The sequence below is a fragment of the Capricornis sumatraensis genome, chromosome 1 (assembly GCF_032405125.1).
Source record: "Capricornis sumatraensis isolate serow.1 chromosome 1, serow.2, whole genome shotgun sequence".
NCBI lineage: Eukaryota > Metazoa > Chordata > Mammalia > Artiodactyla > Bovidae > Capricornis > Capricornis sumatraensis.
In genome coordinates this window covers 96,062,593-96,339,396 of record NC_091069.1, presented here as the reverse complement: position 1 = coordinate 96,339,396, position 276,804 = coordinate 96,062,593, and the positions used below count along the sequence as shown (strand labels likewise).

The 276,804-nt window shown below is 46.4% G+C and overlaps 20 protein-coding genes and 1 pseudogene across 31 annotated transcripts; 13 read left to right on the top strand and 8 right to left on the bottom strand.

Annotated features, from left to right (window-relative positions):
* Positions 1–35,971: 35,971 nt before the first annotated feature.
* Positions 35,972–60,947, bottom strand: SEMA4F (ssemaphorin 4F). Of its 3 annotated transcripts, XM_068964528.1 has the most exons (14): positions 60,748–60,947; positions 57,756–57,907; positions 57,067–57,126; positions 56,783–56,881; positions 51,675–51,768; positions 41,753–41,872; positions 41,507–41,658; positions 40,771–40,949; positions 40,388–40,535; positions 40,055–40,277; positions 39,806–39,915; positions 39,534–39,694; positions 38,514–38,572; positions 35,972–38,291 (listed from the first exon to the last, which is right to left on the bottom strand). In XM_068964528.1, the coding sequence occupies exons 1-14, from the start codon at positions 60,893–60,895 to the stop codon at positions 37,681–37,683; spliced, it is 2,316 nt and encodes a 771-aa protein (XP_068820629.1). In that variant the 5' UTR covers positions 60,896–60,947; the 3' UTR covers positions 35,972–37,680. The 3 variants fall into 3 exon arrangements, with proteins under 3 accessions (XP_068820629.1, XP_068820637.1, XP_068820647.1); XM_068964536.1 differs by lacking the exon at positions 56,783–56,881; XM_068964546.1 differs by lacking the exons at positions 41,507–41,658; positions 41,753–41,872; positions 51,675–51,768; positions 56,783–56,881.
* A 7,175-nt stretch (positions 60,948–68,122) lies between these two features.
* On the top strand, positions 68,123–143,847 carry M1AP (meiosis 1 associated protein). The gene is made up of 9 exons (XM_068967289.1): positions 68,123–68,362; positions 92,322–92,507; positions 93,370–93,538; positions 116,293–116,466; positions 120,855–121,017; positions 121,973–122,114; positions 141,284–141,490; positions 142,576–142,716; positions 143,665–143,847. The coding sequence occupies exons 1-9, from the start codon at positions 68,123–68,125 to the stop codon at positions 143,845–143,847; spliced, it is 1,605 nt and encodes a 534-aa protein (XP_068823390.1).
* LOC138087781 (PSME3-interacting protein pseudogene) lies at positions 80,380–81,278 on the top strand (annotated as a pseudogene).
* Positions 143,848–145,065: 1,218 nt separating the features above from the next.
* Positions 145,066–147,795, bottom strand: DOK1 (docking protein 1). Of its 2 annotated transcripts, XM_068978154.1 has the most exons (5): positions 147,714–147,795; positions 147,065–147,364; positions 146,827–146,920; positions 146,413–146,597; positions 145,066–146,184 (listed from the first exon to the last, which is right to left on the bottom strand). In XM_068978154.1, the coding sequence occupies exons 1-5, from the start codon at positions 147,771–147,773 to the stop codon at positions 145,375–145,377; spliced, it is 1,449 nt and encodes a 482-aa protein (XP_068834255.1). In that variant the 5' UTR covers positions 147,774–147,795; the 3' UTR covers positions 145,066–145,374. The 2 variants fall into 2 exon arrangements, with proteins under 2 accessions (XP_068834255.1, XP_068834263.1); XM_068978162.1 differs by lacking the exon at positions 146,413–146,597 and having other exon boundaries at positions 146,168–146,184.
* Positions 147,796–150,266: 2,471 nt separating this feature from the next.
* Positions 150,267–166,449, top strand: LOXL3 (lysyl oxidase like 3). 2 transcript variants are annotated; one of them, XM_068978242.1, is made up of 13 exons: positions 150,267–150,579; positions 152,253–152,416; positions 153,014–153,228; positions 163,019–163,235; positions 163,469–163,649; positions 163,782–163,936; positions 164,182–164,349; positions 164,484–164,646; positions 164,849–165,092; positions 165,188–165,303; positions 165,383–165,519; positions 165,627–165,738; positions 165,921–166,449. In XM_068978242.1, exons 1-13 carry the CDS (start codon positions 150,267–150,269, stop codon positions 165,992–165,994), a joined length of 2,259 nt encoding a protein of 752 aa, XP_068834343.1. In that variant the 3' UTR covers positions 165,995–166,449. The 2 variants fall into 2 exon arrangements, with proteins under 2 accessions (XP_068834343.1, XP_068834353.1); XM_068978252.1 differs by lacking the exons at positions 153,014–153,228; positions 163,019–163,235.
* A 9-nt stretch (positions 166,450–166,458) lies between these two features.
* On the bottom strand, positions 166,459–170,245 carry HTRA2 (HtrA serine peptidase 2). Of its 3 annotated transcripts, XM_068978263.1 has the most exons (8): positions 168,999–170,245; positions 168,681–168,885; positions 168,397–168,591; positions 168,125–168,157; positions 167,795–167,900; positions 167,590–167,659; positions 166,889–166,984; positions 166,459–166,787 (listed from the first exon to the last, which is right to left on the bottom strand). In XM_068978263.1, exons 1-8 carry the CDS (start codon positions 169,502–169,504, stop codon positions 166,622–166,624), a joined length of 1,377 nt encoding a protein of 458 aa, XP_068834364.1. In that variant the 5' UTR covers positions 169,505–170,245; the 3' UTR covers positions 166,459–166,621. The 3 variants fall into 3 exon arrangements, with proteins under 3 accessions (XP_068834364.1, XP_068834372.1, XP_068834381.1); XM_068978271.1 differs by lacking the exon at positions 166,889–166,984; XM_068978280.1 differs by lacking the exons at positions 166,889–166,984; positions 168,397–168,591.
* Positions 169,658–172,757, top strand: AUP1 (AUP1 lipid droplet regulating VLDL assembly factor). 2 transcript variants are annotated; one of them, XM_068978292.1, is made up of 12 exons: positions 169,669–169,926; positions 170,007–170,144; positions 170,224–170,374; positions 170,574–170,758; positions 171,002–171,074; positions 171,166–171,239; positions 171,466–171,532; positions 171,628–171,730; positions 171,861–171,980; positions 172,094–172,209; positions 172,395–172,513; positions 172,608–172,757. In XM_068978292.1, the coding sequence occupies exons 1-12, from the start codon at positions 169,877–169,879 to the stop codon at positions 172,642–172,644; spliced, it is 1,233 nt and encodes a 410-aa protein (XP_068834393.1). In that variant the 5' UTR covers positions 169,669–169,876; the 3' UTR covers positions 172,645–172,757. The 2 variants fall into 2 exon arrangements, with proteins under 2 accessions (XP_068834401.1, XP_068834393.1); XM_068978300.1 differs by lacking the exon at positions 172,608–172,757 and having other exon boundaries at positions 169,658–169,926; positions 172,333–172,461.
* Positions 172,758–173,771: 1,014 nt separating this feature from the next.
* DQX1 (DEAQ-box RNA dependent ATPase 1) lies at positions 173,772–179,856 on the top strand. Of its 2 annotated transcripts, XM_068978732.1 has the most exons (11): positions 173,772–174,008; positions 174,234–174,427; positions 174,802–175,186; positions 175,521–175,754; positions 175,846–175,945; positions 176,050–176,208; positions 176,289–176,480; positions 178,192–178,311; positions 178,488–178,678; positions 179,014–179,204; positions 179,461–179,856. In XM_068978732.1, the coding sequence occupies exons 1-11, from the start codon at positions 173,772–173,774 to the stop codon at positions 179,615–179,617; spliced, it is 2,160 nt and encodes a 719-aa protein (XP_068834833.1). In that variant the 3' UTR covers positions 179,618–179,856. The 2 variants fall into 2 exon arrangements, with proteins under 2 accessions (XP_068834833.1, XP_068834841.1); XM_068978740.1 differs by lacking the exon at positions 173,772–174,008 and having other exon boundaries at positions 174,249–174,427; positions 175,521–175,945; positions 176,018–176,208.
* Positions 179,857–181,698: 1,842 nt separating this feature from the next.
* TLX2 (T cell leukemia homeobox 2) lies at positions 181,699–183,102 on the bottom strand. The gene is made up of 3 exons (XM_068988218.1): positions 182,703–183,102; positions 182,018–182,255; positions 181,699–181,915 (listed from the first exon to the last, which is right to left on the bottom strand). The coding sequence occupies exons 1-3, from the start codon at positions 183,100–183,102 to the stop codon at positions 181,699–181,701; spliced, it is 855 nt and encodes a 284-aa protein (XP_068844319.1).
* A 6,409-nt stretch (positions 183,103–189,511) lies between these two features.
* PCGF1 (polycomb group ring finger 1) lies at positions 189,512–191,731 on the top strand. The gene is made up of 9 exons (XM_068980285.1): positions 189,512–189,604; positions 190,025–190,130; positions 190,288–190,440; positions 190,593–190,664; positions 190,791–190,896; positions 191,076–191,109; positions 191,219–191,305; positions 191,444–191,524; positions 191,627–191,731. Exons 1-9 carry the CDS (start codon positions 189,512–189,514, stop codon positions 191,672–191,674), a joined length of 780 nt encoding a protein of 259 aa, XP_068836386.1. The 3' UTR covers positions 191,675–191,731.
* A 5,688-nt stretch (positions 191,732–197,419) lies between these two features.
* Positions 197,420–199,076, top strand: LBX2 (ladybird homeobox 2). The gene is made up of 2 exons (XM_068984780.1): positions 197,420–197,624; positions 198,691–199,076. Exons 1-2 carry the CDS (start codon positions 197,420–197,422, stop codon positions 199,074–199,076), a joined length of 591 nt encoding a protein of 196 aa, XP_068840881.1.
* A 5,183-nt stretch (positions 199,077–204,259) lies between these two features.
* TTC31 (tetratricopeptide repeat domain 31) lies at positions 204,260–210,619 on the bottom strand. Its single transcript, XM_068967275.1, is given in 7 exon segments — positions 204,260–204,351; positions 204,434–204,486; positions 204,791–205,003; positions 205,108–205,186; positions 205,295–205,349; positions 205,779–205,871; positions 210,572–210,619. Coding segments are annotated over 7 exon segments (633 nt in total).
* A 258-nt stretch (positions 210,620–210,877) lies between these two features.
* Positions 210,878–217,035, top strand: CCDC142 (coiled-coil domain containing 142). The gene is made up of 9 exons (XM_068965727.1): positions 210,878–211,940; positions 212,229–212,315; positions 212,394–212,543; positions 212,681–212,811; positions 212,881–212,994; positions 215,800–215,914; positions 216,131–216,308; positions 216,433–216,632; positions 216,764–217,035. The coding sequence occupies exons 1-9, from the start codon at positions 210,878–210,880 to the stop codon at positions 217,018–217,020; spliced, it is 2,295 nt and encodes a 764-aa protein (XP_068821828.1). The 3' UTR covers positions 217,021–217,035.
* On the top strand, positions 216,870–220,039 carry MRPL53 (mitochondrial ribosomal protein L53). Of its 2 annotated transcripts, XM_068965735.1 has the most exons (4): positions 216,870–216,921; positions 217,943–218,183; positions 218,281–218,393; positions 218,492–220,036. In XM_068965735.1, the coding sequence occupies exons 2-4, from the start codon at positions 218,092–218,094 to the stop codon at positions 218,623–218,625; spliced, it is 339 nt and encodes a 112-aa protein (XP_068821836.1). In that variant the 5' UTR covers positions 216,870–216,921; positions 217,943–218,091; the 3' UTR covers positions 218,626–220,036. The 2 variants fall into 2 exon arrangements, with proteins under 2 accessions (XP_068821836.1, XP_068821845.1); XM_068965744.1 differs by lacking the exon at positions 216,870–216,921 and having other exon boundaries at positions 217,855–218,183; positions 218,495–220,039.
* A 3,495-nt stretch (positions 220,040–223,534) lies between these two features.
* MOGS (mannosyl-oligosaccharide glucosidase) lies at positions 223,535–227,120 on the top strand. Its single transcript, XM_068970303.1, has 4 exons — positions 223,535–223,886; positions 224,069–224,295; positions 224,759–224,955; positions 225,191–227,120. The coding sequence occupies exons 1-4, from the start codon at positions 223,535–223,537 to the stop codon at positions 226,929–226,931; spliced, it is 2,517 nt and encodes an 838-aa protein (XP_068826404.1). The 3' UTR covers positions 226,932–227,120.
* A 369-nt stretch (positions 227,121–227,489) lies between these two features.
* WBP1 (WW domain binding protein 1) lies at positions 227,490–229,733 on the bottom strand. The gene is made up of 4 exons (XM_068972215.1): positions 229,500–229,733; positions 228,446–228,548; positions 228,153–228,329; positions 227,490–227,984 (listed from the first exon to the last, which is right to left on the bottom strand). Exons 1-4 carry the CDS (start codon positions 229,566–229,568, stop codon positions 227,524–227,526), a joined length of 810 nt encoding a protein of 269 aa, XP_068828316.1. The 5' UTR covers positions 229,569–229,733; the 3' UTR covers positions 227,490–227,523.
* Positions 229,734–230,245: 512 nt separating this feature from the next.
* On the bottom strand, positions 230,246–232,985 carry INO80B (INO80 complex subunit B). The gene is made up of 5 exons (XM_068972206.1): positions 232,877–232,985; positions 232,469–232,661; positions 232,133–232,251; positions 231,793–231,962; positions 230,246–230,849 (listed from the first exon to the last, which is right to left on the bottom strand). Exons 1-5 carry the CDS (start codon positions 232,983–232,985, stop codon positions 230,319–230,321), a joined length of 1,122 nt encoding a protein of 373 aa, XP_068828307.1. The 3' UTR covers positions 230,246–230,318.
* A 12,442-nt stretch (positions 232,986–245,427) lies between these two features.
* On the top strand, positions 245,428–258,892 carry RTKN (rhotekin). 3 transcript variants are annotated; one of them, XM_068981628.1, is made up of 12 exons: positions 245,428–245,538; positions 252,642–252,841; positions 254,558–254,619; positions 254,717–254,770; positions 254,886–255,003; positions 255,213–255,422; positions 256,125–256,219; positions 256,329–256,435; positions 256,672–256,800; positions 257,493–257,661; positions 257,876–257,980; positions 258,558–258,892. In XM_068981628.1, exons 1-12 carry the CDS (start codon positions 245,428–245,430, stop codon positions 258,890–258,892), a joined length of 1,695 nt encoding a protein of 564 aa, XP_068837729.1. The 3 variants fall into 3 exon arrangements, with proteins under 3 accessions (XP_068837729.1, XP_068837745.1, XP_068837736.1); XM_068981644.1 differs by lacking the exon at positions 258,558–258,892 and adding an exon at positions 258,374–258,486; XM_068981635.1 differs by lacking the exon at positions 245,428–245,538 and adding an exon at positions 247,508–247,579.
* Positions 258,893–259,436: 544 nt separating this feature from the next.
* WDR54 (WD repeat domain 54) lies at positions 259,437–263,239 on the bottom strand. Its single transcript, XM_068981114.1, has 10 exons — positions 263,199–263,239; positions 262,576–262,801; positions 262,342–262,404; positions 261,742–261,808; positions 261,600–261,653; positions 261,149–261,276; positions 260,171–260,271; positions 259,909–260,071; positions 259,645–259,719; positions 259,437–259,568 (listed from the first exon to the last, which is right to left on the bottom strand). The coding sequence occupies exons 1-10, from the start codon at positions 263,237–263,239 to the stop codon at positions 259,437–259,439; spliced, it is 1,050 nt and encodes a 349-aa protein (XP_068837215.1).
* Positions 263,240–263,443: 204 nt separating this feature from the next.
* On the top strand, positions 263,444–267,807 carry C1H2orf81 (chromosome 1 C2orf81 homolog). Its single transcript, XM_068986008.1, has 4 exons — positions 263,444–263,461; positions 265,828–266,049; positions 266,136–266,357; positions 266,449–267,807. The coding sequence occupies exons 1-4, from the start codon at positions 263,444–263,446 to the stop codon at positions 267,805–267,807; spliced, it is 1,821 nt and encodes a 606-aa protein (XP_068842109.1).
* A 703-nt stretch (positions 267,808–268,510) lies between these two features.
* On the top strand, positions 268,511–275,541 carry LOC138088584 (retinol dehydrogenase 12-like). Its single transcript, XM_068983899.1, has 6 exons — positions 268,511–268,688; positions 268,858–269,097; positions 269,578–269,667; positions 273,572–273,760; positions 274,238–274,344; positions 274,463–275,541. Exons 1-6 carry the CDS (start codon positions 268,511–268,513, stop codon positions 274,649–274,651), a joined length of 993 nt encoding a protein of 330 aa, XP_068840000.1. The 3' UTR covers positions 274,652–275,541.
* Positions 275,542–276,804: the final 1,263 nt, after the last annotated feature.

The window sequence follows — 276,804 nt, the reverse complement described above, 5'->3', positions numbered from 1 at the left end:
AGCTCTCCAGGTAAGCTCTGGCAAAGTTTCCCTTCACGACCGAGGAAATATGGAGTTTTCCTGAACTCTGGCTACAGAAGTCTGGCTGTTAAGCAGGAAATAGTCACTTCGGCATTGTGGGTAAGATAGGATGTCAGCCCACAGCTGTCCACACCAGCAATCCTTGCATAGTTGTGGTGGACTTCATGAGGATAAGAACACATGAGAAGGAAAGCTCTGCCTCATTCCCCCTGTTTCCTGCCTTTCAACTTCCTCTAGTAGTAAAATGCTAGCCACACAACTTTCCCCACCCTTCAAGAAACCAAATACTATTTCATTACTGCAGATACTAGCTACCATTCATGAAGTGGTTACTATGTGCCAGCCACATGCCTCATTTCCCTGTAACAACCTCACAAGAAGAGAGGTGCCATTTTCCAGATGAGGAAGCAGAGGCTTTAAGAGGTAGTAACATGCTAAAGATCATGTAGTGCTGGCATTCAAATTTATACAGTTTGAGCAGATATCCTATTTCTATTTATTTTTGTATAAATAAACTTGAGTTGGGTTTTTTGTCACTTACAACCAGAGTGTTATCCAGTAGGGATGATTAATGTGACACTGTACATCAACCGTGGCAAAACATGAAGCCACCAAGCCCCAAGACAGACAGGCACTGAGTCTCAGAATCTTCTGGAACTGGAGCTTCACATGCTTCAGGGCTTCACTCCTCATTTCCATTCTTGGTTTCTTCCATTGACTGGTTGATGGTATGTTAGAGTAGGGGGATTATTTCTGAGATTTGAAGTAATTCTTTATTTAGTCTAATATTTGTCTTTTTATTTTCTACACTGAATGTGTATCTCTTACATAGTTTTTTAAAAGTATGAGGAAAACAAAATCAAAAGGAACTTCTGAATGCTAATTACTCATCACCACTTAATTGCTCATGATCCCAGAAATATATATATAATATACATAAATATAAATATATACAGACTCCTGCATGCCAGAAGAGTGGATTTAAATGTGGTTGGATAAAATGTTGATTGGTCCATTATTTTTCTCTCTCTCATTTTCTCTTTCCCTTTTTCTTTCACTGCAACTTAAGGGGTAGCCTGCTCTACTTCAAGGGAGGTATGTGGTAGGAAGGACAGAAAATAAATATAGTATGCAAAATACTTTCCTTTCTGGCTTTTACTTCCAAAAAGGTAAAGGCCAGAAAGAGAAGAGGAATTGTGGGTAGAAGCAGAATATGTAGACGAACCATGAACAGAAAATGATCTCAACACTAAGAAAAGACTCACCAGGGAGCAGAGTAGCAAATTGATAGTCTCAGAGTAATGACACCAAAGATTAAGCTTTTTTTTCTAACATTAAATAATTATCTAAAAATTTTAAAAACAACTTTTTTAGTAATTCATACACCAATGAATATAAAAGTAGAGGTGGAAAGTACTGATTTAAGACAATAGTTAACATCAACAAGAGTCCCCTAAACAGGCACCTCCACCAAAAACTTTTAGAAAGTCTGAAGTGAGGAAAAAGTCACTGAATCAAGGATCTGGAGTTATTCCTACTTTGAAGCCACTCCTTTAATTTTAAGCTCTCTAGAGACAGAGATGAAACAAGGAGTAAAGTTCTGTGAAGATATTTTTAGTACTCTGCTTTCTTAAAAGCTTAAGGGAATTGGCACATTCATATTTCTTATGTGTAAATGGTCTGTCCTGGTCTCTTCTTTTCAGCTTCTGGATCTCATTCACCAAGGGTCAGTGAGCTGGATGTTCCATCGGTGTGATCCAAAATTCTTCCCTACTAGCCTTTTCCCTTCCATCTGGGGATTAGCCCAGGCCCATGGGTAAATCATATCTTTCTGCCAGGTAAATAACCCACTGCTCAAACTCAGAAAAGACTGCAGGGCTGGGAGTTGGGGGTAAAGAAAGGGCAAGATCTTACCACCTGATTCAGTTTTCTGGTTGTTTCAAATTTTTCTTACATACACTTTTTATCATGGAATAATTTTAGATGTACCGAAAACTTGCAAACATAATATAGAGAATTAGTCTATACCTTTCATCCAGTTTTACCAAATGTTAACATTTTATAGTACATAATACATTTGTCAAAGCTAAGAAAATAGTATTAGCACATTTTGATTGAATAGACTTTATTAAGATTTTACCAGCTTTTCCTCTAATGTCATTTTTCTGTTCCAGGATCCAATTCAGGATATCATATTGCAATTTGTAATTCATTATTTTAAATTTTAATTGTATAAAATTAACACATATTCATGGTTTAAAAAGTCAAAAGCTTGTATACCACTTAAAACAAAGAAAAGCAATCTACCCAAACCTTCCTCACCTCAAGTTCCTTTCTCCCAAAGGTAAACAATTTTATCTTTCTCTCCCTTTCATCTTCCCTTCCTTCAATCCAGTCACACTGACCTGTGGACTGTTCCTTGAACATGCCAAGCCTACTTTCATCTTACGGCCAAGTCTTTACTCAAATATCTTCTTCCCAAAGAACTCTACCATGACTATCCTATTTAAACTTGTAACACTCATGCACTCCCAATCACTCTTACTTTGCTTTCTTCTTTCTTTTTTTCTATAACACTGTTGTTTATTATGCACATTGCTTATTCTCTCTCTCTACTAGAAGATAAGCTCTATGGAGGCAGAAATATTATCACTGATGAATTCTAAACACCTAGAACAGTGCTTGGCATACAGTAGTCACTCAAATCTTTGTTCAATAATTGAATGAATAAATGAATATTGAGAGAAAAGGAAGCAAGTAGGGAGATATAAGCTTGTTTCTCCTCCAGTTCTGCAATATTCTTCTTGTTCCCATGTTGACAGAGACTAACATGGAGCCAGCTGGCAAGGGAAAATTGTGGTGTGCAGGGTTCTAGTCCCAGCATTACAGAGCAAAGTGCAGAAGGGTGGGTTCAAAGCTAAGACACAATCATGTAATAACTGGCATGTGTACACACACACACACACACACACACTTATCTTGCCCTAATGCTTACAATATAGTGTACATTTCTATTTTTGGTTAAATCAATGTTTATCAATTATGTTATGGTTAGTATATACTATTGTTTACAGCTGAGTCATGTACTGTGCATGATAACATTTCCTTTCTTATACAACTTTCTCCTTTTCTTGAATTTAATAATTATCTTATCTTTCTGTGTTCTCAATTTTATCCCCAAAATTCTTCCATAGAACTATATAAAACTCTTCTCAAAACAAACACAATTGGTCTATGAGCCCAATTCTTTTCTTGACCACATCCTTCTTGTCCTCCTACCTTATATTTTCATCTATTTAGTTTCTTTATTTCTGTGGTTAAGTCTTCCCATAAGAGCCTGTGTGAGTGTGTGTGTGTGTGAGAGTGTGTGAGAGAGAGAGAGAGAGGCTTTTAATACAATAGTCCACAAAATCAAATGTATCAGATGATCCATTAGTACTTTAAATTTCTTTCCTCCCAGAGTCCTATACTCTGCTCCAGGTTGGCTGTTGCTTGGTTGTTATGCTGGAACTTTCCTTTCTGTCATCCTGAATGTCTTCTCCCTTATGTTGAATCCTCTTTATTTTAAATTCTAGGCTTCTTCTTCTTGGTTTAATTGTTTTTTGAGACTCACATCTTGCAGAATCTTCCTGAGAAAGTATGGCATGGGAGATAAGTGTTTGTCTGAATTGGCATAGTCTCGGTCTTGATAGATAGTTTGTCTGGGTAAGAAAATTTAAGTTGAAAACTATTTTCCCCAGAATAATGAAGGTAATGTTCCATTATCTTCTATTTTCCAAGTTGCAGTTGAAATGTCCTATGTTACTCCACCTCCCAGTCCTTTATATGTAACCTATTTTTCTTTCTCCTCTCCAGAAAGGCTTTGGTGGGTTGGTTGGTTGTGTCTTTGATGATCACGACTATTTACTCATGTGTGAAAATAAGAAACCAAAAGTCTGATCCGTGTGTATGGATGGAACATGTTGAAAACTAGCTTTTTTTTTTTTTAATAAATCCATTCTGTCAGTATTTCTTTTTGGACTGGTCAGTTTCTCTAGAAAGAAATAATTTAGTTTTTTATTTTAAGTATTTATGATGATTGGAGAGCCTGCTAAGTATACGAATTCTCACTTAATGGCACTCTTCTCAGTATAGTACCCTGCTCTGCCCTCTGCCCTCTGCCCTCTGCCCTCTGCCCTCTGCCCCTGAGATCTCAACTACAGAGCTTCTTTGCCACAGTCTCTGCAGAAAATATATTTGCTCCAGTTCCCTGTCAATCAATAACTGCTTGGTTGTGTGTAGTAGGGAAAATGATATGAAGCCTAAGGGTTTTATTCAGTCCTCTTGTCTGAAGTCATACCCTGAACCATTTCTTGTTTTCTACTACTGTGTGTCCCTGAGCAAATCATGTTGAGGCCTTCATTTTTTCCTCTGAACTCTGAGGATCTTTGAGACACATGTGTTCTCTAAGGTCTTCTCAGCCCTAGCCTATGGACCTTCACAAGGTAGAGCTCTCTGCCTAGCAAGTAGCACAGATAAGAATCTATAGGAGGCCAAGAAAGGGGTGGTAACAGTAAGACAGAGTTGTAGGGAGACGTCAAAGAAAAGATGGACTTGAGAAGGACTAGAGACAGTTGGAGAAGTCGGTCATGAGAGAGAACCTCGTCAGGTGGTCCAACATGAAGATATATTGGGGCAGAATTGTCAGCAATTTTGGAGCCTGGTAAATAGACAAAGGATTCTAGAGGATTGTGAAGTTGGAGAGTAAATTTTGATCAGATTGTGACAAATTTTATTCTCTTCTCTAAATCAGTTGTTCTGATGATTAAAATTATCTGGAGATCTTTGAAAAAAATGCTCAGTTCAGTTCAGTCGCTCAGTTGTGTCCAACTCTTTGTGATCCCATGACTCGCAGCATGCCAGGCCTCCCTGTCCATCACCAACTGCCGGAGTCTACCCAAACCCATGTCTATTGAGTCGGTGATGCCATCCAACAATCTCATCCTCTGTTGTCCCCTTCTCCTCCTGCCTTCAATCTTTCCCAGCATCAGGGTCTTTTCAAATGAGTCAGCTCTTCACATCAGGTGGCCAAAGTATGGAGTTTCAGCTTCAACATCAGTCCTTCCAATGAACACCCAGGACTGATCTCCTTTAGGATGGACCGGTTGGATCTCCTTGCAGTCCAAGGGACTCTCAAAAGTCTTCTCCAGCACCACAGTTCAAAAGCATCAATTCTTCAGTGCTCAGCTTTCTTTATAATCCAACTCTCACATCCATACATGACCACTGGAAAAACAATAGCCTTGACTAGACGGACCTTTGTTGACAAAGTAATGTCTCTGCTTTTTAATATGCTGTCTAGGTTGGTCATAACTTTCCTTCCAAGGAGTAAGCATCTTTTAATTTCATGGCTGCAATCACCATTTGCAGTGATTTTGAAGCCTCCCAAAATAAAGTCAGCCACTGTTTCCCCATCTATTTGCCATGAAGTAATGGGACCGGATGCCATGATCTTAATTTTCTGAATATTGAGCTTTAAGCCAACTTTTTCACTCACCTCTTTCACTTTCATCAAGAGGCTCTTTAGTTCTTCTTCAATTTCTGCCATAAGAGGGGTGTCATCTGTATATCTGAGGTCATTGATAATTCTCCCAGCAATGTTGATTCCAGCTTGTGCTTCCTCCAGCCCAGTGTTTCTCATGATGTACTCTGCATATAAGTTAAATTAGCAGGATGATAATACACAGCCTAGACCTTATAAATCAAAATGTTAGAGAGTCGAGCCCAAGAACCTGTATTTCTCTAAACTTGCCACTTTACTCTGCCAAACCAGAAAGTTTGGAACCACTTCTTCAGGCAATGAGCCATGGATGATTTGTAATCAAGAATCATGATTGAGGATTCTAGAAAAGATGAACTTGATGAACCATATGCAATGTAGACTGGAGTTGAGGAACAGGAGACAAGGAATCATTGGAAACAATTTCAATTCCCCCAGCAGAAGGTCACGAGGGCCTACAGAAGGGAGGTGGGTAGGGAGAGAGAAAAAATAGAGTGTGCCAATTCATCTGTAATGGTAAACTTTGTCCACACACCCCCCCCCCATTCACATGTTGATGTCCTAGCCCCTGGTACCTCAGAATGTGACCTCATTTGGAATTAGGGTCATTGCAGATGTAATTAGTTAAGTCAGGATGGTATTATTAGGGTGGGGCCTAATCTAACATGATGTGTTCTTATAAAAAGGGGAAATTTGATCACTGGCACAGACACACATAGAGGGAAGATGGTGTGAAGAGAAACAGGGAAAAGATGGCTAATTACAGACCAAGGAGAGAGGCCTAGACACATTCTTCCTTCAGCCCTTCGGACCATGATCTTGGTCTTTTAGCTTCCAGAACTATGAGACAGTAAATTTCTGTTTAAGCCACCCAGTTTGTTTTACTTGGTTATGGCAGTACTAGCAAAGTAAAACATACCATCTTTTTGGAAACATATTCCTGAATTCAGGGTACTTCTCCTTCACTTTTTCATGAGCAATGATTCCCCGAAGCCACACGCAGAGAGGACTAGAAGCAGTGGTTCCATGTACAAGATCCTCTTCTACCTGAAGAGTGAGTGGGGGTGGCTTTTCTGGGTCATTGGTCAATTATTCCCAGAACCCACCTGAAAAGTCAAAGAACCAACTCTAGTGATTGGAAATTGCTGGGCAGAAATGCCCATTCTCCCCACTTGAAAAAGTAATCAGTGACAAGACTTTCAGATAGTGGGTAAACCACAGAGGAGAAAGGAAACTCATCTCTGTGGAGCCATTAACATCTCATTGGTGGCTCATTCAGAAAGAATCAGAGCTGCAAAGGTGGAACAACCTACAAAAAAAGGTAAACCCTGGCTCCGTAATTTTATAACTTAGCCTTTGCTGAAGTAACTATCCCTCTTGGCTAGACAAAGAATTTCCAAGAACTCTATATATCAACGTGCATGGCATGATGAACATGGACAGGCAAGGCTACCAGAGAGATCCTGGCCTCCAGCCAATCAGTGCTGCCATTGCTAACATCGTTGTCTTGGCCTCCAGCCAATCAGTGCTGCCATTGCTAACATCGTTGGCCCCGTTGGCCCTTTTACCTGCCAGTGTTCTCAACACCAACCCTCACTGAAGGTCACTGGACATCTGCTCTCTTCAGAGCTGCCAAGTTTTGCTAGAGAAAGTATTACAACCATTCCACAGGACCTGCTAAACATTCCACTTCCCAACCACATCTGGGCCCTCCCTGCTTTCACAGCTATCCACCCGAAATCAACTTCCTGTTGCTTCTCTCCCAGACCTTGCACCATGGAAATATCATCAGCAAAATCCATACTGTGGATTTCTTCAGAAAAGAAATTCAAGGAACAACAGAAGAGGTAAAGAGGTAGCTTTAAAAAGGTTTATGAGCTAGAGTAACCAACTGCAGTGTGTAAACTATGGATCCCAATTTAAATAAACTAAAAAAAAAATTATTATAAGACAACTGACAAATTGTGAATGCTGAATATTTGGTAATCTAAGGAATTATTGATGGTTTTTAAGTGTGATAAGGTTTATGTTTAAAGGACATTTATTTTAGAGCTACCTGTTGAAATATTTATAGATGATATGACTGCTTCAAAGTAATGAAGTGGGAGGAGCATGTGGGGGTGCATATGAAACAGATTGGCCATGTACTAATAATGTTGAAGCTGAATGAGTCAGGTTCATTAAAGTATTTTCTCAGCTTCTGTGAATGCTTGGAAGTTTTCCATCATTAAATGCTTTTTTAAAAAAGAAGATCCATCTATACAACATTCAAAATTCATTAAAAATGAATTTCAACTTTTGCTTCAGTTTTTCAGTAAAGTACACAAGGAATCACATTGTTTAAGAACTGGAAATATCAGCGCAAAAATCTGAAGACTTTTGTGTCTCCTCCAAGTCCCACTAACTCAAGCCATGTCTCTCTTCTCTGATTCCCTCTCAAACTCTCTGCCCTACCTGGACTCATCTGCCTTTTTCACCACCCTTTCCCTCTTGCATCTTCCTGCCCTCTTCCTGATCTTTCCTGATCCTTCATGCAAGTAGCTCCAAGCCCTTTTCAATCTAGTCTTCTGAACTCCTTCCAATTCCCACCGCTACGTATACCCTGATTAGCTCAACAAGAGCAGAAGAGCCTGGCAGAAAATACAGGAAAGCACGCCAATATATGTTAATATTTTATTCATGTAAAAAAGGAGTGAGGACTAAATAAAATTAGGATGTTATATATAGTTTGTGTCCTCTCTCTCACACTTATTTTATCTATGTATTTATTGCTTAATATTATATCATAAGCACTTTCCCAAATCCTTAAGCTTTCTTAGAAAACCTGGATTTTTTCATGTCCACAGAATATTCCACCATATGTATTTATCTCATCCTTTTGTTAGATCCAGTGATCCCTTAGTTGCCAAAGCATTCAGTCCTCTTCTTATTTGACTTTCCACAGTACATTACTGATTATCCTTCTGCCTTGAAAATTTCCACCATTTGCTTTTGTAAAGTCCCCTTGGTCTCCCTTCTCACTGAAGCCCTACATCAAGTCAGGGAGAGAGGCTTTATCCTAGCTGTTGGCTAGAGATTGGCTTTGAAAGACATACTTCTGCTCTTTATCACTGTTAGCAGTTTTCTAGGACTGCCCTAACAGACTGGGAGGCATCAACAACAGAAATGTCTTTCACAGTTCTGGAGGCTAGAAGGCTGACATCAAGGGGTCATCAGGGTTGTTTTCTCCAAAAGCCTCTTTCCCTGGCCCTACACCCTCAGCCCTAATCTCTTTCCTGGGTTCCAGACCTGCATCTCCGCTGCCTATTGTGCACGACCACCAAAATATTGTCCAATACAGAATCCCCAGCTCCACTGACCAACCTAAGGGGGCCATCTTCAACTAGCCCTGCTGCCTCCTTGTGCCTGCCCATGTTGCTGCCACTTCCTCAGGGTGCAGCTTGATGCCTCAGAGTCACTGTCCACTCTTTCCTTTACCCTCCACTTCACCGAGTGACAAGCCCTACAGAAACCTATGTCTGAGATATTTCCCACAACAGTTTCTTATGTCTCATTCTCACTGCTCCACTCAGACTTTGAATTTTCATCTCCCACTTGCATTCACCACCTACTTGATCTTTTATCTTCTATTTCTGTTCTCTCCAATCTATGTTACATCCAATCACCATATTAACCTTCCTAAAGTTTGGCTTTCAGTGCGTGGCTTACCTGTTCAATAATCTTCAGCAGCTCCACCTTACTTACCAAACTGAGTTTTGATGTTTAAGGCCCAATTTAATATGACATGCCAAATAACATCCCCAATCTTATCTTTCACTTCCTCCCACACACATCTTGGAGGGGGAATAGTATGGCTCCAGAGTCAGAACCCAACCTAGTGCTTTGGCCTTGGGCGAATTATCTTAAGCCTCTGCTTCACCATCCGCAAAATAGGAGTATTTGCAGCACTTACCTCATGTGTTATTGGGAGGATAGGATGAGATAAAGCACACAAAGCATAGAATCTGGCATAAACAACCATCAGACATTGTTACTATTATGACATCACTGCAATCAAACTGAACCTCTTGGTCTCCCCATACAAGTTTTGAGATTTATCTTTCATCCCCTACTTTTGCTCATACTGTTCCCTTGCCTGCTGTTTTTACCCGCTGTCTTCACCCTCTGAAATCCTATTCAAGGCCCTGCTCAGATGCTCTTTCTCTGAGCTTTTCCTCAACCACAAGCTTTAAGAGCTTTATCCTTACCCCTCTCACCTTGGCTTACAATACTTTTAAGGCATTTACACCACCTTCTGGTAAGCTATGTGAATGCTTTATCTTCCTACAAATTAAGACAGTGCATGTCTTCCTTATATTTAATAACCTCTACACAGCCCAGCACAAGGTCTGTCACAGAGCTGAAACTCAGGAAACTTTAATCCAAAGTTTAAGTGGATGATATTTCCTGTTTCTCAACCATAAAGTGGCATCCTGATACCTGTTTATTAATCAAATATTTACTAAGCATCCTATTAATCTTATTAATACCTCTTATTAAGTCTAGGATTAATGAATATGGTTCTTGCCCTATCAAAACTTACAGCCTAGTTCAGAAGATTATGCTTTCAGAAATAAAACTGAGAACAAGTCAAGGCAATATTTAGCAATGTGTTTAATCAACTGTAATCAAATTTCACAACATATAATCCAGACAGTTTCCTGGGTGGTCAAGCTAGAGAGGAGTCTTTGAAGGAGTCAGAAAGTGGGGAGGGGAGAGACAAAGACAGAAATCTTCACTAGAAGGTTGAGCTCACTGGAAGGCAGATGAATTCAGACAGAGAAAGTAGAAGGAGGAGTAATTTTACAACAGAATTATTATTATACCTGCTTTATCGGGGAGGGAGATAAGCTAATTGGAATATGATACCTACTAAGTTAATGATTCTTTGCTGTGAAGTATCAGTAGATGACAATGGATACCAGCTACAGCGTTCACATACAGTAATTATCATAACTATAAACACCAGGGATTCGCATTTACCGGTCAGAGGTCCATGTGAGTAATGGGAATCTCCCAAACCTGTAGCTGAATAAAAATAGCTACAGTTTCTGAGGAGTCAACTTTGATTGAAGAAGTTTTTGAGTTTTTTGCCTTTTTTATTTTAAGGCTCTAAGTTGCTATTCAGATTACTAAAGTCACCCATGCTTCATCCAAGAGAAGAAGGTTTGCAGGGAAGTCAGATTTCCCTCTACATCACATACATATGGTCTTAAGTAAAGGTGGGCTCCCCTGAGAGTTCAGCTGGTAAAGAATCCTCCTGCATTGCAGGAGACCTGGGTTTGATCCCAATTGGGAAGATGCCTTGGAGTAGGGGAAGGCTACCCACTCCAGGATTCTGGCCTGGAGAATTCCATGAACCGTATAGTCCATGGGGCTGCAAAGAGACGGACACGACTGAGCGACTTTCACTCACACACTCAAAGACTTGAGCCAGTTGTGAGTTAGGAGATGCAAGGTGAGGAATCCTAGGAAGAAAACTATTGTCCTAAAAGATCTCCCCCAAAAGCCTGTCCACAAGCCTGAAGCAACACCATTATACACCATGCAGTTGCATCCAGTTCTTTCCTTCCCGAGGAAGGCCACATTTAGTCGCCCATCTTTTGGTTTGGATGTGATTAGCATTCATTTGAGAGGAGGAAAGAGGACGTAGAGACTGAGGATGAGTCCCTGAGGAAAATTGGGAACAAAATAACTGGGAAAAGGGGGAAATAACTTGGTAAAGGGAAAAGCCTCCTGTCCCGAGACGACTGAGCCCGGGGCGCTTCCTCCGCTCTGCGGGCGCCTGCAGTAAGTGGGGAGGCCCGGCGGCCGAGCCCGCCGGCGCGCCGAGCGGCAGCCTGTGCCCTGGGCGGGCGGGGAGCACGTGAGAGGGCGGCTGGCCCGCCCTGGGTCCGGGTAGCAGAGGATGCATTTCTGTCCGGACTTACGAAGTGGGAACGGCCGGCCTTGGCGCTGCAGTTTGGCCGCGAAGAGACTGATATCCACGCAGGACGTTACTCAGCTCCCTTACCCACCGCGACTTTCGCAAAGGCTTCCTTGTGGGCCGGGCAGAGGATGCTGCGCCTGCCCTCCCTGGGCCCGTCCCGCACTGCACGTCTCCGGGGCCCACAAGGCCTGCTCACCGGGAGTTTCAAGTTCAGCCAGACGGGAGGGATTTAAATGAATGACATGTTTCATCCGAAGTCAGAATTCATAGGTCTTATTTCTGTATCTAACTCCTTTCTCATCTTCAGTTTTCTGTGTCATGAACTCCGCACCCCGCAGCGTCCTAACCAGACCAAGACCGGCGCTGCCACCTGCGGGTGAAAGAACTCGAGCGGCCAGCCGACTGTGTTGGGTGGCCAGTGACTGGAAGGAGGATTTCAAGACAGGATAGAGTATATTCCAGATTACTGGAACTGCTGCTGCTGCTGCTGCTAAGTCGCTTCAGTCATGTCCGACTCTGTGCGACCCCATAGACAGCAGCCCACCAGGCTCCCCTGTCCCTGGGATTCTCCAGGCAAGAACACTGGAGTGGGTTGCCATTTCCTTCTCCAATGCAGGAAAGTGAAAAGTGAAAGTGAAGTTGCTCAGTCGTGTCTGACTCTTAGCGACCCCATGGACTGCAGCCCACCAGGCTCCTCCATCCATGGGATTTACTACTGACGTTTAAACATATTATTTCCGAAGAGTACAACAGTTGGCAGAAGACTTGGTCTAGGCTCCACGGGTCCTCTGGAAGTTTCTCTTTGGTTTCTTTTTCCGTTTTGTGGATTTAGAAGGGGATTGATATTAGCACAAGTGCAGTTTAGTGCAATAAAACAGATGTTCACCACCAAAGCATGTAATGGATCCACATAGGTCAGAGCTGGCAAGTTACTAATGCCACCTCCATGATGTCACTGTGATTTCCATCACAGTTGGCTCTGCCCTGCCTAAATTGCTCAGGATGCCCCCTATGACATACCAGTGGTCATCATCTAGGTAGTCCACAGCCCAGTGGGTTATCTCATTGCCCTGTATTCTGGGCCATAGTGACTCTTTCTTCAGACACCCTGATAGTATGATTTTGAAAGTGAATGAATATTTTAAAAATCATTTTAGAACCATTCTATTAGAGTGGTGGTTAAGAGTATAGACCCTGAGATCAAGCTGCCTGGTTTAAATCCTGACTCAAACTTTTAAGCTTTCTGGTCTTGACAGAGTCACTTATTCTCTCTATGCCTTACTTTCCCTGTCTACTAAATGGAAGTGATAATACAGACCTCATAGAATTGTTGTGCATTTTAGATGAGATCATGCACATGAGTGCATGCAGTGAGTCTACTAAAAAAGAGGATGTGCTCTAAGCTCAAATCACTCAAGTGTGTGTTCAGGCTTTGACACTTGCTCGTTTGGGGGATATGGGATGTTACCTCACTTCTCTGTGCCTTGGGTTTATCATCTGTAAAATAGATATGATAACAGCATTATCTCACAAATTATTTATGAGAATTAAATTAAATAGGTCTACTATGGTTCTTACACAGTAAGAACTCAAATGTCAGTCTGTTAAACCGGAACTAGATTTTGCTATATTCAGCATTTTGTTGCTTGGGAGATTCTGGTTTTTAAATTCCCATATAAACAATTTCCCATTTGTTCATCATTTTACAGTTGTCTTCAGTACAATTGTATGTATTCTTTCCATTGCCTTGGGTGGTAGATGTCCTCATCCCCATTTTATAGATGAATAAACTGAGGCTCAGAGTGGTTTAGTGACATACCTGTGTCATACAGCAAGTAGGCCAGAATACACACCCAGCTCTTCTCTCCCCAAGATCAGGGCTCTACTTACTGTATCACTCTTGCCTTTATAATTCTTCTAAATGTGATGAGTACATATATTATGTTTTAACTGTTTGTCAAATATCTATGCAGTGCCTTCAGTTTTTCAAGTTTTAGTAACTTCCTAAAACCAGACCTCCAAATTTTAAGGAAATTGGGAGAAATAAGTGTATTATTAATAATTGAGCCCAATCCCCTCACACTCCCTTTTTGAAATGCTCCCCTACAGAGCTGAAATTGCTTCTTTCTTCTTTTTTCTTCCCTGCAGACTGAGAGCTCTGTGAAACTCGAGACTGAACATGTCAGTTCAATTTTCTTTCTGTAAAAAAGAAATACAGAGAAGAAACTCTTTCCACTGAAAGGAGTCAGGAAACAAGATGAAATTTCTTTAAACTCTCAATAGCAGGTCCATCCCAGTCTATAGGGAAAGAGATTAAGGATAGATTTAATAATTGGGAGCCAAATACTTCATTGAAGATCTTTCTTTCCTTTCTAGTAAAGTAATAATAACAAGGAACAATTATCAAATGTCAACCATGAGCAGGCGCTAAACTAAGCATGTTACATGTATAAGCTCCATTCACATTCTGCAGCAACCCTACATGCGAGTACTTTCGTTATCCTCATTTTACTGATAAAGAAGCAGTCTGAGGAAGAACTTGGGTTTGCCAGCATCACACAACCAGTAAGTAAAGTAGCAGAAAAGGAACCTGAACCCAGGTCTGTCTAACAGTAAGAGAAGAGGCTCTACCCTCTGCCTGGCCTGCCCCCCAAGAAGGAGCAGGGCAGCTGCTGCCAGGCTTGCACAGGGAAGCTGACTCGTGTGGAGCAACAGATGGGGGGAGTGAGTGCACACTCCCTACCACAGCCATCTCATTCCTTCTCTTTGATATAGTCTCCACCTCCAGTGGCCAGGGTTTATACCAGAGTCATCTTCTTTGGCTCCTTCCCTGGTTGTGCCTGGCATTCCTGGCCCTGACTCATGCCCCAGAGCACTCTCTCCCCTAGTTCCTGGCAGCAGTGTCAGGGATCAGCAAAGCCCTTAGTGTGACCCAGGGCTACTCGCCTTCCCAGTGAACAGCACCTATGTCTCCAGAGAGTGGTTTCGATGACATCAGCCCGCCCAGAACTTGTCTTTCCTTCCACAAGTCCCTAGGGCCCAGCTCACAGGGAGCAGCTGCTCCTTGCAGCTCGCCAAACATTTCTACTCAATTCATGCAGTTCTGAGCCTCCCCATTCTCTTCCCATGCCCCTGTTTGTTCCTACTCATCAGGATCTCCCAGGGCCAGATCTTTTTATGACTGATGGCACAGCCAATTTGTTTATGGGATTTGGTTTCCAAATAATAAACAGCTCCAGTAATTTCAACAATAACTGCACAAGTAGCCCCAGACGATTCATGGCTTCTGGTCTCAAAAAATTTTTTTTAATTTTTCAAAGGTTGTTTAGAATTCCAAGCTCATTTTCCTGTCATATCTGGTTCTAGTCTGCCAAATCTGTGGCAGACTATAAAAACCATCTATCACATACTGAACATCTGTAGTGGAAGTCAATGGAAAACTGAACACCTCTACAGGACTTGAGGAAAAGCAAGTACAACAAAGGAGGGAAAGAAGATGAGGATTCTGAGAGGTTAAACTTCTGAGGAACTTCAGATGCAATAGGAAAAAGAGTTTCCTAGCTCCCAGATGCGGAGGGACAAGAGGAGACCTTGTTGAAAAGCAGATTCCAGGGTCCCTCCCCCGGGTCTGATATAGGGCAAGAACTCTCAGAGTCAACAGAGAATTTTTCCAATGCAGATGGTTCATGGAAAACACTCAGAGAAAGGCTCACTGCAGGACCCAAAACACCTGCTGAGGGGGACTTCACCCTCGAGGGAGGGGACTCCTGGAGCAAGGAGAGAGAGAAGGGCTTCCTGGGGAAAGCGTTCAGAAAGAACAATCAGGAAGGAGGAGAGGCGGGAGTGTGCTACAGATGAGAACGAGGTCAAGACCCCCAGAGGCCATATCATGAAGGGATCTAAAAGTTCAGTTCAGTTCAGTTGCTCAGTCACATCCGACTCTGCGACCCCATGGCTGCAGCACTCCAGGCTTCCCTGTCCATTGCCAACTCCCAAAGCTTACTCAAACTCATGACCATCGAGTTGGTGATGCCATCCAGCCATCTCATCCTCTGCCGTCCCCTTCTCCTTCTGCCTTCAATCTTTCCCAGCATCAGGGTCTTTTCCAGTAAGTCAGTTCTTCCCATCAGGTGGCCAAAGTATTGGAACTTCAACTTCAGCATCAGTCCTTCCCATGAATATTCAGGACTGATTTCCTTTAGACTAGTTTGATCTCCTTGCAGTCCAAGGAACTCTCAAGAGTCTTCTCCAACACCACAGTTCAAAAGCATCATTCTTCAGCATTCAGCTTGCTTTATCGTCCAACTCTCACATCCATACATGACCACTGGAAAAACCATAGCTTTGGCTAGACGAACCTTTGTTGGCAACCAATGTCTCTGCTTTTTAATATGCTGTCTAGGTTGGTCATAGCTTTTCTTCCAAGGGGCAAGCATCTTTTAATTTCTTGGCTGCAGTCACCATCTGCAGTGATTTTGGAGCCTAAGAAAATAAAGTCTCTCACTGTTTTCATTGTTTCCCCATCTATTTGCCATGAAGTAATAGGATCAGATGCCACGATCTTAGTTTTCTGAATGTTGAGTTTTAAGCCAGCTTTTTCACTTTCCTCTTTCACTTTCATCAAGGGACTCTTTAGTTCCCTTCACTTTCTGCCATAAGGGTGGTGTCATCTGCATATCTGAGGTTATTGATATTTCTCCTGGCACTCTTGATTTCAGCTTGTGCTTCATCCAGCCCAGCATGTCTCATGATGTACTCTGTATGTAAGTTAAATAAGCAAGGTAACGATATACAGTCTTGATGTACTCCTTTCCCAATTTGGAACCAGTCCGTTGTTCAATGTCCAGTTCTAACAGTTGCTTCTTGACCTGCATACAGGTTTCTCAGGAGACAGGTAAGGTGGTCTGATATTCCCATCTCTTGAAGAATTTTCCACAGTTTGTTGTGATCCACACAGTCAAAGGTTTTAGTGTAGTCAGTGAAGCAGAAGTAGATTCTTTCTGGAATTCCCTTGTTTTTTCTCTCTCTCTCTCTTTTTTTTTTTTTTTTTGTCTCCTGTCAATATTTTTATTTTTTTAGTTAATTTATTTTAATTGGAGGATATTACAATATTGTGACAGTTTTTGCCATCCATCAGCATGAATTGGCCACAGGTACACATGTGTCCCCTCCCATCCTGAGCTCCCCTCCCATCTCCTTCCCCACCTTATCCCTCTGGGTTGTCCCAGAGCACCAACTGTGGGTGCCCTGCTTCACACATCAAACTTGCACTGGCCATCTGCTTTACATATAGTAATGTATGATCCAACAGATGTTGGCAATTTGATCTCTGGTTCCTCTGCCTTTTCTATAAATCTAGCTTGTACATCTGGAAGTTCTCGGCTCATGTACCATTGAAGCCTAGCTTGAAGGATTTTGAGGATTACCTCACTAGCATGTGAGATGAGTGCAGTTGTGCAGTAGTTTGAACATTCTTTGCATTGCCCTTCTTTGGAATTGGAATGAAACTGATCTTTTCCAGTCCTGTAGCCACTGCTGAGTTTTCCAAATTTGCTGACATGTTGACTTCAGCACTTTCACAGCATTATCTTTTAGGATTTGAAATAGCTCAGCTGGAATTCCATCACCTCCACTAACTTTGTTCATGACAATGCTTCCTAAGTTCCACTTGACTTCACCTTCCAGGATGTCTGGCTCTAGGTGAGTGACAACATCATCATGTTTATCTGGGTCATTAAGACCTTTTTTGTGCAGTTCTTCTGTGTATGTTGCCACCTCTTAATATATCTTCTGCTTCTGTTAGGTCCAAACTGTTTCTGTCCTTTATTGTGTCCATCTTTGCATGAAATGTTCCCTTGGTGTCTCTAATTTTCTTGAAGAGATCTCTAGTCTTTCCCAGTCTATTGATTCCCTCTATTTCTTTGCATTGTTCACTTAAGAAGGCTTTCGTATCTCTCCTTGCTATCCTCTGGAACTCTGCACTCAGATGGGTATATCTTTCCTTTTCTCCTTTGCCTTTCACTTCTCATCTTTTCTCAACTATTTGTAAGACAACCATTTGTGGTCTGAGGAGTCAGCCTGGTTGTGAATTTTCTCTAGCTAAACCTCAGTGGAGAAAATGAATAGTAGGGTGCTTTCAGAATTGGGAAACAGCCTGATAGGTACATAAGGAAAGCAAGTGGGGGGTTGTTGATGAGAATATAGCTGAAACAATTGGCAGCTGGTTCCAGGCTGGAAAGGGGAGGGAGGTAAACCCAGGAGGATCTGATACCCAGAGTGTCCCAACTCAGGCAAACTGTGGGTGACTCTGTGAGGATCTCAAAGGGATGAAACATAGGGCACCAGGGAAGACAAGTCAAGGACAGAGAAAACTAAGGCAACTGACACTCCCATGCCCAGTCTGGCTCAGTAACCCACGCAGGCTCATCTCTTCCCACAAGCAAGGCAGCAGAAATCCTACACAATCCCCTGTGGCCATGCCACATCCTCCTCATCAAAGACTCCTGGATATCCGGGCTAGTGAAACCTTAGCTTCCCAAGAACAACTCAGGCCCTCCAGGTGAATCTCTCCAGTTTCACCTTTTATTATGACAGAGGGTATCTCACAGTATCAGAAGCATGGCTGAAGAATTAAGGCTCAAGAAAACAAGCCCAGAAAAGCCTGGACCTCAAGGACTATAACCAGGAGCTCAAAACCATTTGGACCCTTATCTCTTTAGATTCCTTCTCTCCTTTGCTCTGGAAGTTATCTTCATTCTCTCTCATTAGAGGAACTTAAGAGCTTAGACTCTGGAACCAGCTACCTGATATTCGTATCATAACACTGCTCATCCACTTTCCAGCTGAATGACACTAAGCAAGCTACTTACCCTCTCTGTGCCTCAGTTTCCTTGTGGAGATAACAATAGTGTCTGCCTCATAGAGTTGCTTGAGGAGTAAATTATTTCCTATTCTTAGAGCACTTGGAAGAGCCCCTGACCCCCCAGGTTCTTTCTCATCCAAGAAAAGAGCTTGGACACCAAGGATTTAATCAGATATTTGTCCTCGAGGGTGATGGTAATAAACTGGGATCCCATTCAAGCCGATGGTGGGATCCACAGTTATCCAATCTTGTGGGTGGGGTGGAGGCACAGCAGGAGCTGCGGTGCTACTCAGGGCCCGGCAGGAGACATATCATTTTGTTAGGAGCAGGGCAATATATTCCTCACCCTGGTAACTATTCTCAAATCCCGACTCTACCATTGCACCCCTTGATCATCAGTACATGATGATACCTTCTATGTCAAGAAGAAACTGGATATCTTGCCCTTAACTCTCTTCCCCAACATTCCAATTCATCTGCTTTGAAACCCACCCACACTGTCTTTTCTCCATCTTTGTGAATGAGGTGCCCATTCCAATCCATAAAGGATCCCTCCTCATGTCCTTCATTATCCCCCCCCAGTCTTCCTCGGGACCATCATTCCATCAACCATCTTCTATCTTCCCACCCACCACTTCTCTTCCGTCTCTCCCTCTGTCTCAGCCCTTTCTCACAGAACTGACACAAGCTCAGGTCTCTCCCACTCTAAAGGTGTATAGATCTCCCCAGGCTTCCCCTTCCTTAGGGCTCCACTTTCCCTCCCAGCCTAGCATCTCAAAAATTCATCTCCACTCACTTGACTCTCCTTCCTTGCCTCCCGTTCTCAATTCTTCTAGCTCTCACTTCTCCTAAGAAACTGAATCTCCCTCAACTGCCAAAAGAGTGGGCCTCTGCTACATTAGGCCTCACTGCTACCCCTACTTTAAATTCTCTCCTCCCTGGGTTTCTAACACTCTCCCTGGTCATTCTCCTGCCTCTCCAACCGCTCCTTCTCCGTGTTCTTTGTGTGTTCTTCTCTCCTTCTCCACCCAGCCTTGAACAATCCATTCTTTCCTTACCTCACAGCCCCCCAGGGTGACCTAATCTATGCTCAAAGTTTCAGTCATGCCCTACACAAGCTAATGATTCTCCAATTTATATCCATTAGCTTAGTTCTTTCTCTTGAATATCAGATTATCCCATCCAACTGCCCCCACAACATCTTCACTGGGGGAGCCTCTGAAGCATTGCAGATCTAGCATGTGGATTTAGGGAACAGTCCTTAAAACTGTATCATATGGAAAATAGTTGAAGATACTAAAGGTGTCTAATCCACAGAGGTGATTCAGATAGATTACAGTGGTAAACTGGGGCATAGTGGTCAACTGGTAAAGGAACTGAAGCTTTTCTGTATAGACCCCAAGGGGTCAGATTCAAACTAGTGATTGGGAAATTGGAGAATTTAGATTTCAGCCAAACCTAAAGAAGACCCTTTGGACGTCAGTGACTCAGATGTGGACTTCACTACCATACAAGATTGTGAGGCCTTGGTTACTGGGAACATTTAAGCACCAAGATTTAAATTCCTTCTAACTCCAGGAGTCAATAACTTTCTGAGAAAGTGAAACTGAGCTTATGAAGACTTGAGCAAATGCAGTAAAAACCTGATAATATTGACACTGGTGCCAGTTAGGCATTGACTTGCTGGCTGGAATCACCTGAAATGGAAATAGTAGTAGGAACATTTTAGGATAGCTGAAAGGACAAAATAATCTGGATAAACTCTCAAGGAGGGAAGGACTGATAGTTAAAGAAAACTCGCCATGGCATGATTTTCTTGGAGGTGTTTTGTGCTTAGTTATATTTTTATGGACCCGCTCAGCTGACAGAGTTTTTACATTACCCACATTGCAGAGGACTCCGGGGGTTGGTGATGGAAAGGGAGGCCTGGCGTGCTGCGGTTCATGGGGTCGCAAAGAGTCGGGCACGGCTGAGCAACTGAACTGAACTGATATTGCAAAGGGATCCTTGAGTTAAAGTTGTTCAACAAACCCAACCATGTATTGCTTGAAGCAAAAGCCTCTAAATCTGGGCAGAACACGGTGGCTTGACAACCAGGCTGGAAAGGACTTTGCCCGAGTCTACAGACACCTCTGCCTTCTGAGTAGAGGACAGAAGACTGGAATTACGGTCTGAAAAAGACTGGTTCCCACCTACAGTCAGTGCTGTGTACCTTCCTGTGACAAGATGCTCCAGCTCGAGACAGCTCCCTCCCTGCCCATCCCGACCGTCCCATTCCAGAACACGTGTTGCACTTGTGTCTTCCTGCTTCCTGAGCTTCTCCGACCTCTGCCTCCCTTCTGCGTCTTCAAACCCTTTTTACTATGAATATATTTCACTGACTCCCGTCTGGCTTGTTCATACCTGAATTTTCTATCTCTCACTGTTGCCTGCAGATTGATAATTTGATGGAACTCTTTCCCATAGTACTATCCATAGGCCCTGTATTTTAGAGGGTCCTGCTCTGACGAGAAGCCTATGGGCCCAAAGGGGTGTGCTCACCTGGAGTCTTAACTTCCCTCTAGGCCATCTTCCAAGTACCTGAGATGTTGGGATTCCATATCCACGCAGCCCTAAGCCTGCTTCCAGAGTCTGGACAGGCCCTTTCCTTGGGTCTGTATGGTGGATCTTACTGCGTGTGTGAAATTCTAGGCCTAAGGAGGTGGCTGAGGCCAGTGCACGGGGCTCCTGGAGAAACAGGGATGGGGCCATGGCCAGGTTTGGAAAGGGAGAGCTGGAGGCTGGCATCTTCTTTTTGTACTCTTGTCCCGAGCCCTGCAAATCCTAGAAGTATCAGGTATGAAGGTGGAGAAGGCCCAGTCCCTGGTCCCTAGAAACATTGATGCAAGCAAACCAGGCTGCCATAGAGCACTTGAATTAAAGAGTCTACTCTTTTAAGCCTGGAGCCTAGAGCCATCCTTCAGTGCTACTCTCTGCTCCCTCTGCATGACCTGCATCTCCTCAGCAGGAGGCAGCCCCAGCTCAAAAGGCCCCCAGCTCAAACTGAAACCCTGGTCTTACATCTGAGCCCCCTACCCTAAGAGAGGAGCAGGCAATCAGAGAGTGCTGTCTCACTCTTTTGTGCTTCGGTTTCTTCATCTGTCAGGTGGAAATTATAATTACTCCTCACATCCCACGAGATCACTTTAAGAATTGCCTACCTGATTACCAATACCAAGGTTATTCCAAGCAAGGGCCTCTCAAAGAGAAGTGCAGGAAAGAGCTAATTTGTAGCAAGAAACACTGACACTTGTGGGACTATGTATTATGTGTTAGCTGTGCCAAGTTTTTAAGTCTAAGCTGGTTCCCCTCGTTATCCAGCATGCCTCGGGATGATATCAATGGTATTTACTCAAAAGATGAAATAAAATCGCACATTAGTTCAAGCAGAATATAACTTGGGAAGACAGATCACTAGCAAAGATCAACTCTGTGGGGGAAGAAAGCATGTTTCTACTCTGCTAAATGGAATGCAAAGCGGGTACAGTTCCTATGGAAGGCAGTCTGACAATTTATCAAAACTATACTTGCAGTTGTCCTTTGACCTCATAAATCCACTTCTGGGAATTTATTCTAGAGACACACCTACATTCCTACAAGATGACATGTGTACAGGGATATTTACAGCAGCACAGGTTGCAAAAGCAAAAGATTGGAAATAACCCAAGGTCCGTAAAAAAGAACTAGTTAAATACACTATCATTCATTCTTACAGTGAAATATCTTAGACAAGAAAGCTTTATATGCACTGATATGCAAAGATCTCCTTGATACATTGTTAGAAAGAGTATGAAATAAGAATCCTAATATTTTTAGATTTGCTTGTATTTCCACAAAGAGACACTAGAAGGATGCATAAGAAATTAATAAAAGTGGTGGGAAGGAATCTTTGCAATGTACATCTTTTCGTAATGTTTTTGTTTCTAAATCATGTGAACATTTTAACTTTGCAAAATAGAAATGAATACAAAACCAAAAAAATCCCCTCTAGAATGCATTCCAGAAGGACAAAGAGTACTGGACTGAGCAACCAAAGGTCAGATTTGATCCTGGCTGGACCTCTGGGCACCCTGAATTTCCTCGGCTGAAACACAAGCTGGGCTGGCCCTGTCTGCTCTCTGTCCTCCCAGCCTCACACTTCTATAAATAAAATCCTTTCCTGGATCATGCCCTGTTTTTTTATGATTGCTACCTCCTGTGCCCTTTTGCTTCTTCAGACAATTTCAAGATACCTGAGTGTGTTTAGCACCGTTTTCCAGAGAATTCCAGATCTAACAAGTCATATTCCTCACTCTTGGATTAATTTGTCAATTATCCATGCCCCTATGCTCCTCTCTCAAGCTTTATTCAGAGGCTTTTAAATTTTCACTTTAACCTGGATTAATCCTTCTGTGTGTGTTAGTCGCTCACGTGTGTCCAGCTCTTTGCAACACCATGGGCTATAGCCCACCAGACTCCTCTGTCCATGGGATTCTCCAGACAAGAATACTGGAGTAGCCATTCCCTTCTCCAGGGGATCCTCCCAACCCAGGGATAGAACCCAGGTCTCCCGCATTGCAGGCAGATTCTTAACTGTCTGAACCACCAGGGAAGCCCTTTCTAGGAAGCAGTTTGCTCATGTAAAAGATGAATCATAAAAATTTAATATAGCATCCTGTTTCCCAGGTAATTGCCCTCTGCATAACAAAGTCCAGTTCTGTTCTGTTCATTCGTTTGGAGTTGCTTCTCTTAAGGGCTGTGGGAATGAGGGAGCAGGAGCTGAACAAGGGAGCGCAGTGTAGCTGGAGGCTTTGGGAGCTGCAGGCGGGACAGAGGACTGTGCTAGGGAGATGCCCTGCAGGAGAGTCAGGAAGAGGGCCTAGGCTACAGGCTGACGAAGGAGTTGAATGGAAGGCACCAGCTCTGGGTGGGGTCTGCGCCCGCTACAGAGGCGGCGGCTCCGCTATCCCATCTAGCCGACTGTCTAACGCTGGTGTAGACAAATAACCCACTGAGATGCCCAAAGAACCCAACACCACAATTTCCTTTTTTTTCTTTAAAAATAATTTTTGACCATGTACACTCTGCTATATTTAAAATGGATAACCAACAAGGTCTTACTATGTAACACAGGGAATTCTACTCGATGTTATGTGGCAGCCTGGATGGGAGGGAAGGTTGGGGGAGAATAGATACATGTACACGTATGGCTGAGTCCCTTTGCTGTCCACCTGAAACTATCACAATACTGTGAGTTGGCTATATTCCTATACGAAATAAAAAGTTTTAAAAAATCATTCTTGAGCAGAAACTAAATTTTTAAATAAAAAAATCCTGATTATCTTTATCCAAGTACAACTCTACTATTTTTCCATATTTACTTCTAAGCCTTAATCATAACAACTTACTTTCCCAGAAGTGGAATCGTGTAGGTAAATTTCTGCTGCTTTCATTTATCATTACTTTATTAGTCTGTGGCCTCAAAGTCTTCACAATGATTATTTTAATGACTAAATAATATCCCATTGCATAGACCCACTACGGTTTGGTTAACCACTTCTGTATTATGGTGAAGCACCTTGCACATTTAGATTCCCCATCCATAGAACATTTTCCTTAGAATAAATTCTCAGAAAGAGGAAACTAAGTTAAAGGATATGAACATGTTGAACATTTTCACTATTTTCTTACTTTTTTTTCCTTTTGTGACTTGATCCTAGCTCCAGCCATAGAGTTTACTAATATCATAAGGCAAATTATCTGTTTACATTTGTTGCCAGTATTTGAAGGTGAGGTATTGCTTTCTTATGTATTTAATAAGCTTTTAAAACCTGGGTTTAAGTTACTGAAGCCAGTTTTTATTTTAAAAGTAATGCTTGCTAACTGTAAACCTTTGAATGTCTTTTATAAATTTTTGTATAATTTATCATATTGACTCATATAATCTTGTTTTTAAAAATGTATTGGAGTAAAGCTGATTTACAATGTTAGCTTCTGCTGTATAGCAAAGTGAATCAGTTATACATATACATGTATCTACTCTCTTTTATTTTTTAAATTTATTTTTGACTGTACTGTGTCTCCACTGCTGTGCCCAGACTTTCTCTGGTTCTTGGGTCTTCGTTGCTGTGTCCAGGCTTTCTCTGGTTCTTGGGTCTTCACTGCTGTGCCCAGGCTTTCTCTGGTTCTTGGGTCTTCACTGCTGTGCCCAGGCTTTCTCTGGTTCTTGGGTCTTCACTGCTATGCCCAGGCTTTCTCTGGTTCTTGGGTCTTCACTGCTGTGCACAGACTTTCTCTGGTTCTTGGGTCTTCATTGCTGTGCCCAGACTTTCTCTGGTTCTTGGGTCTTCACTGCTGTGCCCAGGCTTTCTCTGGTTCTTGGGTCTTCACTGCTGTGCCCAGGCTTTCTCTGGTTCTTGGGTCTTCACTGCTGTGCCCAGGCTTTCTCTGGTTCTTGGGTCTTCACTGCTGTGCCCAGGCTTTCTCTGGTTGCGGCAAACAGGGGCTGCTCTTCATTGCAATGCTCAGGCTTCTCCTGTTGATGAGCACAGGCCCTAGGGCACACGGGCTTCAGTAGCTGTGGCCCACAGGCTTGGTTGCCACGTGACAGCCTGTGAGTGCCTCCTGGACCAGGGATCGAACCCACATCCCCTGCATTGCAAGTGGATTCTTAACCACTGCACCACCAGGAAACTCGCCACCCATTTTTTAGACTCTTTTCTCATAAGGGCCATTACAGAGAATAGAGAAGAGTCCCCTGTGCTACATGGTAGGTCCTTATTAATTATCTATTTCATATATAGTAATGTGTATATGACATATAATTTAGTGTATTCTTATTAGTTAAACACTTTTTCAAATTCTGCATTGTTATCTGTCATTCCTACTTTATTTTTCTGTAGCATCAATTCTAATAAGGCTATTCCTCCATAATAAAAATGAATGCTTTAATTTTTGCTAGTTTTCCCATGACTTGAATTAAATTTTTTAATAAGCTTGTAGACCAGGAGTTTACATTGGTGTGTGGTGTGAGGGCCTCAGAAAGGAGCAGATCTGTCTGATTGTATATGTTTTCTAATATACACAGTCCCACCCCTGGAAAGTCAGTTTAGTATATATTATCTGGTGGAGTAGCTATTTTTAAGGTTAAGCAGTCAACTTACATATTGCTTTGCAAGACTGGATTTCAATTTGTCCGGATATGAGTCTTGATTTACACTTCAACGTTTCCTACAGCAACTAGCCTTATGCCGTCCACACGGTAAACAGCCCAAAAACATTTGTTGATTTGACCTGATTCAACATAAAAATAGAGCTAGTAGCACAGAGCTGCCATTTGAAAGAATAATCCAGAAGCTGAAAGGTACTGTTTTTGATTAAACATAAACCCACCAGTCAGTCTTTCCCAGCAGAATGGGAGGCCAGCAAAACTGGGCATGGGCAGGGCAAGGTTAACAGAGGAGCAAACAAACTTGGCTTCAAATCCTGCCTCTACTACTTCCCAGCTGGGAGCCCTGAGCAAACTAAACTCTGGCTTCCTCATCTATAAAAAAGACACAGAAGAGCTCCCGGTGTGCCTGAAGAAATAATACACTCAGAGCACCCAGCACTGTGCCTAAATCTGGGAAGGTGCTCAGTGTGTGATGATGATTACTGTCTTCCTTGTCTCCACCGTGACCTGCATCCTTGCTAAGTGGCTTCAGTCGTCTGACTCTTGTGATCACACGGACTGTAGTCCGCCAGGCTCCTCTGACCATGGGATTCTCCAGGCAAGAATACTGGAGTGGGTTGCCATGCTCTCCTCCGGGGGATCTTCCTGACCCAGGGATCGAAACCGCGTCTCTTACATCTCCTGCATAGGCAGGTGGGTTCTTTACCAGTCGTGCCCCCTGGGAAGCCCAGGCTGTGCACAGCTATGGGAAAGCTTGAGTGTCAAGAAAGAAAGGTGACAGGTATCCAACAACCACTCCCCTTCCTCCCCTCCCCACGTGTACTTGGGAGAATTCCAGCCCCAACTGTCTTTGCTGGTGCTGTTTTATCAAACCCAGGAATAGATTGTTGCCAAGTTATCTAAACTCTGCTTATCTGAGTCAGATTTTTCCCGTCTAATTATCTATCACTAAAAGGCTGAATGCTTCCCAATTCATTCTAACACACATGCAGCAGTCCATGAAAAGAGTAAGGTTTGCACACGGCTTGAAACATGCAGCCTTTTTGAAACTTTCAAGAGCAGCAACTTCCCCTTCCCAGGCTGTAAAATCACGAAGACAGGATTCATTCCAAGAAACCAAGGTATTCTCAGCACCAGGACATTAGCAGGCTAAAGGGGAAAATCTGTACCATGTTAATGGATGCTGGAAAGGTATTTGACCCCATTCAACATCCATCCTGATTCTCCTAAAAGAAAAATATACAACCCTGTTAGTGTTTGAGATATAGGAGACTCCCTTAATACTATAAATGTATTAGAAACCAACAGAAAAAGTGGGGAAAAAATGGTGAATTATTAAAGGCATTGCTATTAAAATTAGATTCCAGTCAAGAATGAGCTGTATCTGGGCTTGTTTTGGAAGTTGTAGTCAATGTGCTAAAATAATAAATTTATCATTATTCTAAGAAGATATGATGTTAATCAATAGAAGGCTCATTAAAAAAAGAAATATCAAGCAAAAGAATCTTATGCAGCTATTAAAATAATGGTGTAGAACTACATATGTTATTGTGGAAAAGTGTCCAAGATATACTATCAAGTGGAAGAAATAAGATACAAAGAGCATTATCATATGATTTCATTAAACCTATATTTATATACTTATGTTGAATATATATACGTATTGAAGTGAAAGTTGCTCAGTCGTGTCTGACTTTTTGCGACCCCATGGACTATACAGTCCATGGAATTCTCCAGGCCAGAATACTGGAGTGGGTAGCCCGTCCCTTCTCCAGGGGATCTTCCCAATCCAGGGATCGAACCTAGGTCTCCCACATTGCAGGTGGATTCTTTACTAGCTGAGCCACAAGGGAAGCCCATATATATTGAATATATACATAGAGAGAGAGAGAGAGAGAGAAAGAGAGAGAGAAGACTGAAAGAAAATTTACCAAAACATATTTAGAGATAATATTTCTGGCAAGATACAGTGGGATTCCAGGTGATACTTATTTTTTATACTTTTCTGTATTTTCTGAATGTTTTATACTGTAATAAGCATATTTGTATAATGGGGAAAAAAACAATGAATCTCATTTACCCACAAACACATGCACATTGGGCATGCATGCAAAATTCATTTCAAAGGATGAGCTGTTTTTTTCCTAAAGTGATTAGTGTTTGTGACCTAAGGCCACTTCCCTACTTACCAAATTGGTCTGTTCTGCCTGGTCCCTTCCCCCTGGAGAGGCCCAGATCCATGGGTTCCAGAAAGACCTAGCCCTGGGCCTGATTCCCCAAGAGGCTATGGCCCATGGTGTCAGCACCTGCCCATAGTCCTGCCCCATCTAATCTATTTGCAAAGAGTTTCCAACCCTCTAAGGCTGCCCACCTTGCCCAAAGTTGAGAGGACTCTTCCTTGCAGTCATCCAGCAGAAGTCTTTCCCTCATTGGTAGGTAGATTTGGAAACCATTCTGGCAGTGTCATATACCAGGCTTCTTTGCCCCACTTCTGGGCTGAAGGTCATGGGCAGAGCATGCCAGGTCCAGTAACCTCATCCTAGGTTTCTTGGAGACCTTAACTATTCCCCACCTGTGCCCCAGCCCAGTACCTCAGATAGTTGGTTGGGTCCCTCCTGCTACCTCATTCCTAGTGGCCACAATTTTGTATCTGAACTCTGCATTTGCCACTGCCCACCTCATCATACATAGACATTGTCTGGCCTATGTGGTTCATCCAATCCTCCATTCTGCACCCTGGAGGTTGTAAGAAGGCCCCTAGTGGGTCTCAATGCTTGCTAGGAAGAGGACTGGATCATCTGTCAACTCCCTGTTTCAACCTGAGTCATAATCTTTACTCACCCCATACTCCACCAGCTTTCCTCCTGGTCCAGAACCCACCAGGCCATCAGAGGTTGTCAGGCCAGCTCTATACGGCTAGATATCCTCACCCCAGACTGGAGCACACCCTTCAAACTGCTACAGCATTGAAGTGAAAGAGCAAGTCCCAGGGTGACTCAGTAGACTGAAATCAAGACTGGTGTTGATTACTGGGATTTTTGAAACACTTGGCATAGTCAACCCGCATCTCTCCAGAACCAAGTCCCTATCAGTTTGACCCAGTAAGTAACATACAAATTCAAATGCCTTCAAATAGATTCGCTTTGAACTTGCTAACTTCATAGTCATTTCTACCTAACCTGGGTATTTGATTTATAATTCCATAACATTTGAGGTAAAGCAAACTAGAAAAGGGGAAAATAGAAACTACAAGGCAGGCATCAGGACGTGATAACCCAAGAAGAATTGCGTGTGAGGTTTGGGAAAATGTAGACTCTCAGAAGGAAAAAGCAAAAACTCTATGTATCAGACATTACCACAAAGCACAATAATGGATGTTTGCAGTGTAACTCGTAGCCCACACAAACATGAGTTACATTCAGGATGCTCCCCAAGGATGCCTGCTTGCTGCTGCTGCTGCTAAGTCATTTCAGTAGTGTCTGACTCTCTGCGACCCCATAGCCTACCAGGTGCTTACAAAGAACTCGCAGACTACTAAAGGCTGCCTACTTGCCCAAATTTCAGGGCTCCGCTTTGCAGTACATCCATCAGGAGATTTTACACAACCACACTGCACAAGCAACATGGGTCAGTTCTCATCATCTGGATGTCAGTTCTTGGAAACTGATTTGAAAGTACTTTTACTACTGATACTTCTATATACTGATATATTTAAAGCACAAATAGTGCTGTTTTGCTATACATGTGCAAGTTTCTAGAACTAGCCAATGGAGGGAAAAGAAACCTGAACCAATGAACTGTTGATGACTTAAGTTTCCTGGTTAACTTCAGTTTCCTCCTCTGTACACTGGAGTATATACTACTTGCCTACAGTGCTTCAAACGATTCCTGTAAAGATAGGATGTATATGTGAAAAGCAATAAAGAGTATGTTTTACTACAGTAATTTCTCTTACCGAGACTGAGTCATGGAATAAAATGAGGAGAGGAAGGAAAATTACAAGTACATAGTACTCAGAGTTAGAGATTAGCTATATCTGGCAGATAGATAATTGGTTTACAAGGAGCACTGCTCAAAGAGGACTTCATTAACAATATGCAGCTCTCTGGGAAATAGCGGCACCTACTGTACCTTGTCTGGTACTGCAACTGATTTGGAATACGGAAAGCCTTCAAACTTAGGCGCAAAATACCATTGCACAAATTAATTTTTTTCATAGCAGCACTATTTATAATAACCAAGACATGGAAGTAACCCAAGTGTCCATCGATATATGAATGGATAAAGAAGATGTGGCATTTATAATACTATTCAGCCATAAAAAAGAACAAAGTAATGCCATTTGCAGCAACATGGATGGACCCAGAAATTACCGTTTTAAATGAAGTAAGTCATACAGATAAAGACAAATATCATATGATATCACTTGTATGTGGAAACTAAAAAAATGATATAAATAAACTTATTTGCAAAGCAGAAATAGACTCACAGACATAGAAAACAAATTTTTGTTACCAAAGGGGATAGTGGGTAAGGAGTGGTAGATTAGGAATTTGGGATTAACCTATACACACTACTATATATAAAATAGATAAATAACAAGGATTTACTGTATAGCACAGGAAACCATATTCTATATCTTGTAATAAACTATAATGGAAAAGAATTAAAATATATATAGTGAAGTCGCTCAGTCGTGTCCGACTCTTTGTGACCCCCATGGACTGTAGCTTACCAGGCTTCTCTGTCCATGAGATTTTCCAGGCAATAGTCCTGGAGTGGATTGCCATTTCCTTCTCCAGGGGATCTTCCCAACCCAGGGATGGAACCCGGGTCTCCCGCATGGTAGACAGACGCTTTTACCGTCTGCGCCACCAGGGAAGTCTTAAAAATATATATACATACATGTATATGCATAATTGAATCACTTTTTTGTACTTAAAACACAACATTGCAAATCAATTAGCTATTATTAAATTTTTAATTATTTGAACAATTTTAGAGAGCCACATAGTATTTTCCTTAGAAGAAAATCACAATTTTCTTCCATTTAAAAGTAACTTCTATTATTTTTCACTCGAATGTAATGTATATTAATTGTAGAAAATTTTAAAAAGAAAATATAGTCCAATAACATCATCAACACTTAATACTTCATTTAGAGCCACTGCCACTACCACCATCATTCTCTCCTCATTCTTCTCTTTCTTCTTTCCTTTCTTCTCTTTTCTTCTCCTCTCCCCTCAAAAAAAAAAAAATAGTAAAGTAAAATCCCTCACCAGGTTTTGTAAAATCTCTCACCATTAACAACAGCTTGGTATGTATTATTCTACATATTTCTGTAACAATGGCAGCATATAGCTATTACAAACAATAATGGACTGGACCGTTTGCCCTTGACCTCCAGCCAGAGATTACCAGGAACACAGTGGTAGTTGGGTTTATCAGTCTAGAGCGAGAGAGAATGCACGGCATGGGCAACTATGGGGCGTCTCAGTAACAGGCTGTCAGGAGGAACTTACTCACTCTTGTGTTGGAGGCTTGCAGGAGGGCTTAAGGACGCAGGGCTTTGCTCTAGATTGGGTGTTGCCAGAAGCAACATAATTCTCTGCTGTTACTGTTGCTCAGTTGTTCAGTGGCTCAGTTGTGTCCGACTCTTTGCGACCCCGTGGACTGCAGCACTTCCTGCAGGCTTCCCTGTCCTTCACCATCTCCCAGAGTTTACTCTAACTCATGTCCCTTGAGTCGGTGATGCCATCCAACCATCTCATCCTCTGTTGTCCCCTTCTCCTCCTGCCTTCAATCTTTCCCAGAATCACAGTCTTTTCTAATGAGTCGGCTCTTGGCATCAGGTGGCCAAAGTACTGGAGCTTCAGCTTCAGCATCAGTTCTTCCAATGAATATTCAGGATTGATCTTCTTTAGGATTATCTGGTTTGATCTCCTTTCAGTCCAAGAGACTCTCAAGAGTCTTCTCCAACACCACAGTTTAAAAGCATCAATTCTTTGGCACTCAGCTTTCTTCATAGTCCAACTCTCACATCCATACATGACCACTGGAAAAACCATAGCCTTGACTAGACGGACCTTTGTCGGCAAAGTAACATCTCTGCTTTTATGTCTGTGTCCACATTATGTCTTTATGTCTTCTTTATGTCTGTGTCTACTTTGCTGCTCTGCATGTAGGATCAATATCATCTTTCTAAATTCCATATATATGCATTAATATACAGTATTTGTCTTTCTCTTTCTGACTCACTTCACTCTGTATAATAAGCTCTAGATTCATCCACCTCGTTAGAACTGACTCATACATGTTCCTTTTTATAGCTGAGTAATATTTCATTGCATCCATAACTTCATTATCCATTCATCTGCCAATGGACATCTAGGTTGCTTCCATGTCCAAACTATTATAAACAGTGCTGCAAATGAGCACTGGGTACATGTGTCTCTTTCAGTTCTGGTTTCCTCAAGGTATATGCCCAGCAGTGGAATTGCTGGGTCATATGGCAGTCCTATCCCTAGGACTTTAAGGAATCTTCACACTGTTCTCCATAGTATCTGTACCAATTTACACTCTACCGACGGTGTAAGAGGGTTCCCTTTTTCCCTACCCTCTCCAGCATTTATTATTTGTAGACTTTTTGATGGTGGCCATTCTGACCATGTGAGATGATGCCTCATTGTGGTTTTGATTTGCATTTCTCTAATCATGAGTGATGTTGAGCATATTTTCATGTGTTTATTAGCCATCTGGATGTCTTTATTGGAGACATGTCTGTTTAGGCCTTTGCCCACTTTTTGATTGAGTTTTTCACTTTTCTGGTATTGAGCTGCATGAGCTGCTTATATAATTTGGAGAGTAATTCTTTGTCAGTTTTTTCATTTACTGTTATTTTCTCTCATTCTGAGGGCTGTCTTTTCACCTTGCTTGTTGTTTCCTTCATTGTGGACACCAGCATTCTACTTGCTCTCTCTATGAATCTGATTACTCTCTAAGTACCTCATATAAGTGAAATCAGACAGCATTTTTGTGGTTGGTTTATTTCACTTATCATAAGTCCTCAAGGTCGATCCATGTTGTAGCATATATCAGAACTTCCTTCCTTTCTAAGTCGTGTAAGAAACATGTCATTTCAAACCACTAAGAATATGGGGTTGCATATTATTACATCATAGCAAAGCCTGTCCTGAGTAGTACAGCAATAAATACCCAAAAGAATAACAACTTATCTAATAAGGCTCCTAAGGACAGCTTTGTCATAAAACTTGGCAGTGGTAGCATACAGACAACTTAGTTTGTCAACTAGGAACAGGTTCACGTTCCCTTCTAAGAATGTTTACCTGGGGATTACAAAGTGATCACAACACAGTGAGCTATAGTATTATGATGAAACCACAGACACATTGCCAAAATCCAGTAAATCTGAGAGGTGATCAGTTTTGAGTCTGATTAAAAAAATATTAATTTGGTGGATATGTATACAGATGAGCTACTAGGGGGACTGACTCCTGCAAAGTGTTGGAAGAAGCCCTTCCGCCTTCATTTCAGACAACTAGTAGTCTCTCCGTTCTACTTGTCTACAGTCGGTTCTGCTCTCCCCATCTATAGGTCAGTTCAAAATGCAGGGGATCCAGACTCAGTTTCAGATATGCTGGTGTTAGTTATAAAGTGTGTGGATTTTTCTCCACAAACTCTTAGGTACGAAAACTGTTATCTAAGTCTAATTAACCTGGTTCTGAACTCCCAGTCACTTCGTGGGGAAAATATTCTATCTCAGCCATTTGCAGATGGTTATCCTTCTCCCTAGAACTGAACATGAATTCAGGGTACTTCTGTGGCTCCCACCAAAGCAAAGAAGAGTCTCTGGTTCCATGATTGCTGCTGATATGTTCATCATCCAACCTCACACAAAAGATAGGCAGTTCCGTCCTTCGACAACAAAGCATGGGGACACCTGCCCATAATCCTCAAGGCCATGACTGTCTCCAGCATCCATAACTTCTATCGCACCAGAGCAGGAGTCCCTCCTGGAGAAGCTGCATGGAAACGGGACACAGTTCCCCATCACTGAAAGGAAAAAACAGCCAACTCCATCTTCACCTCTCTTCTGCCGCCTCACTTCTTCTAGGAAAGAAATAGCTTACCTACCACACACAATTAAGTGCATCTCGAAAGGAGAATATTGAAGCGTGTGCCAAGTCTTTGCCCTCTTGGGCTTTGCCCTCTTGCCCTCTTGGGCAGGGGAGACTTCCAGAGGACTCATCTGAGGCTGATTAGAACCTTTCCTGACAGATATGGGGCTTGCTGGCAAAGGCCTGAAGCCTGATCTTGTCCTAGGAGCTCTCCTCCTCAGCTTCTGATTAGAGAGGTCTGATCAGCCTCCTCAACATGTAACCTTCAGAGAGTCCCTGGAGTGAACCTCAGCCCCAAGTAGACTGTATTCCCAGCCTCCTCAACCCAAAGGACTTGCTTGAAACTGAAGTTGAGATGTTGGTCTTTGGATCCGGTGTCAGCTGCCGACTCCTGCCTCAACCATAGCTCCAGCTGCAAGTGATGAACGCCTTCAGCTTGTGGTTCAGCGTCGCCACGCCTTGAAGTCCAGGAGAAGGTGCCATACACACCAGTGGGAAGCTCTGGATTCATTTGTAGCCCTAAATCCTAGGCTCAGTGTGTTTAGGGAAAACCCAATCTCATGGGCTGGGAACCCAAGAAAAGAGAGAGGAAGACAGTTCCTGGCTTGCATTTATTTCTCCACGGGACCAGAAGCAGTTCTCTGAAACTGACCCCTTACCTGGGCTCTTCCAAATACCCCTGACTCCACCTAACATCTACAGGGAGCCAGGTCATTCTCTCTGTTGCTTGCCCCTCCATACCCTAACCCAAACCTGGTGCTTTACATCAATCCAGTTGCAGTTCACCTCACCTGGGACCACATCTTCTGTCTACTGGCCACACAAACTGCCATATCACAGAGAGGTCTGTGCCTGGACTCTACTAGCGAGAATTTTAAACTGCATAAACAATTCTTACTGCTTTTATTGCTAGTTTTTTCTCCATTTGGTGAAAACTGATCTTTAAAAATTCCAATCCTGGCTCTACTACAAACAAAAAAGGCAAGTCCAGTCCCCACACCCTTGAGATAGGAGCTCCGTGCCGTTGATCAGAACAGTCTGTTGTAGCCATGACTGCCCCCTCTGACAGGGCCACAGTAGCCAGGAGGGACAAGGTCCAGCAGAAACCTAAAGGAAGCCTCTCCTCCCATCACTTGTGGGCCTACTGGGGAAAGGCAGGGAGTCAGGAGACTCCCAGGAAAAGATGTGTCTGCCTCCTGTTGGATTAGGGCCAACATTCTGGAATTCACTTCGCTCATGACAAGTATGCTGGAATTCACTTGGCTTGTGACAGTCAACGGTGAGCGTCTCTTTCTGGCTCTACTTTCGGTAAGGTCACGTGGATAGTAGCAGAACACTGGTTAGGGTTGACAAGCTAAGAGTCACAATGTGTGGACCAAAAACAGAGGGGAATTTAACAGTGAGGGCCAGAAAGTGGATGATCTTTAGTTTGGAGGTAAACACAAATACAAACCCCATCCCCAACCCTCTCCCTGGCTGCTTTTATGTGCAAAAGCCAGTCAGGTCTCTGGTAGCCAGAATCCTCACAGTCCTACCCGCAGAAACCCTGCACACTTCTTCACCTCCCTTATCACTGGATTCTTTCCAACCCCACAACCCCACAGTCTAAAGATAATGCAACAGTTATTCACACTATTTCTTTGGGAACAGGTTTCACATTTCTATCCTATCACTCACTCTTGGGGCTTGAACCTTCCACAGCTGAAGATGTGGCTCCCCTCCATTCATGCCTATTTCCAACTTTCCTCAGTTTTCCTACATTTCACTTCTCATTTTCCTCTAACTATCCAAGGACCAAACGCCCCCAATCCACTGTGATCTGGCCCTCCCTCCTTGTGCAACTGTTCTCCCTTTTCCCAGAGACTCCAGGTCCCTCGGAAATATCCCATTCCCTTCCTTCCTCAAAATAAAACTAACCCATAACCTCAAGAGAGTACAGTGAGTGAGGATAAACCGATACAGAGCCCTCCTCCATTCCCACTAAGATTAATGAGGTCACCAAGGTCAGATGCATCTGAAGAGTATAAAAATGACAGGCCCTGCTCCCAAAACCTAGACACTGGCAGCTAAGATCTGACCAGGGATGACCCAGGACAGGATGCTTATGTGTGGCAACAACTCTTCTCCAACCAAATGAGGCTTCAAGTGACGGCATGTGCCATGGTTTTCAGAAGGATAAACTGTGTGATTATGGCACAATAAGACAATTGTTACAGAAACCACCACTACTGGTATAGATGGTGCTTTATTGTTTACATGTTCCCTCATTTAATCCTTGCAGCAGCCCTGAGGTAGGTATTATTATCCCCACTTTACAGATGAGTAAGCCATTGTTCCAAGGTTAGATCACTTGCTGAAGATCACACACTTATTTACGACAAAGCCACCAAAAGTCACAACCCAAGGGGACTCTTGAGTAGTTCACGGGCTGTTGTCAAGGAAAGTAGAGCTGAAAACCTCAACTGGGAAAGGCTGGACCATTTCTGAGAGTTCAGGGGGGTCCCTCACCAGGGATGAATGAGGCACATTCACAGGCCAAGACTGGAACTGAGCAGGAGAAGCTTAGAGCTCCTGGGAGTTGTGAAGCAAGAGGAGGTCTTTATATTTGGTGAGAGTTGACGTGTCTTCAAATAGGCACAGGGCCCACCTTCCAAGGAATGGAGCAACAAGAAGGTATCCGGCAGCTGCCAGTCCAGAGGCTAGCCACAGGGCAAGTGTGGCAGGGCAGGAAGAGCTGCCCCTGCTTGGCACTACTTCAGCTTGGCCAACACGGGTTGACTTTCAGGTAGTGGTCCTTTCCTTTTGTTAAGGCTTGAGAATCTGATGAGAGTCATAACCCCTGCCCCCCGAGAAAAATACAGACACACGTGTACAGACAGCATCTTGCATATGGTTTTAGGGAGGCCGTGAATCTCAGGTGAAATCCTGCTTTACAGCAAGGATGTCATGAGTAAAGTCACCGAAACAAACCTATCTTTGTGAGGCTTGTATTTACCATGACTGTTCCCATTTTGCTATCCCCTGATATTTAGAATGTTGTGAAGTTTTAACGGAAGTCAAGGAGAGGGTTCTAGTCAGAGAAAGAGTAGCTGTGCATGGCAGTGGTGGCAGCCAGGAGGCAAAAACAAAGAGAGAGAGAGGGTCATATGCACTATTCCACCCAGAAGATCACTTCCGGGGTTTTTGTCTACTCAACAGAAGGGCTGTGAGAGGTGATGGAGACAGGGCAGCGGTTTTCTCCTTTCAGAAAGGAGAGCCATTCCCTCACTGGCTACAGGGTCTAAAGTCCTGTAGGCATTGCCCTTATTCCAACCTGACCCTCTCAACATCCCATGAATACACCTGAGCATCGGGGCAGTCATCCATGCACGTGTGGCCAGGTAATCTATGAACACCCATGTATTTACACATGCTCTTTCACGGAAGAAGGAAAACTGGGATGGGGTAGATCTCAGGACAGAGATTGCGTGTTGCAGTTTGGGGAGCATGCATTCCCCACAGAGAATCACATAAATTTCAAGGATCAGCAAAAGGAGTCAGTCACATGAGCCCCCAAACACTTCCACGGTTCCTCCTTCTGGCCAGGGCCCAACCCGAAAGCAACAGCGATGTCCTGGGCCAAAGCGCCAAACTAACAAGCCCAAGAGAGTGGGCTGAAGGGGTCACAAGGGTTGAGCAGGCAAGTGCAGGAAAAATCCTGATTCACCGCAACAGCATTTCTGATCTCTCAGGGGCATCAGGCAAAGGCCTGGCCCTGAATCCGTCCAGGCCCAGAGAGAGCAGACAGGGAAGTCGACGTGACCATTCAAAGGACAAAGAAAACTCAGAGGCCATGGTGACAATCCAGGCCCACTGACCCCCCAGCATCCCAGTGGTCATTCCATCCAGGGGTCACTCATGCACTGGTGCTTATTTGCCCGGCCCTAGATGGATGTCTCTGTGCTGGTGGTTATTTGCCCGGCCCTAGATGGATGTCTCATCACAGGTGGCTAGAGGGGCCCCAGTTAGCCGAATGTGGGCTGGGCTTGGGCAAGGATCAAGTAGAAAGGGTGGAGGGAAGCCACCAAAGCCACTGCCCCTCTTGGCCAGGGCCAGGGGCAGCCGCTCATCTTCAGGAGAGGGAGAGGGAGGATCCTGGCTGTAGCTTGTGGTACCAGACGGAGGGACCCCCAGGTCCAAGCCCACCTTGTCTCTAGCCAGAAGTTCCCTTTGTCGCAGCCGCTGCTGATGCCGGCCAATCAGGAGGAGAGTCAGGGATGCTGCAAGAACTCCCAGGAAGAAGCCTGCTAGCCCAGCCCCTACTGTGTGAGCCTGGCTCAAGGGGCCCTGCGGGGTGCCCCACACCAAGCTGTAAGCAGCCACCACTCGGGCTGCCCCACCCTCCCGACACTCACAGGCATAAGCACCCATGGCCCCTGGGGATATCACCACTTCTAGCCCCTCCTGCCGGCGGGGGAGTGAAGTCACGCCGCTGGGCTGGCGCCACACGCAGGATGCCCAGGCTGAGCTCGGGGAACACGGCAAGACCACATGTGCAGCTGCAGCCACTGGAACTTCAAACACCACTGGGTGTTCTGGAGAGAAAGCAAAGGCACAAACGATGGTGAAGCTGTAGGTTTGGGGTGACAGAAATGTGGGGTGATATGAGAAGGGGCCTTGGGGGACAAAGCCAAAAAGTGGATTCCCAAAGACAGTAAGGCTGCCTTATCTTCCGGAAAACAAGTTTTAAAGTAGGTCCAAAAAGGACTACTTTCTAGGCCCTTCCAGCCACCCATATTTCCCTAAACCATACAGACCTCCAGGCTCTTCAGGACACAAAGAAGAGACATCCGCTGACTCTATGTCTTGAACCAGCCTATAAAGAAGAAAACACTTGATAAATTCAGTGTCAACATCCCCTCTGCCCTCCTCGGTACCACTGAACGTTCACTTGCCAATTGCACCTCCTGTCATCTCATAAATCACTTCTAGAATTATCAGTCAACATTCTCTTCATCCCTAAACTTTTTCTCAATACCTTTTAGATGCATGACATTTTCTACAAATTCTACAAATATTTCTAGTAGTCGACAGAAAATTAAATCTGCACGAGGTCTGCCAGAAAGACATTTGGTGGGGTACTTTAAAAGAAACACAGGAGCCTTCCAAGAAGTACAGCTGGTTGTCCATAACCCCAAGATTTCTCTGGAAATCTCTGGTAAAAGATTTTTCTGTTAAGAGAAAAGCTTCTTTTCTATCACAATTAATCAAACTCCTGTTAGGATCAGTGAGATGACTGTCTATTTCATAAAATAGCTCAGCTAAAGGCACATCTGTGGTTGTCACCAGCACTCGGTACTGAATACAATGGGAATAAATCACCTTGTAAGTGCATAAAAGTGTAAAGAGAAGGATTAAACCCAGGGGAGTATTACCATTCAGAAACTAGCTGGAAAAAGAACCAGTAAGACAGACATCTAGATAGGTGAGAGAGGTAGGAAGGAAAATCAGGAGAATGCAGAATCATAGAAGGCAACAAGATAACGTTTTTCAAGGAAGGAAAGAGGGAGTGAAACCACTTCTAAGAGCACTTGTAAAATGAAAACTGAAAAGCAAATGGCAACATGCAAGTCAACCACAGGCAGGGCAGCTCCAGCAGGGATGAGGACAGACGGATGAGTTAGTATGGGCTGACAGATGGACACACAAGTGATACGAGCACACAAACCACACACACACACACACACACACAGGGCAACATTAACCCATGAGAAATAGACTCAGACGGATGGCTGGGCCAGAGCTGCGACACCAGGCAATGTAATAGCCACACTCACCCTCCATGCTCTCCAGGGTGGGCCACACACGCAGATAGCCGAACGCTCCAGGCACAGGCAGGGTCTCGGGCCAAAATGCACTCTGAGCAGCTCTGCAGACGGCCGCAGTTGGCTGTATTCACTTGCGTCACCTCAGTGCGGGAGCCAACCAGGAGCCAGTTCTACAGAAAGGGGGTGAGCAAGAGGAACGTGCTAGCTCTCCCAGACCTCAGGGTCACCAACTGTCTCATTCAGATGTCTTCCCACCAGACTTGCCAAAATCTACAACTCACTTGATATAACTTCATACTCTCAACTGGCTGAGGCTCTGGGAATAAGGCCAGATCCTCAAGGACACTGAGCTGGGCTCCAATCTGCACTGCTCGGTGGAGGTGTCCATCCTCTAGGAAGCAGGCAAGGGGCAAGACATCATAACATAACTGTACCTGTGCCTGGGACCCTGATTACCTGTATACAGGGGACCCTCTCTGGCCACAGCCTGTGTGCACTGGATGGGCAACTTGCTTGGCTATTAAACATACCTGTCCCCAGATAGAGCACATCATACTCTTTCCCTGAGAGGCTGGGCACCCTGTGGGCCACAACTCTGAGGTAGGCTGTATCGGTCGTGACCAGGAGGGGGCGGCCATCAGCTGGAAACACTGGCCTGTCCATGAGTGGGTGGTCCCGGATGAAGGTGAGCACACGGTCAGGCAGGAAGAGTGATGAGCCAAACTGCTGGAGCTTCATGTGGTTGGTGATGCACTAGAGGGAACACAGAGTGCGTGACGAAGCTTCCAGGGGCCAGGAAGTGTCTGTGATGCTTAGCTGGATTCTTGTCCTAGTGGGGCAATTCAGTTCTTCAGCTCCCTCACCTCTCCAGGCCTGGGCTGGGGTACGTCATTGTCCATGACAGGCAGTCCCCTGTTGCAGTCATGTTTCAGCTCTCTGAAGGGACCATTCAGCACAGCCCGAATATCTTGGGGTCGGAAGGAACAGACAGCAGAGATGGCAGCCCCTTCCCTGGAAGAGTCACAGATTGGAGCCAGATATTTGGCAGGAACTCGGGGGAGGCAACTCAGCCCCCGTCGAATGAGATGACCCATGAGAAACACACAGGGAGCTGTGTAGCCTGCCCCAGGGCAGAGGGAGCAGGGTTCTAGGGAGAATCCACCCTACTCTGGAGGAGACCGCACTGACACTGAACCAATCCCAGGTATCTTCCACCCTGTAACTCTCCATATCAGGAGCCCCTCACCACTGGGAGGAAAAGATGCCATAAAAGACAGGGGTCCCTGCTCCACTGTCAGGTCGAAGAATGGCCACGTCCTGCAGGACACTCGAGGCCCGGCCATGCTCAGGCCCTGGACACAGCAGGTCAGCCTTTAGAAAGGTCGTCCATCTCTGCTGGAGGGTCTTCCGGCCCCCAAGATCGCCCTGGGATGACAAGCACGTAGGAAGTTCTCTTTAGAAGACCAACGTTAGGGAAGGACCGTGGAGACCGATACACACTCCCCCCCAGACACAGTCAAGGAGACAGATGCATAGAAATGCAAGGACAGAGAGAGACTAACTGAGGAGGACAGTGTGACATGGAGCGGGCAGGGTCACAGTAATGAGCGTGACCACGTTTATTGCACACGTGTAAAGTGCTGCACTACCTGCTTCACATAAGGTGCTTCCGTTAGTCCTCAGAACAGTACCTGTTCCCGCCCAGAGTCACACGGCCAGTAAGCAGTGTAGCAAGGACTGGAACCCAGGTCTGTCTGTCAACAGTTCCCGCCTTTAACCTCTACACTGCAGTGTCACACGGGGTAACAATGGGGTAAAAGAGGCCAGAGCCCTTTCTCCCACATTCCTCACGCTGCCAGAAAAGTAGTAAAGGCCCAGCGGAAAAGGAGATGGAAGAGAGACACAAAGACAGAGGCCCGAGGAAAAGACGGGAGGACAAGCAGAGCAGAGAACAAGGCGGACAGCTGGGACCAGGGCCTCACCGCGCACACACGAGCCACCCTCGGGACTTTAACTCGTTCGTAGGAATCAAACGCTCGGGAAATCTCCGTAAAGAAGAAGTAGATCTCATCGTCTCCATCTTCATCCCCCCACTCGGCGGGGCTCAAGGCCACGGCTGCAACAAAGGCTGGGGCTGGGGAGACCGGCGGCTTCAGATCCCACGTTCATAGCCCGGGGCCGCCCAGCCTCCCCCCACTCTGTCCCCGGAGCAGCCCCCCTCTGCCCACCGTTAAGCCAGGATGGCAAGGTCTCTGTCCGGACCCAGTCCTCAGCGCGACCCACGGCCCGAGAGATGATCGGCTCCGTCCCCAGGTAGTTCTTCACAGTGGCAGCGTAGAGGGCGCCCCCTGCAGGGTGACAGCGAGAAGACGGGCCGTCAGACTCGAGGGAGCCTGCAGAAAGGGTCACAGGGGCAGAGGCGGGAGTAAAAGCAGGGGCAAGAACCCTCAGGGGCTGAGCACCCATGTGCCTGCCAGGCACTGCTAAGCACAGGGGGCATTATCTCACTTAAACAGAAACAAAGTGTTCCAGGGCAGTAACAGGAACCAGGGTTAAGGGGAAAATGCTGGAATGTTCATGTATAAGAAAGAAGAATAAAAGCTATCGCTGTGGAAATCAAGATTTTCTGTTGGTCTGTTTCTTGTTGTTGTCATTTTTGATGACTTTTCTGTTCTGCAATATGCTAATTACATGATAACTTTCCAGGAAGAGGTCTGCTCTGCAGCGTGTTCCCATCTTGCTGAGCTCTCCCACTATGGTGAGTGTCGAAAGGAACTAGTGTTCTTCCTGAGCATTAGTGGCGTACGCTGCCCTGGAACAAATCACAACTTTAGGGTACACTAGCATCATTTAGGGAACTGATCAAAATGCAGGTTCCTAAACCTGGGGCCCACAATTCTCACTCAGTAGAGTCGGGGGTTAGCCCAAGGACTACGTTTCAAACAAGCCGAGTTACTATGGTGTGGGCGACTCAAGACCTCACTTTGAAAAACACCAACCCAAGGGGTTTCTGGATATTTCACAGCCAGCCACAGGAAGCAACGAGGAATCAGATCCTTCCTCCTGGTTCAGTGGCAGAGCAGAGGTGCTCTAGCAATGGTGGGAATCGGAGAAGTGAGATATCACAGGCATTCTGGGAAGAAATGGAAGGTGCAGCTCTGTGGGCTGAATATAAGAACTATAGCCACTCTGAGCAACACCGCCAAAGGCTCGGGCAAGAGTGGAGAAAACGACTTAGGGGATGCAAGAAGGTCACAAACCCCCTACTGGAGTCTTGAGGATCACAGGGACTCTGCAGATAACAGAGAAGCATTCCTTCACCATCTACTACATGAGAGGCACTGCGCTGGGTGCTTAGAACATCACTGCTCCCCCAAGAATTCCCAGTTGAGTCTAGAAGACCAGTGTAACCAGATACCAGCAGGTGTGGACTCCTAGATGTGTTGGGGAGCACCGAGAAGGACCCAGCCACATCTAAATAGGAGAACAGCATCTCAGAGGTCATGTCTGAGCTGGCTCTGAAGAATGAGCAATTTGCCAGGCAGAAAGACTTCAGGGAGAAGACAGGCAAGTGGGGAAGGGGGGGAGCCATGTTTGGGTATGTGGGGCACTCCCTGTGGCTGAAGCTCCCACAGGGTGCAGGGCAAGTAAGCAGAGATTGCTAGAGGTGCAGTGATAGGCACTCAGTTGTGATGACTCTTCTCTGTATCACCAGGAAAATGTGGACTTTATCCTAAAGGTGAAGGCAAAACCTCAGAGATTTTCTTGAGGAGGAGTGACATAGTTTTGTTTTTTAGGAAGACAATGCTAATTAAAAGGGCCTTCTCACAGTAGAAACTAATACAAAATTGTAAAGCGACTACACTCCAATAAAAATCAATTGAGGACTTCCCTGGTGGTCCAGTGGTTAAGAATCTGCCTGCCAATGCAGGGGACGCGAGTGCTACCCCTGGTCCAGAAAGATTCTGCATACCGCCACTTGCTGCCAGTAAAGTCACCACAACTCATGTCTGTGCACAGCAAGGAAAACTCAGAGCAGCCATTAAACAATTAATTCGTTTTTAAAAAGGACCTTCATACAGTCGTGGCAAGAATGAAGGAAGACTAAGGCACAGCAGAGGAAAGAAAGAGGTTGGATTTGGGAGATATTTCTGAGGTTACAGCCCATTAACAAAATTTGAAAATCGAGTATGAGATATGAAAGAATGTACTGAGACAATGTCTCTAAGGTTTCCACCTATAAGATGGACAATAGAAGACGGTGATATTATGAACCAAGTGAAGATATGACGGAAGGCTCATAAAGGAGGTGGCCTGAGAGGAGGCGATTTCAGTTTTTGGATGCGCTAAGGTTGAAATGCCTTCGGGACATCTGGTTGGAGCCACTGGAAGGCAATCGAACAGAAGGGTGTGGCCAACAGGGCCAGAGTCAGGCAACCTGGGAGTCATGTTTAGGTCACTATGTGAACCTAAAAGCCAGGGAAAAAGGGAGACGAAAACCCTGGGGCACTGCCACTTGAGAGCAATTGAGAAGATCATGTCAAGGAGGCTGGAGAAGCAAGCAAGGCTGGAGTGCTGGAGGCTGGTGTCCAGAAACCCCAGCAAGAGCCGTGGGGTCCTGCACGCTGAGGGAGGCAGCAGAGGGCAGGGCCACCTTGAGGGAAGCCCTGCGACCCGGGCTCACAGATGCTCCTGTGAAGCTGCATGTCTCAGGCACTGAAATGATAACCGCTAAACTTAAAAACACTTAATGCAGGGCAAAAAAAAAAAAAGGTGGGAGGTCAGGAGGTAGGAGGGGAGACTACACTATCACCCAAGCTTGTGAAAGGCATCCAAGCATTTTAGAGTCAGGAAGGGTTGGGTTTGAACTCTGAATACTTATTAGTAGTATGAACTAGGGCAAATTACCCTTCCTAAGCCTCAGGTTCCTCAAATTAGAATATAGATAATACCGCTTTCCACACAGAGCAGTAAGATAAAGTAAAAATAAAGTGTTAGTCGCTCAGTCATGTCCAGTTCTTTGCGATCCCATAGACTGTAGCTCACCAGGCTCCTCTGTCCATGGAATTCTCCAGGCAAGAATACTGGAGTGTGTTTCCATGCCCTTCTCCAGGGGATCTTCCTGACCCAGGGTTAGAACCCAGGTCTCCTGCACTGCGGGCTGATTCTTTACCATCTGAGCCACCAGGGAAGTCTTACTCAGAGCAGTGCTTAAAGGTTAAATGAGATAAACAGAGAAACCCAGGTGGGGCCTGGCGCACGGCTGGCATTCACCATGCGTCGGCTGCGGCAGCTTGCGAACCTTGGAGGGCCATACGCTTGCTTTATTGCCCTAAGGCAGGAAGCCACAATTATAAAATGGCATCCCGTTTCCTTCCAGAGTGTTTCAGAAGAGAGAAAATAAGATTTGGGCCATAGCTTCTGGCAGCTAAGGAGCAGCAAATAAAAAATCTTCAGTAGTTCTGGGGTGGGGGGGACGGGGTGGGTAGGGGTGGGGGAGAAGTTGATACAGAAGCCAGAATTGGAATGAAAATTTTTCTAAAAGCATTGTATACCAAACACTTTAAAACCAAAATTCTGACAGAAGCTGTGTCATGGATACCCTGAGAATGGGGGGGATGTGGTGAAAGAGAGAGTTATAAATATTTTGGAAGCATAACTTGATGTGTTTGAGGGAGAACAGTCGAAAATACTGTGGAAACATTAAAGGACCACAGACAGCCGTGCAGTGGCCAGAGGTGAAGTCCCAAGACTTTCTAAGGGATCAGTGGGGCAGCCAGCAACTCTGGAGCCTAGAACTGCGGAAGAGCACGTTCACTCAGGGTGGGAGAGCGGAGGGCCACAGAGGGACCACAGGAGGGATCGGGCGCTTTGGGAGGGCGCAGCAGGGCTTCAGGTGTTCTAAGAATACTGAGGGTTTTGCAACACAAATGTCACACACACACAGAGGAAAAGGAAGAGCAGCCTTCGTAGTCACAGGGGCAGGAGTCCACAGGAGCCCACAGGATCACATGCCCTGAATTTCCCGGAACAGTCCGTTTCAAATATTCTATTGTACTGTTCATACAATAAAATATCCCTGAGAAGTTGTTTGGGAAATTATTGCTGACCAGATCAAGCTAGTAAACATGAAAATATACATCTATGATACTGGCAAAAGATGATATGTCACAGAGAGTGATGCCCAAAGTGCTGAATTCAGTGAATAAGGTAGTCAGAAAAAAACACCAGGTGTAATTCAACCCTATTTAAAAAAAATTATATATATATATATATCTTTAGTTGCAGGAAAGATTGAAGGAGTTACAACTGTACAGTGTTACTGATGCTTGTTTCTGACTAATGAAATAACAAATAATTTTTATTTTCTCCTCTCTATTGTTTTGTATTCACTGAATGCTTTTTGTAGTTAGCATCTTTTATTTTTATAAATCTCCCCCCAAATTAAGATACTGTCGTTTTGGAAATATGAGTAAAACAAGATTGAAAACCACAAAGATGAAGAATCACAGCCAAAGAAAGGTGACAACTATGTGCAGAAATAGGTCTCTACTTGCTCAGAGGTAAAGTCTGTGAACACAGACTTCCCAGATATGTTAATATCTCAACATCGACAGACTAGGATACAAGCCATGGTAGTGAATATTTCACTATACCCTTGAGGTGTTCAAATTTTAACTCTGGTATCAAAATGCCCACTTTTAAAGAAGGTTTATAATAAGAATTATCACTCATTGGCTTTAAAAAGAGGGCTTTAAACATATCCTGTCCTGCCTTCTTCCTCTCTCTTTTCTTCTCATGGCCAGAGCTTTGCAGGGTAGACAGCTGGTGTGTGTGTGTGTGTGTGTGTGTGTGTGTGTGTGTGTGCGCATGCGCATGCACACACGCACGCACGTGTGCACTTAGTGGCTTCAGTCATGTCCGACTCTGTGCAACCCTATGGACTGTAGCCTGACAAGTTCCTCTGTCCATGGGATTCTCCAGGCAAGAATACTGGAGCGGGTTGCCATGCCCTCATCCAGGGGATCTTCCCAACCCAGGGACTGAACTGGCATCCCTTGCGTATCCTGCATTGGCAGGTGAGTTCTTTACCACTAGCACCACCTGGGAAGCCCAGGATAGACTGCTATTGACCTAATATTCTATATTTCCTTATCTAAGGATTATACTAGCTTTTTTTTCAAGTCTATTATCAGGACATAATTATAGATCATTGGAGATGCGGTTTTTACCCTACCTTTTCCTCTGCTGGCCATATAGGATTTCTCTAACTATCTCGTTTTGGTGTGTGAATGCTAGTCTCAGGGTACACACACTCATGGATTTAAGAGATAACCTTGACCCAAAAATGCAGGCAGCGCCAGTACATCTGGAACACGTACAGGGCTCCTTGACTGATGCAGTAATCAAAAGATGCAATGAGACCAAAAGGAGAGAAGAAAAACAGGAGATGGGTTCCCAAGAGAAAACAAAAGCTCCCTTCTGCTTTTCTTCGTAAGAGCCCTGTTTATTACCAGATATGACTGGGAGGGCCGAAGATGACAAATCACCTTCTCCAGCTTAGGTACCTTGGTGCGTGATGGCACGAATGCACTCACAGAAGGGGACACTGGCGGAGAAGGTTTGGGGGAGGTGAGTGAAGACGATGAGCTCGGTTTGGGACATGCTGATTCCGAGATTCCTGTGGGACATCTAAGTGGAGCTGTCTGGAAGGTAGCTGGATGTGTGGTCTGTAGCTCCAGAGAGGATATGGGAGGCATCAGAATTTGGTGGAAACAGAATCCATAGGGCTGGCTGAGATCACAATCACAAAGAATACAAGAGAAGAGGATCTTGGGAACCCCAGCATTTAAAGGATGAACAGAAGACAGACCCTGCAAAGAAGACTGGAAGGAATTGCTGACGGTCTTAGGCTAATGCGAACATTACTGTCAAAATATTTGCATTTTTCCAAACAGGAATAGTGCAAATAGAGACATTGAGATCATTTTTTTTAATTTTATCTCAGTGCAGTGCAGATAAATGTCAAATTTGAAGATAAGATTTCTGAGACTTTTTCCTAAAGAAATACAAGTACCAGTAAACACATGAAAAGCTCTTGTGATCTAATAGAAATGCTAATCAAAAACATCAAATTGGACTCTGGAGAAAGTCACTGTTTTATGTTTATTAACTATTTTTGGTTATAGCTAACAGGGTGTAATGAAACAGACCCTCTCATCACTGCTGGTAGGACTAACTGAAGAGCAAATGTGGCCAAATCCATCAAGTACTATAAAAATTTTCTATATCCTTTGGCCCAGCTATCCTACTTTTTGGATTGACATGTAATTAATTGCTGTTGTTTAGTTGCCAAGTCATGTCCGACTCTTTTGTGACCCCATAGATTGTATCCACCTAGCTCCTCTGTCCATGGGATTTCCCAGGCAAGTATACTGGAGTGGGTTGCCATTTTCTTCTCCAGGAGATCTTCCTGATTAGGGATCAAATTCGTGTCTCCTGCATTAACAGGTGGGTTCTTTACCACTGAGCCACCTGGGAAGCCATGTAACTAGATTCATGTAAAGGATTTACATAAAAATTTATATAAAAGGATTCCTTATGCAGCATTATTTATAAAAGCAATATTTTAAAATCTGAATGTATAATTATATGGAAATAAATAATTGTACTATATTCATACGATGAAAAAGTATGCAATCACTGAAATCTAATTTTGAATAATTAAATTCTACGATGATAAAATGCTCAGTATACAATACTAAGTGAAATATACATAATTCCAATTTACCATAAATGTACACATATTATATTTATAATACATGTACACACACAGAATAAAAGAAGATACCTCAAAATAATAATAGTGGTTCCCTGGTGATGATTGAATTACAATCAGCTGTTTACTTTCTTCTTTATACATTTCTGTATTTTCCCAATTTCCCACAATGCATGTTGCAATTTTTATAATTTAAAATAAGAAACACTCCTGCCATCATAGTCTAATATTTTCATTACTAAGAGCTTTTACTTTTCTTTCAAAATACCTCTATTATCCTTAAAGACATTTGTATGACTCCTAACTGGGAATTTGGGTTCTAATTCTTAAATAATGTTGCTGTTGTCTTCTATCTGCGATTTAATATTTTCAAAGCAGAGAGACAGCAGGGTTCAATAGATCAGCATTAAAAGCCCCAGCTAAGTATTGGCATACATCAGACCAAGAGAAAATTGCATCATAGCCCTATACAGCACTTCAGAGGGAAATACTTAATTTGTATATAGCTTTTAAGACTTTTCTTATAAAGTCATGCATAAGAAAAAAGCTTAATGCTAGATCTTACACCCAATTTTTGCTATTCATAAAATACTGTGCAATATTTAAATTAAAATGTAAATTGTCCACACTATTGACAATATGTATAAAATCGATAACTAATGAGAACACACTATATAGCAGAGGGAACTCTACTTACTGCTCTGTGGTGACCTGAATGGGAAAGGGAGTCCAAAAGGGAGCAGATACATGTCTATGGCTGATGCATTTCACTGTACAGTAGAAACTAGCACAACCCTGTAAATCAACTATACTTCAATAAAAATTAATTTAAACAAAAAAACAAGTAATACAACTCCTTCCTGCTCTATACCACACACTAGCCATCAGGCCAGGGACCCAGCAGAGTTTTGAAGGTTATATTGCCATCTCAATGCAGACACTCCAAGCAAATGCGCTTATTTATTTTGAATAAGTAGTTTTCATAGTTAAAAATTTTAATTGTCTGATATTTTATAATAAAGTTTGCAGCAACTTCAGTGAAGAAAGAAAAAACAGTATGATGAATGATGCTAAAAGTCAACTGATTAGGTAGTTGGGGAAAATCAATTTTGACTCCATTCTCATGCTATTTGAAAAATAAACTTCAAATAGATTAGAGTTAAAATGTTTGGGAAAAAATTTGAGAAGAAAATTTTACTGCTCTCTAACTGAAGAAGGGTTTAGCTTAAAATATATAATCACAAAAGAAAAGATATAGATTGGAATACTAATACCTTACCTGAAAATTGGCCCAAGAACATGAGCAGAGGATTGGCCAAAGAAGAAATAAAAGTAAGTACTAAAACATGAAAAATGTTTACCTTCACTAACATTCAAAGAAATACAAATCAAAGCAAGGTGCCATTTTTAGCCTCAAATCAGCAAAAAAGAAGACATTTAATAACAACAAAACAGTACAGTGAAATTTATGTGAGGAAAAAAACTCATTCACCACTGATTTAGGGTGTAAACTGGTATACCCCTTCTAAAAACTCAATTAGCAACAGATAATGAGCTGTAAAATATTCACACCCTTTAATATAGCAATCCATTTCCAGGAGTCTTAAAGAGACAATCTAAAATGAGGATAAACATTTATGTACAAAAAGGTTCACTACAGTGTTATAGTGGTGATGGTTTAGTTGCTCAGTCGTGTCCAACTCTTTGTGACCCCATGGACTGTAGCCCACCAGGCTCTTCCGTCCATGGGATTTTCCAGGCAAGAATCCTGGAGTGGGTTACCACTTCCTTCGCCAGGGGATCGTCCTAACCCAGGGATCAAACGCAGGTCTCTCGCATTGCAGGCAGATTCTTTATCAACTTATCCACTAGGGAAGCCCTTGGTGTTATAGACAATAGTAAAAACTTTGAACTGAACTAAATCAATTTGAGAATAAGTTCATATAAATGATTTGGAATTGTTAAATCAGCATATGCTCACAGGTTGAGTAAAATAATATCATTAAAATTTTTCTTCACAAAGAATTTTTAAATTATATAGAAATGCCTATGTTATAAAGTCACGTGACAATATTCAAATTTATGTCCATGCAGCATGACATTTTAAAGTTTCATAATACACACACTCATAAAATTCTGCTTGTCTTAAACTATCATGAGAAAAATGGTTGTGTTCTCACTGAATTTGCAGAGTGTTTGTGGAGCAGTCTAACCTAATATACAGGCTATGCGGCATACAAACTGTTTACTTTGTGGCTACCAAAGAATTAGTCATTCTCCAGAAAAGCTTAGGTATAATCTGTGATAGAATCATTCAACACTTGAGCAACTGTATACGTATAACTTGTTCAAAGGAAGTAACAGAAGAAATTTATTTAATAGTCATTACTGATTCTTCCCGGAGAAGGCAATGGCAACCCACTCCAGTACTCTGGCCTGGAAAACCCCATGGGCAGAGGAGCCTGGTAGGCTGTAGTCCATGGGGTCACTACAAGTCGGACACGACTGAGCGACTTTACTTTCACTTTTCACTTTCATGCATTGGAGAAGGAAATGGCAACCCACTCCAGTGTTCTTGCCTGGAGAATCCCAGGGACGGAGGAGCCTGGTGGGCTGCCATCTATGGGGTCGCACAGAGTCGGACACGACTGAAGCTACTTAGTAGTAGTAGTAGTGGTACTGATTCTTCTGAGCAACAAAGCACTGGCCAGCAAAATATACATGCATGAGCATATATGCGTGTGGACATAAAAAGGCTAAAAGGAAATACCCTAAAATACTAGCGTGGTTTTCAGAGTAGAAATACTCGAGAACTCTGTTAATATGGTACTCACTAGGTATGAATGGGTATTTACATTTAAATCACAATTACATAGAATTTAATATTCTTCCCTTCAGTTGCACTAGTCACATTTCAAGGGCTCAACAGCCCATGTAGCCGGTGGCTACCATATTAGACAGCGAAGATACAGAACGATTCCATCATCACACAAAGTTCTTTTGAACTGTGCTGTTCTAAAAGATTTCTTATGTTCTTTATACTTTTTTGCAAACTCATTATAATATGCATTGTAGTAGATTCCTCTTCTACTGAGGGAAAAATGGCTAAAAGAAATAAGGGTAACAAAGGAAACGTTCACAGTCTACTGTGAAGAGCAGACACATTCTCTAGAGAAAAGCAAGGGAAATGGCAGTCTGTGGGGAAAAGCAAGACACAAGCACTCTGGGAAGAACAGGAAAAGCTAGAAAGAGATGTGGGGATAATAGACATTCCAAGGAAAGAAAAGAAAGGACACAGAAATTCAAACAGCAGGGTGGGGAAGGAGGCGATTATAGCAAGAAGTCACAGGTGCTGGTCTCTCCCCACTCACCAGCCATCACAGCTGCTGACCGCTGAGCTGGCTCAAAAGGACATTTCCCCCGGCCACTCTCAATTCTTTCAACCTGCTGGAAACTGGACACATCCTACAGACCAGAAGGGGGCAATTGGTTTAGAGGTCATGGGGAAGTTCGCAGTGAGAATTACAAAGACGGTCAGATGAAGAAAAAACCCAATTCCCATTCATCTCTCATTCCCCCACTACCATCCCTGTACTCCCAGTCTGCTTTTCCTGATTCCACCGCCCATTCCTGTATTCCCTGTCGCTGCCATCCCTCTTTTCATCAGTTTATTCCTCTTCCCTCAGTTCCCATAGTACCTGACACCCACATGCTCTAATGAAGGAACACCTAGGATGGCACTAGAAGAAAATGAGGGACTGAAAGGTAGATCGCTCTGAAATGCTGCTGAACTGCCAGCTTGACAACTGGCTGGAGGACGTGCTATAGGATAAGGAGAACCAGGGAAGAAAGCAGGCCTCCCAAGGGCGGGAGCCCTTAAGAAGGATAAAGGAAAGTACGGGTTGATATAGGACCATCTGAAGCCCAGGGGTCTAGAGAGAAGGGCCATCCTTCCCCTGATCCCACCCAACAAATAACAGAACCAGAATCAAGGATAGACAGGAGGGAAGGGAATCTGCAAAATCAGTGAAGACCTGAAGCTCAGGTCAGAACCTGAAGATTTGGTGAGGAAGTTTCTTCCTCATCCAGGGATTCCAGAGACTGACCTGGGTTGGGGGGTTTCAGGCGAGGGCAAGAGGTCTAAGAGTTGCACAGAGTGAGTCAGACAGTCCCTTAGCTGAGCATCCAGCACTAAGAGAGGCTTCAAGATAACATCTAAAAATGAAAATCAGGGGTGATTTCAACCTGGACTGGCAGGGACGTTAGATGTGGCCAGTTAGGAATCAGTTATGGCATGAAGTGCCAGCACGATATATCTAGTTCACAAACCAGGATGGACACATGATGCTGCTGGAGCCTAACTGCTGTGACGGTAGTGGGAGTAGCAACTCAGATCTACGTCCCCTGAGCATACGTGTACCACCGGCCCGTTCTGACTACTCACTTATTTGCTGCGGTTGGTAAACAGGGTTTTATTTTATTGAGAGAGGCTTGAAGAAGGTCTGTTAAAATCAGGTGTTATCTGATGTTCCCTCAAAGGGGACTGCTGCTGCTTTGTTTAGTCACTAGCTCATGTCTGACTCTTGCAACCTTACGGACTGTAATCTGCCAGACTCTTCTGTCCATGGGAATACTGGGTCGAGAATGTTCTGGAACAGAGGACCCCACAGAAGCACAATCACCTACCCTGTGTGGCACTGGGCACATCGCAGCTTGAGGAGAAAGATGACAGTTCAATGAGAGCTTACCAAGATGTCTAGGCTCTCTGAACATGGGGTTATTACGTGCTGCTCTGGCCTGTCTTATTGCCTCCTTTTCTCCACACTGCCTAGCCTTGCCCCTAATTTATTCTCCATATCCACCCCAGATTAATATTCCAAGACTATTAGTCACTGACTTGATAAATGCTTGAGTCAGAGAAAGACAAAAAAAAATGGCTCACCATCGCCTCTTTATCCCAAACTACTGCTGCTGCTGCTGCTAAGTCACTTCAGTCGTGTCCGACTCTGTGTGACCCCATAGACGGCAGCCCACCAGGCTCCCCCGTCCCTGGGGTTCTCCAGGCAAGAACACTCGAGTGGGTTGCCATTTCCTTCTCCAATGCATGAAAGTGAAAAGTGAAAGTGAAGTCGTTCAGTCGTGTCTGACTCCTAGCGACCCCATGGACTGCAGCCTACCAGGCTCCTCTTTCCATGGGATTTTCCAGGCAAGGGTATTGGAGTGGGCTGCCATTGCCTTCTCCGATCCCAAACTACTACTTCTAATCAAACCTGGATCACCTGTTATTCCTAGAAAACAATTCCTGAAACTACACCCTTACATTTCACCAAGGACTTTAAAAGGATCAGCCTTTTCTCAGTTCTCATTCTCTTTGATCTTTTTGCACTACTGAATACTTCCGATTCACTCCTTTTCTTGTAATATTCTACTTCTTGACTCCCTTGAAATTCTGCCTCCTGGAGCCCCTCCTCCTATCGGTTGTCTGTCTCCTTTGGTTGGTTCTCTGCTTTCTAAGCCTCTAATCATGTATCCTTAGTCATTTTCACATATTTCCTTCAAGATCTCATTAATTTTTCACATTTCTGCCCAGACTTTCTGTGCGAATCATTCCCCTCTCTAAAGCCTGATGTCTTCCAAACTCTAGTCCATATTTGCACTTGACTGCTGGACTTACAAAGATGATCTATTAAAACTCAACATGTCAAAAACTCATCTTCTTCCAGTTTTCCCAAATGGCATCATTATAGTATGTAGGTTTATAGCCTTTGAGTAACTGAGCCTATTGACTACATAGGTTATGATTACCGTATGTTCAAAGTGACATTTCATTAGGGTCTAAAAGGATAAGACCATTCTACCACATTATCTGAATGTTGAGGTTCTTCATTACGTCATCATGTGTCAGTTGGCAGTCTTATCAGCATCAGTTGGGATGAAGGCAAGTCTCTCAAGTTGAAAGCCAGAGCTATGTAGGCAGGCTTTCATTAATCTGTGGGGCTGGAACCCATCCTTTGACTTTGGCCAACAAGAATGCAAGGCATATAAAGGACCTTTCCTAAAAGATTAGGGGTGAGGGATAGAGGGGAGGTGGTCCCTGTTACCTGAAACAAATCAAATGTCACGTAAGACTGAAGCCACCTAAGGTCTCCTCTTAGGGTGCAGGCTGGATTAGAAGGACAGGGTAGTGGAGCTGAGCCAGACAAACCCTGGGTTTGAATTTTGGCTGTGCCTTGGCCAACATTATCTCTGACTTTTACCTAACTTTTGGGAACTTCTGTTTCATTCATGTAAACTGGAAATAAATACTATCATGATGTGCTATCACTATCATAATAAATAAATATCATGATATGGTGATAAGAATTAATCTCATCTGTGAATGTAAGCATCTAGCACCAAGCCTGAACAGAGTAGACACTCAGTTAAAATGTAGTTCTTCTCACTGATGTTGGTGCTGCTTTTTTAAGTCTAAAATTTATCTTTGTTAATCGCTGGAGCTCTCTCAACAAAACAAATTAAAATATTTTCCTCCATGTCTAATGAGCTGTCACTGAAGGGCAGCACTCCGCATTTTTAGAGCTGGCAGGTCCTATGCTTCCTTCTGTAATAACCTTCATTCTTCTGAGCAATCAACTCTGAGCAAGTTGTTATGGCTGGATCAGCTAGTCAAAGCTCTCAGATAATAGTTATACACAGTCTCCAAGTCATCCATCTGGGACATGAGAAGTTCAGCACTAAGGATAAGGCAAGAAATCGCTCACGCAGATGGGGACTCCCAGGTAGCAGGATAAGACAGGTAAAAGCAGAAGAGAGCATTCAAGGGGTCTAGAGAGCAGTCTTGGGATGCTTGAAGAGTTAGCACAGTTGCTAGTTGTGACTTATATTTTCCTATAAACAACTCTTGATTAAAGGATGATTCTTCATTTCATGAGCTTGCTGGATAGGAGGGTTCAGAAAAAGAGCTGAAAGTCATAGGAGTGCAGACCACAGGCCCCTAGCTTCACTCTTGGTTGCTGATATTCCTCAAGAAAAACAAAAGGATAAGGGTCCAAGTCACACCAATCCTGACAGGTGTGTCCAGAACATTTTCTGTCTAGATACTTATGTAATAACCATTAAAGCCAAAGAAGAACAGAAGGCCCTGTGCAACCAGCTTGGAGCGACTGCACCATCTGTAAACCGTGGCTCTGGTATTCACATCCGTGGGCTCCCTGATCCTATATATACTGGGAAAGGACAAATATGGCAATGGCTGCACCACTGCTACTTTGGGGAGCTTCATGAGAACCGCAGGGAAACTAGACTCTCAATGTTACCTGAAGGGATACAGAGACTGTCAACATCATTCTGAACTGGGAAACCTTCCCAGGATGAGGGAACTAGCCATACCTCAACAGGGAATCTATCACCAGCATGATGAAAATAACATAAGCCCAACTCCCTCTAGGGAGAGCTCAGAGGGACTGACTAAGGCATCAAATATATACAGTTAGAACATTCTTAAGTCAAAAATACAAGGATGACGTGTAACAAAGAGGTTTCAAGGTATATGCTGAGTAGACCCATGTGGCAAAGACTACTGCAAGAGGATCAAGTCAATATCTACTATTAATGACCGTGGTCAGGAAAGGGAACTGTTGCACTCCCTCCTATCCCTAGCAGAAAGGGATAAAAAGTGAAGGATATTTGAGGCTTTTGAGGCATTCCAGGGACTGATCACAAATGTGTGCTGCCAGAATAACAGTACTTGACTACCAGGTAACTGATGGGAAAAGGTGAAGGGTCAAAAACATTAAAACCCTTCCTAAGATGTCACCAACCCCAGGGGCTTTTGAGGCCATGGCCAATCTACATGTTATTAGGGGTATCCATGTCCCAAGCCTGCCTGAGTTTGCGGTTGGAGATGCCCAGGGCTTTAGCAGCAATGAAGAGGATTAAGAAGAAAACATCATTGACAGAGTGCCCACTTTGAAGGCAAGATCCAGAGTATGAGGCCAACATGTACTACATTAGTGGGCAGTGACCTCAGAAGCCGTGAGAGCAGAGTCACAGCCCGCATGGAAAAAGGTTGACAGTGGAGGTGGGAGAAAGTGGTGAAAGTCAATTACATGCCATGGGAGGAAGACACGGGTACAGACAGTGGTGTTTGAGAAACGGACCCAGGTTACCTGGACAAAGCAGGCACAGGGCAAGGAAACCGTGAATTACTGACCTCTGAAGTTCCTCCCCTCAGCCCAGCTAACATCCTCACTTCCTTCACCATCCCACTACGTCCCTCCTTACGCTTCGTCTTCCTCACCTTCTACAGACAACCTCCCTCCCCCTCCCTTTCAAACCCTCCTTCGGTGGACAAAGGCTCTACCCTATGAGGGCATCCTTCACCCACAAGGTTTATCATGCACAAGGGCTGCCTTAACCATGACCCCTGCCACAGTGGATCACAGAAGACCCCTCCCATCCGCCCACCCCTGTCACTCACAATAACCCCGCACTTCGGATCAAAAGCGAAGGTGCCACAAGTGAGGAGGTGAGAGGCATTGGCAATGGCGAGAATCTGGACAAAATTGTGACATTCGTCCTAGGGGTCAGAGATGGTTAGAATCAGAAGCAGCAGGTACAAGGAAAGGTAGGGTTAGGACAGTTATATGCAGCTCTGGGTACGGTGTTAGAGTCCTTGCCTGGGTCCATTGGGATGGGAGCATTATGGAGGGCTGGACCAAGGCCTCAGCTGACACCCAGGACAGGGCCTGGATTTATACCTACCTCCTTCTTGCCCTTCTTCCTACAGTTCTGTCTGTGGGCCTCAGGTACCATCCAGTCAATCTAGAAAGGAAGAGTGACCATTTCCCCCACATTCTCACCCAAATCCCTCCCAAATCAGGGTAGGTGACACAATTCCACAACCTCCATCAACTTGGGAACTTCAGAGACAGAACCCCCTCTCCCAACCACAGAGCACTGCTTTTCACACTGGAGGTCTCCACCCATCAATGAGCAGTGAGATCTCAACCAACATTATTTTTAATGAAATAGAATACATCAGAATGTACCATATGTAGAAGAGTAAATACTGTTTCAAAAGTTTTCTTTCAGTACATACTTTGTGCACTGGGTCAAAATGTACCAGATATTTCTTACTAAGGGATGATCGAAAAAGTCTGAAAGCTATTGCTCTAGAGCAATGTGATGTTAATGATTCCTCTGCCCACTGCCACCTGAACCCTGGTCACTGTGGTCTCCTCCGCATCATCATGAACCTCCGTCCTAGTCTCTGCAGTCACCATGACCCCCCCAGTTACCCTCAGCTGAAACAATGAAGTTGATTATCTACCCTTATTCTTTTTCACCCAGCATTCCCCCTCCTACCACAATACCCTCCCTCATATGCCATAAAACCGAGGACCCAATCACATGCTCTGGAATCTTAGGTCCTCCCCACTCTCATCTCTCACCCTTCGAGGTCTCTCCCCTGAAAAGGGCAGGGATACAGCGAAGATCGTGTCCTGGGCGCCGACATAAAGCATGTGAGAAGCAGGATCCACAAGGAGAACTGAGTAATTGTATGTCTGAGGGACGGTGAACCGGGTGAGATAGGAGTCAGCCTCTAGCAGGAACAGAGAATGAGAGTGAAATGTGATATCAGCCATCATTTCATAACAGTTAGGTCCACAGGAGCAAAGCCAAAGGGGCCAATTTTTTGCTTTCTTCCAAGAACCATTTATTTAGCAGCCTTAAGGACTAAAACAAAGCCTTGACAGGCCAACCATCTAATTTCCTCAGGGACAGATAACTGATGAGGCACACAATAAAGTATGGTTTTTCTATAAAACAGTTTATTAAAACAGCATAAATATTAAGTCTATTTAATATTGGGTTGGCCAAAAAGTTCATTTGGGTTCCCATAAGCTGGTTATGAAAAGCCCAAATGAACTTTTTTGGCCAACCCAATATTTATTTCCATTCATAGCAACATGATACATAATTGAAAATACCATTAGAAGGTATGAGTACTTTCCTCTCTAAATCTCCTTTTTAAAAAAAATAATTATTTAATTGTCGTTCAGTCGCTAAGTCGACTCTGCCACTGCATGGACTGCAGCACTCCAGGCCTCTCTGTCCCTCACCGTCTCCCAGAGCGCACCTAAGTTCCTATCCACTGAATCAGTGATGCTATCCAACGATCTCATTCTCTGCCGCCCTCTCCTCCTCTTCCTTCTTCTTCTCTTGCCTTCAATCTTTCTTACAATCAGTCTTTTCCAATGAGTCAGGTACAAACTATTGTTACTTAACAGTAACTTCTTTTTACTTAGAAGGGAAATGTCTCACTCTTCTTACCAACACATTAGTAGACTATTTCCTCTCTCTCCCACCACCCTTGATCCCAACCTGATTCTACCCAAAGAAGTAGACAGTCGCATGGACAAGAAGAGAATGTGCTTCGGAAACAGATTCTACCCACAGTTTCAGCCCAAGCTTAAATGTGGCTCTTTCGCTTACCAGGTGTCTGATCTTGAGTATGTTACCTGCCCGCTCTGAGCATCACTTTGCTCATCTGTAAACACCACCATCCAGTATTGTTGGGAATCAAACGAGATAACCTACATGGAAGCATCTGACACATACTACGTATTTCACAAATTGTTCCTTTCTTCCACCCTTAAGCATGTGTTCTGTTTGGGCCAAATCTAAACACGTATCAGCATTCAAAACTCTGATCTAGGACTTCCCTGGTGGTCCAGTGGATAAGAATCCACCTACCAATGCAGGGGACCCAGGTTTGATCCCTGGTCCAGGAAGATTCCACGTGCCATGGAGCACTTAAGCCCCATGCACAACTCCTGAAGCCCACAGGCCCTAGAGTCTGTGCTCCACAACAAGAGAAGCCACCACAACAAGACGACCATGCACCACAACAAAGAGTAACCCTTACTTGCTGCAGCTAGCGAAAGCCCACACACAGCGACAAAGACCCAGTGCAAAAAAAAATAAAGTAGATAACTAATTAATTTTAAAACCCTGATCTATTTAAAGATTATAACAAATAAGATGACTTTACCTTCTTCGCTCAATCCCTGGCTCTGGGGCCCTGAATTAATACAGCTCTGCTCTACCTGCTTCATCTGCTCAGCTATCTTCAAGACTGGTAGAATGGCCATGCAGGCTTATATGTGCTGATTGGAGCCCCACCCACCCCATCCTCCCATACTGATACTCATGTCTGGGCTGTATCCTGCCTACTCTCCCATGCTTACTATTAGCCCCAGATCACCCAACCACCCTCAGATCCCCAACTCTGCCTCGCCTTGTCATATGGATTCCTGGATATGAACCCAACCTGGCAACCTCAATGCCATGCTGTGGCTATTGCTCCAACAGAAACTGAAACCCAGGCTCTGATCACAACTTTGTCTTCTGGATTCATAGCATCCCTATATGTTACTGGTCTGAAATGACACAGTAATTTAGAAAACTCTATTACCCGGTTGTGAGTTTTTCCCAACAGGTTGTACTCTTGGTTTCACTGGTTCTGTCTGTACAAGATGCTAACGCTCAGGGCCCACTGCGAAAAACACTAGGTTAATGGCTACACTCATGCCCAACTCTGCAAAGAGCCTTTAATGTCTTTAAATCACTCCAGTGACCACCTTTAGCCTCATGGCATCCCTTGGCTACTTTCACATCTTTTGAAAGGACATCTCCCTCCTCCTTTTTTCCCTTCTGAAGATTTTAAAAACCATTTAAACAGAATTTTAAATCAACTCATTGAATCGTTTCCCAGCACTCAATGTAGGGCATGGATAGAGGAACACTGAGGAAGTTAGGAGGGTTATGTTGGATCAGATAATGGGAGACCAGGAGTTGGTGTCAGAGATGAAAGGGCTGCAAGTGGGTTAGGGATATTAAGGCCATGAGTCGGACAAAAGGCTCCGAGGAGGTTAGAACTGAGGATAAGGGAATGAACTTGAGAAGCGGGCAGATGTAAATGCTTAGCTGGCAATCAGAAGGATGGGTGTTTGGAGTAGTGTGAAAGATCGATGGGTTTGGTAGCAGGATGGTCGTCAGGCTAGCATGATGGAAACAAGTGCATGTGAGGAAGAAGGGAATAAGAGAGGAAACTTGGAAATGGACAGTCTCCGGCAACCCCCATTCCCCTCCCCGGGCCTCGGTGTCTGCGTCTACACTGTGAGAGGAGGCTGCATAAATAAGGGAGAGCGGGAGCCGCCTGGGCGTGTCGTAGGAGCCCAGTCGCCCGGTCGGGTGGAGCGGCACCACGTGGGGGTCCCGCCAGCATTCGGGCGAGGCACGGGCAGCGAAGGAAGCCGTGGACCGAGCTGTGGGGGCGCGGGGTGCTGCCCGGGTGAGACCGGCAAGTGGGTTTGGGTACCTGCAGGCGGGATCTGGGCCGGGAGCCAAGGGCTAAGGGCGAGGGCGCCCGCGCCTTACCGGAGATAGGAAGCGAGATCCTGGGGACCGAATGTGGGACGCGGCCACACACTGGGCCTCTCAGCAACGCCAGCAGCAACAGCAGAAATAAGGGCGAGGTCCGGGAGGGCCGCAGGCGCGGGAGAAGCCGCGCGACAGAGCCCGTCATTTTTGCCACCTCCTGGCCACCGGGGTGTGGCGCGCCCCGCAGCCTCGCTCAGCAGCTGAACAGCCACCAGCCTGGGCCCACTCAGTTCCCCTTGGTTCGGTTGGGCCTGCGGCTGCCGGTCACAAAGCAACCTGGCTCCACCCCTTCAAGAAGAGACCAATGATTGGGCTAATTTTCTCCTCCCCCAAAGGGGTTGCGTGGAAGAGGCTGGACTAAGAGAAAAAATCCAACCCAGACAGAGGGAGAGCTACACCCAGGGTTAGGTGGGAGGTCTACCTCCGAATTGGGCTGGACTTGTCATTCCAGGACCCCCAGTGACAGATTGCAAAGGCTCTGCAACCTAGAAGAAATAGACAAGTTCCTAGAAATGTACAATCTTCTAAGAGTAAACAGGAAGAAATAGAAAACGTGAACAGATCAATTATGTAATGAAACTGAATCAGTGATAAAACAACTCCTACAAAACAAAAGTCAAGGACCAAATGGCTTCCTTCTACCAAACATTTAGAGAAGCGTTAACAGAAGTCTAGGACCAGATAGCTTCACAGGAGAGTCTACCAAACATTTAGAGAAGAGTTAACACCTATGCCTTTCAAACTAGTTCAAAAAAATTTCAGAGGAAGAAACGTTTTCAAACTCATTCTACAAAGCAGGCATCACCCTGATACCAAAACCAGACAAAGATATCACAAAAAAATGAGAAAATTATAGGCCAATATTACTGATGGACATAGATGCAAAAATCCTCAGTAAAATAATAGCAAACTAAATTCAGTAATACATTAAAAGACTCATATGCCATGATCAAATGGGATTCAATTCTCACAACTTAATCAATGTGATACACCAAATTCACAAATTGAAGAATAAAAATCATATGATCATCTCATGCAGAAAAAGTTTTAACGAAAGTAAACATCTATTCGTGATAAAAACTCATCAAAAATAATAATAAAATAAAAACAAAAAATAAATTATTTTTTTAAACACATCAAAATGAATATAGAGGGAACAAATCTCAACATAATAAAGGCCATATATGATAAGCCCACTTTTACGAGTCAGGAAAGTTTCAGGGTACAAAATTAATATACAGAAATCAATTGCATTTCTATACACTAAGAACTATAGTAAGTCCACCACATATGAACAAGTTCAGTTCCAAGAGCATGTTCATAAGTCCACTTTATTCATTCAGAAGACATACAGATGGGCAACAGGGACATGAAAAGATGGTCAAGATTATTAATATCAGGGAAATGCAAACTGAAATCACAATGAGATGTCACCTCACATCTGTCACTATGGCTATTATCAAAAGGACAACAAATAACGTGTTGGCAAGGGTGTGGAGAAAAGGGAACCCTCATACACTGATGGTGGGAATTTAAATTGGTGCAGGCACTATGGAAACCGGCATGGAGATTCCTCGACAAATTATAAGTAGCACTACCATAGGATTCAGGAATTCCACTCCTGCGTATTTGTCTGAAGAAAATGAAAACACTGATTAGAAAAGATACATGCATCTCTATGTTCACTACAGCATTATTTACAATAGCCAAGATACAGAAGCAACCCAAGAGCCCATCGATAGATGAATGGATAAAGCAGATGTGATATACATGTGTGTACAAATATATATGCACATATATGGGGCTTCCCAGGTGGTGCTAGTGGTAACGAACCTGCCTGCCAGTGCAGTAGATGTAAGAGACCTGGGTTTGATCCCTGGATCAGAAAGATTCCCCCTGGAGGAGGGCATGGCCACCCACTCTAGTACTCGTGCCTGGAGAATCCCACGGACATAGGAGCCTGGGGGCTACAGTCCATTGGGTCGCACAGAGTCAGACACGACTGAAGCGGTTTAGCACACACACACACAATCATGCACATGTATACAACAGAATACTGCTCAGCCATTACATTAAGGAAATCTTGCCACTTGCAACCACATGGTTGCACCTAGAAAGTGTTAGGCTAAAGTGAAATGAGTCAGACAATTACAATATTTTATGATTTCACTTATACATGGAACCTAAAAAACAAAACGAACAGTCAACCATAACGAAACAGAGTATAGATAAAACAAACAGGGGGTTGCCAGAGGGTGGGGGGTCGGGGTGGCAGGGAGAGGGGAGTATGGAATGAAATAGGTGAGGGGGAGTAACAGGTACAAACTTCTAGTTGCAAAATAAATTAATTACAGGTATGAAATGTACAGTGCGGAAATATAGTCAGTAACGATTCATGGGGTCGCAAAGAGTCAGACACAACTGAGCGACTGAACTGAACTGAACTGAACTGAACAATGTAATATCTTTGTACAGTGACAAAGGAACGATGCATTGTGATATTCAGTTTGAAATGTATATAAATACCAAGTCACTATGTTGTCTAACAGGAACTAACATAATTTTAAAGGTCAATTATACTTCAAAAACACAGAAAAAAAAATAGTGAAGAGATCAGATTTGTGATTACCAGAGACAGAGGCAGGTTGGGTTGGATGAAGGCAATCAAAAAGTACAAAATCCCAGTTATAATATAAGTAAATACTAGGGATATAATGTACAATGTAAATAACAGTGCTGTGTGTTATATATGGAAGTTGTTAAAGAGCGTAAATCCTAAGAGGTCTCATCACCAGAAAAAATGTGTTTTTTTAAATTTTTTGTGTATCTATGTGAAATGATGGATATTCAGTAAATTTATTGTGGTAAGCCTTTCGTGATGTACGTAAGTTAAAGCAGTACTGGATGTCAATCACATATCTCAATAAAGTTGGAAGAAAAAGAGTGGCAGTCAATGAGTGAACCCAGGAATAAGATTGGGATACCGCTGGAGTTTCATGGGGTAAGAGTAGCTTGAGAAGGTGTCAGGTTTGGCATAATATTCTCAACACAAATCCGATACTCTACCTAAGCGCCAAAGAGCTGTTAACCCTGGTGCAGCCTTGAAGACTGCGATCCCAAAGAGCAGCCTCAAGCGGACCCTGAGGAGGCGTCAGCAGTGAGCCGCCCAGCCTGAGGGGGGCGCCCTCAAAGGCGGTGGGGCGCGCCGACGGCCGGAGGGGTCTGGTAGCCGGGTCTTTGCCTTCACGAAGTGGGGGTTCTCTGCAGGTGTGGGAGCAAGGTAGAGGACCAAAAGCTGGGAGCCGGGTTGCCGGCAGCGCTTCGCAGGAAAGGCTTGGGCTGAGCTCGGGCCTGCCCTCACGGGGTGTCGGCAGGCAGACCCGGTCAGCTGCCAGGGAAGCCTGCCGCCCGGAGGCTCAGGTCAGACGCGCGTCTGAAGCCGCCTGCCGCTCGCGGTTCTGACAGGGCGGGCCCAGCCGCGCCTGCTCCTCTGCTGACCCTCCCGCGCCTGGGGGCTAAGGCAGGTGCCCTGCTGACAGCCCAAGACACTTTGAGTGGGAGGGGGGCAGGAAAATATAATAACTTCTTGTAAATCAATAGGCAACAGTGAAACCTTTGGGTCAAAGAAAAGGGATTCTGGTTGGTTTGGTTTTTCTTACGAGGGTGGGGGAATGAAATTTGAGGGCCTACGAAAATGTTTAATTTGTTTTTCTTTTAAATGCTGCTGCTGCTAAGTCACTTCAGTCATGTCCGACTCTGTGCGACCCCACAGACGGCAGCCCACCAGGCTCCGCCATCCCTGGGATTTTCCAGGCAAGAGTACTGGAGTGGGTTGCCATTGCCTTCTCCAGTGCATGAAAGTGAAAAGTGAAAGTGAAGTCGTTCAGTCATGTCTGACTTGTCGTGACCCCATGGACTGCAGCCTACCAGGCTCCTCCGTCCGTGGGATTTTCCAGGCAAGAGTACTGGAGTGGGTTGCCATTGCCTTCTCTGTCTTTTAAATAAGGGTTCACGAAAGCAAAGCTATTTAGGATCATGGAATTTTTTATGCAGCCCTGGGGGAGGGAGTGTCCAATATAGAAGTTACAGGCACTTTTATAGGGGCTTATTAAAGGGTCCTAAGCTACAAAGACCTGAAGTTTGAGACCTAACGGATGAGTAGGGTTAAGGAGGGGACTACTCAAAAGAGAATATCCACGGGCAGGATCCAGAGCACGGGGCCAACTGCCTTGGGGAGGTGAAGGGTGCTGGCAAGGGCAAGGAGGGTGGAGCAGGGGAAGGGGTTGGCGGGGTGTCTCATGGTATGAAGATAGAGAGTTGGGAGGAAGATGCCTGCAGAATTTCGGAGCCAGGGTAGAGAGTTCAGATTTTGTTCCAAGTGTGCGTGGAGGCCATTGGAAGGTTTTTTGGTAAGGGAGTAACTTGGCTTTTGGTGGTTCAAGGCCCAGATTTAACCTGTTTACAGAGGAACATCAATAAGTGGGCATTCTTGTCAAAAGTGGAGAGTATAGGATAAGATAAGATAGGAAATAGTCAGATGCTGCTTAGAATCATGCCCAAATGCATTAGATGCATTAATTTATCACGTTTGATGATACAAGGAAGAAAGCTGCCTTTTACTTGATTTAAAGAACAGTATTGGAATTGTACAGTCTAAAAATGACTGTGGGGTGGGGTGATGAATTGGGAGACTGGGATTGACATATATACATTATTGATACTCTGTATACAGTAGATAACTATTGAGAACCTGATGTGAAGAGCAGACTCATTGGAAAAGACCCTGAGGCTGGGAAAGATTGAGGGCAGGAGGAGAAGGGGGTGACCCAGGATGAGATGGTTGGATGGCCTGATGGACTTAATGGACATGAGTTAGAGCAAACTCTGGGAGATAGTGGAGGACAGGGAAGCCTGGCATACTGCAGTCCACAGGGTTGCAAAGAGTTGGACACAACTGAACAACAAGAATCTAGCACACTTGATCTAGCACACAAAGGAGGGTGTCTGACTCTTTTGCAACCCCCATGGACTGTATCCCACCTGTCTCCTCTGTCCATGGGATTTCCCAGGCAAGAATATTGAGTGGGTTGCCATTTCCTTCTACAAGGGATCTTTTCAACCCAGGGATTAAACCCACACTCCTTCCTCTGTTGTTCGGTCACTAAGTTAGTCCGATTCTAACCGCATGGACTGCAGCACACCAGGCTCTGCTCAAACTCAAATCCATTAAGTCGGTGATGCCATCCAACCATCTCATCTTCTATCAACCCCGTCTCCTCCTGCCCACAATCTTCCTCAGCATCAGGGTCTTTTTCAATGAGTCAGCTCCTCACATCAGGTGGCCAAAGTATTGGAGCTTCAGTTTCGGCATCAGTCCTTCCAATGAATATTCAAGGGTCGATTTTCTTGGCAGGTGGATTCTCTACCACTAAGCCACCTGGGAAGCCTGTCTCTAAGAATAAAACTTAATAAAAGATGAGAGCTTTGGGGAAAATTATGAAATTATAAAATCTGTATGTTCTTTTAGATTTTCTGTATGAACAATCAATCATATCATCTTGGCAAACAGTGACAGTTTTACTTCTTCCATTGCAGTCCCTTTTTTTTTAATGTGCCAAGTTTATTTGTCTTGCCTTATTGCTACCTTCACTACTGTGTTGAAGTGATGATAGCAGCCTCCTTGTCTTGGAAAACTTTCAGGATCAACATTAAGAACTGTATAACATTTTATCAGATTATTCCTATTGTCTACTTGTTTACTGAGGTTGATTCTTTATCATATATGAATGTTGTTTTCCTGCACCTATTGAGATGATCATATAATATTTAATCTTTCAATGTGATGAATTACAGTGACTTTTTCTAATGTTATGTCAACCTTATGTTCTTGAGATAAACCCAGCTTGGTGATGATGTGTTATTCCTTTTATATATTGATTTTTTTCAATTTGCTTAGGATTCTTACATCTAAGTTCATGGATGAGATTGTCCTATAATTTTTTTCTTATAAAAAATGATCTGATTTGGGTATCAAAAGTTATGCCTACCTACTAAAATGAGTGGTGTTCTCCTGTGCTCTGCAAGAATCTGTTTGAAATTCTTGATCTTTGAGAGTAATATGGAATTCATCAGTGGAATTATGTGGTCCTGTAGTTTACTTCATGGGAACATATTTGCCTACCAATTACATTTTTTCACTGGTTATAAGCTATTTATGTTTTTTTAATTTCTTTTTGATTTAGTGTTTGTTAAATATGGTTTCCTAGAAATTTGTCCATTTTATTAAACTTACTGGTATAAAGTTGTTCATTATATCCTTTTGTAACCTTTTCCATGTTTGAGTATTTGTAATGATGTTCCCTTCTCATTGCTGATGTTTGTTCCAAGTTTTCATTTGTTCTCCTTTCCAAATCTGAGCCCTGGGGATAAGTGTAAGTAGCCAGTAAAGAGAAAAGGCAGGGCTGGAGAAAACAGCATGAGCAAATGCACTGAAGTTGATGGTATACTTGGTTTTATTTCAGTGAAAAACTTGAGGTAAAGAATAGCCTCCAATAAGACTGAAGATCAAATCATAAGGGGTTTTGAGTGATTCTTGGAGGGTGAAAATGTAGTTATATTTTTCATTTTTAAGAATTACTATGTACAAAATAAACACTTTGCTAAGCTCTGATATACAGAATTGGTAATTTCTCTATCCTTGGGAAGCTCACAGTACAGTGGGAGAGGCAGTCAGGGAGACAAATTATACTACAGTACAATGCCAGGAAAGAAACAAAGTTCCTGAGGGCAGATAGCGTACATTGAGACTGTAGTTTGACTTTTTTGATTAGTTCCATTCAACATTGCTAATCATCCTCAGCCTTACATTACAGGCAAACATCTAGATACCTTGGCAGCTGTTAAGATTAAGATAGCCTAGAGACGCTTGAGGAGAAGGCAACAGCAGCCCACTCCAGTATTCTTGCCTGGAAAATCCCATGGACGGAGGAGCCTGGTGGGCTGCAGTCCATGAGGTCGCTAAGAGTTGGACACGACTTCACTTTCACTTTCACTTTTCACTTTCATGCGTTGGAGAAGGAAATGGCAACCCACTCCAGTGTTCTTGCCTGGAGAATCCCAGGGACAGGGGAGCCTGGTGGGCTGCCATCTCTGGGGTCGCGCAGAGTCGGACACAACTGAATCGACTTAACAGCAGCAGCACAGAAACCTGAATCATCACCTGGTTTGACTTCTTTCTGAGCTTAGTCTACTAGATCTGTGTTCATTTGTTTCAATCTTCAGTTTTACGAAAACCAGTGATTTCTCTTTTCTTCCTTACAGGTGTAGAGACTATCTCAGTGGTGGCTACAGTTCCACCTCTGGTCTGGCTGCCATGTATCATGGGCAAATAGCTAGTAAAAGGCCCTCTAATCCCACACAGATGTACCAGCAACCTCCAAGGCTTCTCATTGTGCATATTGCTCTACCATCCTGGGCTGATGTCTGCTCCAACCTCTGTGAGGCTCTGCAGAACTTTTTCTCTCTAGCCTGCAGCTTGATGGGCCCCAGCCGCATCCCTCTCTTCAGCTTATACATTGTACAAAATCAGCACGAGTGCATCCTCCCTTTTGTGGTGAGTATATCTATACTTGTTCATTTTATCCTGAAAGCAGAGGTGAGGGTTCTGGAACAGAGATCAGTTATTATTGCTTAAAGCAGTGACTGTGCCCGCTCCCCATACCCATAACTCACAGGCAACACAATGAGAGCCTCATATCATCCTACACACAGGGGATTTGTACTGAAGGAAGAGAACCCCAAAATTATTAATATGAGAGTGTAAATAAGCCATGTCTTGCCCCCTACCTCCACTCCTGAGAGAGAGAAATCTTGGCATTTACAGTCCTTTGGAATGTAAGCAGCTGACCTTTGTCATCCCCCTTGGAAATGTAAGCACAAGGAAATAAATCCCTAAATTTCTTCAGAAGTCTCTGGTTACTCTACCACCCTTTAATTTCTAAAACTTGTCTTTTGACCCAGGTTCTAGTTTTTTGCTCAGAAAGCCCCATCTGTGCAGAAACATGAAAATATTTTTTACACAGGACTCAGGTGAAACTCCCCCTAGTTTCAGAAGGCAAAGGATGGGCTAAGGGCAATGCTTTTACCAAGCTCCCTCACATATAGAAAGCTCTTTTCCTCCTCAAACAAACTCAATTTTTTACTTCCTCCCCTTTACAAAGTTCAGAGTCTCAGGGATGGGAAAGACTTCAGTTCAGTTCAGTTCAGTTCAGTCGCTCAGTCGTGTCCGACTCTTTGCGACCCCATGAACTGCAGCATGCCAGGCCTCCCTGTCCTGGAGTTCACCCAAACTCATGTCCATCAAGTCGGTGATGCCATGCAGCCATCTCATCTTCTGTCATCCCCTTCTCCTCCTGCCCCCAATCCCTCCCAGCATCAGAGTCTTTTCCAATGAGTCAGCTCTTTGCATGAGTGGCCAAAGTACTGGAGTTTCAGCTTTAGCATCAGCCTTCCAAAGAACACCCAGGACTGATTTCCTTCAGAATGGACTGGTTGGATCTCCTTGCAGTCCAAGGGACTCTCAAGAGTCTTCCCCAACACCACTGTTCAAAAGCATCAAGTCTTGGGTGCTCAGCTTTCTTCACAGTCCAACTCTCACATCCATACATGACCACAGGAAAAACCATAGCCTTGACTAGACGGACCTTAGTCGGCAAAGTAATGTCTCTGCTTTTGAATATACTATCTAGGTTGGTCATAACTTTCCTTCCAAGGAGTAAGTCTCTTTTAATTTTATGGCTGCAATCACCATCTGCAGTGATTTTGGAGCCCCAAAAAATAAAGTCTGACACTGTTTCCACTATTTCCCCATCTATTTTCCATGAAGTGATGGGACCAGATGCCATGATCTTCGTTTTCTGAGTGTTGAGCTTTAAGCCAACCTTTTCACTCTCCTCTTTCACCTTCATCAAGAGGCTTTTTAGTTCCTCTTCACTTTCTGCCATAAGGGTGGTGTCATCTGCATATCTGAGGTTATGGATATTTCTCCCGGCAATCTTGATCCCAGCTTGTACTTCTTCCAGCCCAGCCTTTCTCATGATGTACTCTGCATATAAGTTAAATAAGCAGGGTGACAATATACAGCCTTGACATACTCCTTTTCCTATTTGAAACCAGTCTGTTGTTCCATGTCCAGTTCCAACTGTTGCTTCCTGACCTGCATATAGGTTTCTCAAGAGGCAGGTCAGGTGGTCTGGTATTCCCATCTCTTCCAGAATTTTCCACAGTTTATTGTGATCCACACAGTCAAAGGCTTTGGCATAGTCAATAAAGCAGAAATAGATGTTTTTCTGGAACTCTCTTCCTTTTTCCATGATTCAGCAGAAAGATCTCCTGGAGAAGGGAATGGCAACCCACTCCAGTATTCTTTCATCCCCCACCCACCCAAAAGACTTCAGAGATTCTAGTAAATTCCCTTCTTTCCTAAGACAGCCTTGCTGTTGGTATAGTCAGAAAAGAACCAATGGAAAGCCAGGACTTTGATTCCTACCTAGTGTGAATAAGACCTCCTCCCACATAGTGTCCATGAAGCCACATGGTAGCCTGGACTCCCCTCAACCCATTCAACTTTAACAGGGTAACTATTTCACCCCCTCCCTATTGAGGTGGTATTGGAGGCAGCAGAGTGAGGAGTGGCAATGGGGCATCTTTTTGCCTCCAAGGCAGAGTGGTGTCAGTGAAAGCCTAGTGGGAAGCCAGAAGTTACAGGAGTTTCTTCCTAGTAAAATGCGTAATGGTAATGAAGCTTCTCTATTCCCAGAGTGTCACTGGGGGGCATATGAGGAACCTGAACTTCCACCCCCACCCAGAGATAACAAGACACTCTCCCTTCTGGGATATAATTAGAGACCAAATAGAGTCACACCCCAATCTGGCAATAATTATGTGGAAACCACTTCCTTCACTGGTGCAGTAACAAAAAAGTCCTGCTAAAACAGAAGATTTAAACAGGATTCATTCTTACAGCATAATACCCAAAATGTCCAGAATACAATTTTTTAAAAAAACTCCCATGATTATCAAGAAACAGGAAAATCCAAACTTAAATGAGACAACAAACATTGAGATAACACAGATGTTAGAATTATCTGAAAAGGATTTCAAAGTAGCCATCATAAAAATGTTCCAACAAGCAGTTATGAACATGCTTAAATGGAAAAATATAAAGTCTCACCAAAGGAATAGAAATATAAAGAAAAACCAGATAGAAATTTTAGAACTGAAAAATGTAATACTCAATTTTAAAAACCAAAAAATCTACTATAAACAGGCTCAACAGCAAAATAAGAAGTTAGAGGAACTTGAAAATAGAATAGAAATTACCCAGTCTGAGTAACAGAGAGAAAAGAGACTTAAAAAAATTTACAAAGCCTCAGGGATCTGTGAGACTATAACAAAAAGCTAATATAATACCACAGTCCAAGAAGAACGAGAAAGAGGAGGGTGGGACTAGAAAAATATTTAAAGAAATAACCACTAGAAATTTCCCAAATTTGGCAAGAGTTATAAATCTAAAGATTCAAGAGACTACCAAAATCCATTCTAAGACACATCATAATTAAAATTCTTGAAACAAAGACAAGGAAAAATTCTTGAGAGCAGGACACTGACACCTTACCTATAAGGGAGAAACAATTCAAGTAATAGATTTTTTTCATTAGAAACCACAAAGGCCAGAGGAAGTGTCACATTTTTCAAATGCTGAAAGAAAAGAACTGCTAACGTAGAACTCTATCCAGTAAAAATATCCTTAAGGAATGATTCAGAAATCAAGATATTCTCAGACGAAGGAAAGCTAAGAGAGTTTGTCACCAACAGACCTACCTTATCAGAATGACTAAAGGGAGTTCTTGAAACAAAAAGGAAATTATACAGGCTCTTGGAATATCCAGAAGGAAGAAAAAATAGAAAGAATTAAAATATAGATAAATATAATAGATTTTCTACAGAATCTTCTAAATTATATTTGACAATTGAAAGAAAAATTGTAACATTGTCTGATACGGTTGTTAGTGTATATAGAGGAACTACTTAGGATAATTACATTATAAATGGGAGGATAAAAGGACTTAAGAAAATTAACGTTCTTATGCTTCATTCAAAATGATAAAATATTGACAACAGTATACTGTGATAAAGATGTATGTATGAATAATGTAACACTTAAAACAACCACTTAAAAAAATTTGTGTAAAGAGACACACTCAGAAACTCTATAGATAAATCAAAATGGAATTTTAAGAAAATAGTCAAGTAATCCAACGGTAAAAGAAAACAGAGAAATGAAAACCTGAGGGAACAAACAGAAAGCAAAAAAAGCCCAAAAACACCTGATAGGCTGACATACCAATAATTATATTAAATGTAAACAGTTTCAATTAACCAATTGAAAGAGAGAATTCCCTGACAGTCCAGTGGTTAAGACTCTGTGCTTCCACTGCTAAGAGGTCAAGTTTGATCCCTGCTCAGGGAACTAGGATCCCCCAAGCCACTCAACGTGGCAATAAATTAAGAGATTGGTGGAAATGGAGGGATTATCCAACTGTATTCTATCTACAAGAAACCAGCTTCAAACACAATAAAAGCAGGTTGAAAGTAAAAGGATGGGGAAAGATATCCCATGGTAACAATCAGAACAGTACACCTAATAAAATGTGGCTTCCTAGGTGGCACTAGTAGTAAAGAATCCACCTGCCAATGCAGGAGATGCTAGAGATGAGGATTTGATTGCTAGGTTGGGAAGATCCCCTGGAGTAGAAAGTGGCACTCCCTCTTTCCAGTGGCCTGGAAGATGCCATGGGTAGAGGAGCCTGGTGGGCTACAGTCCATGGGGTTGAACAAGTCAGACATGACTGAGCAATTGAGCACACACACACACAATGATAAAAGAGTCACAGAACTAGAATAAATAATCCTAAAATTTATAGGGAATCCAAAGGCCTAGGATTATCAAATCAATCCTGAAGATAAAGAACAAAACTGGAGGCATAACCATCCCCCAAGCCAAGACTTCAGAAAATATTACAAAACTACAAGAATCAAAACAGCATGGGGGCTTCTTGGTGGTCCAGTGGTTAAGACTCCACGCTTCCACTGCAGGGGCCATGGGAAGATCCTACATGCCATGTGGTGTAGACAAAAAAAAGCATGGTACTGGCACAAAAACAGACATATGGATTAATGGAACAGAATAGACAGCTCAGGAATAAGCCCACACACCTGCAGGCAATTAACCTTTAACAAAGAAAGCAAGAACATACAATGGAGCAAAGACTGTGTCTTCAGCAAGTGGTTTTGGAAAGGCTGGACAGCCAGGTGTAAACCAATGAAGTTAGAACACTCCCTCACACCATATGTAAAAATAAACTCAAAATCGCTTAAAGACTTAAAATATGAAGCATGGCAACATAAAACTCCTAGAAGAGAACATAGGCAAAACATTCTCTGAAGTAAATTGCAGCCATGTTTTCTTAGGTCAGTCTCTCAAAGCAAAAGAAATAAGGGCAAAAACAAACAAATGAGACCTAATCAAACTAGGAAACCATAACCAAAATGAAAAGACAACCTACAAAATGGGAGAAACTGGAAATTATGTGACTGACAAGGGCTTACTGTCCAAAATATACCAACAACTCAATATCAAACGGTTCTATATAAAAAAATAAAATGAAAAATGGGCAAAAGACCTAAATAGACATTTCTCCAAAGAAGGCATATAGATGACAAACAAGCACAGGAAAAGATGCTCAATAATCTAATTATTAGAGAAATGCAAATACGAATGACTGTGGTGAGGTATCACCTCACACCAGTCAGAATGGCCATCATCAAAAAATCTACAAGTAATAAATGCCTGAGAGGTTGTGGAGAAAAAGGAACCCTCCTACACTTTGGTGGGAATGTAAATTGGTTTAGCCACTATAGAGAACAGTATGGAGGTTCTTTAAAAAACTAAAAATAGTTACCATATGATTCAGCAATCCCACTACTGTATAGCTAGGGAACTATGTTCAAGATCTTGTAATAATCAATATATATGATTCACTTTGCTATACACCTGAATCTAACAGAAACTGTATATCAACTATAATTTTTTTTAATTTCCAAAAGAAAAAAAATGAGTCAATCCAACAAGAAGACAGAAATCTTTTTTTTTAATACTTATGGCTTCGTTGCGACTCATGGACTTTCTCTAGTTGCAGCAAGCGGGGACTGTTCTCTAGTTGCAGCGCCACCATTGTGGTGGCTTCTCTTGTTGTGGAGCACAGACTCAAGGCTCACAGGCTTCAGTACCTGTGGCTCACAGGCTGTAGAATGTGGGCTCAATATGGGCTTAGTTACGTCAGGCAGAATCTTCCCGGACCAGGAATCAAACCTATGTCCCTGGCATTGGCAGGCAGATTCTTAACCATTGGACTCCCAGGAACGTCCAAGAAGACAGCAATCTTAAATCTGTACCCACTAAACAACAGAGCTGCAAATGTGTATTAACTGGTGAATGACTAAACAAAATGTAAAATTCTCACTCCATAAAGCTGGAGTTTCGTACAAGCACACTGCGGACAGAGTGAAAGTGATAGTGATGTTTACAGCCATATGACCCATATGACAAGTATGTTCTACTGCGCCATTTTCCTTGTGCATGTCTGTCCCATGACCACATTTGGCTGTAATATCTATCTTCTGTCAGGCAACAGGGGTGGAGAAAAGTTGAGAGTGGTCTGGAAGGGCAAATAGAAAATATCCAGCATAGGGAGCTTCTGGGAGATGAGCTTACGTCCCAAACAAAGGTAAAAGGATTTTTATTTCCTTCTTCTAGTGACTATGTTCTATGCCTCTGGTACTCAGTACATTTGTCTCTAGGTGAATCCCTTAATCCCTTAATCACTCTATTAGGAAAGACAGACAGTTCTAGACTAAAAACCACTGACTAGTAAGTCAGGAAAGATTAGAAGTCAAAATTTCCTTCCAGAAGATCGATAAGTTCAACCATGGTCAAAAGCTCAAGAAAATCACTGAAGCAATGCCATTACCTTGTGTATCCCTGTATGCGTGCTCACACTCAGTCGTGTCTGACTCCTTTGTGACCCCATGAACTGTAGCCCGCCAGGCTCTTCTGCCCATGGGGTTTCCCAGGCAAGAATACTAGAATGGGTTGCCATTTACTCCTCCAGGAATCATTTCCAACCAGGAATCAAACCCATGTCTCCTGCAGTTCCTGCACTGGCAGGTGGATTCTTTACCACTGGGCCACCTGGGAAGCTCACCTTATGTACAGAAGGGTCCAGTCTTTGTTTAAATCCATTTTCTCTGACCTATCTAAGTATCGGACATTTTCTATCTGCAGAGTTAGTTCAAAATATAAATGAAGAAAGAGAGCAGGTAGGGAGTCTTGCCTAAGTTGAACACTTCAATTTATCTCCTCATATTTGACTTATAAGTATAATAAAATAATTGTGAACTTTTCATGAGGAATCTTGGCAAAGGATTCATAATTAAAATATTAGAATTCCTTTTATATCCATTGTGCTGTTAATATAAATAAATTCTAAAATGATTAATCTCTCAAAGAGTTTCAAAAGAATTCCATTATTGTGAAGATTTTATCAATTCTCTTACCTTTTTTTTGAGAGCAAAGAAGTTATTTAAATCATATAAGATCTACAATGGTATTTGAAGATCAGTAGCGCTGTAATTTGGCTATTACATTTATTTTCTTATCCTTACTAGCTGATCTTCAATAGAATCATTTAAAAGTGGCAAATAATGGGAATATATTATATAAAGTAATATAAAGATAAGCTCCAATACAGATAATATGTTGCTGCTGTTTAGTCACTAGGTTATGGCCAACTCTTTGCAACCCCAAGGACTGTAGTCCGGTAGGCCCCCCTGTCCATGGGATTCCCATGGCAAGAATACTGGAGTGGGTTGCCATTTCCTTCTCCAGAGGATCTTTCTGACCCAGGGATCAAACCTGTATCTCCTACATTTGAGACAGATTCTTCAGAACTGAGCCACCTTGGAAGCCCAAAGATAATATAATAAACTATAATTGAGGAGGGTGGGGAGAGTAAGAAAATGAAATGTACAAATTTTATGATTGTATAGTGGAGATTTTCATAGCTCATTAATGGATATTAATAAATAACTTACAGGAATTATAAACATGGAATTATAAAGACAACCACTAGAACAAATACAAACCTTTCTAATTATGACAAGAAAAACATAATAGAGCTGACAAATTTACACAGTATAGTGATTTTTCAAAATTTATGCAAACAGTGTATACCTTAAAATAATATTACTAAAAATAACTATATCTGTCACATTAATAAATGTGTCCTAAACTTACCTGTTAAAACATTTAAAAAGCACAGATTTTATTGCAAAACAAAATTCTGTATTCAAGAGACTGTAACAAAGTGATTCAGAAAAGTTGAAAATCAAAGGAAGGGCAAAGGTATACTAAGCGAATGTACCCCTACAAAAAAAAATGAATTTAATATCAGACATCATTGAATTTGCAGCAAAAAGCACTAAACAAGACTAAGTATGGCACTATAATATCGACACAAAGCAGGGAAGAGTAGAGAATTATCAAGAGATGCATAAGAAATATATTCAATACAGAGGGCTTCCTGGAGGGGGAGTCTATTAAAAATATAACAGTTTTGAATACCAATTACCAAATAATATAGTATCAACATTTTTAAAAGAAATATAGGTATTAAAAAAATATGCACCTTCCTGAAGTGCTCATGGAATATTCACAAAAGTTGACAGGATATTAAGCCACAAATAAACGCAAAAACTTAGATGAATTCTAAAAACTACAAATAAATCAGTCAACATTCTCTGAACACAGTGCAGTAAAACTGGAAATAAGTAACAGACACAGAGAACAAAAAGTCTCTACCACCTGGGAGTTTTTATGCTGCTTAATAAATAGCTTTCGCATCAAAGAGGAAATTCAGGCAAAAATTGTAGTGTATCTAGAAAATAATAATAATGAAACACTACATACCAGAACATATGTGACACAAAAAAGGCAATGCTAGAGAAAAAATCATCTTTAAACTGTATATTTTATTATTTTTAATTCTGTTAGTAAACAAGAAAAACTGAAATGAAGCAAGCAACTCAAGAAGAAAACAAAAAACAAGCTTAAGGAAAGCTGAAAGAAAGAAAAAATAAAGGCAAAGAGTAATGAATATGAAAATAGAAAATGGTAGAACAAATGAATAAATCTAAATTTGTTGTTTGAGGGGAAAATAGGAAATATAGATCAACCATTATTAGTTAACTTAGTCTTAGGGAAAGAGCAGTGGGGAAAGCATGTATACACAAAATAAGGTAAAAAGAAAGTAACCATAGATATACTTGTGTGAAATACATAATTCTCCATGAAAATATAATTACCAAAAGTGAATTCAGAAGAGATAGAAACTCACCATTTTCCACAAAAGGAATGGGAAATTTATCAAAGAACTACCCTCCCCCAAAATAAAGTACTGGAACCAAATAGTTTTACAAAGGAATAATACCACACTTTTAAAGGACAGATCTTTACATTTTTTTAACTATTTTATACTGCAGAAAGAAATAATATCCTTCCAGATTCTTTTTATGAAAATAACATAATATTGATCTTAAAATGCAACAAATATTGCAAACAAAGAAAAACTACAAATCCGTCTCACTCAAAATCCCAACTAAAGTATTAACAGTAGAATCCAACTTATATTTAAAAAATCATGTACAGGAATGCAGAGATGGTGCAATATTGAAATCTATTAATATAGTTTACTATGTTAATATATCTAAGAAGAATATGATAGTGTTTTTTCCATAAGTACTAAAAAAGGTATTTAATAAAATGCAATATCCAATCATTAAAAAAAAAACTTAAAAAACTAGGAATGGGTGGCTATTCCCATAGTGTCTGTCTATGACAACTCAAAAACCAGATCTTACTTAATGAAAGACATTGAATATATTCCTGCTGCTGCTGCCGCTAAGTCACTTCAGTCATGTCCGACTCTGTGCGACCCCATAGACAGCAGCCCACCAGGCTCCCCGATCCCTGGGATTCTCCAGGCAAGAACACTGGAGTGGGTTGCCACTTCCTTCTCCAGGCATGAAAATGAAAAGTGAAAGTGAAGTCACTCAGTCATGTCCGACTCTTCGCGACCCCATGGACTGCAGCCTACCAGGCTCCTCCATCCATGGGATTTTCCAGGCAATAGTACTGGAGTGGGTTGCCATTGCCTTCTCCGGAATATATTCCTGTGTAAGTCAAATAAATTTACTATCATCACTGTTATCTAACAGTATTGGAAAGATTTTCACTGATATAATCACACACATGAAACGAAGTTAAAATATAGAAATAAGGAAGTGAGGGGCTTACCTGGCAGTCCAGTGGTTAAGACTGCATGCTTCCACTGCAGGAGGTGCAAATTTGATCCCTGGTTGAGGAACTAAGACCCCAAATTCCACACGGAGTGGCTAAAATAGAAAAAGAAAGAAGGAAGGGAAGGAGAGGGAGGGAGGCTCAAGAGGGAGTTGGTATGTGTATAGTTATGGCTGATTCGCATTGTTGTACAGCAGAAACACAACATTGTGTAACTCAATGAAACTATAAGCCATGCTGTGTAGGGCCACCCAAGATGGACAAGGTCATAATGGAGAGTTATGATCCACTGGAGGAGGGAATGGCAAGCCAAAATCCAGTATTCTTAAATGAACAGTGCAAAAAAGTAGAAGGAAGCAATAAATTTGCTGGCATATTGAGTGCAACACTTTCATAGCATCGTCTTTTAGGATTTGAAATAGCTCAACTGGAATTCCATCACCTCCACTAGCTTTGTTCATAGTGATGCTTCCTAAGGCCCACGTGACTTCACATTCCAGGATGTCTGGCTCTAGGTGAGTGATCACACCATGATGATTATCTGCATTTTGATTATAACAGGATTAGTCAGAAGGTTTTCAAGAAGGAGAAACTGTCCTCAAGCAGGATACATTGTTGTTATATAATCCTTAGTACAGAGTTTAAACTGAGTTGTTTGTTTGTTGTGTAATCATCAGTTCCAGGCTTAAAGATAAAAAAAAAATTTTTTTATGTGACTAAGACTAAGGAATGTAGAGGGAAAAAAAAAAAAGAAATGTAGAGGGGGGAAAAAGTGTCTTTTCCTCCTCCTTGAGAATTCCAGACCCCTGTCTCTTCCTTGAGAGCCCCAGACCCCTTTCTCCTCCTTGGGGACCCTGGACTTCTTATCAACCTGCCTAGGAATTGACTCTCTCAATAGCAAGGTGATCAAGCAAATCAATCCTAAGGAAAATCAACTGTAAATATTAATTAGAAGGACTGATGCTGAAACTGAAGCTCCAACACTTTGGCCACCTGATGCAAAGAACTGACTCATTGGAAAAGACCCTGATGCTGTGAAAGATCAAGGGCAGAAGGAGAAGTGGGTGGCAGAGGATGAGATGGTTAGATAGCATCACCAAGTCAATGGACATGAATTTGAGCAAACTCTGGGAGATAGTGAAGGACAGGGAAGCCTGGTGTGCTGCAGTCCATGCTATCACAAAGAGACATGACTGAGCGACTGAACAACAAAAGTACCCTTTGTATTCTGGTTGTTATTCCAGAACAACCAGCTAGAAGTTAAAATGGCAGAAAAGTTCTCATCATAATAACCAAAGTGATCAAATAAATGCTTATGAATGAAAATAATAATGAACGTGCAAAATTTATATGAATTGAAATGCTATTGAGAAACACAAAAGAAGACTTGAACAAACGAGAAGTCATTAGTTCTTGGGAGCACTCAGTCCAGAAAGATGTCAGTTATCTCTAAATGAATCTATAAATCCAGTGCAACTTCCAGTAAAATTTCTAGCAGAATAGATATTTAATAATAAAATTAGAAACAAAACACAAGAATAGCTGGAGATTCCTTCTCTCAAATGTTAAACAGGTATTCAAACAGTGTGACACTGGAAATTGAAAAAAAAAAGCAATAGAATATAATTTAAAGTCTAGAAGTAGACCCAAATATATGGCAGGATTTAGTGTATAATAAAGATGCTGTTTAACATTAGTTGGAAACAGTAATCAACAAACTAGGTAGTTGCGGACAAAAATTAAGTTAGATTCACACTCACAGTTCAGTTCAGTCACTCAGTCATGTCCAACTCTTTGTGACCCCATGGACCGTAGGACTCCAGGCTTCCCTGTCCATCACCAACTCCCAGACTTTACTCAAACTCATGTCCATCAAGTCAGTGATGCCATCCAACCATCTCATCCTCTGTCGTCCCCTTCTCCTCCTGTTTTCAATCTTTCCCAGTATCAGGGTCTTTTCCAACTATTTTTACTTACAACTTATGCCTGTATAAATTCCAGATGGATCAAAGATTTAAATGTAAAAATTGAAAATGTGTAAGTACTAGAACAGATTGTATCATTTTGGGTTCAATCAGGAGATAGAAACCACAGTAATTTTAAAAAGGAAAATTTAGGCCGGAAGAGGGGCGGAACTTTGTTGTGGCGACTGTTCCATTATGGATGGAGGGGATGACGGTAACCTTGTCATCAAAAAGAGGTTTGTATCTGAGGCAGAGCTAGATAAACGGCGCAAAAGGAGACAAGAAGAATGGGAAAAAGTTTGAAAACCTGAAGATCCTGAAGAATGCCCAGAGGAGGTTTATGACCCTCGGTCTCTGTATGAAAGGCTACAAGAACAGAAAGACAGGAAGCAGCAGGAGTATGAAGAACAGTTCAAATTCAAAAACATGGTAAGAGGCTTAGACGAAGATGAGACCAACTTCCTTGATGAGGTTTCTCGGCAGCAAGAACTAATAGAAAAACAGCGAAGAGAAGAAGAACTGAAAGAACTGAAGGAATACAGAAGTAATCTCAACAAGGTTGGAATTTCTTCAGAAAACAAGAAGGAAGTGGAGAAGAAAGCTGTGAAACCCATAGAAACCAAGAACAAGTTCTCCCAGGCAAAGCTGTTGGCAGGAGCTGTGAAGCATAAGAGTTCAGAGAGTGGAAACAGTGTGAAAAGACTGAAATCGGACCCTGACCCAGATGACAAGAATCAAGAAGCCCCGTCCTGTGTGTCTCTGGGGAGCACCTCCCTGAGCAGTCCCTCCATCCACTGCCTGTCCGCGGCTGTCTGTATCGGCATCCTCCCAGGCCTGGGCGCCTACTCTGGGAGCAGCGACTCTGAGTCCCTCTCAGACAGCGAAGGCACCATCAACGCCACGGGCAAGATTGTCTCCTCCATCTTCCGAACCAACACCTTCCTCGAGGCCCCCTAGCTCCTCTGTTTTTACCGGAGGGTGCTCCTCCCCACGAGTAGACTGGACAGTTTATTCTGCCTACAGGCATTACTTCCCACAGAAAACTCCTTCGCCTGCTCCTTATGCACACCGTGACATTTTTAACTGCATCTAAGAATGTGCCAGAATCCACTTGTGGCCAGACTTGTGTTTGGTTTCTCTTTCTACTCCGGTCCAGATGCCCAGACCAGTCCTGCAACCTCTGTCCGCACTGATGCAGATTTCGGCCCAGCCAAAATTTCACCAAAAACACCCTGGGAAGATAGAGCTACTCTGTGCTAATTGTTCCTGACTGTCAGTACAGGCGCATCAGCTCCATCCTAACAAACAAGACTGAGGTAAAACTGGAGGCACCTTCTGCCTGTGCTTCATTGTTCCTGCGATTGTGCTCCTGTTATTACAGCCCGTACCCAGGGCAACCTCGGATCATCTCAGAAGGCAGACAGAGGAGCCAAAGTCACGATCTTCATGGTTTGACTTTTCAGAGGCCATTACCATGCCTCATGGCCTCTGTTGATGTTGGGAGAAGCTGAAAAAGGGTTGCATGGATTAAAAGCCTCCATTACTTTGAAAGCTAATCCACCTGTCAGAGAACAAGATCTTGCTTTTCCTGTACTGGAGCTTGTGCTTCCAACTCCCTCCCCATCCATTGTAACAGCTAGATTGTGTCGAGGAGGTTGAGACTCTTCAGACTGCGATTTCTGCTCTTTATGTCACAAGAGCAGTTGAAGATGACCGGTAATCATCTTTCCCCATACCTGTTAGTGGAGAGCCCTGGAGCTGAGACATGAGTTCTGTAGAAACTACCAGTAGCAAAGCAAGGTCTGGTTTGCCTAGTGGAGGAAGCTCCCCTGGGAAAACATCTAGTGTAGACTGTGTGTTTCAAACCCAAAAAACAGGAAAACCAAAGATAGAAGGAAACACTGCCTAAATCACAAAATCCAGCTCTCCTGCCTTGGTAGATAATTAGGATTTTATAACCAGATAATAAGGAATAAAACTGGGGTTTGGGGTGGCTTCTTAAAAAAATAAAATAAAAAGGAAAATTTATACAGAATATTTTAACATAGTTTAACCTATTCAACTATGCATGCATGCTTGCAGGCTGAGGAAGAGATCTCAAAGAAGGACAAAGTTGGAAAGGGGACCCCTTTCCCAAGGCTGGGGTTTAGAGCCAGTTGGAGAATGTATGGGTGTAGCTCACTGGATACACAGAAGATACTGGTTTGCTCAAGCTGGTGCTGGTCCATGGCTACTGGGAAAACATGAACCCTTCAGGTGCAGGCGTGGTGGCCAGTGCACAAGCATGCGGAGTGGAGTGCCACTGTGGGCAGGGGGCCTGGGGTAAGCAGTATCCACGCTGAAAAGAACAGCAGCACTGGGAGGACCTCCAGAGACAAACCTCCGAGGGGAATGACAGGTGAGCAAAGGGAGTCAGGCATCAGTGCAGGCACGAGGTCTGAAGCATGCAGTGTCCTGGCTAAGTGAGCAGCTGACAGGTGATCAGCTAGGGCTAAGAAGTTCCTAATGTCTTAGCTCAAATTGTGACTGACTGGTTTAAACAACAGACATTTATTTTCTCGAGGTTTCGAAAGCTGGAAGGCCAAGGTCAGGGTGCCAACCTGATCAGGCTCTGGTGAGAGCCCTCTTCCATCTTGCTATGTGCTCACATGGACTTTCCTTAATGTGTGTATTGTACATGAAGAGAGAGCTCTGGTGTCTATTCCTCTTGTTACAATACACTAATCCCATCATGGAGGCCCCACTCATGACTTCATCAAAACCTAATTATGTCCCAGAAGCTTTGCCTCTCATCACATTGGGAGTTAGGGCTTCAATACATGAATTTTAAGGGGGCACAAACATTCAGTCCATAACACCAAGGACCTATAAGTTCTGGGCATTTGGGTGGAACACTACGAGGTGGCTTCATCCCATTGGTTTCAGCAGAAACGTACCTTCCTCCTGCAATGTCCCTCTAGTACACTCTACCCAGAAAACTTAACATCATGATTACTGTGAAGGAGAAAGGCTTAATTGACAATAAATTGACAGCATGCAGAGCTTGGGGGGAAATGTAAGAGTAAGAAAGGCCTTTCTAACCATAACACGAAACCCAAAATTCCAAAAGTAAAAGATTAATAAATTCACTTGAGTAAAAATAGAAAATATACACTTGGCCAAAAAAATACTAGGTGTAAAATCTAAAGACCATATGAGGAAAAATATTTGCTTCTATATCACAAGGAGTTAATTTCCATAACTGCATAAAGGTTTCCTTAAAATCAATAAAAAATAATGACCATAGTCTAATAGGAAATGAAATATGATATGTACAGTTTTCAGAAAAGGAAATACACATGACCTTGAAATATTGAATATGTTCAGTCTCACTCATAAAAGAAATACAAGTTGAAACTACTTTGAGATGCTATTATTTTTCAGGTATCTGATTGGTAAAGACTTTTTTAAGTTAAATGACAATGTTTTTGAGGATTTAAAGAAACAGGCACCCTTGCGTATATATTTTAACACAGTTGCTATAGTGGGCAATGTGGTGACAGTATCACAATTTACATACCTTTTAACCTAGCAAGTCTGCTTTTAGAAACTTATCCTACATATATGTTTTCATATGTGCAAAAATGGTTGTAGATTATTCATTTTAGAATTGTTTAGAATAGCAAAAGATTGGAAATAACCTACTGTTAATTAATAGGGAATTGGTTAAATAGAGTTATATGGTCCATCTATTAATGGAATCCTATTTAGCCATAAAAATTAAGATACTTTTTATCTATTGAATGTAATGATTACCCAAATATACTGTGTAACAAAATCAAGATTCAAAAGAGTATCATAATCTCTTCTGTTTCGGTAAGAAGAAAGATGAAAAGTGAAAGTGATAGTTGCTCAGTTGTGTCCAACTCTTTGCAACCTCATGAACTGTAGCCTGCCAGGCTCCTCTGTCCATCTAATTCTCCAGGCAAGAATATTAGAGTGGGTTGCCATTCCCTTCTTCAGGGGATCTTCCTGACCCAGGGATCGAATCCAGGTCTCCTGCACTGCGAACAGATTCTTTACTGTCTGAGCCACCAGGGAAGCTCATTTATATTTCCTTTTATGTAAAGAAATATCTCTGGAAAGATATCAGATAAGCTGATAATATTTATTGCCTGCAGGAAACTACTGGTTAGCTGAAAACTAAGAGTAGGAAGGTGACTTTTTCTACATGTTCTTTTGCAACCTTTGAATGTTTGTTGAATGAAGGGGAAAAAATTGCAACAAAATTTTGGAAACTGTAATACAAGTGAAAAGTGATAAATGACTTAGCAGTCCCCAAGGGAGCTAAATCTTAAGCCAGTAGTGGGAAACCCAAAGAAGAAAGTTTAAACCACCAATTTCTCAAAAGGCTTAGGAACTAGCAAAATCAAGTACTTTTGAAAGTAAGAATGTAGATGGAACTAAAAGTAGAAAGATGTCAACCATCTGATTTAAAAGCAGTTTGACCTTTAGATCCTCTCTTCTACTCCAAAAACAACAAATTGATTTGCCACGTTTGATTTGACATTGCAACATGCCCCATACCAATGGACGTGTAAAAATTTCACTGAGCTAGAAGTCCCCTGAATTTTAGTCGAATTTATTTCCTACATACTGGCTTGCAAATGTCTTACCAATAAGTTAGAATAGGTGCTACTTCTTGCTCACTAGGTCCACTCAGCATGTCATTAATGTAATGGGCCAGTGTGATAACTTGTGAAAGGGAATGGCAATCAAAATTCCTGTGAACTAAATTATGACATAAGGCTGGAGAACTGATACACCCATGAGGTAGGATAGTGAAGGAGGTGTGTTTCTGGTCTTGGCAGCTGAAAGCAGACTGCTCCTGTGGGACCTTATAGACAAGAGTGGAGAAAAGGCACTTACCAGATCAATAGCTGTATACCAGGTACCAAGAGATGTGTTAATTTGCTCAAGCAATGAAACTGCATCTAATACAGCAACTGCTGTTGGAGTTAGCACCTAAGTAAGTTTATGATAATACACTCTCATTCTCCAAGACTCATCTGTCTTCTGCACAGGCCATATAGGCCAATTGAATGGGGATGTGGTAGAAATCACCAACTCTGCATCTTTCAAGTCCTTGATGGTACACTAATTTCTACAGTCCCTCCAGGAATTCAGTATTGCACTTGTTGTTTTCCTAAGCAGAGACATTTCTAGAGACTTCCACTTGGCCATTCCCACCATAGTTGCCTTCACTCCACAGGTCAGAGAACCAGTGTGGGGATTCTGCCAGCTAGGCATGTCTATTCCATTTATACTTTCTAAAACTGAAGAAATAGCCATAGGATGCATGTGGGGACTCATCAGACCCAATATAAAATTTCCCTGATCACTTGACTGCCATAAGCCCCTGCTCTGATTGGGGGCAACAATAATGTTCAGGACCTCTGAAAATAGTGTCCGTTCATAGCCAGTATTCACTAGTACTGAAAGGTCTGATTATTCCCTTTACTTCAGTGTACAGATAGCCTCGTAATTTTCAAATCTTTTGGGTCCTTTTTGAACAATCCCTCTTACTTCTTTAAACATCTTAAAGGTACTTAAATATATTTGATATTTCCAATATGTGAAATGGTATTCTAATTCTCTTCTTTGTTGTTTCTGTGCACTCTCACTCATAATGTTTATTTTTGTAACTGATTTTGTAATTTTGGATTATGAGTTTATCTTAAACTGATCTTAATGTGTGAAAATTCTGTGAGGCCTTAAGTTTATGGTGTATGTGCATCTAGAAAGGATTTGTGTTTGCTTCAGTCAGATGCCTGAGGTGCTATCACCCAGGACCACTTTAAGTTATGTTTTAAACTTAGGGTTTCCTAGACTGTAGATAAAGACAAATCCTAAACTGACATAAAGGAATGTATGTAGTTTCTAGGTTTTAGCAGTAATTTCTTTCTCATTTCTACTCAGAGCTCACATAAGTCAACAAGTTTTATTATCATCTGCTTTGAGCAGTGGGTGGATTCCTTCTAGCCCACCTTTTTCACTGAGAAAAAAACCTTTAAATAACCTTTTAACTTTTTGAGCCAGGGTGGCAGTTCCAACTCTTCTTTACAAGGGCCTAATGCCTTGTCTCCTTTTCCCTTTCAACACAAAGCCCTTGGTTCCCAAGATCAGCAAATAAAGTCAAGGCTTTTATACCTGTCTCACACTGTAGTTTCCTTTGGTACTTGGGGATTACCCTTAATTTCTTATGAATTCAACTATGCATTTAAAAGATATTCTAAATAGACATTTCTCCAAAGAAGACATACAGATGGCCAAGAGGCAAATGTAAAGATGTTCAGTGTCACCAATTATTAGAGAAATGCAAGTCAAAACTATGAGATATCACCTCATACCAGCCAGAATGGCTATCATCAAAATATTCACAAACAATAAATGCTGGAGGATGTGTGAAGAAAAGGGAAGCCTCCTACACTGTTAGTAGGAATGTAAAGTGGTACAGCCACTATGGAGAACAGTATGGAGGTTCCTTAAAAAACTAAAAATAGAACTACCATATAACCCAGCAATCCCACTCCTGGGCATATGTCCAGAGAAAATCATGATCTGAAAGGATACATGCACCCAAGTGTTCATTGCAACACTGTTTACAATAGCCAGGACCTGGAAGCAAACTAAGTGTCCATCAGTATAAATGGATAAAGATGTGGTACATATATATAATGAAATAGTACTCGGCCATTAAAAAGAATGAAATTATGCCATTTACAGCAATATGGATGGATCTAGAGATTTGTCATGGGCTTCCCTGGAATTCCAGTTGAGCTATTTCAAATCCTGAAAGATGATGCTGTGAAAGTGCGGCACTCAATATGCCAGCGAATTTGGAAAACTCAGCAGTGGCCACAGGACTGGAAAAGGTCCGTTTTCATTCCAATCCCAAAGAAAGGCAATGCCAAAGAATGCTCAAACTGCCGCACAATTGCACTCATCTCACACACTAGTAAAGTAATGCTCAAATTTCTCCAAGCCAGGCTTCAGCAATACGTGAACCGTGAACTTCCTGATGTTCAAGCTGGTTTTAGAAAAGGCAGAGGAACCAGAGATCAAATTGCCAACATCCTCTGGATCATCGAAAAAGCAAGAGAGTTCCAAAAAACCATCTATTTCTGCTTTGACTATGCCAAAGCCTTTGACTGTGTGGATTACAATAAACTGAAATATTCTGAAAGAGATGGGAATACCAGACCACCTGATCTGCCTCTTGAGAAATCTGTATGCAGGTCAGGAAGCAACAGCTAGAACTGGACATGGAACAACAGACTGGTTCCAAATAGGAGAAGGAGTACGTCAAGGCTGTATATTGTCACCCTGCTTATTTAACTTATCTGCAGAGTACATCATGAGAAATGGTGGACTGGAAGAAATATAAGCTGGAATCAAGATTGCCGGGAGAAATATCAATAACCTCAGATATGCAGATGACACCACCCTTATGGCAGAAAGTGAAGAGAAACTAAAACGACTCTTGATGAAAGTGAAAGAGGAGGGTGAAAAAGTTGGCTTAAAGCTCAACATTCAGAAAACGAAGATCATGGCATCCGGTCCCATCACTTCATGGGAAATAGATGGGGAAACAGTGGAAACAGTGTCAGACTTTATTTTGGGGGGCTCCAAAATCACTGCAGATGGTGACTGCAGCCATGAAATTAAAAGACTCTTACTCCTTGGAAGGAAAGTTATGACCAACCTAGATAGCATATTCAAAAGCAGAGACATTACTTTGCCGACTAAGGTCCGTCTAGTCAAGGCTATGGTTTTTCCTGTGGTCATGTATGGATGTGAGAGTTGGACTGTGAAGAAGGCTGAGCGCCGAAGAATTGATGCTTTTGAACTGTGGTGTTGGAGAAGACTCTTGAGAGTCTTCAACAAGCATCTACTCTTCAACAAGCATCCTCTGCTCTTATCAGGCATATTCCTTCTTTCTCTCTGGCACACTCCATTCACTTTCAACCTCCAGAGATGCTTATATTGAACTTTCAGCCTGTCTACCAGCCCCCCAACAAACACACACATATACACCTAAAATACGGTATTCCTTTTACAAACCTTATCCTTTAAACTCTAAGCTCAATCTCACCCCCTTTCCAACAACTCTTTTTCTAAATTTCTAAAGTATCCGTAGTCTATAAGTCTCTTCCAAATGTGATACACACAAAACTAGGGCTGTAAGAGTTCCTAGGGCATAGGAATATATAATTTTCAAGAACTGTTATATAGATCTTCCATTTCTACTGTATTCTTTTCTAAAACTTCTATAACTATGCCTATGAGGAGGGTATCAGGCTCCTTCTTCATTCCTAGCATCCCTTTAACAATTACTTCTCTTCCACTTCACAAAGAAAACCCAAAATAAAAAGGATGAGGTGAGAGGAACATATCTTTCACCCACCATAAATTTTACTGTGATGAATTGCCATGTGGTTTTAAAACTTCCAGGGGCACCAAACAAAGGAATATTTCAAAATATTGACATCAGTGTAAGAAAGAAAATGACTTAATGATTGTGTTAAAAATCTTTTGCAACCAGGTAATCTCCAATTTTAACAAAATTGGAGGAAGACTAAATTGAGTAGCAGCTAATAGATCATTAAAATAATTTTATTAGTATATCCATATGTAATTTTTGGCATATAACTCAGAATGAATTTGACAGTTTGTTTGACATCTGTATTTATCAGGATGAGGTTTCTCAGCACTAGAAACCTCCTAGAAAATAGGAATAGGATTAATACTTAATGTTGTGCCATTTAATCAATAATTTATTTATTCACACATACCTTAACTAATTAAAGAACCCAATGTGCTCACCACTGAGATGCATTTCTAATTAAATTTTATCCTTAATGCCAATAATTATCAAAATAGATAATATATATGTTGTTTTGATCAATTTATATGAACAATAATTTTTTAAATAGTGCAATCTAGATAACTCCTTAGAGCCTATCAGTCCAGTTCAGTTCAGTCGCTCAGTCGTGTCTGACTCTTTGCGACCCCGTGAATCGCTATAGTCATAGGAAATTTTAAAATCTGATGACATATATTTTTGATGCATAGAAATATGATAAGATAATCAATAAAAGACTGCCAACCAGAAAGTCCTATTATATTATGATAAAGCTATGGGAAATTGAAATGGAAATATGAATTCAGGGAGAAAATGAATAATATTAATTTCCATCTGTTAAAAAGAAAAAAGCTTGCTCACGTACTTTAAAAATTGAAAATTGAGAGTATCAAATTCCTATGATATTAATATTTAGATTAATAAACATAATTAGATTATGTTTTAAAGAGTTGTATTATAGTGTCATTTTTAAATATTGATATTTAAATATACTGGAAGTTATATGTCCTTAACAACTACTTATACTTCGAATTTTTCAATCTAGATGTCAACATAATATATAATAGAGTATATCATTTTTCATATTTTTTTATGGAGTACATGAAAAGAAATACTTAAATGCTACTGGCCTCATTTGTTCTCATTTATTTCTTGAGTAGGTTTCTTATCTTCCTATCTAGATTACAAGTTCTCTTTGTGTAAAAATTATATCCTATTTCTTCTGTTTTCCTCAGAGATTCATGAAGAGGAGCGAGTAAGCAAAGTAACATGCTCATGAATTTTATGTGTGTTTTGCAAATATTGCTCAGTTCTGCTCTTTGATCAGGAAAGTGTCTTCATCCCAAATATAATTTCTCCCCACCCACCCCCACCTGCTATTGATGCCTGGCATTCCTTCAAATAGTGTCACAAATTTTAATTCCACATTTATTCAAAATGTATATATTCTTAGGAGATGTAACACTGATCTAGAATCATATTAGATTAAACTACTTCCTGAGAACAAGTTTTTGTGAAGGAGAGTGAGGACAGTCAGGAGATTTACATGTTGACTCCCTGACTTGATTGCAGACAAGCATCATTTCTTTACTGAAGTGACCCTGAGGGGCCTGTTAGGTAGGACCTTATTGGAAAAGGTCAGTTTTCATTCCAATCCCAAAGAAAGGTAATGCCAAAGAATACTCAAACTACCACACAATTGCATTCATCTCACATGCTAGTAAAGTAATGCTCAAAATTCTCTAAGCCAGGCTTCAGCAATACATGAACTGTGAACTTCCAGATGTTCAAGCTGGTTTTAGAAAAGGCAGAGGAACCAGAGATCAAATTGCCAACATCCTCTGGATCATGGAAAAAGCAAGAGAGTTCCAGAAAAACATCTATTTCTGCTTTATTGACTATGCCAAAGCCTTTGACTGTGTGGATTACAATAGATTCTGGAAAATTCTGAAAGAGATGGGAATACCAGACCACCTGACCTGCCTCTTGAGAAACCTGCAGGTCAGGAAGCAACAGTTAGAACTGGACATGGAACAACAGACTGGTTCCAAATAGGAGAAGGAGTACGTCAAAGCTGTATATTGTCACCCTGCTTATTTAACTTATACGCAGAGTACATCATGAGAAACGCTGGGCTGGAAGAAGCACAAGCTGGAATTAAGATTCCCAGGAGAAATATCAATAACCTCAGATATACAAATAACACCGCCCTTATGGCAGAAAGTGAAGAGGAACTAAAGAGCCTCTTGATGAAAGTGAAAGAGGAGAGTGAAAAAGGTGGCTTAAAGCTCAACATTCAGAAAACTAAGATCATGGCATCTGGTCTCATCACTTCATGGCAAATAGATGGAGAAATAGTGGAAACAGTGGAAACAGTGACAGACTTTATTTTTTGGGGCTCCAAAATCACTGCAGATTGTGACCGCAGCCATGAAATGAAAAGACGCTTACTCCTTGGAAGAAAAATTATGACCAACCTAGCTGCTCCTGCTGCTTCTAAGTCGCTTCAGTCATGTCCAACTCTGTGTGACCCCATAGACAGCAGCCCACCAGGCTCCGCCGTCCCTGGGATTCTACAGGCAAGAACACTGGAGTGGGTTGCCATTTCCTTCTCCAATGCATGAAAGTGAAAAGTGAAAGTGAAGTCGTTCAGTCATGTCTGATTTGTCACGACCCCATGGACTGCAGCCTACCAGGCTCCTCCATCCATGGGATTTTCCAGGCAAGAATACTGGAGTGGGTTGCCATTGCCTTCTCTGGACCAACCTAGACAGCATATTAAAAAGCAGAGACATTATTTTACCAACAAAGGTTCGTCTAGTTAAGGCTATGGTTTTTCCAGTAGTCAAGTATGGATGTGAGAGTTGGACTATAAAGAAAGCTGAGCACCAAAGAATTGATGCTTTTTAATTGTGGTTGGAGAAGACTCTTAAAAGTCCGTTGGACTGCAAGGAGACCCAACCAGTCCATCCTAAAGGAGATCAGTCCTGAATATTCATTGGAAGGACTGATGTTGAAGCTGAAACTCCAATACTCTGGCCACCTGACACGAAGAGCTGACTCACTAGAAAAGACCCTGATGCTGGGAAAGATTGAAGGCAGAAGGAGAAGGGGACGACAGAGGATGAGATGGTTGGATGGCATCACCAACTCAATGGACATGAGTTTGAGTAAACTCCGGGAGTTGGTGATGAACAGGAAGCCTGGTGTGCTGCAATTCATGGGGTCGCAAAGAGTCAGACACAACTGAGCAACTGAACTATCAGTTTTAAATGATCAACCACATCAAAATCCTCATTTCTGGTAAAATATCACTCTTGAATAGAATGCCTCCCAGTTCCTAGACTGACTGAGAAATGAAGAGTGACACATTTTGAGAGTGACACTGCTAGGCCTCCAATTTGCAATAAAACTGAGCAATCACAACTGAACCTTCCTTTGGGTGAGTGAATGAATTAAAACACATTTTCTGTTTCTAGTAACTCCACATAATCAATGCCTTTTGGCTGCAAATTTTAGAGAAATGTGCAAAATTTTAGGGAAATTTAGGGAAGGTTTTAGTGCAGTGCCTAGAACGGAATACACATTCCATAGATCTTGGTCAAATAAATAGATTTTCAGGAAGGGAAAAGTACTCTTAAGTAATAATTGATAACAAATTAGACTGCCTATTAATCTGTAACCTGGGTCACTAAAGATGTGCACCCTTGATTCATTTTCTCTGCAGCAAGTGAAAGGGAACTTTGCTAGGCTGCAGGCCTGCATCTCAGAACTCCGCATACTGCAAAGAGAAGGTTGTTTCAGACCACAAGGCATTTCTCTGCAGTTGGCAATAGAGGATGGGCTCCAGCAGTTCAAACAGTACAGCAGACACGTGAGCACAGGTGCAGCTCTGACCTACAGTTCCCTGGAGGTAAGAGATGCTGGCCTTAGGACACTAAGCTTTCTTCCCATTTAAGTCCATCTTAATCCTTCATTATTTGCCATCCTTCTATTGTTCTCTGTTTCATTCACTTGAAGGTCGTCACTAGGTACTCCATTGGGTGTGTGAATGAGTTAAAATACATTCAGTCTCTGTAACATCAGGCATCAAACAAATGAGTTTAAAAATAATTATGCTCTAAATGTCTAAGTACAAAAGAAAACTGCATATATTTAATACTTGCCTTCCAGAGTTTAATGTTAAGCCTGGATTCAGATTGAGCAAGGAGAGACATCCAATGGAAGTACCACTGAGAAAAGAGCATATAAGCTCTCTGATATTTAGTACACATCTAACAAGTGGAATTTAAGGATTCTGTTTCCTTTGTTTCTTCATGAAATCAAAGCATTTTGAGCAAAAGGGATACTGCCTGTGATTCAAGCAATCTTAAAAGCTGAAACACAGCGGGGGACTTCCCTGGCAGTCCAGTTGTTGAGACTCCGTGCTCCCAATGCAGGTGGTGTGGATTTAGTCCCCGGCTGGGGAATTAATATCCTACATGCTGTGGCATGGCCAAAAAAAAAACTGAAAAAAGGATGGCTTCTCACTGGTCCCTTTCTGGGATAGATTCAGTTTGTTTGGAAGGCTGCTGTGATGATCTATCCCACTAGACCTCTCCCACCAGAATCTGTCAAATAAAACTTGATTTGCAAGTTACAATTAAATCCTCTTCTTTGCCCTAAGACACTACTACCAATTTCTTCGATGTTTGTCGTCTAGATCTAACCTGTTAACATTCTTCACTCTGTACATCAGTGAAAGAGGGCACAATGATTCTTTGATTTATTTCCAGATTACCGTTCTGACTTCACAGCCTGGAAAAGAGGTGGTCAAACAGTTGGAGGAAGGATTGAAAGATACAGACCTAGTCAGGATCAGGAAGCTTCAGGTGGTTGAGATCACAAAGGGAGTCCTAGAATGTATTAACTCAGCATCCCCTGTTGAAGAGCCCAGCAATGAGGGTAAGGATTAAATGAAAAGGTTAAAAGAATGGTCAGAATTTTAATGAGTAGTCTTTTACAGCTGAGGAGTATTATTTTCCATGGTCTTTTTATATTCTTAAGTGAAATAAAGCCAACAGATTTCACTGTGGTCCAGAAAAGTGTTTCTAGGTGGTTGAGTTTAATTTTTAATCTTATTTTTAATTTTAGAAGCAATATATATTAATGTAAAATCTGAAATATTATAAGTAAAGAAAGTCAAAAATTCCTTCCTCCTCAAGAGATTGGGGTATCCTTTGTAATGTTCTAATGCCATTGCCTTCTCCAAATAGATAGATAGATAGATAGAAATATAAGACACACATACAAAGTCAATAGCATTTCTATAATTAGAAACAAACTCTTAGAAACTTCCATTTTTGAAGAAATACCTTTTATGATAATAAAAGAATATTTAGAAATAAAGTTTAAAATATTTAAACTATGAATTTTATTCTATGTTTATTCTATGAAATAAACATAAATAACATAAATAAAATAACATAAATAAACGTAAAATATGATTTATTCTATGAAAAGATTCATAGAATAGTTATTGGGGAAAGTTGAAAGCTTTACTGATGGCACCTTAAAAAAGACATAACTAAGTGGAGCATGTTAATGGATAGAAACATTCAATATCATAAGGATTCAGTTCTCCCCAAATTGATCTATCAATGCAATTCCAATCAAAATGCTATCAGAATTTTTTGATGTACTTACAAGCTAATCCTAATAAATATATTTAAAAGGTGATAGAATTCCAGTTGAGCTACTTCAGATCCTAAAAGATGATGCTATGAAAGTGCTGCACTCTCTCTCTAATTAAAATTAAAAGCTTCTGCACAACAAAGGAAACTATAAGCAAGGTGAAAAGACAGCCTTCGGAATGGGAGAAAATAGTAGCAAATGAAGCAGCAGACAAACAACTAGTCTCAAAAATATACAAGCAACTCCTGCAGCTCAATTCCAGAAAAATAAACGACCCAATCAAAAAATGGGCCAAAGAACTAAATAGACATTTCTCCAAAGAAGACATACAGATGGCTAACAAACACATGAAAAGATGCTCAACATCACTCATTATCAGAGAAATGCAAATCAAAACCACAATGAGGTACCATTTCACACCAGTCAGAATGGCTGCAATCCAAAAGTCTACAAGCAATAAATGCTGGAGAGGGTGTGGAGATAAGGGAACCCTCTTACACTGTTGGTGGGAATGCAAACTAGTACAGCCACTAAGGAGATTCCTTTAAAACCTGGAAATAGAACTGCCTTATGACCCAACAATCCCACTGCTAGGCATACACACCGAGGAAACCAGAATTGAAAGAGACACGTGTACCCCAATGTTCATCACAGCACTGTTTATAATAGCCAGGACATGGAAGCAACCTAGATGTCCATCAGCAGATGAATGGATAAGAAAGCTGTGGTACATATACACAATGGAGTATTACCCAGCCATTAAAAAGAATACATCTGAATCAGTTCTAATGATGTGGATGAAACTGGAACCAATTATACAGAGTGAAGTAAGTCAGAAAGAAAAACACCAATACAGTATGCTGCTGCTGCTGCTGCTAAGTCGCTTCAGTCGTGTCTGACTCTATGCGACCCCATAGACGGCAGCCCACCAAGCTCCCCCATCCCTGGGATTCTCCAGGCAAGAACACTGGAGTGGGTTGCCATTTCCTTCTCCAATGCATGGAAGTGAAAGGTGAAAGTGAAGTCACTCAGTCATGTCCGACTCTTAGCGACCCCATGGACTGCAGCCCACCAGGCTCCTCCGTCCATGGGATTTTCCAGGCAAGAGTACTGGAGTGGGGTGTCATTGCCTTCTCTGCCAATACAGTATACTAACACATATAAATGGAATTTAGAAAGATAGTGACAATAACCCTGTATGCGAGACAGCAAAAGAGACACAGATGTATAGAACAGTCTTTTGGACTCTGTGGGAGAGGGAGAGGGTGGGATGATTTGGGAGAATGGCATTGAAACATGTATAATATCATATAAGAAATGAACCGCCAGTCTAGGTTTGATGCAGGATACAGGATGCTTGCGGCTGGTGCACTGGGATAACCCAGAGAGATGGTATGGGGAGGGAGGTGGGAGGGGGGTTCAGGATTGGGAACATGTGTACACCTGTGGCAGATTCATGTTGATGTATGGCAAAACCAATACAGTATTGTAAAGTAAAATAGAGTAAAAAAAAAAAAAAGTGCTGCACTCAATATGTCAGCAAATTTGGAAAACTCAGCAGTGGCCACAGGACTGGAAAAGGTCAGTCTTCATTCCAATCCCAAAGAAAGGCAATACCAAAGAATACTCAAACTACTGCACAATTCCACTCATCTCACACACTAGTAAAGTAATGCTCAGAATTCTCCAAGCCAGGCTTCAGCAATACGTGAACCGTGAACTTCCAGATGTTCAAGCTGGTTTTAGAAAAGGCAGAGGAACCAGAGATCAAATTGCCAACATCCGCTGGATCATCAAAAAAGCAAGAGAGTTCCAGAAAAACATCTATTTCTGCTTTATTGACTATGCCAAAGCCTTTGACTATGTAGATCACAATAAACTGTGGAAAATTCTGAAAGAGATGGGAGTAGCAGACCACCTGACCTGCCTCTTGAGAAATCTGTATGCAGGTCAGGAAGCAACAGTTAGAACCAGACACAGAACACACTGGTTCCAAATAGGAAAAGGAGTACATCAAGGCTGTATATTGTCACCCTGCTTATTTAACTTATATGCAGAGTACATCTTGGGAAATGCTGGGCTGGAAGAAGCACAAGCTGGAGTCAAGATTGCCGGGAGAAATATCAATAACCTCCAATATGCAGATGACAACACCCTTATGGCAGAAAGTGAATAAGAACTAAAGAGCCTCTTGATGAAAGTGAAAAAGGAGAGTGAAAAAGTTGGCTTAAAACTCAACATTCAGAAAACAAAGATCACGGCATTCGGTCCCATCACTTCATGGCAAATAGTTGGGGAAACAGTGGAAACAGTGGCTGACTTAATTTTTTGGGCTCCAGAATCACTGCAGATGGTGATTGCAGCCATGAAATTAAAAGACACTTACTCTTTGGAAAAAAAGTTATGACCAACCTAGATAGCATATTCAAAAGCAGAGACATTACTTTGTCAACAAAGGTCCGTCTAGTCAAGGCTATGGTTTTTCCAGTGGTCATGTATGAATGTGAGAGTTGGGCTATAAAGAAAGCCGAGCACCAAAGAATTAATGCTTTTGAACTGTGGTGTTGGAGAAGACTCCTGAGAGTCCCTTGGACTGCAAGGAAATCCAACCAGTCCATCTTAAAGGAGATCAGTCCTGGGTGTTCATTGGAAGAACTGATGTTGAAGCTGAAACTCCAATACTTTGGCCACCTGATGTGAAGAGCTGACTCATTTGAAAAGACCCTGATGCTGGGAAAGATTGAGGGCAGAAGGAGAAGGGGACGACATAGAATGAGATGGTTGGATGGCATCACTGACTCAATGAACATGGGTTTGAGTAAACTCCGGGAATTGGTGATGGACAGGGAGGCCTGGCGTGCTGCAGTTCATAGGATCACAAAGAGTCAGACACAACTGAGCAACTGAACTGAACTGAAGATATATACTAAAGCTAAAGGTTTCCCTTGCCTGATATTAAGATAATTATTAATATAAGGCTGTTCAAATTAAGATAGTGTTGTGTTTCTACAGGGAAGGACAAATGTCCAGTTTAAAATAGATGAGAGAACCCAGAAACAGACAGCCACATTGTATGAAAACTTAATGTGTGGCTAAGTTGACATGACAAAGCAATGGAAAAGAATGGATCTAGTCATTAAATCATATTGGAACTATAAGTATTCCATACGGGAAAAAATGAAATTTGATCCCTGCTACTGCTGCTGCAGCTAAGTTGCTTCAGTCGTGTCTGACTCTGTGTGACCCCACAGACAGCAGCCCACCAGGCTCCCTCATCCCTGGGATTCTCCAGGCAAGAAGACTGGAGTGGGTTGCCATTTCCTTCTCCAAGGTATGAAAGTGAAAAGTGAAAGTGAAGTCGCTCAGTCATGTCCAACTCTTCGCAACCCCATGGACTGCAACCTACCAGGCTCCATTTACAATACTATATTTTAAATAGATTAAAGACTTAAATATGAAAGTTAAAACTTTAAAAATTTGCAGGAAAATACAGGAGAAAATTTTATCACCAAAGTTAGGGAGGAGGAAGAGTAAATTTGCTAACCATAAAGTAAAAGATTGATATTTTATGGTATTTGATTACTTCAAAATTAAGAATTTCTATTCATCAGAAATACCATAAAGAAAATAATGACATGTCATAACTATATTTACAACTCATATGACCAATAATGAGTTGGTGTCCAGAATACGGAATGCCTGAAACTTGATTTTTAAAAAAAGACCATCTAATTTTTAAATAAACAAAAAGTCTGAACAGGTATGTCACAGAAGAGGAAATCTCATGAAAAATAAGCATAAGAAAAATTCTCACCATCATTAATAACCAGGAAAACACGAATTAAAACAATGATATCCCATCTTATACCCACTAGTTTGCAAAAAATTAAGAAGTCTCACAAGTGTTAGCAATAGCAGAGCATGGAAACTCTTATATACTGATAGGAAGAATGTAATTGTTTCACAAATTGTCATTTTGTTATAAAGTAACATTTATAATACCCTACAACCTAGCAGTTCCATCCCTAGGAGAATGTCTCCAGAAAAACTTTTATAAATGTGCACTTGAGGACATGTACAAGAACATGAATATTGACATTATTTAAAAAGCCAAAAACTAGAGTACTCAAATGTCCATTGAATGACTCATGAATAAATGTGTGTGCATGTTCAGTTGCTCAGTGATGTCTGACTCTTTGCAACTCCATGGACTGTAGCCTGCCAGGCTCTCTGTCCATGGGATTTTCCAGGCAAGAATACTAGAATGGGTTGCCATTCCCTTCTCTAGGGTATCTTCTCGATCAAGGGATCAAACCTATGCCTCCTGCGTTGGCAGGCAGATTCTTTTACCATTACAACGTATATTCACAAAGTAGAATATCATACAGTTATGGAAATGAATGACCCACAGCTACCTACAACAATGGTGACAACTCTTTTCAATACTGAGGGAAAAAGCAGATAACCAAGAATGTAGACAATAAGATACCTCTTTATAAAGCTCAAGCAAAACTAAAATAATAAAGTATTTAATAAAACTCACTTTAAAAGGGAAGATAAGATTTTTAAAAATCCAGCGTAGCAGTGTTTCCCTTAGAGAAGATCAGAGCTAAGCATGTAGATACTTGACTGGCATTGTTGATCTACATCTTAAGTTAAAGGCTTTATGAGTGTTCATTTTACTGTTATGCTTCATAGTTTAAATATGTGTTGCCTATATTCATTTGCATGTAATAAAATTTTTATAATAGCTTTCCGAAGAATGACTAAGTAATCAATACAATAAAACTAAAACAGGCACTGTGATCAATGCATTTTGGCATCCAGAGGGTGTCATCCACGTTAACAGCAGTCTGCATTCGGTGGGTATGTAAGTCTTTCAGCCAGTTACAAATCATTTTAATGCTGCTGTCAGCCGCCTCCATTTCTCAGCCTTGGTACCACAAGAATATCAGGTTTCTCTTCTAAGTGCTCACAAACCATCTGTTTAGCAGTTCCTCCTAGTCTTTGCCAGGGATCGATGTCAAGCTATTTTATCCATATGTGTTCTCAGGAAGCACCAAATGTTAACAGCCCAAACATACAAGATAAAGATTCATTGCTTCCTAAAGGATTCCAGAAAAAAAAAAACTTTTCTATGATTCATGCTTCAGTACAGTTGTCAGAATTCTACTTACTGATTTTTTTCTCTTTTTGATATCCTTAAAAATACATTGGAAAATGCAGCTATCCATTGAATTTGTCTTTGAAAATTATATTGAAGTCATTTCTCTGTGGCATTAAGACTAAATTAGAACCACTGTTCTTTTACTACCTAAAGATTTTTTAACAGAGACATTTATTAACAGGAGGCATGGCCTCAGAAAAATGGCACCGCTTCTGTTCTTAACAATTGAATTTTTTTAGAGTTCAGTAGAAAACCTAAAGTTATTTGAAAATTAGGTCTTTTAATTTTTTCCTTACCTCTTTTGAAGAATAATTTGCATACTAAAAGTTTCATTCCCGCTTCTCCAGTAGTTCAAATGGTAAAGAACCCACCTGCAATGCAGGAGACTCTGGTTCAATTCTTGAGTTGGGACAATCCCCTGGAGAAGGGATAGACTATCCACTTCAGTATTCATGGACTTCCCTGGTAGCTCAGATGTAAAGAATCAGCCTGCAATGCAGGAAACCTGGGTTCGATCCCTGCATTGAGAAGATCCCCTGGAGAAGGGCGTGGCAACCCACTACAGTATTCTCGCCTGGAGAATCCTCATGGGCAGAGGAGCCTGGCAGGCTACATTCCATGGGGTGGCGAAGAGTTGGACACGACTGAGTGACTAAGAACAGCACAAATTTCATCCAAACTGTACAAGCCAATGAGTTTTGACATTTGTGTATGTCCAGAAACCATCACCACAATCAAGATACCGAACACTTCCATCAACCCCAAAAGATTCTTCTTGCCCGTTTACACTCCATCCCTCACGTGTACCGCTGATCTGGTTTTTGTCTGTAGATTAGTTTGTATTTTATATAAATAGGATCGTATAAATGGTATACAATCTTTTGTCTGACTTTTTCATTAGATTTTGAGATTCATTTATGTTGTTTATATCAACAAGTAGTTATTAGTTTCTTTTTATCTCTAAGTAGCATTATATTATATGATTATGCCACATATTGTTTAACCATTTTCCTGTTAATAGATGTCCAGTTGTTTCTAGTTTTTGACTGTAGTTACTAAAGTTTCTACAAATATCTGTACACATATCTTTGTGTGGGCATATGTTTTTATTTTTCATAAGTCTTACCATATTTATGGTTAATCTTTTTCCATCCACTTACTTTCAACACGTTTGTGTCTCTATACTTAAAGTGTATCTTTTATAGATAGAATATAATTGGGTCTTACTTTTTACCTATTATGCTATTCTCTGCTTTTTTTTTTTTTTTTTGGAGTGTATACTCCATTAACATTTACTGTAAATATTGACATTGTTGGATTTAGGTCTGTCTGTCGTTTTATTTTTTGTTTGTCCTCTCTGGTTTTTGTTCATCTTTTCCCTATTCTCCTGCTTTCCTCGGGATTATCAAACATATTCAGAATTCAATCTTATCTATTATAATTTAGCTATATTTCCTTGCATTATTTTTAGTGGCTTCTATAGGGATTACATTATACATTCTTAACTTTTGAAAGTCTACTTAGAGTCAATATAGTATACTTCACATAAAACATAGAAACCTCAAGATTACAGTACTTCACATAAAACAGAAAACTTGTGGGGATTAAAATATATTTTAACTTGTTTATAGCCTACTTAGAATTAATACAGTACTATGTCATGGATATTAAACAAACTTTGCAACTATGTGGGTCCATTTACCCCCCTGCATACACACACATATACACACTGTCTTTTTGTTATAGTTGTCACGTGTGTTAAATCTACATTATAAACTTCACAAGGCAATATTATAAGTTTTTGCTTTAAACAACCATGTGTATATTACAGAAACTGAGAGAAAAGTAGTTTTTATATTTACTGTTTACAGTGTTCTTCACTTATTCCTAAAGATCCAGCTTTCCCTTAGGTATCATTTCCTTCAGGTCAAAGAACTTTAATATCTCCTGTAGCTTGTTTCTGGTCATGACAGCTGCTCTTAGCTGTTATCTGAAAATGTAAATTTCACTTTCATTCTTGAAGCATATTTTTATTATACATAGACTTAAGGGTTGACAGGATTCTTTTTTCTTTCAGCACAGTAAAGATATTGCTCCATTGTCTTCCTGCTTTCCAGGGTTGCTCAATAAAAGTCACAGTCCTTAAATCACCTTCCCCTTTATGTAAAGGATCGAGTGTCTGGATGCTTTCAAGAATTTTCTCTTCATGTGTGTTTTTAAGCAGTTTTATAATGATGTGACTGGGCACAGATTTCTTGTTTGGGTTAACTGAGCTTCTTTAATCTGTAAATTTACATCCTTAACCCAATTTGAGAAATTTGTAACCATTGTTTCTTCACATTCTCCTTTTCTGTCTCATCCCCTCTCCTCACTCCTCTAGTACTCCAATCACCCACGTTAAACCTTTTAAAATTGTTCCACAGTTCCCTAAGGCTCTGTGGTTTTCTGCTTGTTTGTTTCATTTTGTCCAAACCCTTCTCTTTGTCTTCTTAAGATCAGATGATCTCTGTTGATCTATCTTTAAATTCACTGATTCTCATCTCTCATCTCCATTCTGCCATTAGGCTCGTGTGGGAAGTTTTCATTTCAGATAGTATACTTTTCAGTTCTAAAATTTCCATTTGGTACTTTTTCATATTTTCTACTTCTCCATTGATATTTCCTATCTTTTCATTCATATTGAACTTATTTTCCATTCCTTAGGACCATAATTTTAATTATGCTGCTTTAAAGTCCTTGTCTGATAACTCTAACATCTTTGTCATCTTGAGTTTGCATCTGTTGACTCTATTTTCCTCTGAAATTGGGTCACATTTTCTGATTCTTTGTATGCCAAAAATATTTGGATTGTATTTTCTGTATGTTGCATAGACTCTGGACTCTATTATATTACTCTGAAAAGTGTTTGTTTTAGCAAACAGTTAGCTTTGTTAGACCCAAACTTCAACATTTCATGACCTGCAGTAGGCCTCTCACTCAAATCTCAGTTTCATTCTTTAAGCTTAAACTAGGAACTGCTTTCAGTTTGTCCCACCTGGGGTCAGCTAGGTATCTGGACTCTCTGACCCTGGCTTTCTCCCTCTGTGGATTTCTTCCTCACTCACCAGAGGCTCTGGTTGCGCCAGACTGCTTCCCCTGGTAATGCTAGTGAAAGACAGAGGCCTTTGTACTGAAGCTTTAGTTGACCCCACACTGCTGTGATGGAGGCTACCTATAAGACAAAGGTACAAAAAAATGGGAAACTCATTCCTTGCTGATCACTTACTTTAAGTTTCAACTCTTCTCACAAATCTATCTTTGTTCAGTCTCAAGAGACCTCAGGTAGTTATTTTGTTTTGTTTTTTAATATTATCCAGAGTTTAAAGCTGTTATTGACTGGAAAATGAGTTCGTCAGGTATTAGATTGGAAGACCCTTATCACTCTCAGCAGTTTGGTTCCTTCTTTATACCTCCTCTTCCATCTTCTATTTAGATAAATAGAGTCAAGTTCTTCATCATCTCTCTATATATTTAGGAAATTATGACTTAAGTTATTCTGATTAAATTCCAACTCTTCTTTCCTCCTGTTCTTTCCCCCTCATCCACTGACACTCAGAAATAAACACACCCCTGCTTTACTTGGCAAATGACTTGATTGCTCCCACTCAATCGTAGTACAATCTGGCCACTTCTCTATCTGAAATCATACCTATCATATACCCAACACTAGAGCATAGTTAGCACAGTACAAAGATTGATTCCCCAAAGGGACTTTCAATAAAACTGAAAACCATTCCAATGGGTTAAAAAAAAAAAAAAGATTGATTGCAGTCAAAAATAGACACAAGTACATATATAAATTTAGTATAGGATGAAGATGACAAATCATTAGAGCACAGATGGTTCAAAAACTGGTCTGGGACAAGTGGTTAGCTATCTAGAAAATATTCCATATGGACCAGGGACATTAATGTTAAGAATGATATTTTTAAAGTAGCTAAAGAAAACCCTGGTGAATTTCTTTATAATCACAGCATAGGGAAAGATTTTCTACCTATAACTCAAAATCCAGGTACAATAATTTATTTAGCTACAAAAAAATTCACTATGTAAAAATTAAAATCTTCGGCATGGCAAAGATCACCATAAACAAAATCAAAAAGACAACTGGGACTTTGCTGGTGGTATAATGGGTAAGAATCCGCTTGCCAATGTAGGGGACGTGGGTTCAGTCCCTGGTCTAGGAAGATTCCACATGCCTTGGAGCAGCTCAGCCTGTGCGCCACAACCTCTAAGCTCTCGCTCTAGAGCCCGCAAGCCACAACTACTGAGCCCTTGAGACACAACTACTGAAACCTATGCGCCATAGACCCTGTGCTCCAAGACAAAGAGTAACCCCTGCTCCATACAGCTAGGGAAAGCCAGCGAAAAGTGACAGAGACCCAGTGCAGCCAAAAATGAAAAATTAATTAATTAATTATTTTAAAAAGACAACTGAAAAACTAGGAGAAAGTATTTGTAACTTATATCTTGAGGGGGAAAGGACAAATATTTCTAATATATAAAGAATATTTAAAAATCAAATGGGGGGGGAGACCAAAAACTCTATAGAAAAATGAACAAAAGACATATACAGATAATTTTTTAATTAATAAAAAATTTTAATGATCCTTAAACACATAAAAATATGCTCAACTTTGATCATAATTAGAGAAATAAAAACTAAGACTATACCATTTCCCATCTTTAAATGGACAAAAGTTAAAAAGTATGAAAACAACAACAACAAAAAAAGTGTGACAACACATTCTGTTGGTGACGCCACATTTCCATTCAGTGCTCGTAGACTATACAATGGTACAACCCATTGGAAAAAACTCTGATGCTGGGAAGGATTTAGGGCAGGAGGAGAAGGGGGCAACAGAGGATGAGATGGTTGGATGGCATCATTGACTCAATGGACATTAATTTGAGCAAACTCTGGGAGATAGTGAAGGACAGGGAAGCCTGGCATGCTGCAGTCCATGGGGTCACAAAGAGCTGGACACGCATGACTTAGCAACTGAACAATAATTGGCAATATCTAACAAAACTACTTAGGCGTTTGTTTTTTTTTTGTAGGCATTTACTTTTGACACCACTCTCACTTCTAAGAATCTAATACCCTGAAGATATACCTCTCATAATGTAAAAATGCATGCATATATAGAGGATTACAAAACTGTTATCTAGATTTTCATTGCTGTTGTTTAGGATATGTTTTAGGACTTTCTTTAGTTTCTGTCCCTTTTTTTAAAACATTTCCTTACTCTACCTAAATCCCCAGTAAGTCTTACAGTGTTTCTTGGTTCCTCCAACTTTTACTTTCACCTCAGATTAGATCCTTCTCTTAGCTCGCTTGGGCATTAAGAAGGCAAAACTCCTTGGTCTGAGTTCTCAGGGCCATACCATTTCCTTCTCCAGGGGATCTTCCCAACCCAGGGATCGATCCCGTGTCTACTGCATTGGCATCAGGGCCACACCAATAGATTTAATGCCATCCTAATAGGAACAAAGCTAGTGGAGGTGATGGAATTCCAGTTGAGCTGTTTCAAATCCTGAAAGATGATGCTGTGAAAGTGCTACACTCAATATGCCAGCAAATGTGGAAAACTCAGCAGTGGCCACAGGACAGGAAAAGGTCAGTTTTCATTCCAATCCCAAAGAAAGGCAATGCCAAAGAATGCTCAACTACCACACAATTTCCCTCATCTCACATGCTAGTAAAGTAATGCTCAAAATTCTCCAAGCCAGACTTCAGCAATATGTGAACCGTGAACTTCCTGATGTTCAAGCTGGTTTTAGAAAAGGCAGAGGAACCAGAGATCAAATTGCCAACATCCTCTGGATCATGGAAAAAGCAAGAGAGTTCCAGAAAAACATCTATTTCTGCTTTATTGACTATGCCAAAGCCTTTGACTGTGTGGATCACAATAAACTGTGGAAAATTCTGAAAGAGATGGGAATACCAGACCACCTGACCTGCCTCTTGAGAAATCTGTATGCAGGTCAGGAAGCAGCAGTTCAAACTGGATATGGAACAACAGACTGGTTCGAAATAGGAAAAGGAGTATGTCAAGACTGTATATTGTCCCCCTGCTTATTTAACTTATATGCAGAGTACATCATGAGAAATGCTGGACTGGAAGAAACACAAGCTGGAATCAAGATTGCCTGGAGAAATATCAATAACCTCAGATATGCAGATGACACCACCCTTATGGCAGAAAGTGAAGAGGAACTAAAAAGCCTCTTGATGAAAGTGAAAGAGGAGAGTGAAAAAGTTGGCTTAAAACTCAACATTCAGAAAATGAAGATCATGGCATCCGGTCCCATCACTTCATGGGAAATAGATGGGGAAACAGTGGAAACAGTGTCAGACTTTATTTTGGGGGGCTCCAAAATCACTGCAGATGGTGATTGCAGCCATGAAATTAAAAGACACTTACTCCTTGGAAGGAAAGTTATGACCAACCTAAATAGTATATTCAAAAGCAGAGACATTACTTTGCCGACTAAGGTCCGTCTAGTCAAGGCTATGGTTTTTCCTGTGGTCATGTATGGATGTGAGAGTTGGACTGTGAAGAAGGCAGAGCACCGAAGAATTGATGCTTTTGAACTGTGGTGTTGGAGAAGACTCTTGAGAGTCCCTTGGACTGCAAGGGGATCCAACCAGTCCATTCTGAAGATCAGCCCTGGGATTTCTTTGGAAGGACTGATGCTAAAGCTGAAACTCCAATACTGTGGCCACCTCGTGCGAAGACCTGACTCATTGGAAAAGACTCTGATGCTGGGAGGGCTTGGGGGCAGGAGGAGAAGGGGATGACAGAGGATGAGATGGCTGGATGGCATCACCGACTCAATGGATGTGAGTCTGAGTGAACTCCGGGAGTTGGTGATGGACAGGGAGGCCTGGCGTGCTGCAATTCATGGGGTCGCAAAGAGTCAGACAGGACTGAGCGACTGCACTGAACTGAACCCTAAGCCTAGGTATTATCATCATCCACTTTATAGATGAAGAAATTGAACTTAGAGAGAAGTGGTGACTGGTCTAAGATCATGAGGAAGTTAGGAACATATTGGCTATGATTATTTGTGCAGTGAAGCATTTTCTGAGCTCCCTGTTGTATTCCAGACCCTGTGCTAATGCTAGGTCTATAGAGGTGGGTAAGGTGCTACACCTGATTTCCATAGGCATACAGATACCCATCCATAACCAGGACCCTCTTTATTGCATCTACAAGATCTCCTCTCTATTTGGGCTGGCCAGGGCAGGGCAAGTCAGGCATCTCAAAGCAGGATTGGATGGGAGTTCCCCGATGTCCAGTGATTAGGACTCTGTGCTTCCACTGCAGGGGGCCCGGGTTTGATCCCTGGTCAGGAACTAGGAAGCCATGTGGCTTGAGGGGGTGGGGGAGGATTGGATGGCAGGGAATATTGTCCACTCCTTGTCATGGGGTGTTGCTCCCACAGCTCCAGATGTGTGAGGATCCCATGCAGCTTCTCCCATTGGGAAGTCCCTACAACCAGTCACAGGCTTCTGCACCCTTAGGAACAAACAGGCCTGAGAAAGCAATTCTGAAAAGATTACTCTCCCAGCCAAAGTATTTGCTCTGGAAACATTTCTGTTTTCTAATTCATGTACTTACTAAGGACTGAAATCTTACATTTGGAATTATGTTAGGACATGTCTCAGAGCTAGAGATGCCCATATGTCCCTATTTTGTCTCTAATAATGTAAATCATCCATTGTGAATCATTAGTATTACATTCTTTAGTTAACAGTCGAGCCTTCTTTTTCTTTTAGCCCACCTTAGGCTACACCAGCTTGACCTTCCATTGTTAACCTCTCTGGGTAACTGACTAGGGCTGGAAAAGAGGCATGTCCACTACAAGCTGAGGAGTCTCCGCTTGAGTTCTGCTCATGGGACTCCCAGATTCCTCTCTCATTTTTCGACCACTGCCCATTACTACCACAGGGCAGGAAAGTATGTGTGGGAAGCCTGGACTGAGACATGGGTATCTCACACAAGCTGACAGTTTGGCACACTTTCAAACAAATATCTTTAGAATACTAATTCAACAATTGTTTAGGAGCCAAGAGCTATAAAGAAGCAAAGGGAAAGGAGTACGGGTTCTCTTCTGCCCCAGTCTTGCACACTTCTCCCCTAAGCAGAGTCAAAGGCTTGCAATAATGGAACCCACCCTTCTTAGAAACAGGTATAGTGACTACCTGTTGTTACATGAGTGTGTTCCTTTGGGGAGATCTCATCCTTCACCTCGGCTGCTTACCTGCCTGTCCTCACTTCCTCTCTTTTTCTGCTTTAGCCTTCTTGCTAGTCCTCCAATATACCAAGGTTATTCTCACTTTAAGACCTTTGACCTTGCTGATTCCTCTGTAAGGAACAATCTTTCCATAGATGTTTTCATGACTCCCTCCTTCACTTGGTTCAAGTCTCTGCTCAGCTGTTACCTTCTTAGAGCATGCTTCTTCCCTGGCGAACCAAGAGAAAAATTCACAGACACAAGCAAATATCCTGATTTATTTTTCTTCAAAGTTACCTATTATTTTCTGTAATTGTTTTCCACTTTGTGTGTTTATTGTCTGTTCTCCCGCTAGAATGGTAAACCATAAAAGCAAAGAATTTGTCTTCTTCATTGTTGACCCCAAGCAGTGCCTAGCTCATGGAAGGTACTAATAATCATTTGAATGACAAATTAAATAAGTGAATGAATGAATGAATGGCAATAGTATTCTCCCTGAGAATAGTTCCAAGAAATAAATTTTCTCTATCTCATTACACTTCTACTGATGTTTTTACCCCTCTTATAGACAGGGATCCTAAGAAGATGATCACCACTTGGTCAGTACTATGCTCACTTCTCTACAGAGGACACACTGCCTTAACTCCCACTACCCCACCACCTCCTTTCAACAGGCTTTCCCTTTTTCCCAGGGTTCAATCATCACCACCACAAATGAGGTTATAAGTTCAGAAAGACAAGCTGGACTGCCCCTAACATTGTGATGTGTTGGAGACTATCCCCTTGCAGTTACTGACTTAAAAACTGTGGTTGAATGAACCTGAACAGTTATTCCTGAGAAAACTGTCTGCTCTGGTTACTTATCCTAGTTGTTAGCCTCCTAAAGCCACTCCTGTATTCACAGAGTAGATAGCACTGATTGTAAACTGACCCAGGAAGCTAAGGTACCATGATTACATAGTTTCTGTAGTAGTTCTTGACATTTTGAGGATCACAGAGCTCTTCTGAGAATCTAATAAAAGCTAAGGACCTAACCATCTCCTCCACCCCACCAAAATACACCTATGCTCTTACAAACTGAGTTGTATTCAATTTCAAGGGTTCCCAGAACCCTTCAAGCCCATCCATGACACCAAAGGACAGGTAACATCATAGTCATTTAGAAAGAAATAGAATTTTCCTATAGGTCAAGACCTTTGTGGGACTGGGGAGGTTGGGCAGGACTGGCCAGGAGCACAATTTTCCTGGGCCTCTTCTTTAGACATTCTATGTCATGAGAGAAATATAACCATTACATATGTATGTATGTGTTAAAGTATTAAATTCTCCCATTTTAAACACATTTCAATTTTGTAACCCTATTTTAGGGTTAACTTCTGAGAAGCATTGCTTTAGGCATTACATTATTACCCTTAGGTTTTCTTCAGTTCAGTTCAGTCACTCAGTCGTGTCCAACTCTTTGCGATCCCATGGACTGCAGCATGCCAGGCCTCCCTGTCCATCACCAACCCCTGGAGTTTACTCAAATTCATGTCCATTGAGTCGGTGATGCCATCCAACCATCTCATCCTCTGTCATCCTCTCTCCTCCCACCTTCAATCTTTCCCAGCATCAGGGTCTATTCAAATGAGTAGATCAGGTGGCCAAAGTATTGGAGTTTCAGCCTCAGCATCAGTCCTTCCAATGAATATTCAGGACTGATTTCCTTTAGGATGGACTGGTTGGATCTCCTTGCAGTCCAGGGGACTCTCAAGAGTCTTCTCCAACACCACAGTTCAAAAGCATCAATGCTTTGGCACTCATAGGTTTTCTTAGTCTTTCCCATTATTGTGGGTCTTCCAGAAGACCTTAGCTCAGTGAAGGATATCACTGCTTATGGCCACAGGGTGGCAGAGTAAGTCTAAAATCTGAACGAAAATGCTGGCTACGGCTAAACTGCAACAGACCAGGCCTTCCTCTCCTGTCAGGAACACCCAAACAACTCAGGGCCGAGCCTGAGAGCCACACGTTGACTCCAGTAAAGTTTTAGTTCATAACCTCAGTGGGACCGGTCCCACTGACTACCCTGCTCACCAGTCAGTATGAGAGCTGGTTTTCGTCTGAGAAGTCTCCTCCGCATTCCCCAGGTTTAGTACATTTAGTTGTATTTGTAAAGAACACAGTCCCAAGTGTTGATGTTCTTATGCTTGTTGGTGGCAAGGAGAAAGTCACCAAAATAAGCAAGTAGGGGGGAAAATACTTTTTAAAAAGGAAAGTATCTTCTTTTCCTATAAGAGCAACTCATTTTGTTGATGAGAGAAAAGGAAGAAAATTTCATTTGTTAGACCTGCTATATGCCATTCATAGATAATCATCTCATTTCTTATGCCTCCTATAACTATGAAATAGGTTGTGCTTTCCCTACTTTGCTCAAAATAACATAGCTAACAACTTTCAAGCCACGACTCAAACCCTTGTCTTTCTACTACATTCCACCACCTTTCATTAAACAAACAGGCAAAAAAAAAAAAATCAGAAAACCTTTCAGGAGAAACAAGTAACAAGTATAATTAGTATTCCCCAAACTAAGCCCACAGATACTCAGGGGCTACTGATTAAAGTCAGATAGGGAGGATATAATTAAACATGTGCTTGCATGCCAAGTCACTTCAGTTGTGTTCAACTCTGAGACACTATGGACCACAGCCTGCCAGGCTACTCTGTCCATGGGATTCTCCAGGCAAGAACACTGGCATGGGTTGCCATTTCCTTCTCCAGAGAATCATCTCAACCCAGGGATCGAACCCGCGTCTCTTATGTCTCCTGCATTGGCAGGTGGGTTCTTTACCACTAGAACCACCTTGGGAAGCCCATAATTAAGCATAACTTCCTAGAAAAAGTCAGTCTGAGTTGAATTCTGGAGAAATTGCAGGCCGTAGATTTAAAAAGCACTAAGGAAGGAAACAGCACGGCAAGGAGACTAATTTAGTTGAAGCAGAAGAGTTACAGGAAAAAGTAATAAGAGCTGAGGAATAGGCATTTGCTGAACTTCAGCTCTATGCAAGCTACTAAGCCAGAGGATGGAGGGGCAGGGGTGTTGATAGGCTCTCAACAAGTAGAAAAAAGAGGAATGTATGATAGGGCTTCCTTGGTGGCTCAGTGGTCAAAAAAAAAGTCTGCCCGCCAACGCAGGAAACATGGGTTCAATCCCTGGGTCGGGAAGATGCCCTGGAGAAGGAAATGGCAACCCACTCCAGTCTTCTTGCCTAGAAAATCCCATGGACAAAGAAGTCTGGTGGGCTCTGTAGTCCATAGGGTCACAAAGAGTCAGACATGACTTAGCAACTTGAGCACATGCATATGGGGGTATCTGAGGAGTAATGAGTAGTAGTAACAAATGGTCCAGAATGAGTGAAGAGAATAAAGAAGCTGACAGCAGAAAGGCAGTATGTGCTCTTTAGCAAAGGAAGGATATGGTGAAACTATGTTTTAGAAAAATTAATTGGTAGTAAGAATTACCAGAGGGGAAAGAATGGAGTTTGATGGGGCAGCTAAGAGGCTACTGTTAGAATTCAGGCACAAAGAAATGAATGCCTTGACCAGTGACAGAGAATGTGGAAAAGAAGTTCCCCCTCTAAAGTGTTCTGGTTTCCACATTACTGTTTAGCTTAGATAATATGACTGTTTCTGAGAAGGTCCCCTCAAACCTGAAGCATAGCTCTCTATGCAATTACTGAGAACTGTTTCAAAGGAAGAAGCTCTACTCAGTGGCTCTCTGAAGAATCTATAGGTTAAGTTGAAAAGAACTCTCACACTGTATACAAAAATAAGCTCAAAATGGATTAAAATATTAAATGTAAGATCTGAAACCATAAAATCAGAAAACATAGGCAGTGAACTCTTCAGTATCAATCTTAGCAATATTTGGGGGGATATGTCTACTCAGGCAAGGGAAGCAAAGCAAAAATAAATGGGACTACAGCAAACTGAAAAGGTTTTGCACAGTGAAGGAAACAACTGACAAAATGAAAAGGCAGCCTACTGCCTTTTGCAAATGACATATCTCGAAAAAGGATTAATATTCAAAATATACATAGAAACTATACAACTCAACATCAAAAAACAAACAACCCAATCTAAAAATGGGTGAGGAGCCTAAAAAGACATTTTTCCAAAGAAGACATGCTCTGTCAATAGGCACATGAAAAGATGCTCAGCATCACTAATCATCAGAGAAATGCAAATCAACACCACAATCACTTGACACCTGTCAGAATGGCTATTATCAAAAAGACAACAAATAACAAGTGTTGACAAGAATGTGGAGAAAGGGGAACTCTCATGCACTGTTAGTGGAATGCAAATTGGTGCAGCCACTGTGAAGAACAATATGGAGTTTCCTCAAAAAGTTAAAAATAGAACTACCATATGATCCATGAGTTCCACTCCTGGGTGTTTATTTGAAGAAAAAACACTCATTTTAAAAGATACATGCATCCCTATGTTTATTGTAGCATTATTTACAGTAGCCTAGATATGAAAGAAACCTAAGATCAATAGATGAATGGATAAAGAAGATGTGGAATATCCTTTATGGATTATTACTCAGCCATAGTTAAAAAAAAAAAAGTCAATCTTGCCATTTACAGCAGCGTGGGTGGACCTAGAAGCTATTATTCTAAGTGAAATGAGAAAAACAAATACTTTCAGATTTCATTTATATGTAGAATCTAAACAGCAAAACAAATGAACAAACATAACTAAGCAGAAACAGAGGTGTAGATATAGGGAATAAACAGGAAGTATAGTAAGGAGAGCAGATAAATAGCTGAGGGGGAGTAAAAGATACAAACTTTCAATCACAAAACAAAAAGAAGTTGGAAAGAACTTAGCAACGTTGATGGTGTGTCTGCAGGGAAGACTGGCATTTTCCTTCACAGAGGTGCCATGTTTCAGACTTGCTTCTTCAGCTTTACAGAGTCAGAAAGTTGATCTTGTCAACATCCTCTCAGAGATAGACTCACCTTATCAAGCTCAAGACTAAAGTTGTTGGCCAGACAATTTTAGAGGAAAGACCATAACCACTATAATCACCAAGAAGAGCAGAAACTTGACAAATGTATCCTGCCTTCCTGCCGCTGGGACTCCTCACTGAGCTAGCACGCCCTCTCCTTTGAGATATGCTTGGCTGATCAAGGCCAGCATCCCTTTCTCTATGCTCCATTTCTGGTCAACCCTCTCTCCTTCTAATGGATCCATTCATTCTTTGGATGAGCCAATACCATCCATAGGCTCCAGCCAAATCTTGCTTTGGTCTATAAGCCATTCTTTTTATTTTATTTTTTTTTTAGTTTCAATTTTACTTTTTTTTATTAATTTTTTTGCATGTTTTTCTTTTCTTTTCTTTTCTTTTTTTTTACTTTATTTTACTTTACAATACTGTATTGGTTTTGCCATACATTGACATGAATCCACCACGGGTGTACATGCATTCCCAAACATGAACCCCCCTCCCACCTCCCTCCCCACAACATCTCTCTGGGTCATCCCCGTGCACCAGCCCCAAGCATGCTGTATCCTGCGTCGGACATAGACTGGCGATTCGATTCTTATATGATAGTATACATTTTACAATGCCATTCTCCCAAATTATCCACCCTCTCCCTCTCCCTCTGAGTCCAAAAGTCCGCTATACACATCTGTGTCTTTTTTGCTGTCTTGCATACAGGGTCATCATTGCCATCTTTCTAAATTCCATATATATGTGTTAGTATACTGTATTGGTGTTTTTCTTTCTGGCTTACTTCACTCTGTATAATCGGCTCCAGTTTCATCCATCTCATCAGAACTGATTCAAATGTATTCTTTTTAATGGCTGAGTAATACTCCATTGTGTATACGTTCCACAGCTTTCTTATCCATTCATCTGCTGATGGACATCTAGGTTGTTTCCATGTCCTGGCTATTATAAACAGTTAAGCCATTCTGTTTAAAGTGACTGTTTTTCATTGACCTCATCACTCTGTATTGACTTTATTTTTTAACTATCTGAGGAAACCCCTATTTTTCTTATTTCCAGATTATTAATGGGGAGATACTTTGCTCTGTCCCCATACCCACGGTAGGAATTTTCTAGTCTTTTACCATTTCACTGGGGAGAAAAAAAGAAACACTTATCTTCTCCAAAATTCTGTTGTTTGAACTCAAAGCAGTATCATCTGCTCTACTTTTTGAGATCCTTTTTTCTACTTCATTTATTTAGTTCTATATCTGCCTCCTTATACTTTAATAACTGTTTTGCTTCTTTGAAGAGAAGCTGTTCAGTCATTTCCCTACTTATTACTCAAGTTGAAGTCCAGACTCAGAAAAATTACTTCTTGTTTTTCCTATGACACAATAAGTTTCCCGTTATTAAAAAGAACATTTCTCCTCACTTATGAAGAGCATTTATTTGACAATGACTTCATATTTATCACTGTAGTAGTTGAAAACAGTGCAGTAGATGAGAGTTTAAGGAGAAATGGTTAAGAACAATGTTGCTTTATAAACTCATTAAGGTAAAGAGTATCATATATCTTTATATAGTATTTCACCTTCTGTATAGTACATAATTAATATTATTGCCTGATGGAATGAGTTCATTAGCTAATGAATCCTCATAACTATTCACAGAAGATGGCAGAAGTTTTTTTTTTTTAAGTGAAAGCAAATTTATTTAGAGAGATTCACATCCCATAGGCAGAATATGGTCCACCTCAGAAGGCAAGCATAACCAGTGGTAAAGTTTTAACTATACTGGGTCAAAGAGAAATGCATTTGGTGCCCGTTTTCAGCCACATAAAAAGTCGATAAATATGACGTGAAGTCACTTAAGTCTCACCACACTTTCCCTGTGTGGGTGCCAACACGTTGGACTGAAGCCCTTTGTTCCCTGTGGAGAGTCTGCCACCTCTGCAGACTTGTCCTCAGGAATGTCGTTCTAGAAATAAACTGGCGTTCTCCTTGGGGTCCGTGAGTCATACATAGAAGTGAATTCATTGGAGTGACTGACTTTTCTTAGGCCCTTTGTAAAAGTATTTCTGAGAGTCCCTCATGGTGAGGCAAAAAAAAAAGCCAGGTTCCTCTTCGGTTTCTTTCCAGCTCTAGTCTCATTTCCTCTCTCTGTGCTTCCTCTATCACCTTATATTTGGCTTTTACTGACCAACTTTATGTCCAGATCCAGATCCCAATTCCTGAGCTAGTGTTGCCTAAAGAAGGAAATAGACCAGCAAAGTCTCATCACCCCGCCTACCTAGTCCCATTCATTCAGATTGGGAATCAAATCACACTCCACCAGACCATCCCTGTCTTCTTGGCTGCTACGCTTGTGAGATATAGTATGCCAATGGCAAACTTGTATAATTCTGTATCAGAAGGTGGAGCTTATAATTCATCTTTTCTCTTTTAGTCTTTTTAAAATTTATGTTTTATAACAGAGGAAATAATTGAATACATTTTCACTGTGAAACAATAACATAAAATTGAAGACCTCATTAACTAAGTATTTAACTTGCATTGTGGATATAAGAGTTGGACCATAAAGAAAGCTGAGCGCTGGAGAATTGATGCTTTTGAACTGTGGTATTGGAGAAGACTCTTAAGAGTCTCTTGGACTGCAAGGAGGTCCAACCAATCCATCCTAAAGGAGATCATTCCTGAATATTCACTGGAATGACTCATGCTGAAGCTGAAGCTCCAATACTTTGGCCACCTGATTGCAAAGAACTGACTCACTGGAAAAGACCTTGATGCTGGGAAAGATTGAAGGCAGGAAGAGAAGGGAATGACAGAGGATGAGATGGTTGGATGGCATCACTGACGCGATGGACATGAGTTTGAGCAAGCTCCAGGAATTGGTAATGGACAGGGACACCCGGTGTGCTGCAGTCCATGGGGGTCACAAAGAGTCGCACATGACTGAGTGACTGAACTGAACTGAACTTGAATTGCTATATTATTTTTGGCTATTTTTGTATTCTAAAATTTTTTTAAATATGGAAAATACATAAATACAATAAAATTCAACTGTACAGAAGTATAAATAATAAAAAGTGAGTGTATCTCAGAATTCTGCCCCATTTCTACTCCTATCCACTATTAACAATTTAATAGTAGACTTCCAGAGCTCTATAAAAGGCATTTCCATACATATGTATGCACTTAGGCTAACAGTTTTATTTTTATATAAATGAGTCACACTATACTCTGTTCTAGAACTTTCTTTATGCACTATCTCCTAGCTTTCCATGTCAGTACATTTAACTCTGTTAACAGCTGCATAGTACTCCATGGTCTATGCCATAATTTATTTAAATATTTCCCTATTGATGGACATTTGAATTGCTTTCTGTTTGGGGCTTTGATTATTTGTTTTTGCAACAATGCTGTGCTAAACATCTTTGCATATGTCTCTTTGGGTACTATCCAAGAATGTCTCTAGGCTAGATATCTAGAGGTAGAATTGATAGGTTCAAAAATGGGTGCTTTTAATATTTTATGTTTTTCAAAATTTGTAACTAAAGAATTAAACACTGTACTGTTTCCCTTTCTACTGCAGAGAGTTCTATCCTGGCAACTGACATTGATCTTCAGACTATAGACAGTGATATTGTCAGCATGGAGATTTTCTTCAAAGCCTGGCTGCATAACAGCGGAACAGATCAAGAGCATGTTCACCTTCTTCTTCCTTCACGGAGTATCAGCAACATTTCCAGAACCAGAGATGATTCAAGTACACTCTCCCTAATTATCCTAGTCTAGAATTAGGATTGGAAAGTCATCAGAATACAGAGTTGTTGAGGTTTAGGGACTGGAGAAGGAGAGGATGAGGCTGTCCAATGTCAGCATGAGAATTTCTAAACTTCTAATTTTCAATTAGGAAACTGAAGCTGATTAAACCCAGACAGCAAGACCCAGTTTGTTTCAGTGTAGAGACTTAAACACCTCAATAATAGGGCATCAGCTACACTACATGAGAGAACAATGAATCATATGTTTTCTCCAGTTTTCATTTTTGATGTGGCAGATATTATTGACATAATTTCAGGTAAGCTGGTACCTCAATAACATGAATAGGGCCTGTAAGGAGAGGAAAAGAACCAAAACTAAATGATTAAATAGAGATCTTCTCAATAGGAAGACACCAAATTGAGAGGAACTAAAGCAACTACAGAACAAGCCCCAGGGTGTTCAACTAGTGGCCCTAGACAATGCTAACAAAGTACGTTCTGGCAATTGTGGAAACCAAGAGGTCAATCCAGTGTTGTAGGCATGCCGGCAAGGTCCTGGATACTGCTCCAGTTGGCAGTGATAGCTAATCCAGGTCCCACTAGATTGTAGGGATAAAGCCATTTCTAGTCTCCATCCCCTTTGAAGGTGGTTCTAAGACCTGGGTGGCAGGGCCTTCAAATGGACCCATCAGTATAGTCAGCCACAGCTTCAAAGGGAAAAGACTAAATTGTGTCTTCCACTTGAGGAGTGCGCGCTTAATGAGAAAAATGGATACCAGCTTCTGTCCCCAAAGGGGAAGATACACCTTGGTCCTTTCTTTATAGAGATAGCCATTGGGTTCTTAATATATCTCCCCTTTTCCCCCATTTCGGTCTAGGGCCTGGGATGCCTTTAACAATTTCGCTTGATTTTACTGTCTTTCCTTTGTGTGTAAAATCTTCCCAAGGCCTCCATTCCACCTGCTTTGCCCAAGACCAATTGCTCACTTCTTATCTATTTTTCCCAAACAGTGTTAACTCCTTTCCTTGCATTAGCCTATTTCATCTCCATAACAACAACATGATGCAGGTACTGTTATCACATGCCATTGAATCTAAAAGTGAAAGTGTTAGTCACTTCAATCGTGTCTGACTCTTTGCAATCCCATGAACTGTTGCCCACCAGGCTCCTCTGTCCGTGGAATTCTCCAGGCAAGAATACTGGAGTGGGTTGCCATTCTCCTCTCCAGAGGATCTTCCCAACTCAGGGATAGAACCTGGGTGTCCTGCATTGCAGGCAGATTCTTTACCATCTGAGCTACCAGGGAAGCCTAGATGGTGTCAATTATAAGATATACCATTATTTTATGTACCACCAAGAAAGAAAACCAATTCCAATTAAATGTGACACATTGTTTTTTATCACTTAGAAATATTATTTTATTCTTACTGAGAGAGTTCTTTTAGGTTAGAATAGGAAGTAAGGGTTAAGAGTGTCTGCCTGGTCCATGGTGATTATAAGACATACACAGAGACACTGCTAAGTCGCTTCAGTCATGTCCGATTCTGTGTGACCCCATAGACGGCAGCCCATCAGGCTCCACCATCCCTGGGATTCTCCAGGTAAGAACAGTGCAGTGGGTTGCCATTTCCTTCTCCAATGCATGAAAGGAAAAGTGAAAGTGAAGTCACTGAGTCATGTCCAACTCTTAGCGACCCCATGGACTGCAGCCTACCAGGCTCCTCCATCCATGGATTTTCCAGGCGAGAGTACTGGAATGGAGTGCCATTGCCTTACATATAGTAAGTGAAAAAAAGTGTGTCTTAAAATCAATAAATATAATATTATCCCTGTTTACAGATGAGAAAACTGACACTCAAAGGAATTAAATATTTCCCCCAGGGCTGCACAGAAAATTAATAGCCAAGCCAAAATCTGAAGCCAAGCAACTCCAAATCCCATTCTTAACCCTTAGGATTAGAAATCTATATTTTATACGTTTGATTACTCTCAGCCCAGAGGATATTCATCAAACCCTCGTCTGTCACCTCCAGAGCCTGGGCCCTTACTTACCAAGCAACCTGCATCCTGCTGGGCACTTCTCTCAATAGGAGGGCTAGGGCCATCCAGAGCCAGGATCTCCTGCAGCCAGCCTTTCTTCTGCTGCTACATGGCATTTGCCCATGGTAATACTGAGAATTCTCTGCTTTGCCCTCTCTTTTCCCGTGGCTTTCAACACCAGGGTCAGACCCAGAATGTATCTCCATCTGCAGTTATTTTTTGGAAATCCACAGGTCTTCAGGGTGGGTGGTAGAACTTAGATCTAGGATGGTGGTAGAACTGCTGAAAACGTCTTCGCTGGAATCCAGATGCTTAGGCACAAGTTGGAATGAGGTCCAAAGAAGGTAGGCATCTCCTGGGGTGGGTATGACCCACATGAGAGTTTAAACAAGCACAATAAAGACCATATTATAGTTATCCATTGTTCACAAAACTGATGCATTGCTCTTTATGTGAATTTCTAGAAATGTGTTTCCCTAAGGGAAAAAAAAAGCTAATTGAAACCCTGAGCTCTCCTAATATATAATCTTTTGAGGACTGCTCCTCAGATGTTCATTCTGCCTTCTCCTTACAAGGTTCTCCACCCAACACTACCTGCTTCTGCAGCCACCTCGGGTCCTTCACCCTCTCCCTAGATGCTTCCTCAGAGGCCTCTTCCTGACAGAGCATAGTCTGCCCTGAATGAACTTCTTTTCTCATTTTGGTCTCTGCTGTCTCTGCACCTGGGTCTGACTGATGAGAAGCATACCTGGTTCTAGACTCAAACCCTGCTAAAATATCTTTCCCAGCTTTGGAACATTGCTGAGACTACAGTTCCAGTAGTTCTCATCCTTGGCTACAGTAAGAATCAAATGAGGAACTTTTAAAAATACCAATATCAGCTCCAGCCCCAGAGATCCCAGTTTTGCTGGTGTGAGGTAGGTGCCAGACATCTGTAACAGACAAGTTCACTAGGTGATTCTTATTGCAGCCAGAGTCAAGAACCTCAGCCAGATGCGCACAGCTGTCTAATCCTAAAGCCCAAGGACCCAACAATGAAGCAGTCAGGCACAGAGGAAGTAAGGGGAAGCTGGAATCCTAGGCCAGAGCAGGCAGTGGCATCCCACTCCAGTACTCTGGCCTAGAAAATCCCATCGACAGAGGAGCCTGGTGGGCTGCAGTCCATGGGGTCGTTAAGAGTTGGAGACGACTGAGCAACTTCACTTTCACTTTTTATTTTCATGCATTAGAGGAGGAAATGGCAACCCACTCCAGTGTTCTTGCCTGGAGCATCCTAGGGATGGGGGAGCCTGGTGGTCTGCCGTCTATGGGGTCGCACAGGGTCGGACACGACTGAAGCGACTTCACAGTAGCAGGAGTCCTAGGCAGAGTCCCTCCTAATGACTTCCTGGGCTCTGGGACACACCTGGCCAAGAGCTCTCTCATCCAGAGTGATATCCAGGTCTGGATGCCAACCCCAGCTAGATCTATTTTTTTCTACATTATTTCTACTTTTGTTTTTACCTCCTGTTGCAGGTACTTCAGTCATTTCACAAATCACTGACATTAACAGCTAACCTTCTCACAAGTACAGAACACTCATATATTCATAATTTGTTAACAATACTTAAACCCAATATATATTTCATTTAAAACCTTCTTAATATCAAGGATTCAAATCTAGAGCAACAGAACATTGTACACTGTGACATGTGAACACGCCTGCTGGAGAAGAAGCTTATGGAAGCATAAAAACCTCCACACATAGTTCAAACACCCTCAGAACTGTTGTATGTTGCCGCAGTGATGTTGCAAGGTCCAAAAAGTTCTATTCACTTGGGGAATTATAAAATAAACCGTTTCAGGAACTTAGTCCTCCCCCTCCCTCGAATGTCCTGGAAGAGCTCACAGAGAAGCAGTAGCTGTCAGCTGACTGCCTGACTTCTGCTTTCCTGCTCTTCCTTCATCTGACCTGCAGTCTTGCCAAAGCTTAGCCACAGGGAAGCAGGAGGGGCAAAATTTCCTTCTATGATTGCCAAAAGGCCCTGCATATTGCAGTGTTAACTGCCTCCTCCACAGCGGACACACATTCCTCTCGGACTCAAACACAAGCCAGATCTCTCACTATGAGGCAACTGCTCAGCCAGCCCAGAAGTAAAACAAGAAAAAAAATCATGTCACACCCAGAAAATAAAATTACCTGTTATGTAGAGCAATATTATTTCAGACCTGCTCCTCTGTCCGCTTCCCTGCCTCCCAACCCTTACTTGCCTGGTGGACACGGAATGGGTGGCGATGATCTCTCTTAATTATATTGCCTGAGGTAACTTGTGACAAACAATCCCTCCCCAAATGCCGTTTTTATTGTAGTGTGCCTGAAATGTGATCTCCAAGAACGACTTCTCAGCCCATCCCTACTCCCTGGAACAGCTGATGGCTCCTTGAGGATGGATGACCCCAAAGGAGACTTCAGCACCCTCTACCAGATGGTTTCCCAGTCATCAGCCTCTTGTTACAAGCTCCGGGTGATCAAGTATGGTTCAAGAGAACCTCCCTAATCCATGCAAATATTTATTCTTATTGGTTCCAGCTAGGAAGACTAAGATAGAGGGAGGGCAAGGGCATCCCCAAGTGTCAGGCAGCAGGGGGTCAATTCCAGAGTAGCAACTACAGGTGTGGGCATGAAATTTCAAGGTCAGACTGCTCAATATGTGGAGATGAATGAGGAGACAGTGAAAGATATATCTCAGTAGAATATTCTGAAGTCTGAATGAAGACTGAAAATCCAGAAAGTCTCTGAGAATGCAGAGGAAAAAAAGAAACAGAACAATGTTTATCTATTCAGCAAATGTTTATTGAACACCTACTATGTTTAGACATCAGGAAAGAGATCTGATCAAAGAATGAGTGGCACCTAGAATCTACCTCACCTTTCTATTTCTTTAAGTACTAGAATTCTTGTTTCCAAGAGAATCAGTTCCAGAGCTGAATTAGGAATGATGGCAAAGACCACTTTTACTGCTTCCTAGTTGTATCACAGTGCCCCTGTACAGGTATCTGAGTAAGCTTGTCTATGGACTTGGGACCATGGATGCTGCTGGGGAAACTGCTTAAACGCAATCTCTTAACTGTGTCTTCCATCAGCATCTTGCCACAGAAGAACCAGGTCTGGGATGCAGATCGTTAGCATACTGTTGTGTAATGTGGTTGCTGCAGCAGGAATGAATGGGACAGAGTAAGCTCAGGAGAGGAAATACCCATCAGAGTCTTGAGGTCTCAGAATAGGTGCTGTGTTCATTAATTCACAGACTTTGAGACTCTGCTGTGTGCCATATACCCTAATAGGTACATCCTAAGGTGAATAATTCACAGGCCCTAACCTAAAGGATTTCACAATACAGTCTTAGACTTAAGCTAAATTTAAGTGGATCTGGGTCAAGGTTCTGGATACCACTAAGGAGCCTCACACTTCCATTGTCTCTTCCCAGGGCTCTAAAATCCAGTGGGGTCTGCGAATCATTGACATATGGACTCCCCTTCATCCTCAGACCCACAAGCTGTTGGCGGCTGGAATGGGATGAGCTGGAAACAAATCAGCAGCATTTCCATGCTTTGTGTCACAGCCTACTGGTGAGTACCCACGTCACCAGGTGATGAAGAGTGTTAAAGTACCCACCATAGGGAAGCAGCTAATTTAATCCTGCCCTGATCCCAAATCTGTCCCAGTCAGAGGATAGAGAAAAACTGGACATACTTTGAAATATGGATTAAGTATGACTTGCCTCTGTTGGTTTCATGCTATAGAGAATAATTCCTGAATTCAGTTATATGATACTAAACTTGAAAATCCCTGATTTTACATTTTAATGGCAACAGGGAATTGTCCTTAAGTAACTATATCTTAAATCCTATTTTCTTCCTATCACTATGCTGGATATTATGTTTTATTTCAATGAAGAACACATAGTCTATGCTAGAAATTGTGCTAAGTCCCAGATATTCAGTCTATTATGGTAGACATCATCTGTGGTCTCAAAAAACTTTCTAATGAAAGAGACAGAATTAAATATGTATATTCTTAATTGTGAGAAGTTTATGAAGGAAAACAAGGGCTTGCTATAATACAGCCTTTCTATGAAAGTGACGATTAAACTGAGACCTGCCAGATGAAGGAATTAGCTAGGTGAAGGGTGGCAGGAAGACCATTCCAGGTGCAGAGAAATGCATGTGCAAAGACCCAAAGGCCAGAAAGAGCTGATCTTCCAATCAACAGTGGAATGATCATTGTGACTGAAACAAAATGAGCAAGAATAGAGAGAGCCAAAAGGTAAGGAGCTAAAAGTGAGCAGGGTAAAATCATACCAGAATTTCTAGCCCAAACTGAGGACGTGGGACTTTATGTACAGGAAGAAATCATTAGAAATGACATCATCTATTTAAATGTTTAAATGATTAATTGTGCCAAAATTTAGAAATGAACTTTCTGAAGCAAAAATGAAAACAAGAAAATGAGGTAGAAGGGCACTGAAGTAGTCTAGGCAAGAGATGATTTTGGCTTGGAATTGGATATTGAAGTCAAAAATGAGAAAAGTAAACCAATTAAAGCAGTATTTTAGAGAAAGAGAACTTGTGAAGGATTGGATATAGGGAGAGAGGAAGAGGAAAGTATCAAATAACTGCCTGGTTTCTGGTCTACCATTTCCTGAAATGAAAAATCTAAAAAGATGATCCACATGGAACAGTAACACAACACTGAGAAAGCAAAATGAAAAAACTGCAAATACAATCCAGGGTTGAGTATAACTGCTTGGTGGCTACAGAATGACAGTTTGACCCAGTAGGATATGGGTGATCAAGACAACACAATAATGTGTCTCTTTCACTATCAGAAGCAGACTTCTTTTTTCCTGTTTCAAAGCCCACACTCCCTTTTAGGTCCACCCACTGAGTTCCTGTTTCCTATCTGACGAACACCCATCTCCTATCTTTGCAGAGTGGAGGCAACAGATACCTCCTGACTGTTAAAGCCCAACCGCTCAGTTTACTATACTCTACCTGATTCCTCAGGATCTTGGAGATCTCCTGGGGAGAAATTTCTCTCAAGGGGCTTCAATACATTCTTTTGAACATGATATCTTAAACAGACATTTGCATTTTAATACACTGATAGAGGGAGTATAAATTTTCTGAAAAGTGGTAACCCTCAACACTTTAATTCCTCTACCAGGAATATAGCCCAAGAAAACAATGAGAAAAGAGAGAAAAGATATACATATGGTCATGTTTATCTCAGTGTTATTTACAATGGTAAAAAACTGGAAACAACTTTAATGTCCTAAATAGAGGAATGGTTAAATTGAAATAGAGGAAAGGTTAGAGGAACAATTCACCCAAGCAATGAGGTATTATGTAGCAATAATAGTTTATAGTAAGGATGGGAAAGACTATTCTTTTCCATCCTGGGTTACATTACATGAGATTAGAGTCTCTCTGCCTCTGAACTTGGGGTGTGAGAATCCATATTTATTCATTCAACAAATGTTTATTGAGTGCTTCCCAGGTGGTTCAGTGGTAAAGAATCCGCCATCCAATACAGAAGACATAGAAGACTCGGGCTTGGTCACTGGGTTGAGAAGATGCCCTAGAGTAGGAAATGGCAACCCACTCCAGTATTCTTGCCTGGAGAATCCCACAGACAGAGGCGCCTGGCAGGCTACAGTCCTTGAGGCTGCAAAGAGTCAGACAGGACTGAGCAACTAAGCGTGCATATTGAGCACTGTGTGCCAGGTATAATTGTAGAGGCCAAAGAGACCTCTTCTTTATCACTCCCCTCTCATGGAAACTCCCAAGTATGTAGTTGATCCAAATCTAGCAGATACCCATTTTTGGTAGCACTTATTATAATAAGAGCTAGTCACTTAACCAAGTGCTTTGCATATCTTAACTCATTTAATCCTCACAGTAATTCCATGAGATAGATTGCTATCCCTATTTTTACAGATAGGGAAGACTGAAGAGATCAAGTGACTTACCAGAGGTCACACAGCTACTGAAGTGATCTAGTCAGAATTTGAATGTAGTTCTGCTGACTACGTACTTTTTAAAAATATATGTCATACTTTTAACTCCTTGGCTAGGTTTCTGCTACCAGTGTAGCCAGATAAACTCAGACTACAACCCCAAAGCTAATCCTTCTCCCTTCACTTAACACCCCATGCCTCTGTGCTTCACCAGACTTGAATTCACTTAAACTGGTAGTAAGTACTTAGTTCTTTACCCATGTTGTGCTTCTTGTGCTCCACTCCATCAGATCAAAGACCACTCTCCTTTTCTAGAAAGGAAAGAAGCAAAATAGTGTTTGGATGGCTCTCTCTTCTTGCTTCTCACATGGCATCTCCAAGCAGCAAAAAGCCTGAAAGGCAGTGTGTTATGGAGGGAAAAATTCACAAGCTTCTGTTCATTCATTCAGCACTAAATATTTTTGGAGTCCCTACTATGTGACAAGACTTATTTAGAGTTTTAACCTTCCTGATCCTATTTTTACAAGTTCTCAGCACTTCTTTAAGCCCATCCTTGGTTTAATTCTTTCTCACACCTCTTTCATATGTTCTTTCAAAATCTGATGTCATCGGCTCCCCATGTAAATCTTTTGACTTCTTTTTTTTTTTTTTTACTTCTGTTTCTCACTTTGTTGTTTCCCCTCCAGCTAACTTCTCATTCTAACTTCTGTCTTTCTGTTAATAGCAGCTCCACCACTGTCTACTCACCCAGGCTTGAAACCTCAGTCACTTTCAGCCTTCTCACCATTTACACCCATTTCATTCCTAAGTCATATCAAATTTTTTCTCATGAGTTGTAACTGTTCTTCCCCTCCCCTTCCCACCGCTTGTTCTCACCAAGACTTCTTCAATAAACTCCTAATTCGCTTCCCTATGTCCAGTCACTCTTCTAATTTGCTCTGTTCTTTAGGTCAGTTTTATCTTCGTGAAGCATTCCCCTAATGTCACCTGATTACTTATGTCTTGCCTGCTCTAACACCATAACATCTATTGTATGTATTTTTTCCTCTCTATCTTATTATCATTATCTTAGGCCAAGTCCTCTTCCCCGCTTTCCTTTAATATTACAGTAATCGCTTAACTTGGCTCAATGCTTTTAGTGTTTCCCCTTCCCAATCCACTTTCCATACTGCTGCCAGGTTAATCTTCTTGAAACACAACACTGATCCTGCCACTCTTCAGCTTAAAACTATTTTGTGGCTTACTATTAATCATATTTTAAAGTCTATATTCCTTAGCTAGGTATTCAAACTCCATCCTTGCCTCCCATTATTCTCCTTCCTGTATCATACAGTCCAACCAAATTAATATACAAACTTAAAATCATCCCACCATTGAACTATTTTTCATGATGTCCCTTCTCCTATCTCCATCTATTCAAATTCTACCTCATTCTGAAGGACTCAGCTCAGATGTTGCTCCTGCAATGAGGCCTTTCTGGATGCCTATATTTACCAGTAGACTTTGTGCATCCTGTTTCTTTTTGGAGAAAAGTATATTTCAATTTGTTTTTAAAATATATGATCCTATGATTTTGGTTAAAGCCTATGATATAAATTTGACTACCCAGACTCTAGGAAAACATGGTTGCCTTTTCCTGAAATTTCTACCACTTCCCCATTTTACTAACTAATTCCTCAGCCTTATTCAAATTTAGGTTTAGAGTAGAAACTCTTCTTTTGCTATCTCTCTTTGTTGGAAGTCAAGACCAGGCAATCTTCTTTTCTTTTTTCTTTTTCTTTTCTCATTTTCTTTATTTGGTAGGAATATTTTCAATATAATTCAAGTAGTACTTTATGCCAATAATGATTTTATTGGGAACAAGCAGCTTTGCATTTTCCTTTATAGTTCCCATGATTAGAACAGTACATGGAACACAGCAGGTTCTCAATAACTGTCCATAAATACCATTTAAATTTTTAATTTTTAAATTTATTTATGTTTAATTGGAGGATAATTGCTTTATAGTATTGTGTTGGTTTCTACTATATATCATGAATCAGCCATAGGTATACATATGTTCCCTCCCTCTTGAACCTCACTCCCACCTCCCACCCCATCCCACCCCTGTAGGTTATCACAGAGCATCAGATTTGAGCTACCTGCATCATACAGTAAATTTCCACTGGCTACTTAATTTTACCTATGGTCGTGTATGCGTTTCAATGCTACCCTCTCAATTCCCCCCACCCTCTCCTTCCCCTACTGTGTCCACAAGTCTGTTCTCAGTGTCTGCATCTCCACTGCTGCCCTGCAGTTAGGCTCATCAGTACCATCTTTCTAAATTCCATGTATGTGCATTAATATACAATATTTGTCTCTCTGAACTTACTTCACGCTGTATAATGGGCTCTAGATTCATCTGCCTTGGTAGAACTGAGTAAAATGTGTTCCTTTCTATGGCTGAGTAATATTCCATTGTGTATACGCACCACAGCTTCTTTACCCGTTCATCTGTTAGTGGACATCCAGGTTGCTCCCACGTCCTACCTGTTGTAAATAGTGGTGTGATGAACATTGGGGTGCGTGTGTCTTTTTTAATTATGACTTCCTCAAGGTGTATGTCCAGTAGTGGGATTGTTGGGTCATATGGTAGTTTTATTCCTCATTTTTTAAGGAATTTCCATAATGTTCTCCATAGTGGCTATATCAAATTGCATTTCTACTAACAGTGTAAGAGAGTTCCCTTTTCTCCACACCCTCTCCAGCACTTACTGTTTATAGATTTTTTTGACGATAACCATTCCAGCCCATGTGAAGTGACACCTCCTCATTGTAGTTTTGATTTGCGTATCTCTAATAATGAGCAATGTTGAGCATTGTTTCCTGAGTTTATTCACCATCTGGATTTCTTCTTAGGAGAAATGTCTGTTTAGGTCTTCTGCCCACTTTTTGATTGTATTGTTTGTTTTCCTGGTATTGAACTGAATGAGTTGCTTGTATATTTTGAAGATTAATCATCAGTTGTTTCATTTGCTACTATTTTCTCCCATTGTGAGGGCTGTCTTTTCATCTTGTTTATAGTTCCCTTTGCTGTGCAAAGGCTTTTCAGTTAAATTAGACCCTGTTTGTTTATTTTTGGTTTTGTTTCCATTACTCTAGGAGGTGAGTTATAGAGGATCTTGTTGTGATTTATGTCAAAGAGTGTTCTGCCTATGTTTTCCCCTAAGAGTTTTACAATTTCTGGTCTTATATTTAGGTCTGTAATCCACTTTGAGTTTATGTTTGTGTATGGTGTTAGGAAGTGTTCTAATTTCATTCTTTTGCATGTAGCTGTCTAGTTTTCCCAGCACCACTTATCGGAGAGACTGTCTTTTCTCCATTGTATATTCTTGCCTCCTTTGTCAAAGATAAGGTGCCCATAAGTGTGTGGGTTTATCTCTGGGCTTTCAATTTTGTTCCATTGGTCTGTATATCTGTTTTTGTGCCAGTGTCCCATTGGTCTATATTTCTGTTTTGTGCCAGTGTCTTGATGACTGTAGCTTTGTAATATAGTCTGAAGTCAGGTTGATTCCTCCAGCTCCATTCTTGTTTTTCAAGATTGCTTCGGCTATTCAGGGTCTTTTGTGTTTCCATACAAATTGTGAAATTTTTTGTTCCAGTTCTAGGAAAATACCGTTGGTAGTTTGATAGAGATTGAAATTGCATTGAATCTGTAGATTCTGTAGGGTAGTATAGACATTTTCACAATACTGATTCTTCCAATCCAGGAACATGATATCTCTCCATCTATTTGTGTCATCTTTGATTTCTTTCATCAGTGTCTTATAGTTTTCTGCATATAGGTCTTTTGTCTCTTTAGGTAGGTTTATTCCTGGATGTTTTATTCTTTTTGTTGCCATGGTGAATGGGATAATTTCTCTTTCTGACTTTTCATTGTTAGTGTATAAGAATGCAAGAGATTTATGTTATTAATTTTATGTCCTGTGACTTTGCTGTATACATTGATTAGCTCTAGTAATTTTCTGGTGGCATCTTTAGGGTTTTCTATGTATAGTACCATGCCATCTGCAAATAGGGTTTTACTTTTTGTTTTCCAGTCAAGATTCTTTTTATTTCTTTTTTATTCTCTGATTGCTGTAGCTAGGATTTCCAAAACTATGTTGAATAATAGCAGTGAGAGTGGACATCCTTGACTTGTTCCTGATCTTAGAGGAAATGCTTTCAGTTTTTCACCATTGAGAATAATGTTTGCTGTGGGTTTGTCATATATGGCCTTTATTATGTTGAGATTTTTTTTATGCCTATTTTCTGGAGAGTGTTTTTTTTTTAATCATAAATGTGTATTGAATTTGTCAAAAGCTTTTTCTGCATCTATTGAGTAGATCATATGACTTTATCTTTCAGTTTGTTAATATGGTGTATCACATTGATTGATTTGCATATACTGAAAAATCCTTGCATCCCTAGGATAAAGCCCCCTTGATCATGATGTATGATCCTTTTTATATGTTGTTGGATTCTGTTTGCTAGAATTTTGTTGAAGATTTTTGCATCTATGTTCATCAGTGATGTTGGCCTATAATTTTCTTTTTTTGTGTGGCATCTTTGGTTTTGGTATCAGGGTGATGGTAAGGCCAGGCAGTTTTCTAATCTGTTGTGGTAAAATACAGTTTATATTGTCCATGAAAAGCATAGGCTTTGGAATCAGATGGTCCTAGGTTTCTGAAAGCTTCATTATTTTCCAATTGTGTGAACTTAGGCCATATACTTAACCTCTCTAAACATAGTATATTTACCTATTTGTAACACTAACAAATCTAGTGGCCCCATGTGCTTTAGTCTCCATATAAATGGCATATAAAGAAGCACCACTCAGAAGACAAATAGTAATTTTAAAATTAATTTATGTGTGCTTTCAAAGAACACAAAATAAGAAATAGTTCATTACCCACAAAGATGGAGAAGCTCTATACAGTCAACAAAAACAAAACCAGGAGCTGACTGTGGCTCAGATCATGAACTCCTTATTACCAAATTCAAACTTAAATTGAAGAAAGTAGGGAAAACCGGTAGACCATTCAGGTATGACCTAAATCAAATCCCCTATGATTATTCAGTGGAAGTGAGAAATAGATTTAAGCGCCTAGATCTGATAGACAGAGTGCCTGATGAACTATGGAATGAGGTTCGTGACATTGTACAGGAGACAGGGATCAAGATCATCCCCATGGAAAAGAAATGCAAAAAAGCAAAATGGCTGTCTGGGGAGGCCTTACAAATAGCTGTGAAAAGAAGAGAAGAGAAAAGCAAGGGAGAAAAGGAGAGATATAAGCATCTGAATGCAGAGATCCAAAGAATAGCAAGAAGAGATAAGAAAGTCTTCTTCAGGATCAGTGCAAAGAAATAGAGGAAAAGAACAGAATGGGAAAGAATAGAGATCTCTTCAAGAAAATTAGAGATATCAAGGGAACATTTCATGCAAAGATGGGCTCGGTAAAGGACAGAAATGGTCTGGACCTAACAGAAGTAGAAGATATTAAGAAGAGGTGGCAAGAACACACAGAAGAACTGTACAAAAAAGATCTTCACGACCCGGATTATCACGATGGTGTGATCACTCATCTGGAGCCAGACATCTTGGAATGTGAAGTCAAGTGGGCCTTAGAAAGCATCACTACAAACAAACCTAGTGGAGGTGGTGGAATTCCAGTTGAGCTATTTCAAATCCTGAAAGATGATGCTGTGAAAGTGCTGCATTCAATATGCCAGCAAATTTGGAAAACTCAGCAGTGGCCACAGGACTGGAAAAGGTCAGTTTTCATTCCAATCCCTAAGAAAGGCAATGCCAAAGAGTGCTCAAACTACCACACGATTGCACTCATCTCACATGCTAGCAAAGTAATGCTTAAAATTCTCCAAGCCAGGCTTCAGCAATACGTGAATCGTGAACTTCCTGATGTTTAAGCTGGTTTTAAAAAAGGCAGAGGAACCAGAGATCAAATTGCCAACATCCGCTGGATCATGGAAAAAGCAAGAGAGTTCCAGAAAAACATCTATTTCTGCTTTATTGACTATGCCAAAGCCTTTGACTGTGTGGATCACAATAAACTGTGGGAAATTCTGAAAGAGATGGGAATACCAGACCACCTGACCTGCCTCTTGAGAAATCTGTATGCAGGTCAGGAAGCAGCAGTTTGAACTGGATATGGAACAACAGACTGGTTCCAAATAGGAAAAGGAGTATGTCAAGGCTATATATTATCACCCTGCTTATTTAACCTATATGCAGAGTACATCATGAGAAACGCTGGACTGGAAGAAACACAAGCTGGAATCAAGACTGCCAGGAGAAATATCAATAACCTCAGATATGCAGATGACCCCACCCTTATGGCAGAAAGTGAAGAGGAACTAAAAAGCCTCTTGATGAAAGTGAAAGTGGAGATTGAAAAAGTTGGCTTAAAGCTCAACATTCAAAAAACGAAGATCATGGCATCCAGTCCCATCACTTTATGGGAAATAGTTGGGGAAACAGTAGAAACAGTGTCAGACTTTATTTTTGGGGGCTCCAAAATCACTGCAGATGATGATTGCAGCCATGAAATTAAAAGACACTTACTCCTTGGAAGAAAAGTTATGACCAACTTAGATAGTATATTCAAAAGCAGAGACATTACTTTGCTGACTAAGGTCTGTCTAGTCAAGGCTATGGTTTTTCCTGTGGTCATGTACGGATGTGAGAGTTGGACTGTGAAGAAAGCTGAGTGCCAAAGAATTGATGCTTTTGAAGTGTGGTGTTGGAGAAGACTCTTCAGAGTCCCTTGGACTGCAAGGAGATCCAACCAGTCCATTCTGAAGGAGATCAACCCTGGGATTTCTTTGGAAGGAATGATGCTAAAGCTGAAGCTCCAGTACTTTGGCCACCTCATGTGAAGAGTTGACTCATTGAAAGACTCTGATGCTGGGAGGGATTGGGGGCAGGAGGAGAAGGGGACGACAGAGGATGAGATGGCTGGACGGCATCACTGGCTTGATGGACGCGAGTCTGAATGAACTCCAGGAGTTAGTGATGGACAGGGAGGCCTGGCATGCTGCGATTCATGGGGTCGCGAAGAGTCGGACACGACTGAGCGACTGAACTGAACTGAACTGAAGCACTACTCCAAAGACAAATAGTAATTTTAAAATTAATTTATGTGTGCTTTCAAAGAACACCAAATAAGAAATAGTTCATTACCCACAATGATATTTTTCAAATTTTCTCCCTCTACTCCTCAGTCATATTTAACCTGGAGATGTTCTAAGAGCCTTTCAAATACATGCACACACAAAAACTAACACTCTGTTCCAGTCCCTGTTCCTCTATCTCCTTCCTCTCTCAGCCATATATATGTACATATATTCTACAGATTGGTTTAGCCTCTCTGACATAGTTCCTTCCCTCTTAGGCCTCTCTTTGCCTATCTAAAATATACAGGAATAGAATCCACACAGCTTCTCCTTTCATGAGGAGAAGTGGAGTGTGAGAGAAGTGAAAAGAGGGAAAAGGTGCATGATGGACATATTAGTAACCTTTGTCTCTTTCACATGTAAAACAAGACAATAAAAAATACCTCGTGTGGTTTTTAAAGATGACTAAGTAATACTACATGTGTAAAGCACCTGGCATACATCTGGCATATGATTTGTACATAATGGTTGGTTAGTAGTTCTGTGAATTACATATGTTTCTTTTTTCTGGATTCTAATTCTCTAGAGAAGTTCTCCACATTTTAACATGTTTTTTTAAACAAACCAATCATAGTTATTTTAAGGTACTTTGCTAAACTCAACGCCTGGATCACTTGTAGTTCTCTATATATTGTCTCTTTCTTCATTTGGTTTTTTAGACATGTGTCTTGCCTTTTGGTGAACCTGGTAATATTTTAATGAAAGATGCTCATTGTGCCTAAAGAAATTATAAAGTTTCCAGTTGGTGTTAGCTTCCTCTGAGCAAGTTTATCCTGGGCTGCACTAAGCAGATAGTGTTGACAAATTATCGTTTTCTACTCAGTCAAGGCTGGACTGCAGTTCTGCTAAGTCTCGATCTACCCCCTGGTTTGCTCCAGGCCCTCTAGAATTTTCCACTGAAAACCTGGTCTATAATACGCATGATGATCCCAACTCTAATCACTGTTTCTCAAGTCTGCTAAAATGCTCTACTTCTAGAGGCTTTCTCCTTGGGTGTTTTTGTCCTCTGCTCCATGCAGTCCCAGTATTTGGCAAATATGCTAAGTGAGAAATTGACTTGAGCACCCATCTTACCCCTGTCAAGTCTCCACCAAAAAGTCCTGCTAGTTTCTCTGTTCCCTTGCAAGTGCCTCAGGAGATATAAATCCTAGATTCTCAGTTCCCAACCACCATTCCCTTCAACTCAAGATAAACATATGCCCTCAGGATTACAATACCTGCCTTAATTCTCTGAATTCTTCCTTTTCCAGAAACTTAGCTACCTCTCACTTCTATTGTCTCAGCACTTTCTCACAGCCCTCAATCAAATGGTTTCTATATATTTTTCAGCTTTCACAGATATTCTAGGCAGGAAAACCAGTCTGCCTCTGGCCATTCCAACCCACTTAAATGTAGAAGTTGAAGGTTATTAAATGTTCATTTACTCCCTTTTGCATCCTTTGTCTGGCTGGACAATCTGTAATACATTTTCTAGTTTACCCTCAGTTAGTTGGCTGGTTCCACCGTGTTCTCATTTTCAGGTTCCTGGGCATAGCTTCTAGCAAAAGTGGGCGGTTTACATTTTTATGATCTTATCTAATCTTGGCTCTACTATCACCCTTCAACCCACTCCAATATTCTTGCCTGGAAAATTCCATGGACAGAGGAGCCTGGCGGGCTACAGTCCCTGGGGTCGCAAAGAGTCGGACATGACTAAGCGACTGAGCATGGAGCAGCACCTTTTATTTCCTTTGTCCAATCCTCCTAATTGTTTATTTTTTTGCTGTTGTTATTGCCTTTTTCTAAACTTGGATAACCACTTTGGAGAATGAGGTAGGGAATTATATATATAATTTTTCCAAGTATTTATTAGATGAATTTATTCATCACTAGGAAAACATCTTTTCAGTTACAAAATCCTACTACATAGTCCCCATTATGTAGCTAGTGACTCACTTTCCACATCCTCATTTCTCTTACAAAGTCATGTCTGTGTGAACTAGGAAAAGAAATGAAAATACCGCCTATTTAATAGATCTTTATATTAAATATTTAATAGATCTTTCAGTTTCCAACTTAAAATGTCAGAGTTTCTGGATACACATTCCAGAGCTTTACAGCCCATGTCTGCCCTAATTGGCCACAGAAGTGACAGGATTCAAGCCAAGGTATGCCCAGCAGAAGTTGAAGTACATAGGCAATGACCTGGTTGGGCTGTAAATGGGTGGGGAAATGGAAAGTCCTTGGTTATATTAGCCAAAGAGTCAAGAGCCAGAATCTAAGCTGAGAGTGGGGTGATGGCAGGTCAAGAGCCATTTGTTAAAAATGATCAGAATGTAGTTAGAGTATGCAGCCTCCAGTGTATACAGACAGGGGCTAGAATAGCAGGACAGCACAGCATCAGTAGCCTTCTTGTGCCCCAGCCTCTTGCTTCGTCTTTCACCATGTCCCTTCTATCCTCCACACCAGCCATACTTGTAAATTACTAAATGTTTCCCAAAGATGCTAAACTGCTTCACACCCCCACACCCTTTTTCATGTTGCTCCCTTCCCCTTGCCTCTAGCCACACAAATTTTTTTAACTTTTTTCCAGATTCTGCTTAAATACCTTCACAATGAAGCTGTTCCTGCCTCCCACCACAGCCTGCCCCTACTCATCCTTTTTTCCCTGTCCCCACCCATGTACCCATTGTCACATCTATTTCGACCTTCACAGAACTGGTAAATGGTATGAATATGCACCTTAGCTCTCTGATGTTGAGAAATGTCACATTATTATATTTTTCTAAATAAAAATTTAAAAATATTAGTCCTCAAGTGCTAGGATATTAACATGCTCATAATCCTAGGGGGGGCTAATAGTCCAGAAATGTGGGAAATTGCCCTTTGGCCCTCAATACATCTCCAACATTGTTGAATAGAAATGACAAGTGCAGACACCTTTGTCTTGCTCCTAATCTTAGGGGCAAAGCACCCAGTCTTTAACCACTATCTATGGTGTTAACTGTAAGTTTTTTATAGAGGTCGTTGATAGGTTGAGGAAGTTCCATTCTGTTGAATGTTTTTATCATGAATTTTATCAAATGCATTTCCCACCTTTGTTGAGATAATTGTGTAGTTCCGTCCATTAGTCTATTAACATGATGTATTATATTGTTTGGTCTTTCAGATATTATGCCAACCTTGCATTCCTAGAATAAACCCCACTTTTAGTGTATAATCCTTTTTGTATTTGCTGGATTTGCTTGGCTGTTATGTTGCTGAGGATTTTTGCATCTATATTTATAAGGAATATTGGTCTTTAATTTTCTTGTGATGTCTTTTTCCAGCTTTAGCATCAGGATAATACTAGCCTCATAGATTAGTTGCAAAGTTTTCCTTCATCTTCTATTTTCTTGGAAGAATTTGTGAAAGATTAATGATATTTATTTAATGGTTTGGCACAATTCACCAGTAAAGCCACCTAGGCCTTGATTTTTTTTGTGGAAAATCTAATTACTAATTGTATATCTTTACTTGTTATAGATTGTGCCAAAAAGTTAATATAGCAGGACTGAGATTTCTTTCCTTAGGAAGTCCTGCTTACAAGATTAACCCTTGTCTAGCATATGGGAATTTGGATTTAGGGAGTGTTCCCACCATCCCCCAGTGGCTCACTGTGCAAAAGGGGTCTAGAACTTTGGGATGTGCTGGATACAAGGTGCTTATGTGACCAGCCTCCAAAAAACTGTTGGGCACTGAATCTCTAATGACTTCTGGGAGACAACATTTTACATATATTGTCACAGTTTAACACTAGAGGAATGAAGTATGTTCTGTGACTCTACAGTGTGTGTGTGTGTGCATGTTAAGTTGCTTTAGTCATGCCCCCAACTCTTCGCAACCATATGGACTGTAGCCTACAGGCTCTGTCCATCAGACTCTCTAGGCAAGAATACTGGAGTGGGTTGCCATGCCTCCTCCAGGGGATCTTCCCAACCCAGAGATCAATCCTGCATCTCCTGCAACTCCTTCATTGCAGGAGGATTCTTTACCGCTGAGCCACCAGGGAAGCCCAACTCTATAGGTAGAGGACTTTTAAAAGCTTACAATTTGTTTCCTCTGAACTTCACCCCATAAGCCTTTTCTCCATGCTGATTTTCTTTTGTATTCTCTTGCCATAATAAGTCATATTTATGCTAAGTCTTGTGAATCCTCTTAGTGAATCACTCAGCCCAGGAGTAGTCTTGGGGACTCCTGACAGAGATTTATTTATTCAGAAGATTTTCTATTTCCTGTTGAGTCAGTCTTAGCAGTTCGTGTCTTTCTAGGAATCTGTCCATTTCATCTAGGTTACCTAATTTGTTGTCATACAATTGTTTATAATATTCCCTTATAATCTTTTTCATTTCTGTAAGGTCAGTAGTGATGCTACCTCTTTTTTTAATTTAATATTTATTTTTGTTTGGCGGTGCCAGGTCTTAGTTGCAGCATGTAAATCTTAATTGAGGCGTGTGGGATCTAGTTTCCTGACCAGGGATCAAACCCAGGCCCCCTGCTTTGGGAGCACAGAGTCCTAACCACTGCTACCTCTTTTATTTTTTATTTTAGTAATTTACATATTCTCTCTTTTTCCTTTATCAATCTAGCTAACAAGTTTTTACATTTCTATTGATCTTTTCAAAGAACCAACCTTGGTTCCATTGATTTTCTCTATTATTTTTATACTATTTTATGTTTTTCTACTCCAGTAATTTTTTAATTTCCTTCCTTTTACTTGCTTTAAGTTTAGTTTGGTCTTCTTTCTCTAGTTTCTTAAGGTATAAGATTAAGCTATTGATTTGAGATCTTTTTTCTTTTTAATAGAGGAGTTATCAGCTATAAATTTCCCTCTAAGCACTGCTTTGGCTGTATTTCATAAGTTTTGGTATGTTGTGTTTTTACTTAAACTCATCTCAAATTGTTTTCTAATTTTCTTTGTGATTTCTTCCTTGATCCATTGATTACTTAGGAGTATGTTATTTAATTTTCTTATACTTATGAATTTCCCAAATTTCTTTTCTTTGTTGATTTCTAATTGCATTCTACTGTGATCAGAGAAGATACTTTGGATGATTTTCATTTTTTAAATTAGTACAGTTTGTTTTATGGCCTATCACGTGATCTATTCTGGAGAATGTTCCGTGTTCATTTGACAAGAATATAGAGTCTGCTGCTCGGGGGCTTGGAATCCCATTTCCCGTCTCCCGTGGTCTCCTCTGTGGAGGCCAGTGTGAGAGCAGCAGGCGAGCTGGCACTGTGGCTTCTTTTTCTCCCCCTCCTGCATCCTGCCTTCTGGAGGGAGAGAATAAGCAAAGAATGCCAAATTAACAGCGTCTTCCTGACACCCTTCCGGATTCCAAAAAACCCCAGGTATGCATGGCTTTACTATAACTGGCTGTAATTTCTCTTACTAGACACATTATGACAGTGAAATGTGTCTCTTCCCACAAGCAATGCAAAATGAGTGCTCTTGGCTCTTCCCCACTCTCAGTGGCTGCCTCAGGAACACTGCCACTCAGGAGCTGGTCAGTGCTTCTTTAATGGATGGATTTGGTCCCAGGTCATTATATTGATGGGCTTCCCTGGTGGCTCAGATGATAAAGAATCTGCCCACAATGCAGCAGACCCAGGTTTAATCCCTGGGTCAGGAAGATCCCCTGGAGAAGGGAATGGCAACCCACTGCAGTACTCTTGCCTGGAGAATTCCACAGACAGAGGAGACTGGCGGGCTACAGTTCATGGGGTTGCAAAGAGTCACACAGGACTGAGTGACTAATACTTTCACTTTTTCATCATTGATGGCAAGTCAAGGGAGGAATGGTTTAGTGAGATTAGAGTTTTTACCTGATGATGATAAACTCCCACCTGCCCTTCTAGCAAGGCCTACGCCAGTGCCATTGAATTGTCCTTTCTACTCCTGTTTTCCCATATACTAGAAGTAAATAACCACATCCTTTTCTTTTTCTTTGAAATATGTAAAAGATCCATCTGGCTGTAACTAACAGAAAACCAACCCAACTCTACTTTGAGTAATTAAGAGTTTATTTTTCTCACATAACAGAAGTGCAAGGACAGAATTCTGGGGCTGATGCAGTTGATCAGTGCTGTCAAGGACCCAGGCTCTTGCCGTTTTCCCCATAGCATCCTTACCAGGTGTACTTCATCCTCATGCCTGCTGCCTCATGGTCACAAGACAGCTGCTGCGCCTTAAGATCAAGTCCTGTCCTAGGGAGAAAGAAGGGGTAGGGTGCAGACGCTAAAAGCCTGCCAGCATATTACAAAGCTTTTCCAGAAGCCACACCTAGCAACTTCTGCTGATGTCTCATTATTTAAGTCCACATTACAATCACTGAAAGACTAACAGAGAGAAAGGGGGTGGGGGCAGTGGCCAAGAAACCAACAGTGGCTGCCATACCACACCTTCCTTCCTAGCTTTAGTGATTAGAAGTGGGGAGGATGACTTTAATCAGGCTGAACTTGGAATACAGCATGCCATTCAATTCTCCCCCTGTCATACCTGTTCTAGTAAGAATCCACCTCCACCTCCTAAAATCTAAGCTCCCTGGCACCTTATGTAGCAAAGCCCCTAACCACAACATAAATATAGAAATTTTTTCACCCACCTTCTGGTAAATTCAGCATCCAACTCATGCTCCTTTCTTTTGAATTAGAGAAAACATATTCTAAAGTACTCAGCAGTCAACTAATCATTCTAATCCCGAAGAAGGGCAATGCCAAAGAATGTTCAAACTACCATACAGTTTTGCTCATTTCACATGCTAGCAAGGTTATGCTCAAAATCCTTCAAGCTAGGCTTCAACTGTATGTGAACTGAGAACTTCCAGATGTACAAGCTGGGTTTCAAAGAGGCAGAGGAACCAGAGATCAAATTGCCAACACCCGTTGGATCACAGAAAAAGCAAGGGAATTCCAGAAAAACATCTACTTCTGCTTCATTGACTATGCCAAATCCTTTGACTGTGTGGATCACAACAAACTATGAGAAATAAGAGGTGGGAATACTAGACCCTTTACCTGTCTCCTGAGAAGCCTGTATGAGGGTCAAGAAACAACAGTTAGAATCTTACATGGAACAACAGACTGGCTCAGAATTGAGAAAGGAGTACAAGGCCGCATATTGTCACTCTGCTTATTTAACTTCTATGCAGAGTACATCATGCAAAATGCCAGGGTGGATGAATCACAAGCTGGAATCAAGTATTGCTGGGAGAAGTATCAACAACCTCAGAGATGCAGATGATACCAACCTAATGGTAGAACGTGAAGAGGAACTAAAGAGCCTCTTGATGAGGGTGCAACAGGAGAGTGTAAAAGCTGGCTTGAAACTCAACATTCAAAAAACAAAGATCATGGTATCTGGTCCCATTACATTATGGCAAATAGAAGGGGAAAAAGTGAAAGCAGTGGCAGATTTTCTTTTCTTGGGCTCCAAAATTACTGTGGATGGTGACTTCAGCTGTGAAATTAAAAGAGGCTTGCTCCTTGGAAGGAAAGCGATGACAAACCTAGACAGCATCTTAAAAAGGAGAGAAATCACTTCTCCAACAAAGGTCTGTATAGTCAAAGCTCTGGTTTTTTCATTTGTCATATACAGATGTGAGAGTTGGTCCATAAAGAATTCTCCGGCTGAGCACCGGAGAATTGATGCTTTTGAATGGTGGTGCTGGAGAAGACTGTTGAGAGTCCCTTGGACTCCAAGGAGATCAGTCCTGAATATTCATCAGAAGGACTGTTGCTGAAGCTGAAGCTCCAATACTTGGCCATCTGATGGGAAAAGCCGACTCACTGGAAAAGTCCCTGATGCTGGGAAAGACTGAAGGCCAAAGGAGAAGGGGGTGGCAGAGGAAGAGATGGTTAGATAGCATCACCAACTAAATGGACGTGAATTTGAGCCAACTCCAGGAGACAGTAGAGGAGAGAGGAACCTGGCATGCTGCAGTCCACAGGGTCGCAAAGAGTCAGACATGACTTAGTGACTGAACAATAGCAACCCAGTCATTAAGCACTGTTCACTTTGAGGACCCCAAAGGTCTTCTGAGACATCCCCATGCCACTGCCTTTTCTCAACCTCAGATACCTGGTTTGTCAGTTAAATATTTTCATCACAGGTACAATGCCTATAGGAACAAGTCACCCCATGACCTGGGTAACATGTTCAAGCTTGGTTCCAGGACTTCAAATAATCACTGTCCAGGAAAAGGTTAGAAATTCAGAGACAAAATAGGAGCCTTAAAGTTCAATTTCCCTACCTCTTACTTTCTCAGAATGTTCCTGGGAAATGCAGATAAATTAATATCTTTACCATTCTAATAAGGGTATATTTGCCTGTCTTCTTCCAGAGCCTCTGTCAATCTCTCTGTAAATTAGTCCAGAAATTTTAAAGCACCCTGTAATCCCAGGATATAACAGTTGTGAATTTGTCTTATAAGCCTGAGGTGTAAGAAATGTCACACTGCCATAGTTTTAGCCCCCAGAGACTTGCCACAGTGGCAAGATATTTTATTCTCCAAGGAGTCTTAGAAAGGTAACCAACTGCTCCACTTTGCCCAGTACTGAAGTGTCTTCTGGGATACAGGACTTTCAGTGCTAAAGATGGACAAACTAAAACAGTTGGTCATCCTAAATCTTGGACAAACATTAGTTTACAAACCTGCTTACTATATTATAAGCTCTAAGGAGACAAGGAACATGTCTAATGAATTTCTATATACCCATGCCTAGTGCTTGGGACATAATGGGCATTCAACAAATTCTTAATAAATAAACTAATCTACAAATAAATACATGAACCAGCATGAAAAAAAAAAAAGATTAAAGTAATGATAATAATCTAAACCCTGAGCCAGATCAGAAGTTGAAGGATTTCCCTGGTGGTCCAGTGGCTAAGACTCCACACTCCCAACGCAGAGGGCCCAGGTTCAATCCCTGATCAGGGAACTAGTCCCACATGCTGCAACTAAAAAGCCTGCATGCTGCTCCAAAATCTAAGATCCTGCATGCTGCAACTAGACCTGGCACAGTCAAATAAATAAATAAATACTTTAAAAAAAAAAAAAAAGAACTGAGAGTCTAGTAATAAGCCCTCACTTTTTACTTGAGCCAACTGAAATGGAGTACCCTGCAATTTCCTAATATCCCTTCCAGCAAACATCCCTTCCAGTCTTAAAAAGTCCATGTCCTTGGACCAGGGCAAATTCTCCCCATGCACACATATACCGTGAGTTCTATATCATTTCTATCCAATTTGAGGGACTTGAGAAGCATCAGGTACTTTCCAGACATTTTGGATCTGTTCTTCAGGAACACGGTGCATCTCCAGATAACAAGCAAAATGTTAAGAAACCATGAACTTCTGCAGGCACCTACCACCTGCCTGGCTTACCAGACCTCCTCAGAGTTCTGTGCCGTACAAAATTATGGCACTGCTTTAAAGTGTCTAGAACTAGCTGAGGGGAGGGAGAGTAAACAGGCCAGCAATTGGGACTAACCTTCCAAACATGTCAGAGACTGAAGATGAGCCTACATTTTTGTATGTCTTTGTTTCAGAAAAGAGAATGGCTGCTATTGGCCAAGGGAGAGCCCCTGAACCGAGAACACAAACTGAGAGAGCCCGCTAGCACCTTCTACGTGATCCTGCCATCCCACTCTCCCACTCTGCTGGTGAAGGCAGTGGCCACTCGGGAACTGATGCTGCCCAGCCCTTTCCCCCTGCTACCTGAGGACATGCCTGCTGACAGCCTTAAGGCTGTGGAGGCAAGTGAACCCAGGTCTCATCGGATAGAGGGGAGAGAGGAGAATGGAGTTCAAGAAAGGGATGAGGGAAACGAATCAGCCCCAGAAGGAAAGGACCCGGGAGCAGAGGGAGAAGTGGTTCCAAGAGTATGGTAAGAGGAACAGAGAAGGCAAGGAACTGAGGCAAGACGGAAGAAAGCACGCATCTGCGTGATGGTGTGTTCTCATGGGTCCTTCTCTGCAACCTCTGAATGCATGTGTGTGTGCCTGTGTTTATATGCCTCTATCTCTGAGAGAAAGAGGAAAGGGCAGCCAATATAGGCGCTGAGAATATGAAGAGCTTTAAAATGAGACTATGATGCCAAGGAGGGAACAGCTCTAAAGGCCACTTTTCTCCTTCCCCTCCTCTCATCTTGGATTTGGATTCTGGACTTCCTCTGCCAGCCCCGCCAGCTGAGGGTGGGAGGGGGGCTCACTGCGCAGAGAACTGGAACCACACCCCTGCTGCTGGATTCCTGGCTTAGGTGCTGAGAGGACAGAGCCTGGGATTGTGCTCTTGGCTTGGCAGCCACAGGGATGCGAGAGAGGTGGGCACGAGTGGCCGTGGCTCACTCAGCGTCTCACTTCAGGGCCAGTTGTTTCCTGGCACAGGATGCTGTGGCCGGAAAACCTGACTGCTCAGGAATGCTCTGCTCGCATATCCTCCGGTATGCTCGCCTCACAGGCCGAGAACACCGTGTGCTTGCTTTGCAGGCTGAGCGCCTCAGCCCCCGACACCCCCTCCCTCACAGCCTCACACACTGGCTCCCTTGTAACCTTCATGGCACTCTGGCCCCTCAGAATCCTGTGACATGGTTCTTGGGGCCAGAATGCTCCGTGTCCCTCACCATTCGGTTGCTGCTACTTCTTGAACCCCTGCCTGACACTTCACAAGCGCTCAGACCTGGGGGCCCGAACACCCAGGAGGACACGCATCTCTCTCACACCCTTCAGTGAAGCCCGGGGCCATCACACCTCCTCAGCTTCTCACGCTCAGGTCTCTGCCTGACATCTTGGGTTCTGTGACCTCGCATTTCCCAGTGAGGCGCCTCCTCTCTCTTCTTCAGAGCATGCTTGATGACCTTGAACTAGAATCCACCTACAACCCCTTGCAAGTCTGGAGCCACCTGTACTCACACCTGAGCAGCACCTTTGCCAACCCTCATGGCCGGTTCCACCCAAGCTCGAAGAGCCGGGCTGTAAGAAAGGTACTTCCCTCCTTCCCCGTTATGCCCAGAATGCCGAAGTCCTCTTCCCCTGTCCCCCATCCAAGGGAGACCCTCCCTGATCTCCTCTGGAACAACCAATGGGAAGACCAATGGGAAGAGAAGCCTTTTGCCCTAGACAAAGAAAATTACAACCCTTACGCAGTACTGGGACTTTTTTTGCTTGCGCATTTACATAAATATTTAGTTATCTTAATTGAGGTGTTTGGGAAATTCAGTAGTCATTTAACAGATCACTGTCCCACTAAGCAAACTGGCTGCACTGGAACCACAACCGCAGCCTCTGTTGAAAGAAGGTGGGATAAGAAATGCCCAAGGGAAGGGAAATTAGTATTTACGAAGCAACAGTTATTTGCCAGGTTTTATGACGTGTACTCTCACATATATTTTTCTGATTTAATCCTCACAGCATCCCTACAAGGTAAGTGTTATGCTCATTTTACAGATGAGGAAAGGGAGGCTGACCAAGGTTAGAAGCTTAGAGACACGGCTCCAGTGACAAGAGTTCAAGAGAGAAGAGGAATTGGGGTGGGGGGAGGATTTATTTTAATGAAATCCATGTTCTATAGTATATGGGCTTCCTTTTGTGTTCTTATAAATCTTTTCCTTGTTTCTCAGTAACAAAGCCTGTAGGAAAAAGCTTTTGTTTTATCTGAAGTTACAAGAGAAAGAGGTTTCCAAACTACAGACAGTCTAGAGGTGGGAATAAAACCCACCATAAGTTAGCTGGTAGGCAAGCAAACAGAGGAGGACACTCAGCCAGGAGACAGGCATTGTGGAGGCTAGAGCCACGGGGACTCCGCTGCTCTGGGCCTTGAGGCTGTCACTCATGGGACCCAAGGAGTTAGGACTGGAGACCCAGCAGGGAATGGAATAGGAAATCAGGACTTGTCTAGTCTTCACAGAGAGCTCTTCTTGCTTTCTCTGCAGGCTGAGCCTTTGCAAATAAATCGAGTGCGAGCTACAGTGGCCCCTCTGCATATGACTCCAGCCCCTGGCAGAGCCCCCAAGATGCCAGCAGCCAGCAAAGCTTCCTCAGAAGTCTTCTTCCAGCCTCCTATGGAAGAGAAGGAGGAAGAAGAGGCAGAGGAGGAGTATCCCTCAGGGCCCTAAGTCACTAGCACCATAGCCCGACTGCCCTGCTAAAGCACATCCGCGCCAAGGTTCCAGATCTGTCCCACAGTGGCTTTCTGTGGCCGACTTGCCTTCTGTCCACCTGACCCTCTGCGAGCTCCAGGTGACTGGGAAACAGAGCCTTCCCCTCCTCGCCTCCAGTGCTTTCAGCACCCCACTCCTCAGGCTATGAGGAGACACTTCTGACCCTCTTCTTTCTCCAAGAAGGGACTTTTTTTTTTTTTGGATCATTTGATACTGTTAACACAAATGAAGAATAAATACCCAGTAGGTCTCCACCGTTGTTAGGAGTATTCCCAGACCCAAATTTCTCCTTGTAGTTCTGTGTAAGCAGGTGGATGATGTCAGGTCACCTTCAGGAAACTGGACCTCAGGAGAGAAGGATGAGGTTTTCCAAGCTCATGAAAAACAAGTAGGAGTGAAATCTAAGCTTCATTTCAAAGCCTGTGCCCCTCCCATCACATTGCAAGTCCCATCAGCCTTCAAACAGAAAAGTGGCTGGTGCTTGCTAGCTACATGCAAACTGTGTTTGTGTGTGAGAGAGACAGAGCGAGAAAGAGAGACAAGGGGAGGGGGGCATCCTAGAGCTGAGAACAGGGGAGAGGGTGGTATGAAAAAGGCCTATTCCCTCCCTGTTCCCCTTTCCTCACACCCTCCCAGCAGCCTTGTCCATCCACAGAAAAACTACCTTTTGTAAAATGTTTATTCTGCACTTCAAATCAATTAAGTACTTGAGAAATTTAGCTCCTTCCATACAAACAACCCTGTGAGATTGTGCCTATAATTAAGCTTTCCCATTTTACCTAAGGGCAACAGGGGAAACTGAGGGTTACCGACGTTATGCCCAGGGCCCCACCCACCCCAGGTGGGCCTAACTGGACCTTTCAGACTCTGAATGGTCACCCCCTCCCTGGGGCCTTTTCCTCCTTCAGTGGCCCCCAACACCTTTCTGGTTCTCCTAATGTCTGCCCAGCACATCTTGCCTCTCTGTCCCTTTTATGACTGTTCACAGACACAGACCTCTTAAATCCAAACTGACTTTAATGAGAATAAAACTTACCCCCGCCAAAAAAAAAAAAAAAAATATATATATATATATATATATATATATATATATATATATATATATATATACATGGTAAAGAACAATGAAGGGGGAGGGATCCTGACACAACTCAGCGTCCCCTTTACGTGCATACGAGCCTCTCAAACCACACCTCCTCTGACCAAATACCCTTTTCTATAGTTGTGCTCCAGCAGCTATCCCTTCCTTTGGTGGGGATGGCTTGGAGGTGCTGGCCTCCCCCAGATCCCATCCCTGAGCCCCTTTATGACTCTGTCCCACTTCCATGACTTCTTGGGACAGATCGTCCTTCCCTTGACTCCCCTTGTACCCTGGTCTCTGCACACAGGCCCCTCTGGTTCCTGCTGGTTCTAACAGGTTTCTTTGATCCCATGCTCCTTCCCCATGGTCCTCCTGTCAGCAGCCTCAGCTTCACCCAGGTCTCACGTGGAACCCTCTGACTTGGCCCCAGTGCTGTCAGTCACTGCTCCAGAGAGCCCACAGTCCCAGCTCCCTGAGGCCCCGCTTTTCTGGACCTGGCTGTACAGGGCAGTGTCTGAGCTACGGCCTTGGCTGCCACCGCCAGCTGCAGCACCAGATTCAGATAAGGCCAGGCCCTGGGGCTTGGGAGCTGGGAAGGGCTTTGTGCTCCGAGGGGGTGGCACAGCATAGTCATCCGTGGCAGGGTTGTAGGGGAGCTCATAGCCCTCCTCCTTCACCCGAGCCTGGCACCACCATGCATCCTTGGGCTCCTGAGGCAGATCATAAAGGCCCCGGAGAGCGGCTGGGGCCAGGCCCTCAGGTTCATCATAAATGGGGTCTTCTTTAGGGTCTGTCAACTTGGCCTTTATCAGCTTTTGCTGCACATGCTCACACAAGTCCCAGTAGAGAGCTTTCTTTAACTGTGTCCCCTCCCCTGCCCGAGCAGGGGTGCTGTCCAAGGGGTCTGAGTACAGGGAATCTTGGGAAGGGCCTGGAGGAATGCGCAGGGAGTCTAAGGGTTCAGCATACAGGGCTGGAGGGCTGCCTGGGAGCTCCAGAGGGGCCGAGGAGGAAGCCAACTTCCCGTCTGCCACTTCTCCTTCATGGGAATCAGCTCTGAGCACATCCCCCTGGCCAGCCTTTCCCTGAGTCTTCTGTCGGTGGATAGCAGTCTCGACTGCCTGAAAGATGTCATTTCCCTGTGCCGTCTGGAAGGTGAAGGTTCCAGGGCCGGAGGGACAGCGGCGGCCAGCCTCAAAAGAGAACATGACCTGAAGAGGATGTAGAGGGAAACACGTTACCAGGAGCCATCAGAGGAGGTGAGTCACAGGGCTAGAACTAGTTAGGGGACCTACAAAGAAGAGACCACTGGAAAGGGAGGTTGGTCATGGTCTAGGCAAGAAAGAGTTATCTTGAGTGCAGTCTCCCACCTTCCTGTCCACCCCTCCTCCCACAGGTGTCCAACCCAGTCAGCCAGTCCTGTCTTGACAGCACTCTACCTTGTCACGGCCATAGCGACGCAACAGAGTGTAGGGCCAGGAGAAGAGTGGCTCCAATATCCGCCTCTGGGCCCCCATGGCCAGAAGAGTCAGCCTCTCCGCCTCCACTCTCAGCACATAGGAGCCATGCAGGCCACAGCGCTCAGCGGCCTCAGTCTTCTGCACCGTTACCCAGAACTGGGATCCTGGAAGGAATATACAATTAGACTGGGACCTGGCCAGGACTCGGGTAGGGAAGGGAGCAAATTGTACACAAACACACACACACACACACTCTCTCTCTCTCACACACACACACACACACTCTCTCTCTCTCTCTCTCTCTCTCAAGCCAGCTCTGAGGAGCTTCCTACTTCCCCTCCTAGGACACTTTCTTTCCACCCCATCCCTGCTGGGGCTTTTCAGGCCATCTACCTTCCCAGGAGGGGCTATACAGCGAGTTCTCCAGCATCTCCAGGGCAGAAAGCTTGGGTGGGTTCTCGGCAGGTGCCAGGGCCCAGCTGCCTTTCTGGGGTAAAGAGAAGGAGTATGAAGGAGGCTGTGATTCCCTCACCGCGATTCCCAGGGTCTGAGCCAGCCCAGTTCCTCTGCCGCTGTAACTGCTCCCACCCTGCCTCGCCTCCTGGGCCCAGTGCAGCCCCGGGCCCCTCACCGGAAAGGCGTTTTGGCACAGCGTTTGCACCCAGGCTGCACTGGACGGCGCGTCGGCAGCCAGCAAGTGGGATCGCTGTGCGGTGTCCAGGCGAAAAGCTGCGGCGCCAGGCTCAGGGGGGCTCTCCACCGCCACGGGGGCCACGCTCACACATTCTGCCAGACGGATCACCTTGCAGTCCAGGCGGCGCGAGCTCCCTCGGCCACCTCCAGAGCTCGACCCCTTGTGGTCAAAGAACTCGAGCCGCGCGACACCGTGGGGACTGGCCGGGTAGAGAACCGCCCAGGTCTTCCTCCATCTCTGGGGAAAGAGCCGAGAGACGCTGGGGAGGGAGCGGACAAGCACCGGCTGCCCGGCCCCGACGGGGGAAGAAAAGACCCGCGCGGGCCGATTTCAACACTAAGGTCTCCCGATCGCTGGCGAAGTTTCTCCAGGAGGATGCCGCTCTGTCTCCCCAGGGCTAGAGAGGCATACCCGGAGGCCAGCGGACGCTTCTCCGAAGAACGTGCAAAGCATTTTAGCGGGAACGTCACAGGGCTCTCCGGGTCCCGGCGCCGCTCCCCTACTCGCCGCGCGCCCCCTCCCTCCGTTTGGGCTCAGTCGCCCACCTCTAGCTCGGATGGGGTTCGGCAACCCCTGCCCACACTACCTTGGCCCCGAAACGCTGACTCTGCAAAAACAGCGGCCCTTCCATCACGGCCCCGTCCATGGCCCCCGGCGGTTCCTTCCGCGCTTCCTGGCCCGGCGGCCCGGAGGCGGGGCGGGGCGGGGCGGGGCTCGCGGGAGGCGTTCCCATCCCTCCCCGGCCTCCGCGAACCCAGAAAGGGGAGGAAGGAGATGGGCCAGAGGAAGGGGAAGGGGTACCACCTCCAGACCCCCATTCCCAGCCCTAGGTCTCGCACTAGTGGCTTCACCGAGAGAAACCTCGTAACTTCGGTCAGAGGACTCTGGCTCTTAGGCTTGGGGGCTGCGTACAACGTCAGATGCCCAACGTGACATCAGAGTGAAGGCCGTGACATCATCTAGAAAATGCCTACAGGCACCCTGGGGCATTGGAGGGACTTTCTGGGCCTTCGAGGCTTCAGTTCCCCGGACCTGACTCGACCCCTGCTCCGCGGGAATTTGGCTATTTACGATCCGCAGAGCCGGGGACGTGGGGGAAGGGCTGGGGCTGGGGACTGAAGACTTCCCGAAGCTCGGAGCCGAGTGGTCGCATGGGGCGCTGCCCGAGATAGTCTGCGGCCCCATGGCCTCCCGTGTGTCCAGCTCTCTGACCGCAGCTGCCCGGCACCCAACCCGCGGGAAAAGAGAGCTTTATTAAACAGGCTGGGAGGGGCGAGGAGGGGGGCGGGAGGGAGATTGCGCGGCGACAGCGGCCAGCTCCAAGGAGGAGGGGAGAAGAGGAGGGAACTGGCCTGGGAGGGATCCTGGGAGAAGGCGGAATGTGGGAGGGCTCAAGGGGACGTGGGAGGAACGAAGAGGGGGGGCGGGGGAGAAAGAGGGGCAGTCTCCCAAGTACTTTTTTTTGGAAGTCCTAGGATTGATCTACAGGATCAAGACTCTTCTCCCAGCCGCTAGGGTCCCCGTTCAGCCAAAGGTAGGGGGAGTCACGCTCCCGGTGGGAAGGAGAGTTGTAGATGGAGAGGATGATGGAGGGACCTGGGAAAAGGAGTGATGTAGGATAGAATCAAAGGAAAGCCAAGCTACTGAGGGTTGTATAGTCAAAGAAGACACAAGAAGAGTAGAGAAAGGAAGCAGATATTGGGGAGTGGGGGCTACAGGGTGTTCCAAATGGGGCATCCGAAGTGCCCGAAGGCTAGGGGCTCCTCTGTGAGGCCCTCTCCCTAGGTCCCCAAGCCAAAATGTCCCCAAACAAAGCTTCCCTGTTGTGTTGTTTGTCTGAGTTGGGGGAAGCATGGGGTAGGGGGGTGGGGGTGGGGGGGTAGGGGGAGCTCGCTGTAAAGGAGCTGTTCTCCCGGCAGAGGGAAGGCCTTAGCTGAGAAGCCGACTAGTGCTCTTGCCTCCTGTTGCCCCGGGAAAGAGATGGCTGTGTTGGCAGGAGGCTTGGACAACCCCACCCCACCCCACCCCCACCTTGAGGCCTGGCCCTTCTGGGCCCCTTGACCCTGCAGGGCATGCAGGATGTGTACCAAGTTCTCCAACGCATTCTGGTTCTCTGCCTTTTCTACCTGGAATCTGCCCAGAAAGGACTCTCAGCCTGACTGCCATATAGGGGACCTGAGATCTGAGGGTGCCCTAAGCCCCTTCTTGCCTGCCTCTTTCCACAATCAGGAACTATCTGTCCTCTCTCTGACTGGCTGAACAGGATCATCTGGGTCCCTCCTGCCTCTGCTCCTTGGTTTTTGTCAGCCCCTCTCCTCCTTTTTGCCTTTTCATGAGGTTCGTGGGGTTCTCAAGGCAATTATAGAGTTTCAGCAAGCTCCGGGAGTTGGTGATGGATAGGGAAGCCTGGCATGCTGCAGTCTGGGATCGCAAAGACTGAGCGACTGAACTGAACTGAACTCCTCCTTACTCATTGCCTGCCTTTCTCAGTTGCTCCCCAATTCTGTGTGCCAGACTCTCTCCTGACCCCCTTCTGTCCATTTTCAACACTCTCTCTCTACTGTCTGTTTGGTCCCCTTTTATTCCCACAGTTTCCTTCCCTCTCACATCCTGTCTGTCTGGGTCTCCCTCTCTGTGTCTCTTGCTCAGTCTCAACCTATCTATCTTGATGGGCCTCTGATCTCGGTCTCTAATCTCTGTCTTTTGATCACTGGGTGTCCTTGACCCGTGAGTCGGGATAGAGGTGATGATAGCAGAACCAGGGAAAGGACATTATGAGACATAACAACTAATAGTGAGCGTTTATTCTTTACAGAGGGAGGGAGAGGCTTCTCTCTCTCTCTCTCTCTCTCTCTCTTTCTCTCTCTCTCTCTCTCTCCCTCTCTCTCTCTCTCTTCCCCCCTCCCCCCTCCCCAGTCTGGGCGTCTCAGTCTGTGCCTCTGTTACTCTGCATTTCTCTTCTTATTTAGGATGGATTTCTTTCTGTCTCTCTCAGTCCCTGGGTCCCTCCCTTTCTGTCACACTGGCCCTCTGTCTCTGGTCTTAGCCGGTGTCTCTTCTCCTCTCATGACCTCTCTCTGAGACCTGGGCTTCTCAATTTCAGCTTCTCTCTCTCTGGGGCACCCAGGCCTTCCCTGCCATGGGACCTGTCAGTGTTTGGCAGTGGAGCCTGTGGGGGCTGCTGCTGTGCCTGCTGTGCAGTTCGTGCCTGGGATCTCCAACCCCATCCACGGCACCTGAGAAGAGGGCCGGGAGCCAGGGGCTGCGGTTTCGGCTGGCTGGTTTCCCCAGGAAGCCATTCGAGGGCCGCGTGGAGATACAGCGGGCTGGTGAATGGGGCACCATCTGCGATGATGACTTCACGCTGCAGGCTGCTCATGTCCTATGCCGGGAGCTGGGCTTCACAGAGGCCACAGGCTGGACCCACAGTGCCAAATATGGCCCTGGAACAGGTGAGCAATGCTTCAGGCACAGCCTAGGTACTGCCACAGTACAGCCTAAATGTAGGGGAGGGAACCGCCCCAGGGACACAGAACACCAAGAACAGCCAGTGTCAAGTACACCCGTGGAGGGGAAACCAACCAACATAAAGCCGCGTGAACTTAGGCTGATCGATGCCTTCTCTGAGCCTCAGATGCCTCCATGTGCAAAATGACTAGATGGTCTGTAAGTTACTTTCTTCTGCAAAAGTATGATTCTACAAAGCCCCATGCAAAGACAGCCCTGACACAGAGAAGCCCTATATGATTAAAGAACAGCTGGTTTCATGGGAAGCTGAGAGCAGGTAACTGACGTCTGGATGTCCCAGAGACAGAAGTGATCGCAGATACTGCAGCCAACAAGATCAGATTGTAATTTAGAGCTGAAACCGACAAGCTGGGCTTCCAAAGATGAGTAGAAACTTCAGGATGTGGTTAGTAGGGGCTTAGGAGCAATTCTGAGACCTGGGGGCACTTGCATTGTATAAACTCACAGTGGGATTGGTGGAGCTGGCGCAATCTGCAGTTAACCCCCCATTCCCACTGGTTAGACCACATCTGGAATAAAGTATCACTTTAGATGCCACATTTTCAAAGAGACAATAGAAAATGGAAGTACTGGGCATTTCCTGGTGGTTTAGTAGTTAGGGCTTGGCGCTTTCACTCCCGAGGGCACAGGTTTAATCCCTGAATAGGGAACTTAGGTTCCTGGAAATAGAAGTACTTTCAGAGGAGAGCTACCAGATGTAAAAGATTGGAAGCCACATTTCAAGGAGGAATAGCTGAATAAACCAGGGATATTTGATATGAAATGAAAAAGCTTTGGATAATAATTACATGATGGTTGAATTCAAACTTGAAGACAGTCATTTGACTGAGGGATTTTTCTGGGTGGCATCAAAGGACTGAATCAGACCTGGAGTGGAGGAAAGTAATAAAAGAATCTCAATAGTTTGTGATAGTTCCAACAGCCTAATGGTGCAAGAGATAGGTATCCCAGCAGAAGCTGGGTAAGTCCTGTCCGGATATGCACGAGGGTTCCCTGCACGTGGCCCTTTGAGGGGCCACCAGTTCTGAGAGAAAGTCAGCGATACTCATTTCAGTTTGGCCCAGGTCAAGAGAAGAACATGGGGCATCATGGCAGCACAGAGCCGTCACATGGGAGAATGTAAGGCTAAGGTGAAAGGATCTTACATTTCCAAGTCTCACAAATGGCTCGAATCCCTAAGCCCTCATGCATTGGCTGGATGGTCCTAGGCAAGCTACTTCACTTCCCTGAACTTCAATTTCTTTATACAAAATGGTGATGATATCTTCTGGCAGCTCTGTTCTAAGAATGATCACGTATGTACATACCTTGGCAGAGTGCCTCACGCACACTAGGCAGCTGTCATTGAATGGGTAAGGGCTGATCAGAACTTCAGAGTCGACTCTTGGGTCTTTGTATTCACCCTACCAAATTTTGGGGTATCCCCAGAACACTAGCAACCCTCCATCAGTCCTATACTCCCTTTCCTATGCCTTTCCAGGGTCCCCTGTCGCTTCCCTACCCATTATCAGGTGTGAGGCTTCCATGCTCACTCTCACCAACATCCCCATGCTACCTCTCCAAGCCTCTCTATCCCCTTATCTCCCCTCCCACACAGGCCGCATTTGGCTGGACAACCTGAGCTGCCGTGGGACTGAGCGGAGTGTGACTGAATGTGCCTCCCGGGGTTGGGGGAACAGTGACTGTACCCACGATGAGGACGCTGGGGTCATCTGCAAGGACGAGCGCCTCCCTGGCTTCTCAGATTCCAATGTCATTGAGGTCTGTAGTTCATAATCACACACACACACATGCATACATACCACCCAGAACAGCAAGACAGAAAGGGCTGTGGGGTGGTTATGAGTGGAGATACGAGAATGTAGGGGATCCCATGAGCCCAATGGGATAGTTGGGGTTAGTGGGAGACTGGGGGAGTGGGCAAAATGATAGAGCTCTGAGGCACTGCATAGTCCAGGTTTATTTTAGCATTAGCAGTCAAGTTACTAAGCCTGGCATGAATCTCTCCAACTTCATCCCTGGTCCCCAGGGCACCTGTGCTCTCTCTCAGCTCAGATATTCCTGAGGGAACCTTTCACTCTTACTTTTTCCTACTTCTTCAGTGCCACTCTGTGAAGAGTTCCCTCAGGCTCCAAGCAGAGTTAGATGCTCCTTCCCCAGCTTCTTCTGGACCCTTAGTCATTTCTCAGAGCCCAGCAAGTCCTTACACTCTGGTGGCTGCACCTCACAGAGCGTGCATCTCAGCCCCATCTCGCCATTGGGTTCACAGCCAGTACACTCAATCAGGGTTTCTTAAGTGGCCAGACATGGGAAAGGGACCCCTGGGATGCCTTCCTCTGCTTGTGGTCCCATCCCCAGGTAGAGCATCACCTGCAAGTGGAGGAGGTGCGGCTTCGGCCAGCCGTTGGAAGGGGCAGACGGCCCCTGCCCGTGACTGAGGGACTGGTCGAAGTCAGGCTTCCGGATGGCTGGTCGCAAGTGTGTGACAAAGGCTGGAGTGCGCACAACAGCCACGTGATCTGCGGGATGCTGGGCTTCCCGAGCGAAAAGCGGGTCAACGTGGCCTTCTACAGGTGAAGGGACGTGGGCGCCGGTGCAGCAGTGTGGAGTTGAGGGGTGCTTGTTAAGGAGTGGTGTTGAGGGACCTCTGAAGGGGTTGGTTCACCTGGGGAGCCGGGGAAAATGTGGAGGCCTCTGTGAAACTAGAATTGAGAGAGAAATCTTGGCCCACGAAGCGGTCCCCGAGGCGGATCTGCTGCGGGGACCAGCGAAGCTCTGGCCCCAGTGGCCAGAGCCGGGGCGGGGCGAGCGGCGGCGGTGGCGTCGGGGCCGCCGGTCGACAGGTGGCGTCTCCGCGCCCCGGGGCTAGAGCTGGGCCTCGCGGGGCCACGCCCAGCGCCCCGGGAGCCGGCGGGTCCGAGTCGCGGGGTGGGGCTGGCGACCACGCCCCGCCGAGGCAGCACCCGGGCGGGGCCAGACGCCGTGAGTCTGACTGCGACAGGCCGGGGGCGCCCGCGGGGCGGCGGTCCCATCCTGGCCGCCAATCCCCGAAGGCTGGAGGGCGCCGGAAGAGGCCGGGGCCCTTCTCTGGGTCCCGGCGGCCCTCTAGGCGTCTGTGAGCGCGAGAGCACTCAGGACTGCTAAGCTAGTTTTCCAGAACATCCTTCAGCCTTGGAGGCCGGCCCTCTCCACCTGCACTGGAGCCCTGGTGTACGCGCCGGCTTCCGGGGAATGTATCACACTCGGGACCGGCTCTTTGCTTACTGCGTCTCGCTTCCCTGCAGCATCTAATTTGGCCGTTTTAAATTTGGAGATCTCTTTGTAATTAAAAGGATCATTTTCTTCAGCTCTTCCTTAGACCAGTTTTGCAGGAAGAGCTCTTAACATCTGGGTGACCTACTGGGCACGCTACTTAAGATGTAGGGCTGATCGGAGCAGGGTACACCATAAAAGCTCTTTTTAGTGAAAGCATCTAGATTTTGCACTGCCTTTCCGTTGAGGCAGCATCCCACTGCTCATATTGACCTTGTAATCACCTAAATTAAGTCTTCCCTCCTCCTTGATACTGATAGAGCAGCTTATTTGAACCTAAATCTGTTGAGTTTACCCTATGAAATGTTTGATACATGATCTCGTTTGATACATCATTTAAAAACCATAATGATCCCAGGAGATCATCTTGAATCTTGACATTATTTTGCACTTGTCATCCCTCCCTGCCCCCTCTGTTCAATAGACATGATACCTATCCCTCCTGACTTCATCAAAGTGACTGTTAAATGTGTTGAAATCTTTAAGACCGAAGTCTAACTCCTCTTATGAATCCTCCAGATTTACATCAACCTTTAATCATTAATTGTGAGATGTTTTTTCAACAGTTGAGACAAACTGAACACTACAGTGATACAGCCAACATTTCATCATCTTATCTATAATGAAATTATAGGAGATTTTATTAGTCTTTTGCTAAAATCCAGATATACTATGTTCACAGCCATTCTGCAATTTTCATAATCTTAAAGGAAATCATGGTGGTTTGATTGAGCTGACTTTTACTGAAATCCTTTTAGATTTCTAAGGTCACCATATTTTTTCCTCAATGCTCACAAACTTTCTACTTAATGACTATTCTAGAACATAAATTATCTGTAAATTGAGGAATCCTTTTCCTCCTTTTTGAAAGTCAGTACATTATCCAGCCTCCAGCCTTTTCCACACTTGCTGAAATTTTTTTTTGCCTTGGCTCTGAGACACATCTGAAAGTTCTTTAGGCCCCAAGGAATACCCTTTTTCTGGTATAGCGACTCATACACAGTTTAAAACAACTGTGTGCTGTGCTCCGCTGCTGCTATCTACCTTGGGCCTGTATTTCCCTGTGTTTGTTCTTTACCTTCCCAAATTCAAACTCCAGGTTCTGAAAGATTAGTGCGACTTAAATAGCAGGCATTTCAGATGAAGAGGGTAGCGTGAACAAAGGTATAGAGAATAAACATTTATTGAGTGCCTATTGTGTGCCAGGGACTGTTAGACACAAGGAATTCAACAGTGAACAACAACAACAGCAAAAATCCTTGATCTCATGAACTAGGGAAGAATCAGGGAAAAAGTAAAATTACAAAATGTAAGGATGGCAAAGAGTGTAATAGGTAAAAATAAAGCAGGGAAAATGTTAGGAAGTGGGACTGGAATTGCAGTTTTAAAATACGTCAGAGGAGGCATCATTTGAGAAAATATTTAAAGGGCACAATCTCTGCAAAAATCTTGATGAGCATCTCCAGGAAAAGCCATCATAAGTGAGAAAATATCAGGGTGAGGAGTTAGGGGGAATTCTTGTCATACTCCAGGAGGCCACTGGGGCTGGAGCTAAGGGAATAAGGCAGAAAATGACAGGAGATGTAATTTAGGAGGAGATAAGGAAAGAATGAGGAGCCAGATCATGTAAGGCCATTTGAGAGACTTTAATTTGTACTCTGTGAGATGAGGTTTTGAGCAGAGGGGTGACATGTCTTCCACTTTTTGCGTATTATTTGGGCCGTTTTGTTAAGAATAGACTGTAAGGAATGTGTACAGTCAAGGAGGCAGGGAGACTAGTTAGGCAGTTATTGTCTCCTGAAAGCCAACTAAAGAAAGTGAGAGGTGATGTGACCAGTGAAAGTGGTGAAAAAGTGATCAAATTCTGTGTTGAAGATAAAGCCAACAGGATTTGCTGATGGATTCATTGTGGTATGAGAGAATGAGAGGAATTAGGGATCATTCCAAGGTTTTTGGCCTGAGCTAGATATGGAGTTGGCCTCATTTGATAAAGAAGACAGTGAGTGGGGCATGTTTTCTGTGGGGATGGGAGAGTGGAGATTGTATATTAGGGACTTGTTTTTAGACCAGTTAAATTTGAGGTGCTTTAGACACTGAAATGGTGAGGCTATTGGGCATATGACTCTAGAGTTCAGCTGAATGCAAGTATTTAAAGCCCTGAAACTGGGCAACATCACCAAGGGAGGGAGTGTAAATAGAGAAAAGGAGGCGCAGGGACTGAACTCTAGGGAGTTTAAACATTATGAGGTGAGGAAGATAAGGCAAAATGCAAACAGGGAGGTGAGGCAGAAGGAAAACCAGGGGAGTGTGGAGGCCTGGAAGCCAGATAAAGTGCTTCAAGGAAGAGAGAGAGGGGTCAACTGAGGCACTACTGCTGATGCTTCCAAGAACATGAGGACTGAGAAATGAATGCAAGTTAGTGACTTGGATGTCATTGTTGACCCCAACAGAGATGAAAATGAATAGGAACTTTTGAAAGACAGTTGATTAGAGTAGAAGATTGTTGTTTAGTCACTAAGTCATGTCCAACTCTTTTGTGACCCCGTGGACTGTAGCCTGTCAGGCTCCTCTGTCCATGGGATTTCCCAGCCAAGGATATTGGAGTGGGTTGCCATTTCTTTCTCCAGGGGATCTTCCCAACCCAGAGACTGAACCCATGTCTTCTGCACTGTAGACAGATTCTTTACTGCTGAACCACCAGGGAAGCAAGAGAGAAGATGTATACTGAGAAACAGTGGAAGAAAAATGGATAAAGTAAGGCTAGGAAATGGAACACTTTTAATGCCAGATTGGAGAGTTTTATCTTTATCCTATGAAAAATTAAAAAATAAAAGTACTTGTATGAGACAGTGATAAAAATAAGGCCAGTTTTTTTAAAGTTTGTCTGATAGTAGTGAATTGGAAGAGGAGGTTCTAGATGCAGTAAGATTAATTAGGAATTATAAAATTAAGCTGATTAGGAGGATGACAACAAAGAGAAAGAAATAAATAGATGTAGGATGACTGATAGAATACAGAAAATAAAAGAAGAGATAATTAAAATGATTCTGAAACTGCTTAAGAGAAGGATGGTGCCCGGCATCTCTGGGCTTCAAGTTAATATGAACTAGCTTTAGCTATGGGCCATCCCTGGGAATTTTGAGGCCCAGGAATTGTCCCCAAGTATGCACAGACTCAAGAAAATTTCAGAAATCAGGAATATATTTGTACATATTGGAATCTCTTACTGAGTCTGGAGTATGAAGGCTGGAAAAGGAGATCTATATTAAGTACAGAGTTCATTCTTAGTAGGGAAAGAGATTACAGTGGTCCTGGGAGATTCTGTGATGAGAATTTGATGTAGATATTCCTTCACAGGTCAAGTCAGACAGAGGGAGACTCCTCATAGGTAATGCAATTATAAAGGCTAGGCAGGATCGTTATAAATAACTCTGCCTTCCTTGGAGAAGGAAGATGCATCTGCTAGCTTTTAGAGGAAGTTGGTAAGATTTAGAGAATAAGAAAATCAGAATGTGATGTGTTTATCATTTTTCAACTCGATTTGGTACTTCTACCCTAGGACATGTGAAAGTTGTAGAATTTTAGAAGAGGAAAAGAATGTACAGATAACTGAACCATTTAATGCCTTTTTGCAGGCAAAGAAATTGAGGTTCTAAGAGCTTAAGTGCTATTTAAGAAGGCACTCTTCTAGTTCATTTCAGATATTCTTGTTCATATTCAGATATATTCATTGACAGATATTTATTGAACTCCCACTATTTGCCAAGCACTGTGCAAGGTGCTGAGACTACAGAGGTGATAAGAGAGTTAATTTGGCACCAGATCATAGAAGACCTTGTAGGCTATGGTAATGATTTGAATCTTTATGATAAAAGTAATGGAAAGTGATTGAAGTTTTTTAAAGAGGAGGGCTGTGAGAGGACGTGATCAAGTTTGTGGCTCCCGACACCACTTTGACTGCATTTTGAGAATGGTTTAGAGAAGAGCAAGAGCAAATGCATTAGAAAGTCATTCAGGAAGGAACACTGACAGGACTTGGTTATGGATGGACTTTGGGAGCCGAAGAAGAGAGAGATGTCAAGGTTGATTCCTAAGTTTCTGGCATAGATTTTGCTAAAAGAATTGGACCCACATTAAATTTTAGATAATTTTGAGATATCTAAGTAGGAACATCAAGAAGGCAATGGGATATACAAGGTTAGATGTAAATGAGAACATATCAAGAGAGGATGTGAAGTGAGAAGAAGGCCTTAAAGCTCCAAAAAAGTAAATGACTATATAGAGGAGGAGCCTGCAAAGACCGAGAAAGAGCATCCAGAATTAGGACTCAAATAAAGCTAATAGTGTTGTGACAGCTAAGGAGGGAGAGAGAACAGCAGTGTCAGATGCTACCAAGAGTCAGTGGTATGTGAGACAAAAAAAAAAATTCTAGATTTATTATCACAGAGTGATGGGTAGGGAAAGACAGAAAGGAGTGGATTAAGGAGTGAGTGGGAAAGATGATGAGTGTTGACACTACTGAAAAGTTTTTCTACTAAGAAGAAATGTGGGGTGGAGTGTGTGTGTGTGAGAGAGAGAGAGAGAGAGAGAGAGAGATTTGAATATGTTTAAAAGGATTCAGTTGAGGAAAGGTTATTTGCAACTTCTCAATTGAGAGAGAAAGGATCCTAGAGAAAGAAATTCAGAAACAGTTAGGGGTGGTGGCTTTAGAAAAGAGAGACAGATTCAGCACTGGTCCTAAATAAGTGCCAGGGCCTCAATGTAACCTATGGTTGCCTGATATATATTAATAATTATATATACCATATAATTATAAAGACCTTATAAAGTCCTTAAATAACTAGAGAAGAAGTACTTCTCAATTTCTAGATAATACTGCATTTTTCTGAGTACTGTTACATGGTTTCTCTTGGTTACTGGTGAAAGTGCCAGATATATTTCATTTCAGACATGTTTGAAAAAAAGACATTTGGAGAAGACATTTTACACTATGCTTATCTGATGAAAGGTTCTAAACTCTTAGTAGTGTCTCAGGAAAGGGACCCAAGCCTTATTGTAGACTCTTTGTTAGGAATGTTGGATGTATTGGATGTTTTGGCAAAGATCATCCTCAGGAAGAAGCCAAGGTAGGAAATACCAAGCAGATTCAGCCTTGTTTAAATCCATATATTAAAATCCTAGCACATCTGCATGTAATATACCACATCCAAGTATAACTCAAGAGAAACAGCAGAACAGGAACATGTTCAAGGACACGATAACTAAGAGGATAATGGGGAATTCCATAAATTTTGTAAGGACAGACAGACAAGACCTGCGTTCATCTATATATAGTTGGACAGGACAAAGAGTGGGCAAAATGAAAGTCTTTGAAATCAAAGGGAGAATGAGAGGAGAAATAGACCTAGTTTCCATTCATCAGACTTAAGATAACCTCTTGAGTAAAATAGGTCAAATATTTAGGTCAATTAAGAAGAAATAAGGTTTTAGACCTTAATTCCCTAGAAGTAAGTTTGGGAGATGAGCTGTTTGTGAATGACTAAAGCATATGGGATTTAATTTAGACAGGAAGGATGCTGTCATCCTAAGCATCCTGGCCTCGTGCTCCCCAGTCAGACCCAGTTAATGTCCCTTGCTGTCCAGCCTTGTTCCTTGGTCCTCGTTCACTGGCCTCAGGCCTGGATACGCCAGAAGCCGGAGCCCATCCAGGAAAAAAATACACAGCCTCCCTAGGTGTGACCAGGCTAGTTCTCTCTCCTTGTCTAGTCAGTCTGGCAATCTTAACACCCTTCCACTTTAACCTGTTCCCCCAGCCCTCCCCGCTAGGTTTAGAGCAGCCCTAATATCAATCCAAGAATCCTGTTCCCCATCGGCCTTAGCCTACTTTCTGTGGGTCCTGGTACAGGGTCTTTATCAGCCCTGGGGCCACGTCCTTCATTGCAACTCACCTGTCTCATTCATGTGCTTCTGAGGCCAAACAGCTGTGAAGGGTAGAGCCTTGGGGGCATCTAATGTTATAAGATCCTGCCACCAGGAGACCTCTAACTGCTAAAACAGAAATCTTGCCCCTGGTCCCTGTTCCACCAACTTTTCCCACTTGGTTCTAGACTGTTCCTGACTCTGCTGTTGTCTTATCCTCACAGAAAGTTGAGGAAGCGAGCGGCCAAAGCCTCGGCCCGACGCTCCAAACCCCTTGGAAGGTAATGGGGCAAGAGCCCCGGGACCTCCTGCTCATCCCTGTGGCCCCAGGAGGTGGATGGATGGAAGGCAGCCTATCCATGTCCATCCCAGAGCCCAAGCTGATGAATTAGGGATATGGCTGGAAAATGGCCATTCCAGGAGGGAGGGGAGGGGAGGCAGGCATGGGGATGGGCAAGTTTTGATTTAGGAAACACAAGGAGGAAATAATGTAGAGACCTCCGCATCTTTATACTGCCCCCAGATAGCTTGGACTCCAGCCTCAGCCGCCTGCATGCTTCCTCCCCGACTAACTCCTAACCTCCCTTCGTTCACCTACATTCCCACACTCTCTCCTCCCTCCACCATTCCTCCTATCTCCTCTCCCCTCACCACCTGGCCTGACATCACCAGATTTCTCATCAGTGTTGCTGAATCCAGAGAGCAGCATGTACTCCAAACCTATAGTTAAGCGGTATTCAGCAGTGTATGTGGGAAATCGGACCGCCTTTGCTCTGGCCCTCCCCATGCTCTGCATGAAGGGCCCTTCCTAGAGACAGAAAGAAGAGAGAACCTTTGCCTTTCCCGGGTAATGCACCTGACCACTACTGCCACTAACTCCTTTCTCCTTTTTTCAGACCAGTCACCAAGCTTAAAGCCAAACCCAAAACCCGAATGGGCAGGGGGCCAATTAAGAGGTAAATAAAGTTTAGGCTGGGTGGAGAGGAGAGGGAGTGCCAAGTGATGAGTCGGGGGCATCGGGCTGTGGTTAGGAAGGGGTCCAAGAGACGCCTCCACCAGGAGGTCGAGGAGCAGCAGCAACTGCTATAAGCCACCTTCCAGATGATTCACCAAAATGTAAAGTAAGATTGTCCCTTTTGTTTGGGGTTGTGTTGTTGTTGTTGGGTTGTTGTTGTTTTTTTCCCCCCTTATGTTTTTTGTCTGAGGAATTATGCTCATCGCAGGATTTTTGAAAAATCTCCATAGAAGTTTACCCATTGACTCCTCTTGTTCCACATGCTTGCTTATCTTCCCCCAGCAGATTTTAGTAGATACTCTGGCACTCTTGTCCAGATGCCATGCTTGCCTCTCGCCCAAGAAGTTAAGTTTCCCTGAGGGATCAGTGTTCCCATCCTACCTTTATTTGATTAATTGTTAAATGGAATAAGTGCTACTGGGTTGGAAGTGAGACTCAGGATCCCCTGTGGAACCTTTCCCAGGGCAGGAGTCAGATGGCAGTCCTGCCCTCTGGCCCAGTTAACACAGTTAGGCTCCCAGTTCCATCATTTTCCTCCTGGGCTCCTTCAGAACCCCAGGGAACAAAAAGGTGCCCGTCCCAGTGACTGCGTCTCACTTGGCTTCTGAAGGCAGTTCGCGCATGAAAAGTCCCCTGGAGAGCTCCTTCAGCAGTGGGTGAGCTGTGGAGAAGTCAGCCCTTTCTACCGTCTCCTCCTCTCTTCACAGCCTTCCAGGGTCTCTCAGGGGCCCCAGGCACCCCTCACTCCCCAGCTCCTCCCTCTGGTGCCTTCAGCATGCCTTGGAATTTGGGGTGTTCCCATAGTGCCCTTCTAGCTTAGGGTTGTCTTGCACAACATGGCCATACTCTGGCCTTCCCTGACCCCCACATTAAAGTGATGACCTCTTTCACTTTTATTTTCAGCCAGAAAGGACTTTGAAAGAATACTGAGTCTCTTTGAGCTTCAGAGTCCACTTATCTTGAGCTTCCAAAGGTATTCTGTAAAGTCTCCAGGCTTCCTTTGTCTGATTTGTCTATAACTTATCCCTCTCTCTGTGTCTTCCTAGCCGGTGGCTTCAAATCATCATATTCCTCCTCTGACATCAAGTAATAGAGCACATTACTGCAGTAATTCGCCTCCAGACCACCCTCACAGGCCCACCCCACCAACACAAGACCTCATTGGTTCCTTCCCTCTCTGGGTTCAAACTGGCTCTTCTGGCTCTTCTCTTATCACACGGCTCACTGCAACATTCCATTCTGTGGGTGTTGATAAGCAAGTCCCCTCATTCTCTCCAGCATCTCTCTGCTGTGTTTCAAAGTTTTAACGTCTCTAATTGAGTCCCATTTTCCTGCTCAGGTGGCTATGGAACATTCTTTCTGTTACATTTAAACCTAGGGAAGCATGGACTACCTCATTAAAGACTCATGCAGTTCAGCTTTAGGTCTGGGGTCACGCGTACCCTTCTGGTGTTCATATTCACCCTCCTTCTCTGGTCCTGCGGTCTCTCTCTGTCTTGTATTTGTACATCGTCATTCCCATATATACCAGCTCGCGTCTTTCCTGTGTTCACCTCTGGTCTGTTCTCGCTGTAACTGCCCATCATCTTCTGGCCTGGAAGCCCCTCTGGCCTCTAAGAAGCCATGTAGACCCAAGACTTACTCACTTCTTTGCATCCTGACTCATTTAGTTCTTTCAGTCATAATAAAGATCTGCTTACTCTGGCCATTCAGGCTTCCTGTTAGCTACTCCCTCCTGCCTATCTCTTCCAGATGGTCAGTCCTGGCTTCCTAATCTCTTTGCACAGCAGCTTCAGCCTCCATTAGGGCCATTAGGGCCAGCTCCCTGAAAGCACACAGAACAAGCTTTCTGTCAGGCAAGTCAAAACTAGCCTTCCTTCCCACAGGGTTCTTCTGTTGCCGAACATACCCAAGGACCCCCCTGTTTGGGCTCTTTCAGCCTGGAAACTCCCCATTACCGTTGTCTCTTTGTCTCTGTGTTTTTGCAGAGAAGAGAAGAAGAACTAAAGCGGTCATGGAAGGTTGGGGGATGGTGGAGGCATGGCGTGGGGGGAGGGCTGCGGGCAAAGAGGCAGGAGCGCCGTTTCACCCTACTGCTCCCACTCCTGTCCCCCCAGGCTGCTGGCCCAGCGGCAGCAACACTCCTTTGGTCTGCATGGGGTGGCGTGCGTGGGCACAGAGGCCCATCTCTCCCTCTGCTCTTTGGAGTTCTATCGAGCCAATGACACCGCCAGGTGCCCGGGGGGGGCACCTGCGGTGGTGAGCTGTGTGCCAAGCCCTCTCTACGCAGCGTCCAGTGGCCAGAAGAAGCAACAGTCGAAGCCTCAGGGGGAGGTGTGTGAAAAACTATGACCTTCCCCACCGCCCAGGTGAAGAACCCCGTAGCCTGGCCATCCCTTGATTAAGCATAGTTCTGACCTTTGAGGACAGAGAGGAACCTTCCAGGGTTTGGGCCACAGACCTGAGATCACCTGCTCCCTCCCACCAGAATCTCCTTGATCTCCCAGGTCTACTGTCTCTGTGCTGATGTCCCCATTCACTGCTGGGCACCTCTCTCTCCTCTATAGGTCCGAGTGCGTCTAAAGGGCGGAGCCCACCCAGGAGAGGGCCGGGTAGAAGTCCTGAAGGCTGGCACGTGGGGCACGGTCTGTGATCGCAAGTGGGACGTGCAAGCAGCCAGCGTGGTGTGTCGGGAGCTAGGCTTCGGGAGTGCTCGAGAGGCTCTGAGCGGTGCCCGCATGGGGCAGGGTGAGGCGGGTACAGGTTGGAGGGAGAGGGAGGTAGGAGGTACATACTCCTGGAGGGGTACATTCCTTAGGAAGGAGGCCCCTGGGCAGACAGTAAAGTTAGAACCTCCCGATCTCTGACTTCTGACCTTAGGCATGGGTGCCATCCACTTAAGTGAAGTTAGATGCTCTGGACAGGAGCTCTCTCTCTGGAAGTGCCCCCACAAGAACATCACAGCTGAAGACTGCTCCCATAGCCAAGATGCTGGCGTCCGATGCAACCTGCCCTACACTGGGGTAGAGACCAAGGTCAGTCACTCTTTCCACCCTGGTTCAGGAATCTCATGTCCTATCCAGTCCTGCCTGGTCATGATGCAGTCTGATGGCCCTACTGCCCACTGCCCCAGGCCCCTATCATCAGGCAGCTCCCCCTTGATGCCACCACTTGCTAGCCCTGTAAGTGCTTCTGAATCACCATTCAGCCACAGGCCCACTGTGGACTCCCACTACTCCACCCCAAAAGCTTCCACAGCACTTCCATTGCGTCACTACAGATCCGACTCAGTGGGGGCCGCAGCCGACATGAAGGGCGAGTCGAGGTGCAAATAGGGGGACCTGGGTCCTTCCGCTGGGGCCTCATCTGTGGAGATGACTGGGGAACCCTGGAGGCCATGGTTGCCTGCAGGCAGCTTGGACTGGGCTATGCCAACCACGGCCTGCAGGTGAGTGGGAAGGAGAAGGGAACCAAGGCTATTGCCTCCAGAGGTGGTGTTTGGGACAGAGGTCTGTCAAAATGAGTCCCTTGGCTGGGGAGGCTGGATGGTGGCCTCACAAAAACATCTCTGTATGTCCCCAGGAGACCTGGTACTGGGATTCAGGGAATGTAACAAAGGTGGTGATGAGTGGAGTGCGCTGCACAGGCACTGAGCTGTCCCTGGACCAATGTGCTCACCATGGCACCCATGTCACCTGCAGGAGGACAGGAAGCCGTTTTACTGCTGGAGTCATTTGTTCTGAAAGTGAGTGACGTGTAGGGGGATGCAAGCCAGGGAGGGGAGGCTCTGGGTCACCTCTTTGCAGGAAGAGCTGCAATCTGGAGGGGTACACCTTCCCTGTGGAAAGGCAGTCTCACCTGTTTTCTGGGGGAGGGGGATGGAAGCACTCCCACCTGTCCCTGCCCCTCACCAGTGACGTCTAACTCTCCTCCCTTCCTCGGCGCAGCCGCCTCAGATCTGCTGTTGCACTCAGCACTGGTGCAGGAGACGGCTTACATCGAGGACCGGCCTCTGCACATGTTGTACTGTGCCGCTGAGGAGAACTGCCTGGCCAGCTCAGCCCGCTCAGCCAACTGGCCTTACGGCCACCGGCGTCTGCTCAGATTCTCCTCCCAGATCCACAACCTGGGACGTGCTGACTTCAGGCCCAAGGCTGGGCGCCACTCCTGGGTGTGGCATGAATGTCACGGGTGAGAGGGTCAAGTAGTAGAAGGGCAAGACCACTGGGGAAGAGGCAAGCCTGCTGGGGGCAGGGAGAGAAACAGGGACCCCCTTGTCCCCACAGGCATTATCACAGTATGGACATCTTCACTCACTACGATATCCTGACCCCCAACGGCACCAAGGTGGCTGAGGGCCACAAAGCTAGTTTCTGTCTAGAAGACACCGAATGTCAGGAGGGTGAGTTGGGGCCTAGAATAGACTGCACTATCCTCATCTCCACAGCCTTGCCTCACACGACATACGCTCATCTCCTCAGATGTCTCCAAGAGGTATGAGTGTGCCAACTTTGGAGAGCAGGGCATCACTGTGGGTTGCTGGGATCTCTACCGGCATGACATCGACTGTCAATGGATTGACATCACAGATGTAAAACCAGGAAACTACATTCTGCAGGTGCCGGGGCTCTGAGATTTCCAGTTGTTGAGTGGGAGGAGTGTTTATTAAAGACACCTTTGGATTTGAGGAATGCAGCTCATTTGTTGGCTTTCTCCTACTCACAGGTGGTCATCAACCCCAATTTTGAAGTAGCAGAGAGCGACTTCACCAACAACGCCATGAAATGTAACTGCAAATATGACGGACACCGCATCTGGGTGCACAACTGTCACACTGGTACCTGGTGGGAAGAGAAGCCAGAAGGCCTGGGGGCGGGAGGGAAAGGCCTTCATTCCCATCTCCCTCGGTTGTTTCTAGGTCTCCCCACCCACTTCTGGATCTCCCAGTCTCTCCACTTCCACCCACCCTTCCCCACAATAGGTCTGTTTTCCTACCCAAACCACCTGTTCACCTTGCAGGGGATGCCTTCAGTGAAGAGGCCAACAGGAGGTTTGAACGCTACCCTGGTCAGACCAGTAACCAGATCATCTAAGGTGCCACTACCTTCCTCTGCAGACCACCACTGGCCCCTAACGGCAGGGGTCTGAGGCTGCCATTACCTCAGGAGCTCACCAAGGAATCTTTGACGTCAGCAGGCCCACAGCACTCTTCTGTTGTGCACTGTAGATGTGGAACCATCAAGCAGAAATCACTGCCCTCTTTCTTAGGCCAGCTGTCCTGATCTGCTGCCAGGCACGGGGCATTCTGCTCCCAGGCCCAGCACCAAGCCAAGCACAACACAGAGAGGGGCACCTGACTGACTGCCCAGGACAACCGACAACAGCAGCTCGTTTTCTTGAATAGGGAGGTCAGAATGGTTTAACTCCAGCATCTCCCCTCAGTTCTGGAAGATAAAGCTTTACCTCTAGCCTTTTTGTGTGGGGAAAGAGCAGTGTTCCACCCTTCCCCTCATTTTTCAATATGACATGTTGTTAGGTATAATTTTATTTTATATAAAAAGTGTTTTTGTGATTCTTCAGAGCCCAGGAAGTGGTGGTGGTAGTCGGAGGGACCTGCCCCCAACTGGTTCAGTTAATCCTCTGTCCAGGCGCCCTCAGAGCCCAAGCCATGAAACCAAGGTTGAAATCCGAGCAGGAGCCTCGTACTCTTGCTGATCCATTCATTCTGTGACTTCAGGGGTCACATATAAGGTCAGTGTTTCCTGTCCTCGCCGGATCCGCACTGCCAGTTGGGATTGGGTTCGAACAGCTTCATAAATATCTTCAGCATTTTGTACCAGCTGCTCCCCAATGGCCAAGATCACATCACCAGGTCGTAGACCAGCCCTATGGCAAAGGATAGAGAGACAAAGGAGGAACTAGATGGCCCACTTCAAGGGCGCATACACCCCACCCATCTCCACCTCCTAACGCAGCCTCTCCCTCACCGGTGAGCAGGGGAGTCCAGGATGACCTTATGGATGAGCACACCATGCTGAACATCAGGGAAGCTTGGTTCTCGAAGCTGTAGTTCAGCAAGGATGCTGAAAGGACACAGATCACTCTGTTGGTCACAGGGCACTCTCCCCATTCAGGGTTTGCCTCACATCTTTCATCAGCACGCTACAAGTGTGTGCACAGGGCATGCACTAGATCTTCTTGATACAAAAACAATTCACTTTCTGCCTTCTAGCAGTTAGGAAGCAGAGTGTGTATATAAAAGGTAACATTCCAAATGACACACAGGGTTAAATCAATAGCACTAATGTCATTCTAGAATCCTAAAAGCAGCTATAACTTAGGAAATGCTATAACTTTAGCTTAACCTAGAAGGATCAATCTGATATTAAACTATATAAAACAAGAACAACACAAAAACATGGAATTAGGAAATCAAGTTGGCCGGAACAGAAAATACTCATAGGGAAGGCACGTCTGGAAGGTTGGGTATTTATTGTAAATCTAAACAATAACAGGATGGGAGGTATGCAAAATAGAGTGAGGTGAGAAAAATCAAGATAATGAGAGAGGAATGAGGCAACTCATCTTAGATAAAAACAGAACTAAGAACGAAGCTCAAAAGAACTGCCAGGTACCCACCACTGGTTACACTGATGGCCCTACGTGTCACTACCCCTAAAGCTCATACCTGGGAGTCAAGGTCAGCATCATCACCCCAATGTAGCGGCGCTGGGACCCACTGACTCCAAACCAGGAATCTGTGTTAGAAGGACAAATGAGTCCCACCCAGGTATATCCTTACTTCCCCTCCTCCTCCCAATTGACCCCTCTTCCAACAAACCCTCCCCACCCCTGCCACTAAAGAAACCCGTTTCCCCGAAAGCCAGGCTTACTCTTCTTTTCTCCACGATGCAGAAACTCTCGAAGGCGATCAGAAGGGATGGCAAAGGAGATTCCAGATGTGACCTTCATGGTATTCACCCCAATCACCTCCCCATCCTGTTGGGACACAGCCCACTATTCTCTAGCCCAGACAAAAAATAGGAGATGGGGGTACCTGAGCAAGAGTGGCAGGGAGTTTTGGGGGAGATCTAGTTGGATTCTGGGAGACAGCCAACAAGAAACTGCTCAGAAACTTGACCAAACATCAGTGAATTAGGGGAAACCCACCCCTTCCCATACTGACCTGAGAGAGGGATTCTTGGAAAGGATGTCACACTCACCAGGTTAACCAGGGGACCTCCAGAGTTTCCAAACTGCAGGACAACGAGAAAATATGGCAGAGATCCAGGGACTCTATGCCTCGGGGCACAATCAGGATGTAGACACTTTCTCCAGATCCTCTCCTTTCCCAGCCCGTGAAGGAGTGGCCACATTTTTGGCGACCCAATCCCGGTATATAGGCTCATCCACCATCTATCACAACTGGTGCCTGTACCACACACCCCTCCCCTCTCCCCCAACCGAGTCTCATTTTTCTCATATCAGGACGCACATCAATAGCTGCATCAGTCTGGATATACTCCACATTGGTTTGGGGAAGGCCCAGATCTTTGGCTGGACGCTGAACAGAGCTGACAATGCCGGAGGTGATTGTGTTCTGCAGTGCAAAGGGGCTTCCCATAGCAACAACAAACTCCCCTTGCCGGACATCAGCTGAGCGTCCCAGGCGCAGCGTAGGGAGAGGCTCCTAAGGAAGAATGGGTACAAGAGACCTGGCATTTGGAGATGTGAACAAATTCACAACCCCAAGCAGACATGGCCTGCCCCGACCCCCACCTTGGTCTGAATCCTCAGCGTGGCGATGTCTGCCACGGGATCCACAGCTGTGACCACGGCCTCATACGTGTCGCCGCTAGGCAGCCTTACACGGACTCGGCGCCGATCAGCCACCACATGGGCATTGGTAACGATGAGTCCATCGGCAGCCACCACGAATCCTGAGCCATTCGAGATAGGGACTTCGCGGCCCGAAAAAGGGTGCCTGGAAAAAGGGGGGCGGGGGGACAGTACAGATGTGAGGAGGCTCAGACCCATCCTTCTCGCCCGCCCTCTAGCCCGCGGCTTCGGTGCCTTAGTGTTTACCCCCACCATTACCGGCCCAAGATCTCGATATAAACCACGGCAGGGGCCGTCTTCTCCACCACGTCCGCGATGAAGTTGTACTGGCTCCGGGGAGAGGTGGGCGGCGAGCCAAGGACCGAGGCGAACACAGCCGGGGGACCCCGCCCTCCGCCCCAAAACAACAACAGCACCGCCCCTCCAGCGCCCAGCGCCACCGCTAGCCACACGCGCGGACGGGTTCCTGGAGTTCCGGAGTCTTCCGGAGTCCGGGGATCTGGGGTCCCAGCGATCAGCCGTGCTCGGAGATCCGAAGTCCAGGACCTCAGGCATGTCGGTGGTTCAGGGACCCCCACAGACAACCGGGCCCTGAAACTGGGGGTCCCATAAGTCACTCGGGTCCGAAGGTCAGGAGTTCCTGACGTCAGCAGGGCCCGGAGGTCAGGGGTCAACAGGGGTCCCTTTCCCCAGCGACCCCCACCCAAAGCCCGCCATCCCCGGAGGCTCCAGCCAGCACCCCGCCCCGCCCTCAGTGCAGCCATCAGCTCCGCCTCGGCGGCTTCCTCGCCCGCCCAGCGCAGAGGCGGCGCCCTAGACGCGACCAGGAGGACAGCTGGACGCTGAGGACGCCGGTACCTGAAGTCTCCAGAAGTGCACGCTGGGACCCAGGATTCCGGGAGGCCAACTCCGCCCCCGCCCCGCGAATGCCGGGAATTGTGGTCCCCGCGGGACGCGAGTTATGAGGTGGCCCACGGGTCCGCGAGGCATGATGGGACCGCTAGCCCTTCCGGGGCGCCTCAGAATTTCAGGTCCCGGCACCCTGGGCGGATGCCCGAAGACTCCGCCTTCCCAAGAGCCCCTGCGGCGGGGCGGAAAGATGGCGGCATCGGCCAGACAACCCTAAAGCAGCGGCAATGGAGCCTCCGTCGTCGCCGGGGCCGGAGCGGCTCTTTGATTCGCACCGGTAAGAGCCCCGGCGGGAGGAGACCGACTTCCGCGTCCACTTGGCCTTCGGCGCCCAATCACCCCGCCTCTCGCCCCCAGGCTCCCGGGTGACGGCTTCCTGCTCCTCGCGCTACTACTCTACGCTCCAGTCGGGTTCTGCCTCCTCGTCCTGCGCCTGTTTCTTGGGATCCACGTCTTCCTGGTCAGCTGCGCGCTACCAGACAGTGTCTTTCGCAGGTTCCGACCCGGGCGGTCGGGGAGGGTTGGGGCTGGGCCTGGCCCAAGGCCAGGTAGTGACCACTGCCTGCGTTCGCAGGTTCGTGGTACGGACCATGTGTGCAGTGCTGGGGCTCGTGGCCCGGCAGGAGGACTCTGGACTGCGGGATCACCGTGTCAGGGTCCTCATTTCCAACCACGTGACACCTTTCGACCACAACATAGTCAACCTGCTCACCAGCTGTAGCACCGTGAGTTAGGGAGGAAACCGAGAGTGCCACGGAGTGGCTCCCTGGGGCCCAGCTCAAGGCACCCGTCTCCGTGTTCGGGTTTCCCATGGGGACCACAAGATACTGACCCTTACCCCGACCTCGCTTTTCTACCCATATGTCAATTTTTCTCACTTCACAGCATTATTTTCTTCTTGCTTTCTCTCCTTCCGGTTCCCAGCCTCTACTCAATAGTCCCCCAAGCTTTGTGTGCTGGTCTCGGGGCTTTATGGAGATGGATGGTCAGGGCGAGTTGGTGGAGTCACTCAGGAGATTCTGTGCTTCAGCAAGGCTTCCCCCTACCCCTCTGCTACTATTTCCCGAGGAAGAGGCCACCAATGGCCGGGAGGGGCTCCTGCGCTTCAGGTGGGTGAGCACAGGTATCTGTCTCCAACTGTAGGTGATCAGGCTTGGGGGCCCTCGGGTTTTCACAGCCCTCCCCACTACCTTCCTAGTTTATTTACTTTTTGCCCACTTTTAGTTCTTTCCCCTGAATCCGTTTATTTCCCACATTTCTATTTGTACAGTGTGGCAGTATCTGTTTTAAGTCAGGTATGAGCTGCTGACTAGATTGGCTAGAATCCCATCTTACTTTTTTCACTCTTCTAGTTCCTGGCCATTTTCTATCCAGGATGTGGTACAGCCTCTTGCCCTGCGAGTCCAGAGACCCCTTGTCTCCGTGGTGAGTGTGTTCCACAGGGAATCTCTGGGTTTGGAGGGGAAGTTTCCTACTCCTGGCCCTGGTTTAGACCTCACTCATGCCCTCCCCTCAGACGGTGTCAGATGCATCCTGGGTCTCAGAACTGCTGTGGTCACTTTTCGTCCCTTTCACGGTGTATCAAGTAAGGTATTAACTGTCCTCACTTTTTGGTGGCTGGGAGAAACTCACCTCAAGGTCAAGGAAGTAGCTGTCTGCCCTGTCCATTTGCAGATCTTTTAATGTCAAGGTTCTACCACAGAGGCAATATAAAGTATTTACTACCTCCCCTACTGTCACCACCACTGTTCCAAGAAAAGAGGCATCAGAGTGGAGAGTGGGTGACCCCAACGTGGACCTGGATTGTTTTTTGCAGGTGGCTCCGTCCTGTTCATCGACAGCTGGGGGAGGGGAGTGAAGAGTTTGCCCTCCGTGTACAACAGGTGGTAGGGGCCACGGGCAGGGTGGAAGTGGGTTCTTTCTTTAGGGGGAAGGAGGAGAACACTTGAGAAACTTCCAATCCTCCAATCCTCCCTAGCTGGTGGCCAAAGAATTGGGCCAGACGGGGACACGACTCACTCCAGCAGACAAAGCAGAGCACGTGAAGCGACAGAGACACCCCAGATTGCGCCCGCAGTCAGGTGTGTGGTCTCTGGACATAAGGCTTTTCAACTCTTTTGCAGCCTGTTCTGACTTCCTCCCTATGCCTGTACTAATCAGCCTCTCTCCTCGAGTTTTCCACTCACCATATTTCGGATTTCTTTTTTGCAGCCCAGTCTTCTTTCCCTCACTCCCCTGGCCCTTCTCCTGATGTGCATCTGGCAACTCTGGCTCAGAGAGTGAAGGAGGTTTTACCCCATGTTCCACTGGGCGTCATCCAGAGAGACCTAGGTATGAGAAAGAGTAGCGTTACCGAAGGAGACAGGCACAGAGAGGGAAAGTGGGTGGTGCAGGGAGAAGGCGAGCAGAGGAATAGACCGTGCTGTCCCCTCCCTCCTCCGCAGCCAGGACTGGCTGTGTAGACTTGACCATCACTAACCTGCTCGAGGGAGCCGTAGCTTTCATGCCCGAAGACATCACTGAGGGGACCCAGTCCCTTGCCACAGCCTCCACTCCCAAGGTGAGACCCAGAAAATGAGCAGGTCCAGGACTTGAGGTGGGATGGGGCAGTCTGCATATTCCCTGTCCTGACGTCTGTTTTTTGATCCTGAGACCCTAGCACAGTACCTCTCTTGCAAAGTAGGCATTCGATGCGTGTTTAATGATGATGACTTCGCAAGCCCTCTGACATTGTGATCACCTCAGTTCCCCAGCTCTGGCCCGGCAACCCCTCAGCCCACAGCCCTCACATTTGCCAAGTCCTCCTGGGCCCGGCAGGAGAGCCTACAGGAGCGAAAGCAGGCGCTGTATGAATACGCGAGAAGGTGAGATGCTTAGAGGACAACTGGTAGGAAAGGGCAGGTTGGAGAAAGGGAATAATACAGCAAAGCCCATACCATGTCTTCTTGTGTCCCACAGGCGATTCACAGAGAGGCAGGCCCAGGAGGCTGATTGAGTACAGGATGGCACCCAGAGCCGCAGGACGGAGACTGGGGGCAGCCCTCACCCAACTCACAACAGGCCGGATGGGTGGATGCTAAGGGGAGGAATGGGGCTCCCCCCAGTGTCACATTAAATTCAGGGTTTTCACTCAAGGTCTCTGTTGCCTCTTTGGGTATCAAAAGCCCTGTAGCAGGTTCCTTTTCCCTTGGTTGCGGGATCAGGAATGAGGGCCTCCTTGGGGGTTTGTGGAGGGTTTGTCAGAATGGAACTGTCTGCACTCAGCTCCTCATGTCAAGAGATGAGTGATATTAAGGAAGTATAACTAAGCTGAATGCCCAGCAGCAAGTGGACCCTGGCCTCAGAATTCAGCCCATGAGGAAACAGCGGCAGAACTGCAAGTCCCAGGATACCTTTCACTAATGAGCACAGTACACAAAGTCTGTAGAATTCACACATGCTCAGTGTGGTGGCTAGAGCCTATTTTCCATAGGCTCCTAACTAGATTAAATAAGGTGGAGCACATGGCCCCACCCCAAAACAGCCTCTAGGATTGTGCCCCAGGGTGGACCCGGAATTGACCTTTGTACCTCACAGCAGGTCAGGGTTTGTGGTAACTTGCTGAGTGGGTCTGGAACTGGCTGCCATTCCAACGCGTCTCAGAGCGGCAGGCAAAGGTTTGAATCCAGGATCCTTGTGGCCCTGCTCCCCGATTCCTGACCCCACTCCTGTTCCTCACTCTCTTCCCCAGGGGGCCTTCCCACAGACCACCAGGTCTTTCTGTCTATTTGGCTATATCAGTTCTTAGTCGTGGTGCACGGGCTTTGTTACCCTGCCATATGCAGAATCTTATGTCCCCAGCTAAGGATCGAACCCACGTCCCCTGCATTGGAAGTTTGGTTCTTAACTACTGGCCTGCCAGGGAAGTCCCAATAGTCCACTTTTGATAGTCCCTTACTTGGAGACTCAACTCTTCCCCTGTTTGCCGGCAGACACGAAGTACTAGGAAGGATGAACCCCAGTGCATTATCACCTGAGGGTACAAGTTAGGGATCAGGGCTGAGGTGGGAAGATGGTGTCAGTCACCAAATATGAGGCCTTGATGACTGCCCTGCCTTCTGTAGGTCCTGCTAGATGGTCACCATGGCCTCTCAGCTTCTCAGGTTGGAAGAAGAGTCTGGCCCAAACCCTGAGGAGTCTGAATTGGCTGTGAACCCCTTTGACGGGCTCCCCTTCTCCTCCCGCTACTACAAACTACTTGAGCAGCGCCGATCCTTGCCTGTCTGGGCTGCTCGCTTTATCTTCTTGGAGCACTTGGAGAGTAGCCCCAGTGGAGTGGTACTGGTGTCTGGAGAGCCTGGTTGCGGCAAGAGCACCCAGGTGGGGGGGCGGGGGGTGGGAACTGCCTCTTCCTGGGACAAGGCGGGGCGTGGGGTGGCGGTTGCTGTGTGGAATAATAGGGGAGGTGGTCAGAAGGAGACAGACACTGAAGCACCAGAGGACTCCTCAAATAAGGAGAGATGAAACTGGCCACAGCTCCTCCAGCACTTTTGACTGGAGTTCTGTGTCCCGCTGACGGGTTGTCCTTTCCTACGCTTATCCCAGATCCCACAGTGGTGTGCAGAGTTTGTGCTGGCAAGAGGTTTCCAGAAGGGCTGGGTAACTGTGACTCAGCCTTACCCTCTAGCAGCCCTGAGCTTGGCCCTGCGAGTTGCTGATGAAATGGACCTGACCCTGGGTCATGAGGTTGGATACAGCATCCCCCAAGAAGACTGCACTGGGCCTGACACTCTGCTAAGGTGTGGCCCCTTGCAGGCCCAACTCAAATCTCCCCCTCAGTCCGTAGAAACAAACCCAGCCTCCGACATCTCATCGTACCCTCCCTCAGCTTAGCTCACCCTTTAAATCATGCATGATGCAACTTTTGAATTCAGCCATTTAACCCTAGCCAGCAACCTCAGACATTCAACCTCACCCTCATCATGAAAGTCTGACTTTCCTAACTGGAGTACAGCTTATAACAGTGTCATCAATAGGCCACAGAAACTCAGTCACAGGATCTTTTTCTGACCTTTACTGTCAGAGCCTAGGCCCCCTGGGGAGAAGCTCCTCTGGACTTCTGGGGCTGGTCGGTGTCCACACTGACTCCTCTGCCCACTGCCAATGTCAACAGGTTCTGCTGGGACAGGCTGCTTCTGCAGGAGATGGCCTCAACCCCGGGCACTGGAGCCCAGGGTGTGCTGGTCCTGGATGAGGCTCAGGAGCGGTCAGTGGCCTCAGATTTGCTCCAGGGACTCCTGCGAGATGCCAGGCTGGGAAGCCGTCCAGGGGACCTCAGAGTGGTTGTAGTTACTGACCCAACCCTTGAACCTAAGCTCCAAGACTTCTGGGGCAATCCTCCTATTGTGTGTGTCCCCAGAGAGACTGGCAGCTGTCCCGCTCCGGTCTACAGGGACTCTCTCCCTACTGACCGAGTAGAAGCTGCCTGCCAAGCTGTGCTTGAACTGTGTCGGAAGGAGGCTCCAGGAGATGTGCTAGTGTACCTGCCCAGTGAGGAGGTAAAAAAATGGCACGCGAAAGGAGGTATTCATGTCGAGTGTCTGCCCCTTCCTGTCCCAGGGGAGAGTGGGAGCAATGCTGGTTAGGAACATTGGAGTTCTAGTACTTATTCTCTGTTGGGGTCTTGAAAAATTCCAGGGTTTTGGTATAAAAACTTTTTGATTCCATACAATGTAGAGATTTGCAGTTCAGTGAGTTCCTGAAATTATAACACCCCTACTTTATATGAGTATGTACACTTTCAGAGTGAAGGTCCATAGCTTTCATCAATTTTTCAAAGGGATCTGACCCACAAAGGTGAGAATTACCCTAACACCCCACCTCTCTCTTCAGGAAATTTCTCTGTGCTGTGAGTCCTTGTCCAGGAAGGTAGGGTCCTTGGAAAACCAAGGGCCCCCACCAGAGGTGCTGCCCCTTCACCCAGGCTGTGGACAAGCTGTTCAGGCTGTGTACGAGGACACAGAATCAGGTGCCCGGAAGGTTGTGGTCACTCACTGGCTGGCCGACTTCTCCTTTTCCCTCCCCTCCGTCCGACATGTCATTGACTCAGGACTGGAGCTTCGAAGTGTGAGTGAAAGAGAAGTGAGGGGGACACAGGGGCTAAAGATAGAAATAGCCCGCTCTCATCTGTCCCGGCCTTGGTTGGGGGTGGTGACAGGTTTACAGTCCTCAGATCCGAGCAGAATCTCAAGTGTTGAGACCAGTCAGCAAGTGTCAGGCAGAGGCAAGACGACTACGGGCAGCAGGGATCCCACCAGGTAAGAGCTTTTGCCCTCAGTAGGATCAAACACGAAAAGAGTCACCGAACCATAGCCCTGAGAAATCTACAGTGGTCTTCTTTCCCAGATCTTTCTCCCCTCAGGATCCTGCCTCTGCTTGTATCCTAAGTCCTTCCTAGAACTAGAGGCTCCCTGCCTGCCCCAGCCCAGAGTGTGGGCAGAGAATTTGAGCCCCCTGATGTTACTACTAAAGAGGAGACAGATTGCAGAGCCAGGGAAGTGTCACTTCCTGGACCGGCCTGGTGAGCACCCTTCCTGCCCACATCCTGCTGCCCTCCAGGTTCTGAGATCCCCTGACCTGTAATCCTTGTTGCCTCTCCAGCTCCAGAAGCGCTGATGCAGGCCCTGGAAGACTTAGACTATCTGGCTGCCCTGGATGATGATGGGGACCTGTCAGACCTGGGAGTTATCCTATCAGAATTTCCCCTGGCCCCTGAGCTGGCCAAAGCCCTGCTGGCCTCGTGTGAGTTTGACTGCGTGGATGAGATGCTCACCCTGGCCGCCATGCTCACTGGTATGAATCACTTACCGCTCTGGCTCTTAGGACTACTTCAGCCCTCCCTCTGGTGTTCTGGTGCTCCTTAAGCTGGCCCCTTCCCCTTTGCTCTCGTTCCCAGCCCTCACTGTGCCTCAAGAGTTAGGCTTCATGACTTACCCCTCTCCTGTCTCTGTTGCTTCTTATCCCGCAACAAGTCTCTCCGACCTGTTTTACTAAAACTGTACCTGTCGTGCTCAACCCTGTAATCCCTTCATTATTCAGAATAACCTCTATCCTGCTCAATCTAGGGTATTCCTCGCCCACTGCATTCCAGCTTCAGGCCCACCCCAGCAGAAGGGTGACACTTCTGCTCACCAGTGGCCTCCTAGAGACCTAATGCAGTGAGCACTTTTGAGCCCTGTTCATGACTTTCGTTTGACACTTGAGAATGGCAACCACTTTAACACTGCCCCCTCCCTAAGCCTCTGTGATCTGCTCCTTGTGGTGTTCACCCTCCCTCTCTTGCCACTCCCTTAATCTCTTACTTGAGCTCTTCCTCCTCTGCTTCATCCTCTGCTTGCTCAAAGTAAGTTGAACCTCAGGGTTCTACCCTTACCCCTTTTGTCTTCTCATTCCCTGAACTCTCTGAGCAAGTTCATTCACATTCATGGTCTGAAATGCTACAATATCATTCTTCTGAATCTTGGATTTATATATCTGACTCCTGATGGCCGTTCCTATCAGAATGGTCCACAAAACTTCAACCCAGAACTGAACTCGAGCACCTCTGTTGTTGCTGAGCTGAGCCCTTTTTAAATCTGCTCCCTCACCACCACCACCAAAAAGTCATACCATCACCTCAGCGGCTCTGCTATCATCATTCTAGACTAACCTTTCTCCAGGTTTGTTTTTTTAATTTTTATCTCCTAATTAAAAAAAAAAATTTACCTGTTCTTCACCTGTTCTTCTCCATACTTAAGGACTTCCCTGGTGGCTTAGAGGGTAAAGCGGCTGCCTGCAATTCAGGAGACCCAGGTTCGATCCCTGGGTCGGGAAGATCTCCTGGAGAAGGAAATGGCTACCCACTCCAGTACTCTTGCCTGGAAAATCCCATGGATGGAGGAGCCTGGTGGGCTACAGTCCATGGGGTCACAAAGAGTTGTACACGACTGAGCGACTTCAGCTTCACCTTCACTCCATACTCAGAGTTAATGCCAGTGTAGCTCCTCATCGCTGCTCAGCTGGATTCCTTGAGTAGCCTCCTAACTAGTCATGTGAACTTCTTCCAAACATGTGGATTCTCTTAAAAACTCTTTATCAGTTATTCTCTACCTTCCAAACAGAATGTAAACTCATTTGCACAGCCTTGCCCATACCTCCCTCCAGTTTTATCTCCTGCCACCCTGCCACACATACCGTTCCCTCTATCCATAATCCTAGGTGCTCGCAGTTCTCCAAACATGCTATTCCCACATCTAGAATACCCCCTCTGCCCTTCTCCACTCAGCTAATTCTCAAACTTCAAATATTGGCCCACACACCTATCTTACGTGTTGGTCTCTCCCACTAGACTCTAAGCTCCTTGAGGGCAGAAACTGTTTTTCATTTATTTATCTTCAGTGTCCAATAAAGTGCATAGTGTCTAGAAGCCTTTTGAGTAAAGTTCCCAGAGTGACGTTGCTGCCTTTTTCAGTGTACTGCTATCGGTTCTCATGCCCCCAGTGAACTTCCTCTCTTCTGCCTCCAGCTGCCCCCGGGTTTACTCGTCCTCCACTCTGTGCAGAAGAAGCTGCCCTGCGTCGAGCGCTAGAACACGTGGATGGTGATCACAGCTCTCTGATCCAAGTGTATGAAGCCTTTATACAGAGTGAGTGCTCCACTCTGCATCCTCTTACAGAATCCCAGATTTTCCAAAGAGAGGAAGTGGTGTGCAGCCAGCTGACAGATCTCTAGTCCCAGGAAAAGGAAGCCCTTTGACTGAGAGTTGGGTTCTTTTAGGGGTCTCAACGACTTTAGCTATAACTGGTCCCTTTCTGTTCCTAGGTGGAGCAGACAAGGCTTGGTGCCAGGCTCGGGGTCTAAACTGGGCAGCATTGTGCCAGGCCCATAAACTTCGGGGAGAACTCCTAGAACTCATGCAACGGATTGAACTTCCCTTGTCTCAACCAGCCTTTGGATCTGAGCAGAATCGCAGAGACCTTCAGAAAGCGCTGGTGTCAGGATACTTCCTTAAGGTTAGGGGAAAGAGGGGGTAAGGACCATAAAAGGAACAGAAAGGAGAGGGAGCAAAGGTTAATGTATGCCACCTCTGAAATTGGGACCCAGGTGGCCATTCAAAGAACTCTTTAGAACCAGGAGAAACTTTTCCTTTGATGTTTTGGGGTATAAGGGGCTATGGAAATGCCATACATTATGGTAGTATGGTAGGACTATAATACCTAGAGGTATGCCTTACTTTTAATACTCTCACTACCCTTGCTGATAACTCTTTCTCAACCCCCCTTTCTTTCTTCTACTGACTGACACTTCACTCTCACTTATTCCTTCAATATCTTTGTCTTTCAATGAGGTGGCCCGAGACACAGATGGAACTGGAAATTACCTGCTTCTAACCCATAAGCATGTGGCCCAGCTGTCCCCATACTGCTGCTACAGAAGCCGCAGGGCTCCTGCCAGACCCCCACTGTGGGTGCTTTACCACAGTTTCTCCATTTCCAAAGACAACTGTCTTTCCATTGTTTCTGAAATTCAGCCACAGATGTGAGTTCCCTGACACCCCTCCTGCACTGTCCATTCCTCTTCCTGGGGCCAAAATTACAGCTGGAGACTTAGCGAAGCTAAGTGGGGGTGGGGGGTGGGGTGGCGGGGGCGGGAATGGAGGGGAGTGAGAGGGTCTTTGCGGTTTGTAGTAACATGATTTGAGGAGACAGGTTTGTGGAAGGGGTAGTAAGAAGTTCAACAATATGCATTATGAAAGAAGACATGGAAACCATCTAATTATGAATGTCTCTATCAGGCTGGTGGAATTGGCTCCTCCATACTTCCTGAGTAACTTACCCCCTAGTGAGAGCAGAGACTTCCTGAACCAGCTGAGGGAAGAAAGGACAGATTCTTCAACCAGGAGTGAATCTTCCTCCACCCAAGAACTTGAAAATGCCTGTCTCCTGCAGTGACCTGCCTATGGGGTGAAGTTGAATTCATCTCATCACATGAGATCTTCCCTCAGGCTAGCACCTAGGCAGCCATCCAGATTTAGAAGCCCAAGGGTCAAATGTAAATACTGGAACCTGAGTCCCAAGAAATGGAGCTGGGAGTGGAGCAAATTGGTTAAGCCCCAGTCTATACAGGGTAGGACCGATTTCTTAGCTTTCTTCTATTTATTGAAGAGGAATTGACATGCCCTCTATACCCCCAACTTATGCCAAACCCATCCTTTTGGTCTATAAAAGTTCTGTTTATATGATACCAAATTTGAGTTTAGTTCTCTAGTATCATTTACAGTATCTATGAGTTAAAGATGACACAACATAAAAGAATCAGGGTGAACTTCAACAGTGATACCCTCTTGCCTGGCTCCCACCTCTGGTCGACCCTTTGTGCTCTGACTGACCTCGCTGTCACTAACATGGGAAACAGGTAGTTTGACTACAGTTGGCCTCTGACCCTGCCTAAAGCTTCCCTCACTCTATCAACTGCTCTTGCCTGCAGGGGAGGAAGAATGGGGGTGCTATAAGAATAAGAAACAATTGACCCTTTTGTTCTCATACAACTTAAATCTTGCTCCTTCTTAAAACTCAAGGCTATTGGATCTGTACCCAAATCCTTAACTTTCCAGCAACAAGCTTCCCAGCAGCCCCTGGCCCCCCCATAAGTTCTAGCAACTTCAGGAACATCATGCTTTTACCAGCTGGATACTCCTTTCTCTTTTCTTTCTTTAGACTATTAACTTTGATATCCTCAATCATCTTACACATTATAAATGTGTTTATAGAAATTGATAGAAACATTTAATCCTTAGAACTCTGCTTTTCTACTCAGACTTCCCTCCCTTGGAGATGCTGTCTGCTTTTATCATTCCATGTATTTCCTCCTCTATGTGGATGTCAACTGACCTCCCCCGAAAGGCATTTTTCCAGAATGTATTCTCTCCAGTGTGCTTGCTCAGTTGCTCAGTCGTGTCCGACTCTGTGACCCCATAGACTGTAGCCCACCAGGTGCCTCTGTCCGTGGAATTATCCAGGCAAGAATACTGGAGTGGTTGCCATTTCCTACTCTAGGGGATCCTTCTCTCTAGGTTTAGCATTTAGTTTTGCCTGCAGAGTTAATCTTGGTCTTGTCTTCCCAATTTCCCTTTCATCATCCATGATACCATTGATTTCTTGATCCTTTACATTTCCAACCTAGGAGTTATCTCTGATTATTTTTAAGCCTATCACTTCCTATTATTTGCCAGACTCTGCTCACTCTAACTCCCCTGGGCCCATTAACTTTGTCCATTGCTTCCCTCTCTGTCCCTGAGGGACACCAGAGCCTGATTAGTGTTCTTAAATTTTCTCTTTCATCAAGTGTGTCTCGCCCACCACTCACTTGGGAGGTGCAAGTGGGAGGACATAGTCAGCAGGTTAAACACACAGACAGTATGGGGCTCAAAGTTCTTAGCGATTATTTTACAGTTGAAGAATGACATGCCCAGCATGGATAACCCTCTGGTTCCCATCACAGTCAGACTCGCCCTCTAGCACCTCCTCCATTACTCCCCTGTCATTGGCGTCTTCCTTCCTTCCCTCACACTTTTGGTACAGACCCGGCAGGCTGCAGCTGCCGAATCCCAGCGGGGCCTGTGAACAGCTTGGGCCCGACAGAACCCTGGTTCCACCCCACCCACGGAAGAATCCGGAGTCCCTCGAGAGGGCAGCCATAGGACAGCCTGCTCTCCTCCCCGCACCTCATTGGCTATCAAACTGCAGGTCCCGCCCCCTCAGCCCCTCGGTTCCAGCCGCCGAGCGACAAGAGTGTGGGAAATGGCGGGAAAGATCGCATTTAAGCGCGCGGGGCAATTGCGCGACGTTGGCCTGCGAACCGACGGTGGCCGAGGAGCCCTTGGCGATAGCCTCAAAGCCGGCTCCCCCTCACACGCTCCACTGCTACAGAACCACGGAGTGGGCGGCCATGCGCTCCTAGGCCCCAGCTCCGGGGCTCCACGAGGCGCCTCGGTCCGGAAGAGCGCTCGCTCGCTCGGTCGGGCAAGGGTCGCTCACACCACTGAAGCAAGCCCGGACACGGAAGCCACCTTGTTGTCCTCGGCCCAGGGCTGCAGGTTCTGCAGCGCGAAGAGCGACGAATTGTGCAGGCAGAGCGGGTCCGGAGGCAGCGGCGGCCGCAGCGGCCGAGGCAGCGCGTCCTGCTGCAGGTGCAGAAGCAGTCGGCCCGCGCGGTGCCGCTCCGCCTCGCGCTCCTCGGCCGTCTGGCGCCTGGGCGGGCGGAGACGCGGGGTCAGCGAGGCCAGCCCCAGCCCGCCCCGCGCCTCACCGCCACTTGGCCCAGCCCGGTCTTTCACCCGCCCCGCGCCTCACCGCCACTTGGTGCGCCGGTTCTGGAACCACGTCTTGACCTGCGCGTCGGTCATGCGCAGGGCCTTGGCCAGCGCCGCCCTCTCGGCCGAGGCCAGGTACTTCTGGCGCAGGAAGCGCCGCTCCAGCTCCAGCACCTGCGAGCGGGAGAAGGATGTGCGCGGCTTCTTCCGCTTTGGGGGGGTCCGATTCTGGTAGGGATGACCTATACGGCGCGTCCCGGAGAAGGGCGAGAGCGCCGCTACAAGGAGGAAGAAAGAGCAAGGCTAGGTTTTCCGGGCGGCCCGAGGTGTCACAGAAGAGAGCGCGGCTGCTGAGGCCACAGAGCTCCCGCGCCGGGTCCCTACAGTGGCCCAACCTCGACTCCGCACCAGTAGAGTCTTCTACACAAAAAAGGGGAGCCTCGGAAATGGCCCTCCCTCTTGGGTGAGGGAGAAACCTCCCCTGTAGCTTCACCCTGCCCTCCCCGCCGTGCGGACAGTGAACTGCGGAGGAGAGCGCGGGCATCGACGGCAGCTACCTCCCCAGCGCCTCTCAGTAGCGGGACCAAGAGATACAAGTTGAGGGAGGATCCCCTGGGATTAGGGGCGAAGGGTATAAAAGGGACCTTGAGTTGGAGCAGAAGGATCAAAGATGAGAAAACAGGGTCAGTGTGGGGCATGACACTGGAGGGATCGGGCAACCTCACCCGTGAGCCGGTCCTTGGCATAGCGGCGGCCGCTGTCCATCCAAGGGAAGGTGAGTCCCGCCAGGCCCCCGGCGCCGCCCAAGCCCGAGGGCCCAGGAACTGCAGGTGCGCCTCCCGCGGGCGGCTGCACTGGCAAAGGACGATGCGCCGGGACGCGGATCACGCCGCCTGGGCCAACACCAGAGCTGCCTGGGACCGGGGCCAGCGAGGCCGCGGGGCCGTAGCTTGAGGCTCCGTGAAATCCACCCGAGAACGCCGCACTCTCTCCATGGCCCTGGCCCATGCGACCCGGGCCTAGGCCGCTCCCGGGGGGTTCCGGGCAGCTCAGGATCTGATCGATGCCGAAACTGATTGGCTCGTGGTGCGGGAGGTTGTGCGAGGCCAGCACCCCCGGCTCCATGGGTCCGGGTCAAAGAGGACCTCAGGAGGTTTGGCGGTTAGGGAGGGCCCCCAAAACAGCTGTGGGAGCCCAGCAGCGGAGCGTTTAGGGCGGTGGCTTCAGGGACCTGCCGGGCTGGCCGCAGAGAGGCGCCGGGACGCCCAGGACATCTTCATCCCTATGTACTGGAAGTAACCCAGCCCTTGCCGGCCTCTGCCGGGTGTCGGCGCAGGGACTCGCATCCCGGCGGAGCGCGACCGCCTGGGGCCCCAGGAGCGCCCTTCTTGACTCTGAAGCGCGGATGGACGCTGGACTGCCAGGGCCTCTGCCCGAGTCCGGGGTGGAGAGGGTTGGCCGACTTGGGCTGGGGCAGTGACTGACAGATCAGTCTTGGGTGGGCAGTGGGGGCTGGGGGTAGGGCAGGGGCGGGGCCGGGCCCGTTAAAGGGGAAGAGACGCCTGTTTGCTCCAAGCGCGGGCAAGACTGGCCGGCGGGAGTGGTGAGGGTGCTGGAGGGGGGAAGGTGGCGAGTGTGTTATGAACTTGCACGGGAGGGGCCAGAGCTCGGGCCGCTGCGCGCTGAGTCAGCCGAGATGCACAAGGCGACTCCATCCTCACTGGCCTCCGCCTCTGGGTTTCCTCTCCTCACCAACTTCCTTGCAGGTGCCGCCTCCCACAGCCCCCACTCTTCGCCTCCCGATGGGTCCAGCCTGACGACTCCCGGATTCGTTGTGGCCCCCGCCTAAATGCTCTCGAAGACCAAATTTCGTTGTGGCTTTCTGGCTGCGATGGGAAGCGGCTGGGGAACGGCGCCGGCGAGTTGGAGGCTGGGGAAGAGGACAGTTGGAGGTGTGGCAGGGTGTCCGGTGAGCTAGGGCGGGGAATCACTGGGCCAGTGATCCTGGTGCTCCTCCCGGCCTCTCCCGTAGGGGCCCCAGCTCCTCTCCAGAGCGCCAGTAATGGGCGGCCAGTGTTTCTTAGAATTTCGATTTCCGTAAATCGGTGTAAATCGGACCGGTGGTTGTACCCGAGCCAATTTAGGTCGGTGAGGACTTGGGGCTGGCGTTCTGCCCCCGACAGGGAACCAGCAACGCGGACTCTGCGCCCCGACTCTTCGCCCAGGAAGTCTATTCTCACAGACTCCTGCCCAGCCTCCAACGAAATCGCCACAGGCGACACTTGGAACCTTACGAAGTCCTCGGAGGATCCTAACCGCCTCATTTCGCATAGCTGCTTCACCCCACCCAAGCCCAGGAAACTGTGCCTGGAGCGTGTCAGAGAAGGGAGGTGGGGAAAGACCGAAGCCGCTCAGCGACCTTGTGACCTCTGGCCGCGGACCCAGGAGCTGGGAGCGTGTGAACTCTGCATCCTTCCCCGGGATGGGACCCCGGGCCTGCCGGGCCCCTGAGCCTTAGACCCGCCCCTGCCGCCACCCGGCCCGGTGCAGGCCGCCATAATCGGGTTAGCTGGGTCGGAATTACATTACCTTCCCCGGCCCGCCCCGGCCCCCGGGGTTGGGGGGGGAATCCTGGCGCCTCCGAGCCGGTGAGACTGGGCGCCTGGAGGCGGATGTTCTTACCATCCCTCGGAGGGTGGGCACCCGATGAGCAGCTTGGCCTGTCTCAGACACTTGGTGGCCAAAGGACCCTGCCCTGCTGTGGCAGTCCTTGGCCCCTCCACCGCAGCCCACTCAGGTGCTCTGATCCTGACTGCCAGTGACCCTTGTGAGCTGAAGTGCCTTCTAAGTCTTAATAGCTGTGTCTCCCCGGGAGCACGGATCTTCCAGTTGATTCTTCAGGATCTCCTGGGGAAAACTGCCCCTCCTTTCTCCCTAGCAGATGGGCTGGCAGCCTGGAGCCTAGGGCAGGGTAAGAGGTCTTTTCTCTCGAGGGAACCAGGAGTGATATTTGGGCATCTGGGCAGGAAGATAAGGAAGAGGAAGAAGGGGGTAGGCTTTCTCCCCACACAAAACCTCAGTGTTCTCAGAAGCCTCAAGGTGAAGGCTGAGGCAGGGAACCATGGGGCAGGGAGGCCGTGGGCATTAATAACACGAGACATCCTCCCCCAGACTTGTCCACCTTCATCACCCACTTATCCAGCTCTCCCCCCACCCTGCCAACAATCTTCTGAAAGGGTTGAGGGTGGGCAGGTACTGCTCATTGGTAGCTGTTTTTGTTTTGGTGAAGAAGACAGATAATATCACCTTCCCTAAGCCTTCACAGAACTCCAAGCATCTTTTCTCCGCAGTTAAGGGCTTGGGCTACTAGAGAGCATGAAACCTCTGGTGTTCAGGCAAACCTTTCAGAGATAGCATGGGCTAGATTCCCCTGGATGAGAACAAAGAGCCTAGGGGGACAGTGGATTAAATAACTCTGGCAGGTTAGGAATTTGTCAGTCCCTTTCCCCACTCCCTTGGGGGCTTCCCTTGTGGCTCAGCTGGTAAACAGTCGGCTTGCAATGCAGGAGACCTGGGTTAGATCCCTGGGTTGGAAAGATCCCCTGGAGAAGAGAAAGGTTACCCATCCAGTATTCTGGCCTGGAGAATTCCATGCAAAGAGTTGGACATGACTGAGCATCTTTCACTTTCTTTTGCCACTCCACGGGTGGGCCTCTAGGAGGAGAGAGTGGGCACTGGTGTGTCTCCAATCAAGCTGAATAAAATCCTTCTTGAATAAATCAATACAAGTGAAAAACGTAGCATCGTGCAGACCTTTATACCTCCTTATTCTACATCCTGCCTTTTGAGGTAAGCACAGATGGCTCTGCCATCCAGAGCTTGCCCAACTGATCCTTAGAGGAGAATGGGCACAAACCTGGTAGTGTGTGTATATATATATATTCTGGGAATTTAAAAAAAAATAGATTTCAGTGCTCTGCTTCAGGGACAAAAGGCATCCAGTTCTGTCAGCCACAGTCCTAGGAGTTTCTCAGTTTGCCTCTACCTTGCTGATTCCCTGACTCTATGAAAAGCATGGTTCTATTGGTTTATGTTGAAGAGAGGCTCTGGAGTCAGCACCCCCACCTCTCATACAGACTTCCTTGGATCCATCTCACCATATCTCACATGCATGTGGCTGCCCAACTCTTCAAACCTGCAGCTTCACAGAGAGGGGCCACACTCCTAGCCTGTTTTCCTGCATCTTCTCTTCATCCTGCTGTTGGTGCAGTATTCCATGGTTGAGGTGGTCCCCACTCCTATATCATCAGTTTCCTTATCAACTTAGTCCCTCCTACTGCCGACTGTCTTAGGTCTCTACTGTCTGGACAAAGTTTTTGCCCAACTCTTCAAGAAAAATTATGTTTCTTTTTCTTTTTTACTGCCCATATCCATTGCCTCCATTTCCTTAGTATTTATTCTTTTAATCCACTGTAAGTTAGCTTTACTACATGGACCCTATCTCAGAGATATCCAGTATCCAGTGTCTATTATCCAATACTTCTCTGACATGTTTTACTTTGCTGACCATCAACTCTTTCTTGAAATATCCCTTCTTTTGGCTTCCATAATATTGTATTATTCTACATCTTTGGACATTCACAGTTGCTGCTTATCTTTTTCCTCCACTGACTTTTCTTCTTCCACTGAAGACTGTGAGCATTCAGAGCTCAGACTTCAGCTTTACTCATATCTACATCTGCTCAGTTTTCATCCTTTCCAATAGTTCCATCTAATACATCTACCCAGAAAACTCTGTGACCTCAGTCCCTGGTTGCGACCCTTGCTGTGTTCCATCCTACCATTCTAGTCTTCTGGCCAGCTCTACCTGCTTTTGCTCTAGCCACCTTAAGCCAACAAGCTGGAGGAAATGCTTCCCCCGAAGCTCCGTATTCACTTCCTCCTATTATTCTTTGAAATGTTTCATGCACAGCCCTTCCTTTCCATTTCCACAGATAAAACCCTAATATGGGCCAGGCTTCCCTGGTGGCTCAGTGGTAAAGAATCTGCCTGCCAGTGCAGGAGACACAGGTTCAATCTCTGGTTCAGGAAGACCCCACACTCTGGAGCCACTTTCTAGCTAAACCTGCGTGCCACTACTATTGAGCCTGTGCTGGAGGGTCCAGGACCCACAACTGCAGAGACTGTGCATGCCTTAGAGCCCATCTCCTGCAACAAGAGAAGCCACCACAGCCTGCAACCAGAGAGTAGCCCCACTCACCACAACTAGAGAAAAGCCTGTGCAGCCATGAAGACGCAGCACAGTAAAAATATATCCTTAATAAAAGCCTAATATAGGCCATCATCACCACCCCCCATATTCATGTGTTCGTCCACAAAATTTTGATTGAAGGTACTATGTGCTTGGTACTACCTACTAGCTACTGTGTACCTGGCACTGGAAATATAGTTGTAAGTGAAAGTGAAGTTGCTCAGTTGTGTCTGACTCTTTGTGACCCCATGGACTGCAGCCTACCAGGCTCCTCTGTCCATGGGATTTTCCAGGCAAGAGTACTGGAGTGGGGTGCCATTGCCTTCTCCAACAACAAAAGTCCTACCACTGAACAGCTTACATTCCAGTGGGGGAGGCGATTGAAAAAGAAAATGTATACCATATACTCAGAAATGCTAAGAAAAATAAAGCAAGGAAGGGGGGGAAAGTATAAGAGCAGGAGATGATGATTTATCTAGATTGATCACAGAAGGCCTCATGGAGTAAAGACCTGAAGGAAGAAAAGGGCCATTTGGATATCTGAGCATTTCAAGTTGGGGATACAATGAGAGTATATATTGGTGTACCTGTGGAACAAACAGTGGGAGGTCCTGTGTGTCTGGAGAGACTGAGAGACTGTGAGAGACCACGCAGTCTTGAAGGCTTTTATTCTAATTGGAAAATGACTGGGTTGTTTTAAACAGGAAAGACACCTGATTTTTACATTTGAAACAACTTCAAGGCAAAACTGACATACAATAAGCTGTACATAAAATGTGCAATTTGATACACTGATATATGTGTACACCCATGAAACTATCAACACAATCCAGATAATAAGCATCTGTCAACTCAAAAAAACAATTCTATGTATTCTTTTGGATTTTGATTCATGTTTTACCAGAATCACTGTGAGCTGCTATGTTTAGACTAGGCTAAAGAGGGTAAAAGTAGAAGCAAGAAAGCAGGCAAGAAGCCACTGCAGTCACCCAGAGAAGAGATAATGGCATCTTGGAACAGGGAAGTAAGCAGTGGCTATAGCGAGTAGTTATTTTTAAAAATCACTTATAACTCCTTGCCTCTAATCCACTCTGAAGATAAATGAATGTTTCTTTCATCGGATAACCCCCTTTCTTCAGAAAAGTTTTTTTTCTCCCCTATTGCTTTCACACTAAAGTCCCAACTCCATAAGGTTCTGCTGCTTCTCATTCTTCTCTATCATTGCTCTCAAATCTACACTTATCCTCTTTCAGGTCCCTCTCCACTGTGCCTTTCTTTTCTATTTCCACCACACTTCTTTCCCCTACTCCCAATCTCGAATTGTGCCCACACAAAGACCCACTTCCTCCAGAAAGTTTTTCCCCGTCTCCGCTGGTATCTCTCGCTTCTTGATTATCCAACTGTACGTGATGTTAATACTCCACAGTAATCTTATCCTTGTTTTCGATGGATTTTGAATCCCACTTTTTAGAAAGTACCTAGGGACGTCGGTGTACCAGGTCCAGTGCCCCTGCAATACCCCCCAAGTGCGGGACTGGATCTATGCCATCTCGGGAGCTCGCTGCCTCAGCGTGTCCATGTGTGGTAGTGTCCTAGCCGTCCTCCCCTCCTCCTTGGGCATCTGCTCTGCATTAGTCTGTCCCAGGCCTCCGCAGGCGCCGATGATTGAATCATCATCATTAACCAGGGCCTGCCCCCCCAACCTCGGCGGCAGGAGGGAGTGATGGGGGTGGGCACGATCACTACCAAGTCCCTGGGGTCCCTCCTTCCCCGCCACCCTCTACGAGATTCCGCAGAGCTCCAAGAAACCTCCGTTGTGGAGGGGGGACAAGGCCTTCCACCGGGATGAAGCTCCGTAATGCGGGCGCGTAGTAGGACACAAGCAGGGGACCCGGAGGGGTTTCTTTTATCAGGGACGTCGCCACAGGAGATCGACAACCCTGAGTGGTGGCGGGCGGAGACCGCCGGGCCTTTGGGATAGAAGGCGGCAGTCTTTTGCAGGCTCCAAAAGTCAGTCCCGAGATCATGTAGGGTCTACTATGACGATTACTACAGGAGGTCGAGGAGACAGGACCCCTTCCCACGAACCCCCTGGACTCCCTAATTACACATTGAGGAGGGGGAGGGACCAATGGGGCTCAGGTGAGCACACGGGGAGAAGGGACATGGGCGGGGCCTTACAGAGGGTCAGCGAATCCGAAAAGACCTAAGCCTTCGTTGCGGGGCGACAAGTCCCGCCCCGCAGGCGGCACCGGAAGTAGCAGGCCGAGATCAGCCTTTAAGATGGCGTCTCCTCAGGGGGGCCAGATTGCGATCGCGATGAGGCTTCGGAACCAGCTCCAGTCAGTGTACAAGATGGACCCACTACGGAACGAGGTGAAGGGGCGGCAGGGTTACCACTGCGATCGGCTAACAGTGAGAACTGGGGCCGGCTAGAGGACGGGCGGTGGCTGGCCGGGCGCCCAGTGCGCCTGCGCAGAGACAGGGTGCCCAGTGCGCCTGCGCGATTGCGATTGGGTTGCCAAACTCTGGGCTAGGACGCCTGCGCATTGCGCCGCTGACGTTTTGTAGGCTCCCCTGGGAAAGGAAGGTCGGGTGAGTCAGGCTAGAGAGAACCCCTGCTGTGCACAGAGCCCTCTGCTGGGTGGAGGGGGAGTGTCAGCCCCCTGGGAGCTAATCAGCTGACGGCGCCGGGTGCAGAGTTGGCGGGGGCTCTGATAAGTGGCGACTTCCAGATCGTGAAGGCACAGGGGTTGGGGTTGGGGAAATGATCGTTGACGGAGGGTGTGTCCGCAGGAGGAAGTACGAGTAAAGATCAAAGACTTGAATGAGCACATCGTCTGCTGCCTGTGCGCAGGCTACTTCGTGGATGCCACCACCATAACAGAGTGTCTTCATACGTGTGAGTGCCCAGAACCCTGGCTGTTTTTTCCAAGCCCTATATCCCACTAAGCTGGCTGTCAGCCTCTAGGCTTCTTGCCCTAACCACCCAGGAAACCCAGCCAACCCATAAACCCAGTTTTCAGAGGGCTTGAGAGTCTGCCTTTCTTTTCTGACAGTCTGCAAGAGTTGTATTGTGAAGTACCTCCAAACCAGCAAATACTGCCCCATGTGTAACATCAAGATCCATGAAACACAACCACTGCTCAACCTCAAACTGGACCGGGTCATGCAGGACATCGTGTACAAGCTAGTGCCAGGCTTGCAAGACAGTGAGTATCCAACTGGACTTTGAGGGGCCTCTAGAGCACTGTTGCTGGGGGGCAGCTTGAGGTGGCAAGGGCTTTGGTAAAGAGGTTGACAGCTCGAGGAACAAAGAATGAGAGAGGGCTTATATTTTACTTCCCATACTACCCTCTTCTAGGTGAAGAGAAACGAATCCGAGAATTCTACCAGTCCCGAGGCTTAGACCGGGTCACCCAGCCCAGTGGGGAAGGTATGTTGCTTGGTAGCAGGAGGGTAAGGTAAAGCCCCCAGAGCATTCCTCCTGCCGAGATTTGCCACCTGGGGAAAATGGAGTGTGGAACATGTGCCACTTTCCTTGTTACTCTGTCTTTCTCAGAGCCAGCCCTGAGCAACCTTGGCCTCCCCTTCAGCAGCTTCGACCACTCAAAAGCCCACTACTATCGCTATGATGAGCAGCTGAGCCTATGCCTGGAGCGGCTGAGGTAAAGGATAGGTCATGGGCTATCTGAAGTGACAATGACAGTGACCCAGAGCCAGGGAGGGGCCTAGGGAGAAGGCGAGCAGTAAGGGAGTGTCTTCCATTCAAGAGAGTATATCCTAGTTCTGGGTGGGGGGCAGGGGAAAAGCCAGGGCTCCCTAACCTGTGTCTGTTTCCCCCCAGTTCTGGCAAAGACAAGAATAAAAGCATCCTGCAGGTAAGAAGGGCTGAGGGGAGGGCTTCTCTAAGGAGACTCAGCACTCCATGACCCTTGCCTCACACATCTTGTCTTCTTCCTGTCCCTCCCGCCCCCCACCAACCCCCAGAACAAATATGTCCGGTGTTCTGTTAGAGCTGAAGTTCGTCATCTCCGGAGGGTCCTATGTCATCGCTTGATGCTAAATCCCCAGCATGTGAGTATCCCCATGTAGATTTTTTTGAGGGGGCGGAAAGGGGTAAGAAAGGAGGAACAGAGCCAACGGTATACTTGGGTAGTTCTTGACCTGGGCAAGAGGATAGTTTCTGAAACTTTGCCCCTGTCTCCTTCCTAGGTGCAGCTCCTTTTTGACAATGAAGTTCTCCCTGATCACATGACCATGAAGCAGATATGGCTGTCCCACTGGTTCGGCAAAGTAAGGCAGTGCCAAGGCAGTCCCCAGGGCAGAGGTGGGCTGGGGGCCCTTCTGGGTAAGAACGTTCCCACTGACTGCTTCTTCCCCTTGTTTTTTCCTTAGCCATCCCCTTTGCTTTTGCAATACAGTGTGAAAGAGAAGAGGAGGTAGGGGCCAAGCCCCCACCCATCCTTGTCCCCTCCCTTCCCCAGATATTTATGTGAAATTAACTTCGGCTTTATTTTTTGAAATAAAAACTTGAAAAAAGCATCTCTCCTTGCCATTTTTCGTTCTGCCACACACTCCTGCTTTGTCCTGTGTCCTGCTTCCCTGTTGAGAAGTCTTCTTGAGTTTCATCGAAAAGGAGGGCCTTTCTGTGTTGGTGTTCCCTCAGTGAGTTACCGAAGGACAGCCGTAGAGGACCCTACATATGTAAAACTCAGAAAGTGAGCCGAGTGAACCAGGTCACTCATACCTTCCTCTTTTGGTGAAGGGAAGGTGCGCTCTCGCTGTCCTTGAATGTTACCACGTGTAAAGCAGACCCGAGTGCATCAGGTGTCCTAATTCAGCAGTGGTGAGAATGGGGCTAGGGTGTGACAGTGGCCACTGCAGGAATGAAGAAGAGTGATATTTTAAAGAAAATACAAAGAATTGCTCCATGGGAGGAGCCTTGAAAAAAAAAAAATTGGGATGCAAGAACACACTGGGGATTGTCACAGTTGGAAACCTGGCTGTCCATGTGAGATTCAGGTGCCTGGGCTAGGTGAAGCCAAGGTGTGGAGAGGGTGGTTGAGAGAAGGGAACTGGTTCCCAGAAAGGGCACCTTTTAGGAACAAGAGGGAAGCAGCAGGGTGAGAACTCGCTTGAGTAGTTTAGCAATCATTCCTTGTAGGTTGATTGCTACAAAGGAGGGAACTGGAGGCCAAAGCAAGGCATTCCTCCTGTAAGAAGCTAATGGGCTGCTGTGGAATCTGGGACAAGCTGAATGGTGCAGGCAGCATAGATGTTGCCAGAACCTGATGTTAAAGCCCAAATCTGGCGTTGGCCAAAGTCTGACAGTACGAGTTCAAGGGGGTCACTGAGCATAGCTTGTGAGGGCTGAAGGTGCCTGAGCTTCCCTGGATGGAGACTGGGTGGCAGAGGACTTGGGAAAGGGGACAGCGAAAGACCCTTAACTGGCCAGAGGAGCCAGAGGCTCCGGGGGCAAAAACCCTGAGCTCTCTCCCAGGACACAGTAGGCTGGGGCTTTGCTCCCCATGGATGAAGCCTGTAGGCCAAAAAAAGGCCTGTGTGGAGAGACTGCAGATGGCAAGGCAGAGCCCTGGTATGAACTGGGCAGACAACAGGGCCCAGGGTAGACACTGCCCAGGCACAATTTCCTCCTGGTACCATGTGCAGGGTTCCTGAGCCTCCCACGCTTCAGGCCTCATGCCTGATTTGCATACCCCATTCCCTGCCCACAGCTGTTCTTGAAAGCATAAATTCACCTCCTCCCAGAAAACCTTTCTTCCATCAGAATCAGGCCTTCTTCCAGCGTCTTTGGCCTGCCTCGACACCAGCACGCATCTCGAGGATTCTGATTCATTTTATCTATCCCAGGGTTCCCTATTCTCTCCTCCCTGAATTTAAGCCCTGGGTACTCCCAGGCCCACTCAAGCCACAGTACTCAGATTGTTCTCAAGGCATTTGTGTGTGAAATGGAATTTCCAAGGCAGGTGGGGTGGGGTGTTGGAGGTAAGGAGAGTGGAAATACCCCTGGGGACTTTTTCGGGCACAGTAGTCCAGTTGGGGCTTGGCGGCAGCTTGATGTCTAGCAGGCTCAGTCAGAAGATAACTCTGGGGGAGACCTGAGGACCAAGCCTTAGGACGAGGCCTTTGATGACACATGACTTGCAGCCAAGAAGCCCCAGAAGGCGCTCAGGCCTGATCTGGGGTGGCATGGCTCCCCGCCTGACCCCCAGCTCAGCAGAGCCTTCTTTATGTCAGCAGCAGTGGCAGCCGGCTAATGCCGGCCATCTGCAGGTACCACGCCATTCTCTAGCTATGGGTCCATTACTTCCCTCCCCAGCCTGCTCCACACAGATCCTGCCCCTTGGAGTCACTTGGGTCTCTATCTGTGCCGGGGTGGGCAAGTCAAGCCCGCGTTGCTCTTGGGTTCAGTGGCCTAGAACACACATGCCTGCTCAGAGAAGCAGCTGCAGGGCTGCCCCAGTATGCTCCCAGGTGCCCCAGACCTCATGGGGTGCCAGGTTGGAAATGTCAGTCCTCACCTGCAGGGCCAAGCTTGCCCATGCTCCTGATGCCCTTTCTCACCAAGCTCTTTTTGTGGTCCACATTCACTTGGGCACTAAGACTTGCTCTCCCCTTTGGCACAGAGGAGGAAAGGTCCCTCTCAGGCTGGTCCCTCTCCCAGGACTTGGAGGTGAGCGACGGTGAGGAGACAGGGAAAAGGGACTTTCCTGGAACGATGCGCCTCAAGGGGTATGCCAGTGTCGGGGTGTGGTGGGGGTGGTGAGCATCCCACTGCTCCCCCGCCCCAGCCTGCAGACCCCCCGAGTTGGCAGCAATTGCACAAAGCATTTTGTGAGGCGGTGTGAAGAGCCTAGGAATGCACAGACCCAGGGTCCTGGAAGTAAGGAAATGAAGATTTATGTCTGAATCAGGTCACTCTGCATTAACATTTTCTGAAAGAGAAAACCATCCCAGAGGTGTGTGAGATGGAAGGACTTCCGGCCCCAGCTCTTCCATCTGGAGTCTCTTCACTTAAACACCCATGGCCCTCTCACCCTGGTTAACAGGTTTTCTCTAAGATGGGGGGATGGTGAGGAGAAACACACCTCTTGGGGCTGTCCTTCTCGGTCACCCACCACCCCTAGGAAGTTATTCTGAGGATCCCCGTTCCCCCTTCCCCCTCACTCACAGAACTCAGAGAAATGTGTGCGGTGGGAAATCCAGGGGCCTGAAGACCATTTACTGAGCCGATATGGAGAAGGAAATGGCAACCCACTCCAGTATTCTTGCCTGGAGAATCCCATGGACGGAGGAGCTTGGTGGGCTACAGTCCACGGGGTCGCAAAGAGTTGGACACGACTGAGCGACTTCACTTTCACTTCTGGATGGCAAAAAGAGGGGTACATCTGGAGAAGGCCTTGGTAGAGGCATCTGCAAGATGAGAGGGTGAAGTGGACAAAGGCGAGTCAGAGATGCAGTGTCAGGGAATGAGAAATAAGATGAGGGTGATGGGGAAAGGGAATTCTGAAAGAAGGTGGTGTGTGTGTGTGTGTGTGAGAAGGCATCCTTAAGTGAGAAAGAGGGGATCTCTGCCAAGTGAGGGACCAGAGGACCCCCAGATGTCCTCTGAAGGGACAATGGGGAGAATCCATCGAAGAAGGGGAGTGGCAGGCAGGAATGTAGGCTCAAGTCCTTCCGAGAAGGACCCAGGGCAGAGAGGCTTGGGCCGTGGGGGTGGGAGGCACGGCAGAGGCGCGCTGGAGCACAGCACCACTGTCAAGCTGGGCTTGGGGGAAGCCTAGGAGACAGCTGAGCACCCCCTCCTCAACCCAGGTTTAATCTCCTAATCTCCCTCATTAATCATTCCCCCTCCTTCTACACCCCTCAGAGGATCTGGTTTCTCCCCAGCTCAGGTTCCAGGGGCTTTGCTGAGAAAAGTCCCCTCCTGAGGCCCCACAATTGTCTGGACAAATCCCTGGCTGCTGGGATGACCTTAGCTGGGCTCTGCTGTCAGCAACCTCTTCCCTTGACTAGTCTCTCCTTCCCTCTCCTCCCCCCACACCTACATCTGGGGATTGCCCAAGCCCATTGTCCAACCCCATCTCTAGGCCTGGAAAAGGTTGAGAGACAGAAGGGGAGGAAAGCAAAAGCCCTTCAGGAGCGCTCCACAAGAACACACAAGAGTAAGAGCAGAAGAGATGACATAAAAGCTACATGGAAGATGCATGAGTGAAGGTCAGAGTGTCTTTTTGGTGGTGGGACACGAGCTAGGCACTTCCTGCAGCCTCCCTAGAAAGACCTTCTTTCATTGCAGACAAAGTGAAACCATCAGCATGGCTCAGAGGGCTGAGGCCTCCTGCCTCTCTGCCACCTGCCACCATCAATAATCAGTTAACAAGGTCCTGAGGCCTCTCAGCTTTCCACTATCTGCTCTCTGACCCAACAGTGGGCCCACTGGGCTGAGTCTGTTGCTTAGGCTGCCGCGAAGGTACTATGTGAGTATCTGGGTGTGTCTTAGGGGATGGGGAGTGTCATAGGAGGGAGTCCTTTATCAGTAAGACCCTGTGTTTCTCCACCTTTGCTGGATGTGGACTAGGTCAATGTCTCAGGTTACATGAGGTTCCCTGACCCCCATTATCAAAGTGCCTTCCTGTCCTTGTCAAGGAATCTTTATCCAGGTGTCTTGGCTCTCCCAAGCTCCGTTTGGTGCACCCCATCTTCAGGCTCCACTTGCCCCAGAGCAGACAGGTGGACTCAGAGGATCACTGCGCAAATAGTGGGAGGAAGTCTGCAGAAAAGGTGACCAGGAGGGACTTCATGGCACTGTTTGAAGAAAACCCCACATTCCCTAGGAATGGTGAGTTCCTCAGGAGTGGTGGGGCTTCTCTGCCTCTGTGATGTGACCTGTGAACAAAATCCTTGCCCTGTTGAACCTTCACTGGTGAGCAGTGCTGTCCCAGAGCTGCCTTCTTCCTACAGTGGAAGGACGTGGTGGGAGCCCAGGACTAGGATAAGTGTGGGAGAGAAGGAAGACGGGACATGGATAAAATAGAAAAGGATATCCCCGGTCCCAGAATTTGCAGTTGGGTTTGTAGGGGTTCTGTCTCCAGATCTGGTTAGGTAGATGAAGTCTGCAATTGAGGTTACTCTTCTACAGCCAGTGGCCCTGATGCTCCCCGGCAGTGGGTGGTTCCCACTATTGCAGATGCTGGGTGGTTTCTGGGCCTCTCCAGGCTGAAAGACCCATACTTCAACTATAGGAGCTTAATAGGAAGTCAAAGACAGACAGATCGACTGATAGATGGAAAGACTAATCAGGAGGCCCTCAGTGGAGGCCAGTCTTTACTGGCCTCCTGAGCAGTAACAGCAGCTCTGGTTTGCTGTGTTCTCTTTCCTGAGATCCAGGTCTCTGGCCGGTTCTCCGTGTGTTTAGACCTCCTCGGGGCCTCCGAGCCCTGGCAGGACGGCCTTGGATTCGGCCAGAGAGCCTGCAGAATCCACTCACCTGCGCTTGCTTCCCCGTGGCATCCCCAGAATCCCTGGTTACAGTCGCCCTGCCTGGCGGTCCTTCCAAGTCTCCAGTCCCCCAGCCCCCAGCGCCGCGCTAATAACTTCCAGCCGCAGGACCTCTTTAAGAGCGTTCCGCAGGGGTGGGGCGGGACGAGGGGGCCAGGTCAGGAGACAGAGGTTCTTACTAGGTGAGGCTGGGGACCCTGCCACTGTCAGCTCTGCTCTTCCTCCTTGAAATTTCGCAAATCCCCAGCCGTTGGGGCCAGAGAAGGCAATTTTATTGCCGACGACTTTATGAGCCAGAGCTGCGGCTAGGCTGGGAGTCTGCAGTACACAGAATCTGGGGGCCGCCCAGGACGGGCCCAGCCCGAGCGTGCACTGGGCCGCGTCTGGCAGCGCAGAGTAGCCCTGCGGCCCGGCCTGGCGGGTGGTTCCGCCGGTTTCTCTCCGCACCTCCCCACCCTGTAAAATACCGCTGCCGGGACGTCTACCAGCTCCAGACCCACCGCGGACCTGGGGTGGGGGGTGGGGGCGCAGGAGGAGGGGCACACAGGCTCGGGCCCAGCGCGGGGGGCGGGTCCGAGGCGGGGGGCCCAGATCGGGAGCCGCGCTGGGGCCCAGGCAGCTGCGGATTCGAGCTCGGCGGGCGGCTGGACCGCCACAGCCCCGCTGGCCATGAGCTCGGGATCCGAGCCCCGGACACCCCGGACATCCTTCAGCATCGCAGATATCCTAGGCCCGTGCATGATTCCCCGAAGGCCGTCTGTGTCGCAGCCTCCAGAGTCGAACCAGGGTCCCACGTCGCCGCTGTGCGCGCTGGAGGAGCTGACTAGTAAAACTTTCCGCGGACTTGACGGGCACACACCGCAGCCCTCTGAAGGTATAGCTCCGGCGAGGTCGCACACTGTGACTTGGCCTTCTCCCCATTCCTCTCCTCCAGGTTCCTGGTCTCGAACCTTCGTTCACCCTGGCCGCTACCCTAAGCTGCACCCTGCCCGCGGCCCACGTGCCAGGGTTTGCCTCTTCCTCTCCTCCCCTCCCCGCCGTTAGTTCCCAGGCTCCGCTGCCGCTCCTGGAGGCCGCCAGCGCCGGAGGGAAAGGACCAGACTGTCGAGAACTGAGCGACCCTTGGGTCCGTTCGCTGTAGGAGGAGCAATCGCGACAGAGACAGGCCGGAGAGGAGACAAAAGGCCTGGCCTGGAGGCTGTAAATGAGCGAGCTAGGGTTAGGACCGCACAGAAAGTGCTGGGAGGTGAAGTTTGGGCCTCGCCGGGTGACCAAGCTCCGCTCCAAGCCGCTCTCTTCTCGAGAGGGCTCAAGGAGCAGAGGGGCCCTAGAGCCGCAAGGGCCGCGGGACTCTGGACTCTGCTTTTCCTCGCCCTTTGTACCCCACTCTTCCCATTTGGGGCTTGAGGAGGGAGTGCTTGTGTCATCCAAAACGAATAAGCCGAGAGTGCCCGACACCCACGAGTTTAAAACAGGGCAAGATCAGGGTTCTGTTAACACTCACCACGCCAGCTGGCTGCCCCGACTCTGACCATGGTCGGCCCCCCGCCACTGGTGCCGGCCTGGACCTGCAAGTCCGCTCCAGCAGGAGCTCCGGAAGGCCTCAGAGTCCCCGCCCCGTACTCCAGACGGTGCGCCCTTTCTCCTCTGGCTTGTCCCGCCTTCCTCGTAGTCCCCCGACCCCGCGAGATGCCCTCATCCTTCTGCCTCCCAAGGGTACCCTGGAGGCCAGCTCCACTTTGCGCCCCACCCCCCGGGCTGAAACACCACCGTCGCCCCTCGCAAAGTTCGGGAAGGGTCCGCGGCTCTGGCTCCGGTTCGCCTTCTAGCTCCGCACCAAACCTCCCCCATCTCTGGCTTGACCCCACGCCCGCTTGTCCTCGCGGACCGAAGCCTGATTCCCCCAGGCTGGGAAGCTGACCCCCACCCTGTCCCCGCAGGCCGCGCGGCCCCGGGCGCGCTGGGCTCCGGCCGGGCTGGCCGCAGACGGCGGAAGTCACGCACGGCATTCACCGCGCAGCAGGTGCTGGAGCTGGAGCGGCGCTTCGTCTTCCAGAAGTACCTGGCGCCGTCCGAGCGCGACGGGCTGGCGGCTCGGCTCGGCTTGGCCAACGCGCAGGTCGTCACGTGGTTCCAGAACCGGCGCGCCAAGCTCAAGCGCGACGTGGAGGAGATGCGCGCCGACCTGGCCTCGCTGCGCTCGCTGTCCCCAGAAGCCCAGTGCCGCCTCGCGCTGCCGCACGGCGCCCCGGGCCTCGGCCCTGGCCCCGCCAGGCCTGACTCTGAGCTCCACCTTTCTGACGAGGAGATACAGGTGGACGATTGAAGGCAAAGCTGCCTCCAGGGCTCTGCGGCGCTGACCTCCGCGCCCCCGCGCCCTGTCTGGGTTCCGGGGTAGGAGGGAACGTGTCGATGCGCGCCCTTTCCGGCTCACAGTCCAGACGCCCACCTTCCCCAACTGTTGAGAATAAAGTCCAGACTTTGCTGCTGCTGCTGCTGCTGCTGCTGCTGCGTCGCTTCAGTTGTGTCCGACTCTGTGCGACCCCATAGACGGCAGCCCACCAGGCTCCCCTGTCCTTGGGATTCTCCAGGCAAGAATACTGGAGTGGGTTGCCATTTCCTTCTCCAATGCATGAAAGTGAAAAGTGAAAATGAAGACGCTCAGTCGTATCCGACTCTTAGAGACCCCATGGACTGCAGCCTACCAGGCTCCTCCGTCCGTGGGATTTTCCAGGCAAGAGTACTGGAGTGGGTTGACATTGTCTTCTCCGATGCTGCTGCTGCTGCTGCTAAGTCGCTTCAGTCGTCTCCGACTCTGTGCGACCCCAGAGACGGCAGCCCACCAGGCTCCCCTGTCCCTGGGATTCTCCAGGCAAGAACACTGGAGTGGGTTGCTATTGCCTTCTCCACAGCACTCTTCAGTCCTGGCGCCCGGAGCAAAACCTCCTGATTATTGCGAAGATTCCATGCTTTGCACTGTGCCGAGCGCTTTAATCCCGATGTTTCCTTCAACTCTCATAGCAACCCTATAAGATAGGTGATAGGGTTATGTCCGTTTTACAGAAGAAGAACCCCTAAGTCAGGATGTAGACCCAGGCATCCAGCCAGCCTTCAGATCTGGTGCTTGTCAGCTTTCTGCTCCAGAAACGCTGGGTGAGGGGAAGGGCACTGGACTCTGACAGCTGCCAACCCCTCCTCTAGCCCCCGCCTTGGGGCTTCCCTGGTAGCTCAGCTGGTAAAGAACCCGCCTGCAATGCAGGAGACACAGGTTCAATTCCTGGGTCGGGAAGATCCGCTGGCGAAGGAATAGGCTACCAACTCCAGTATTCTTGGGCTTCCCTGGTAGCTCAGCTGGTAAAGAATCCGCCTGCAATGCGGGAGGCCCCGATTTTATTCCTGGGTTGGGAAGATCCCCCAGGGAAGGGAAAGGCTACCCCACTCCAGTTTTCTGGCCTGGAGAATTCCATGGACTGTATAGTCCATGGGGTCTCAAAGAGCTGGACACAACTAAGCGACTTTCACATCACTTCACTTCAGGGGCCGCATTAGTTCCAGAACTCCACTCGGGGTTTGATCCGCCGCCGCCTGGCAGACTTTGCACCTAACTAACAGACTAGTGCCAGAGTGACAGCGTCCCACCTGCCTCTCCTCTTTCCCCACCCTGAGGCCATTTGTTAATAGGGTCCCGACCCTTCGTCTTTTCCGCAGGAGAGTCCTACACTGAGACCCAGGCAAAGTGATAAGCGCTGGGAGAGGTGACGTACCCCTGCCTCTGGGACCTCCATCCCACCTTGCGCGGGTGGGAAAACGTCCCCGCCAGGATGGTGGTGGTGGCCGCGGGATGGTAGGGAGGACTGATCCTACACTCTGAGGCAGAGCTTGAGGTAGCTGCTTGCAGGGTAGAAAGCCCAGCTCACCTCCTCCAGCAGGCTTTCCTGGGATAATTTCTGACGCTGCTAATTAATCATCCTCCTGCTTGTGATGGGGAGGGAGTGCAGGTCTTCCCCGAGCCGGCCATCCCCACTCATGGTTAGGAGCCTTCCTGCTTCCCCATCATTGACAGGAACAGATAGTGACTACTAACTAGTATAGAGCTAAGAACCTGTCATCTATCATGTACAAAAAGTATTCTTTGCACCTGTGTTGCCTCTTCCGTACACATATACAACACACACATACCTCCCCTGGTTCCTGTTCAGGATCCCTTCTGCATTCCCTTCACGCTCTTCCAAAGTCTGCCTCTCTGGAACCTTTACATTGGAGTGACCAACTCATTCGTGTTTGCCCAGGACTTTCCCCACTTTTTGCACGGAAATTTCTACACCTTTGGAAATCCCTCAGTCTCAGGAAAACCACGATGTTCGGTCATTCTAACCATTCTGCTTTCCAGCCCCAGAGCTGAGGCACTGGGTCAGAACCCTACCAGTTAGCAGTGTGAGTGTGGGATAAAGTGGAGGCAAGGGTCAGGAGTCCTATGGCTCTTGGGGAAGATTCAAGCCCAGGACAGTCTAAGAGGTACTGGGGAGGAGACATTGCTTTTGAGAGGCTAGAACCCTTCTCTACTTAAGGCTTCCTAAATTCTAGCTCAGGGCTGCCACCTCTTATAATCAAGCCTTGAATAAACAAAACTCAAACCTGTAACACCAAAATAGCCTCCTGGATGGGTGTCTCCTCTGTTAGGTCCTAGAGAGTCTGCTGTGGCTGCTGAGTCACTTAAATCATGTCTGACTCTGTGTGGTCCTATGGGCTGTAGCCCACCAGGCTCCTCTGTCCATGGGATTCTCTAGCCAAGGGTACTCGAGTAGGTTGCCATGCCCTCCTCCAGGGGATCTTCCCATCCCAGGGATCAAATGTCTCCTGCATTTCAGGCAGATGCTTTACCGCTAATCCACCAGGGAAGCCCAGGTGCTAGAGCAGACCTTTCAAATGTCAGGATGCCTCAGAGTCACCTGGAGGGCTTATTGAAACATAACTTGTTGCGCCCTACGCTTAGTTTCTGATTCAGAAGGCCTAGGGTGGGCCTGAGAATTTGCATTTGTGAAAGGTTCCCAGGAGACACTGATGCTACTGGCACAGGGAACGTGAGAAGCTCAGTCCCACGAACTCCGGCCCTCTGTGAGATAAGCGGCAGTTCAGTCACACCCGTCTCTTTCTGGCGTCGCAATCATGAAAATGTAGGACAACTTCAGATAAAAATCAGTTTATTGAACACTCACTATGTCGCAGACTTTGGGTAGGTATTTTCTCACACTTTCTCTTTCAGCCCTCATAGCAGCCCTGTGAGGGAGGGATGGCCCACATTGCACAGAAGAGGAAACGAAGCACAGGTGTTAAGAAATCTGCCCAAGGTGACGCAACTTGTAAAGACAGACTGAAATCTGCCGTACAGTATTTAAGAGGGCCGTCAACAAAAGGATTTGGGAAAGCCTTAAACAAAGGAGGTGTCTCAGCTCCTCCAGTCTCTAGGTACAAACGGTGTTGGTGTTGAGTGAGACCCATAGAGCAGCAAGAGTCATTTATCCCGATAAATGGTTCTCCAAAGAAAAGCACACTGGGAGACCTGCAGACCCACACTTTAATGAGCTGAGAGTCCCAGGCAGAGCCAGGGAGGAACCAGCCAGGAGGAGCTGTCAAGATCTTAGAGGAAAAACTAGAAGGAGGTCATGTTTCTTATAGAGAAATTAGAGAATTTTAGTTTTTTTAGGGGCAGTGATCCTGGGTAGAAAAACTAAGTAAATTCACATGGGGGAAATGCTAGTTACAATGCCCAGCGCTGGAGTGGAGAAAGAGTAAGACCAACATAGCAGAAGCCTGTGTATCTGCTGAGGCTGCATCAGTGGGAGAGCCAGAAGGTGGGGTGTATGGAGATGTATGGATTCTGCCAGCTCCAGGAAGGGGCTGGTAAGGGGCTTCCCAAATGCATACCCTTGGTGAATCTTCTAGCAGTGGAAGGAGGTGAGCATCAGAACCACTGGACAAAGGAGAGGTCAGAATATGCGTAGAAGAGTGGACAGGAAGCAAGGCATGAGAACTGAGGCTGGAGAGAACAGGGTGAGAACTGGGATCAGGAAGAAGTGGGCTTCCATCAAGCTGCAGATCAAGACTTAGGCCTTATTCATCACTGTGACCCCATTCCTGAGCACAGAGCTCTGGCTGGTGAGTTCCCCAAGACCAAGAGCAAGCTTCAGATGCCCCTACAGACAGGTCTGTTATAGTCTGAAAATCTGAATTTTTGTACAGATCCCTTCTTGAGCCTTGGGGGATTTTATTTTTCCTTACTGCTCCCAGGAGAAGCCATCTGCTTAAGAACCAAAGAAAGGCTATTCCAGTGGAAGCAGGGCTCCTTTCTCTCATCAGAGGGTCTCTGTGTCAAAAGGTATGACTGCCAGGGCTGTTCCCAACCATGGTTTTAGAGTACAGGTCTTACAATGTGCAGTGAACTGCGACTACACCATGTCCTTTCTCCCTGTGGGGTGCACACACAGCCCTGCCTTATCAGGGACAGGTTCTCCTTCATCTGGTGTGAGGTAGGTGCTGGGGCCCAGGTTCCAGGGTGCCCCAGCCCTCTGAGGAGTCCTGGAGGTGGAGAGGACCGGGTCTTCTGCTCTGAGTCTAGGGGAAGGACCAGTCAGACTGGCTCAGGTTGGGGATAATGCAAGGGTGGAGATAGAAGGCCAGGGGCCCTTGGGGCAGTACTTCCAGGGCAACTGCAGGAGAACAGGCTTAAAGGCCCCAGCTCAACATGGAAAAAATGGATGGAGAAATTCAGTTGACGGAGGCAGCCCAGAGATTCCTCTTCGCTGGTACTGCTGAGGAAGGAAAGGGAGGGGCACCTGACACCTTCCGGCAGGGCTGCCCATGTGCCCCTTATCCTATGCGTCCTGTACCCCTTATCTGTCTGAGGCAGAAAGTAGCACCACTTGTTATTGCAAACTCGGCCAGTTCCCTCTGTTGCCCCCCTCAGCATAAGAGTGGGCCTGATCCCCTTACCAGGGTGACTTGCAGGAGGCAGTTAGCTCCCAGACTGCGTCAGGCTGGGACCCGCCTCTCAGTCTCCAGAACACACCGCTGCCTCTTCAAAATGCTTTGGTCCCAGAGGAATTAGAAAGCAGAAGGTTGAGGTGTCAGTGGAGTCAAGGAATGTTAAACCTTCCCTTTTCTCAAACTGGCTCCAGCTCCTAGTACCACTAGCACATTTTGGTAGTACCTTAACTAGAAAATGTCAGTGTACACCTGATCCCCACCCCATCCCACCCAAATTCCTCCTCTGCTTCCAACCTCAGACCCATTACATGCAGTCCCATCAAGGCCTTGCCCAGGCGGAAGAGGCCCCAGGGGCTACATCAGTCAGGGCTCACACCCGCTGACCCAGCCGTTCATTGTAGAATGAGCAATTTCCAAATAACCTGATAAAAAACAAATGGGCAAAAGTCTCGGCCCTTGGCACCCAGCCCTGCCCTGATAGCTCAGCACAGAGGCCTGCCACCCCCCCCCCCCCACCGCCACCTACTAGTGGTCCTGGGGGTTGAACTTGAAGACTAGGGTGAAGAGGACCATGGCCTTGTGGTAGAAACCATTTTCAGCAAAGCTGGTACCCAACTCTGGGGAGAAGGGAGAGTGGGCAGTTCAGATGGGGCTATCCTAGGGAGGGATGGGTGAGGAAGGAGAGAGAAAGAATCTCACTTGCCAGCTCCTGGCTCTGTTGTAAGGCAACTGCCAGCAGTCCTGGAGATAACCTAGGGATGGGAAGCAAAGTCAAGGCCTCAGCCTCCCCAAATCCTTCTCCTCTGTTCACTTTGCATCATGCACCTCACGGAGTCCTCATGACAGTTCTGCAAGATCGAATCAGCCCTAATTTCCTGTAGCGGAAACTACCCTGGGTCAGGGGGACAGTGATGGATCTTGATCCCTGGTCTCTTAACCTTGGGGCCAGAGAACTCCTTCTACTAGTCACTGCGCTCAACCCTTACTAGATCACCTCTCTTCCCAAAGCCCTCTGGCACCCCTTCCCCTGGTTCTAGCGGAGGTTCTTCTGCCCACCTCCTCACCTCTGCCTTACGACTCTGCCTAGGGCTCTCTTCTTTGGGAGTGCTTCCTTCTTCCCGGTTCATCTTCTCTTGGAGACCCAGGCTTCTGCCTTGGGGCTAATGACTTAGTCCCTTCTCTCCGTGGGCACTGAGGGGTCAATCTCCAACTTTGTCGAAAGCCAGAGACACAGAGCTACTATTAACAGATAGATCCAGTGGGTCTTGCGAGCAGAAAGTTAAGGAAGGGCAGGGATGAGACGTATGTCCTAGAGTAGTGGGAGGAGAGGGCGGGCAGAGACCATGAAGGGAAGGAAGGAGGCTCTTTCTTTCTCGTCGCTACACTGTCCCTGAGCTGGGTTCCCAGAGCTGGACGGGGGGCTGCCATCGCCATCTGTAATGGCCTCAGCCTGAAGGGAAGGTGAAAAGCTACAGAGTTGGGATCACCTCGAGCTGCCTGCTTTTCCAGTCCCACCTCCTGGAACTTGGTGCTCTTGGGATCTGCCTGCAGACATTCGTGTTGGACTCCCTGCCTCCCTCTCCAAGCACTCTCTTTGCTTCTGATCCTTTTGACACTTAACAATGACAAAGAAGAGGACGTATTTTGAGCACTATCCTTAAACATCCACACACATCCACACATAAAATTTGTAACTTGAGACCAGCTCTTCACGTGGACAATATACACTATATCCCATGTTACGGGGCTAACAGCTTTGCATACACTATGTCACTTAATCTTGGAGCTCTCCCAGGTAGGTTTTGTTGTCATCCTCATTTTACATGTGAAAAAGCAGATGAGACAGTCACCAGGCAAAGGGCTCCTAGAAAGCAGGCAGATTCCAGCCCAGGCAGCAGAGTGTGGCTCTTCAACCACCGCACCGAATGGCCTCCAGGAGACCCTCCAGTCCCTGAGCCCTGCCGGCCCCCCAGCCATCCTGAGTTCTTTCCTACTCCTGCCCCCAAATCCCTCAGGGCTCCCACCCCTTTTGCCGTCCAGCTACCTTCTTCCCAAGTCGTTTCTTCTCTGCATTCTCTTCCACACGCTCCTCCTTAGCCACCAGCTCCTTAGCAGGTTGCTGGCTTCCTGGAGGATCCTTCTCCACAACCGATCATTTCTTGATCATTTCTCCATCAGTGAAAATCCACTATGTCCTGGGATGGGAAGGGGGAGGGAAGCTGGTATTGTGGGGAACTCTGGGACAGGGCAAGGAGCTTGGCTGGGATAACCTCTCCACCATGGCAACCACAAACTAGCTACCCAGCCTGGACAATTTGACAGGCCGGCCTCTCCCTGCTCAGCATCTCAAAGCATGCTGCTGGCTTTCATGGTGTTATCCCCTCCTTCACTAATTCTCCTGCTTTCCCAAGGGCTGATGATGGTGGCATTCAGTCCAGCCTTCTTCACCATCCTGTCCCTACTCAGCCACAGTGACGCCCCTGAGATGGAGCCCTGTTACCTGCTCTTCCAGCTGTGTCCCTTGTCATATCCTTGAATATGAACATCCCCATATAATCTACCCTGGGACTAGCTCAATGCCTAAATGAGTGCCACAGTTTCTGGCTGGCCTCTCCCCTGCACTTAATCTGTTTCTTCCCAAAACCAAGTTCTCAGCAATTACGCACAGTCTCAAAATTTTCCAGTAATCTCCCAATGCCAGGGCCACGGGCAGGATTGAGTCTACCCTGGGACTTGGACCCTTCCAAAAAGCCCCCTGGCTAAGCTTTCCAGTCTTCCTTTACTTAGCTGCTGCCCTCCCTCTGCTACCAGGCTTCTTCCAGCCTTGAGGGTCTTCCCCCAGCTGTCCTTGAATCCTTTCTGACTCTGAGCTTCTTTCTCACCACCTTTGCCTTACCTTCAAGATGAAGTTCAAGTTCAAATCCCATTTCTGCCTAAAGACTTTCCAGACTCTTTCATCTCCAGTTTGTGTGTGTATGTGTGTGTGCGCACGTTAAGTCACTCAGTCATGTCTGACTCTGTACAACCCCATGGACTGTAGCCCCCCAGGTTCCTCTGTCTGTGGAATTCTCTAGGCAAGAATACTGGAGTGGGTAGCCATTTCCTCCTCCAGAGGATCTTCCCAACCCAGGGTTCGAACCTAAGTCTCCCACATTGCAGGCAGATTCTTTACCGTCTGAGCCACCAGGGAAACCCCTCCAGTTCTCTCTGCCCTCACTCAAAAAAGCGGCACTAACATAGCCTGTGTTATATAATTTAAAACCTTGTTATTCATTAGTTTTTATTGCTCTTAACTAGCCGGGTAGCACAGAGCTGGAAAGACCACTGTACTGGAGCAGAGCTGCTTCCACCTCTGCCACTGCCTGGGTGTTTGATTTTGGACAAGTCATTTAACCTCTTTGGACCTCAGCTTACTCATTCACAAAATAAGGCAAGTGCCTTCAAGACTTGGCCTGGATATTCTGTGGTTATAATGAGGATTGTTTCCTTAGTAAGTGTTCAGTTCAGTTCAGTTGTGTCCGACTCTTTGCAGCCCTATGAATCGCAGCACGCCAGGCCTCCCTGTCCATCACCAACTCCCGGACTTCACCCAAACTCATGTCCATCAAGTCGGTGATGCCATCCAGCCATCTCATCCTCTGTCATCCCCTTCTCCTCCTGCGCTCAATCCCTCCCAGCATCAGAGTCTTTTCCAATGAGTCAACTCTTCGCATGAGGTGGCCAAAGTATTGGAGTTTCAGCTTTAGCATCATTCCTTCCAATGAACACCCAGGACTGATCTCCTTTAGAATGGACTGGTTGGATCTCCTTGCAGTCCAAGGGACTCTCAAGAGTCTTCTCCAAAACCACAGTTCAAAAGCATCAATACTTTGGCACTCAGCTTTCTTTGCAGTCCAACTCTCACATCCATACATGATTACTGGAAAAACCATAGCCTTGACTAGATGGACCTTTGTTGGCAAAGTAATGTCTCTGCTTTTGAATATGCTATCTAGGTTGGTCATAGCTTTTCTTCCAAGGAGAAAGTGTTTTTTAATTTCATGGCTGCAAAAACCATCTGCAGTGATTTTGGAGGCCAAAAAAATAAAGTCTGACACTGTTTCCACTGTTTCCCCATCTATTTCCCATGAAGTGATGGGACCGGATGCCATGATCTTCGTTTTTTGAATGTTGAGCTTTAAGCCAACTTTTTCACTCTCCTCTTTCACTTTCATCAAGAGGCTTTTTAGTTCCTCTTCACTTTCTGCCATAAGGGTGGTATCATCTGCATATCTGAAGTTATTGATATTTCTTCCAGCAATCTTGATTCCAGCCTGTGCTTCTTCCAGCCCAGCGTTTCTCATGATGTACTCTGCATAGAAGTTAAATAAGCAGGGTGACAATATACAGCCTTGACGTACTCATTTTCCTGCTTAGAACCAGTCTGTTATTCCATGTCCAGTTCTAACTGTTGCTTCCTGACCTGCATACAGATTTCTCAAGAGGCAGGTCAGGTGGTCTGCTACTCCCATCTCTTTCAGAATTTTCCTCAGTTTATTGTGATCCACACAGTCAAAGGCTTTGGCATAGTCAATAAAGCAGAAATAGATGTTTTTCTGGAACTCTCTTGCTTTTTCGATGATCCAGCAGATGTTGGCAATTTGATCTCTGGTTCCTCTGCCTTTTCTAAAACCAGCTTGAACATCTGGAAGTTCACAGTTCACATATTGCTGAAGCCTGGCTTGGAAAATTTTGAACATTACTTTACTAGCGTGTGAGATGAGTGCAATTGTGCAGTAATTTAGTAAGTGTAAGCCATCTTTAAAACCAAACAGAAAAAGGGCTACCTTGATCTTCTATTTCTCCCCAAAACACAGTCTACTCTACTCTCTTAATTCACGACCTGGCCACACATGATCTGGCCACCCAATCTCTTCAGGAAATCATCTCCTACCCTTTCATCCTCTTCCAACTGCAGCAGTCTCCTTTGAAGTTTCTACAATGCACCAAGTGTGCTCCCATTTCAGAGCTTTTGTATATGTTATTTCCTCTGCCTTGAATGCTCTTTCACCAGTGAATGGCTCAGTCCTTCACCCCCTTCAGATCCCTATTTAAATCTTTCAGGGGAGGACTTCTCTGACCACTCCATTTAAAAAGTGAAACCTCTCAATTCTTCTCAGTGTTCCCTAACTTGCTTTTTGCTTTATCTTTCTTTATACTTCTCTTATTTGACATATTGTTTATTTATTGACTGGCTGCCCCCACTAGACACTCCTGATTCAATGAATAGAGGGATTTTTGTCTGTTTGGCTTAATGTTTTCTTCCCAGTGCCTAAAACAGTGTGCAGTACATAGTTGGTGCTCAGTAAGTGTATGCTGAATGCTCAAAGATGGGTGAGGCGGCTACTGTAATTGAGATTCAGCCAGGAGCTGGGCCTGAAGAACCCTGTGTGATCTAGTGAGTTTGGATTTTGTCTTGTTAGTGATACCAGTGGATCTGATCTAGGGAGTGAAATGCTCAAATGAAAGAGTACTGGGGAAAGAGATGAATCTAGGCATGAAATGTTTAGTCAGCCGGTCATTACAACTGTTCAAGTCGGAAATAATGAATTCTTGAACTAGGGCAGTGGCTGCAGAAGCAGGACTGGAAATAATGGGTTTGATCCAAAAGACACTTCAGAAGTAGATTTTGTGACTAACAACACAAATGAGGTAAAGGAAAAGAGGAATATGGAGACTGGTTCTCAGATTTCTGAATAAAGCAACTGGAAGGACATTTGTGTGGTTAATCAAGATTAGAGGAAATGCAATGAATCTGCAAAGATGATGAATTAACTTCTGGACTTGTCGCTTTTTGAGATAACCAGGAAGCAGCTGGAAGTATAGCTTCTCAGTGCTCCCAAATCTGATCCTGTCCCTCCCTCAATAACCCTCCAAACCCATGTGCCACTCTTTCAAGCCACTTGCTGTCCTCTTTCTCGCCTCTTCTCTCAAACCCATAACTAAGGTCTCACTTCAGTGAAGTTCTCTTTAAGGTGTTTTTTTTTTTTTTTTGCTTTAGCATCTTCGTTCCCTCTGTTCATAATATCTTTCCCCAAGCAACTCCTTGTTGTTTAGTCACTAAGTAGTGTCTGACTCCTTTGTGACCTCATGGACTGTAGCCCACCAGGCTCCTCTGTCCATGGGATTTCCCAGACAAGAATACTGGAACGGATTGCCATTTCCTTCTCCGGGGGATCTTCCCCATCCAGGGATTGAACCCACGTCTCCTGCGTTGGCAGGTGGGTTTTTTATTACTGAGCCATTCCCAATCCTCAACTACCCACTCCCCAATCCTCAACCCTCCTTTGCCCAACCCTGCCCATTTATCCCCGCCGAGTTGTCCCTGGCTCCCCACCCTCCCTCCACTTGCATCGCGCTGCTTCACAGTAAGCCCCCACAGTCACTCCTCTCCAAAGACCCCGGAGAGCACCACAGGACAGCCAGGGAATTCCCATGTAGTCCTTTTTCCCTCTGCGGCGCCTCAGTCCTCAGGACCGAATACCCTGCAGTGTTTGGAGACAGCAGCGACCCCCAGCGGGCAGCCAGGCCGCAGAGGAAAGCCTGCTGCTGCTGGGGCTGCTGCTAAGTCGCTTCAGTCGTGTCCGACTCTGTGCGACCCCATACACGGCAACCCACCAGGCTCCCCCGTCCCTGGGATTCTCCAGGCAAGAACACTACAGGAAACTAAAGCGGCAGCGCGTCGGGTGGCTTCGAGGTGGGCGAGTCGGAGCCCTCTGCCCGCCTCGCGAAGCACAAAATCCCACTGAAAACAGATCCAAGTGGAGCCCTCCTGGACCCGCTCTGGTCTTGTCTCACCTGTTTACCTAACTTGACTAGCCCCACAGTCTTCGGAATCGGCGCCATCCCCGTCAACAGTGACGCGAGAATGAAAGACAGTAGGGTATTTGATACCGGCCAAGGGCGAAGTGAGACGGAGTATGCAGCCATCTTTGTCGAGGGCGGAAGCATGCGCTTACGGAGCGCCAGAGAGTCCGTGACGGTCCCGGCGGCACCCTGGCACGAGTTGAAGGCTCCGGGGATAGGGCGGAGCCGCCGCTGTGGCGGGCGTGGGGCAGTGCGGGGTGGTGGGGATCGTTAGGCTGGCTCCGGACACGGTGTCCCATGGCCCAAGCGTCTCGCTCTGGTGGCCTTCTGCCTCCGCTGGCTACCGTGCCGCCGTTACGGGCGCAGCCCGGGGGCGGCGAGGAGGAGCAGTGGCAGAGAAAGCGGGCAGGCGCTCTCCGCGGGGACGTTCGTGGCTGGCTGGCGCTGCCGGTCGCCCGGAGCATCCTCTGCCAGGACCCTCGGCCTGACGGGGCTCCGAAAGAGCAGCCGCGGTGGGTGGCGCCGGCGGACGCAGGAGAGCACAGTGAGGCTGGCGCTGTAGACTGGGGGCGGGAGCTGGCACCTGGCGGCCTGATTCCTCCGGCGCTACGGCGTCTCAGGGCTGTGTTGCTGCGACTGCAGCGCGAGCGGGAGCAGCTCCTCCAAGCGCGGGATTGCGCCCTCCACCTACAGGCGGCCGTGCGCTTCCTGAGGATCCTGAGTCCCGGCGCTCCATCTCCCAGCCACGGCCCCTTGCTTCAGCTGTGTCGCGACCTGCTACAGCACCTTTCCAGAGGGGCGGTCCTGCGAAGCAGGCTTCTGGAGACGCCCCACCCGCGACTCCTGGCACGCCCCGTCGGACTAGCAGCCCAGCGCTTGGATGCTACTGTCGAGATGCGGCTTCGAGCTCTGGGCCGGGCGCCCGCCACCCCAGCCCTGTCGTCCCAACTCGCCGACCTGCTGCTGGCACTTTCAGCGTACCACCAGCTGCAGGGGAAAGCCTTCAGCCAAGTCCCAGCATCAGCGCGCCCGTATCCCCCCGGCCGTGTGCTCCGCCTCCTGACAGGGGAGCGGGGTTGCCAGGCGGCAGGTTGGCTGGATGAGGCGCTCAGGGGATCTGGCTTGAGGGACCAGCTCCTCAGATGGTGCCAAGAGGAGCGGGAGCTGTTGCCAGGGCTACTGGGCCTGTTGGGGGGCGTGACGGGTTCAGCCAGCAGTGAACTGGGGCTTGGAAGGGCCGGAGCCTTGTGGAGCCAGTACTGGACCCTGCTGTGGGCAGCCTGTGCCCAGAGCCTAAGTCTGGGACCCTGGAGGGACCCCAGGGCAGCGGCACAGCAACTGAGTCAGGCACTGGGTCAGGGTGAGTGATGGGCCTGGGTGGGTGTTTGGGAAGGCTGGAGTCTTACTTCCGTATACACCTCACTCACCTGCCACAAGACTACAAAAGCAGGCCCTTTAGAAGGAACATCCCCCACCCCTCCCAACCCCTGGGGGTTCAGGTTATAAGCTTCTTAGCTTTAAAGGCAAGGTCTTGCTTTCCATGCCAGCCTTGAGTCTTGAGGGAAACTTCCCCCATCACTGAGTGGGGGCAGTGGCTGTGGAAAAGAGAGACCTTGTTTTCAGGCTCCAGAGTCATTTCTTCCACTAGCATCACTGCCTCAGGAGTGTGAGAAGGAGCTGGCTTCTTTGTGTCGCAACCTAATTCATCAGTCTCTTATTTGGAGCTGGGACCAAGGTGAGGAGGAAGGGGTAATGGCAGTCACACAAGCCCCAGATTGCCCCTTCCTGATCAAACCATACCCCTCATCTTCAGGCTTCTGCCAGGTCTTGGGATCTGCTAGTGGAAATGAGAGCAGCCTTCCTTCATCCTCTTGTACCAGCAAACTTTTACAACAGCTCTTCCCTCCTCTCTTGGATGCCCTCCGGGAGCCCAGGTCAGGACTCCTCCTCTGCGGGCCACCAGGTGAGACAAGGTGCTGGGGATGGGGGGGATAGGAGAACACTGAGGATACCCCCTTTATTCCTTATTGTGTTCTGAAACCTGCCTCTTCCCAAAGGTGCTCCATATCCCTTCAGATATTCTGTCCCTCCTCTCCGCAGGTCCTGCACCCCTTGCCCTGGGGCTCTGTACCCTGCAAACTACCTTGCTCTGGTTTTGGAGCAGAACTCAGCAGCATCTGGCAGCATGGGCCCCAGGTTCCTTCCTGCTCCTGATCCAGAAGGATTTACCTGTGAGTAGCTAAGGAGCAGGAGGGGAGCATCCTGCGTTGGGCTCAGACCTCACTCTGTTTCTATCAAAGCCTCTACTGCAGGAGGCAGAAGCTTTGTCTCGCCTGGCCTCAGAGGAAAGCTTGGCTCTGGATGTGGAGCAGCAGCTGGGCCTGGAGATCCGGAAGCTGACTGTGCAGATCCAGGTAAGGATAGGCACCAGCTTTGGGGTTGGTTGTGATGGTGGTGGAACAACTAATTGCCTTGGAATTGCCACTGAATGTATCTTTTCTTGTGTGGACTGCCACTAAATCCACTTTTTGTCCTCTCATTATGGAAAAATTTTTTAAAGTACATAAGTAGAAGAATATAATGGACCTCCATATTCCTACCACTGAGGCTTTAACAATCAACTCATGGTCAATTTCTTTCATTTGTATATCCCAACCCCCAACTCCTATGTCAGGCTCTCCTGTTGTGACTTTAACAGCCACTGATGATCACTGTCTATAACCATTATTTCATTAGAGGGTGCAAGGTGGTGACGTTCTAACTCTGTCATCCTTTCTTCATTGTTAATCAGATTACTCTTACAAAGTGAAACTTTAAAATTTTTAATTTACTTATTTGGCTGAGTCTTAGTTGTGGCACGTGCAATCCTCATTGACGTATGTGAGATCTTTCATTGTGCATGAGCACCAGTGTGGGGGCTCAGGTGCCCCCTGCATGTGGGATCTAAGTTCCCTGACCAGGAACTGAACTGGGGTCCCCTGCATTGGAAACTGGACTCAACCACTAGACCAGCTGGGAAGTCCCAAGTGAAACTTGGCCTCAAAAATTATTTGGTTACTTTGAGGTATATTTTGTAGAGAATAAGCAAGATAAATGATTGACTTTACTAGTTTTTGATAGAATGTTTCTTTTTCTTAAGTACAACTTGTATTTTTATTAAAACTCAAAATATTCTTCTAGAAGGCTTGTGATGGAAAAACTAGCACTTTAATTGCCTCCACGACTAATCCCCGTTCTACAGTGGTGATGCTCATTCATTCTTGGCTGTTTCTTCTGTTATTATTTTCCTCTAAATTTATGACTTAAACTCTTCTATTTTTTCTCCATCTTACACTCTATCTGTCCCTATTGTGGATGATGTCCCTCTGCTTTTTGTTTTCTCTTCCTGCCTAGATGTCGCCTCTTTGCCCTGAATATAGGGGCATGGTTGTGGAGTGCAGCCCCTGTCCCTCTGCTCCTCTCTGCACCAAGGTGCTGTGAACCCTCACAGTTTGGCCCTAATCCACCATCTGCATCTGCCTGTTGGGCATTTCTACTCCCATGTCCTCTTTCAATTCAACATGTCCCAGAACAGGCTCTTCATGAGTAGGGTTGGGCAGTGATGATTGTGGGAGCTCTGGGGAGGGAAGGCTTTGGTGGGCATGTAGTAACAGAAGCTCCATACAGGGCCTGTGGCTCACGCTGGTGGATGGGTAGCTTCAGAGGAGCAGCAGGGGTTACTGGAGGTGGGGAGTTCATAGTTCCTTGGGGGAATAGTGGGGAGATGGCCTGACCAAAGCAAAAGCTCCCTTTGTGTGTGTGTGCATGTACATGGGCATATACTTGTGCACATGTCAAGGGCAGGGGCGGAGGACTGTGGAGGAGTAGGTTGTCATCAAGACATGGAGGGCAGTGAACACCAGCCCACAGATTTTAGACTTTATCTCATAAGTGACAGGGAGCCATTCTAAGTTGTAACTGATAGAGTTTGATCTAGCTATAGCAGTCAGGATAGAAGGGAAGTGGGGAGACATAATATGAGAAAGGTCCAACTCGTGGTAGCTGCAGTGAGAACGGAGCAAAATGGGCAGGGACAGTGTGCTCACCATGTGAACAAAACGCCGTCTAGTTTCATGCCTTGCTCTGCTGCTGGGTCTGTTCTGGGCTTTCACCTACATACAGCGCTGGGACGAAAAAGAAGGATCAGATGTGCATTTTCTCCTCAGCTGGATTGTAATGTCTCAAAGAAAAAACTGTCTCATATTTCCTGAGTGCTGAGTACAGAATTTCCTGACAAATGTCAGTTGACAAAAGGGTAACTTCTTTATCATACATAAGGGAGAAAGGGGTTCTGATGTTTGGGCTAAGAGAAGAGTTTGGATTTAGACAGGCTGTTGTCAGGATATGTATCAGGAGCCACAGGGGCCCTCCCCCACCAAGTCTGCCCACCCCCGCCCGCCAACCCAGTCCCATCCTCTTCAGGCTTCAGGCATACAGTCACCTTTTCTTTAGACCGGCCACTATACACCCCAGTTCATGGGGTTCTTCTCCAAGATGGGCTGTAGACACCTCTCTCTTTTTGCTGTCTTCTCCCCCATCCAAAAACAAAACCTATCAAACCAGAGAAACCAAACCAGCACATGGACTTTTTCTTGCTTTGTGGGTTATAATGCTTTGGGGAAATGGAAGTGGCTATAAAGAATATTCAGTGTGAGGACATTCCAAAGGTTCTTGAATCTCAGAAAGTTATATTGATTGCTCCTGATCTACAAGCAGTCCTTGCCTTCCTTTCATAGATGACAGAAGATCATACAATTCACTTCTCTTTTCAGCCACTGCCTGTCACATCATGACACATCTGCACATCATGCAGACCCCTCTCTGTAGCATTTGTTTTTGAACACTGGTGGTAGTGAGGGTGTCTCCATCTTTTTTTTCCTATTAATGTTCCTACAGAATAAACCTGGAGGATATCCATTTTCTAAATCAAGCTGAGGAGAGCAGGGTAATCTTAGGTCAATTGTCCATAATCTTTTCTCAGTCCAGGCCTTTGGAAAACTCAGTAAAAGCTATAGCATCTCTCCTCAGAAAATGCCCAAGCCCATACAATTATGCATACAATTCTGTTCTGGGGCTTTATGGATGCCAGGTTAATAAACACCTCAGATTTAGAAGAGCATATGACTTGACAAATCCCTCACAGATAAGCAAGCCCTTTTACTTTTTCCTTATCCCCACAGCTCCTGCCTGAAGAGTCACTGAGTCTCTTTTTTCAAGAATGTCATAAACAAGCCACGCAGGACTTCGAACTCCACATGCCACGGGGTCGGTACTGGCGGCATCGTCTGTGTCCTGGTAACTCATCTCAGCACTCCCTCCCAGGCTTCCCAGGGTAACAGTGTCCAAGCCCCTCCGCGTCCTTGAGGGGCTCCACCTCTCTGCCTCCATCCTTGTCCTCACCTTCTTTGTCCCCACACCCTGAAATCCTACCCTCTTCCCCCAAATGCTCCATTAGGGGTTGGAGGGATCTCCCTAACCTCATATCCTGTCCTTTCTCTTCTCTCACTCCAGAACTTCCCAGCATTCCTAGTGAGTATGCTGGGTTGGTGGTCCGCAGGATACTGGAGCCTGTGTTGCAAGGACTGCACGGACTGCCACCCCAAGCCCAGGCCCCTGCCCTGAGCCAGGCGCTGAACGCCATCCTGGGTGCTTGGCTTGACCACATCCTCTCTCATGGGATCCGGTTCAGGTGAGAAAAAAAGAAGGAAGTGGCAGGGCAATGAACAGAACTGAAAAAAGGGAGGGGAATGGTGGGGAAGAGCAGTTTGGAGAGGCAGGAGGGTCAGGTGGCCACACTGTACCTTGGCCTTCAGCCTGCAGGGGGCGCTGCAGCTCAGACAAGACTTTGGAGTGGTCAGGGACTTGCTGGAGGAGGAGCAGTGGGGCCTGTCCCCAGAACTTCGCCAGACTCTGTTCATGCTCAGCATCTTCCAGCGGCTGGATGGGGCCCTGCTGTGTCTGTTGCAGCAGCCCCTACCCAAGACTCAAGTCCACAGGGGGCTTCCCTGTTGCTGTGAGTCACTCTCCCTCCCCAACTCCAGGCTCTCTTTGCCCCTAGCTCATTATTCGTAACCCATTCCCACCCTCAGTCTGGCTTTAGTGTCCCCCTTGCTAGCTACCTGCCTTCCCCTCCTGCCTTACCAGGTGCATGTAATGAGGTTCAGACCATGGAATTGCCCAGCAGCAGCCTCAACAGCCTGGAGAGCTTGGAGCCCCCTCTTCAGCCTGGAGTATTTCCAACCCAGACAGCTCAGCTGCTAAGCACACTGTGGGGAGGAGGACCTAGCCCTGATGCTTACCTGGTAGGAAACCAGCAGGCCTGGCTTGCTCTGAGGCAGCACCAGCATCCTCGCTGGCACTTATCTTTTCTTTCCTGCCTGGGGACCAGTTCTGAATCCTAAAGACCCTCATCAAAAGCTAGTCAGAGCTCCCCATCTCTGTCTGAAAAAGCCCAGACATTTAGACATGCATATTTTAAAAGCTTAATTGGGAGCTTGGAAGAAAGCATATCTGAGAACCACAAGCTACACAGAGCCTGGACTTGAAAAGCTAACCCAAGATCACTACTCCAACTGCCTGGAATCCAGAGTAAAGGGGATAATCACAGCTTGAAACCTGGAGGTCAGCATCCTTGGGAGGCTCAGGCACAGTTCCCCATCAGTAAAGACATCTCAGGGCTAGACACTAGCAGCTAAATCCTGGGAGTAAGACTCTAGGGTTGGATCCCAGGAGAAAGGGGAAAACCAATAGAAAGCAGGGAGCCTTGATGTCACTTCCTCTTAAATCCCAGGAGCCAGGCTAAACACAAGACAGGTTGGGACACTACTACAAAGTAAATCCTCAGGAACCACAGAGGTGGAATTTCTGCACCCAAATCAGTCCCCACGGCCTATGTTACAGTACCCTGTACTCCCCTCGTTACTATTTTTAGTCATTTAAGAATAGTGGGCTGTAGAACCTTCACGTGTAAGCGTTAGCTACTCCAGAGTCCACACATCTAATCTGAAATTACCTGAGTGGGGTTCACCCTCTGGTAGGTTTATAATCCCTACGGTGGTAGTGCCCTCCCCTTGGAAGGGACCAGCACTTAAGACGGTGTTAACCTAGATCAGCAGGGTGCAGAGAGGGAGAGGCTGCAGAAGGCGTGTCATCCGAGCCAGGAGCAAATGGCTTTCGTATGATTCACTGTCTTCACCGTGGTACAAGAGGGCTATTGATGTCACGTAGTGTTTATTGAGGGCGTACTTTGGGCCCTCCATACCCTGTGCCGAAACCGTCTCTCTCCTTCCTGGCGTTCCTCCTCTTCTCGGTTGGGGAGCCCAGGGCGGCGGCTTGGGGACCAGCACCGCCAACACCGGCGGAGAATCCGCACCGAGCGGAGGTCCGTGACTGCGGAAGTGCTCCGCGGATCACAGACTCTCGCACTAGAGACACTTCCGCCAGCCACGAGTCCTTCCGGGGCGGGTGTCACCATGGCGGCGGCCTTGGCTCGGCTCGGACTCCGCTCGGTCCAGCAGGTTCGGGTTCAGTTCTGCCCCTTCGAGAAGAACGTGGAATCGACGAGGTACGAGGGGCAGTGGTGCGGGGCGAAGGGTCACGCCTCCCTCCCGCTGAGGATCTAGTCCCTTCTGCCCGGCGCTCACGCCGTTTTTTCACTGCAGGACCTTCCTCCAGGCGGTGAGCAGCGAGAAGGTTCGCTGCACGAACCTCAACTGCTCAGTGATTGCGGACGTGAGGCACGACGGCTCCGAGCCTTGCGTGGACGTGCTGTTCGGTGGGTTTCGTTGGGAGTCGGGCGGGACTCTCGCGCCTGTCGCGCGCCCTCGGCCCTGGCCCCGCAGTCCTGGTGCCTGACTCGTTTTTCCCCTCCAGAAGATGGGCATCGCTTGATTATGCGCGGCGCTCACCTGACCGCCCAGGAAATGCTCACTGCTTTCGCCTCCCACATCCAGGCTAGGGGCGCGGCGGCGAGCGGGGACAAGCCGAGCGCCAGTACCGGGCGCTGACAGCACGGAAGAGACCAGTCAACAGATTTTAACCCAAGACTGCTAAGGACACTTATTTAAGAAGAACTTAATTACTCATATCACTATCTGGAGGGCCACAGAACGCCAAAAAAAGAAAAGAGGCCTGTGACTACAAGCCTAACCGGTGTTTCTGGGACGAGGAAAGACGGGAGGGGTGCGGACAAATTTGAATTTATTTCAGTTTCTTACCATCACTCACTGCTTAACCCTTTTGAATTTGGCTGCTCCTTCCACTACTCAAGGTACCTCTTACTCTTATTAGAAATGCTGTTTTCCCAGTCCTCATCTTTCCATTCCAGTCGCATTTGCCGCTCTTTATTCACTCCTTGTGGGACTTCTCTTCCTCTCGGGCCCCTTGTCTTCTCTTGACCATAAAGGTGTACTGCTCTCCCTCTTATTTTTGAGGCATCTCGTCTTCTGTCATGACTTGAACTATCCTCTTGGGTAAAATCCTATATTTCTGTTTGGCTCTAATCTTAAGTTCTGTGCTATATAGTCAGGGTACCTACTACCAATTTTCTCCAAATTCCAGCAACACTTTTTGTCCAAAATAAAACTGATAATCTTTGCGTGCTGTCTATAGTGATCCTTGAACAAGGGCAGGTTTGAACTGCAGGGGTGCTCCTATATGCTTATTTTTAAAATAAATACTACATGATCTGTGGTTGTTTGAATCTGCAGTTGTGGAATCATGGATGCTGACTGTACAGTTATCCCCCACTTCTCAACGCTGAAGGAGTGGAGCCCCTAACTCCCTTCCCCACCCCCACTGTTTTAGAGTCAACTGTACTTGCCTCTTCTTCTGAATTCCTTATTCCTTTAAAAGGCACTTAATCTGCTTAACCTCTTGAGCTGGAAACCACAGCTTTATCTCTGGTTCTGCCCTCTCCCTTTCCCTGCATATCCAGGCAGTAAGTTCAGAATATTTTGTATTAAACAAAATCTGAAATGTTCTCTCCATTCCCATTCATGCTCTTGTATTGCTGTATTTTCTCACCTGGTCTCCTTTTTTTCTAACCATTTTCATTCCTTAATTTTATCTTTCCAAAGCATTGGTTTTATGTCTTACTACTACTTGTTTCTGGAGAAGGAAGTGGCAACCCACTCCAGTATTCTTGCCTGGAGAATTCCATGGACAGAAGAGCCTGGTGGGCTACAGTCCATGGGGTTACAAAGAGTCAGACAGGACTGAGTGACTAACTTTCACTACTTGTTTCAGAAAACAGTGCCTAAAGTGTTTTTCATACTAGATTAAGGCTGTGGATCATGAAGTTAATTTAGGGGTTTAAATCAGCCTTAAAAAAAAATAGTAAAATAGAATAAAAAGTATCAGAGTGCATGGCACATGGAGTGGGAAGTATTCTTTAAGAAATGTAAGTTTTAAGCATGTAATCATGAATATAGTTATATAAAGTGTGTGGATGTGTTTTTATTTGCATGTACTTGGTTGCAGTATAGAATTATTTCTTACCATAGGTTGTAAGAAACAATGCTTGATAGCCCTGGTTTAGAGAAAAACTTAAGAATGTTCAGCCAGGCATTCAAGAATCTCTGGACACGGGCTGCTATGTACTTTGCCAAATATATCCTCCTACCACATTACTATAGTACTTCTCTGCTTAAATCAGTGATATTTTCAAAGGACTGGTTTTCTCCTCTCTCCCTTTAAAGAAAAACTATTAGGAGACAATCAAGTGTAGTAAAAACCAGAATGCCTGGGATTGAAATCCTAAGCTTTTCCCTTAAGTAGCTATGTAACTTTGGACACATTACTTAGTCTCAGTGCCTATTTCCTCATTTGTAAAATGGGGATAATAGTACCTACCTTGGAGAAGGCAGTGGCACCCCACTGCAGTACTCTTGCCTGGAAAATCCCATGGACGAAGGAGCCTGGTGGGCTGCAGTCCATGGGGTCGCTAAGAGTCGGACACGACTGAGCGACTTCACTTTCACTTTTCACTTTCATGCATTGGAGAAGGAAATGGCAACCCACTCCAGTATTCTTGCCTGGAGAATCCCAGGGACGGTGGAGCCTGGTGGGCTGCCGTCTATGGGGTCGCACAGAGTCAGACACGACTGAAGTGACTTAGCAGTAGCAGTACCTACCTCATAGAACTGTTGAGAGGATTAAGTGAATTGATATCTGGGACTTCCCTAACAGTCCAGTGATTAAGACTCTGCGGCTTCCACTACAGAGGGCACTGGTTCAATCCCTGGTCTGGGAACTAAGATCCCCACATACAAATAAGTAAATAGATGTCTGTAAACTGCCTAGAATATTGAGTGAGCATAACATAAGGATGTAAGAGGCCTTATGCTACAGGTCTCTGTATAGTGATGAAAGGATACTGACTACCTAGATTTGAGTTATCCACCCCCATGGTTAACCTCTTATCTTTGACTAGATTAACCACTCTGATCTGTAAAAACACAGATGGTTCAAACATTGCCGTAAACATGGATTGAATGCTGGCACTGTGCTTCTAGATTGTGAACTTGAGGTTGGGATTGTTTTCTCTGTGTGCCCAACATTTTGCTTAGTGGCTGATATGCAGTGTGCAATAAACATGTGTTGAATTTATAGATGTTTAGCATTAACCTTGTGACTTGAACTGATTATTATTACTGAGATTCAAGGATGAATGGTGAAATTCAGGTGTGTACTAAGTGCTAAAATACAGAAGTGGACCAGGTGTAATGGTAGCAAGAAAGGACTGACCATTTGATTTAGTCAGAAGGTGATTGTTAAATGAGTAAAAAGTCTACCACTGGAGGATAGGGCCAGAAGTGAAATAAGTGAGCATGCAACATAAAGTGTTAGTTTTATATAATTAAAATTTGGGTGGGAGGTGTGTAAATAGCTAGAATAACATAAATGTGGATTAGGGTCTTTTTCATCGTGAACTCGTTCAGTCTGTCCGACTCTTTGTCCCCCCATGGACTGTAGCCCACCAGGCTCCTCCATCCATGGAATTTTCTAGGCAAGAATACTGGAGTGGGTTGCCATTTCCTTCTCCAAAATATTTCTTTGAGCTGCTTTTTTTTTTGGCCCGGGGCGGGGGGGGAGGGGGGGGCAAGAATACTGGAGCGGGTTGCCATTCCCTTCTCCAGGAGATCTTCCTGACCCAGGGCTTGAACCTGGGTCTCCCACATTGTAGGCAGATGCTTTACATTCTGAGCCACCAGGGAAGTCAGGGTTTTTTTTAGAGGAGGATAGAAATTTGTACTTTATGAAAACACCTTTTATGCTGAGCTGTTGGTAAGAAGTAACTATGAATCTAAGTTGCATTTCTGAACCATCATCAAATGTAACCTTGGGACTTACTTAGTGGTCCAGTGGTTGACTCCTTGCTCCTGAGGCAGGGGGCCCGGGTTCGATCCCTGGTCAAGGAACTAGATACTACATGCAGCAACTAAGAGTTTGCATGCTGCAACTAAGACCTGGTACAACCAAATGAAAATTTTTTTTTTCTAAAGCTCTCAACAAAAAACAAAAAGAGTAGGGCTTCCCTCATGGTCCAGTGGTTAAGGATCCACCTTGCAATGCAAGGGACTTGGATTCAGTCCTCGGTCTGGGAAGATCTCACATGCCCCAGCCAACTAAGCCCTTGCACCACAACTACTGAGCCTGCACTTTAGAGCCCCAGCAGCACAATGAGAGAAGCCAGAGCAGTGAGAACCCATGCATCACAATGAAGAGTAGCCCCTACTCACGACAACTGGAGAAAACCCGTGTGCAGCAAGACCCACTACAACCAAAAATAACTTTTTTTTTTTTTTAATGTAACCTTGATTTTATGTCAACACCAGGTGCAGACGCCACCTCTTTGCTACAGCCTTCCCTGACCTGGACATAAGCAATCTTTCCCCTAAGCACCTTTGCTTCCTGGGTTGTAGAAAAGGCTAAAAAAAAAAGTATACACAGCACCATTATGGTCCTTTTAGGGTTCATCTAAATTAGGAACCCTAGACTGGAGATGCCACAGCTGAAGTCAGAAGCAGGCTTAAAGACACTGCTGGAAAAGATGCTCTTGTATCCACTCCATTTCACTAGAAAAGAAGGCATAGGTATGTGGACAATATGGTGCAGTCTGATTCAGATACACCTAGGTTCCAAGCTAGCCACTTAGCTCTGTGGCCAGGGCCAGCTTACTGAACTTTCTAAGCCACGGTTTTCAGCCACCAGATTGGGGCGCTGTGGGGAGACATTAAAAGTAAAACAGGATGGCGTCTCAGGCTCTTATATATAGAAGTTACTAAAAGGGGGAAAAAAGACAAATGTGAGATTGGTTTCTCTTACTAGCCTGTGAACTCTGCTGCTGCTGCTGCTAAGTCGCTTAAGTCGCGTCCAACTCTGTGCGACCCCATAGACGGCAGCCCACCAGGCTCCCCCGTCCCTGGGATTCTCCTAGCAAGAACACTGGAATGGGTTGCCATTTCCTTCTCCAAAGCGTTAAAGTGAAAAGTGAAAGTGAAGTCGCTCAGTCGTGTCCGACTCTTCGCGACCCCATGGACTGCAGCCCACCAGTCTCCTTCGTCCATGGGATTTTCCAGGCAAGAGTACTGGAGTGGGGTGCCACTGCCTTCTCGGGTGAACTCTGTGAGGAGGCCAAATAAACGCTGATCCAGTGGACACAGCTCAGAAGGCCCACCCTCGAGATCAACCTTACGCCACGAGGGCGACAGCCTTTCCCGGTCGTGGAGCTTAACCTGACGTGGCGGGGCGGGACTTCCGGAAGGAGGCGGAAGCCGAGCTGTAGGCACCGGCGGGCAGGTGCGGCTGACACATCGGTGGTCGCCCCCGGCGCCGCGCAAGGCTAGGAGGCAAAGCAGGACCGGGCTCTGTTGCCATCTTCCCGGTCCCCGCGACGACGATTTCTATGCCAGGATGGCTCGGGGCGAGCGGCGGCGCCGCGGAGCGCCGGCAGACGGAGCGCGGACGGCAGAGAGGGTGGCTCGGGGAGGCCCCGTACGGCGGGATGGCCGGGGCGGCAGGGCCCGGGGCGCGGCTGGGGGCGCGGCTCTGGCCATAGTGGTCCTGTCTCTGGCCCTGGGCCTGTCCAGCCGCTGGCTTCTAGCGTGGTACCGTTCGCGGCGGGCTGTCATGCTGCACTCCGCGCCGCCGGCGCTGCCTCCTGACTCTTCCAGCCCTACAGTGGCTCCGGACCTCTTCTGGGGCACCTACCGCCCTCACGTCTACTTCGGCATGAAGACCCGAAGCCCGCAGCCTCTCCTCACCGGTAACCTGGACCCGAGGCGGGCAGGCAGGCGGGCATTTAATCTAGGCGCCCCAGCTTCGCGCCAGATCAAGGGTGGTGAGGAGTGGATCAGGAGAGTTAGGAGGAGGGATGACCCTGAAGTAATCGGCGACCCAGAGGGACAAGAGCTCTCTCTTTGACTTACGTGGCCATTCTACCCCCAGGACTGATGTGGGCGCAGCAAGGCACCACCCCAGGGACCCCTAAGCTCAGGCATACGTGTGAGCAGGGGGACGGCGTGGGTCCCTATGGCTGGGAGTTCCACGACGGTGTCTCCTTCGGGCGGCAACACATCCAGGATGGAGCCTTAAGGCTCACCACTGAGTTCGTCAAGAGGCCTGGGGGTCAGCACGGAGGGGACTGGAGCTGGAGAGTGACTGTAGAGCCTCAGGTCAGGGCCCTCAGGACACCCCTCCCCCAGTCCAGATTTCCTCCACCCTTTCTTTGCTGCCTGCAAATGCAGGATAAAGTGGGGGTAAACAGAAGGGGCTCTGAGTTTGCTGCTTGATTTAAACACTTGCCTGTATGACCATCTCTTTTTACTATCTTCTGAGCCTTGGTTTTCTCGTCTGTAAACTGTAAATAAAAATAGCACCTAATTCACAGAATCGTTAAGGATTAAAGGAAATACCAGTAATATGTAGAGTTCTTCACACAGTACATGGCACTAAAGTACTGTTATTTCCCAGAGCTGAGCATAGCTCTTTATCCCGCCCCACTGGTGCTTCCTGTCAGTGACCCTTGACACTGCGAGATGTATGTTGTTTTCACCTGCTGTCCCTTTCCCTAAGGCTGATTCTCAGGGGAAGGCCTGCTAACCTAATGCTGCTTTTCTCTCCTCATTGGTCACCCAGGCCTCAGGTACTTCTGCCCTCCCTTTGGTGTCCCTGTTCTTCTATGTGGTAACAGACGGCAAAGAAGTGCTTGTGCCAGAGGTTGGGGCTAAAGGGCAGTTGAAGTTCATCAGTGGGCACACCAGTGAACTTGGTGACTTCCGCTTTACACTTCTGGCACCAACCAGTCCAGGAGATACCACCCCCAAGTATGGCAGGTAACTGGGGGAAGAGTGTGGGATGGTGGGAGGGGTGGCATGGATGCTGACTTAGTCTGATTTCCATCTCCTTAACCCTACCCTCTTTTCACCAGGCATTTACCTTCTCACTAGGCTCCATGTTCCCTGCATTGCCTAGACCCTCCCATCCTGACTCCTCATCACCTCCTTTCTCTTTATAATCCTCACCGCTTCCTCCTGCATAATATTTCCTGTTCATTTTTTTCCTTTCAAGCTACAATGTCTTCTGGTCCTCCAATCCAGGACTTCCCTTGCTGACAGAGATGGTGAAGAGTCGCCTAAATAACTGGTTTCAGCATCGGCCCCCGGGGGCTTCCCCTGAACGCTACCTCGGCTTGCCAGGATCTCTGAAGTGGGACGACAGAGGCCCAAGTGGGCAAGGACAGGGACAAGGGCAATTTTTGATACAACAGGTGACACTGAAAGTCCCCTTTTCTGTGGAGTTGGTGTTTGAATCAGGCAGTGCCCGGACAGGAGGCAGCCAAGCCTTAGAGCAGCTGGCAGGCAGCCTGCTGACCCACGCCCTCGAAAGCCATGCTGAAGCCTTTAGAGAGCGCTTTGAGAAGACTTTCCGGCTAAAGGAGAAAGGTCTGAGCCCTGAGGAGCAGGCTTTGGGTCAGGGTGCCCTCAGTGGCCTTCTTGGTGGGATTGGCTACTTCTACGGACAGAGTCTGGTGTTGCCAGACATGGAGGTTGAGGGGTCTGAGCAGAAGGTGGACCCAGTCCTCTTTCCATCTGTCCCTCTTTTCACAGCAGTGCCCTCTCGGTCATTCTTCCCAAGAGGCTTCCTTTGGGATGAGGGCTTTCACCAGCTGGTGATCCAACGGTGGGATCCCCGGCTCACCCGGGAAGCCATAGGCCACTGGCTGGGGCTGCTTAATGCCGACGGCTGGATTGGGCGGGAGCAGGTGCTGGGGGATGAGGCCCGAGCCCGGGTACCCTCAGAGTTCCTGGTGCAAAGGACAGCCCATGCCAACCCTCCAACTCTGCTTTTGCCTGTAGCCCACATGCTAGACGGTGGTGACCCTGCCGACTTGGCCTTCCTCCGCAGGGCCTTCCCTCGCCTGCGCGCCTGGTTCTCCTGGCTTCATCACAGCCAGGCAGGGCCAGTGCCACTATCTTACCGCTGGCGCGGCCGGGACCCAGCCTTGCCAACCCTACTAAACCCCAAGACGCTGCCTTCAGGGCTGGATGACTATCCCCGGGCTTCACACCCCTCAGCCAGTGAGCGGCACCTGGATCTGCGGTGTTGGGTGGCCCTGGGTTCCCGTGTGCTTATGCGGCTAGCAGAGCAGTTGGGAGAGGCTGAGGCAGCTGCAGAGCTGGGCCCACTGGCTGCCTCCCTGGAAGAGGAGAGCCTGGATGAGCTGCATTGGGCCCCAGAGTTAGGAGTCTTTGCAGACTTTGGGAACCATACAAAAGCGGTGCAGCTGAAGCCTCGGCCCCCTCAGGGGCTGATGCGGGTGGTGGGCCGGCCCCACCCTCACTTACAGTATGTGGATGCCTTGGGCTACGTCAGTCTTTTCCCCTTTCTGCTGCGGCTGCTGGACCCCAATTCACCTCGCCTTGGACCCATGCTGGACGTTCTAGCTGATCGGCGTCAACTCTGGAGCCCCTTTGGTTTGCGCTCTCTTGCAGCATCCAGCCCCTTTTACAGCCAGCGCAATTCAGAGCATGATCCTCCCTACTGGCGAGGTGCTGTGTGGCTCAATGTAAACTACCTGGCCCTGGGGGCTCTGCACTACTATGGGCATCTGGAGGGTCCCCACCAGGCCCGTGCTGCCAGGCTCCACAGAGAGCTCCGTGCCAATCTGGTGGGCAATGTGAGACGGCAGTACCAGGCCACAGGCTTCCTGTGGGAGCAGTACAGTGACCAGGATGGGCGAGGCATGGGCTGCCGCCCTTTCCAGGGCTGGACCAGCCTTGTCCTACTGGCCATGGCTGAAGACTACTGAAGGGGAGCGTGGGAGGGGAAGCCAGCCCCCTTATTCCATTCTGGACTAAAGGGACAGGTCTCTCACTTTTGTCCCTAGCTGTCAGATACCAGTGCTTCAAACCCTCCTCAGCTCATCTCAGGTGTCTCCTAACTGACATCCCACATAGCCCTGGGGTGAATGTGAATTCAGAGTCTATTTTTCTAAATAAATGGGAAAACCATGCCAGACTCTATTGCTTTCGCCAGCTTTGCCTCACCAAGAGGTCTTAACTCAGTCCAGGCCTTAGGGCTGCTTGTTCTCCTTCAGAGAAGGTGGGAAAAGTGGCCACTGACTGTCCCTTCCAAACCTAGTCAGGTCAAGTGCAATGCCGTCAGTCGAGCACTAGTCTACCCAAATCCACAAGCAGCTGGTTCACATCTCTTTAATGAGATCAAAGGCTCCTGTGTATATCCTGGGGGACAGAGCTCGCACAGTCCCCCAAACACTGCCCTTCTCAGGACTGCAGCCTTTTCAGATTCTAGGAGGGCAGGGAGAGGCCAAGAACCCAGGGAGCTGGGATTAGGGCTGTTTCTGGTGGGCAAGTAACCCACCCCCTGCCTCCCAAAATTGCTTATGGGATGTCCCCTTCGCTGGAAGCCAGCCCCACAGGAGAGACTTGGGGTGCAGGATTTAGGGGCCGTGCACAAGGGGATTGGTCTTCCACCTCTCGTGAGGTGGCACTAACCCTAGCCTCCTTGACTGGCTCACCCTCACTGGAGTCAGGACAAGGGCAGAGCTCAATACCTGAGTCACCAGTCAGGCGGCGATAGCGGCAGGAGGGGGGTGTGGGGGCAGGGCTCACTCCTGCCCCAAGCTCACCCTCCTGATGAGGAGGGGCACTCTGGTGGGAGGAAACGTCTTCCACGTTTGTTCCCTCGTGGCGGGCAGGACAGCTGGAAGCGGAGGAGCAGCAGGTGCACTGGCTGGAAGCAGTCGAGGGGCAGCCTGTGGCTGCAGTGTAAGGAGGCGGCGGAGTGCCTGGGCGGTGAACCACATCCTCATAGGCTGGGGGTTTGAAGGCGCTGAGGAGGCCTGCAGGAAAGAATGGTATGGTCGATAGAAGGCAACCAGGGGTGGAGTGGTGGTGTCTTTCCTATGAGGGAAAAGTGTGCCTTGAAATCTCTGAAAAGGGAGTGTGGAATGAACCAGGGTCCTGGTTTGGGAGGGACCACTGAGAGGCCAGAGCCTCAAGTCACTCACGAAGATCAAGCAGTGAGCCAGTAGGGACAGGGCCAGCCCCATGGCACGCCCCATGGTAGGCCAACAAGTTGATCTCCCGCTGCCGCTGCTGCTGCTGCAGCCGTAGTTTAGCTCGTCGATGGCGGAAGGCGCAACAGCAGCTAAAGAGAATGAGGACAGTCCAGAGCAGCCAGAACCCTGCAGGAGGCGAGGAGGAAGAGACTTAGATACCTCCTATGCAGAGAAGGGTCCTTGAAGGCTGAAGTCCAAAGGCGGGTGGGCAGAACAAAAGAAGAGCCCCCTTGAAGACTCACACCAGAGCTCATAGTAGTACGTGCAGCAGCCAGTCTCCCCACAGCAGTGACCACTCTCACAGAGGTAGGGCTGGTTGTTCACTCCCGGGCACAGCTCTCGAAGCTGGGAGCAAGGAAGCACTTAAAGGGAGATTCCAGCCCAAGACACTGTCCACCCCCACCCCCTGCATACACATACACAATCCCATCCTGTGAGCCAAGCTTAGCTCAGAAATCTATGGGGAGAGGAAAAAGTGATGTTGAGAGGAGTGTTCAAATATCTGAAGGGCTGCCAGCATGGAAGAGGATTTGGAATAGCAAGAATCAGTCTAGAGATTTAAGATGCAAGGTGTGGGCATACAAAGAGGCAGATTGCAGCTCTGCATATAGGAGACCTCTCATATTCAAGCCTGGCTCCCTAGGGTGTTTAATGTTAAGGGAGTGTTTTGGCAGAAGTCCGAAGACTGGGCTATCTCAAAGTCTCAAATGATGGGTAAGGGGTTTAGGTAATTTCCAAAGCTCTTTTCATTATCATTCCCTGTGGTCTGCCAATCCCCACTCCTAAGCTGGATCTTTCCACCCCTGGGTCTCAGGCTTCCTGGGGTAGAGGAGGAGCAATAAGAGACCCAAAGCAGGGTTCCCAACCAGATGGGATTGCTGTGGATGATAAAGGATGGCATCCAGGGCGTGATTCTGGGTTCCATCTCTTCTCCAAATTGCTCCCTCAAGAGAAGACGCTGCCAGACTCTGTTATGACAATAGGCACATAGAAAAACATCACAAATAACTGTTGCAAGACAGAAGGAACCTCCCTGGGGCCTCACTATGCCTCTGGTCACTGGAGAGCCACTGCAAGCTTCCACTGCAGCTAAGGGATGGGATCTATGAAGCTGCAGGCAAAAGTCAACAGCACCTACATCACAAAGTTTACACAGAGTAGAAGGGCCATATCTAGGAATTTCACAGTACCTTTGGCTCCGAGAGTTCCTCCGCCACCCGCCAAAAGGCAGGGGCAAGGAATGGGGAAGGAGAAATAAATGGCTGTCGTGATAGGCTTTTGGAGCTGTTGGGATACCTGCTGTTGCCGCACTCGAAGTGCCCCCCAGGCCTCCTCGCTGCCGTTCCCGCCGGTAGCCCGAGCCATGCCTCCACCTACAGCTCCCTGAAGACCACAGTCTCCTCTACCGCCAGCTGCCCCGCCCCTGCCACCTCTGCCTCCACCGCCATGGTCCCTGCCCGGCCCATCTTCGCTGCCGCCACCATCACTCTGCGACCGGACCTTCCATCCAGCGAGAGCTCTGCCAACTAGCACCCAGGTTGTTCCGTCCCACCAATCCGCATCACTCTCGGACAGATGGGCCAATAGGAAAGCTCACAGGCTTCTCCCTGCGACCAATCTACAAAAGCACCTCCGCCACTCTCCCAGACAACAGGAGCTTGCACAGACAAAGAGTGGGGAAGGTTCGACCCATGGCTGTGACTGACAGCGACAACAGCCAATATGGACGACAGAACAGGGTTAGAGTTATCAACCAATGAACGGCCGCCCGGGACAGCAAGGTTCCCGCTGACTGGCTTGAGCCCTATTTTCTGGATGACGCCAAACGCTTGACCACGCCAGGTAATCCCACTAGGAGCCGCGGAGCCCCAAGAGCCTGCTGGAGTCTGGGTGGGCGCGGACCGGCTATTCTGGGGCCTGGTGGACGTTTCCCGGCACCAATGCAAGCAGCGGGTGGGGGGGCAAGCTGTGTGTATGGGGAATTGGCCTACCCGTACTCCATCCCCCCAATTCTGTACAAGTCAAGGCACTGGATGAAATTTAATAAAGTAGGAAGGGCACTGAAAACAAGGGGCAGAGGAGAAGGCACAGAGTCCAGGTGGGGGGGCGGGGCGCTTAAGTAGCCAGAAGTGGGGATCCGGGGCCCTCAGGCCCACCTAGCCGCATCTGCAAATTGATGCGATAGCACTGAAGGCTGCAGAGTGCCTGGCCCGTGCGCGAGCAGGCATAGCGGCGCGGATGGGGACAGCCGGGGACAGAGCATCGAGGCGGCGGTCCAGATGGGGATGGCCGCTGAGACACAGGCGCGGGGGCAGGGACGCCAGGCGGGAAGGAGAGGGTGGAACCCTGTGCCCCGCTGCTGTAGCGCACCATGGGGGCTGGGGCCGCCGCCCGCCCTCCCCGCCGCTCGCCCCGGGAGGCCCCTCGGCCTCCCCGCCCACTGGGCGCCGCAGTCTTGGTGAGGCGCTCGATAGTCTGGTTCTTGTGCTCCTCGGCCCGCCGAGCTGCCTGCAGCCGCCTCTTCCGTGCCCGCTCCTCACGCTTCAGCAGCATTTCTTCGGTGAGAGCGGGGGCCGGGCAGCCCCCAGCCACAGGTAGTGACAGCATCGGGGAAGGCTGACTTCGAGCCTTCTGCAGCAGAGCTCGCTAGGGAGATATGGAGATGTCAGCAAATAGAGAAGGGAGTTCTGCCAGAACGAGGGAGGGGAAAGTGCGGACACGGAAAGCAGGGTCTTGAGGAGCAGGCCTTGAGAAAAAGAGTACAGTGAGAACAGTCTCCAGGAGCCTTTCATACTGCCTCCTCTCAGATCTCCAGACTTTCAGCTTTAGATCCTTGATCCTCAAGGACAAATGCTTCAGTAACATTACCTTCCTGCCCTGAGTCCCAAAACTCTGTCCTAGTTCTCTGGAGGCTTTATTTTTTTTCAGTCTTTGAATCCCAATGGATAGCATCAACTGGATAATTGCTCAAGTCAAAAACTCAGGGTTATCCTTGATTCCTTCCTTCCCCCAACAAGTGTCTGTTTCCTAAATATATCCAGAATCTATCTGGTTTCTCCAGCTCATTTCACCTTGGTTCAAGCCACCACCATCTCTTACCTGACTACTTCAATAGCTTCCTAACTGGTCTTGCTTCTATCGTTTACCACCACCAAGAAACCAAAGTAAACTAATGAAATATAAACCAAACATATCATTTCTCTGCATACCGCCTTTTTGTCACAGTCACATTTATTCTTCTCCTTGGCCATAAGTAGGCATGTTCCCCCCTCAGGGTCTTTGCTCCTGCTGGTCTCTCTGCCTGGAAAGCTTCTCTGGTATTGGAAACATTATATTTTTAGAGAGGTCTTTCCAGATTACCCTTTCTAATGTTGTTTGTTTTCTACTTTCTATTTCATCACCCTATTTTTGTTATAAACATTCCAGTTTTTCAAAATTATTTACTACACAAGAATACTAGCTCCATGAGAACAGAAATCTTGTCTGTCTTTTCTCCACTGCTGATATCCCTGCTGCCTTGCAAAGTTCTCCAGATGTGGAAAGCTCTCAGTATCAATTTGGCAAACGAATAAAGAATGAACCTACTTACCTGCCGAGCAGTGAGCAGCCGTTCATTGATCTCCTTCTTGAGATCTCCATTGTCATCCAGCTCCCCCTTCTCCAAGGCATCCAGCCACCTCTGTTCTTCCTCTTCCTCCTGACCTCCTAAGCCCCCGGACAGGTCCCGCAGTGGGGAGGGGGACAGATTACTGTCTTCATCTGGAAAGTAAAGTTGGAGAGCTAAAAGTAGAATTGTTCAGATTGGGAACCTTAATTTGGCCAAGTTAATACTGGGAAATACAAAATTTTCACCTTCCTCAGAACGAACCCTCTTCCCTTAACCAGGTATAATGAGAAACCCAGTTTCCCCATCTCTAGATCCTTCTCACCCAGCCAGGCACGGTACTGCTCAAGGGGGACTCCTTCCACAGGTTCCTCTTCATTGTCCACGACCATAAGGGGAGAGGGTGAGCGAGGACCTTCAGGGATCACAGTGAAGGTAGGAACACTGCAGAGAAGCAACCACTCTGTAAGGTGAGCGATTGTCTCCTCCTGCTCAGTACATCTAGTCTTCCCCACGCCCTCTTGGGTTCTTGCTACATTAACCTGGGCCCTGAAGTCACAGCATCCATTCTCTGTCTTATGAAAACTGCAGCCAGTTTCTCCTTCTGTCTCTGCCTGCTTCTAAAGTCCCCCAAGTAAAACTTCGGCTCTCTTGGCCTCACCTCTTGGTGCCCAAGACCTGCCCGCCCAACTTGATTTTGAGTTTGAGCTGGGGCTTGGCAGGAGACTGCTGCGTTGGCCCAGCCTCCTCTTCCTGGTAGTGTTTTTTCTTGTGTTTCTTCTTGTGTTTCTTGTGCTTTTTCTTGTGCACTCCGTGGCCGTGGGCACCCGCTAGACTCAACTCCAGGGCTTCCCCTGCAGAAGGAGAGCCTGTCAAAGATGTATGGGAGGGGCAAGAAAAGCCCAGTACCCCGAAGGGTCCTATTGTTCCCGCGGTATTCTGGTATTACCATAACAGCCCCGCCTTTTTGCTTCCCACCTGTGGCGAAGTACCCAGGGGAAGCTCGAAGGAGCACGAAAGAGACTCCTTTTATGCGAAGGGCAAACTTGCCTTATGGATCCACGCTTACCAGGCTCAGGGGCCTCCATAGCCCCAGAGGTGCTCCCGCGCCGCCACAGCTTACTCATGGGGCCCTGCAAGGAAAGGGGGCTGTAAATAGTCGAAACACATTCAGACATACCTTTTCCGCCCCGCGGAAGAACTTATCCCAGCAAATAGCCGGGTACTTCCGGTGCCTAGGAACCATGCTTGTGCGGGGCACGCTTTGCGACAAACATGCTCTAGGAGAAACAAGGGTCCTTCCAACAATAGTTCCGGACACTTTGAGGCCGGGAGGGTTTTCTGCTCGCCCCGCAGCCCCACAATCGAGATCAGAGCTCAGCGCCGGAGATTCAATTATTACACGGGGCTAGGCAATGATAATACAAAGATAAATATGAATACTCCTCTCTGCCTTTGAGGAGCTTACAGTTTGATGGAGGAGCACGAAACAAACTATTTGCCAGCAAAATGAAGGAGGGCTTAATAGCACAAGTGCCCTACAAGGTGGGCAGATGGTATTTAAGCCTCAATTCTTTATCAGTAGAGAAGTGGATAGATGAATTATGGCACAAGCTAAGAGTTGATCGGTAATTGATAAGATAGACGTAGGATTTAGATCCTGGTGGGTAATAGTATTGGAAACAATCTAAAGAAAAACCAAAATTGGTACAGGGATTTGATACACCATAGTGGGAAGCTGTGGTGCTATTAAAAGAAATGGGGCCCCAGAAGGTTACCCAAGAAATTGGTGACAGCAATTCCAATGGATGGTTGGGAGAACAAGGGTGAAGGGAGACTTATTCTTCCTAATATACGCTTTTGTGCCTATTGAACTTTGTATAAAACGTGTGTAAGATAACTCATGTCTCAGTGGTAAAGAATTCACCAGCCAGTGCAGGAGACGCAGAAGACTTGGGTTCCATCCCTGGGTTGGGAAGATCCCCTGGAGGAGGAAATAGCAACCCACTCCAGTATTCTTGCCTGGAAAATTCCACCGACAGAGGAACCTGATGGGCTGGAGTCCATGAAGTCACAAAGAGTCGGACAAGGACTGAGCACGCAAGTGCGTGCACGCATAAAACGTGTGTTTTACTAATTTTAAAAAAAGGAACAAGGTAGCTCTATATGTGCTGACATACGGAATAAGAAAAGCAAGTTTCAAGATGAGGTGATTCCATTTTATGAGACTGACGCACTACCTACTGCCCTCATGAAGCACCTGGTATTCCATTTTTAAAAGGCATAATATGCTACTACATTCGGAGAAAAAACTAAGGAATGTATGCTAAATGGTTAATGGTGATTATCTTTGAAACTTAGAGTTGGGGAACTTTCACTGTCTAGATCTGTAGTGTTTTCTTTTTTTTTTTCTCTTTTAAAATAGTCCTTAGTATTTTGTGTAATGAATTTTCTTACAGCCAATAATATCACATTTATAATTAGAAAAAAGCACTATACATGTAGTGTATAGATATATACATGGGATACATGTCTGAACAGAGTAGCAATAGTGAACAAAGTAAGGGAAGAACTGACTTAAGAAATATTTCATTAATGAAATTTAAAGGAACTGATAAACAATTGTATATGAGAATTCAGGAAGAAATCAATATAGTATAGTGATTGAGAATGAACTTTGGAGTCAGACAAGCCTATTATCAAATTCCAGTTTATTGGCTATGTAACCTTGGGTTCACAGTTATTTAAGTTCTCTGAACCTCATATTCCAGTTTTGTAAAATGGAATGAAGTAGGATCTAGTTCAGAGAAGGCAACAACACCCCACTCCAGTACTCTTGCCTGGAAAATCCCATGGACAGAGGAGACTGATGGGCTGCAGTCCATGGGGTCGCTAAGAGTTGGGCACGACTGAGCAACTTCACTTTCACACATTGGAGAAGGAAGTGGCAACCCACTCCAGTGTTCTTGCCTGGAGAATCCCAGGGACAGGGGAGCCTGGTGGGCTGCCGTCTGTGGGGCTGCAGAGTTGGACACGACTGAAGCGACTTAGCAGCAGCAGCAGCAGGATCTCGTTCATAGTGGTCTCAGTAAGGTAGCCGTGAGTGGTGGCATGAAGTACGTTCTTAACTTCCTGCCCAGGAACTGCACTTGGGTCGCCTGGATGAGAACCAGGAATCCTAGCCACTGGACCAGCAAGGGCCAGAGACTAAAAGCTATTTTTCCCTGGATCTTTGCCCCCAGTGAAAAAATGCATTTATCACAGAGGCAGAAACTGTAAATGCAGGTCCAAAGTTTATTATTAGAGACATAGTACAACAACAAGTGGGAGAGAAAACAGAGAAACAATGTGTTTAGATGAGCTAGAAGCAAAACAGAGGGAAAGGGTGTGGACATCCTCCCTAGAGAGGAGGAGGAGCGCAGTAAAGAGGTTAAGTCATTTATATAGGTCAGTTCTCCTGGGCCTTTGTCTTCCTTTGACCAATTATCTGGTTTCTTTTTCCACACCTGAGCTACCCCGGGACCCTCTCCTGGGTGCTCACGCACCCCTCAGCCAAGATGGCTCTCAAAGTGAAGGCTTCTGAGAGGAGCAAGGCTCATTATGGCCTGGAGTTATACCTTGACTTTTGACCCACAAGGAGCCTTTCTGCCTATGTGTCCCCAAAATGGGGGGAGCAGAGATCCCTTAATCCTTGACTCAAATAGGATTTTGCCCCTCTTTGTCCTTGCATGACTATTACCTTGATTATTGCCATGACTATTAACCTTAAGATGTTTACAAGAGACAAACACTGGCTATTTACCCTGTTTATGTTGTTACTTCCATTTCAGAGAGCAAACAGGAGGTTGATTGTAAATGCTTAACTGGAGCCCACCTATCTCTTATCTCAGAACACGCTAACAGTTTTAAGTATCCAGCCTGAACCCCACTTATTTGTGCCCCATGAAATGCAAACAGGAGGCCAGTTGTAAATATCTAGCCTGAAGCCCATCTATTTCCTACGTCAAAAGGACTCTTTCAAAGAATGAAGCAAATGGAGAATGCAAAGTATGTAGGGTAGTATCTTGCACATAGTAGATGTTCAGTATGCATACAACCACAATAATAAATGACTTCTACATTTCTAGCCCAAGTATTAGAGGGAAATAATATTTTAAATACAGAAGAGAACATAAGAAGAGAAGTAAGTAAAAAGAAAACCATTTAGTGTCACCTAAGGTGAATTTAAAGTGCATGTGGAAAGTCAAAACTATAATGAGGTATCACTTCACACCCGTCAGAATGACCATCATCAAAAAATCTACAAACAATCATTGCTGGAGAGGGTGTGGAGAAAAGGGAACCCTCCTACACTGTTGGTAGGAATGTAAACTGGTACAACCACTATGGAGAACAGTATGGAAGTTACTTAAAAACCTTAAATAGAGCTACTATATGACTCAGCAATTCCACTCCTAGGCATATGTCCAGAGAAAACCAGAATTCTAATGGATGCATGCTCCCTAATGTTCATTGCAGCACTGTTTACAATAGCCAGGACTTGGAAGCAAGCTAAATATCCATCGACAGAGGAATGGAGAAGGAAGATGTGGTACCTATATTCAATGGAATATTATTCAAGATATAAAAAGGAACAAAACAGTGCCATTTGCAGAGATGTGGATGGACCTGGAGAGTCAAGTAATTCAGAAAGAGAAAAACAAATATTGTATAATATTTCTTATATGTGGAATCTAGAAAAATGATACAGATGAACTACTTGCAAAGCAGAAATAGTAATGGATGTAGAGAACAAACTTACAGTTACCAAGCGGAGAAGGAGGATGAATTGGGAGATTGGGATTGACATATATACACTACTATGTAGAAAATAGGTAACTAATGAAAACCTACTGTGTAGCACAGGGAATTCTACTCAGTGCTCTGTGGTGACCTCAATGAGAAGGAAACCTAAAAAAGAATGGATATGTGTATAGGTATAACTGATTCACTTTGCTGCACAGCAGAAACAAACACAACACTGTAAAGCAACTATGCTCTTAACAAAAATTAATAAAAATAAAACAAAGGGCATGTGGGAATGCCCACATGGAGATGGAATACTGAGAAGAGAAGTCTTCTTCTCTTCACAGAAGGTGTGAGCTGGGGTGTCATCAGCACTGGAAATGCTGATGAAGGTCCTCCTCAAGAGATGGGAATAGATGAGACATTCCAGAATGAGCAGATGAAGAGGAAAGGACCAGGAACAAACCCAAGTGGGCCTCAGTCTTGAGCATACTGGCAGAGGGGGAAGGCAGGGTTGAGAAGAGGTCAAAGGGGCAATAAAGGCACCAAGAACAGAGATTATCAGCAGACAGTCTATGATGAGCTCTGTACAGTTTTGCAGAGCCTAGGTTGAGCTCCAAGAAGAGGATGCACTGTAGCAACGTGTGAAGACGATAGTCCTGTATCACCAGGAGTTAAAATGTAATTAGTATTTGTCAAACATGTTAGAGTTTATAACCTGCTTTCATATTGCTTCCCTCCCTTGAGCCCATGGCAGCTCTATCAGGGAGATGCTATTGTTCCCTCATGAGGAAACTGAGGCTTAGAAGGGTTAAATGATGTGGCCAGAGTCCCATAGTTAAGGAGTGGCAGAACCAGCATCAAAGACTTCCTGACACTAGGCCCAGTGGAGTTTCCTCAACATCCTGATGCCCAGCAGGGAGGAAGTGGTGACAGTAAAGAACTTCGGGCTTCATTATTTTGTTTTGTTTTTAGTTTTGCTTTGTTTAGTGTCAGAGAGATTTGAACAGGTTTGTAGGCGGAAAGGAAGAACTTTGTCCTTCTGAAAAAGTTCTTAGCTGTAATTTTTTAGATATTTTTTGGGGACATAATTTCAAAACTTACAGAAAAGTTCCAAGAAGACTACAAAGAACTCTCTTAGCTTCTTAAATCAGATTCTACCATCATTAACATTTACCATTTCTTCCCCTTCCTCTCCATTATCATTACTACTCTTCCGATCATTCTGAGAGCCAGTTGCAGACATGATGCCATTTCACCTCTAAATATTTCATGGTGTATTTTCCTCAAATATGAGTACACGATTCTATAACCTTTTTGCAACCCTCCCAATCAGGAAATTAACACTAATACAATACTACCATCCTTTCCATGGATCCCATTCAAATTTTACCTACTGCCCCATGTCTCCTTTTCGTTTCTAGGTTGGAATTCAAATCCACAGTCCTACATTACAATTCCTTGTCATATTGTCTTTGATCTGCTTTAATCTGCTAAACCATTTCCTCACTCCTTCCTTATCTTTCGTGACCTTGACAGTTTTAAATAGTACAAGCCTTTGATTCTGTAGTATGTCCCTCAACCTGGACCATCTGGTGTTTCCTCAAGTCAAGACATAAGTTTTTGGCAGGAGTGCTACTCAAAAAATATTTTGCTGTGTTCTTCTCAGTGTATCACATCAGGAAGTACAGGACATCAGCTTATTCCACTGATGATGCTAACCTTAATCACCTGTTCAAGGTGGTGTCTGTCAGTTTTTTCCACTGTAAAGTCACAATTTTTTAAAATTATTTATTTTAAATTTATTTTAAATTTGGCCATGCCGTGTGGCTTTCAGGATCTTAGGTCCCCAACCAGGGATTAAACTTGGGCTCCAGCAGTGAAAGTGCCAAATTCTAACCACTGGGATGCCAGGGAATTCCCAAACTCACCATTTTCAACACTTTACTGAGTGTTTTCTGGGGAAATACTCTGAAACTACTCTGATATACTATCCTCCATCAAACTTCCACCCATGCGGTGTAATATCCATTGATGAATACTGTATGAATCAATTCTACTGAAATAATTGCCAAGAGGTATTCTACTTCCATTATTCCATCTACATTTGTTAGTTGGTGTTCTATAGTGAAGTGCAGTTTTCTCTTCTCCTTACATTCAGTTACATTAGTGTTTATTATATCAGTATGGATTCTTATTTCAGTCAATGAGTTGTAATCCATTTTAATGCTTAAATTTGTCCCAGATTTGGTCAGTGGACATTTATTTAAGATGGTTTCTATATTCTTATCCCATATCTTCATCATTCCCTGAGCACTTTTTTACTTCCCAGCACTACAAAATATTTTGGTCTCATCTTGTTCTCTCCCTGGATAAGGGGTGGAAACCCTTGGGAAGCCAGGCATTGGGAATATATGGCTGAGGTTATGCTGAGCCCAGTTGGTTCAAGATGGCAGCTGGAGAGCATGGCAGCAGTAGACTGAAGAGGCAGTGGTGCCCTAGAGAGGTGGTAGTGTCATGGGCAGTGGGTTTGCAGAGATCCCCATGGAGGCAGAGCAGGGTAGTGACTGGAGCCCCTGAGTTCCTAGCATGATGGGGTGTGAAGTCAGGAAGCACTGAGCACCCCACTCAGTTAGGCTAGTCTCGACAGGCTTGGACAATAACGACAAGGAGCCAGAGAGGAAAGGCAGGGGCCAGAGATCAGCTGGCGGCAGGCCGTGCAGGTGGCAGATCAGCCCCAGGGCATCTGGCAGCAGCAGTGAGGCTGGGGAGCCCTGTGCTCCTGGGCATCCTCCAACCTTGGCTCCAGCCTTCCTTGGACCCCCTTCCTGGCAACTGTAGTAGGACCTTTGCTCTGGCCCCTGGCAAAGGTTTACATGCTCAGTGAGGACCAACAGTAGGTCAACCAGGGCACTGGGCATGTCCTTCAGCTACATGGAGTGGTTGAAGTGCATGTCCCTGCTAGTCAGGGCCCGACAAAATGTGGTCCACTGGAAAAAGAAATGGCACACCACTTCAGTGTTCTTGTCTTGAGAACCGCATGAACACAATGAAAGGGCAAAAAGATGTGACACTGGAAGATGAGCTCCTCCAGGTGGGTAGGTGTCCAATATGCTACTGGGGAAGAGTGGAGAAATAGTTCCATAAAAAATGAAGTGGCTGGCCTAAAGTGGAAATGTCACTCAATTGTGGATGCGTCTGGTGGTGAAAGTAAGTCCATTGCTATAAACAACAATATTGCATAGGAACCCAAAATGTTAGGTCCATGAATCAAGGTAAATTGGACATGGTCAAGCAAGAGATGCAAGAGTGAACACTGACATTTTAGGAATCAGTGAACTAACTAAAATGGATGAGAATGGGTGAATTTAATTCAGATGACCATTATATCTACTACTGTGGGCAAGAATCCTTTAGAAGGAATGGAGTAGCCCCCATAGTCAACAAAAGAGTCCAGAATGCAGTACTTGGGTGCAGTCTTAAAAACAACAGAATGATCTCCATTCATTTCCAAGGCAAACCATTCAATGTCACAGTAATCCAAGTCTATGCCCCAGGCACTAATGCCAAAGAAGCTGAAGTTGAATGGTTCTATGAAGACCTATAAGATCTAGAACCAAGTAAAATTAAGTTAAGTCACTTAGTCGTGTCCGACTCTTTGCGACCCCATGGACTGTAGCCCACCAGGCTGCTCTGTCCATGGGATTCTCCAGGCAAGAATACTGAAGTGGGTTGCCATTTCCTTCTCCAGGGGATCTTCCCAACCCAGGGATCGAACCCAGGTCTCCTGTATTAGAGGCAGACGCTTTAACCTCTGAGATCTAGAACTAACACCAAAAAAAAAAAAAAAAAAAAAAAAAGCCCTTTTCATCATAGGGGACTGGAATGCAAAATACTAAGTCAAGAGATACCTGGAGTAACAGGCAAGTTTGGCCTTGGAGTACAAAATGAAGCAGGGCAAAGGCTAACAGAGTTTTGGCAAGTGAATGTACTGGTCATAGCAAACACTATTTTTCCAACGATACAAGAGATGACACTACACATGGACATCACCAGATGGTAAATACTGAAATCAAATCGATTATATTCTTTGCAGCCAAAGATGGAGAAGCTTGATACAGTCAGCAAAAACAAGACCTGGAGCCGACTGTGGCTCAGATCATCAGCTCCTTATTGCAAAATTCAGGCTTAAATTGAACAAAGTAGGGAAAGCCACTAAGTCAGTGAGGTATGATCTAAATCAAATGCCTTACTATTATGCAGGAGAAGTGACAAATAGATTCAAGGGATTAGATCTGGTAGAGTGTTTGAAGAACTATGGATGGAGTTTCGTAACATTGTATAGGATATGGTGACCAAAACCATCCCCAAGAAAAAGAAATGCAAGATGGCAAAATGAATGTATGAGGAGGCCTTACAAATAGCTGAGGAAAGAAGAGAAACAAAAGGCAAAGGAGATAGAGAAAGAAAGATATACCCATCTGAATGCAGAGTTCCAGAGAATAACAAAGAGAGATAAGAAAGACTGCTTAAGTAAAAAATACAAATAGAGAGAAACAATAAAATGGGAAAGACTAGAGATCTATTCAAGAAACTTGAAGATATCAAGGGAGTATTTCATGCAACGATGGGCACAATAAAGAACAGAAACAGCTAGGACCTAACAGAAGCAGAAGAGATTAAGAAGAGGTGGAAAGAATACACAGAAGTGTACAAAAAAAGGTCTTAATGGCTCAGATAACCATGTTACTCATCTAAAGCCACATATCCTGGAGTGTGAAGTCAAGTGGGCCTTAGGAAGCATTACTATGAACAAAGCTAGCGGACATGATGGAATTCCAGTTGAGCTATTTCAAATCCTAAAAGATGATACTTTTAAAGAGCTACACTCAATATGCCAGCATATTTGGAAAACTCAGCAGTGGACATAGGACTGAAAAAGGTCAGTTTTCATTCCAATACCAAAGAAAGGTAATGCCAAAGAATGTTCAAATTACCATACAATTGCGCTCACTTCACATGCTAGGAAGATTATGCTCAAAATCCTTCAAGCTAGGCTTCAACAGTACATGAACCAAGAACTTGCAGATGTACAAGCTGGATTTAGAAAAGCAGAGGAACCAGAGATCAAATTGCCAACGTCTGTTGGATCATAGAGAAAGCAAGGGAATTTAAAAAAAAAATCTACTTCTCCTTCACTGACTACGCTAAAGCCTTTAACTGTGTGGATCACAACAAACTATGGAAAATTCTTAAAGAGCTGGGAATACCAGACCACCTTACCTGTCTCCTGAGAAACCTGTATGTAGGACAAGAAGCAACAGTTAGAACCAGACATGGAAAAACAAACTGGTTCCTAATTGGGAAAGGAGTACTTCAGGGCTGTATGTTGTGACCCTGCTTATTTAACTTACATGTAGAGTACATCATGCGAAATATCAGTCTGGATGACTCACAAGCTGGAATCAAGATTGTGGGGGAAAATATCAACAACCTCAGATAATGCAGATGATACTAGCCTAATGGCAGAAAGTGAAGAGGAATTAAAGAACCTCCTGATGAAGAGGTTCTTCATGTGATGCGAAGAGCCAACTCATTGGAAAAGACCCTGATTCTGGAAAAGATTGAGGGCAGGAAGAGAAGGTGGCAACAGATGATGAGATGGTTGGATGGCATTATCGACTCATTGGACATGAGTCTGGGCAAACTCTGGAAGATGGTGAAGGACAGGGAAGCCTGGCGTGCTGCAGTCCATGTGTGCTAAGTAGCTTCAGTTGTGTCCGACTCTTTGTGACCCCATGGACTGTAGGCTGCCAGGCTCCTCTGTCCATGGGCTTCTCCAGGCAAGAATACTGGAGTGGGTTACCATTCCCTTCTCCAGGGGATCTTCCGGACCCAGGGATTGAACCGGGGTATCTTACGTCTCTTGCATTGGTAGGAGGGTTCTTTATCATTAGTGCTGCCTGGGAAGCCCAGTCCATGGGGTCGCAAAGAGTCAAACACGACTGAGCGACAACAAAGTTGTATTTAACAGCTGGAATGCACAATTCCAGAAAATTCAGCAATTTTCTCTTATGAGCTAGTATGAGGCTTCAGCATTCTCTGGCACCAAACTGTCTCAGTGTTTTTCTGTGATTATGGGGAAAGTGTGGTTTGTTCATGTATTTTTTACTTTGTATTATTTTTTAAGTGGTAGAAAAAGAAATGTTTCAAAAACGGAATGAGTACTTTCAAAAAAAGAATTTAATTAAAAAATAATAACTCCTCAGAAATTTTGGCCCTTGTCTCTCCACCTTCAGTTGAGGACAGTGTCAGCTGGCTTCCCAAACCCCAGACATAACCTCATCCAGCAGATTTATGCAAATACGCGTCAGATTATGATCCCTAAAATATAACTCTGGTTGTGTCACTCCTTTCCCAAAATCTGAAGTCACATCAAGTACAAATAAATTCTCAGGCAGGATTTGAGCTCTATTTCCTTTCCAAATGCTTTGTATTCCTCCAGCTCTTGTTCGGAGTTTTCAAAACCTTCTGTATAGCCTCTGTTCCACGGGTGTGTGTGTGTGTGTGTGTATGTGTGTGTGTGTGTGTGTGTGTGTGTGTGTGTGTCCCTGCATGCAGCTGAGGGGGCCTCTGGAAAGGACAAGATTTGGGGCTTCAGCCCCTGCTTCTATTACAGCAGCTGTGATCATATTTCATATATTTCAGGTGACATTTTCATTTGGGGAAAAAAGCATTCTGCTGCTAAAAGTTAAACATTTGAAATGAACCATTTTAGTCCCATAGCATGGCTCATCCCAGTCAAGCACTCTCAAATCTGTATGTTTCCTTTGGGCATCTCATTTGTTCATTTAGTTCAACCAGTGATTTATTGAGAACTCTGTATGTGCCAGGCACTGGGCATAAAGCAGTGGATAAGATAGACTGTCTCTCCTTAGGGAGCTTACAGTTTAGAAGAGTGATGATAGATATTTGGAGAAATTTAGAAACAATGCCTTCCTTTCCCCTTCGCTCTTCCTTTGAGATTTATCTCAGAGGCCACCGATTTTTCATAATCTTTTGATCTGCTTTTCCTAGTGACAGAAGAACTCCCTTCTTCATGTAAACTTCTATAAACAACAGAGATGTTTGTTGTTTTTTTCTGTCCAGCATCCATTCTTTCACTTTCTGGTGGTAGTACCTGTAACCGTTTTTCAGAAACCATGTCTCCCTCCCCTCTCTCCCAGCTCACTGGGTTGCATTTGGTTTCCAGGACTGGGAAGTGACCTAGGCCTGGCCAGCTGGCACATGGAATCCTATTTGGCCAAAGCGATTGGTTCAGGTCTGGCCACCCCTCTGCCTATAAATATCGGTTTGAGATGGATAAACGATCTGAAATGGCCCATAGTGAATCCCAGACATGCACAGGAGCTTCAAGAAACAGCTCTCTTTTCTGCTGCATATAAGCCTGAAAGTACACAGACCCAGAATTTTTGATAACCATTTTATAATGCTGTGAAGAATGAAGCCCTTGGAGAGAAAAGTAGATCGAGATGAAGGAGAAAGACAGGATCCTTGTGGACGCTGAATACCTGGGTCAAGCCACAACGAAAGCCTGAGCCCTAGATATCATCATTCCTTAAGCCATAAATTTCCCCTTTTGCCAAAGTAAATTTAAGTCGTTTTCTAAAAGAATGTTGAGTAATTTTTCATAGCCCAGCAGTTCTAACCTGGGCTCTCTAAAGCTATAGCCTGGTATTTCTCTGGATCTAGCTTTGAAGGGACCATTCTCTCTGTCTCTCTCGTTCTCCCCAGTAAATTCCTAAGTCCCCGGAATTCCTCATCTGTGGGCAGCAAACTAATCCTCTGCCATTTCCTTCTGTCCCACAGAGCTGGGGGTGGTGGTGAGGGGTCCCTTTTTCTGCAGAAGATGAGAATCCTAACCCTGCCTCAGCCACACAGCAAAGCAGCAGAGAGCCCATCTTTAGGTAACAGATATCCTCACCCTCTAAGGCAGTCAAGGTCTGGGTCCAGGGAACTGAAGGTCGCTGGTGCCCCATCCAAGGGCACAAAGGTGCTGCCTCCTACCCTTTTTCTTCATAACTCCGCTTAGGGGGCGCTTGTCTCGTGCCAGGCACTCATGCTGTATGTAATCCTCATAGCGACCTGAGGAGTGCGGTAGTTACTGTATCCTCACCGTACAAGTGAGAAAGCTGAAGCCAAGAAGTTCTCTGACAGTCAAGGATCCACGGTTAGTAACGAATGGAGCAGAGTTACCAGACCTGCTTAAGCACTGCTCGGTGAACTGTGGCCACTAGGGACGGAGGGGAGCTTAAAGTGGAAAGGGGGACGAAGAAGGGACATTTGGGGCCGTAGGAAGTTGAAACCCTGAGAAGCTGCTCAGGGGTGAGATTGGGCGCCGTCCCAGGGCGGCGCGGTGTGACTCGCTGTGATCCCTGGGCCTTGGGGTTTTCCGCGGCAGGTAGTCCGGCTCGCCGAGGGGGCGCAGCCTTTGGGGCGGGGCTTCTGTAGGCCCGCCCCTCGCCCAGGTGTGGCGCCCGCAACCCCCGCCGCGAACCCCCTCAGTGCTCCCGAGGTGTAGGCCTGCTTGTAGCCCGGGACTGGCCCGGCCGCCCGGGCCTTTGGCGGGGGCGGGGGCAGGGGGGGTGGAGGGAGAGAGTGCCGCGCCCTGCCCGGCCCAGGTGTCGTCTCCGGAGGCGGAGTTTGGGAATCCGGCTGCGGGAGATTCCCAGCCGGACTAGCTGAAGGGCAACGAGGGAAAGAAGCCTACGGGACAAAGCAGAGCCGGGCGGCGCGGGGAGTGCACAAGGCAGGCAACGGCGCGGGACCGCCAGTATGTTCTCCCGAAACCACCGGAGCCGGGTCACCGTGGCCAGGGGCTCTGCCCTGGAGATGGAGTTCAAACGCGGCCGCTTCCGACTCAGCCTCTTATGCGACCCGCCGGAGGTGAGAGACCCGCGTCCCTGCCTTCCCCTCGCCCGGCTCCCGCAGTTCGGGCCGCCCGGGCCTCCCGCCCCGCCCGCGCGCGCCGAGGGGCGGAGACGCGGTGGGTCGGGTACAGAACAGAGAGGTTGTTGACTTAAAAAGTCAGGCGCGGACCGTCTGCACGTTAATCCAACCGTGTCACCCCAGACATTCTCTGGCCCAGTGGGATGATTTGCCTCCGCCTGGAAAAACTTCAGTTTAAGGAGCCCTAGGCTCGATTCCTAAGATGTGCCTTATGGCAGCCCTTCCGGGCATCCTGGACATGTGCAACTAGCCGGGGTCTAACAAGATTCCTGGCCTGTGCCCGCTCCTTCCCTGGCCTCCAGCCGCATCCCACAGCCCGTCTCTACCGTCTGGGACAGCCTCCGTCGTCAGTCCTGACTTCTCGGCCTCCTTCGCTGAAACTCTCCGCAACTGCTCCTCTGTGGCTGGGGGGATCGGAAGTGAGGGGTTGCCGATTAACGATTTGGGATTATTTCCCACACTCAAGCTTTCAGCCTCCTTTTCTGTGGCCTAAGAAGGGTCCAGCCTTTACAGTTCCCTCCCTGGCCCACTACTTTGCCCAGGTCTGAGCCCTACTTGTAATTCCTTAAAGAGGCTCAGGAGAGGCTGAAAGATGTGAGGACCGAGCCAGGACCGAGAGGGCCAGTAGCGACAGCAGAGGCTGTCCCCCCAGGTCAGTTCTCCTTCGCTGCTGGTCCTGGAAAGAGTTAAGTGAGGGGGCCTTCCTCACTCCTCCCGGATTCCAGTCCTGGCTTCTGCACTGTTACCCCACAGCCTGCCCAGAACAAAGGCTCTTTCACACTCCTGTCCCACAGTCCCAGGCCTTCTCTGACTCAGAAGCTAGTGGGCCTGGGAGACAGGGCCTCTGTCGAGTCCCGCATAAGCAACGCCGCGTGGGGCCAGCGTGGGGGAGTGAGGGGCGAGGCCCAGGGACCAGGAGGAGGGGCCTGTGAGCTGGGGCCGCCCCCGGGATAAGCCCGGCCTTTTTGGGGGCCATCGCGGAGGAACCGGGGTGGAGCCGCTGGGCCCCGGAGCGGAGTGTGACTCCGTGGGCCTAGGGTTGAGGGGGCGGTGGTGGCAAAGCTGCAGCTGGCTGGGAATCGGGGCTGGTTTCCTGTCTGGAAGGGAAGGGGCCCGCAGAGGGGAGCGGGGGCAGCGCAGCCAGGCACACCCCTGCCTTTCTCCCTCCCTCTCCTCCCTTCTGCTGGAAAAGCAAGGTAATTGTGAACCCAGGGTGGGGCGGGCTAGATGAAGGTCCCAAGTTGGAAGTGGTGGCCCTGGGGGTTGGGCCGCAATTACCCCTCTGTCCCACTTCCTAGGCTCACTCAATCAAGTCCCCACCTCTATCCCTCGTCTTCCTCAAACTAAGCCCGAACCCTTTCAGAAAGCAACCGCCTGACAATCCCCACGACTCCACAGAACCTGCATGAAGTGTCCCTTCCCGGCCCCCTTCCAGTTGTGCCTGCCCCTCACACCCTACAGCACACAGATTCTCTGTCCAGCAGGCCAGGGTTGTGGGCGGGGGCTGGGGAGGGGCCAGGGTCGGAATGAAAGAGCCTTTTTCTTCCACAGCTGGGAGAACAGCTGCCACCAAAGCAAGACTGGACACTCTGTGCCCAGAGCCCCTTCTGCAGCTGGCCTCCTCTCCGGGTACCCTGCTCATCCTCACCTCGCGTTCCTTTCCTCCCATGCCTGGCTCCATCAGGGCCGGGAACAGCGGTAGGCAAGGAGACTTTGTCACAGCAGCCAGAGGGGTCTAACTGGAGCACGAGAGGGACAGGGGCTGCCTCTGCCCTCTGCCCAAGAACTGCCCCCCTCTTTCAAGACGAGGAGAGCAGCGGGAGAGGAATTGTGGGGCAGCGTGGGGCTTGCTTGCCCCACCCCTCTGAGGGATCAGCAAGGGAAGGGGAGCCCAGGGGGCACAGAGATGCAGGACAGATTGCACATCCTGGAGGACCTGAATATGCTCTACATCCGGCAGATGGCGCTCAGCCTGGAGGTAACGACCCCACCCCTGGAGCGCACCTCCTCCACAGCATCCCAGCCCCGGTTCTGCGCTGCCCTTTCACGCTGGGCCTGCTCCCAGTGGGGAGAGGGATTGGGTGGTTCTGTGCTTAGGGATTGGGTGCTACTTATGGACCCAGGTTCAGTTCTGTCAGTTAGAGTATTGTGTTGTCAACAGGGTCTTCACCCTTATTTCTGGAAGCTCTGTGGGTTGGTGTGGCTGTGTGTGCTGGGGCTGAGGGCCCCTTTTAGGTGTGGGAAGAAGAGAGTACACTGTGAGCGTGATCTTCAGGAAGGAGATGGCCTTACCAAAGAAGGGGAAGAGGATTCTAGAGCAGAATGTAGCGATTCTGTGGCCCTGAAGATGACAGGGAGCTGTTTATTCATTTATTTATTCTTAATCACATTTATCGAGCACCTACTATATACCAGCTGCTTTCTAGATCTTGGGACACCTCAGTGAACAGGGAAGGGTCCACTCTAGGAGACCTAGAAACATGCAAACACATAAATAATCTCACAATGAAATTATCATAAACATCAGGTAGGACAGGCAGCATTAAATGTAGGAGTCAGGGAAGGCCTTTGTGAGCTCTTTGAGCTGTGGCCAGAAGGATGAAGATACGTAGAGATGGGAGGAAGAACTTTCCAGACAGAGGGCAGAGTAAGGACCTTAAATGAGGATGATGATGATGGGGAAGAAAGAGAGCCAGTGTGGTTAAAACATACTGGTTGGGGTCAAACTGATGGGCGGGGACCAGATTATGCAGGGCTTTGAAGGCCATGACAGGTCATTTAGATTTTACTGTAAGTGTGATATTGGCCCGTGGAGGGTTTTAAGCATGTGGGACGGCTCACCTAATGTTTTAATATGATAGCTGTTGTGTTTGAAAGGAACAGGCTGGGGGGGGGGGGGGACCACCAGCTAGGAGATCATTACAGCCTTTGGGGAATGAACCTGATGGTGAGGATTAAATGCTCATGGTGAAGACAGGGAGAAAAGGGCGGATTTGAAATGATGGTGGTAGATCTGACAGGGCTTGTTGATGGATTGGATGTGAGGCTGAGGCAAAGAGAGGGCTCCTGGATGATTCTCAGGTGTGTGGCTAAGCACCTGGGCAGTGTGGTCATTTACAGAGATGGGAAAGATAGAGGAAGCTGTGGCAGTGACTGCCTGGACCAGGCAGAGGGTTGCTGCTGAGGAAGGTCAGAGGCCGGACAGTACAGAGTCTAGCTCAGAAGGGGGATTTATCACATGTTTTTGCACCCTCAACCTGGTCCCCACGCCCTAGATAATGACAGACATTACTAGTCAGTCGTGGCACTCTTCACCAACAAATCCATGCATGGCCTCACAATCTTTCTCAGCACAATCTTGGCATAAATTATGCAGATTGTGTCCTTCACAAGGGCATTGCATAGTGGCAAGAGTCCTGGCCTAGTTTCAGGCTGTGTGAGGAGGAAACACCTTTATCTAAGTTATTTGCCTAGTGAGGGTCATCTAATATGCAGAAAGTTGCCCAGGGTCTTCAATGGGACTCTGACACTACCTGTTGTCTTGGGTTGGCACATGAGATAAAATCTATTTGCCATCCCTAGTCCTCTGCACTGTTCATGTTACTATGTGGCTATTTACATTTAAATTTTAATTAAAATGAAATAAAATAATTTTCAGTCCTTAATTACTTTGGCCATATTTCATGTGGTCCATGGCTATTGAGCATTTCCATCATTGTAGGATGATAGAATGATCTTATTGGACATGGCTGGTCTAGGTATTTAAGTTTTCAAATTCTGCATCCCTCCCCCTCCAGGTAATTGTTCTTCATAGGAGCCCTGCCCAAGTTCTGGGACAGAAAAGGGGGCTTAGATTTCACTTTAATCATCGCTTATTCAGCCATTGGTTGGTTGAGGGTGCTGTGTTCTTTCTCCAGGAGGCTCAGCAGTTCTCCAACCCCCAGCTCATTGATGTTTTAGGGATTAGCAAGAGGGGTAGTTGTGAAAGTGTAAATTCAAGAAGATTTTTCTGGAGAAGGCAACTTAAGGTGCAAGTAAGGAGGAGGTGGGAGTGCTGGACCCAGGCAGAAGTTAGATTTTCCCATTTAATCTTCAAACAGTGCTATGGAGCAGGTGGAATACCCAACTCCCACCCCCAGAGGTTAAGTTCTTACAGCTAGTCAAGTTCCTAAGCCAGGATTTGAATTTAGTCCTGGTGGAGTTTCGAAAAGGATCATAAGGCGATGAGAAGCAGAGCAGGAAGTTAGAGCCAGAAGAGAGTGGGAGGAACTGGAAAGGACGTCCAGAGAGGGCCTAGTATGTGCTGGGGTTTCAGGCCATGACTCAGCCTTCTTCAGCCCCTTGGGTCCTGACCCAGTCCAGCTGACATCCAACTGAGGGCTCTTTCCCAGGAGGGCCTGGTGAAAGTCCCGCCAGCTTGGGAAGAGAGGGCATATGGGGGGTGGGGGGGAGGGGCATGGAGCTATCCCTGAGGTAGGGAGAGGGGGTGAAGGTCTGGGATCCAGATCCTGTCAGGATTCCCAAAATGGTCTGCCCAAAGGATGGGAGGTTTTTAGGGCATTCTCCACTGTGGGGCCGTGGGCGAGTGGATTCAAACCAGAGGGCTGTGGGGGCAGTGGCAGACAGGGTGTCTGGGCCCCTACGCCAGCTCATCCGGGCTGCATACCGTGACTTCTCTGCAGCCCATTATACCAATGTATTCCAATGTATATACCTTCCTTCCTCTGGCAAGCTCCCAGGCCAGGAGTCACCCTGGGGAGCACTTGTAACATGGAGGGGTCTCCTGATCTCCGGCAGCTCAAGAGCCTGGAGCCCTTTCCAGGGTGAGGGCAGTGCTTCTGGAGGCACCGCCCCCTGCCACTAGGTCTCTCTGGTTAACGCTGCCGCTGGAGCCTAATGGGGTCAGGCGCACAGAGGGACCAAGGGGCTGCCTGCGGCTCATTCTCGTGACAGCTGAGAGCTGTCATTGGCGCTCACTGCAGCCGTGGCGGCTCCCCAGGTACCTGGTGGTGAGGTTCCCCGGAGGACCAGCCATACTGCCTGCATCGTGCTGCATGGGCAATGGACAGGGCTAGGGAAGAATCCGTGAGTGCTGGGGCTGGGACCAAAAGGCAAGTTAGGAGGGGCCCTGAGGATGTTGCTCAGCCCTACCCCCCTCACTTGTTTGGGGTATTTGTGGTAGAAGCTGGATGGAGAATGAGATGGGGATGGGCAAGCAACAAACCTTAGCAGAGATGGGATCTTGGTGCAGGCAGGCATGGTGGAGGTGGGGACAACTGGGTAGTCTGAGAGGGCTTTCTGGTGGAGGGGGCACTGTACACGTTGGCCTATTTATAGTCAGGAAGGGAAACGTGGATAGTGAGGGTGATGAGATGAGGTGAGAGGTGATGAGAGTCTGGCCTAGCCCAAGTAGGGACGGAAGAATCAGCAGGTAGGTCAGACAAGGCAGTTCCTGGAAGCAGTAATTTAGGGTGTTCAGGTCTTGGAGACTTGAAGGCTAGAGTCATCAGGGACAGAAGCAAGGGCACAGTGTGAAAGAGAGCTGGTGTGAGGGAGAAGACAGGTTTTGATGTTGGGCAGTCACATTCACCCTCCTCTTCCAACCCTGTGACTCCACTTGGCTTGCTTCTGATGTGTATACACTGTAATAGGGTTAGTCTTCCAGTTGCTCTCTGAAGCCTTCCCCATCACCTCAGCCAGAAACAAATAGGGTCTGTTTCCTGAGTGCATTTGTGCCATGACCTGGCACTTACAGAACAGCCATTAATGTCTGCATCTCTCACCTCCCAGCTGGATTTCAAATGTGAAGCCTTCTACAGCACAGGGGTGCTCTAGTGTTATTATTGGCTGAATGTTACTGCGGCTGAGGTAGCATCATTAAAATAAGTACACACTACTTCCTCCCCGCCCCCACCTCCTTCCAAGTACACCATATGTTGGGCATTTTGCTAAGTGCCTGCTCAGCAACTTGCTCTTGACCTTCAGTTTCACCTGCCTTCATGTCTGTCTTCACCTCCCTTACTCAGAAGACCAGCAGGTGGCACGCTCCAGAATCTGGGGTGTGTAGTGCATTCTGTACCGCATGGGTGAACACTGTAGGTAGTATGCTTCTTCTCCACTGACCCCTTGCCAACTAGGGTCTCTCATCACTTGAGTCTTTGGGGTAACCCAGGATCTACCATCTGTGGCCATTCCCTTTAGGTGGTGGTTCTCAGCCTGGGCTACACCTCAAGGTCACTTGGGGAATTTTCCCAAAAATGCACACACCCCACCTCTTAAGAGATTCTTATTTTGCTAATCTGAGGTGGGGCCTGGTGACCTTTTTTAAAAAAATCAGATTTAATTTTTTTAAAAGGTAACACAATTTCCAATAGTATGGTAGATTTATAAACCATCATAAGTTGACTTTCTATTCCTGGCTCCCAGCCCCACAACCACTACTATTTTATGTGTATCTATGGATACGGATATGCATATATAAATATATGCATATATAAATATGCTCCAAATAGGAGCATGCTGTAATACCGTTCTACTATCTTTTCTCATTTCACATATTTTGGATAGTTTCACTTTTGCGTACGTCTACCTTAATGTCTGCGATATTCCATATTCCGTGGTATAGATGTACTATAACATATTTAACCAATGCCCTATTGAAGGACTTTTAATCTTGGTGTTTTAAATTGATGCTGCAATGAATATGGCTCTGCCCACAAGTGTCACTGTATTTGTAGAATAAAATCCTAGATGATGCATAGCTGGATAAAAGGATGTGAATTTGTAGTTTTTACAGATTTTTCCAAATTGTGCTCCAAAGAGGATGAAAAAATTTATACTCCCAAGGGCATCTGTATTTTTACAAAGCTTCTCTGGTTATTCCTGGGCAGTTGAAATTGAGACTCAGTCCCTGCCCTTTAGTTGCCTGAAACCTAAGTTCATCAGTTCTTGTTGACCACAGCCCACTTAGGGACTGAAGGGTGCATCAGCCTGTCCCCCGATTGATATTTCCTTCTCTTCCTTATCCCCACTCTGGCTAGGACACAGAATTGCAAAGAAAGTTGGACCATGAGATCCGGATGAGGGAAGGGGCCTGCAAGCTGCTGGCGGCCTGCTCCCAGCGAGAGCAGGCTCTGGAGGCCACCAAGAGCCTGCTGGTGTGCAACAGCCGCATCCTCAACTACATGGGCGAGCTGCAGCGGCGCAAGGAGGCACAGGTGCTGAAGAAGACAGGCCGGCGGTAAGCAAGGGGGAGGCGAGGCTTTATGGGGATAGTGGTGCACTGGATATATATATGAAGCATGGAGTATGGGGCACCTCGAAGACGACTTCCTCATGAAGACTTCCCAGGGACCTAGAAGATACCTTGGTGTTTTATCACCACAGTGTGCTGCCCAGAGGCACACTAGTGAGTTGCTAGGGCCCAGTAAAGCCAGTGTGTCTGGTGAAAGGCCAGCAGTCTGAGGAGAGTAATGCGGAAGTGCTAATTTGCTAAGCCGTGCCTGTGATCTGATGAGCCTGTTTGTCCAGCTTCTGGAAAGCTAATTTTCTCAAAGCCAGTTCACCAAATGGTCAATTTGCTAAATGACCAATTAGTCATTTACTGTAACAGACAGTGGCTAATTGTACCTGGGGTTTGCCTCATCTGAGGCAGAAATTGGGAGAAATAATAATAAAAAAAATTTAAGTAAAAGCCTACCCATTCATATAAATTAGACTGTGTACTAAAAGGACTCAATCTGACAAAACTGTAGTGAAATGGTTGAGGTGATGCTCTGGTAAAACTAAAATGTGGGAGAAAATATTTGGCAAATTGATCATTCTGAGAACTGACCATTTTTTTGTAAATTGGTCGCTTGGAAAATTGGCTTCTGGCAAAGTAACCTGTTTGACCCCACAAGGCTGAGTGGGGAGAAGGTACAGGCCCCTTACAGGCAAAGTGTCCATTCCAGCTCACACACAGGAGAGGCTGTCAGGAGGCCTCTAGAGTTCACCCGTGAAGACACCAGGGGAAGGCAGGAACCCCTCAACGGCTGCTCCATAAAGTTAAAGGAAGAGCAAGCAGGCATAGGGACAGCTTCTACTGTGAGTCTGCTGTCTCTTAAGAGGTGGCTGTTGACAAGCTCTGCTTTGCCCAAGTCCCCACACGTCCCATACAGTGTGATCTGTGGTGCACCCTAGGCCCTGGCAGCTGAACACATTGCCATCAGTGCCACGTCATTTAGTTTAAGGCTGTTCCAAGTCACTAGTTTCATTATGAAGAGTTATAAATTAGTATGGAGAAGCTGGCCACCACCTTAGGAAAGGGACACATGCTCAGTGAGTTCTAAAGACAGGCAGGGAGGGGAGGAAGATCTGATGTCCCTCCCACAGTGGAGGAACTGGGGAACTTGGGGCACTGGGAAGGTTTAGCCAATTTGGCCAGAAGGGTAGAGAAATCAAAGCTGGGGGCGAAGATGGAGAGAGATTTGTGATAAATAGGACATAAATGTCCCCTTTGGGTTCTTGATTTTCTGACTGACCGAGTACCCTCCTTTATTGAAGTGATGAGATGGTGGAGACAAGCAGCCTCCTTTGTTGTTAAAAAGAAAGCCTGCAAACTTCTCCAAGCCTGAGGAGAATCCTTGAAAGGGAGTCTCTCTGTGGGCAACCTGTCTCCTCAAGCCCCACTTCTTCCTGGCAGGAGTCTAGGGAGGTGGTCAGGAAGGGTGCTTGTTGGGGGTGGCCTGAGCTTGTACTGGGTGTGTAAGCTAAGTGCCTCTAGTATTCCCAAGCCCAGCAACCTCCTGGGTTCAATGGACAACTCTCCCTAACAGTCCTTCAGCTCTGCCAGTGTCAGCCTGGCAGGGATCCGGCAGCTGAGCTCTGGGCCGGGGGAGTCCTAGAGCCTTTGGGAACCAGAACCAGGGGGAATGGTGTCAAGAGGCCAGGCTAGGATGTTGTGATTTGCCCACAGGCCTTCGGACAGTGGGCCACCCACTGAACGCTCCCCCTGCCGTGGCCAGATCTGCATTTCTGGTAAGAAGCACAACTACCCCAGCTGCTGGCATTCTTTGCCCAGTGATAAGATCTCCTGTCCCGGCTTGACATCTATTCCTATCCCTCTGCCCCTTAGATCTTCGGATTCCACTCATGTGGAAGGACACAGAATATTTCAAGAACAAAGGTGGTGAGTTCCACTCATGTGGGACAGACTAACGGGAGGGGCCCTGAGACTGGAGGTCCCCTGAGACTGGAGGTCCCCCTGGGGGCACATCATTACCGATTTTGCTCTCGGCCCCCAGACCTGCACCGCTGGGCTGTGTTCCTGCTGCTGCAGATAGGGGAGCACATTCAGGACACAGAGATGATCCTGGTGGACAGGACCCTCACAGACATCTCCTTTCAGAACAACGTGCTCTTGTGGGTACCTCATCCCTGTGACTCCCGGCTTTCCCTACTAGGCTCAAATCATGTAGTTTTAGAGGAGGGAAGAGAAGGAGGGAGGGAGCTGGGCCTTCCCTGTGGAGCTGTCCTGTACTTGCATGACATCCATCCTAACCCCAGCGCCGCTCCCTGGACTGGCCCAGACTATCCTCTCCTTGCTTCCTCCCGTATTCCTATTCCTACAGTGCCGAGGCAGGGCCAGACTTTGAACTGCGGCTGGAGCTGTATGGGGCTTGCGTGGAAGAGGAGGGGGCCCTGGCTGGAGCCCCCAAGAGGCTCGCCACCAAACTCAGCAGCTCCCTGGGCCGCTCCTCAGGGAGGCGTGTCCGAGCATCGCTGGAGACTGCTGGGGGCTCAGGCAGCAGTCCCATTTTGCTTCCCACCCCGGCTGTGGGGTAAGCACCTATATTCCTCCCCAGCCCTCACCTGGCCACCGGTGATCTCTGAGCTGTGCTGAGCATGCAGAGCCTATTTTCTACTGTTGCCAGGACATGCAGACAAATATGAATGAGCAGTGGTCACATACTGGGAGGCACTCTGGCCCATACCTCAGGTACCTCAAACAGCCAACTGAGAAGACCAACAGGAATGCAGGAAGAGCTAGGTTCTGGGGTCTTCACTGCTTTTGCAGCAACAGATACACCTTATGTAGATATAACAGAGTGCCCCTGGCTACAGCAGAATACCTGGGTGCTGTGGTGTTGCCTACAGGCAGCTGGAGGCACCTAGTAGACTCACTGGGTCTCTGAGGAGCAGTTTGAGAACCTTGCAGGTAATGAACAGATTGCTTATTTTGGAGATAGACGCAGATTCAAATTCAAGTTTTATTTTGGGGCAGACTTCTTAACCTCTTTAAGCCTCAAGCTGCCTCGTCTATTAACTAAAGAATGCCACCAACCTCAGGGCTGTTGTGGGAATACAGTGGGATAACGTATTTAAAGCACAGGCCCCAGCACTTATCGGGAGTACAGTAAATGTTTGTTTCATCCCCTGTGGGGCAGCCTAAACAGTGGGGCAGACAGACCTGCTCAGCTCTTATTGCTCTTGCCACCCAGCATGCCCCTCACTTGGCTGCTGCCCACTTCTCTGTCCTGCAGTGGTCCTCGTTACCACCTCTTGGCTCATACCACGCTCACCCTAGCAGCTGTGCAAGATGGGTTCCGCACACATGACCTCACCCTCGCCACTCCTGGTGAGTATGTGTCTATGTGGGGGATGCTGGATGATGAGAAGAGGGGCTGTTAGATGGTTCCTTCCCCTTCACATTTCCCACCCTCACCCTGCACTTCTTTCTCCCCCAGAGGAGAACCCTGCCTGGCTGCCCCTGTATGGTAGCGTGTGTTGCCGCCTGGTGGCTCAGCCTCTCTGCATGACTCAGCCTGCTGCAAGTGGTACCCTCAGGGTGCAGGTGAGGGGCCCTGAGGAGTGGAAGGGAAGTGGGAGAAGACAAAGGAGAGCCAGATCACCTAGGGATCAAGGAACTATTGAAACTGTAAGATCTGGGTGGAGGAAGAAGGGGCATGGTAAGATGAAAGGAGGGTAAGATAGGAGGGTGGGCAGAAAGGAATCATTTTTCTGTGGGGGGCTGGGAAGAAGGGTGTTGGGGGTGTGATTCCCCTAGGAAACCTTGAGTCATTTATGCAGCAAGCTGGGGAGCCGCGGGACTGGGTGCAAGTACATGGAGTCCTGAAAGGCACAAACCTCTTCTGTTACCGGCAACCTGAAGACACAGACACTGGGGACGAGCCGCTGTTTACTATCGCAATCAACAAGGTGATGAGTCTCTGGTGGTGAAGCCACCAGGTGCCAGGGTTTGGGAACCTCTCCATCAGGTCCCAGGAGGGTGGGCACAGAGACCTCAGAGAGATCAAAGCTAGCTTCCTGCTCCCAACAGCACCACACCCAGCTTCAGGGCCAGGGATGCCGAGTGACCGTGTTCTCCCCACCAGCATCACGGAAAACACGTCCCTTCTACTCGCCAGCCTCAGCCCTTGCCAAGTGCCGCAGAGGGTTCAAGCGCCAGCTTAGGACGTTTCATCCTCCTCCCGTCTTTCTTCAGATTCCAGCCTGCATCTCTTTTACCCTTTCCTGGTTTTCCCTCCCAGCCCAAGTCCAAGGACCGTCTTTGTTTCCTAGCCCTTTTGCTGGCATTCCTGCCGACTTTTATACAAGTATTGAGGGGCCTTAGTGTTCCTGTTCCTGCCTGCCTCCTCACCTTCCCTGCCTTGCTCAATCTCTCCTTTCCTGTCTCCATCTGCTCCTTCTCCTGACTAAGGATGACTTGTCTCATTCTACTTTCTTGCCATTTCTTCCTACTCTGATTAGTAGGAGGCAAATGAGACGGCTTGGTGAAAGCTCCACAAGCTCCTCCTTCTAAGGGTAGGGATGACCAAGCCTGCCTGATGTCACAGCTGACTTCTGTGACCAAGGTGAAGGTGGAAGCAGATCTTGGATTTCTCCTATAGGAGACTCAAGTCCGGGCAGGGGAGCTGGACCAGGCAGCTGGCTGGCCCTTCACCCTGAGCATCAGTAACCGGTATGGAGAGGAAGAGGTGACACACACTCTTCAGGCAGAGAGTCGGGGAGCCCTGCAGAGCTGGATGGAGGCTCTGTGGCAGCTTTTCTTTGACATGAGTAAGAGGAAGGGTCTGGATTGGGGCTTGTTATTTTTACCAAAATAATTTGATAATTCTTATAATTCAAAATTATATAATTAATACAATATTAAATTATTATAATAATTCTTACAATAATACAATGCTTTTTGTAATGCGCTTATTTCAAGAATGTGTGGAAGGGAATGTAGCAGGGGAGAAGGCAGCCCACCCCACCAATGCTCTCCCCTCAGGTCAGTGGAAGCAGTGCTGTGATGAGATAATGAAGATTGAAACACCTGCTCCTCGGAAACCACCCCAAGTGCTGGCCAAGCAGGGGTCCTTGTACCATGAAATGGGTGAGTGAAAATGCACTGTGGGATCCTCGTGGGAAGTTGCATTGGGGGCTTCAGGGGAACCCAGATAATAGAGACAGAGAGAAAGCACACTGTGGGCTAAGGCAGAGCTCTGGGGACCCAAGTCCCACCCAGGATTCCTTTCCCTTCTCCAACTCTTCTTAAAATCACCTCCACCAAAGTTCAAACAAAACCCTGTAGAACCAGACTCATTTCATGGATTTTTTCCCCTAATTTTTTCTTTCCTGTTTCCCTTTCTGTATGTGGATTCCTGTCTCTTCCTCTGACCCTTCACTTGCCTGGCAATGCTTTAATTTTCCCCCTCTTTCTTGGTTTCTTCACCTACTTCTGCCTCCTCCCCTCTTGCTGTCCATCCACTGCCCCGATGTGCCACAGTCTTATCAGAGCCTGTGGCTCCTGGGGGCCCATGTGAGGGGCTGCTCCTGCAGGATAATGCAGTCTCCGCTGAGATCCGGGCTCTGCTTTCCTCCGCTTACAGTGACAGGTGATGCTCAGGGCTGAGTAGCTCTGGGGCCCAAGCTCTGACTCCCCTCCCCTCAATCCCTTCCTGATACCACAGCTATTGAGCCGCTGGATGACATCGCAGCGGTGACAGACATCCTGGCCCAGCGGGAGGGCGCGAGGCTGGAGACGCCCCCACCCTGGCTAGCAGTGTTTACAGACCAGCCTGCCTTGCCTGGCCCCTGCTCACCTGCTTCAGTGGCCCCAGCTCCAGCCCGGATCCATTCCTTGCCCTGGGGGAGACCCCGAACATTCTCTCTGGATGCTGTCCCCCCAGACCATTCCCCTGGGGCTTCTCGCTTGGTCGCCCCTCTCCCCCTGCAGCGATCCCCACGATCCAGAGGCCTCTGCAGCAAAGGCCCACCCCACACTTGGCTCCAGTCACCAGTGTGAGAGAAAAAGGTGCTGGCAACAGGATCTGGCCAGAAGAGGGAAAGATCTGTGTGCAGCTGGGCTCGGATTCAGCACTGTTTGTAGCAGGCTGACCAGCTTGGCCTCCCCTTCCTCTGCTGGAGTTGGGGTAGGCTGAGAAGGGGTAGCCAAAGCCCCTTTAAGCTGCGGTCGCCACGGTGCTGAGGGACTCATTCCCAGGGCTGGCTGGGACCCTGTAAACCCTTCCTGGGAGAAAACTGGAACCAACCCTGCCCGACCTCCCTTCATTAACCAGCTTTGAGAATGGCACTGAAGAGCCCTGGGAGGGAACACCCCTCCCTTGTGACTTTTACATTGACCATTAAAGTTATTTAACATCACCCTTCACCTGGTTGTTGAGGACAGACTGCCTCTTGACTTGGTCAGGACCCGTCATAGCCCATTATCCCTGGAGCTTAGTTCACTAGTTGTGAAGTGTGACCATGAGATTGAGTAATCAGACAATAGCTGGGTGGACGGGGGGTACTTTATAAATACCACAGGGAAATAGAGGGCTGCTCTTCTCTCACATGCTGCTGAATCTCAGGATCTCAGCGAGGTCATAGCCAGTCACAGCAAAGGAGCTGCCTGAGGGGTCACAGAATCGGGCACCACACAGCTGGGTGTCAGGCACACACTCACCGTGACAGTGTTCCACCTGGGAGAGAAGACAGCTGTTCAGGGCCTGTGGCTTCATCCTCCGGTCCTCATTCCACTTCTCTCATGACACATACCTCAATGCAGCCATCCTCTGGGCTTCTGCTCAACTTCCAGATGTGTATGAAGGTGTCTTCAGCAGCAGAGAGTAGCTATTTTAAAGAAAGGCAAGGACCAGTGGGAGTCAGATGTGCTGACCGAGGGCTGGTATAGGCTGTAAAGCCCAGTCCAGGTGCCTGGGGAGGGGGCTACCCTGAGAGGCAGAGATAAGTCTGTGGAGTGCCTCTCAACATCCCAGCACCAGGAAACAAGGCTATGCAAGGACAGAGCGGGAGACTGACCTTGCCCACCTCAGGAGCCAGGTCCAGGGCACAGATGGCCCGGGCATGGGCGTCGATCTGGACGTGTATAGTTCCTGTACTGGCTTCATACAGACGCACTTGCCCATTCCCGTAGCCTGCTGCTACGGTCCCCTGCCACAGCTGCACAGAAGAACATGGCACCCTGCAAGGGTGACATCGCACTTGGATTTCCCAGACCTAAGCCCACTCCCCACCTTGAAGCTACCTCAGGAAGGCCTCAGCCCCCTTCTGCCTCACCTACCCGAATCCTGGAATCTGGGTCAGTAATTTGAATTTGGGCCCTGATCTCCAGACACACAGCAAGCCCGAGTCATCTGCTGTCACAGTGTCAGCCATGCAGTCCTAAGGGGAAAGGCAGGATTAGCCTTTTTTGCTCCCTGCTGGGTCCTATATACAGGGCAGGAGGGGAAGGGAGGCAGTATTTGCATCTTTGCCTCTCCAGGGAAAGGGGAAGATGTGGACCCATCACTGGCTGGAAGGGTCTCTTGGAAGCATTAAACGCTTTCGTTGTATTCCTTATAGACTCTGACTCCCTAACCCAACCCCAGCACACATCCTGTATGTTAGGGTATATAATTGTCCTCATTGGATGAATGATGAAACTAAGGCCACAGTGTTAGGACCTTCTGGAGTTCTTGCATTGAGCCAGTCACAGTCATGACTAGACTCTGGGACTCTTGACAGCCCCTCAACTCAGGCAGCCAACAGAGCCCACGGGCCCAACTCTATGCCAGGTGTAGTGTAGCATAGGAATTATAAGATACATACCCTGTTTTCAAGAGGTTTACAGCCTAATCAGGGAGATAAGAGTTGTCTTTGCGGGCAGTGTCAATTCAGGGTTCAGCTAAGGGAGATGAGTCAGGGCTGGAAGAGGGGGAAGGCTTCCAGGAGAGGATGGCACTGGAGGTGGGCCTCAATAGGGGGCACTCACCCAAGTTTGGAGAAGGAAGCCACACATGCCAGAAACCGTAAATCCCAACTCCTCCATTCACACCAGGAGCATAAAGTATGAGTGAACTATTAAGTACCACGTAAATATAAAGTATTTCTGGACTTATCACTGGACCTGAGATTGCTAAAACTCAGCAAAGTGCACTAATTTGCCCATAGTCATTCAGCTGCTTAATGACAAAGCCAAGGCTTGAACCCAGGTCCCCTGCTTCCCCAAGGTGGGGAAGGCCCTCAGATTCTCTGGAACAGGTAGGGGGGATCGACTCACCTGTCCCTGGGCAGGCTCAGTGGCAATGTCTGAGATTGGCGTCTGGTGCCTTGCCAGCTCTTCACTCAGTACAATGTTGGGACCCTTGGTGGGGATGTCAAACACCAGTACCCGGCCCGACCATGTTCCTGCAGAACCAGTGCTCCACTGACGGCCTCCTGATGAACCCAGGCCTCCAGCCACCATGCTCAGCCGTCCCTCCATCCCAGAAACCTTAGTAACAAACCCACCTCTCACTGCTCCAACAGCCCCACACTCCCAACATTCACTGCCCTTTTCCTATACCATCCTCCCCCTCTGAACCCCTCCATGGCTTTTTGGAGTTTCTCAGACCCTCCTTCACTCCCACCCCTCTAACACTCCACAGTTTCCTCAGACCTGCAGCATCCTGGTCAAAGCCCACACCCCTATACCTCAGCACTCTCCAATGCCCTGCCTTTGGCCCCCTCACCCACACAGACGTAGTGGCCACTGGCAGCAATTCCTCGGGCAAACACAGCCTGCACTGAGTATGAGAGGGGAAAATGATTAGAAGTATTATCCCCCCTAGCCCCAACAAACACTCCCTACCCCCAACCCAGTCCTGCAGGTACCTAGAGAGGCATCTCCAGCATCCAGTGCATGCCAGTAGACCATGACGGAGCCGTCAGACTCGTACATCTGGAAGACCAGGGCAAGGATGGGTCATAACCCAGCTGACCTTTGCTGAGCTCTGTACCAGCTACTCCACATACTCATGTTAACCTTAGCCTGTTTAATCCTCAAAATTACCCTGGGAGGGAGGCGCTACTTTTATCTGCATTTAGCAGAAGACACTGACGCTCTGAGAGAAGTTCACTAAATTGCCCAGGGTCACACAACTAATAAAAGGGCAGATACTGGAGATGGCACTTAAGAATTGGAAAACAAGGAAGCTATGAAGATGAGAGATGAGGGGGCTAAGCATGAGAACAGCTTGGAAATGTTTAGAAGTAAGATCGCTGGGTTGGGAAGATCCCCTGGAGGAGGAAATGGCAACCCACTCCAGTATTCTTGCCTGGAGAATCCCATGGACGGAGGAGCCTGGCAGGCTACAGTCCATGGGGTCGCAAAGAGTCGGACACGACTGAGCGACCAAGCACAGCACACACACTAGGGGCCTTGGAGAGAAGTTAAGACTCTAGCGGGAGAGGATAGGAAGGTCCTCTTCTTACTTGTATTCCTCGATGAGAGGTGAGTACCAGCAATACTCGGAAAGGGAGGACACACCAGTGGATCTAGAGGGAGATGAATCAGAGTAAAAAGTAGTCAGAGCAGAGGACATGAGGACTCCGAAGTGTGGAAATTCAGATGGTCAGGGAAGGCCTATTCCTTGAGGTTTGGAGAGGAAGTACCGGGTTCTAGGTAGGGCGGGGTTCAGCAACACCACTCCCAACTCCACGCCTCACCTGGGTGATAAGTGGGGGGCTCACTCCAGCGCCCTCCTTAGCGTGGAGTTGGCGCTGGGCCAAGGGCACACCCTCAGGAGCAGCGCTGAGTAGCTGGGCGCTGGGTCCATGGACTACTCCAAAATGAGTGAGGTTGCGGGCGGGCAGCTGCAGCACACTGAGGTTGTTGCACAGGGCGGCCGCCGAGCCTCGAAGCGGGATGGAGCGCTCCCGGCGGTACATTCTTGGGGAGAGACGGTCGATCCCAGGCGCGCGGAAAGCAGAAGACAGCCGAGATTCCTAAGGGGGCTTGGGGGGTGGGGTGGTGCTGACATGAGGCACTGGGAAAGCCCCCGGCGACTGGGTCGCGATGTGAATGAACGAGGGCCTTGGGGATGGTGATGGGGGTTGGTGGTCACGTAGTGTGGGAAGGGTAACGCGGAGCTGGCGAGGGGAACCCTAGGGCTGAGTCATGAGGTGATGGGGGGAACCCCAGAGGAGGAATGGTGATGGCCCAGGACCCAGTGGCCCCAAGAGCCCGAGTCAAGGCAGGATGAAGCAGGGGAGCCCCTAGGCTCTTCCTCCCTCAGCCTGGCTCCCCGAAGCCCCCGGACCAGGTCAGAGTTCACACCAGCAGCTCCGAGACTCCCGAAGCGTTCGGTCTCTCCGAATCCGCCGCCACCATAGAGACGACGCACGGACGCACGGCCGTTGGGTGGGGTGAACTACCCTAACGTGCGACGCGCGCCCGGCGCGGCTGCCGGGGCAACTGTGGGCGGGGCGAGCCTGCCTGCGGCGCGGTTGCCGAGGAGACCGATAGGCTGCAGCAGCAGCTGCTGCTGGACAGGAAAGCTGCTGGAGCCTGGGGGTTGAAGCTACAGTTGAGGCGATGGCGCACGAAGGCCCGGTGAGCTTTAGCTCAGCTGAGAGTGGCCCAGAGCGGGGTTAAGACCAGTGTCCGGAACCGTGGGCCAGCTCTGTGCCACCCGGCATCCGCCCTTCACGCGGGCGTTCAAGATGACCGAAGAAGCCCTGTCGGTGCACTAGGACAGAAAACCTACCCCTGTACCACGCGCACTCACAAGCATTGTCACACTTGGAGCCTGAGGGAAGGAGGTTAAATGGGTGATGTAGAGCCCAAGAACAAGAAGTGACTTTGACAACAGTTAATGCGTTTAATGAGTCTCTTATATTGAGGTACTCATTTAAATGGATAAACCAGAATTGGTCAGGCACTGAGGAGAGGGTGTTGCTAGATAGGATTCATTTGGACAATTTCGGGAGGAAGAAATGGATTAAACAACAATTCTGAGGCTGCACTTAAAGTCTATTGTTTAAAAGCCAAGAAACTCTAAAATAGACCGAAGAGCATTTATGCAGTAATATCTCCAACCCCTCTGGTCAGGCCATCTAGGTGTAGCCATTAGCGCGGGTGTAATGAGAGCCTGGGCGGGGATGTCTAAGGAATCAGCTCTCCTCTCCCAGCCCTACCTACCGGTGCTCTGGCCAAGCCTGAGCGGGGCTGTGGACCGTTCCTTGGGTTTGCCAACAGAACTGTTCTCTCTAGCAGAGATGGGAAACGAAACTTAAGGGATTTTGAGTTCCGTGTGAGGTTTAGGAAACACCAGATTTGGGGGAGAATGAATTTTGGGGAACACCATGTATGAAGCAATAATGTTAGGGGGTGGGGAGACAAAAGTTAGGGAAATTGTGTCGGGAAGGAATCAGCTTGAGGGAGACTGTCGTGGGGAATTTAAGAGGCTCCCAATAATTTATTAGTAAATTCGTATGTCCTTAAAATAGGTTTTTGGGAGACTAGACTTTTCTTTTCCAGTGGATTTTTCTTGATTATAAAAGGATATAAAGTCATTGTAGAGAACTTATAAACTGGAGAAGAGTGTAGGAAAGAAACGTTTACACGGTGCTTTCCTTTTCTTCAACACATATTGGTTTACATACCTGAGATCATACTTGATATGTAACTTTATATCGTTTCTTTCATTTAACATTACATCATAAGTATTTTCTTATGCTATTGTAAGACTGCCTTTAATCATCACATAATATTTCATCATATAGGTAGCACACAATTAGCCACCTATTTTCCTTGTTAGATGTATGTTTTCAATATTCTGCTATTATAAATGACATCACAGGGAATATTTTAGAGAATATATTTTCATTTCAGAGTATGCCTTTGTGTATTTATAAAACTGGAATTGGTACTTTTGAAGATTGGACATCTTTTCAAATGTTTATTAGTCAATAGTTCCACTTTTGTGAAATATTATGTTCTTTGTTTATTATCCTTGGAGATCTTATGGTTATAAAAATTTATATGCATTTTTAATGTATTTGGGAATATCTTTTTAAAAAATTTGTTGCATGTATTTTTTGTTTAGGAAGCAGGATAAAGCCAAGCTCTGGAGTCAAACAAACCTGCGTATGAATTATGACTCTACTACTTCCTTACTCTGTGATCTTGGGCAAATTCTGTGAAATGGGGATAAAAATAGTATATAGTCTTAAAAATGTAGGAACTGAATCCATGTATGTGACTGATATACTTTAAGTGCCAGTAAATGATAACTATTATTATCAGCTTGTAATTAGGAATTTATAAAAAGCACAGGAAAATTTGACATATATATATACAGTTACCTACCCATTTCTGTATTATTTCTTTCATTACTTTTATGCTTAGGCAGCTGTTTCTCACCCAGAGATTATACGACAATTTAAACTATTTTCCCTACATTTTATCTTTTGTTTTAATTTTATTTTGTTTGTGTGCATGCTTTAATTCATCTGGAATTTATTTAGATGTATATTGTGAAATGATGATCTAAGTTGATTTGGGGAGTGGGAGGAGATGGGAAACACACCAATAATTCCTGTACTGTTTATTGACTTTTTCAAATTCCTGAACTCTCAAGAATTTTGAATACTTTGAACTAGCGCAAATAGCAAGGACTGTGCAATTAGAGCTATATATAGCCTGGGTTCACTGTGTAATCCCAAGCAAGTGGAGGTGAACTGCTGTCAGGCTTCAGTTCCTTTGTCTGCGAAAGGGACTGAGTGAGCTGTTTGAAAAATTAAATCGTCTAGGTCACCTGAAAAGCATCTGTCACATAGTAGGCTCTTAGTAGTAAAGTGTCCCTTTCTAAAGGCCTTTCCTTCATCTTAGACAACCTAAGGAAGCTTCCTCCTAACCCATAATTGCTGCTCCACTCCTCGGTTTCCCGCCCTGAGTGCCCTGTTCCTTTCCCACAGAGGCAGGTCCGAGACCGCGGGGTGACCCGATCCAAGGCGGAAAAGGTGCGGCCACCTACGGTTCCGGTGCCACAGGTGGACATCGTGCCTGGGCGGCTCACTGAGGCCGAATGGATAGCATTCACAGCTCTCGAAGAGGGCGAGGACGTGGTGGGTGACATCCTGGCTGATCTGGTGGCCCGAGTCATGGACTCCGCCTTTAAAGTCTATCTGACCCAGCAGGTAGGCCTGGATCCTTGTCCTTCAGATACATCTCCGCTCTCCCTGACCCCTCCCTGCTGGACTAAGAGCCTTTCTCGCCTTCGCAGTGCATTCCATTCACCATCAGTCAGGCACGCGAGGCCATGCTGCAGATCACCGAGTGGCGCTTTTTGGCTCGGGACGAGGGAGAATCTGCAGTGGCAGAGGACCCCACATGGGGCAAGGATGAGGAGCCCTTGGCTTGCACGACGGATGCCTGGGCCCAGGGATCCGTGCCAGTGCTGCACGCCCGGGCCTCGGTGGGGCTGGAGGAGATGTCTCAAGGCGAAGTAAGCCCATCCTCCAGCTGCCGCCCACCTCTCACAAGCCGCCCCCGATCCATTACTCACCCCTAACCTCCACCCCTGTGCATTTCCCCAGGACCAAGAGAGCGTGGACCAGATTCCTTTAGGAGGATCGTGGACGGATTCAGGTTCTCAGGAGCGGATGGAATCTTGGGAGCTAACAGTCACTCCGGGCTCTCCACCCACGCCCGAGTTGCTTCAGGAGACAGGGTCCCGGGGTCCTTTGGAGAAACTGGGTGACCAGTCGAGGAGCGACCAGACTGACCTCTTTGCAGTCGGATCCTCGAACTCGAGCAGCCAACTGTCGATGGAGATGGTGCCGGCAGGCAGTACCCACGCTTCTCTGGAGCTGTCCTTGGTAGCCAGCCCTCAGGCCTCTGCCGAGCGGGCACAGCCCATCAGCTCTCAGTTCTCTCTCGAGGACCTCTACAGTTGCACGCCCCAGCCGCACGCGGCTGGAGACCGGCTGGAACTCAGGGAGGAGAAGGTGCCCCTCATCCCCTCGCGGGTGTTGGTGTCTGATCCTTCCGAGGGCGGCCCCACCACACTCAACCCCTCGGCGGGATTCCAGCCGCAGCCGCCGTGGCTGGCTGACGAGCAGCCCAGCGCACTTCACTCCAGAACTGGCCGTAAGGGGGCAATGACGCGTCTGGACCCCGCGCGGCTGCCGCGCCCCTGGGTGCGCCCGCTGTCGGAGGTCCTGGTCCCAGACTCGGAGGGCCGCCCCCTGGAGGCCTACCGGGGCCGCCAGCGGGGCAAGAAGACCGAGGCCCCAGCCGGACCGCAAGCCTCCCTCCCCAGCTTCCGCGTCTCCGGGTCAGAGTTCTTCCCTTTCCCACCTGGCGTTCCTGTCCGAGCTTTGGGCCCCGGTCTCAGCCTCCAGTTCCCTACTCTAAGCTTAGGCCTACCGTCGCCAGGCTTTGGTTCAAAGCTTCCCTTCCCCAGTCCCGGGCTCCGTTTTCTCGCCACACACCGGGCGCGCCCGGACATGGCACGCAGCCCCAGCCCCAAGCTATGGCCGAGTGCTAAGTGGCCCAGCGGCTGGGAGGGGGAGGCCGAACTGCTGGGTGAGCTCTGGGCCGGCCGCACCCGTGTACCTCCGCAGGGCCTGGGCCCTGGGGACCGGGAAAGCCAGGATCCTCACCAATGTCTTCATCCCGTGCCTCAAGTTCTGGAGGCCACGTCCCAGGTGATGTGGAAGCCCGTGTTACTTCCGGGAGCACTGAAGCTGGCTCCTGGTGTGAGCATGTGGAACCCAAGTACGCAGGTGCTGCTTAGCTCCGCTGAGGCTCAACGGGACGACAGAGAAGGCAGCGCCTCTCCTCCCATCCATACAGGTGCCCCGAAGCCGCAGGTGACTGTGGCACAGCTAATGAACTCAGCCCTCAAAATGTGGTCACTCCCCTCCAAGCGCCTGCCCCATTCTAAGCCCTAGGCAGTGGGAATTCTACCTTCCTTCTTTCTGCTTGCCAGAAATAAACAGCTGAGTTGCCTTAAAAATTGGCCTGATGTCCAGCAGTTCCTTCCAAGTGTGTGCTTCCACTGAACTGGAGAGGTCTATAAGAACACAGCACATAATTACGCTACACCCTTAGGAGACCCTGCTTTAGGGTCAAGGTGGCTCTCCAGGAGAGGCATTCTGGAGAGCCATCCCCATTTCCACAAAGGAGCACACAAGTGTTACAAGAGGGATCTGCCTCTGTTGGGAGAACTTAGTCTCCTTCCAGTATGGGAAGAAGTTGGTAGCTCTGTTTAAGCACAGAGTGATTCAAGACATGAGGAATTTGATTTTCAGCCCCTGGAGCTCTATCAGTTCACCTTAGAGTGCATATCCAAGTTTTCTTTGGAGACAAATTTGAGGCTATGCAGGATTTAGGGAAACTCTGACTCTTTTGATCTTTGACTTTGACCAGCAATGGAATGAGGCAATCAGATAGCTAGTGAAAATAATTTAAGGAGGAACTCACTCTCAGGTCCAAATGGGATACTCGAACACATCCAAGAGTGAGTGCCTCCTTAAATTTTGTGCTTTATGCTCCACATCAACCTGTTGGCTAGTGCTACTCAGCTTTCACTAGTCCTTCCCTGCCCTCCTCCTGTGGGCAGCAATTCCCGGTGGCGGGCCAGTCTTCTCTGCCATGTCGCTGTGGTCTGTACTCAGCAGCCCAGTATGGGGTCCTGGCTCTGTCGTCCTCATTCTGGTCCTCCTGCTTAGACTAAGTGTGCAGATCTGGCATAAGTTTTATCTCTGGGACCTCCAGCACTGCTCCACGGATTTGACTGGGAAGACAGCAGTGGTGACTGGGGCCAACAGTGGTGAGTGTTCCTCCTGACCTGCCACAACCACAGCTTCCAACTGCCCCAACAGGGAGGGCAGAGAGGAGGACCAGCTCCCACTGTCAGAACCCTTGTTTCCCACCCTACTTGCTCCATTGCCCTCTAGTCACTCCCCAGACTAGCATACTCTGAAGCTGCCCTCCCACAGGCATTGGGAAGGCTGTGTCCCAGGAGCTGGCCCGCCGCGGGGCCCGTGTGATCCTGGCCTGCCGTAGCCAAGAGCGTGGACAGCAAGCCCTGGCTGAGATACAAGCAACGTCTAAGAGCAACCGCCTCCTACTTGGTGAGGTGGACCTGAGCTCTATGGCCTCCATCCGGAGCTTTGCTCAGCGGCTGCTGCAGGAGTGTCCTGAGATTCATCTGTTGGTTAACAATGCTGCAGTCTGTGGTATGTGCCTTGACTTACTTCCCCTAAACACATTTCCAGAGTTTCATTTATAGCTCAGGGACCTCAAAACAGGCATCCTTCAAGCCTAACCTGTACATACCATGGAAACTCTAATTCAGACACTAACCTGAAAAACCTAAAATTATCGTCTCAAACATCATTGCCGCCATCTCAACACATCCATGCTCCTTTGGTGTTTCTGTGCTGGGTTTAGCCACTCAGTCATGTCCAACTGTTTGTGACCCCACCAGGCTCCTTTGCCTGTGGAATTCTGTAGGCATACTGGAGTGGTTACCGTGCCCTCCTCCAGGGGATCTTCCCAACTAAGGGATCCAACCCAGGTCTCCCGCCTTGCAGGTAGATTCTTTACTGTCTGAGCCACCAGGGCATTTCTATTGAACCCAATATATCCTCCCCAGACTTTGTCTCCCTAAGGATTCTCACTCCATTACCCACCACCTATGTTTTCATCTCTCACAGGGTTCCCTACCACACTTACTCCAGAGGGCCTTGATCTCACCTTTGCTACCAACTACACTGGACCCTTTCTGCTCACAAATCTGCTCCAAGGTAAGGAAGGATGGGTACTTACCTTCTATGTGACCCCTGCTTTTCCATTCCTCTAGCATTTTCATGGCTTACTGTCTATCATGCTCATCTCCTTTCCCTTGGCACCCAGATGCATGCTGAGTAATGAGCCAATACATTGTTACTTTCCATACCTGGCCTCAGTCAAGATTAGGAGACTGGTAATGGAATCAGTTAGCCCCCAAATATCAATACATCCAGCAAGAGGATATAAGATCTCTTTCCCTCAGGTCTGAGTTCTAGCCAGACCGGTAGAGTCAGTCATCTCAACAAAAGCTTCTTGAAGGTGGCATTAGGCTACTAGGTTTAAGGAGGCTGTGTTCTTCTAGGGAAGGGAAGGGTTAAGCAGCAGGCACATTCTCCCTAACATTTTCTCTGGATTGTCTAATAGCCTCTTTATAATTTTGTTTATTGATTGATTGATTTTTGGCTGTGCTGGGTCTTCCTTGCTGCATGGGCTTTCTCTAGCTGACCTGCATAGGCTTCTCGTTGCAGTGGCCTCTCTTTTTGTGGAGCACAGGCTCTGGGGTGCGCGGGGTTCAGTAGTTCCGGCCTGCGGGCTCAGTAGTTGCAGCTCAGCTATGCTGGGGCTCCGTGGTCGTGGTGCACAGGCCCAGCTGCTCTGCAGCACGTGGGATTCTCCTGGATCAGGGATTGAACTCATGTCTCCTGTATTGGCAGGCAGATTCTTTACCACTGAGCCATCTAGGAAGCTCTCTAATAGCCTCTTTAAAAGAAAATTAATTTTTTGGTCAGGTAATGAATATATGTCCAAAGTACAAAAGGGTATATAGAAAAAGAAAGAAAAGGAAAACTCTCCTCCTCTCCTGGAAAATCAGCTGCCCATTCCCTTCCTGGGAGGCACCTCCTATTGCCAGGTCTCATGTACCCTTTAGTGAGCAATTAAATTAGTCCTAACTGGAAAGTGAACAAAGAGCAAGGCCAAGCTCTATGGGTTTGTAATGTGTTAATATATGTTCTTCCCTTTTCCAAAAATTGTAACATGCTACAATACCCTGTGTCTTGCTTAGTAATAATTTCTTGAACTGTCTTCTTGTTACTGAAAAATGTGTGTGTGGGACATCTGACTACTCGCCACTCAAAAGCCAATAAACAGGCCAGGTTGATGGAAAGGAAAGTTTGCTTTATTTCGGATTCTGGCAACTAGTGGTAGGGAGGGTGGCAGACATCTGTGCAAAGGCCGACTCCATCACCTGACAAGCAGGGGGTGAGAGCTTTGATAGACAGAGTGTGTGTAGTGGGGAGATTACATGTGGAAACAGCACATTTATCTCTAACAGTCATCTTCAATTGGTCATCAGTGGTCTGACTAGCATCATCTTCATTGTTTTAGTTCAGTTCAGTTCAGTTCATTTCAGTTGCTCAGTCGTGTCTGACTCTTTGTGACCCCATGAATCTCAGCACTCCAGGCCTCCCTGTCCATCACCAACTCCCAGAGTTCACTCAGACTCACGTCCATCAAGTCTGTGATGCCATCCAGCCATCTCATCCTGGGTCGTTCCCTTCTCCTCCTGCCCCCAATCCCTCCCAGCATCAGAGTTTTTTCTAATGAGTCAACTCTTCGCATGAGGTGTCCAAAGTACTGGAGCTTCAGCTTTAGCATCATTCCTTCCAAAGAAATCCCAGGGCTGATCTCCTTCAGAATGGACTGGTTGGATCTCCTTGCAGTCCAAGGGACTCTCAAGAGTCTCTCCAACACCACAGTTCAAACGCATCAATTCTTTGGTGCTCAGCCTTCTTCACAGTCCAACTCTCACATCCATACATGACCACAGGAAAAACCATAGCCTTGACTAGACGGACCTTAGTTGGCAAAGTAATGTCTCTGCTTTTGAATATGCTATCTAGGTTGGTCAATCTAATCACACTAGGACCACAGCTTTGTCTTCATTGTTTTAGGTAGAGTTAATCTTCAGTTCCAGGGTCTATTTGTTCCCATTTCTTTGTAGTCAGTTTTCAGAATTGTGGCAGCTCATGTCCTGGGTGCAGTCTGGTCACCATGGAGTTAACTTTTCCACCTGATATTCTGGTATCTGTAAGACAACTCACAGGATATGGCTCAACATATTATCTATAACCTTTGAGAAAGAACTAAAGGTCCTTGACTGTGCTTAATGACTAAATTACTATTATTTAGTCACTTTAGACTGTTTTCCTTGGTTTCAGCCGTTTTTCACTTTTCTGATTAAACTTATTCTTCAATTAAAGTTTTCTATAGACAAAAGGCAGGCAGAGGACATGGGGCAGGGAGGGGGGCAAGGACCACATGGTCCTACTCTTTCATTCTCTCCTATCTCCTCTGTCTAGTCTAGTTTCCCTTCTGTGTCTTCTAAGAAATCACCTTTCATCATATCACTTTCTTGCTTCAAGTTCTTGGAAGGTATTCTGACCTTTATACAATAACTAAGCTGTTTATCTCCACTTACAAAACCTCCTGCAGACTGAGAGCCTTGCCTTGACCTTTCCCAAACCCACACCCTCATCTTCAGCCAAAATTTTGTCTCTCTTAGGCCACACTCTGTCTTCTAAATCCTGGCTGTAATTTGCACATGTGTTTCCCTCTATTTGGAATATCCTTTCCCATCCTTTCAGCCTGGCTAACTTAATTCAGCTTCCAGCACTCAGCACAGATACTGTTCGTACTGTGGATCCTGTCCTGACACTTCTGCCTCCCACCAGGTGCCCCCATTTACCTCATAGCTCAGTTGGTAAAGAATCTGCCTACACAGCAGGAGACCTGGGTTTGATTCCTGGGTTGGGAAGATCCCCTGGAGAAGGAGATGGCAACCCACTCCAGGATTCTTGCCTGGAGAATCTCATGGACAGAGGAGCCTGGCAGGCGGTCCCTGCGGTCACAAAGAATTGGACACGACTTAGCAACTAAACCACTACCACCACCTGAGCCCCTGTAAACAGCTCTGTTCCTGTACAGATGCTTTTGCATGAAGATCAGCCTCCAACTAGGTTGTGAGCCCCTTTGGTCTTTATGTCACTATGTTTGCAAGTCTGGAGGTCACTGTCCTCTTTAAGAATAATTTTCTCTTCAGCAAATTATGGCTGAATACCTCCACTCAATTTTTCATTTATGATTCTTCATCTAAATGGAGGGCTCAAAATAGTTTTAGTATTTTGAAACAGTAAGCAAACTCATATGTGATAACTATAATTTTTTATACTTTGTGTAATCTAGACTTTTTTCTTTTGTATAGTTAGGACACTCTTTTCTTCCCCAAAGATTTGCTTGTTCCTCTCCTATTGATAGTAATTTTACTTTCATTCTTTTGGAAGATAAATTCCAAAAAAAATTTTTTTTTAATTTAAAAAAGTGTTTAATAAAACTCTTTCCCAAGAATCTCTGCACATATTTCTTTCCCCCTAAACCGAGGACCCATATGTCTTTAGTGCCTAGCATGGTGTCTGCCATAATTCAGGGGCGCAGTGAATCTTTGTGGGATGAATTAGTGAATGAATGAGTGTATGAATGTGTGAAAGCCAATTTTCACAGCCTTTCCAGCCTCTCCTCCCCATTCTTAGCCATCAGAAAAATAAAAATATAAACAAGGATTAATTAAATCAGCTTCAGCTGGCAAGTGGCAGAAAAGGGAAAACTCCACTTTTACTTTAGGCAAAAAAACACAAAAAACAAAAAACACTAGAATAAAACAAGAAGAAGAACCTTCCGAAAGCAGTTAATGAAAATAGTCACTGTTCACATTACACTGTGCACTGGGCCCACTGACTGTCTTCTGAGAGCCTGGGATGGACCCTGCTCTCCGGTAGTCTCGTGGAGAAGCAGGTTGGGGAGTGGGCATGGGGGTTTACTCCATTACTTGGATTAAGGGTATGTGGTCTTCTCTCCACCTAGGGGCCCTTCAGCGGGCAGGGTCAGCCCGGGTGGTGAATGTATCTTCCTTCCGGCAATCACACGGGTACATTGATGAGGATCATCTGATAGGGGCCGGTAGACCTTTGACCTTCAACCAGAACTATGATTGCAGCAAATTGCTTTTGGCCTCATTCACTGGGAAGCTTGCCCAGAGACTTCAAGGGACAGGTAACTGCCTCTGACACTCCCTGCCCTTCCACTCCCAACACTACCTCCCAACCCTTCCCATCTCATTCCAATATATTCCGGCCTTAAAATACTCCCAATATCCCCAAGCCAGCTGTTAATCTCCTCCATTTATCACCTGTGCGCCCAGTATTTCTCTCAACCCCATCTTCCTACCTCCTTTTCATTCTTTTCCAACTTTCTCATCATCTACAACTTCCCTCTCCTCCAACACCATCCATCATATTCCCCCTCAAGATTGCCCCGTGCTTCCTAATACTTATATCTCCTTACTGGCTTGGGTATTGGCACTCATGTAAGTTACGAAACACGGACTTCTCTGGCACCACCCCCAAGTCTCCTGTCTCGTCTACCCGACAGGGCTGGTAGGATCCTTCCTTAGTTGCACACTGCAGAACCACGCTTAACTCTTCCTTCCCGCCGTCCTCCTCTCACTTCACTGTGCACTACACTGCTCAGGTGTGACTGTGAACTCTGTGGACCCAGGTGTTGTGTACACGAAAATCATGAAGCATTTCTCCTGGTCATATCGCTTCCTCTTCTGGCTCCTCAGCTTCTTCTTTAAGGTGGGTAGTGGAGAAGCTGGCGCTGCCTGAAGAGGGTGGGTCAGGGCTCTGCTGCTGCCCGTCCTGGTAAGCTGGAGCTTGCCTGGCTTTACTCTTCACTTCCTCTGTGTCTCTACAGGATAGCAAACAAGGTGCAGTCCCAGTCCTCTACCTGAGCTTAGCAAAGGAGCTGGATGGCGTTTCTGGGAAACATTTTAGCAGTTCCTGCGTGATAACTCTACCCCCTGAAGCTGCTCAGGATCCTCACGTGGCCCAAAGCCTCTGGAATACCTCAGTCCGACTAACAAACCTAGACAAGGTGGACTGATCTTCTGTGACCCCTGCCTTAACCAGACACCCTCCCTCTGACTCCCAGCTCTTACTCTGATGATGCCTTCTGTTTGCCAGCTCCAAGGATCAATCTGTTTGTCTAGTAGAGTGACCACTTCCTCTTTCTGTTGGTTCAGGGGCATGGGACCTCAGATCAGCCAGGGGACAGTTTCAGCTTCTACTTTATTGCTAGTTGTCTGATAGAAGTATTCATGTCTTAGGCACTGGGATCTCCAGACCTACTGAGTCCCACATTATAGGGACGGGGAGTGAAACTCCTTTCAATGGGTATTAGACGTGCCAATAAGAGGGGAAACTTCTACCTGTAGCCCTTGGCTCCTGGCCGTGGGAGAGGCGGCACCACACTGCGTCTTCTGGATCAAGGTGTGTGCCACATCCTGCCGGACAGCACTCTAACTCCGTAGGGTACTGTCTCCCAGCTGTGCCGTAACTGAGCCTGCAGGTAACCCTTCCACCTGTCTATCCAGCCAGCTGTTCCTGAGTGCTGAGTCCTGCAATAAAGATAGTGAATTCTGAGAGTGAGAGACCACTGTTTCCTTCAAAATCTAAATGAATTGTGAACTAAACTTTTCAAATTTCACGTATACAAAGCTTGTATGTGTATGTATCTACTTGGGAGGATTGAAGTTTTTATGACAATGAGTTGTTCTAAACATGAACAGTGTGTACTTTTATCTAAATCTTTTTAATATCTTTATAAATTTTTGAATAAAGATCTTACACAAGTTTTACTGTATTTAATTTCAGATACCTTACTTTTTATGCTATTGCAAATGATATTTTAAAATTTGTATATTAATTGTATATCATTGAGCAACTTTCAGTTCAGTTCAGTTCAGTCACTCAGTCGTGTCTGACTCTTTGAGACCCCATGAATTGTAGCACGCCAGGCCTCCCTGTCCATCACCAACTCCTGGAGTTCACTCAAACTCATGTCCATCGAGTCGGTGATGCCATCCAGCCATCTTATCCTCTGTCGTCCCCTTCTCCTCCTGCCCCCAATCCCTCCCAGCATCAGAGTCTTTTCCAATGAGTCAGCTCTTCGCATGAGGTGGCCAAAGTTTACTGTTATCTAATTGTGATAAGTCATCCGTACATTCTTTTGGTTTTTGCACATGGACAATCATACCATCTAGGAATAATAACATTTATTTCTCCTCTTTCATATTAATATAAATTTTATTTCTTTTCCTAGACTTTAACTGATTTTCTACTATTAAACCAAACTTGCATTTAAACCAACTTTGTCAGAGTGCTAATTTTGTATGAAAAAAAGTGGAAGTTAATTGCACAGTCGTGTCTGACTCTTTGTGATCCTGTGGACTATAGCCTGCCTGGATACTCTGTCCATGGAATTCTCCAGGCAAGTTTACTGGAGTGGGTTCCTTCTCCACGGGATCTTCCTAACCCAGGAATTGAACCTGGATCTCCTGTATTGTAGGCAGATTCTTTACCAACTGGTCCACTAGGGAAGCCACTAGTATATAACTTGGTATACATGGCTAAATTTAGTATACTCATGTTTTTATTTGGAACTATTTATTGATAAATGAGACTGACTTGTACTGTACTTTTTCCTACTTATATTGCCATTGTCTAGCTTTGCTGTCATGGATAGATTCATTTTATAGGATGAATTTGGAATTCATGTTAGTGTAGGGATGTTATATAAGAAAGTGTTAATTGCTCAGTTGTGCCTGACTCTTTAAGACCCCCATGGACTGTAGCCCACCAGGCCACTCTGTCCATGGAATTCTCCAGGCAAGAATACTTGAGTGGGTTGCCATTCCCTTCTCCAGGGGATCTTCCCAACTCAGGGATTGAACCTCTTTGCGATTCCATGGATTGTAGCCCACCAGGCTTCTCTGTCCATGGAATTCTCCAGGCAAGAATACGAAGATTCCCTTCAGAATACTAAAGGGAAGATCCAGGGGATCTTCCCAACCCAAGGATTGAACACAGATTTCCTACATTGCAGGCAAACTCTTTACTGTCTGAGCTACCAGGGAAGCGCTTATATAAAAAGCAGATGCCAATTAACTGAAGATTAAATGTGCAAGAAACGTGTTAGGGGAAGTGGCTGTGAGAGGAAAGTGGGGAGAGAAAGCTAAGAGATCCATCAGACCATGA

Excerpts from the sequence above, each read along its gene's own strand:
- MOGS (XM_068970303.1), top strand. The coding sequence starts at position 223,535 with ATGGCTCGGGGCGAGCGGCGGCGCCGCGGAGCGCCGGCAGACGGAGCG. Across the intron at positions 223,887-224,068 it reads CCCGCAGCCTCTCCTCACCG|GACTGATGTGGGCGCAGCAA; the intron begins GTAACCTGGACC and ends TTCTACCCCCAG. Across the intron at positions 224,956-225,190 it reads ACCACCCCCAAGTATGGCAG|CTACAATGTCTTCTGGTCCT; the intron begins GTAACTGGGGGA and ends TTTCCTTTCAAG.
- HTRA2 (XM_068978263.1), bottom strand. The coding sequence starts at position 169,504 with ATGGCTGCACTGAGGGCGGGGCGGGGTGCTGGCTGGAGCCTCCGGGGA. Across the intron at positions 167,901-168,124 it reads GAGGTCCCCTGGTTAACCTG|GATGGGGAGGTGATTGGGGT; the intron begins GTGAGTGTGACA and ends GTGTCCCAACAG. Across the intron at positions 167,660-167,794 it reads GCATCGTGGAGAAAAGAAGA|ATTCCTGGTTTGGAGTCAGT; the intron begins GTAAGCCTGGCT and ends CTTCTAACACAG.
- AUP1 (XM_068978292.1), top strand. The coding sequence starts at position 169,877 with ATGGAGCCTCCGTCGTCGCCGGGGCCGGAGCGGCTCTTTGATTCGCAC. Across the intron at positions 171,533-171,627 it reads TTGCCCTCCGTGTACAACAG|CTGGTGGCCAAAGAATTGGG; the intron begins GTGGTAGGGGCC and ends AATCCTCCCTAG. Across the intron at positions 172,210-172,394 it reads CCACAGCCTCCACTCCCAAG|TTCCCCAGCTCTGGCCCGGC; the intron begins GTGAGACCCAGA and ends TGATCACCTCAG.
- LOC138088584 (XM_068983899.1), top strand. The coding sequence starts at position 268,511 with ATGTCGCTGTGGTCTGTACTCAGCAGCCCAGTATGGGGTCCTGGCTCT. Across the intron at positions 269,668-273,571 it reads GCTCACAAATCTGCTCCAAG|GGGCCCTTCAGCGGGCAGGG; the intron begins GTAAGGAAGGAT and ends CTCTCCACCTAG. Across the intron at positions 274,345-274,462 it reads TCCTCAGCTTCTTCTTTAAG|GATAGCAAACAAGGTGCAGT; the intron begins GTGGGTAGTGGA and ends GTGTCTCTACAG.
- LOXL3 (XM_068978242.1), top strand. The coding sequence starts at position 150,267 with ATGGGACCTGTCAGTGTTTGGCAGTGGAGCCTGTGGGGGCTGCTGCTG. Across the intron at positions 150,580-152,252 it reads CAAATATGGCCCTGGAACAG|GCCGCATTTGGCTGGACAAC; the intron begins GTGAGCAATGCT and ends CCTCCCACACAG. Across the intron at positions 165,093-165,187 it reads GTGTGGCATGAATGTCACGG|GCATTATCACAGTATGGACA; the intron begins GTGAGAGGGTCA and ends TTGTCCCCACAG.
- SEMA4F (XM_068964528.1), bottom strand. The coding sequence starts at position 60,895 with ATGACGGGCTCTGTCGCGCGGCTTCTCCCGCGCCTGCGGCCCTCCCGG. Across the intron at positions 41,873-51,674 it reads GTCAGCAGCTGTGATGGCTG|GGGGCGCCCTCTACGCTGCC; the intron begins GTGAGTGGGGAG and ends GTCACCCTGCAG. Across the intron at positions 40,536-40,770 it reads GGCATCTTTTCCTCCCAGTG|GGAAGGGGCTGCCATCTCTG; the intron begins GTGAGGGGCTCC and ends TGACTCTTCCAG.
- WBP1 (XM_068972215.1), bottom strand. The coding sequence starts at position 229,568 with ATGGCTCGGGCTACCGGCGGGAACGGCAGCGAGGAGGCCTGGGGGGCA. Across the intron at positions 228,549-229,499 it reads TTCGAGTGCGGCAACAGCAG|CTTCGAGAGCTGTGCCCGGG; the intron begins GTATCCCAACAG and ends CCTTGCTCCCAG. Across the intron at positions 227,985-228,152 it reads TGGCTCACTGCTTGATCTTC|GCCTCCTCAGCGCCTTCAAA; the intron begins GTGAGTGACTTG and ends TCTTTCCTGCAG.
- CCDC142 (XM_068965727.1), top strand. The coding sequence starts at position 210,878 with ATGGCCCAAGCGTCTCGCTCTGGTGGCCTTCTGCCTCCGCTGGCTACC. Across the intron at positions 212,995-215,799 it reads AGCTGACTGTGCAGATCCAG|CTCCTGCCTGAAGAGTCACT; the intron begins GTAAGGATAGGC and ends TTATCCCCACAG. Across the intron at positions 216,633-216,763 it reads CAGGGGGCTTCCCTGTTGCT|GTGCATGTAATGAGGTTCAG; the intron begins GTGAGTCACTCT and ends CTGCCTTACCAG.
- LBX2 (XM_068984780.1), top strand. The coding sequence starts at position 197,420 with ATGAGCTCGGGATCCGAGCCCCGGACACCCCGGACATCCTTCAGCATC. Across the intron at positions 197,625-198,690 it reads CACACCGCAGCCCTCTGAAG|GCCGCGCGGCCCCGGGCGCG; the intron begins GTATAGCTCCGG and ends CTGTCCCCGCAG.
- PCGF1 (XM_068980285.1), top strand. The coding sequence starts at position 189,512 with ATGGCGTCTCCTCAGGGGGGCCAGATTGCGATCGCGATGAGGCTTCGG. Across the intron at positions 190,441-190,592 it reads AGTGCCAGGCTTGCAAGACA|GTGAAGAGAAACGAATCCGA; the intron begins GTGAGTATCCAA and ends ACCCTCTTCTAG. Across the intron at positions 190,665-190,790 it reads CACCCAGCCCAGTGGGGAAG|AGCCAGCCCTGAGCAACCTT; the intron begins GTATGTTGCTTG and ends TGTCTTTCTCAG.
- TLX2 (XM_068988218.1), bottom strand. The coding sequence starts at position 183,102 with ATGGAGCCGGGGGTGCTGGCCTCGCACAACCTCCCGCACCACGAGCCA. Across the intron at positions 182,256-182,702 it reads TGCCAAGGACCGGCTCACGG|CGGCGCTCTCGCCCTTCTCC; the intron begins GTGAGGTTGCCC and ends TCCTCCTTGTAG. Across the intron at positions 181,916-182,017 it reads AACCGGCGCACCAAGTGGCG|GCGCCAGACGGCCGAGGAGC; the intron begins GTGAGGCGCGGG and ends CCGCCCGCCCAG.
- M1AP (XM_068967289.1), top strand. The coding sequence starts at position 68,123 with ATGTATCATGGGCAAATAGCTAGTAAAAGGCCCTCTAATCCCACACAG. Across the intron at positions 92,508-93,369 it reads TGACCTACAGTTCCCTGGAG|ATTACCGTTCTGACTTCACA; the intron begins GTAAGAGATGCT and ends ATTTATTTCCAG. Across the intron at positions 141,491-142,575 it reads ACAGCCTTAAGGCTGTGGAG|AGCATGCTTGATGACCTTGA; the intron begins GCAAGTGAACCC and ends TCTCTTCTTCAG.
- DQX1 (XM_068978732.1), top strand. The coding sequence starts at position 173,772 with ATGGCCTCTCAGCTTCTCAGGTTGGAAGAAGAGTCTGGCCCAAACCCT. Across the intron at positions 175,187-175,520 it reads TGTACCTGCCCAGTGAGGAG|GAAATTTCTCTGTGCTGTGA; the intron begins GTAAAAAAATGG and ends CTCTCTCTTCAG. Across the intron at positions 178,312-178,487 it reads GTATGAAGCCTTTATACAGA|GTGGAGCAGACAAGGCTTGG; the intron begins GTGAGTGCTCCA and ends TTCTGTTCCTAG.
- INO80B (XM_068972206.1), bottom strand. The coding sequence starts at position 232,985 with ATGTCTGAATGTGTTTCGACTATTTACAGCCCCCTTTCCTTGCAGGGC. Across the intron at positions 231,963-232,132 it reads GCAGTACCGTGCCTGGCTGG|ATGAAGACAGTAATCTGTCC; the intron begins GTGAGAAGGATC and ends TTTACTTTCCAG. Across the intron at positions 230,850-231,792 it reads GGCTGCTCACTGCTCGGCAG|CGAGCTCTGCTGCAGAAGGC; the intron begins GTAAGTAGGTTC and ends ATATCTCCCTAG.
- DOK1 (XM_068978154.1), bottom strand. The coding sequence starts at position 147,773 with ATGGACGGGGCCGTGATGGAAGGGCCGCTGTTTTTGCAGAGTCAGCGT. Across the intron at positions 147,365-147,713 it reads GTCAGCGTTTCGGGGCCAAG|AGATGGAGGAAGACCTGGGC; the intron begins GTAGTGTGGGCA and ends CTCTTTCCCCAG. Across the intron at positions 146,598-146,826 it reads GTATAGCCCCTCCTGGGAAG|GATCCCAGTTCTGGGTAACG; the intron begins GTAGATGGCCTG and ends TATTCCTTCCAG.
- RTKN (XM_068981628.1), top strand. The coding sequence starts at position 245,428 with ATGTTCTCCCGAAACCACCGGAGCCGGGTCACCGTGGCCAGGGGCTCT. Across the intron at positions 254,620-254,716 it reads TGGCCAGATCTGCATTTCTG|ATCTTCGGATTCCACTCATG; the intron begins GTAAGAAGCACA and ends TCTGCCCCTTAG. Across the intron at positions 256,801-257,492 it reads TTACTATCGCAATCAACAAG|GAGACTCAAGTCCGGGCAGG; the intron begins GTGATGAGTCTC and ends TTTCTCCTATAG.
- C1H2orf81 (XM_068986008.1), top strand. Across the intron at positions 266,050-266,135 it reads AAGTCTATCTGACCCAGCAG|TGCATTCCATTCACCATCAG; the intron begins GTAGGCCTGGAT and ends TCGCCTTCGCAG. Across the intron at positions 266,358-266,448 it reads AGGAGATGTCTCAAGGCGAA|GACCAAGAGAGCGTGGACCA; the intron begins GTAAGCCCATCC and ends GCATTTCCCCAG.
- WDR54 (XM_068981114.1), bottom strand. The coding sequence starts at position 263,239 with ATGGTGGCGGCGGATTCGGAGAGACCGAACGCTTCGGGAGT. Across the intron at positions 261,654-261,741 it reads TGCTGGAGATGCCTCTCTAG|TGCAGGCTGTGTTTGCCCGA; the intron begins GTACCTGCAGGA and ends TCTCATACTCAG. Across the intron at positions 260,072-260,170 it reads ACCCAGATTCCAGGATTCGG|GGTGCCATGTTCTTCTGTGC; the intron begins GTAGGTGAGGCA and ends TCACCCTTGCAG.
- MRPL53 (XM_068965735.1), top strand. The coding sequence starts at position 218,092 with ATGGCGGCGGCCTTGGCTCGGCTCGGACTCCGCTCGGTCCAGCAGGTT. Across the intron at positions 218,184-218,280 it reads AAGAACGTGGAATCGACGAG|GACCTTCCTCCAGGCGGTGA; the intron begins GTACGAGGGGCA and ends TTTTCACTGCAG. Across the intron at positions 218,394-218,491 it reads TTGCGTGGACGTGCTGTTCG|AAGATGGGCATCGCTTGATT; the intron begins GTGGGTTTCGTT and ends TTTCCCCTCCAG.